The following is a 287,105-nucleotide window of genomic DNA, read 5'->3' on the forward strand; positions in this document are numbered from 1 at the left end:
TCTTATCATGGTCGCTGAGTAGCTAGGATTACAAGCATGCGCCACTGGCACCTGGCTATTAGCTCAGGTTTCTAAAGAAATGGTTCTCAAGGCACTGTTTTTTCCCTTACTTATTTCAAAGGCCCTAAGTTCACTTTGTTCCTTCAAAATGTACTGTGGAAACAACCAACATTGCTCTTTGTCTAACACAGGATGTAGATCCTGGGCTGGGAATTATCAGAGCCTATTCCCAGACCTTTACTTTCTCTTGGATTAAAGCACAGCTGAAAGCACATCCCTCTGGCTGTTTATTCCTGAGTAGTACCCTGACAAAACAATATTAATCTTTTTCCTGGGTTTGTAGACACAAATGAATGTAATACTCTGATATTACATACCTAAATGTTGTGAATGACCAATGAATGGTATAAAGGGTAAGTATAAATCCAATAAAAGGAACATAAATCAGATATACAACAGCTTTTTGGAAATTTTGGTACTCTAAGCCTCTAAAGAGGCTGTAAGAGAATGACAAGATAGTAAGATTATAGTCGCATGATTAGCAAAATACATCTAAAGTTTGTCTTTTGCATGTGTGATGGTCCAGTTGGTTTACACCAAATTGTTTTGTATTACTTTTGGAATTTTTGTCTTTTTATCCTTTGTCTCTCGATTTTGAAATTCCCTTTCCCTTCCCTAGTTCTACTACATGTATACATATACAGTATGCAGGTTGCTCAGATGATACAGTGAGAGTGGGGGGCGGGTACAACCCCAGGAAGGGAATACGAGAGAAACAAACAAAAAAAGGTATGGTTTCACATGACATGTTGAAAATAATTACAATGATGTAACACTTGTTTCCATAACGTGGAGTTCATTTCACTTAGTATCATCTTATGTGTTCATAGGGCATAGCTATTGGGCTATTTTGTTCAAGGCTAGCACTCTACCACTTGAGCCCCAACTTCACTTCCAGCTTTTTGCTAGTTATTTGGAGATTAATAGACTTTTCTGCCAGGACTGGCTTTGAACTGTAAGCCTCAGATCTCAGCCTACTGAGTAGCTATTATTACCGGAATGAGCCACTGGTACCCGATTCATCCCAACTATTTTTTGACTTCCTATTGTAGCTAGGATGACAATCTCAGCCTCCCACAAAGCTAAGTGGACAGGGACAAGCCACCATGCTGAGCTATGAGTCTAGAAGGGGTCTTGCAACTTTTCTGCTCAAGCTGGCTTCAAACTATAATCTTCTTAGGTGCTCCATAGTCTCCCATTTAGCTAGGATGACAGACATGAGCCTCTGGAACTTGGCTCTTTTATGAATTATGATACAAAATGAGAATTTTTTCATAGTACAATGATATAAATCAGCAAATTTTATAAGCTACCTCTTTTATATATTTTTTCTCTCAGCAATAAGATACTAGAATGTTTCTCTAATTACATTCTTAAATCATGGAAATAATTTTACAAGAAAAACACAAAACTACCACAGGGTGGAGTATTTTGCTCATTTTTTTAATTGTCCAATAGAGTAAGAAGACATAACAAATGAAAGTCTATTACTGAATGTTTCTATTACAGTGTCATTGTGTTGCCCACCATTAACATGGGTGATCAGCTGATCTAATTTCCAAATAGTTTTCTTTTTCTTTGAGGTACTAGGGATTGAATACAGGGCCTCCCACATGCAAGACAAGACCTCTACCATTTAAGCCATTCCCCTAGACCTTTCAAGTAGTTTTCTTATTACTAAGAAAGTAAGCTTCAGCTAAAGAATACAAAACAAAGCAAATTCCTCAAACTCAAAACATGACAAATTAAAAATGTAAATTTTCCATACTTTTAATGAACCCACCTTCCAAAAGTTAAAAATCACTGAACAGAAGGTATTTTCAAGCAGCCTTTCTATCCATATATATGCATACATATATATGACTTATGGAAAATCAAACTCAACTTGGTATGAATTTCAAAATATAGTACACAAACATGACAAACCTCCAGGGCACAATATAAAATAATCATCTAAGGAATATAAATATTTAGTATATAAGAATGTAAAATTAAAGACCTCTTACTAATGATCATTTATTGAACAATTTATCATTTTCTAAGAATAAAAGAACAGTATACTTAGCCTCTAAATTCAGTACATGGTCAAACTAATTTTCTCAAACTACAGTTCTATAACATGAGAAACCTTTTGTTACTGAGTTAAGATAGGGAAAACTACAACTTACAAATTTCTTAGAGCACACGAGACCATTTCACAGTCCTAGAAGGCACACATATTTCCTATCAAAGTAATGCATTTAGGTATTTCATATTTTAAAAAGACAAAGCTGTACAGAATAGAAAAAAATGTACATTTTATCCACTAAACACATTTACAACTTTTGTAATTAGATATAGTAGAACCTACTTAATATTCACATCTAAAGAATTATCACCCAGTTTAATGAAATGAACAAATAACTGTGTTCATTTATTTCACAAGGCTAATAAAAATTATATAATTCACAGTAGATCAGTTAGTCTTGGAGCTAATATTGTAAGATAAAAGGTGTGGGCAATAGCAAGTCACTGCACTCCCTGCTTAGTAAATCCTTCAGAGGTGAAGAATTCGGAGAAGTAAAAGCATTGGCTATAAAGAACCAAACCCCATAAATCTATGTTGTTCATTTTCAGAAACTTGAAACTAGGCAATCTGAATCTCAGGAGTCTAATCCAAAAGGACAATTCAAGTTTTTGGAGCTGGAAAACTTTTCAGAGGACCACAAATTTTTTCAAAATACATCCTACAGTAGACAAAGAATCAATGGAGGAGAATCAGGGATATGACAACTTGAATTAAAAGTGGGGTTTTGTATGACAAAAATTCAAATATATAGCATATTACCCAGGCACTATTATGTTTTCATTGGTTGACTTAATGCTTTGTCACTGTGTACATAAAGGTTACAGAATGAAATTTATATAAAATATGACTTACATAGGGAGTAGGGTGTACGCATTCACTTATGTATATGGGTTCTAAAAATTACCTTGCAATAAAAGGTTGCATTACAGAAATAAAGTGAAAACCAAAGATAAAAACTTCTAAAGTAGTAATCTACCAAGAGTGACTTTCCAAGCTCACAAAATCACCTAGTACATTGCAAGGTTGATACAACAGAGTGCAAATACTCAGCTTGCATAAACACCCTATATAGAGTATTTAGTTACTGGTACCTTTACTGTCTCCTCATGAGTGCCTTTAGATCTTTTATCCTTGAAATGTTTTTTATCTTATTTGCAAACCCATTAAAATCTTAGTAGCCGCAATTTTTTTGCCATCAACAAACAGCAACTTAAATTGTGTACCTGGTTAGGAAAATAGTGTTTTCAACTTACTGATAATAGGTCAGAAAATGTATGTAAAGTGTTAAAATATTTCTGGAGACATCATACCCTAGTTATATTATGAAATGTTAATGTTAAAATTTTTACTTCATAAGTATGGCTAAGTGCTACAGAAAATTATTATAATATTCTTTTTAGAGACTTTCACAGAGAGTACAGTAGAGCAGTAGAAGCCAAACCACCATCAAGTTTTCAGAGATGTTATACATACACATGGTAGAAAAACTTCACTCTCCTTTCTTTTAATCTAATCAATCTGAAGAATTTGAAGACTTTATAAGCATCAAATGACTTAACATGATCTGCAAATATGTAAAGTTAGTATTTATGAAGAAAAGTTTCTTTCTGAAAAATCCAAGATGAGTAAGCCTTCAAAACCCAATCAAAACAGTCAACTTTGGGAATGGGAATGCATTTCCACGACAGCTAGAGACTCTCCAGCAGAAATTCATTTACAGAGCCAAGTCCCAATATTACAGTCTTTATCCAAATTATACATAGTGGGAAATTTGTGTTTCAGAACACAGTGATGAAGTTAAATAAAGGTATGAAAGCACTATGAATCTTTTAAGTAAAAACGACTGAAGGAGCAATAATTAACCACAAGGGGGCATAATGCGTACCCCTTAGTTTCCAGCAGAAAGACTAGCTTTTAAGTATGCACTTTGATATACCTTACACCTTTTTAGTCATTCAAAATTTTCTTTCAAACGGCTAAAACTCAGCATTCAAAATTTACTTTAAACCTATCTAAAAAAGTGCCATATTACTGCCCTGAAAAACAGTAGTAAGTCAAAAGCCTCTGGAAATATTGCTATTTTCAGTTAGCAAAGGTTTCAAGAGCAATTTGTTCTAATATACATTAGAACAGATAAATAATAGGAAAATATGGTCTAAAACAGTAGCAAATTTTGGCTTACCAAAAATGGAAGACATAGGAAGTTTACTTTTTAAAAAACGGGGCATATTTTCGGTATAGCAAAAATAGGAGGGTGGGAAAATTAGTTTTTCTGCATCAGTGCCACAATGTCCCACCTTGTTTCCAATGTATTCATAGCCTACAACATCCAGAGAAACCATCCCCTAAAGTCATGGCCTATGGGGCTGGCCTGCCTCATCAGCCATGTTAAGAATATAGTTAGCCATATCATCTTCAGTGGGTGCGTCCGACACCACCCAAGATTCATTTGCTCCAGTCATCTGTAGGCGACAAATGGGGCAATTCCTGTGTCGGTCACTCCTGTTAAAACAAGAATAGTTTGTTTTCCGTCCCTCTTTTTTTTTCAAAAGGTTTTTTTTTGGGGGGGGGGAGGTAGAACTTTGGAAAAATGATATGTGTACATGGCGTTAGAAAAACAGCATAAATGTATATAATGAAAACCTCTCAATTTCAGTTTCTTAGACAGATTGAACATGATCAAGCTTGTAAATATGTACCTACACATGTCCACTTGCTGACCTTTATACTGTCCATATTTGTAAAGCATTATGGATTAGCACGCCTTAAAGAGTTTCTTTTTTTTTTTTTTCCCTTGAGCTAGTCTTGCTATGTAGTCCAGACTGGTCTTCTAAGTGATGAGATTACAGGTGCGTACCATCACACAGGCTTAAGTTTATTCCTTTTAAACATATACTACTTGGGCATGCCATTAATTTATTTAACTAGTCTCCTATAGAAGTATATTTCAGTTCTTCCCTGTCTTTTGTTATCACAAGCAATGCCATTAAATCTTATCCCTGTTCCCAAATAGGTGAAGTTTCCCCTTATTATAAAATTCCTTCAGAATCCTAAAAGGAATCTCTCTCTTACCAGTGGATATTTGATCCAAGTGTGAAGCATAAATGTTTATTTGTATTTAAATAGGTTTATTTGTATTTAAATAGAAGCTGTTGTTCTACAGTAACTTCTTGGCATGGCGGGGGGAATAATGCAGCATGAAGGGTTTTATCAGTTAACTTTTTTTTTTTTCTGCCAGGCCTGGGACTTGAACTCAGGGCCTGGCCTCTGCCCCTGAGCCTCTCTGTGCTCAAGGCTAGAGCTCTAACACTTGAGCCACAGTGATGAAATTTATATGCAGGATAATTTTTCTGATTGAGAAAGAATACACATATGATCACTTAATAAAATTTTGTTTTCTAAAGAGTTTTTTGGTCAAATATTACTGTGGAAATTTAAATACTATATTTGAGAAGTATAATATGTAAGGAAAAAATGTTTTTCTCCTCATGTCCCAATCTGCAACCTTTTATATAAACAGAAATTTATCCCAAAACTGAATATGAAAGCTAGAGCTTACATGTATTTTTCAAGATATTTTACAAGATAATACGCTCTTCAGTACACAAAACATCACAGTACTGGCCATCAAACAAGAAGGAAAGAAAAAAAGCCAAGAAAGCCAGCCCTATATTAACCTCAGCTTACTGTTAGATGAATTCCTAGCCCTGGTGCAAGAAGAGGAAATCAGGGAAAGCTTAGGCAGCTAGGGGTTTTCTACCATTTGAGACACAGCTTTACTACCAGCTTTTTATTGTTTAATTGGAGATGAGAGTCTCACAAAGTTTCCTGTCCAGACTGGCTTTAAACTGATCTTCTCATCTCAGCTTCCTGAATAGCTAGGATTATAGGCATGAGCCACTCGTGCCCAGCTCTCAGACATTCTTTTTTTTTTTTTTTTTTTTTTTTGGCCAGTCCTGGGCCTTGGACTCAGGGCCTGAGCACTGTCCCTGGCTTCTTCCCGCTCAAGGCTAGCACTCTGCCACTTGAGCCACAGCGCCGCTTCTGGCCGTTTTCTGTATATGTGGTGCTGGGGAATCGAACCTAGGGCCTCGTGTATCCGAGGCAGGCACTCTTGCCACTAGGCTATATCCCCAGCCCTCTCAGACATTCTTAAGACAATGAAAAGATAAGCCATAGAATGGACAATGTGCAAATCATATACTGTATCTGATAAAGCACATGTATCTAGAGTATACGTAAAGGACTCTCAATACAGAATTTTGCAAAGGTTTAAATGGCTGTATCACCAAAGAAGACACACAGATGGTATATTAGCATGTCAAAAGTTTTTCAATGTTTTCTGTCAGCAGGGAAATGCAAATTAGAATTGTAAATGAGTTACTCTACAACCTGATTGGAATGGCTAAAACTACAAAGACTGGAACATGCCAGTACTGGCAAAGATGTAGAACAACTGGAACTCTTATACAGTGCTGGTGATAGTGTTTGAAAAAAGACATAACTGCATTGGGAAACAGTTGGTAATTTCCTATAATGTTAAAACTCTCACCATATTCTTGCAGGTATTCACCCAAGGGAAAAAATTCATGATCATAAAAATCTATGTCCACAATGTATAGTAGAGCTTTAATTTGTAACTTACCTACATCTATAATGTGCCTGAATCTCAAGATAGTTTTAGTGAATAAAAGCTAGACTAAAGGAAAATAAGAGTATCCTGTATGATCTGTCATAAAAATTCTAGAAAACTCAAATTACTGTTGGAAATGGAAGCCTTGTAAATAGGGTAGGGACTTGGAGGCTTTACATTTTACAGTGGTGCACCAGGTAATTTGGAAGGGAGGATTGCTGACTATCTTTATGGTGATGATAGTTTTTCATGGGTGTGTATATACATTAACTTATTGTATATTGATTATAAATTCTCCTAAGTGCTCAATTCTTCTTGTAAAGAGATAAGCCTAACTGATCTGACATTCCCTCTAGAGCAAGGATTTATTCCTTCTAAATACATACAGATGATAAATATAGAAATGAAGAAGAAAAAAGGAAGGAAAAGATTAATCAGGCACAAATTCCTTACAGCACAAGTATCAAGCTAAGTTACATCCCCATGTTTTATGAATTTTAGGTATAAAAATAATATCTGTAACAAGAAGCATGTGACACACAGTGTATTCATAAACTGCTTTGTTAAATGGCAACTCCTCTGTACAACTACTTAAAGGTAAGAAAACAAACATGTCATAAGATTTCATATACTAAAGAATAAGAATCCCTCATATCTAATACTACACTTTTGAACTTTTGTCAAGTTTATTCATATATGATGTCCTCCATACTCTTTGCCTACCCCCAGAGGCAGCAAGTAACTTACCATTTATCAATACACTTCTGACAAAAGCTGTGAGCACAAGGCAGGATGAGATCAGCTCGACCATCCATACAGATGCAACATTCCTCCTCATCAGTCAGCTGCTTCACCCTGCAATGTGAAAACGGAGCTACAACAATGATATTCTCTGTCTATGCTTCCTACTTTGTTTTCATTGCCTTAAAAGCATTATGGAACATGCACAGGATAAAGCACAATAAGACTTATGTGCAAAAGTGACTACAAGACTCAAAGTAATACCTTCTAGGAATAAAAAATACATTTGGAAAGAAACTTAGGAGAGGTAAGATTCATAAAGAAAGACTGGATAGGGGCTGGGGATATAGCCTAGTGGCAAGAGTGCCTGCCTCGGATACACGAGGCCCTAGGTTCGATTCCCCAGCACCACATATACAGAAAACGGCCAGAAGTGGTGCTGTGGCTCAAGTGGCAGAGTGCTAGCCTTGAGCGGGAAGAAGCCAGGGACTGTGCTCAGGCCCTGAGTCCAAGGCCCAGGACTGGCAAAAAAAAAAAAAGAAAGACTGGATAAAAGACAAATTCTGGATGGTTAAACAGAATTTGGGTAAAAACTGGAAATATTCAGGTCTTTCTGAAAATAATTTGGCCCATTTTTAATCATATTAAACACATAAATTCAGCCAACATATAATTTATTCATTATATAGGATACAGAGCTGCTTGAAACATGGCCAGTATCAGGGTCTTACTATGCTGATGTTAACAGAAATGATGGACTAGCTTAGTCTTAATTATTCCAACTTTTCTTTTTTATGCATTTTATTTATCAGCATACATTAATACTACAGAGAGTTTCACTGAGACCATTCCACAGATGCACACATGTGTCCTTAGAATAAGTTTGCCCTCTCTATCAAGTAAGGCAAAAGTGGAACTAGAATTTGAACAGACAACTTGGTTCTAGTCTGTGCTTGTGCTGCCATTAAAGAGCCAGATATTGAAGACTAAAAATTACAAAGGGAAAAACTTCACAGTAATTAAGTCATCTGAGCATGAACACGTGCTTGTCTGTGGCAGTGAGTCTCACATAAATGTGTGCATGCATAGGGGGATAGCAGTAGTCTTAACTTGCAAAGTTCAAGTTGGGCTCTATGGCAAAATATGGTTGAGCTTTGCTCACCCAAAGTCTTATCCAAGAATCAGAGCATTGGCCACACCTTGGAGCTTGACAGAATCTCCTGAAAAATGAGTGAAGGTCTGAGTAGCACAGTACTAGAAGATCTTTATGAACTAGAAAACTGTAGGGTAGAGGTTGGAATATGACTGCACTGAGACACCTGAATGTGAGTGCTTCTTGGGTCTATTTCTAATTATGGTATGATATACATATATATATGTGTGTATATATCTATGTGTATATATATATATATATATATATATATATTTCTTCACCTGACATGGACCAATAATTTTACTTGCATGGGACTGTATTTAAAGAGCTTATCACAATTCTGATATTCTGTAAGTAAAAATAATATAAGCTATTAATAAAATTCTGTATCAGATACACAGCTGGGCCTCATAAAGACCTCCTAAAACCCTCTTCCATTTAAAAGATCTTTTTCTATTAACCAGTGTATCAGAGTTGCATTAAAAGCCAAAAAATACATGAAGGCAAGTAGCAGTCAACTAGAAGGTACTGAGTTTCCCAGTATCAAGGGCACATGAAAGGGATTACTTCTGCCACCTTCATTAAGATGACTACAACAAGAAAAACCATTTGTCACCACATGGCCTAAACACCTGGGTAAACACCATCCACAGCTTTCAGAACATTTCAAAAAAATCACCAGTCTGAAGAGGGAGTAAAGAAAATGGAATATTAGCTCTCTGTTTTTGAGAAATGGATTTTTCAAAATAAGAAAAGATAAGCCTAAAGATTGCCTACAATCTTCTAAGCCCCATCTGGTCAACAGTAATAACTGTACAGCCCAAACATTGACATTATTAAAGATTAATAGAAAATCATAAATTGAAAATATAATTTAACTATAACATAATACTTGGAAACCAGCTGGTTAAAATGAACTAGAAAATACAACTGTAAATAAAGCAATAAAAAGAGAAATTCTTGTTAAACACATTCTTAACCTTAAGATAAAGGACACTTGTCAATATAGAGTTCTGCTATTTAGTAAGTATGACAATAAGGCAGGATGTCAACATGTCTGCACTAATGTAAGTTTTTCTTTTCCAATGAGGCATTTATAAATTTAAATTAGTGCCATGATTGTCAAATGGTCACAGGTGGGAGCTTAATAGAGAAGGAAAAGAATGTTTAGCTAGAATAATAATATAATATTAGGCCTGAGTAAACAAGCATCATCCCAGAAAACTGGTTGACTTCATTGCCTTTTGATAGCTCAGTATATGCAATCTATGCATCAATGACTTCCTGATTCCTGAATGGACTGCCAAGTCCTGGATCCAATATTTAAATATTTAACTTTCAATTAGTCACTTTTTGGAATGACTTTACCACATTCTTGGACTTCACTCCTTAAATAATTCCGGCTAAGAACACAATACCAAAAGGGGGCATTAATTTCTCCTTTGTTATTAAATGTCAGCATATAGAAAGTAGATTCCTGGAAATCAGGCTGACAGAAACATTACCTAGTGAGAGCTACTTATGTTTAGCTTTAATTTGGCAATTTAAAATGAATGGAAGCAAGAGCACTGGTGGTTCACCTAGCTACTCAGGAGGCTGAGATCTCAGAATCATGGTTTAAAGCCACTTTGGGCAGGAAAATCCATAAGAGACTGCTCTCTAAATTAACTACAAAAAAGCTGGAAATGGAGCTGTGTGGCACAAGGGGTAGAAAGCTAGCCTTGAGCAAAATGCTAAGGGATACTCCCAGGCACCAAGTTCAAGCCCCAGTACCAGCAAAACAAACAAAAACCCCAAACAAAAATGAATGGAATGACAGAATAGTCCAAAAGCTGATCTGGGCTATAATACCAACTGAGACAAAAAGAATGGAGATTTCAGATTTTCTAATATTTTACATATTGGGGAATAAGTAAAACGGTAATTATGCACTGTGTACCTTCCCATCCAAAGACTAGCCTGACAAGATGTTACAGAGGATGAGTTTTCACCAGGCTCTTCAGAGGTGGAGGTTTGAGCCAACACTCCTGCTGCTTGACTTGTTATGTCTTTATAAAGCTGAATAAACTGGTACAAATTCATGATCCGTGATGCTTCCACAATGCCACTGCTTTTGTTAATCTAAAAATATAAAAACAATGAAAAAAGTGGGGGGGGAGATATTCAATAGGAAATAGAGGCTTATGGTTTGCAAATTACCCAGGAAAATAAGAGTCTGAATAACTGCATAATATTATGTCTCCTTTCACTGTGGGGTTCAAAGATTGCATCTCATTAGATACTCAAAATATCCTTTTAAAATTGATTAGGAATCCTCCTGTTTAGAGTTGATGAAGTTATTAGGTGACTTTCCTGCACTAAGAAATGAGTTTTAGAGATCTGTATTGATAAGTCTTTCACTTTTATTTTTTCCACTTTAATTTCTTTTCTCTTAATCATTATCTTTGAGACAGTCTTGTTACATAGTTCAAACTGGCCTCAAACTCATGATCCTCTTGTTTCAGCTTCTTGACTGTTTGAGTTTTGGGTGTTTGTCACCAGGCTTGGCTAATAATTTATTAATTAGGACTTAACATAATGGAATACTTTCTTGAGTACCTATAATATCTATTTTATAGCAAAACTTCTGAACTGAAATAAGGATACATTAAATAATTTACTAACAAAAATTGTTAAAACTGGAGCTTTACCCAGTACCACTAAAAACAAAAACAAAATTTGAGCTTTAACAAAAACTCATTTACCATAAAGTGGGACCAGTAGCCTAGAAACTGAACCTCTGCAGTATATACCTTTGTAGGGAAGACGCTGATGGCTGGGAATAGGAAAAAGGCAGATTTTTTATTAAATGGTATTATTACAGTAACACTTAAATATTTGGAATGAAAATAGTAATTATTACTATTTATTGTTTAGTATTAGAAAAAGCAATTGAAAATCAAGAAGAAGCCAGATTCCCTTTTGAGAATCACCTCTAGTAATCAGAAAGTTGGTTAAAAATTGTGAAGATCAGATTTGGGTGGTGATGCAAATATATAATGTTCTTAAGGTGACAGGAATGTATACAGGCCATGGAATAGGTTTTCATGGTTGAGGAAAGTTCCTTTGGAATTACATAATATGGAACAAATGGTAAGTAATTCATACAAGCTTAGTACTATATTAGGAAAGTTTATCACCTTATAACTATTCTAATCATAAAATCCCTGTAATAAAATTTATTGAGTGCCCACAATGTAGATGGTACAGGCACTATGTGCACTGCTCTAGGTACTAAAAACATAATGTATTCACCACCTTCCCCCATCAAGTGCCATGACAGGGAGGAGACAGACAAAATGTGGAGTCAGTTAGGTGGAAAGCAATGTCATAAAGATGAAAAAGGAGAAGGGAAACTGAGGTACAGAGGAGGCCTCACAGTAGAGGGGCTATTTAAGGGAAAAATCATTTTAGACTCAGAAAACAGGAGAAGTACACCTAGAGAGAAGCAGTTTCCAATGAAGAGTCCCAAAGAACAGAATGAGAGACTCAAGAGTAGAATGAAGAGTCCCAAAGAACAAAACGAGAGACTCAAGAGTTGTAGAAGATAAGAAGCTAGGATTAGAAGCATAAAGTGTGTGTGTGTGTGTGTGTGTGTGTGTGTGTGTGTGTGTGTGTGTGTCCTGGGGCTTGAACTCAGAGCCCTGGACACTGTCTCTTAGCTTTTTAGCTCAAGGCTAATTCTCTACCACTTGAGCCACAGCTCTATTACCAGCTTTTTTTGTTTGTGTATGATTAATTGGGAATAAGAGTCTCTCAGACTTTTTAGCCTGGGCTGCTTCAAACTGTAATCCTCAGATCTCAGCCTCCTACTAGCTAGGATTACATGCCTGAGCCATCTGCATCTGGCTGCTAGCAGTCTTATTCTGGTATTCACTTACTAACTCAAGAGTCAATCTGCTTAATCTAACCAAAACTAAACATGGTAAGCACAGATCTCCAGCATTGACCAATGGGGTACAAAGAGAGATATGCTGGGACTTTAACCAATCCTGTCTATATCAGGATTTCCTATTTTAACTAGTTTAATAGGAATCTTCTGTGACTTGTAGTTGATGTCAGTTTAAATGATAGAAATAATAGACATTCTAGTTGAGGAAACTCACTAAGTGGAGGGACTGAGGTGGAAACATAATAGCTTAATTTAGTTAAGACTGGTAAGAATGCAATCTATAAAAGGAAACAGCTGTCAGGCTGGGAATATGGCCTAGTGGCAAGAGTGCTTGCCTCATATACATGAAGCCCAGGGTTCAATTCCCCAGCACCACATATATATAAAAGGCTAGAAGTGGTGCTGTGGCTCAAGTGGCAGAGTGCTAGCCTTGAGCAAAAAGAAGCCAGGGACAGTGCTCAGGACCTGAGTTCAAGGCCCAGGACTGGCAAAAAATAAAATAAAATAAATTTAAAAAAAGGAAATAGTTATGAATAAAGCATAAAAATTAGTTTGTAGCTATACTGTAAAGGGCTTTGAATTAAGAAGTAGGAAAGATTTTTGAAGGTAATGAGGAATGCAGAGGAATTTTAAAGAGGATAATGAGGTGGTAAGAGCTGTGCTTTAGAAAGGTTGTCTCACAGCAACATATCCTGGAATTAGAAGAGTCTGAAGGTGTGGAGATCAATACAGATTCCAGTTTGAATCACAAGGGATCTAAACATTAAACAGTTTTTTTTTTTTTTGGCCAGTCCTGGGCCTTGGACTCAGGGCCTGAGCACCATCCCTGGCTTCTTCCCGCTCAAGGCTAGCACTCTGCCACCTGAGCCACAGCGCCCCTTCTGGCCGTTTTCCATATATGTGGTGCTGGGGAATTGAACCCAGAGCTTCATGTGTAGGAGGCAAGCACTCTTGCCACTAGGCCATATTCCCAGCCCAAACACAGTCTTTTTGAAAACAGAAAATTTATCTTACTCATTTTATATGGTATTCCTAGTGCCTGGCATGACTGCACTCATGTTTTTGCTTGAAACATAAAAGAGGTAAGATTGACAACCCACTAGGAAAATATGACATGCTGTTTAGGTAATCCCCAGAGCCTGTATCTCTCAAAGGAAAAGTCTACTCAGGGAGATGTTGGTTGGTCAGGTGTAGGTGCTCATGAATAGGCATTTATGTTCAATTTATGACATATGCATATGGATTCTTTTATTGTATCATTGTTTATTTTAGGACAGAGGTTGGGACAGAAGCTCTAATAATATTTGTGCCTTCATTTTCATGCAAAGGTCTGTATGTGTCAAAAGGTTAATGAATATCTATTTGAATTGACTCATGAATAGGAGGAAGGAGAATCTGTCTTTTGGAGTTTTTGGGGGGAGTACTGGGGATTGAACTCAGGGTTAACACTTGAACCATGTTTCTACCTGCAGTCCTTTTTGCTTTTGGTTTGTTTTTCAGACAGTGTGTCATACTTTTTCCTAGGCTGGCTTTAGACCATGAACCTCCTATTTCCATCTCCGGAGTAGTTGAAATGACAAATGTATATCACCTTGTGTGATAGAAATGAGGCTTTCTAATACTCTATGACAACTATCACTATACTTGTAGCAGAACTGATATGGTCTATTATCTGAAATGTAAAGACTAAACTACAAGATAGTACATTAATGATGAAAAATCTATTCCATATTTAAAATCACTCAAACCCAAACACACTTTTCTAATAGATTTTTAAAAGAATGAAACTCAGTGTTTTTAAAATAAATTATTTCCTGGGATAACTTTAATTTTTAAGGTGTCATCTTAGACCTATGCAGAGTATCACCTTAGGGCTCCATAGTAAGCAAAAGCCCCCAAAGAGAAGTGGAAAGTAAGGATAATAGTTTACTACTCCTCTTCCTTGACTCTAAAAAGCCATTACACAGTAAGTAGGATAACTAGTAAGTCAAACAGATAGAAGACAATAAGAGTATCAAAATTATGCTTTCCACAAGATATCAAACTATTGCCATTCCCACTATATTGGACTATTAAACATGGTGCCAAGCACCAAAATATTTTAAGCCCAGAAATAGAAGCCTCTAGTAGCTTTACCTTAGTACAGACCACTCGCACAACCACTTTCCAAAAGGCAGAGGAATCGGACCCAGGTTGCACCTCAAAGAGAAGATGTTTTTCTTGACCGGCAGCCACCTTAGCGGTTCTAAAAAGAAACAAATCTATTTGTTAATTTTATGAAAAGTCATGTAAAATAATAGTGTTATGATTCAAGACACACTTTCAGCTAGAGGTGTGGCACAACACTTGCCTAGCAAGTGTGAGGCCCAGAGTTCAAACACCAATGTTGCTTAAAAAAAAAAGCCTAATTTTTTTTTCAGAGAATATGAGGAAAACAAAGAAAAATAACAAGTTATTGAATACTAGCTTCTTAAAACAAAGTATAGAGCCTGTTTTAAACATAAACATAAAACATCTCAACTGCCTTCATTTAAAGACATTTATGGAATTCAAGTCCAAGAAACCTGGTACTTAAGAGAAAAAAGTTTAGCTGGTTTTACATATTAAAATTTTGACTAATGGCTGAGATATGTAAATACCTACATGAAAATGTCTTGTTCTTTGTTGAGTCCTACTTAAGCAATCACATTACCACAACTCTTTGAAAGTATTTGGTTGATAGCCACTTTAGGGCATGACTGAGTAAAACAAGTGATTTGAGATACTAAATATACCTCTACTTTTCACTCCTCACAGAGTAATTTTTTAAGAGTCACAGACTCTTTTCAAGGATTATTCAATATCATATTATCTACACCAACTTAACTCAGTTCAAAGGCATATTTAAATATTGTAGTTTCCCTTTATTGTTAACATTTCTCTCTGAGACCATCAAAAATAAAGTCTGCCAGTAAAAAGAATCCAGCTTTGTCAATTTCTAGTTCTATTTCCCCATGTTTCTCTGTAAGTTTGACTTACAGAGTTGTCAGAAAGAGCTGTACTTGTGAAAGGCCCAAGTCTAACTCATAGAAATTGGTTTAAGCTACACTGATGGTGTTGCTCAATAGCAGAGTGCTTGCTGAGCACACCCATGGCCCTGGGTTTAATCCTCATGACAGCATAAGCAAACCAACCAACCAACCAACACCACTCAAAATCTCAAATCCAGTCCGGGGTGTCCAAAAAGAAATACACTCATTACCTGGCTTATGTAATGTTAACCCCTCTGTACATAATCTTTATCTTAACAATTAAAAAAAAATTGAAATCATACCATGCACTGGTGGCTCAATGCCTGTATTACTAGCTTTTAGGAGGCCCAGATCAGAGGACCATGGTTCAAAGCTAGTCCATGAGACTCTTATCTCCAAAAACTACCAAAAAGCCAGAAGTGGCATTGTGGCTCAAGTGGTAGAATGCTAGCCTTGAGCAAAAGCAGCTCAGGGACAGTGCCCAGGCTCTGAGTTCAAGACTCAGGACTGGTATGCACGCAGGTGCGTGCATGTGCGCACACACACAAGTATACCAGAAGGGTTCAAACACAACTATGCAATAGATTTATAGGATAAAAGTAGATTCGAATTTTTAAACCCCCAAACAGATTCCTATTGAAGAAAAATCAGAAAGCACATATATATATATATATATATATATAGAGAGAGAGAGAGAGAGAGAGAGAGAGAAACATATAAAAATATCCCTCACTGTTCTCGTCTCACCATCTCTTGACCCAGAGCCAAGTACTAGGAATAGTTTAATCTGAATTGTTCTAGTCTATTGTTTTAATATTTGGTACTAGCCCTAAGTACTAAGCCCTAGTACTGGGGCTTAAATTCAGGAGTTGGGTGCTAACCTGAGCTTTTTCACTCAAGGCTAGTGTTCTGCTTGTGTTGCACTTCTACTTTTAGTTTTTTGTTAGGTAGCTGGAGCTAAGAATCATGGATTTTTCTGCCATGTCTGGCTTTGAACTGCAGTTCTCGGATCTCAGGATTACAATGGTGAGCCACCCTGCTAATCTGTTCTTTATTCTTCATAATTTTAAATCAGTAAACTCCAGCCATATATACAGACGACTAGTATTTCCTTCTTACCTAGTGTATTTTATTCTGTCAAAGATGTCTCTTATCCAACATAATTGTCATAAAGTTCAGGAAAAAGGTACACATGCATTATACACATTCATATACTAAGTAGTGTTGGGCTTCCAGGTAACTTTTTATCACTTATCTGGAAGAGGTAATAAAAAGAGCTTCAGGCATGGAAAGAGCTAGATCTGCTATTAATACTTTGGCAATCAATTTAGGCCTCAGTTAAAATATCCAATCCTCAGCAGGATTCTTTGCACAGGTATGTGTTCAGTGAATGTTGCTTAAATTGAAGACATTAAAGAAAGAACCTTTAAGGTATTAAGGTAAACATTTTAATTTATACATACATTTAAATTATGCATACATATATTTTAATTATACTCTCCAAATAGAAGACAGAGACAGAGAGACAGACAGACACATACACACACACAATAAATAAAGGTAGAAGTAGGTACTGCTAGAGGACGATTTAATACCCCCCTCCCCATTCCTATGGGAGGAAATAAACTACCAATATTAAAAACCCTAGTGGGCCAGAAGTGGCGCTGTGGCTCAAGTGGCAGAGTGCTATAGCCTTGAGCAAAAAAAAAAAAAGAAGCCAGGGACAGTGCTCAGGCCCTGAGTCCAAGGCCCAGGACTGGCAAAAAAACCAACAAACAAAATAAAAACCCTAGTGGTCTTAAGCAATGCAAGGACAGAGCCCTATGTATTTTAATATTTCTGTATTCCATACAGATTAGTATAAAATTGATATAATAAAGAATACATTCACAAAGATAAGACAAATGTTTATTAGGTATGCTTTTTAAGAAGGTGTAGAAATTTAGAATTTACTAAAAATTCTAAGAGTTATATAGATATTTAAAAGTCTTGGCTAATGAGAAGCAAGATGTGAAATAATTATTTCTGAGTGATAAAAATGGCTTACTGTCATATATGTATTTTTCTAGCAAAATTATGCATCAGCAAATAAACACAAGGAAATACACACATACATATACACACCAGAACTGATATACACAAGCTTTTCATTTACTACAGCAGTCTTTCCCCTAGAGTAGCTAACTGACCTTCCATGATGTACCCTGAACATTCAAAATAAGAGTCAATGTATAGTCTACATTAGTATCTAGTTGTTGGGTTTTATTATAGTCTAGAATTGCTTTAATATACCTGTGGTCTGTATTCCAAGTTTCATTTTAAGTTCCTTTAATCTCTTCTGTTCCCATTTTATATTTTTAAAATAGCTAAAATAGGAAAGTCTACATTAACATTAACTCTTACCACTAATACCTTTGGTTACCTCTTATATAGCAATTACATACGGGGCAAACACTAGGGGAAAAATTAAAAAGCAAATCTTACACATCATTAAGTTCAGCTACTCTCCCAAGAAATTCTTCATAAGTTAAGGAGCCGCTTTCTCGAACCAATGTCACGTGTTTTGCTACTTTTTCTGGCAACTTGTTAATAACCAACTGCGTCTGATCCGAAATTTGCTGTCCCATGATGAAAGGATGTCTTTTAGAATCCAAAAAGAGTGTTGCTTCTCATAGTTTCTGTCAAATATATATAAAAGTCACTTATATTAAATACTAAAATATGAATATACCCATTCTTCAAAAAGCAAATAAGAGTAAACTAGTAGAGAGCTAAAAGAGAGCTTGGTATAATTACATGAATTAGGAATTTGTTTAAATGATCGTATATTTAAAGTAACAAGTTATATTTACTTTTGTTAGAATCACACAGTTAAATGAGAAAATAGGATTCACTTATGATACTGGGAGGGTGATAAGCCTCCAATTCTACCAAATCAAAAATCAGTAAGACACACACACACCTACACACTCTCAAGTGACTATATTTAACAGGAAGCTTGTATACTTTGATTTCCTAAGAACATTTCCTGACTGTTTACCAGGTCAGATTCCAAACTAAGAGCTTTCCAAATCTTATGTCACCTACTTGATAGAAGGTAGGCATTATTATAGTCCTATTTTATGGACAAGAAAATGGAGTTGGGATTGGGAATATGGCCTAGTGGCAAGAGTGCTTGCCTCGTATACATGAAGCCCTGGGTTTGATTCCCCAGCACCACATATATAGAAAAAGCCAGAAGTGGCGCTGTGGCTTAAGAGGTAGAGTGCTAGCCTTGAGCAAGAAGAAGCCCTGAGTCCAAGCCCCAGGACTGGCAAAAAAAAAAAAAGAAAAAGAAAAAAGAAAAAAGAAAATGGAGTTATGTGACTTTATATATACAGTAAAGGTGAACTCTGGGCTATTTTTCACATTCACTGCAATATACTGGCTCATAATATCAGTTAAAACATTTCATTTGTGTGTATTTTTTTTACTTTAAAACACATTTTAGTCTGAAAATCTGATATAATTTAAATGTTAAAAATAATTCAACTAGGGGCTGGGGATATAGCCTAGTGGCAAGAGTGCCTGCATCGGATACACGAGGCCCTAGGTTCGATTCCCCAGCACCACATATACGGAAAACGGCCAGAAGCGGCACTGTGGCTCAAGTGGCAGAGTGCTAGCCTTGAGCGGGAAGAAGCCAGGGACAGTGCTCAGGCCCTGAGTCCAAGGCCCAGGACGGCCAAAAAAAAAAAAATAATAATTCAACTACTTCATATTTTCTGCTTAAGCCACAGCTCTACTTCTGGCTTTTTTTTTTTTTGTACAGATAAGAATCTCAGACACTTTCCTACTCATCTTGGCTTTGAACTGTGATCCTCAGATCTCAGTCCTCCTGAGTGGCTGGGATTATAGGCATAAGCCACTGGTGCTTGGCTGAAAAACCACTCTTGTTCTTTAACTCCTCTAGGTATGTTTTTTTAATTATTTTGTTTGTTTTTGCCAGCCTTGGGGCTTGAACTCAGGGCCTGAGCACTATCCCTGGCTTCTTTTTGCTCAAGGCTAGAACTCTACCACTTGAGCCACAGAGCCACTTCTGGCTTTTTCTATATATGTGGTGCTGAGGAATCAAACCCAGGGCTTCATGTACTAAATAATTTATATAACTTGTTTTCAAAATATGACTATGCTTAGTTAAAAGGTAGAATCACTATTTTAGTAATGTGCTATCAATATATCAATATATAATAAAACAATAATTTGTTCAATTGGCTTTAAAATTTAGTCACAAAACATTTAATGACCATTTAAAGTCTTCAGATATATAATTCTATGTATTATGACTAGAAAAGAATATTCTAGATAGTTCTTTCCCTTTGATAAGTAACAATTTGTTATACTAGTAAGAATCAAGGATCTGATTAAAATTAGGCTAAATGTTTAATAGTGTTTTTCTACAGTAATACACTCAACAAGTGAAGATGGCAAGCCCTAGTCAATACAAATGCTTACTAATAAGTATTTGCTGGGCACTGCCATTGTGTGACAATCCTCCTACGCATGTAAAATCCTACAACAACCATTTTACAAAAGCGTTTAAGGTACTTTTAAAGTACCTTGCCCAAAGTCACATAGCTAGTAGTAGGGTTTTACTCTAGTTTTTAAAACAAAGATAGGAAGCTGGGATGTAACTCAGGGGTATAACAATTCCCTACCACACACAGGGCCCACAGTTCCATCCACAGCATGGGAGGTGAGGGAAGTCTGTTAAAAACCTGATGTCCTTCAAGAAAATTTGATTTAACCATTAAGACTATTACTTTCTTTTGCTAAAATTAATATCTATATCATGTAACAAAGGATATGTTTTCATAGGAAAACTTTCGCCAGAAACTTGCTTTATCATTTAATTTAAAAAGAACCATTAAACCATGTAAAATTAAAATGAGCTACAACAGCATTCTCAAGTACTTCTCATGTTGTGTGACAAAAATCCCTGGTAGAAACAATGTAAGAGAGGAAGGACACATTTTGTTTCCTGATTTCAGAAGCTTCAGTTCAGATGCTTGGGCAGAACATCATGGTGGCAGATGTGGGTGGAGCACTTGGCAGAATGGTTAACAGAAGTGGAAAGACACAGGAGAAGGCATGGGCAAGATATAGCTTCCAGGGACATGCCTCCATTGACCTACTTCCTCCTACCTTTCACTTCCTCCCAACAATACCATATTAAAAACCCATCAAGGTATTAGTCCATTCATTAATTCAGAGTTCTCATGATCTAATAGTCTTACAGAACACCCAGAGGTGTGCTTTACCAGTCTTCTAGCTGTTTGTCAATCCAATCATATTGACAAGCCAATTGTGGAAAACAGTACTTAAAGGCTTACACAGATTTCTCCTAGCTTCCAATGCTTGTTTCTGTTGTTAAGAATGTTTTCCTTTCACTGGGACTTTTCACCTGGGAGTTTTATCTCTTGCTTTTATAAGTCAAAGGAAGAGGCTGGGAATATGGCCTAGTGGCAAGAGTGCCACATGAAGCCCTGGGTTCGACAGTGCCCAGGACTGGCCAAAAAAAAGAAATGTACACTGTTCATTCACTAAAACTTTAAAAAATTTTCAACTTGAACTGTAAATATTTTCCCTTTTGCTTAAACCAAGAACACAAACAATATTTAAAATTGTGGTATTATGCTTGTTAACTAAATAATTACCTGAAAATTATGTGTAGATAACTAAAACTTTATTTAAAGAGGAGCCTTAACTTACTTTTATGTTTTTTCAGCAATCTTGGGGCCCTGAGTGCTGTCCCTGAGCTCTTTTTGCTCAAGGCTAGTGCTCTACCATTTTCAGCCACAGCACCACCTCTGGTTTTTGAGTGGTTAATTGGAGATAAGAGTCTCATGATGTATTTTCCTGCCTAGGTTGGCTTCAAACCATGATCCTCCTCAGAGCCTCCTGAGTTGCTAGGATTACAGGTGTAAGTCACTGGCACCCAGCTTTTAAGTTAAAAACCATCAAAATTTAAAAAGAACCCTTGTTGCCTGTTAGGAAATGTTCATTTCTCTTGGTGCATTGTTTTGCTCTGGTGTCCTAACTTTGAATGGCAGGGTTTATGTGAGGTAGCATATTGGCATGTTTTCTTGTCATTGCACTTAGTATCCAGGAAATCTCATCACTGACTCCTTGAAATAAAACAAAACGATTCAGAGACTACCCAAGACTGCTGGGAACAGTGGTTCTCAACCCGAGGGAGAGAATCTTGAATTCAGTTTATACAGCAATCAATACTGATAAATATTAACTTCTACCATTAATGTAAAAATGTGTCATTTATATGCAGTATAAACCCACACATATTCACAAAACCAATCTGTCTAGGTCATCCTTTAGTCCCCTACTATAGATTTTTCAACTGGTCCTCTGTACATATTTTTGATTGCACATACCACCAATCAAATCACTTGATCATCCCCATCTCTGAGCATCTGCAGTTAGCTGTGTTCTCTCTTCTGGATGATACTAGGTACAAAATGTTTTCTGAATGTTACTATTCAGACACATGTGTGTATACTATATGGTTATTAAAATACATGTTATTACATGTTAATTTGTTCACTTATCATTATCACTAACAAAGTAGAAATTAAAAACATATAGAAATATGTAAAATTATAAAAATTTGTCATTATCAAATTTTAAAAAAACCTGAGAAATGATTTCAAATTAACAAACTACCTTCCACTAAATTATTGATCAGTAGCACAGCATAAGAACATAATTTGCAAACAAATGGCCTAAAATTTAGTAAAGGACACATCTGTAGTTTTAAGATTTCTCCATTCCCAAACTACTTTCTTACTTGTAACCTAGTCCTTTCCAACAAGAAATATGTGGGTTTAAAAACCCACTTTCTAAATAAAGAATTGTTATTTTCAAACTCATAAGGACATCAAGGATTCCAAAAATGCCACATTCTCTAGTGGGTGGTACAGATGAATTGTTGTAGTTCAAATATTTCTTATAAAAATTTTAACAATCACAACATACATAACTACAGAAAAGCCCCACAAAAACTTTCTGAAAATTTAAGCCATAATCCATCCATTCAAAAAGGACCAAAGTCAAACTGAAAAGCCTGGGAGTGCAACAGGATTAATTGCTGAGTACTGTAGTATTTAGAAGACCTGTCTGAAATCTGTTCCCAACCAAATCTCAGATCCAGTTTAATCTCAGTAATAAATATTACTATAACTAGGTTACTAAGGATACTATTTATTCTTGGCCTCTACATCTGTACATCTACATCTCTACATCTGTAAGTAAGTATCCCAGCTACTTTACAAGACAGGAAATTAACACAACGAAGTAACAGATACACAGTGAAATAATTAGGCAAGTCATATAATTTGGAATGCCTATTCTAGGATCAAAAATGTTAATCAGAAAAAAGTTTTCTAAATACAAATATTTTGAAATAATGCACTAACTTGTATGAATTCTCTTCGGAGCTCCTAACTTTTTAGGAATGGGGGAAGGGAAATGTATAGATAAGAATTAAGAGGGACCAAACAATGAGTCATACACCAAAAAAGAATTTAACATTTTTAAACAGTCATATTCTAGGGGCAGCAAGAAGAAAAAAAAATCCTAACATTTGAGTTCTGAATTTAGAAAGCATTATTACTCAAGAGGGGTGATTTCCACACAGAAGGGACAAATTCAGACTCGCTGGTGACAGGTCATGCCCCAGGCAACATTCTGAATGGATGTGCTCATTTATATAGCCAGGAGAGTGGGTGGAGCACAGAAACAATTAATGCGGTGACGCTGGAAGAACTCCAAACAACTGCGTGACTTTCTGCTTTATAAACGACGCGGGGGGAGTATACAAGGGGTATGCTGAGCACCTTAAAATAGGACAGGGTCAGGATGTCAAAACACAATGCCATTTATTAAAAATAGGAGGTTGGGGATAGCTTTCAACAATAATAGTAAATTCACATTCTGTAAACACGAGTTAACTAAAGGAGTATTGTCCCCAAACGAACACAGAAGGGCTTCTTCGACGATTATTAGCAAGGATATGAAGGCAGCAGCTAGTGCGATAAGCAAGGGCCTGGAGGGCAGTACAGCAGCCTAATCTAATTAGAACCTAGGGTGGATCAAGAAACAAGACCCGGACTTTCTGGGTGACGCCCCAGGCACACAGTTCCCGACTGGGGTGTCCTGGGGCGGCGGGGTGCGGCGGTCCTGGGGGCCACCCAGGCTCTCGCTCTCCGCCCTCCGCCCCGGTCCCACCTCAAACCCCAGGCACGGTTCACACCAGCAGCTCAATCCAGTCACCGAGTGACTGACGGCCGCGGCGGCAAGATTCAAACAAACGCTTCTGGGCTCCAGGAGACACACCCGCCGCCACCTCGCTCGCCCAGAATCATCCCCTTCCCCTCTCCCCCAAAAGAGACGGACTCCGCCCGCGCCTGCCACTGGGAATCACTGGGTGGGCGACGAGCACCCCTAGAACCGGCTTCCCCAGCGGCCTCGCGCCCCCCGCGCCCCCCGCGCCCGCGCGCCGAGGCCCGGGGAGGGAGGGCGGCAGGGCCTGGCCTAGCTTCCCCGAAGCCCGGCTCGGCAGCCGAGGCTGAGCCAGTGTTTCTACGCCCTGCTTGAGGGAGGTGGAGCAGCTAGGAAGGGACACGGGGACGGAACGGCACCGTGGAGCTCACCCTTGGTTCAAGGCATCGTGCTCCCGGCGGCAGCTACGCCGCCACGGCCCGCCGCTGGGATCCGCGGGCGGCGACGGGCTGGGGGGGGCGGGGCGGGGAGTGTCGCGGTCGCAGCTCAGTGACGCACAAGGCTCCGCCCCCTCTGCGTTGCCAGGAAACGACGCTCCCTCCCACCTCTGTCCCAGCCTTACTAGCCGGTGACAGCGACCCGGAGGCCCTGTGATAGCGAAGGGGTGACGGCCAAACCGAGGAGCCCATGGGCTTGGAAGAGGCCTTGCCAGGCAAGGGCTTATTGGGTGGCGTGGGGGAGAGGGCGCTCGGCCAATTCCCGCCTTTCCTGGTGCCAACTCCAGGACTGGCCATCTTCATCTCCGGAGCCAGAGCGTCCAGCTGGTGACAAAGGCTGCACTGTGAGCCCTGCCTTGGTTAAGGCTTGCATCCCAAAGCCGCTGTCGCTGGTTCATTAGAGTTGAAATCTATGGACTTTCTGTGGGCTGACTTTGAACCGTGATCTTCCAGATCTAGAGTAGCTAGAATTAGTGGCGTTAGCCACCAGCTTCCACCCAAATTGTGAATGTTTGACGAATATGTGAACACTAGAATGGCAAAGAGCTTAAAAACAATGCATAAATAACAATCTGGTAAGTTATAAAACAACGACAAAATCTCTCCTAATTAAAAGTCCTTATGGTCCTGCCAAAACTAGGCCTGGGAATCAGGAATCGAATTCTGTAGAAAATACCCTCAGCTCTTTCTTATCTTGCTTACAGATGGCTCTCTTCAACGTGAGCAGCACACACCTCCAGCCCAGCTATTGCTGGTTAATTGGAGATGGAGTCTTGTCAACTTTTCTGCCTCAGCTGGCTTTAAACCAAGATCATCCTGGTCTCAGCCTCCCAAGTAGCTAAGATTACATCCTTGAGCCCCCAGCCCTGGAAAAATTGCCTTTTGTTGTTAGTTTTTGAGAGAGGCTTTTGCTATGTAGCTCAGGTTTTCCTCAATCTCTTGATTCTCCTGCATTGGCCTCTCCTTTCCGGAATTGCAACTACACACCAGCCTGTCTGGCTTGAGGGCTCACTTAAATTGGACATTATATTGGAGGTTCTAGGGAGTACAGTAAAATAAGATAAAGAAAAAACACATAGATTAAGAAATAGATATAGCATGATTCATTTGCATAAAAATAATAGAGATGAACCAATGCGGCAGCAATACTTACAGAACTATATGCTGTAAACCAACTGTACAACTCATGGGGGGGCTGGGGAGGGGTGAAGGTGGGAGAAAAATGAGGGAGGAGGTAACAAGCTGAATAACAAGCTGAATAACAAGCTGCCTTACTTAACCGTAACCCCTCTGCACATCACTTTGACAATAAATAAATAATTTTTAAAAAGAATAAAATTATAGGAAAGGCTACTAGAACTAAGTGCATTTAGCAGAAGTTACAGGATACAACAAAGGCCAATCATGTTTCTTTAAATTAGCAGTAAATTGAAACTTAAATATGAAAAATACTATTTAGCAATAAAAACTATTATATGCTTAGGGATAAACTGAATCAAAGATGTAAAAGACATGCATACTTAAAACTAAACAAACTCTTGCTTAAAGAAAGACCTAAATGAGTATTCTTAGATCAGAAAGGTCAATATTTTAAAGCTTAAAAAGGAGGAGTAGGGTCTGAGAACAATAGCTCATGTCTCTAATACCAATTACTTAGGGGACAAGGACTGCAGTTCAAAGCCAGTCAGGGCAAGTTATTTAGACTCTCAAACAAGCAAGGTGTGGTGTGTCAAGTCTCCTGTCTCAACTATTCAGGAGGTGAAGGTGGTAGGATTATAGTCTCAGGCTGGCCCCAGGCAAATAGCTAGCTCAGGACCCTATCTGAAAAACAAAGCAAGAATAAGGGGACTGGGGGTGTAGCTCAAGCGGTAGGGCGCTTGTCTGACAAACACAAGGCCCTGAGTTCTATCCCCCAGTGCCGCCAAATGGAAAAAGGAGTACTGGCCCATTTTGTGAAATAATAGCAATTTGCAGAGAGTGATTTTCCTAACGAGTCAGGTTCACATCAAGCAAGTAGCTTAATGTTTTTTCAGTCCCTTTACCAGCATACAATATGCTACACATGATTAAAATATGCAATTTGAAAAGCTTTGTTAAGTATACCTGTGAAATCATTACCTGTAATCACGAGAATGGATGTGGCTGTTACTACTCTTCCCCCAAGAAAGTTTCCTCCTATCCTCTTTGAAGGACTTTATATTGGTAGGGATGGAATCCAGGGCCTCAGGCACGCTAAGAAGTGCTCTCCCATGACCACAGAGTTATTTGTCTTAAGTACTCATTCCTTTTTATGGTGAGGACATGAGGATTGGAGGAGTGAGACTACAAAAGATTCAGATATTTAGAAATTAGAATTAAAATAGCATTGTTAATAACCCTACATAGTTGTTTCTTATAATAGCTTTGTTCTTGCATATGCATAGTGAATGTAAAATAGAGTACTACAATATCATTATCCTGAAACAAAGGAGATTAGGAATCTTCCACAAAATAGGATTTGTGAAGTTATTTTGTGGCAGGATAAGGGAACTTTTATTATTAATTAATTAATTTATTTATTTTGCTAGCCTTGAGGCTTGAACTCTGGGCATGGTACTTTCCCTGAGCTCCTTTTGCTCAAGGCTAGCACCTTGCCACTTGAGCCACAATACCACTTCCAGTTTGTTTGTTTGTTTTTCTGAGATTTAGTTGAAGATAAGAGTCTCACAGACTTTGTTGTCCAGGCTGGCTTTGAACTGCCATCCTCAGATCTCAGCCTCTTGAGTAGCTAGGATTATAGGCATTAGCCACCAGAACTTGGCTTATTTATCTTATATATTACAAAAGTATAGGGAAATAACTTGAAGGAAACTATGTGTAAATCTCACTAAGGACAAAAAACTTTCTTGATCCTTTTATGCAAAATGAAGGTAATTGAAACCCCTTTGTACAACTATTTAAAGATAATTTAAAAAACATTTTGAGAAGAAAAAGGTCTATTTGGGATGAAATTTGTAATATGCTTTCAGAATTTCGTAGTTTATATAGGTATTTTCCAGGTAATGCAAATGTGGAAGCTTTAATGAAATTATAGTAAATACACTCCCATAGTAAAGTCAAGCAGATTTGACTCCTGAAATGCTATATGTTTTTCTAGGAAGGTATGTGTGATGCCTCCTATTTTTTGGTAAGGTCACTCAGCACTTGTGACAGTACTGTGAGAATATTGGAGAAGGATGGGAGTGGAATGGACTGGAAACATTGTTAACTTCCTATATGTCACTAATAAATCCTAAAGTCAACAACAATCATCTGGCCCAACATTCTTCTCTTCCCCATGAGGTAACTGAGATCTAAAGAGGGGAAATGATTCACCCAAGGGCCAGACAGCAAGTAACTGAGTTGGGGTAGAGTCAGATTTCCTGGCCTGTAATTTCGTGCCTTTTCTCAATGCACTACCACTTTCAATTCTATCAGTGTAGACGAAAGATGAACAGCTTTATACTACAGTCGAGGCTAAGGCTTCATCTTCTGGAATACCACACTCAAACCTCCTGAATCTTATTGATTGCTTTCTTTTCTGGCTGCTTGTCCTCAAGCTTTGTCCTTTCATCTCTGCTTTTATTTTAAAGACATCTGGGAAGTTCATTCATTCGTAGCTTTAATTATGTTTATTGGGGTGATTTCCAAGTCTGCATTGCCAGTTGTCCCCTTTTGTTGTGAAAAGGCCTAAGTGACTCCATCTTAAAAATCTAAGCTTGCTCTCCCCTAAATCAAGAGGTTACACAGAAAGCGTGCACAAAACTTTTTTTTTTTTTTTTTGGCCAGTCCTGGGCCTTGGACTCAGGGCCTGAGCACTGTCCCTGGCTTCTTCCCACTCAAGGCTAGCACTCTGCCACTTGAGCCACAGTGCCGCTTCTGGCCGTTTTCTGTATATGTGGTGCTGGGGAATCGAACCTAGGGCCTCATGTATCCGAGGCAGGCACTCTTGCCACTAGGCTATATCCACGGCCCAACACAAAACATTTTTTGAGAAAAACTGCTGAATGTCTGAAATGGAGGATGTATGTGTTAGATATAAGCAGAGATTGAAGTTTAACTTTAGGAATGCGGTTTAGCCCTCTGCTAACAAAGTTTTACTATAGCCCTCTGCTAACAGAGTTAACTATGGCTCTCTGCTAACAAAGTTAACTATAGATAAGATTAGCCTATTTCCCTCTGCTTGTTTAGTGTGATGTATTGTTAATCAAACATATGCCTGACTGTGTGGAAGTTTCCCCAGATTGCTTAAGAGTTGTTTGTTTCATGATATAAAAAGACTGCTAGATTGTGCCTCTGGACCTCTCAGTGTCATCAGCGGAGGTCCGAGCGAGCTCGCAATAAATGCCTCTTTGCTGTTTACATCGGTCTTGGTCTCTGGTGGTCTTTTCGGGGGTCCTGAACACGAGCAAAACAATTGGCCTTCCAATCCAACATTTCCATATTGCCAAAGAATATCGCCCATAGGAATGGACGTGCCATAGTAATGACACCAAACTCAAAGATTTCCATATCAAAGTGGCATCAGGATTCTAGAGCATTGATACTGGAGTCCGCAATAATGACTGCAGAGGTCACAGTACCTGGAGAATTCTGTTGTGGCTGGATGAACAAGTACTAGACTCCGGTAGATCCCAGAGGAAGCAGCATTGTTGATGGCTTACAGGCCATCTAGGAGATTACCAAAACTCAGCTGTGTTGGCTGGCAAAGTCAGCAGCACCTTGTTGGGTGTGTCAGTGCCAAGAAGATAAAGAAGTAGGGCTTTGTCGAGACAGTGGACCTGGGAGACAGGATACGTAGAGGCAAAAATCACAGAAAGCAGTGGAGAAAACTTAGTGCCACGTAGAAGGCAACCTCCATGGCTGATGCACACATTTGTTACCTGTTTCTAGATAAGCTTGGAGGGTTCCTGTGTCTCTATCTCTTTCTATATCTCTCTCTTCAGAGAGGGGATTCCTGCTTTAACAGATGTAACTTTGTTCCCCCAGTAAAATGTGTGAACCCAGCTGTAGTAACCTCATCTTAGTGAGATGAGCACAAAGGATAATTGGAAAGGGGGCATATGAAAATAGGGAAATGGGAGTCATGATGGGAATATGTTATAGTTTGAAGGCATTCCGATCTCTGACCCTGAGACTTTTCTTCCATGCAAATGCATGGAGAAAACATAACACAATTTTAAGATATTTGCCCCCAAGGCTGTAGTTTTATGCAGCTTTATAACATCTAAGTCTTTGCTATGACCATCATTATTTATAATATTGACTGCTGCTGAATGGTAAGTTCCATGATGCACAGCAAAGTACTCAAATTAGGTCTTGGTATTCATAAAGATTTTACTTTAAATTGAATCTTTTCTTTGATTGCCAAAGAATGCCAACTTAGCTGAAGACTAAGTACAGCAGAAAAAAAAGTATCTGAAACTGCTTGTAAAGAGGCCTACTTTCCAGAAAATGATGGCATTTAGTACAGAAATCCAGATAGCTAAGAAAGTATCCTAGACTTCAAAACCTAAAGAATAAAAATCTAGAACCCAAAGAATCAATATTTTTCCAGTATTTATTAGGTTGGTGATTGTTGAGGGTGTTCAGCTTTCTCAGTTGACCATAGTCCAAACACGCTCTGTTGTTTCCTTGTTAACACGTGATGTTCAGAGGTGAGTCACTGGCCAGCTCACAGGGTAAATAAAGAACAAAGGTATGTTCTTTATGTAATCTTCTGACTAGTACTCAGCTGTTTCCTACAAGAGCTGTATGTTGAACAAGAGAAAGCCATTAATAGAAATCAGAACTTAGGTGGGCATGCGCAGTCATCTGTAAATCTGTAAATCATCTTAGCACTTAGCACTTAACTGGTAAAAAGGTATGGTTTGCAGTTCATGAAATATCAAAAGACTGCACATTCACTTACTATTTATTGAGAACCTATTTTGTGTATGCTAGCTTTCCATGAAATACACAATATGGCACATATTAGCAGGGCTATATGAACAAATTGCAAAATGAAGATTCATTCCTGTGGTGGGAGACAACCTTTTAAAGAAACCTGAAAGCTCCCAGCTTCCTACTGTTCATGCTTTTGTGTCATCCTCTGAGAGTGAGCTGGACATAGTGACTTGCTCCTACTCAGGAGAGTATGACAAGAGTAAAAGGATGTCATTTCCAACAGTAGAGCTAAAAGATTATGGCTCTTAGACCCAAAGGAACATAGACTCTATAGTTTCCCTCATTGGTAATAATTAGTACACATCTAGGATAGTCCTAGCAGAAAATCACAATAGCTCAATAGCTATGTACATACGAACACATAAGATGATGCTAAGTGAAACAAAGTGAAGTGAATGGAAATAAATGGTTTACCATTATCATTATTTTCAATGTACCATCTGAAATTATGCCACTTTCTTTTGTCTTTCTTCCCTAGGGTTTTACCCCTGATCTCACTGTTACTGATTTCTTCCATATCCTGGGTATTGGGTACATGTTTATTGGAACTAGGGAAGGGAAGGAAAACATCAAAATGGAGAGAAAAAGTGTAAAAGGAGAACCAATGCAACAGTAATACTTAGAAAACTATATGCGGTAATGCAACTGCACAACTCATGGTAGCAGAGGGAGGGGGGATTGGGGAGGGGGGAAGTGTCAGGGATGGCTATACCTTTAAGACCTGGGAGTGTGTGGCCATTATCCACTCCTACCTTCTCCCCGGGTCTGGAACCTCCCCGGAAGAGGGAGCTAAGCCAGCCCCGCCCTTCGTCTGTAAGCACGTGTGCCACCATGGCACCAGCCTGAGCCCAGGGGCCCGGTCCTGGGGGACTGTGATCTCCGCCTCTGCGGGAAGTTTCATGATGTCACCGTGATGGACAGTTCATCAGCCAATCGTTAATACCCAGTTAGTCCCTCCTTTTCCTGCCGCCATTACTGTTATATAAACCCCTCCCCTGAATAAAACTTCGGGAAGCTCCTGAAGCTTACTCCGAGATGTCAATGCTTACCTGGCCTCCTTGGTGGGTATGGGGTGGGGGAGGCATTCTCGTGGCCACACCGGTCCGGAGCTTACCCATGGCCCTCGCTGCCGCATTACTTCCTACTGGCCAAAGGCTATGCGTGAAAGCAAAAGGGGAACACACGGAGGGGGCAAATAGGCCCGGGATCTCCACAGAATGGGGTTTAGAGTTAGCCCGGCAGGGAAGGAGGGAGAAAAATGAGGGTGGAGGTAACAAGTTTGATAAGAAATGTACTCACTGCCTTACTATGAAACTGTAACCCCTCTGTATGTCATTTTGATAATAAATTAGTTAAATACAAAAGAAGATTATGGCTCTTCTCTGTCCTGCTCTTTCTCTGGCTCTTCTAGCTCTCTGCCTGTGAAGAAGTATGCTGCTATTTTATAAGATGTTCCAATAGAGATGTCCACATGGGAAGGAAAGAACGGCAGACAGTGGCTAACAGCAAAGAACTAAATCAACAACCATCTGAGTGAACTTGGAAGTCATTTCCTAATTGTCCAGCCCTGAAATGACTCTACCCTTGGCCAACATTTGGATTATTGCTTTGTAAGAGTCCCTGAAGCAGACACCTAGATTACTAACTCATAGCCCATGAGAAAACAAATGTTCTTAGTCATTAGGGTTTGAAGTTTATTTTGCAGTGAAACAGTTAAGAAAAGCAAAGATGATTGAAACTGAAGGAAAAGCACTTTCAAGAGAAAGTATAGTGCAAATGCAACATATCCCTCCCCATAAGCAGTCATCATTTCAAAGTATAGAGTACACAATCATTATCTGTAACCATCTTATCTTGCAACAGCACACCAGAACTTCTTACTCCTGTCTACCCATGACTTAGAGACCATCAGCTAGCGCCTCTTACCCCTTCCTTATCACTGTTGTCCTCAGCCTCTGGTATCCACTATTCTCTACTCAGCTTTTATAGGTTCCATGGATGAGCAATGTCATGTGGCACTTGTCTTTCCGTTCCTGACTTGGTTCAGTGATTATCTCCTGTTCCAATTATGTTGTCACAAAGGACAGGATTTTGGCTGAATAATATTTGATTTGTGTCCGTGTGCATGTGTGTGTATAGGTGCACACACATGTGCACACACATCACAATTTAGGTTTTCACTTTTTGGCTATTGAGAATAGAGTGCAAAAAATACGGTAGTGCAACATACTGGCATGGCTTCCTTCAGACATAGCTAGTAGGGAGACAGTTGTATCACACAACGTTTCTGTTTTTAATTGTTTGACCTCTCTGTGCCTTTACAATAATTCAAAGTTCGGATTATTTTTTTTCTTGTAAAAAAAGTTCCTAGAGGTCTAACTCAACTATCATCACCTTTATGAAGGTTTCATAGATAAAACACAAAAGTCAGAGTGGCCAGGTATACTTGCAACTTGAGCTACTCAGGAGAATGAGGCACCCTGGACATTTTTGCAAGGTCTTGTCATAAAATCGATTGTTTTTTGTCTAAGCAAAAGGGCTGGGGGCATGTGCAAGCAGCCTGTCCATTGGATCCTCAGTGCCATGACAAGAGTGAGGAGGGGATGAAAAAGGGCTAGAGTAGTTTCCCAGTTTCTTGTCGCTTAGTGGTGGTCTTTGTATGTAGAGCCCAAGAGTGCGATGAGAAGAAAGAAAATGGAAGGAAAGGCAATGGGAAGGCAGAAGGAACTAGATCGGGACCATAGGGGCTTTTCTACTCTTCCTAGCAATGTGTCCTCCTTATCCTAATTGCATCTCAAGGAGTTATATTTTATAGTGGATTGGGAAATGGCAAGCCTTTGAGGGCTCAGTGCAAAGTGCTTGCCCAGTAAGTGCAATATCCTGGGGTTTGATTCCCAGTACCCAAATGGGGCAAAATACAGTTAAAAAAAAAAAGACAAAAAAGCCCAAGCCTTTGACTGGTGCTTATCAAAGAGTGAGTCTTCTTTGGGCCAGAAGTTGGGGGATAGAGCATCAGTGAATCTGGAAAGTGAGTTTTTCCTAAATTTTATTTTCATAGACTTAGTTTATGACTATATCCTAATTTTTTTTTTTTGGCCAGTCCTGGGGCGTGGACTCAGGGCCTGAGCACTGTCCCTGGCTTCTTTTTGCTCAAGGCAAGCACTACTTCTTGAGCCACAGTGCCACTTCTGGCCTTTTCTATATATGTGGTGGTGGGGAATCAAACCCAGGGCTTCATGTATGAGAAGCAAGCACTCTTGCCACTAGGCCATATTCCCAGCCCCATTATATTCTAATTTCATATTCTTTTTTTATTAGTTTTCATGAAATGATAGTAATGTTAGATAGTATAATTTTCAGATGGCCTCACTTGAATAAAAGCCCCAAACTGGAAGCTCTTTGTTATTTCTCAAGTTTATTTACTTGTTTGTATGTATGGGATCTGGGATTCAAACTTGGTGCCTGGCTTTCTGGCTTGGCTGGTGCCCTACCATTTGAGCCATACTCCAGCTCCTTCCCCACCCCCCCTCACCCCCAAATTAAAGAGGAATCATTGCTCTGCAAAATAGGCATCTTTGGGATTGCTCTTAGTGGGATGCTGTGAGTGGGCTTGAAAGCAACAATCTCTAATTAGCATGAATGTGCCTAGTGTCCAGATCTCGGCTTATATTAGTTTGTAAAAGAAAGGGGGGGGGAGAGGGAGAGAGGAAGAGAGAGAGAGAGAGAGAGAGAGAGAGAGAGAGAGAGAGAGAGAGAGAGGAGAGGGAGGGGGAGAGGGAGAGGGAGGTCTGGGAACAGTAAAGGGACATTAGATTAAAAACTAAGGAAAGTAGAATAAGGCGTTGAGTAACGCCTTATGCAGGTTCTTTATTTGTGTCAGATGTGCCATACTAATATAAGATGTTAATTACTGGGGAAAATGGTGCATATATGAAAACCCTGAGCTATCTTCACGATTATTGTTGTGTAAATTTAAAACTTCTGAAATCAGCAGTTCTCATTTAAAAAAGTAAATGGTCTTTTAGAAATTAACTGGGAACATCTCCAATCACTTTGGCACTGTGGAAATTTAGATATTTCTTTGTTAACAGAGAGAAGAAGATTCCTATTTGACTTTAATGTTATTAAAAATGTTTGTTCGGCAAGCCTGACTCCACATATAAACTATCATGGTGGTAGACTACTAAATTTTGTTTCCTTTAATAACAATATTCAGTTAACAAATAATTGCTTTTCATTATGTTGGGAGACTTCAAGCATTTTCCATTTGGTATGAGCGATTTTATGTTTCATAGTAAGGATTTATTTCATGACTGTACATTATTATTGTAATTATTATTATGTTCTTACACATCTGTTCTTCTCTAAGCAATGGTTTTGCTTTGGGCACTCACTGAAAGTAACAAAACAGGGGCAAGAAAACATAGAATTCTTTGGTCTGGAAATCAGGGTGGTATAATGCTGTTTAAGCCAAGGGCCATTTATAGGACTCAGCTGTGTGTAGGCAACTGCCTTACTACAGCGTTCTACCTTTACAAATCAGTGTGTCTTTATTGGGCCCACATGGATACCTTAATATTTAATAGTGACATGGTCTTTTATATAAACACACAATTTCAGAAAAGACTTCTCCTTAGGATGGAGTATCTTTGGCCAAAGGATTATAAGTTTGGGCCAGGGAGGCAGGCATGCAGAAGAGACACTTGGGGGCAGGGAAATCCCTTGTATCCTCTGAAGACATTCTCACAAGACTGTCTACCTGCCTCTTTTGCAGACTGACTTTAGTAAGCTGGAGCATAGACCTTACTAAGGTACTTTTTGTATTCTAATTTCTTTTTGTTCAGTGGTGAATAAAAGAATTTGACTAGGAAGGAGACTTCTAGACCAGCTAGACTAGCTAGAGATGGGCCAGAGATATTTATGATGGGTTAAGTTTACCTTGGTTCCTTCTGAGCCTCAGATTGTCTGACCATATCCGACATGGTTGGTGTTGGTGTGTATATCAATGGAAGATACAGGTCTCCAAGTTCTTCAATGAGTTTCTTTTTCTTGCCACAAACAAAGAAAGACTCCCTGAAGTTGACACAGAAGTTTTGTTTTTTGTTTTTTGTTTGTTGCCAGTCCTGGGCCTTGAACTCAGGGCCTTAGTACTGTCCCTGGCTTCCATATTGCTCAAGGCTAGCACTCTACCACTGGAGCCACAGAGAAGTTTTGAGTTGTTTTCTTTGTTGTTTCTGGCAAGTTCCCAGTTTCACGGTTGAATATTGGAATGACTTCCATCCATTCCTATGTTATTATTTGCTAGAAAAGCGTGGCATAGAGGAAGGAAGGAATATGGGTTTTTCTGTCATTCTGGCTTGGCATCAAATCCTACCTTTACCATGTACTAAGATCTAGACCTCAAAAAGTGATTTAACTCTTCTAAAAGTCCAATTTTCTCTCATGCCCTGTGCTCTCTTCGTTTGTTTGCCATATTTCTTTTTTTATGTTGTTATTGTTCTTAAGTAGTTGTACAAAGGAGTTGTCATTCAACAAAGCAGTTTATGAATGCAAAGTGATTTGATCAATGTTATCCCTTTCATCATTCTTACCCATCCTTCCCAACCATCCCTTCCTTCACTTAACTTTGTAGGATATGAATTAAATATTGTTTTGCCATTTAACAAAGCAGTTTGTGAATATAATGCATCTTGATCTGTGTCACTCCTTTCAACATTTTCATCCCCTTTGGCTCACTCCTTCCTTTATTTTTCTTAATTTTGTTTTATATATAATGAAAATTTGACTGTATCCCCCCCACTTCCTCTCTTCTTTCATCTACTCATCTCCTCTTGGCACCAAGATTCCCCCATCTTGCCAGTACATATTTGCTAGTGGTTACTTTGTTGGGCTTTGACTTGGTCTTTCTAAAGAATTAAACTATTTGAACTCTCCATAGAGCTTATTGTACTTCAGTTAATTCATTCATTGCATACCACCCAGTGTGTTTACTCAAATTTATAGCCACCTTCTAGCTATCACAAGAGAGGAAAACCATGCAACTTCTCTGGGTCTGGTTTACTTCACTTAATATAATTTTTTCCAAGTCTTTCAATTTCCTTACGAATGGTACATTCTTTCTAATGAATGAGTAAAATACCATTGTGTATATATACTGCATTAAAAAAATCCATTTGTCCATTTAGGGGCATCTGGGTTGATTCCATATCTTGGCTATGGTAAATAGTGCTGCAGTGAACATGGCTGTGCTGATGGCTTTAGTGTAAGCCTTGTTTGTGCTCTATTGGATAAATGCACAGGAGTGGAATTGCTAGGTCATAGAATAGTTCTATGTTTAATTTTGAGGAATATCCATACTTTCCAGATTGGTTGAACAAGTTTACATACCCACCCAGTAGTGTAATATAGAGTTCCCTTTTGGCTGAATCCCCCTCCAGAATTTGTTAGGATTACTTTACTTGATAATGGCCATTCTAACTGAGGTAAAGAAGAATCTCAGTGTTGTTTTGATTTGCATTTCCTTTATGGCCAAAGATGTTGAACATTTTTCACATGACGATTAGACATTTTTACTTCTTCTTCTGAGAAGGATCTCTTTAAATCATTAGCCCATTTATTATTTGAGTTGTTGTTTCTTTGAGGGTTTATTTTTTGAGGGTTTAATTTTTTGAGCTTTAAGTAACCATATTTCTTTGGAACTAAACCTTCCTATCATCTTCGCTAAAATAAAAATGAATAAATAAAATTTCAATTTTAAAATGAATGAAAAATAGGAGTTAATGATTCTTTTTGTTCAAGGAAGGTATGGAGATGAAATTTAGTAACATGTGAAATGACTATCAACTTACTAGATGCTCAGCAAAAGCTTATGTCCTCCCTTTCTTTTGCTTCCTTTCTCTTCTCTTCAATCTCTTTCTCTTTCCTTCCTCCCTTATATAATAGTGTGTTTACATAGGACATTTAGGATATGGAACAATAACAGTCATCCTGGGGTTCTTTAGAGTATTAAATTCAGGATAACCCTCTCATAATAAAATCCACAGTTGCTCAAGTCCCTTTCACAAAATGGTATAGTATTTGTACTTATTCTTTGTTATCCTACATATACTTTAAATCATATCTAAATGACTTTTAACATCCAATATAATGTAAATAGTTTCTATATAGTATTTTTAAGAGAATTAATGACAAGAAAAAGGCTATGTGTGTTTTAGAGACACATTCTATTAAAAAAATTTTCAATCCACTTGGTTCAGTTTGTGGATAGAGAACTTTCTGGGGGTGGGCCTGTGTACTGTATATAGCTGTGTGGGGCTTTTTTTTTTCTCTTCCACTGTCTCTTCAAAGGGAGAGGGACATAGTTGGGGACATAGTTGTCCAACATTAAAGAAGGGACAATGGCATGCTAATATAGAGATGATGCCCACAGGATGAAAGATGTATGGAAAAATTGATTCTTTTTTAGCTAACACATAGAGGAAGAACCACTACTTTGGCTCTTTTTTATTTCCATTTTCACTCCCGAGAGCTAAATGAAACTAATAAAATGTATGGACGACAAAGCAGAATTTCAAACTCACACACATACAGGCTCAGGCAGGTAATAGCTATGGATGAAAAGATGGCAGTAGTATGAAATCCACAGGAAATGGTACCTTTCCTTTAGGATGAGGGTGCAGTGGAAGACTGTGGTAGTATGACAGAACGTACCCTATTCAAGGGGAACAGGCCTTACTCAACATCAGCTAATTATTGCCCTGAGAGAACGTAGGTCTTTGTCTCCAGATTTTCCCATTTTTCCCCCCGCCCCAAGGGAACCTAGAGAAACACATGCACATAAAATCTCTTAATTTTAATTCTTGGTAATTAAACTAAATTTAATTGTAGGCCAACCAAGAAAGACTATCCCATGGGTTATGGCTTCTCAACTATAAGGACCCACAGGTGCTCAAGTCCCTGGTGAGGGAGGAGGATATTTGACACTGTATATGTGTGTGGCTGGGGCAGGGCAGGGGAGGTGGGAGTGTAGATTCCAGACAGAAGAAACGAAAGATAGGGATCCAAGATAAATAACCTACCTTGAATATCTGGCTTTCCTCTGAATTCTGAAAATGCATTGAGATGTAGTATCTGAGGCCCAAGTAAAGGTCTAATTGTGTGTATTTGATCAATTTAAAATGAAATCATTTGAAGCAAAGATAGAACCACATGTTAATGTATATATTGCTGGGTTCATGTATGTTTCTGTTTAAACAACCAAAGGAGTCAAAAGCACAGAGTGTGATTTGTTTCTTTAATTTTGCATGAGGGATATAATTTTTATGTAAATGAGAGAGCAAAGAAAACTTCTAAACTTTTTAATTTCTGTTTTGGCACAAACATATCTGCATCTTGCTCTTTTTGCTAGGGAAACAAGAGCTGGTGATACATACGTTATTGGCATGTAGAGGTAATAATGTACTTTTTAGTTATGTTAATAATAAATTAAGGTTATAATAGTTGATACAGTAGAAAAATGATTAATCTCAGCAGAAAAAGTTAGTTCTGGAAATAGATAGGTTAGGGATATCAAAACAGAAAAAAATATTAGTTTTAGACTCCACTATGGCAATTTTTTGATGAATAATAATATTCAATAACAGAACAAATACCTTGCATAGCACCTGAAATATACAGGTTGAGCATCTGTAATCCAAAAATCCAAAAACTGAAATGCTTTAGAAACTTTTTGAATGTTAATATGCTGCCCCTCAAATGGAAAATTCAACACCATGAAACAGTTTCTTGCACAAAATTATATATATACATATATATGCAATATTCTTAAGTCTGAAAAAGTCTAAAACACATTTGTTTCTAAGCATTTTAGATGAAGGATATTCTACCTGCAGGAGATATTTGGCAGCTACTCTTCAACTATCATTACTTTGTTTTTGTCAGTCGTGAGGCTTGAATTGAGGGCCTGGGCACTGTCCCTGAGCTTTTGTGCTCAAGGCTAGCTAGCACTCTACCACTTTGAGCTATAGCTCTACTGCCAGTTGTTTGGTGGTTAATTGGAGATAAGAATCTCACAGACTTTCTTGTCTGCACTGGCTTTGAACTGTGATCCTCAGCTCTCAGCCTCCTGTGTGTGTAGCTAGGATAATAGGTATGAGCCACCAGCACCAGGCTGAATCTCATTACTTTTTAACATATTAATTTCTTCAATAATAATTTCTGTGATTCAGATAAAATTAGAATTTTTTGAGTACTTTTGTTTGTTTCTTATCAAAGTTTATTCTTCCAGAGAAAATAGCAGCAGTAGAGAGAAAAGAAAGTATCTATGTTCTAAAAAGTGATTTCAATCAATTTACTCAGTGAAGGATACCTGGACCCTGTGTTTATGCCTTTGCCATAAACCTCATTGTCAGTATCCTGGCCTCCTACACTCTATTTATTTTTGCTTCCCAGAGACTAGGTCTCAAGTCATGCAGCTCCCCATGGGCTGTAGTTGCTGAGCTTTCCCTTCCTCTCTTACTTGTGTCTGGCTCAAGGACATGCCAAGTGTGTTTCCTTCTCAAAGTCACAAAAAGGCTCTGAGCAGGCTGGCTGGCCTGGTCTCAGGGTCTCTGGCCCTCAACTCAGGCAGTGTAGGGGTGGACTGTATAAGGCACGCTTGATAGTTCCTTTCTGTCACTGGGATATTACTAGGACATAGGCTAGAAAGGCTGTGGGAAGCTGTGGAGGTAGGAGGAGAGGGTCCAGGAAGGACTGCAGTGAGGAGAGCCCTCTCTTTGAAGAACTCTACAGTTGTTTCCTTTTAGGAACCCATGGTGGACATTTTTCTTTAGTTCTTTGGCCCTTTCACTTTCCCCACCTGGACATTTTTCTTTAGTTCTTTGGCCCTTTCACTTTCCCCACCTGGAGCCAGGGGACAAATCAGGAAAGAAACCGGCCTCAGGTGTGTGCCTTCTCTGCTCCTTCTCTAAACTTCAGCTTCTAGACAGCGCACTGTCGTTTTGGGTGGACTCTTTGGATCTTCAGAGGTCTTCTCAGTTTTCTTTGATTCCTCGTTGGCATTGCCATCGTCAGTCTTCTCTTCTTTTACTACCTTGGTTTCAATCATTTCTTTCTTTGGATTCTTGTTTGTAAAGGGGAAGGCTTTCACATACCTATAAGCATACACAGAAAATGACAGTGAGAGGCGTTAGAAACGTAAGGCAATGACACATATTGGCACAGTCCTCCCCCACACTGTGCCTTTATTTCAGAGCCCTGATAAATTGTGCTTGCTTATAAACACATCCCCACCTTAGTGGATCAATCTATAGTGGACAGTATCCTCAGGCACAACTTTAGACACAACTCTTCCACCCAAAACAAAGCAAAAATCAAATATAGCACATAATATTTCCCTAGTTAGTGATCTAGTCATTTTATATCTTAATTTTCAAAGGGACAGTCACTGATGTCTTTGCTCTGAATGACATGCCTATGCTGAAATAGTTGGTGATCGTGAGGACAGGGGAGATGAGGAAAGGCTTATGGAATAAGAGGTGTATCATCAGCTCAACCAATCAGAGGCCAAATGACAACCTCAGAAGAACATAAGATAGGGAGGTAAAGAAGGTGATAAGACTAGCAACGTGCCAACGACCTTACCTTTTGATGTAACAAACTGCCAGGCCAGCTGCAGCACCAAAGAAGAGGAGAGCGAGCACCAGCAGAGCCGTGGGGACACCTGGAGGAAATAGACAAGGCCTGTTGGTCCTTTACTCACACATTGGTGTGTGCACATTTAAATGACCCATCTCAACTCTGCATGTGGAAGAGAGAACAGATAATGTGGGAGAAGAGCCTCTTCTGTAACCATGAATAATATTGGGGTTCTCACTCACTACCTCTCTCTCTCTCTCTCTCTCTCTCTCTCTCTCTCTCTCTCTCTCTCTCTCTCTCTCTCTCTCTCTCTCCTTTTTTTTCCAGTTCTGGGGCTTAAACTCAGGTCTGGGCACTGTCCCTGAGATTTTTTTTCACTCAAGGCTAGCACTCTACCACTTGAGCCAAAGCTCCACTTCATCTCCAGGTTTTCTTGGTGCTTAACTGGAGATAAGAGTCTCATAGACTTTCTTGCCTGGGCTGTCTTCAAACACTAATCTTCAAATCTCAGCCTCCTAATTCAGTGGCATGAGCCACTGGCACCCAGCTTCTCATTTACTTCTTTGCATCATGCCTACAGAACCCAGAGCCTTGCTGCTCATGTGCTCTCTATTCTATGGACTTCATATATATATATGGTTTATTTCCTCTGACCTTATGACCCAATCTAGTCAACAGGCCTGCCTGAGAAAGGTGTGTCTGAAATAAAGTCTTAGAAGTTAGATTTTTCTATTTATAGTAACATAATTTTTTTGTGTGGTACTGGGGTTTGAACATAGGTCCTTCATCAGCTTTCTTGCTTGGCTGGTGCTCTACCACTTGAGCCACACTAATAGACTTGCTTTTTGCTGGTGATTCTGAAGATGGAGTCTCTTGGACTTTTCTTCCTGGGCTAGCTTCAAATTGTGATCCTGTGGATCTTAGCTTCCTTAACTAGGGAGGATTACAAGTGTGAGATACCAGAGACTTGACTTTTCAAGAATATAGCTCTTTTATACTCATGATCTGTAGCTTGCTTGCTCTTTAAGGTTCTTCACAGCTCTGAAATTCTATGGCTTGACTTTATCAAAGTTGAGTTTGCATTACATCTTTATCTGTAACTGGCTGAGTTTGAGTACCCATATGAAGACAGGCTGGATTTTGTATATCATCTTTTTTTTTTTTGCCATTTCTGGGGCTTGGACTCAGGGCCTAAGCACTGTCTCTGGCTTCTTTTTGCTCAAGGCTAACACTCTATCTCTTGAGCCACAGTGTCACTGATGGCTTTTTCTATATATATTGTGCTGAAGAATCAAACCCAGGTCTTCATGTATAGGAGGCAAGCACTCTACCACTAGGCCATATTTCCAGCCCCTCGTATATCATCTTATTACATAAACACACACATCCACCGCTAACATAGACCCAGAAAATGCTCACCTCCAAACCCAGCAGCTTCATTCTTGAATGCTGCTTCACTTTCAATAGTTGGTTCTGTCTCTGTAGCTGCAGAACTAGTTTCTGTCAAAACTTCTGTTACACAAATCAGCTTTGTCTTCCGTGGAATGGAGGTGGTGGCTGGAGCAGGAGTGGTAGCCAGAGCATGTGTAGAGTAAGTGGATGATGAGGAGGAGGAGCTGTCACCCACAGTGAGCTCTGCTGTGGGCGTCACAGAGTCAAACATGGGATCAAAGGTGGTGACGGTTTCCGGGAGGCACGAGTTAACCCACGTGTCTGTTGGGAGAGAGAAGAATCAAATAAGACATTGTATTATGACAGACTCTCAGCTATTCTCCCCTCTAGTCTTTCTACCCATCAGGCTTCTTACACTGCAGCCAGAAAGCTTTCACCAAAACACAAATCTCATCATGTTACTTGACTGCTTGGTGGACAAGGCCCTACATGGTCCAGCTCCTGCCTCTGTGGAACTCATTAGCCTAGGCCTTTTCTCACTGCTTCTGCCCTGCTGAAATCCCTTCAGGTCCTTGGCAAGTTTTCTCTCTCATCCCAGTCTTCTTCAGGATGCTTTATTCACTTTTACAACTCTTTGCTCTTTACTTAGCTAACTCTACCTATCCTTGAGGTGTCAGGCTGACTATACTATGTCCTCCTCATACTGACTTTTTGACTAGATTGGGTCCCCGGGCATATGTTCTTGTCCCTCCACATTCTTCTCTAGTGACAGTTCTCAATATACTGTGACTCACTGAACTCTGAACTCCCTGGAAGCAGGAAGTGTTCTGACTTGGTTTTCATGGAATGTCCACTGTGGTTGACACATAGTGCATATTCAATAAAGATTGGATAAAGAAGGAAGGAAGGACAGAGGAGGAAATCAATAATTACATGTGATGCCACTTCAGGATCAGATCTGTTAAAAACAAATTTCTCTGTACTCATAAAAAAATGTGAAAGGAAGCATTAAAAAAAAAAGGAATTCAGAGGAGAAGTCATTTACATGGAGTATGGAGGACCAATGTGTTCATGCAACAGATAGTTATGGAGCACCCATGCTGCTAGGCCCTTTTCGAGGTATTAGGCACATGTAACAAGGGTGACAGAGTCCATGACTCTCTCTCTCTCTCTTGCTCTGTGAGTGTATGTGTGTGTGTGTGTGTGTGTGTGTGTGTGTTTGTTCTGCAGAGCTGAATACCAAACTCAGGACCTTGTACTTGTTAAGCAAATGCTCTTCCACTGAGTCAAATCACTAACCCCTAGAGTCCCTGTTTGAATGGGAAGCATAAACAAAAAAAGTAAGCCAGAAACCGCCCCCCCCCCCAAGAGGACGTGGATTAAACTGGTAAGGGTGGAGGATGGAGGATGAGGGATGCTTTGGGGAGGGTGATAAGAGATCTCTCCAGGAGGTGACACTTCGGCTGAGACCTGAATGGTGGAAAGTAGCCAGTCATTGAAGATCTAGGGCATAAACAATTCACGTGAAGGGAACAGAAAGTACAAGAGGCAGAGAGCGGTTGGATGAACTGAGCCCATTCTATGAATGAAAGGGCCAGTATGGCCGAATCAGAGCAGTAGTCATCTGGTATCAAAGGGGGAATAGGATATCCTAGTCAACAGGAATGTGTGAGCCAAGAACCCAGAAGTTAGGAAGTAGACTCAGATGAGGAATATGGCAGGAAATACAGAAAGTTCAGAGTGATGGGTGGGAGGAATGTGAGTGTTAGAGAAAGAGACAGAGACAGACAGAGATTGAGAATGTGACCAAATGTAAGCACTAAGCAAGGCTAGGAAGAGAGTCAGTGCTAGAGAAGCAAGATTCATAATTGCCATGTTAACAGATCTGGAATTGATTCTATAGGAGTTTTCATATACATTCACTTTTATGCTCAAAAGACCTCACAATGTATGCCATGCTCTCAAATGGGAAGTGGCCCAAGGCTGTGGAGCAGAGGAGTCAAGTGGCTGCCAGTGTAAGAAAGATGAGCTGCAGAGGGAAGGGATATAATCCTGGAGCAAAGAAGAATATTGTTGCAATTGTGCAGAAATGAGAGACTCCAGAAACATCAGATCCTAAAATTTAGATATTAAAGGGACTAGCAACAGGACAAAAAGCCATTCATGGAAGACTGATTGAATAAACTATAATAGAGCCACTCACTGGAGTATATAAAAAATGAGGCCAATAAAAACAAGAGATGCCTCCATCGATTGATACAGAGTAATTTCTAGAACTTAAGTAGAAAAAAAGATCACAAGCAAAGCACCAGCTATGGTATGCTAGTGTTTTTATAAGGAAAGGAAATAAAACACTCCCTGTCCCCCTTCCTTTATTCACAAACAGCTTGGAGGGATAACCTGCAATGAATGGGAAGGGTGAGTCACGAGTAGAAACAGTACAGGAAGATTAGAGGGAAGACTCTTCTCACTACTTTCTTTTTAAAAGTACATTTTGGACATTGGGCCATATAAATGTCTTACCCATTCAAAAATAAAATAAAATAGGACAATAGACAAGCTCTAAAATTGATCACAACCAGGAGCAAATGAGACCAATTCACTTCAAAATAAGAATATGATTATATAGTGAATATTTTTTTGTGGGGAGTAACTGGGAGCTTAACACCCTCACTTGGATTCTTTTTGCTCATGGTTGGCATTCTACCACTTGAGCCATGCCTTCAGTCTGGCATTTTGCTGGTTAATTAGAGATGGAATCTTGTGGACTTTTCTGCCTAGGCTGGCTTGGAACTGTGACCCTGCAGTTCTCAGTCCCCTGAGCTAGAATTATAGGTGTACGCCACCAGCCCTCAGCTGGGTGGTGATTTTTTAAAGATTCAATTTTGCCCCCAATTTTCTTACCTAACATTATTAAAGAGCTATCTTCTAATCACTACAAAAGAAATTGTAAACTTCACTCAGTAGGTTTGCTATTGCTCATGTTTTGTTATTTTGAAACTATTTTAGAGTAAGAAACTGGGACCTAAGATTTTCAATATAGGCAGCAAATACACGCAAACCTAAAACAAAATAAATTATTATATTTGATTTGGAAACATCAATGGCAACTTGACACACACACACACACACACACACACACACACACACACACACACACACACACACACACACCCCACTTCGCTGTCTATTGAAAAGGACTGAGAAACAATGAAAACTCCAGTGGTAATGAGAATAATTTGCATATGGATCTTGATTTCTAACGAAAATTTTCTATTAAAAGGAACCAGGGCTCCTTGGAGAACTAAGTATTTCCATACTTGGGACAGAGAAAGTACAAAACGAGCCTAGGACATATTATAGTGCTGGGAAGCAAGGAATCAAAGAATTACTCAAAAACTATTTGGATAAAGTGAAAAGCCAAGTAGAAGTTTCTCTGATTTGATGACTTAGGACAATTTGAGCAGCTGAAAAAGTGAGAAATAATGATAAAAAAAACTATTGTAACACATTGAATAAGTAAATTTGCATGTGTCTGTGATAGTAAAATAGTATAAAGTGACGGAGAAAAGTGTGTATGTGCATATGTCAGTAGTAATGACTGATCCTGGCAAGGTTCATCAATGGCTGCTTAAACTGTTAGGTAAAAGATAGTTTGGGGTTAGGATGTTTGTATGGGGTCAAAATATATTATAGAAGATCTGTTAATTGCAAAGGGGAAAACAAAAGCATTGGAATTTCATTAGAGGAGTCTGGTAGTCACCACTTGAATCAATAATCAAAGCTAGAGTAAATAATGAGACAGATTGTCATTAAGTGCCTTTTGTTGTAATGTGATCCAAAGTATACAAGCTTCTTGAGTTTTCAGGATGCAAGAAATACAGGGTGAGATACAAGTTAAAGAAATGACAAGGAAACAGACAAGTGAAAGTCTTCTTCCTCTTTTTTTGCAGGCCAGAGGTCTGGCTATCATATCACCATGCTGACAGCTAGTAAAATGGCTAAGCAGTTAAAAGGCAGGACCAGTTGACAGGCATGGGATAGTTACAAGAGAAGCAGTCTAGTCCCCTAGATTCTGTCTCCATAATAGCCAGCCACAAGAAGGGTTGGAGATGTGGTTCAAGTGGTAAGTGCCAGCCTAGTAAAAGTGTGAAGCCCTGAGTTCAAATTCCAGTACCAGCAAAAAAATAAGAGAGTCAAATATAGCATCTGAGTTTCTTCTTTGTTAAAGAAATGTAGGACAGTAGAAAAAAAAAAACAGATAGTGTCAGAGTTAGAGCTGAGTGTGAACCTTTGTAGTAATCAGACTGCTATGGGTTTCATGTTGATTTTAGCCATTGACCATACACTCGAGCCTCCAGAGCTGTGAGCTAAATAAGCCTCCTTATTTTAGAAAGTACTCAGCCTCGGGCATTTCATTATGGTGATGGAAAATGGACCAATATGGAAACTGGTCAAGTATATATGCATCCTCTGAGCTAAAAATTTTTAAATCTCTAAATTAGAGATGATAAAACATTCCTCATAGGGAAACTGTCGAGGGTCAGTAAGAAAACCAGCATGTATATTGCTTAGCCTATAGTGGAGGCCTCTCTCTCTCTCTCTCTTTCTGTTGCTGTTTCTCTCTGTCTCTCTCTGTCTCTGTCTCTCTCGCACACACATTTGTTTCCTTCCCATTGGTTTCCTGTTTATGTTATAGGACTACAGGATGTGGGGATGGTAGAGCTGGTAAATGGGCCTCCTTGGGATACTCTTCTTAGGTATTTTTCCTACCTTTTTCCTCTGAAAGGTACATAGTCTTGGAAGGACTAGATGACTTTGCTAAGGTTGTGTCTGCTGCTGCTCAGGTGACAGAGCTAGAGATACTCAGAGAAGACATATCACAAGGGGAGACTGGGGGTTTGACTCACCAGATGAGTTGTAACAGTAGGCCTTAAACTTTCGGCTCACTGGAGCATTCCAAGTGAGGACGCCAATACCATTCTTCCCACACTTAGGGTTGGAGAGAATCCTTGGGATGACAGTATACCGTTCTCCAACCCATCCATAACTGTGAAAGGACACACATGAGATGAATGGACCAATCTATTACTGAACAAGGACACAGAACCAAGCTAGCCCTGGTGTCCCATGTGTGTAATGCCAGCAATTGGGACGCTGAGATAGGTGAATCACAAGTTCAAGGGCTATATAGTGAGATCCTGTCTGAAAACAGACAAACAAATGCAAAAACAACCCAAAACACTGTCAAAGGAGATCCTGCAGCATTTGAAAATCTAGCTGTTACTCACTTGCAAGTCTCAAAGCCAAATTTCTGCGCTGCTGCAACCTGGTCTTTGCTGGCTAAAGTTAGTCCCAGCAGCTTACAGGCCTCACTGGCTTCTGTGAAATTCATCTGCAGTTCTGTCTTTTTGCTCACAAGGGTGACGCCCATAATTCTGCATGGCAATGAGATGGTAAGTTCTGCAAAAAAAAGGCACACATCCTCAATTGGTTGCTGTCTGTTCCCAGACCTTGTGAAGCGCTACTGTCTCCATGCAGTAGTAAAGTCTGTGTGGCTGGAATTGAATTTAGAATAATAAGACATGCCATGAATTTCCCACAAGGAGAGCCTACTGGGTTAGATGACTGTGTTTCTCTGGTCCAAACTGTAAGGGTATTTTGTTACCCCCAAGGCTTTGGCTACAAGTTTCTGGGGTGGATAACATAGTTTGCTCCAAACCTGTTTAGAATCTGTAAAAATATGAGAAATAACATTCAAGGCTCTTGTTGATAGAATGATTAATAATACCAGCAATAACTCCAAACCAATGTGATTGATGACAACACCATTTCTGAAAGGTGGTAAGACGTACATGTTAGAGCAGAATGTGAGTTCTTAGTTCCAAGTCTTGTCTGACCATTGGGGGGCAGGCTCACTCAGAAGTTCCTGGAGGAAGTGGGCAGGAAATCTTGCATGCATGGTAGAGAAACTAAATATAGGAAGGATAAGTTTATTTTTCCAGTCCCAGGGCTTGAACTCAGAGCCTAGGCACTGTTTCTGATCTTCTTTTGCTCACCACTCGAGCCACAGCTCCACTTTTAGCTTTTGGGGGGTGGTTTATTGGAAATAAGAGTGTCACAGACTTTCCTGCCTGGGGCTGACTTGGAACCATGATCCTCAGATCTCAGCTTCCTAAGTAGCTAGGACTACAGGGAGTGAACCATCAGCCCAGGGCTAGGAAGTAGAATTTTAAAGTCAGATCTGGTACTTGGATTTCACCTCTACTATTTGCTAGCTTTGTAATTGTAGGGTAGTTGCTTTATCTCTTTATACCTGTTTCTTTATTTGTAGTATCAAGAGGAACAGGATCTGCCCTATCAGAGAATGAGAGTTAAGCCAAAGAGTTCTAATATGTTTAGCCCAAGTCTGGTGCAAGTTGGTTAAACTGCAGTCCTAGCTACTCAGGAGGCTGAGATCTGAGGATCATGGTTTGAAGCCAGCCTGGGGAGGAAAGTCTGTGAGACTCTTATGTCCAATAAACTACTCAGAAAAAGACAAAGTAGTACTAAGGAGTAGAATGCTAGCCTTGAGCCAAAGAAGCTCAGGGACAGCACCTAGGCCCAGAGTTCAAGCCCCACAACTGGCAAAAAAATAAATAGCCATTGATAATCTATCATCATGTGTTATCTTCAGAGCACCTTGGATTTAGTGAGTTACTGATTGGCCTTCCACAGGAAACAGAGGGGGTTGAAATGTTAAGGATGTGAATAATATTTTTACCCACAAACTAATGCACCTGATAGACATTTTGGACCTTTTCTTCCAGGTTTTAAGATTTATAGTTCTGTATGAAACTGCCACACTATACTGTACTGAACCTCAGGACTCATCCACCAACCGCCTTCACAGAGCATTTCCATCTCCCCCGCAATTGCTATGCAGAAAACTCTGTGGAGTCAATGCTCAAACATATCCCTCACATTCTTGTAGGTATTTAAAGGAAGTTTCTTCTTAGAAACATAGAGTGCTCCAAAGTCTTCGGTGTGCTGTTGCTGTGTTGTGGAGTGGAGGTGAGAGGAAGTAGTATATCTATAAGGCACAGTATTAGGGGATGGTTGCTAGCTCCCAGACCCTTCTCTCACCAAGACAGACCAGAGAGCCAGCACCCCAGTAGGAAGGGTGATGTACAAGTGAGGAGACAGACCAGCAGCAGTACTGCCATTTGTACTCATAGTTACTCCAATGCTTATGGCTTACTGATGTCACTCTGTGCCTAACTTGGCCTCTTTTAGAGAAAACTGAGGCCTGGGGAAGGTAAGTATTTCTCTGAGCCCACTAACATAGTGAAATTTAAAGAGTAGATTAGAGTCACCCCACTTTTGCCTCTCTTTTTTTGTTTTAACAGTACTAGGATTTGAAGTTAGGGCCTTGTGCTTGCCAGATGGCACTCTACCACACCCAAGTCTCTAGCCCTGCTTTTTGCTGTTTTTTGTTTGTTTGTTTTTCTTTTTTGAGATAAGGTCTCACAAGTTGTTCTGCTTATGCTGGCCTTGAACTATGATCTTTCTGTTCTTAGCCTCCAGAACTTAGGTTCTTAACTGTGATTCTGCTGTCTTCTACTACTGTGCTATAGGGAGACAAAGACAGACAGACAGACACACACACACACACACAATTGACACATAGAATTTTGCTTATTTATCTCAAAGCCTTGCTATTGCTCAGATATCTTATGGTGCTTCTTTGGAAACTGGCTGCAGAGGGTGTTTATTTATTGCACTATAAAGCCTTGCCATTCTTTTATCACACTGATCTTTAAATATTATTTGGAGCCACAGGGGTGGTGGCTCATGCCTATAATCCCTGCTACACAGGAAGCTGAGGCAGGAGAGAAAAATAGCAAGACCCTATCTCAAAACAAAATTAGAATAATGATGGACCTGTTCTGGGAGAATAGATACAGCTTTCGATAGATCTGCTATTGTTATTTGGTTGTTAAGACCTTGAACAAATTAGTATTGTTACCTGTAATATAGAGGTGATTATATTTTCCCAGATTTTTATTCATAATTAAATTCAGTAACTCTAGCTAGTAGAGTCTGGATCCATAGAATACAGTTAAACTATTAAATGAGAGCAATTAATTATATTAATTTTATGCTCTCCTATTGGGTTTATAGATAATGACACAAAACTGGAATCCACAGAGGGTATTCCAATAACTCCATTCTTAAGATTTCCATGTAAACAGCAGACATAGGCTATGTATAGTGCTCATGCCAGCTACTTTGGAGGCAAAGATTAGGAGAACTGGAGTTTAAGACCAACCTAAGTAAAAAGTCAGACAGACCCTATATTTACAAACAAGCTGGGCATGGTAGTATACATTAATCACTGCTACACAGGAGGCACAGGTAGAGGAATCAAAGTCTGAGACTGGCCTGAGGAAACAGTGTGAGACTCTATCTTAAAACACACACACACACACACACACACACACACTCTCTCTCTCTCTCTCTCTCTCTCTCTCTCTCTCTCTCTCTCTCTCTCTCCTAAAGCATAAAAGGTTAAAAGCATGGCTCAAGGGATAGAGTGTGCAAGATACTGTGTTCAAACCCTAGTACCACAAGAAGAAGTAAAGAAAGGATGAAAGGAAAAGAGAGAGGAAAAAATAAGTGTAGTTGAAGCAATATGTGACTGGGAATCAGATAGAAGTGAACTCAATGCTAACTTTTTGAGAAGATTAAAAAACACACACGGGTGTATACCTAACTCTATCTCTAAGCCTTCAAAAAGTTTTCACCTTCATCCCCACTATCCCGCCATCATGGCTATGGAGCCTACTGTTCTTCTAATCTTTCCTTTCAACACCACCATTGTGGAGGATGGTGCGGGGTTACTGGGTCATTGTCAAAGTATGACTTCCAAAAGAATTTAAATAACGGCAGAGTTGTGGGGAAATGGCAATAGTGTCTCTAGGGGAATGAAAGAGGACCAAGCTTGCTTAAAAGGAATAGTTCTGAGCCAGGACCCCGAGGCTCACACCTGTAATCCTAGATACTCAGGGTGCTGAGTTCTGAGGATTGCAGTTCAAAGATAGTCCAGGCAGAAAAAAGTCCCCGTGAGACTCTTATCTCCAATAAACTACTCAAAAAAGCCAGAAGTGGTGTCGTGGATCAAGGGGTAGAGCGCTAGCCTTGAGTATAAAGAGGTTCAGGGACAGCACCCAGGCCCTGAGTTCAAGCCTCAAGACCAGCATAAAAAATTAAGTAATAAAGTAATAATTCTGCTCTTTGGAGGGGAAAAGCCAATCATATAACTCCAATCTCCATTAAAAAATTAAAATATTCCCATAGAGGAAACAACTCTGAATGTCCTGACATATTTATATCTCAGAGCATCTTCCAATAGAGGAAGGATAATCTCCCTTTAATGAAAGCTCTCAGGGTTTCCTTTGCCTAGAGCTGTAATAAGTGATTTGTGGTTACACTTTTTGCCTACAGTGCAGAATGAGGCTTCTGTGTAGACATCTGAAAAGACTAGAAATTCCTGGATGTCATTCCTTTGGTTAGGGACTGAGGGCAAATTTTCAAACCCAAACTTTTACAGAATTCTTTCAGTTAATTTACTACATATTTTAATTTACTACATATTAAATTTACTTTGGAATAAAACATTGCATTTCATTTTATAGTATGTAAAGCAATTATACAGGCACTTTGAGAAACATAAAATAGGCCAATATTTAATAAATATTACCCATTTTTCTCCCCATAGGCTTGATGGTTGTTTTTCCAATCATTGTTTGCTTCTCTTTCTGCTGGCTAATTGGAGACAAGATTCTCTTGGATTTGTCTGCTTAGGCTGCCTTTGAACTGTGATCCTCAGATCTCAGTCTCCTGAGGAGCTAGGATTATAGGCACAGGCACCCTGGCTTTGCTTCTTGAATAAAATACTCTGAAAAAATGAATTGCTTCTCACTTTTAATTTCAAAATAGCATTACTAAAAAATATTCCATAACCAAAGATAAAAGCCAAAGTGCTATAAAGGTAAATACAAATCATTTGGGGACATTGATGATACATGGAAACATTTCTGTTGGATCAGTACTCCAATTAGATCTTCTACTGACCTTGAGGTTCTTCAACTGACCTTGAGGGTCTCCCCATTCCCAGCAATCTATGGTCAGGAGCACAATGGGCTGAGGACAATTTCCAAGTCCTGTGTCTCTTGTTGGGAAATATGGCAAAAGACCGTACCTTGAACTGAGACAGAGCCTTGAACCAGGAGCCCAGTGGTCCAGATGGAAGCGAGAAGCCACAGCAGACAGATGTACTTGGCCATTGTACAAACCCCTTAGAGCCAGGGAAGCTGTGCAGATGGCTACTGGCAGTGAGGGAGGCAGATGCTCAACCACCAGGCTTGATGGAGAGTTCTGGAAATATGCTGAAGCTCCCACTGTTTCACTTCATAATGGAGACATCCGGATTTCCCTGCTTTCAGGCTTCTGACTTGTCAAGGTCACTTGGGGGAAATGAGTGACGTCCCTTGAATGCCCAGGCTGTACTTTGTGGATGGCTTTCTGGAAAATTCAGCTAATGCTGACTCAGAAAACATACAAATGAGGAAGGCAGATAGCACAGTATGAGCTGTTGAAGGTTTTCCTACTTCACAAATTCTCTGACACTGGCTCTCCCCAGGGGCTCAGTTCTCACACTACTCAGTTATTGTTTGCAAAATCCATTCACCCATACATTCCTTGGAAAGTCCCTGTCTCTAAAGGCAATGGAGCTGTGTTTCCTTCCCTTTGACCATCTGTGATGGCTTTCTCCTCTTCATCTGCATTGCCTTGTGAAGTGTGGAGAAATGAAAGCTCCTGAGAGCAAATGCCCACCTGCCTCTCTCTGGGATGTCTGGTCTAGGTTGGAAATCTCACCACCAGTATGGGGGAATTCCCTTTTCAAAAACAAACAAAACATAGCCACATAAAAATTCACATTTACAAAACACAGGACCGATTACAAACCCTTATACCTTTATACCTTACAAAAGAACTTTTGACTTTACAATAATAATCACCACAGGAGTTCTTTACATAATTTTTATTTTATTTTATTTTTTTAACAATTTTTTTTTTTTTTTTTTGGCTAGTCCTGGGGCTTAGACTCAGGGCCTGCACACTGTCCCTGGCTTCTTTTTTTGCTCAAGGCTACCACTCTGCCACTTGAGCCACAGCGCCACTTCTGGCCGTTTTCTGTATATGTGGTGCTGGGGAATTGAACCCAGGACTTCATATATATGAGGCAAGCACTCTTGCCACTAGGCCATATATCCCCAGCCCCATAATTTTTATTTTAATGATTTCTGTTACATTCTGGTGGGCCAATATTCAGCTAAGATTCGCCCTTTTCACTTGAGGAATGTGAGGAGTATCAGTACTGTGAAGTGTAGTGTGTACTCTATGCTTTCTGAAGCAGGTTTTCAGTGGTTTTGCCCTTCAGGTAATCGTGGAGTTTTTCATTGTGAGCAGTGTTTTGAATAAATGTGGTGAGAATTTTTCTTTTTGGACTGAGGTTTGGCTTAAGGGGTACACCACCTATGCAGCAAGTATAAAGCTCTGAGTTCAAATCCCAGGATCACCAGTTTGTGTGAGTTTTCTCCAAAATGAATATCTTTCATAGGAATATCGTATGGATAATTGTTAGGAAATGGAGGACAAAGGAAGGAAGCAGACCTAGTCTATATAAACAGAATTGATCATAATGTTATATTTATATGCAGAAAATACCAGTACCAATAACCAAAGTTATATATCTATGCAGAAAATACCAATAATGAAAATGAATCTATTCTGTATAAGCACAAAGAACTAAGAGGCCAGGAAAAAAGCCCCTAACACTTTGCACTGCATGCCATATTACCTATGCAAGTATAAGTGTGGCTTCCATTGCCTCAAAAACACACATGAAGGGATGGGAATGTGGCTTAGCGGTAGAGTGCTTGCCTAGCATGAAGCCCTGGCTCTGATTCTCAGTACCACACACACACAGAAAAAGCCTGAAGTGGAGGTGTGACTTGAGTGCTAGCCTTGAGCAAAAAGAAGCTCAGGGACAGTGCTCAGGCTCTGAGTTCAAGCCCCAGGAATGGCAAAAAACAAAAAAAAACCCACATGATTATATACATTATTATAGGCTCATGCCTCTAGCCTTAGCTACTCAGGTAGCTGAGATCCAAGGATCAAAGTTTGAAGCCATCCAGAGAAGACAAATATCAAAGACTCTTATCTCCAGTTAACCAATAAACAGCTGGCAATGGAGGTGTGGCTTAAGTGTTAGAGCACCAGCCTTGAGTGATAAAGCTAAGGAAGAATGGGAGGCTCTGGGCTCAAGCCCCAGGGCCAGCACCAAAATACAAAAAAAGCACATGATTCTAATATTATAGTAGCAGACAGGGAGGCAAGATCTCGTCTTCATAATTGTTCTAATGCCTAGCACCATGCACAAATGGAAGCTAGGTTTCAAGAATTTGTTTTTATTTATTTATTTATTTATTTATTTATTTATTTATTTTTTGGCCAGTCCTAGGCCGTGAACTCAGGGCCTGAGCACTGTCCCTGGCTTCATTTTTGCTCAAGGCTAGCACTCTGCCACTTGAGCCACAGTGCCACTTCTGGCCATTTTCTGTATATGTGGTGCTGAGGAATTGAACCCAGGGCCTCATGTATACGAGGCAAGCACTCTTGCCACTAGGCCATATTCCCAGCCCCAAGAATTTGTTATTTTTTTTGAAAAGAAAAAGAAAGACGGAAGACAGCCTGAGAAAAATACACCATGGGTGGCAACTCATAGGAGAAATAGCTTAAGAGAAATGAGAAGACACTTGATTCTGCAAACAAATGTCCAGAAGGGATATCTGGATAAAGGGAGTCTACCTCATAATGTTGATGCTCAATAATCAGTTTCTGGAAGAGGAAACAATCCTTAAAATTTTTTGAAGTTCTGGGGTTTGGGAACATGGCCTCATGCTAGATAGGCAAACAATTTACCACTTGAACCATGCCTTATGCTGAACAATCTTCTTATTTTTATATATCCTCATTGAGAGATGTCTCCATTGGAATATGATTAAAAATTCTTTTTTGGGCTGTGCATATGGCCTAGTGGTAGAGTGCTTGCCTTGCATGCATGAAGCTCTGGGTTCGATTCCTCAGTACCATTTAAACAGAAAAAGCTGGAAATGGCACTGTGGCTCAAGTGGTAGAACTCTAGCCTTGAGCAAAAGGCAGGGACAGTGTTCAGGCCCCGAGTTCAAGCCCCAGGACTGGCAAAAAATATCATAAAAAATAAAATTATTTTTCATTTTTATTATTTATTTTAATAATTCTTAGTATTACTAGTGTATATTAATTGTACAAAAGGTCTTCATTTGTGACTATTTCCATATATGCATATACTTTGATCAAACTCGTATCCTCCATTACTCTTCCTTTAGAAATTCTAGATCGGAGCTCACCATCTGTCTTGTTACGTGGGGATGTTTAGGCCACATGGTACCCTGGTCAGCCATGACTAGGCTGTTTTCAAGCAGTAAGAGCTGAAGTGCAGAGCCATAAAGAAAATGTTGACAAAGAATGTTTTCCATTTTGAGAAAGGCCTGGGATACAGCACTTCTACCAGTAGTTCATTGGCTAGAATGTTCTCACATGTTCCAACCTGACCACAAAGAAGCTCTAATCATACCTAATAGTAAAAGGAGATACAATGTGGTGAACAGTGTAGACATTGCCACTGTTTATCCTTCTGGTCACGTGACATTAGGCTCATTGTTTCCCCTCCATGTGGAATACAGGGCTCTGTTCTCAGGGGAGGCCATCCACTATCCTATCCAGCTCAAAGTCCATTATTTCCGAGTTATACTCCGTCTTTTCCATCAGGTACAGCTGTGGCACTTTGTAGTCTGGTGGACGATGAGCTAGAAATGTTATATAAAATCCCCAAATAGAATGGCGAAGTAGATATAGAGGATCTCACTATAATTACCCATGTGTAAAGGGGAAGAATGAGAGTCACAGTGATTACCAGGCCCTAGTAGCTCCTGGAATCCCAGTAGTATTCATTCAGATTAAAAGCTTTATCTCTAGGGTGGCACTAGGTGGAGCCTAGCGGGAGAGTCTTAGATCCTTGGAGAGAGGACCTTCTTGTTTGATTCCATTAGTTGATTCCATCTTGTTGATTCCATTAGTTGTTCTTGTGAAGAGGGCTGCTACCCAAGAAACAAGCTTACCCTTGACTGTCTTCTTTCTGCTTCTTGGTTTGGCATGTGGTTGCTTACTCCAACACACAGTACTATCACTGCTTCTGATCTTTGCCTTGAGGTCTTTTCCAAAACTGAGTTCATGAAGGCACTATGTTCTTAAACCCCTACCACTGTTTTCAGATGGTCATGGTGGTTCACACCTGTAATGCCAGCACTGGAGAAGCAAAGTCGGGAAGACTAATGAGTTCAAGACCAGCTGGGATCCATGGAGAGATTCCACCCCCCCCCCATTTTTTAAACAAAATCAAGGGATAGGGATGTAACTCAGTGACAGAGCATTTGCCTAGAATGCCCAAGGCCTTGTGCTCAATTCTCAGCACCTCAAAAAGAGGCCTGTGCCAGGTGAAGTACTGGTTGATTATTAATTGGTTGATTGCCTGGTTGTACTAATACAACCATTTTTTCTTGCTGCATAACACATTAGTACAGATTTAAAGCTTTAGGGATTGGAGTGGGATATCTTTGGGAGGCAATTTTAAATAACATCCATTTTTTCATCTCTGGGAGAATACCTACATCCTTATTTTATCAGTTCTTTTTCTGTTTGAAGCTTTTTTTTTTTTTTAATGCCTGTTCGGGATTTAGAAGAAGCCAGGTGTTCTGATACTTTGATCTCTCAAATTTCTGAATACTCTATTTCTTTCATTTCTGCTTCTCAGTGGCTAATTCTTTTTCTTTTTTTTTTTGCCAGTCCTGGGGCTTGAACACAGGGCCTGAGCACTGTCCCTGAGCTTCTTTTTGCTCAAGGCTAACACTCTACCACTTGAGCCATAGCACCCCTTCCAGATTTTTCAGTTTATGTGATACTGAGAAATCGGACCCAGAGCTTCATGTATGCTAGGCAAGCACTCTACTGCTAAGCCACATTTCCAGCCCGCTCAGTGCTAATTCTTTCACACGTTTCTTAAAATATCTTATCAAAATCAACCAAAAGAAGTTCACATAGTCACCTTATTTCTTCCATTCACTCCTAAAGCCACAGGCTGCCCCTTGGAGGCCCCTCAAGTTATTGTGGGCAAGACTTCTTCCTAGTCTTTTTTATTCACAACGTGGTTCACTACTTTCTAGCTCCTGGTATTAGTTTTGGGCTGCTTAGCTGCTAAGCCACTTCCTCATATTTTGGAATCTTGTAACTAAAGCTCCTAATCTTAGGATCAAATAGCCATATTAGAGTAGCCCAGCTATTACAAATATTTCTGAATCTCGGTAGCTTTAACTGTCAAGGATCTTGGTTCTAGTTGGGTGCCAGTGGCTCATGCCTATAACCGTAGCTACTCAGGAGGCTGAGATCTGAGTAGCTAGGATCCAGAACCAGCTTGGATAGAAAAGTCTGTGAGAATCTTATCATCAATTAACTTCCCCCAAACCCAGAAATGGAGCCATGGCTCAACTGGTAGAGCAAAAGAAGCTCAGGGACAGCACCTAGGCAGGACTAGCAGGGGGAAAAAAAAAGGCAATCCTGGTTCAGGTTTCAGAGACCTCAACAGACTCCTCAGATTTTGGTAGGTAAAGAAGGAATTAAAAAGGGTACTGAGGCTGGGTGTGGTAGTTCATGCCTATGTAAGGGCTGACCTGAGAACCTGAGTAACTAAATATAAGTTTTAGTGTTAAAATTATAACAGCTTCTAAACCCTGGTGGTGACTCCATGCTAGAGGGCTGCACCCCCACCCATGAGACTAGTTTCTTGTAGTTTGACATTTAAAAATATAGGGAGCCCTTGTTCCCCTCTGTACCTGGGTAGCAACCATGGTAACGGACAGTAAAAAAAAAAAAAAAAAGATCATTGTTATAGACTATAGAAATAACCACAATAGTAGTAGAAATGCCATGGTAACTGTTGGGTTGGTTTACTTATGATTGAGTATTGTTTTAGCCCACTCAAGCTTGCTTAGTGGTAATAGGAAAACGTGGTAGCAATTGTTAAAATAAAGTTGGTACTAGGTCAGCCTAACCACAAAATTCTGCTTCTGTAAACGGCTTGCTTAACCCATTTGTGACTTGCTCTACCTCCTGCATTAACCCTCTGCACCAGTGCTACATGACCACCTGTTGTCAGTTCCTGATATTGAGGCCAGCTCCCATTATCAAAGCAAAATAGATAACTGAAAGGGTAGATAGCCAATAGAAATAGGACAAGACTTGCTTGCTAAATGCCATCCAATCAAGTATCTGCCAAGTTGGAAATGCCCTGCCCTTGTTGTAATCACAATAAAAAAACACAAAACCTTGCCTATCTGAGGGTCGGGGCTCTCAATCCAGATCCACTGCATCGGTGATGGTTGAGAGTCCAGGCACAAGCTTGTAATAAAGACACTTGTGCGTTTGCATCGGAATCGGCTCCTTGGTGGTCTTTGGGGACCCGAAATCTAGGCATAACAGCTATAATCATAGCTACTCTGGAGGCAGAGATACAGAGGATTGAGATTCAAGGCCAGCCTGGGCAAAAAGCATGTGAGACCCCATCTCAACCCATATAAAGCTAGGCATTATGTCATGCACCTATTACCCCAGCCTGGGAATAAAACATGAAAGAGGATCATGGTCTAGGCCAATCCAGTCATAAAACTGAAATCCTATTTAAAAAATAATGAAAGCAAAAATGGGTGGGGGCATTGTTCAAGCAGTAGAGAAACTGCCTGGAAAGCCTAAGGCCTTGAATTCAACCTCCAATACTGAAAAAGGAAAAAAAGGAAAAAGAAAATGCTGAGTATTGTGAGTGTGTTTTTAGGGAACTGGATGCAGAAATGCACATTCCCCTGCTTCAAGAAAGACCCAGAATTCAGGAGTGCTGTGAAAATAGGGTTTGGTAAAAACTTAATAGTCTATCATAACACAAAGCATTCTGTTTTAACCTCATAGACCTCATAGGACCTCATGGACCTCATAGGCCCAGGGAGGGGCAAGGGGTTAAGAAGGGTTGATCCAACACTTGTGAGGGAGTTCAGAGAACAGTGACCTGATGGCTGGAGCCTCTGCCTTGGTTCCAGAAACACTGATCTCCAAGGGCATCTCATTCAGGGTTGTGATGAGCTGTGGCTCACTCTACAGAATGAGGAGGCATTTGACTGCTGTCCAAAGTTTGGAAATGTATTTTTTTTATTTTCAAACTCAGGTATGTGACACTACAGTTCAATGCTGGCACACTTGTGTGAGGCTTAACATTAGGAACTGAGAACCAGTGATCCACAAATCCAGTCTCCCCCTCCCCATTCCTTCTGCCAGGCTGTACAAGGGAACAGTACACATGGTTTTGTGGCAGACAGAAAGTGAAGATCCTTTAGGTGACATCAACCAAGACACAAACAACACATCACTTTGCAACAGAAGACAGGTGACCAGCTTCCTGGGGCCAAACAGAAGTGTCATATTTCAGAGGCATTTTATTTCAGATCAATGTTGCTCTGGAACTACAAAATCTGCATCCCTTTCACAACTGCTTTGGCAGAGGCTGCAACTGCTTCAGGTTGCTGTTTCATTTCCAGGTAGACCAATGAGCACTTTTGCAGCTACTCCCTTGTAAAATGGCTACCTTATCCTTCTTTTTCTTTGACCTCCCTAACTCATAATGGAGTAGTATGAATGAGGCCTGTGCCTAATGTCTTCCTGCGGGCCTCCCCGCAGAGCTGCTTGGATTAGAAGCTCCTTCCATCTATTTGTCTCTGTCTTACTTAGGAACAGGGGTTGGAACTTGTGGACAATGGACCAGCTCAGCCTGGTCCACATTGAAGAAGGCTAAGATTGGACACTGGCTACCAGGAATCCTGACTCAGAGCCTCTCTCTCTCTCTCTCTCTCTCTCTCTCTCTCTCTCTCTCTCTCTCTCTCTCTCTCTCTCTCTGGGTCTCCATTCATAGCCTGCCTTTGGCTCTGAGGGGACTCATTAACTGAAGCTCCTTCTGTTGTATCTGGTCCCTGTGGAAGAAACCAGTTAAACAACCCACGTGTGCCCCTAAGTATCTCTGCCTTAACCTGTACCTCTTTACCTTAATGGCACATCCTTGGGCAGTTCTGGTGGGCTTCTCTCTCCATCATTTTCCAGCCATTGTAAAGGATGCCCACTTCAATAAACATGTTGTCCAGGAGGGTGCTATGTTCCTCTAAAGGGAGTGACTACATTGAACACAGTCCTTCAGCTGAGAAATGGTGGTGCTGCTAGTTGGGTTTTTATTTCTGCTCTCCCACAGAATAAAGAACTATTAGAACAAGCTGAGGACACAAGAAAGATGTGACTTCTCAAAGAAATGGTATTGGTGCTGGGAAACTCCATAAAAGGCCATCTGTCCCAGGCTTCTCTCCACCATCTTGAATGTTCTTGGTCCAACATTTGTTCATTTATTCTCATTTACTGACACCTTCCCAAGCTTCAGCCACCCTGTTAGGCACCTACCCAAGAGAGCAGTAAGATAGGGTTCTTGCCTTTGAGGAAAAATCCCCAGAGAGACAGATGCATAAATAAATTATGGTAATAGACTATAGGTAGAGGTCGATGATGAAACAAGTGCTTGAAAGCACAGAGGTGGTGACTCATTATGTTGGTTATGGTGGAAGTGGGGAAGAAAGTCACCAAAGTGTTTACACTTGGCCTTCAAAATTGGCCAGATGAAAAAAGACTGGCAGGAGAAAAACTCAGGAATGGAAGCTCAGAGCAGTGAGAGAGACGGTTTGGAGAGCTCAGAGATGGTTTGGGGTAGCTGAGGGCTAGTTGGGGGAGTGAGGCCAGCAGGGACTGCATGTGGCTAGAGGACCACTGGAGAAGGTGACACAGCAGAGACGGGGCCCCTGGAGTGAATATTAACTAGCTGTGTATGCTTGACAAATGGCTTGTTGTTTTGTGCCTCTGTTTCCTTACCTGAAAATGAGAAGAGTAGTATACATCTCTGAGGCTGTTTATTTTTTTCTTGATGACTAAATGAAGGCTTACATGATACTGAGACAGTGCTTGACTCATAGTAAGTTCTATGCATGTTGGCAACAAAAGCAAACCCTATCAGAACAAAACCAAAAGCAACCACAACAGAAACCAGAAGTGCCTAAACTGATAAAGATTAAGTGAAGACAAGGCTGAAAAGAAGGAAGGGAGATGACAAATTGGAGAGAAGATGTGCTCCTTCAGGTTTATGCTCAGCAGGGGGAACCCTTTGAAGCATCCACTTAGGTTGGAAATCTCGAGTGAACAGCAGTCCAAAGGTGTGCCTTCCCCTTTCACGTAGACACACACAGAATGAGAAAAAGCCGAGGGCACACCATTTCTTTTCACTTACCCAAGAGGAAGGCTAACTGTACAGAATCGCTTTTGAAGTGAAGAAATACATAGAAAACAGAAGGTGCTGTACAGCAGCTTGGAACTGGCATCGAAATAGGCCATGAGTTTTCAGTGTCAAACTTCAGTCCATGTGGAGAGCGCACAGTACAGGCGTCCCATGGCTGCCTGTGGGGATGCTGGGGGAAAAGGGGTCCTCAGAGGCCCCGACAGCTGCCCCACATCTAGTGAAATCTGAGGATCGGCTTGACAAGCATCTTATTGCTCCAGAGCACATACCCCAGAGGACATTTCCAGAGGGTTGTTGGCTTTGTGCACATGTGTGTTGTGTGTATTTTGAATGTGTATAGATGCATAGATATGAATTCACATCTTCCTGTTTCATTTCGAGCACTGAGCTACATTCAGCCTATGTAGTATATGTTTCTGAGACACTTTCTACTCTGTGAAAAGAAACTGTGCTTCCAAATGGGAGAAGGGGAGGCTGAAGGATAACTATGGAAAATGAGATGGGAAGCCAGAAGATATTCCCATTCCAGGTGTGATCTTTAGGGTCAGCATTAGCTGTCAAGCACACATCTTCCCGTTAGCCACTGCGAGGAGGAAAAAACAAACTGTGAGCATCTCACTGTCCCCCTAGTGAAGACGGACTGGTTCCCACACACACCATCTGAGCTAGGGGCAGGGGAGTTCCTCGGTCAAAATCATGTCTTCATCCACCAGATGCACTCCCAGGGCAGGTGTGTCGATCTTCCAAGAACATCTAGTTACGGTGTACGAGTAGCTCACACTATAGCTACTCCAAAAATAGGTGTTGAGTGTGAAAAAACAAATCCCTCCTCATTCCATGAAGAGATGGGTGGCAGCATGTCCACATCTGGACGTGACACACTATACTTGGGGACAGGGTGGTGGGCTGAATCCACTGAAGCAGGATTTGATGAGAATCAGGCTTTCTACTGTTCTGTAGGCTGCTCGTGCTGGAGTCCTGAGCTCCACCAGGAGTCTCTCTGGGCTGCCGAGCAGGTGGATCTTCCAAGGGGCCCATCAGCCTGCTCCACACAAGAGTTATAGGACTTGTAGAGCCCCAGCACGATTGTTAAGACCAGCACCACTGCCGCCATCATCCAGACCACTTGCCAGTGCCGACACAATTTGGGATACATGAGTTGTAAGAAATGGACCAGTTCTTCAAGTTTACTGTCAATGATAAAAATAAGTTGAGGGTTTAACATAATGAATACATACTATCACGCCCACAGCCATGCTCCTCTGTTGGAGGATATCTTCTATGCTGTCTATAGCAGAGGGGTTTTCAGTAGAGCTGTCCATAGACTGTATCAGCAGCAATTACTGAAAATACCCTAGGTCTTCCAAATGAGAAGCAACAAAGCTTTGGTCTGGGAATCTATACTTAGATTTTCCTACGCAATTTTTGATGTATTGATCCATGGCTACTGGTCTATAATACTCTGAATTCTTTGATCGTTTACTGATTCATACCTGCCCTCACCTCATAATCAATGATTACTCATACTGTACTTTACAAACCTGAGGGTATGTGGTTAGCTGGTCCATGCACCCATTAGCATTGTTTAGCTGATTTGGTAATCCTGCATTTAGTGTATTAGTCCCTGACTTTATTTCTTCTTCAGTGCTGAGATGTGTAATTTGTTGCTCTCAGTTCCATCTTTGTGGCCAGAGTGGAAGAATTGTACTAAACAATCAGAGTCAGCTTGATTTCCAGTGATAAAGGGCAAAGGCTCAAACCAACCTCAAGAGTCACTTCAAACTACCCCCAAAGGCCACCAGAAAATGAGTAGCTTCTAGAAACTTCTAGTTCATATGTTTTAGCAACTTCTTTATATTCATTCTCTAATTTCTTCCTCTTCTTTTACTCTCTCCCTTTCTTCCCTTTATCTTTCTTTTGTACCTCTCCCCCTCCTCTTCTTTTCTTTATACAGGGTCTTGCTATGTAGCTCAGGCTGGCCTAAAACTTGCAGTACTCTATCTCAGCCTTCTAAGTGCTGCTACTATACCCAGAAATTCCTCCACTTTGCTCACTTTCCCTTTTGCTTCTTCACCAACTACCTTTCAACCTTTGGTGGCCTAGTGAAGAGACATTTGGTCAGGGATCCATTTTACAGCTCACTGGAGAATTCTTGTCTATTTTTAAACCTTTTTTTTTTTTTTTGAGAAATGAGAATACTGAGGATCACCAAACCAAAGAGATGACGAAAGTGAAGCTCACACAGACCCTGAGGTGCAAACAGACATTTGCAGTATTCTGGTCAGTTGGTGAAAAGTAGGTCCTTCTCATACAAAGCTAGTAAAAAGTGGATGAGTTCCCATGGCCTGATAATCTCTAAAAATAGTCTCCTGAGGAAGGGACCAGAGGCTCCGTATACTTACCTCAGATGGTAAAGCTAAGTAAAGGAAACAGCAATAAGTTTCTTACCAATACGAGAATGCATCAGGTCATTTCAGGTACAATTAAGCAAAGCCAAAAAGTGAGCACATTAGCTGGTGTGAAGATCATTGGTTATCTTCACAACTATTGGGAAAAGAGAGACTGGAAATGCAAGCTTATTTTCTCCCAGACCTGTTTAGATTCTATGCATTCTATTCAAATATAGTTCAATGCCCAAGTGGAGTCATTCTTTGGAGCTGTATTTCCATGCTCCAAAACAGGTTGCTAGAGCAGGAAGAATTACACTGTAATCCCACTCTTAATAGATTACCAACAATGGGGTCAAGATCAGCTTTGTGATTCTTGTCTGGTCACCCACTTCAAGTCTATAGGAGAGATTAGAAGCAGAATTGCTATTTTTCTGTTCTCTGTGCCAGGTAATATACTTGGCAATGGCCAAATATAGTATGACTTTTGTTTTCTGAGAGTTACTGGAAAAAGGCACCAGCCTAACTATCATTTTAACTTTGTAGGACAGATTTGAACAGGTGGTGAAAAAAAACACAAAAGCTTTATGTCACAGCTAATGTATTTCACTCCTTCAGTGACTATGTAAATGCTAGAAGATTTTACTTTCTGTTTTATTATTACTAAGATGGGTTGACTCACCCAGTGTTCCTTTTAAATGATTCTCTAGAGATCAATATTTATACCAAATTACACCATTACATATAACAGAGTAGAAATTCAGACAAAAAGACCTTAGTGTTTGATACTGAAGCTCTTAAATAAGGCACTGGCTTCTGAGTTTGGTTAAATGTTTTAAAGATACACTAAGTAGAACATGGAACTTTTAATAATTTCATACCTGTCTTGTTACTGAGGTGCCAAAATTGCATGGGGGCATCAGGTTTGAGGACAGATGCCTGCAGGCAACTCTGAGTCTAAGGGACTCAGGGATAGAAAATCATTGCCTAGTATTGAAGATGACAAACTCCAGTCCTTGTTGGATTTCAGGTAATCATGACTGGGAAGTTTATACCAGCAATACCAACCCCTAGGAAGATGGTGGCACCATACAGCTGGTCCTGGAAAGGTGAAGTGACAGCCTAGGGCTGAAGGCTGAGGATTCTATGAGGGTCTTGCTCCTGCCTGGTATCCATCACTCTTGGAACGCATACATTCTCAAAATCAAAGGTTAGGTCTGACCAGGAGTAGAGGCTGGGAGACTGAACGAGGCCTCACAGGATCAGCAGGACAGAGGGTACTCTCAGAGATCGATGCGATGGTCAGACACTGTCAAATGCTGACCACCAGCTGGACAGAAAGGGACCCAGACAAGGCCATTGGCTTTCCCCGGAGTTTCATGCAAGTGTAAGGAGCTGCCAACTGCCTAAGATCAAATTAGCTAGATAAGGCCTGTGCTTTGTAAACCACACTGTTTATATTCCATGTACTCTCTCTGTTGTTTATTTCTCTTTTGTTCTTTCTGTGTTTGGAAGCATTAGAAGTTCTGGCTTATTTTAGCTGTATTTAAAGTGATAAAGGGAGAGCTTTTGTCCAGGTTTGGGCTTGATGACATTCAAGGGGGAGATGTAGTGTTGTGGCCTGAAAAATAAGAGCAGATGACCCCTAAGAGAGAGGTGGAACCTAAGGAGAACAGGATGCCAATGCTTGGAGAAAGGATTACGCTTGTTACATTTGACTTTCTTCCATTAGAAGAGGTGGCATGCCAGCATAAGCTTCTTCACCCTCCACTCCCCCCCACCAGCATCCCTGTTGGTTTCTGTTGACTCCATACTTGGGCCCCAGACTCATTGCTGTACTTGACTGGCCAATCCAGAGATTTTGTGCAAGTCAACAATTAAGTGAATTGTAAATCATTTCAGCAACGGCATAGTCTCCAATTGCGGGCTTCCCACCTGCTTCTCTGCTCCTTTTCCTCATCCTCAGTTTCTTCAATCTCCTCAGGTTCCTCAAGAGTCTCACTCTTCTGTTCGTCCTCCTCTTCTTTCAGGTCTTGAAGTTCTTTGGTCTTCTTTAGACCTTCCTGGTATCTGGAGAGCAAAAAGGAGCAACTGAGTCTGGGAGGGCCAGCCATGAAACATCCTTTCCTGAGTCCATGGGGGAGAGGACTGGAGCGAGCATCTCCAATGATCCGCACTTCCTGTGGTTCCACACAACAGGAAAAAGCTGGGAAGCTCCACTGAACCCCAACATGGTTTATGTCAGTACAATTTCCCCTCATTCCTCAGTCATCCTTCCTGTTTATGTGACAATGTGACAAACTGACAGGGGGAAAAATGTGGGATAGGGTCTCCTGCTTAGGTTCTTGTCCAACAGAACATTCCATAGAGATAAGACCGCATCTCCTCTCTGCACAATCTTGGAACTTAACCTTTGCAGCTGTACACCAGCCCCTGTGTCAGAGGGCACTGGAATGTTTTTCAGACCTGTCAGGGCTTGACCTAGAGAGGTATTTGGTAAATGTTCACAAAGCTAGTGCAGGAGTTTGCCCCCCCACTTTCCGGGGGCAGATGACAATTGTGAATGTAAAGACAGGCTTTCCTGGAATTTTCTGCTGTCCTTTTCCCCAGGGCTAAGCCCTTCCCTGAACATAAGCTGTTCACTGCTCAACAGCTGTCTTTAGCTCCAGCAGTTTGACTTGGGCAATCCCACCAGTGTGTGTGAGGAGCTGCTCCATGCCACATTGAAGGTGATTTTCCACCTAGAGGTCTGTGCTCCAGCCCTGATCTATGCTGTTACCCAGTGACCAATAGCTGGTCCTAGGGGCTACTGAAGCTCATTTAGAAAAGGGCATGGGTAAGTGGAGGACTCCAGTTTATAGAAGTAAGGGATGGCCAGGGACCTTCTAGGCAGCAGAGATGCAGCTGCCCCTAAGCATGGTTGGCAGCAACATGCCCACTATGCACAGGTGTCAGAAAGTCTCAGGCACCACCAAGAGGAACCTACCCTGGGCCCCTGATTTCCAGACCATTCTGGGCAGTGGCATTCTCGTGGCTTTGAGCCTAAAAAGAGAGTAGTCTAGTTATTGTCCAACCACACCCTCTGACCCTGCTTCCTTCTTTCTTTCCTGTGGAACAGTCTCAGTCTTTCCTATGGAGTTCCTTCCAGGCCAAGCAAGCTCTGGAGGCCACTGGTTGCTTCCTCCCTAATGCCTCTAAGAAACAGGAGAGGCCGTGGGAAGGTACTGTCTGAGACCTGCCAGGTGCCCTTGGTGTGGCTCAAGTCTGACTCACCCCTTGTTGTAGGCCTCTTCCTCCATCCTGGCCTTGGTCTCCTGGCTTATCTCCTCCAGGCAGCTCAGCGGTGGCACAGGGGCTGTGGCTTCACAATCTGCCTCCCCATTTGTCTTTCCACTAGTAAGAAGAAGGAAGTACAGGGTGTCATTTCAGAGAAAGGTTGGCTGTCTGCAAACAGAGCCATGCCTCTGGCCTGATTTCTGATTCTAAGCAAATTCAGATTAAAAAAAATATTTCTACCCTGAGACAAGATTTTATAAAGGCTATCTGTGAATCCTCCCTGGAAAGAAAATACCATATTAATTCTCCCCCACCCCTGCCCATTCTCCTCATGCTCCCAAATCCACCTTCATTCCTATTCACAAACGGACAGACAAGTATCAGGAATTTTCCAGGACCAAGATGAGGAAAACACAGGCAGGACAAAATGTTCTGGGTTATTCCTTACCTGTAGTCTGTCCATCTTGAGCCTCATGACTCCTGTCATACTTTCAAATGTTTACTGAGTATAATAAAGACATAGGCATATTGTAATGTGGAATTTAAAAAGGGAAGATAAGCAAATGGTTTTTGCCAAAGTGGAGCTTAGAAGAGAAACTCCCCACCCGTTCCCCAAGAAAAACAAAGAGAAGAAAAAAATACAATTAATTATAGAAATTATAACATTTATGAAAGAAATCTTGCAGTGACAAGAAATAACAAGAAGAGAATATAGTTAATGTAAATGGCCAGAAAAGGCCTCTATGAGGTGCTGAAATTGAGGCTCATGCCTGAAACATGAGATTCAGCTCGCAGTATCCATGGCTCTCAAAGGTCATCTCAGACAGGGGATGAAGGATGTGTAAGGACTTGGAGACACAAAAGTGCTGGGAAACCTGAGAAGCTGAAAAGGGTGAGTCTGGCAGAGGTTATGGTTTAGACAGGGTACATCTATCTTTGGGAAGGGTAAGTGTAAGGAGATATACATTTGGTGTTGTCAGATACACAAGAAGTTCAAAACTATAGTAATAGACAAGATCACCTAGGGAGACAGTGTGAGAAAAGATGAGAAGGCCCAAGAGGAAGCCCCAGGTAGCTCTGCACTCAACTGGGAAGGAGCAGGACGAAAAGCTCTCAGAGATGGAGTAGCAGCTGGAAGGGTAGAGGGAAGCCAGGAGAGAGTGAAGCTTTGGGAACCAGGAGGGAAATGAGTTGGGAAGCTTCTCATTGTCTTCCGAGTCCAATGGGACAGACAAGGTGACTATTAGACTTGAGAATGGAGACATCACAAGGAACCCTGAGGTAATGCTTAGAGACAAGGAGAGTTGAAAAGCCTTGATAAAGAAGGGGAAATGACAAAGATGGAGACACAGGCAGTCATTTGCCTCTGAAGGGGAATGAAGGGGCATATCAGAGCCCTCACTCAGCTGAAGCAGTGGGTCAGAGGATGAAATCACATTTGGACATAGAAATGATCTGGCAGAGGGAATAAAAGGTATGGCTAAAGAAACCAAGACCTTAGAAAGGCTGAGGAACTGCTCCTTGGCTATAACCAGGAGCAGAAAGGGAAGACAGTGGCTAGGGATTGGTAAAGGAGGAGGAGACGTAGGCCCTGTCACTGAAATGTTCTCTGTGGAAGGTAAGGTCATCTGTTGAGAGGTAGGTGATCCTAGGAAGCTTGAGGAAGGATGAGTACAGTGCAGGAAAATAAATATACTAGAAAATTCTAGTAGCAAGGCTGGGCATGCTGGGGCCCTCTGGGGGGTATGGATGGATCCCAAGTTCAAAGGAAGTATCCTGATGGCCATGGGGAAGATGCCTTCCCTAGAGATCTTGAAGCTCACCAGGGTATCCAGAATCCCACAGGGAGTAACGGGGCATGGAGGAGACCTCCAACAAAGCCACATGGTGAGCAGAGCCTTCTAGCCCAGGTGCTGAGACCTCACAGTTGCCCTCTGTCCCTGACCTCTTGGGCAAAGCTTGGGAGTGAGCCTTCACTCTGTTCTCCATTCTTGGCATAGGTGTTCTATTTCTTCGTTTTCACTCAGACCTTGAAAATTTACATTTCATCAGGCTGGAAGCCAAAACCCATTGTGAACAAGAAAGATAACACTCTAAAAATACCGGCTATTCATAACATTTCTCCCTTTGCAAGTTACATTACCCACTCCCTTCCATGTGACCTTTACCTAATGGGCAGTTTCCTATTTGTCCAAATGATTGGAGCAAGAGAAGAAAAACATAGCCACAGCCAAGGTTGGGGAGAGTAACTCCTTCATGAAACACATTTGGATAGTAGAAATGAACTACTAATATTACACTTCTGAATTGTTTTATTTACAGCTGTTGACCTTAGGGGCTTAATGTTAAACATGCATGAAGGAGGACAATATATTGTAGAGGGGAAAAAATGCTTGTGGTAAACCTAGGTTCCAATCCTAGCTTCAACACATGCAAATTACCTAATGCTCTTAAAGTTCTGGTTCTTATACTGCAAAATAAGAATAGTTATATGGACTTGGAAAAATTAATCTGCCTTCAACTTCATGTAAAGATTCAACTTCCAAGCCACATTGGGCCCATCCTTTTAATAGATCTTTGCCTGGGTCTCGAGCGGTGTGCAGAGCCCAAAGAACATGTTGAGTGAAGGAAGTCATTCCCACCAGCAGGCCAATGATGCTGCCTTTCTTCTGCAGACCGCTGACCAGAGTGAGATGGGTGGACCTTTATTTAATGTTTGTGACTTGAGCACCTGGGGAAGTAAAGTTTGTGAGATATTGTCTCAACCAGTAAAAGACTGGGTGTACCTGGCATGTGCCTGTCATCACTTCTACATAGGCTGTGTAACCAGGAGATCACACGCCAGGCTGGTCTTAGCCTAATGCGAGACCCTATTTGAAAACTGACTACAGTTTAAAGGGCTGGGATGTGGCTCTTGTGGAACATAGCAAGGGCAAGGACCTGAGTTTAAAACCCCAATACTTCCAAAGGAAAAAAATATAGTCTACCTACCTCATGGAATTATTACAAGGATTCGATAAGGCTTATAATGTTCAGTAATTAGTAAGGTACTTGGCATATAGTGAGTGCTTAATAAATTGTAACAGTAATTATTGTCATCATTCCTTGACAATTCCATACTTTTATTTTTTTTTACTAAAAGCCTTACATGCTATTAGCCTCTTGTTTACTAGTTTATCATACAAACTTAGGTTTTACTTTAAAAGTAAGTCCCTAGGGGAAACCATTTTTTCAGCCATCCTTTTCCTCATTGTGTACCTAGTCCATGTTTAGTCCTTATTTTCTTTTTTTAATTTAAAAAAATTTATTTATTGTCAAAGAGATGTACATAGGGGTTACAGATTCATATGTAAGGCAGTGAGTACATTTCTTATCAAACTTGTTACCGCCTCCCTCATTTTTCTCTCTCCTCCTCTCTCCATTTCCCTCCCCCTTATGAGTTGTACAGTTGGATTATGGCATATCGTTTTGTTAGTATTGCTGTTGCATTGGTTCACCTTTTACCCTTTGTGTCCCCTTCCCTTCTCTAGTTCCAATAAACATATATACAATACCCAGGGTACAGAAATAAGTAACAGTGACATCAAAGGTAAAACCCTGGGGATAAAAGACAAAAGAAAATGGCATACTTTCTCATGGTAGTACTCATTTTCTTGTGTGTGTTCCCTTAGCAACCTGTACTTACAGTACCATTTATCACACTGTACAATAAGACTGCTTCCTGTCTTTCCCACTAGAATACAGCTCCTTCAGAGTACTGCATGTTCCTGGATCTTAGTGAATAATTGTCAAAAGAATGGAAGAATAAAAGACTATGTATCATTCTTTTTATAAGTAGAACTGCCTTTGAGCTTTGCTCTGTCTTAAGCTTCAAGGTAACTTTGGGCATCTCTCTTTACCTATATGCTTCTTTAAGTCTCCAGTTCCTATACTCTTGCTTGTGAAGAGCAATTTCTTACAAAGTGACCTATGAGAGCAAGGTTCAGCATTCTCTAATAAATCATTTTCTAGTGAACCAACCACAGGCTGTTTGATCTTCTGTCACAATCATTGCCATTCCCTGCTTAGTTACTGAACACCTAGGAAATGTAGAGTTGTTTTTAACAGGAAGTTTAATGCATCAATTGAAAACACAGTGTCAGTAGACATTGTTTAGTAATGCAGTTTAATAAGATTGTAATGCATTTTCTTCAATAATATGAATAGGGTAGTTGGAATTCATTAACTGTGAACATACATGTTGCTTTTCAGGCTGTTTCTTATTGTTAGCTGCTTGGCAATCTATTAAATATTTCTAGTTTCAAGACTTCAGATGGAAATCACTTCATACCTTTTGGAAATCCAGAGGGAGAAGCATTATGAGTCCCAGTCTCCTCCTTGGAGTCCTTGCCAGCCTTTTTTCAGTCATGCTTATTGATTTTATTCCCAACAGACGCGTGAGTCTCAGCACCCACGGCTGATGGCGATTTCTGGTGAAGTATAGGAAGCAGCATCACACGCCCTCCTGGGAGCCTTTGCTCTGACTAGCTTTGATGCTCACTCTGATATTTCCTCTCCTGATGCTAAACCCATGGAAAGTTAATGTCACCAGTGATTCTCATCCATTGACATTCTAGGTTTGTGGATCTGCTTGCAGCCCCCAACTTTGCACCCTACTCCTACTAAGCACATGTTCTTGTCCACTGGCTTGGACAGCAGCTTACAGATGGTGGAACATTCGTTTTATAGATTCAGGCCCTGCCCTATCATGATTAGACTCTGCTGGGTAGGGTGGGATCTAGATCAGCAGTGACTGGCTTCCGGGAGACCCTCTGAAATGGGGGGGGGGGGTGAGAAGGAAAGGTTTAGGGAGCTCCTCATTCAGTGCATATGTGACCATTTCTAGAAAGATTCTGAGAGCATGGAGTAGGCACCATGGCTGACAATTTCCCTGTGATCAAGAAAAGGGATGAAGGGGGAAGACACCTCACCTAATGAAGGACCTGTGAGTTTGTAACAATCAAGTGAAGTGGCAAAGGGGTTAACCCCCCTGAGGTGTTAGTGGCAAAGGTTCTCAGGAGGGAGTGTGAAGCTGCTTCCTACACCTGACCAGAAATCACCATCAGCCGTGTGGGCTGAGACTCATTCATCTGTTGGGAATAAAACCAAATATGCATGACTGCAAAAGGGTAGGGAGGACTCCAAAGAGGAGACTGGGGACTGAGTGAGAAGTGAGAGGCTGCAACATGGGGACAGGTGAGGAGCGCAGGCTGAGTGGGGGAGCTGGGAGCCTGGGAGCTAGCCTGCATTGGCAGGGCACACACATTTCCCGTTTGGTTAAGCAAAATGCTTCTAACAGCAATGGAAAACGAAGGGCTAAAGTTGTCTGAAGGCAAGGAAGAAGGAAGACGAAGGTGTCTGTTCCACCAAGGGAGGAAAGACACAAGGGGCAAGTTCTGAGAGGTAGCAGCTGTGATCCAGATGTTTCTCAACAAGCCAATGAAAGAATTTCAAAAGTAAGTTACAAATTCCTCTGAGAACATAGAAACAGCCTGTCTCCTCTGGCTAGAGATGAAAAGACCTTCCAGTTGCATAGATAACTAGAAAAGTCAGACAAAAGTCACGCGAAACAGATCCTATCGGCTCCTGTCCCAACACTCATCTTCTTCTCTACTGCTTAACCCCACACTCCTCCCCCCAGGAATTTAGTCTTCTTCGTGGACTTTCTGTGTTTCAGAGAAAGCTGACCATCTCCCCAACTTCATGGGCAGTTTAAGCCCATAACCATGAGCCCATTCACCACAACTGGGAATGGTTTAGAAAGGGACCTTCTTCTCAGTTTGCCAAAAAGCTAAAAGAGAAGACTGTGAAAGTTTTCTGGGTTCACGCCTAGGAAGAAAAAGAGGAGGAATCAGTGCCCATCTTCCTCTAGAGATTGTCCTGTCTGCGATCCCTGGAAATAGTAATCATTTTCCGTAAACCTATTGATGAATTCAACACAGAAAGTGGCTAGGGGCCAGGGAACTGCAGAGAATGAGCTAGAGCCATGCTGTCCACACTAGAGAGGTCCTACCCCTGTATTTATTATCTAAGCCCTGTTGAAATAGTGGGGCTTTCTTGTTTTGGTAACAACCAGAGAAGGCTCTGTCTCTCCCGGACCCTACTTCTATTGGATGCACTTGACTTCAGCTGTCGCATCTTCCTGGGTTGAGCATTCTGCAAAGTGGATCTGGGATCTTTGTGGACCTCAGACCTCCTTTTCTCTCCAGTGCATTTTGGAATTGAGGATGGGAGGAGAGATGAGTTGGGGAAAGGTTGCTTAGGGGTTCCCAACATTAAGAGGAAACTCAATGGACTTACTTTTCCAAAAGTGCAGGCAGTGCTGGAGTGACAGGTAGGTTTCCTTTGCCATTGGGTGCTTCTGACTGGATAAGAAAATAAGAGATAGAAGGGAAGATGAGAAGCAAAGGAAGGCAAGGCCGTGAGAACGTTGGCGATGCTTCCCTTTCCCTCCCTTCCCTCTGCACTCTCTCATCTCTTCTCCTTCCCACTCTGCTTCAGAGTCCACGTGTGTATCCTTTTCTCAGGCTTTCCCTGCGCTCCTGTCTTCAGTGTTATATCCCTCAGGCACCTGCAACGGGCGCTTTCTTTCTCTTCTATATTTACATGACTGGAGAGCAGAGTTTACATGTGCAGCTCTCATTCTGGAGGGCAGCCATCAGTTTTTGTCTGTTCCATTTCTTTTTTTTTTTTTTTGGCCAGTCCTGGGCCTTGGACTCAGGGCCTGAGCACTGTCCCTGGCTTCTTCCCACTCAAGGCTAGCACTCTGCCACTTGAGCCACAGCGCCACTTCTGGCCGTTTTCTGTATATGTGGTGCTGGGGAATCGAACCTAGGGCCTCGTGTATCCGAGGCAGGCACTCTTGCCACTAGGCTATATCCCCAGCCCCTTGTCTGTTCCATTTCTTGATTGTGACTCAACATCAGTGAGCCTGGTACCAAAATCAGGTCCTGAATTCCCCAAGGGGAGGGGAAGGACACTTGCAAAAGCCCATCGTGAGACATTTTTCTTATAGAAAAACTGTCTTTGTTTAAAGAAATTGAAATGGCTACTTTAACTCTTATTATTTATGCACTCTTCCTATAAAAATATCAAAATGTGGACTGGGTATAGTTCAAGTGGTAGAGGACCTGCCTAGCAAGCACAAGGCCTTGCTTTCACATCCTAGTACCACAAAAGTAAAAAGAAATAAATAGAAAAAGACACCAGTGTTAAACTTTCAAAACAAAAAGGAATCAAGGAATAAAATTTCCCTGTCTAGAGATAACTATTATCAATGGTTTTACATATATTCATCTAGAATTTCCCATGTCTTCACATAGATACACTCTTTGAAAGTATAAACTGGAATTATACACGTGTATACACATACATATATATACTTCTTATTCAGAATAAATTATTGACAGTAGTTCCATCCCATAGAAACGCTGTGGTAATCGCATTGAGTCGTTTTCCGTGTTTCATTGTTATAAACAATGAGACAATGAATTGAGGCAGGATGATACCAGCTTTAAGAATTCCGGCTCCGAGACTTGAGAGCCTAGGGTTCAAAGCTCTACCCTATCAGTCACTGGACATGATAACTTTCAGCTACCCAGAGCCACTGCAAAGAGGGAAAAAAAACTGAAGCATGAATGTGTAACTGTTTACAAGGATACATCCTGTGCTATGAGAACCTTATATAAGGGACTGGAACATTTTCAGAGCAGTGGAATACATGTGGTTTGAGGGTTTTGTTTTGTTTTGTTTTGTTTTTTTTAGTCTGTTCCTCACATTCTGTGCTAGAAACTCCTCTCCTTTGTTGGCCTTGCCTCCATGTTGATGCCCTCCCCATAACTGTGAACGTGAGGGCATAGAGGTGGATATCATCATACTCACCAGGACTGGTAAGGAGGGGAGCGGTGATGAGCTAGGTGATTGGCCAGGCAGGTTCAAGGCATTAAACTTGGGCACCACAGCAACGCTGACCCTCCGGCGGGGCATGTTCTGTGGGAAGACAAGTGACCCAGGCCTGCTGTCTTGGAGGTAGCAATAATTACAGTTCTAAAAGCCTACCGGTTCCTAACATTTGGTGGATATTTTGGTTTCAGGGTAGTGATAGTGTTGGGATAGTGTAGGAAAGAGTAACCAATGTGAACTCAAATTTTCTGTTGGTGATAAGTAATCTCTCAACAGGTTCCTATTTTAGATAATGAGATCTTTGAGTAACAGCGTGGAAATGACCCCTCCTTACAGTGTCCAAATAACACTGTAGATAATGTATAATAACTGCCTATAGCAACAGCAAAGCTTATGCATCTTATCACATTTGTTGAGGGGAGGTCAGGGAAATTACATATGAGTAAGAAAGGTGAGAAGCCACTTAGTCTAGTGATTGCAGCTTGGTATAGAGGCTCTCAGGCACCCATGTACCCAAGCGTGAAGGATTGCTTGGGTGACCCCTGAAACCTCTGTCACAATCTGGGAGCCAGTCCCAGTGTTCCTTGACCATGCATACCTTTCCCATCGTGAGGGACATGGATCGAGCCGTTCGAGGGACCCCATCTTCTACAGCAGGAAGGAACAGAGAAGAGAACTCATGTAAGTTTTAGAGTAGGCTCCAGCAAGACATGGTAGCAAGACACGGGCCAGAACTGAACTTCAAGGGATGATCCAAGGTCTGGATAGTGAAGATACTTCCTTTTCTGAGACGATCACTTGCAGAGTGGGACTCCCAGACAATGCCTGTGTTGCTGATCAATGACATTGACTCTTTGGTTAACTGATTTTGATTTTCTAATCCTCCTGTCCAATACTGGTTTGGAAACAATCCATTCTAGTTCTAGTCTTTAATGTATCCCTTTCATGTTTTAACATACTATTTTATTTTTAAATGAATCAAGATTTCTATTATTTTCCTGAATAGACCTTAAAACAACAGCAATCCCCTTCGACCTTTATTCTTTCCCTCTTTTTATCGCACCTTGTTTATACTTCTAAATTATTCATAGTTATTTGTCATTAATTATACTCCACAATTATTCACTATGGTAGTTATTTTCTACAGTTTAGATCTACTCACATGCTTACCAATGCCTTTGACAAAATCATTTGTTCTTGCATCCTACTCTGTCTTTTAAATTCAACTGCATTCTTCCCTAAGTACATTCTTGAGCTGTTCTTTCAGCAAGCAACTGGGAGAGGCAAACTTTCTTATTAGTTGTCTCAGAACATCCTTACCTAGCCACCCGCCTTGTGTAATAGTTTCTGTATGTGTCATTTCTAGGTTTATCAAGTCTCTAGGTTGCTCTCAGATCTTTGAAGTGGTCATTTCAGTGTTTTCTGATGCTATTATTACTTTTGAGAGTTATTGCTTTTGTCAGTCCTCATAAATGAACTTCTTTCTCTGGTTACTTTGAAGATCTTCTCTTTATCTTTACTCTTCTACACTTACTATTTACCTGTTTTTATTTCTTCTGCATGCAACTAACTACACTTTTGGAACCCAAATATGTGGCTATTACTTTAGTTCCAGAAAATCTTCAGTTAGTCCTTGAATAATCCCAGTCCCTACTTTTCTTTCTACAGACCACTTCATAAATGGACTGTAGACTTTCTCACTCTATATTTCATTCTTATAATATATCATCTATTTTTTCCATCACTATATTCCTCCGCATTTTCAGTAACCATCTCAAGTCTATCTTCTAGTCAAGATAGACCTTCTAGTAGTCTGGGAAATGATAACTGTCAGTTCAGGAGGAGGAAATACAGAGAGAACTATATACTGGTTATTAAGGGCCTCAGCTCAGTTGTAACACTTCTTCATTCACAAAAACTGCCACATAGCCTTGCCTAACTTTAAAGAGACAGAGAAGTGCATAGAAGAAGATCTGACAATAATATTTCAATAGCTATGCCCATATGAACACATAAGATGATGCCAAGCTAAATGAACTTCAAGTTGTGGAAACAAGTGGTATATCACTGTTATTGTTATTTTCAACATGCCATGTGAAACAGTGCTTTTTTTTTCATATTTCTTTCCCGTGGTTTTTTTTTTGGCCAGTCCTGGGGCTTGGACTCAGGGCCTGAGCACTGTCCCTGGCTTCTTTTTGCTCAAGGCTAGCACTCTGCCACTTGAGCCACAGCGCCACTTCTGGCCGTTTTCTGTAATGTGGTGCTGGGGAATTGAACCCAGGGCCTCATGTATACGAGGTAAGCGCTCTTGCCACTAGGCCATATCTCCAGCCCTCTTTCCCGTGGTTTTACCTCGGATATCCCTGTAACTGAGTTTAGTGTTCTGGATATTGTATATACATGTACTGGTACTAGGGAAGGGAAAGGGAATAGCAAAATCGAGAGACACTGGATAAAATACAAACCAATGCAACAGCAATACTTACAAAACTATATGGTGTAAACCAACTGTACAACTCATGGGGGGGAGAGGGAGATGGGGAGGGGGGAAAGCAGAGGAAAAATGAGGGAGGAGGTAGCAAGTTGGATAAGAAATGTACTCACTGCCTTACTATGAAACTGTAACCCCTCTGTACATCACTTTGACAACTAAAAAAAAAATCACAAAATTTAAAAAAAGAAGGAGATCTGGAATATTGAGAAATTACCTCATCTCCAGTAGCTACCGCATTTACCATTATTTTTAAATATATATATACTTTCATTTCCATGTTTTCTATCCATATTTTATGCTTCTAATAATTAAATTTTTGTGGTACTTGAGTTTGAATTCAGAGCTTGTGAGGCAAGTGTTCTACCACTTGAACTACATGCCCAGCCTCTTTACTTTTAGTTTGGTTTTTCTGATAAGATCTTGAGCTAATTTTGCCCTAGCTGGCCTCAGACTACAATCATCCGACTTTTACCTCTTAACTACTTGGGTTTACAGGTGCTCTCCACAACACTGAACTTTGTGTGCGTTTGTGTGTGAGTTATGGGGCTTGAATGCAGGGCCTAGGTGCTGTCCCTGAGCACTTTTGCTCAAGGTTAGTGCTCTACCAGTTTGAACCACAGCACCACTTCCAATTTTTCATTGGTTAATTGGAGAGAAGAGTCTCATGGGAGCTTTTCTGCCCGTGCTGGCTTTGAACCATACTCCTCAGATGTCAGCCTCCTCAGTAGTTAGGATGACAGGCGTGAGCCACCACTGTCTGATGTTCTTAGACTATAATCCTATCGTTTGATGGGTTTGATGAGTCTGATTTGTAGATTTGTGTGTGTGTGTGTGTGTGTGTGTGTTCGATAATTTCATGCTGTGAACTTGTCTTTTTCGAGGCTTTATTTAGAAGGATCTGTGTGTCCTGGGTGTGGCGTGTCTCTTTGGAGTGGCTGATGGTTCCGGAGGCACATCTTGCTGTTCTTTCTGGTTCTCTGCACATTGCATCATCGTTGCTGTCACTCTGGGCAAGTAACTTTTCCTATGAGGAAGGAGAAAGTATTTTTTCCTACTGGAGCTTAGGGTGAAGGGGACAAGCTTCTTCTTTACTTGTTTCTTTGCTGGCTGGTGGTTTGATGTTCTGTGATTTTTTTTTTTCCTTAAGCAAATTAGACTTCAAGATCTAGTCCTTGGAAGGTGTTATCTTTTGGTGTGGCTGTCAGTGTGGACTCTTTCCACAAGTACAGGTGAGAAGTTCAAATCCTCTTCATACAGTGTGCCAAGATTCAGCCCCCATGTAACTGAGGCCGCCCTGTCCCCAGGAAAGCTGCAGGGTCAGCTTGGTTTCACTTCTCTCTTCTTTTCTTGTTTCCATGTATTTCATTTCTTTTCTGTGGATTCAGCTATTCTTCTATACTGCTTATTTTATTCTGTCCAGCAGAAATTTCTAAATATTTGTGGTCAAGGGATTTTCAAGTTTTCCAGTCAGCCAGAATAGCGGAATCAGAAAATATTCTTTATAAACCAAGAGTTCAAACAAATTAATAAAATACTCATTTTTACAAGTGGGCAAAGGTCTTAGAGTACAGATAAAAAGGAGAGGTGTAAGTGTTTAATAAATAATTGGAAAGCATGGAAATACCAATTAAAATGAATAAATTAAATATTGGGAGCCTGTAAAAGTCAGTGCTATTTTTTTTTAAGAAAAAGAATGATGGTCAATGATATAATGAATTAAGCATCATTGTGCTCAGTTCATTGTGCTTATTACTTTGGAACAGAAATTAAGTAAATAGAAATACCAATGAGTTATTTGAGTAACTGTTTCCTTGACCTAGGTTTCATATTTCTACAAATGCATCTTAAGGGAAGAACCTGAACCACAGATAATCAGCATGTTAAATATTTATAAAAAGTTTATTAAAAAATAAAATGGGTACTGTCTCTTTTGAAATCATGACTATTTCACTTCACCGTACTCTTCAAGTCGCAGCCAGAGATCTATGATCATATAAAGGCTTCAACGGCAAAGGCTATTAGGGAATGTCCGAGCATAACTTACAGTCATGACTGTTGAGTAGGCCCTCTCCCTTAGCCACAGTGCAAGTGCAGGTATAGCTTAGAGAAACAGAAGTAGGGCAGAATAACCCAATCAAGCCAGCTGTCTTGTCCTTTCCTATGAGCCCCTTTCTCATCCCTCCACAGCGTGAGTATGGACTCTGCAGCATGCTCCCCCAGAAGTCTGCTTACTTCTGTCAGAGCCCTGGCTGTGCTGCACTGGCTCCCATAGCTCCTTTGGATCTGGGACTGCGTGTCTTGAATCTGGACACAGAAACTGCACATTCCAGTATTACATAGAAACCTTCCAAAGGTGCTCAATAAACAGCTGGCGAATGAATGGGATTCGTGGGTAACTACTTGATCACATAACTTTTTTTTTTGAGCTAGGGTCTTGCTAAGTAGCTGGATTTCAAATTTATGACCTTGTCTTCACCACCATGCCAGGCTTTATTCCATGAAAGTGATTGGAAAGTGGTTGGTAGGAGACCTTAAACCTTGCAGAGTGATAAAGCAAGAACGTATGCATGTGTTAGGATTTCCCGCATATGTGGCGACTTCTCTCACCTCCAGTGCTGCTCTGAGAGCTTTGTCATAGGCCCAGGGGCCTGTGGCTCAGAAGTCTGACTGCTGAGATCCAGAGCAGACAGCCTGCCGCATGTGTGTGCTGCCTTTAGACTCTGGGACATGTTAGTGATATTCCCCAGGAAACTTGTGAAACCTCCTGTTTATAAAGGTTTCTTCATCTGTTATACTTTCCCTCCTCCTGGCCTTGGGAACACGGATGTTTGCATTCCACAGGGATTCCTGATGTGACAAAGTCTATTTTCCCCAGCTTGCCACCCCACTCAGCCTGAGCCCAAGTTTGGCAGCACCCAAGGAGAGATTCTGGGTCCAAAGCACTGTTATTTCCTTTCTGGACTGAGCAAGAACCTTCCAGCTCATTTTTCCCCATTTCAACCATTACTCTAATCTGTCCTGCATACTGAAGTCAATGAATCTTTTAAAAATAAAATCTGGTTATGTCATATGACATATGCTCAACCAATGACGATTCTCTGTGCTCAGGGACAGAGGTCTGTGTGTTAGCATGGCTTGATGGCAGTCCTAACCCACCAAGTCTCACGTCACCATCACAACCTAGGAGTGTAAACACATCAAACCATTTGCTTCATCTTCTCTTCCCGACCTCCACACCTTTACCCATGCTATCCTTCCACCTAGGATAAATCTCCTGCTCTTGACTATAGAACTTGTATTTTACTTTAAAACTCCTGCCAGTTTCCCTTGACTCCCTCAAGCAGAAAAAAGCAGGCCCTTCTCTGTGCTCCTATAGCCATCTGAATAGAAATTTGAAAAGTATTTCTTCAAAACATTTGCTTTACCTATGAGTCTTCCATGTCGTTTATCTCAACAGTATCTTCTTTATCCAGGCCCTCCCTCTACCCCTACTGCCCAGACTTGATCCCTGAGCTGGACTGAGGCAGTAGCCTCTCCATGGGGCTCCTGGCACTAGCTTTCCCTGGGAATGTGTCACTGCGATTAGAGGGAGCCCACTTAAACTGCATGCATTTCCCTTAAACTATGGGTCATTTTCTCTTTTTTTTGGCCAGTCCTGGGCCTTGGACTCAGGGCCTGAGCACTGTCCCTGGCTTCTTCCCGCTCAAGGCTAGCACTCTGCCACTTGAGCCACAGCGCCGCTTCTGGCCATTTTCTGTATATGTGGTGCTGGGGAATAGAACCTAGGGCCTCGTGTATCCGAGGCAGGCACTCTTGCCACTAGGCTATATCCCCAGCCCATGGGTCATTTTCTTGATGGAAATCCTTGGTTGGATTCCCTAATGCTTTCCAGAATAAAGCCCAAATTCCTCAGTATGTGCTACCTAAAAGGGAGCCCTAAAGCACAAAGACTGAGGAGATCTAGGTCCATTATCACATAGTACACATTGAGTTCTTAAAGTCTGTGGGCTGAAGTCAGCTGCTTTGGTGAACTGGGTTAGGAGTCAGGGGTCACTTTGAGGCCATTGGAATTTTCTGGGTCCAGGCCCCCAGACTCAAGGGAAAGCACTGGGGAGGAACAGGAACTCTTGCCCAATCAGAAATGGGTCTCAGGGCTGTCCTCATCCCTCTAGTCCTAGCTGAGAATTAGGGGCCCATGCTGCAAGACCAAGATGGGGGCCAAAATCTAGTTCCATACCAGAGGGGCCACAACTGCGGCTTGAATTCTGATTTGCAAGTTTCTTAAACTCCATGAGCTCTGCGTGGTCCTTCTCATAAGTCCTCTTCAGATTCTCCACATACTGCATCATCACCTCTGTTGCTTTGGACATGCGCTTTTCCTGTAGGGAAGGAGAACATGAGCACTGTGGGTAATAGAAAAAAAGATACAGGCAGCACCTGTCTACTCTGTGTGTGGCCCTGGGCTGTGAGGATGGAAAGGACAGAGGGAAAGGCCTTGGTTATGAGAGTCTGGTGCCTGTGCTTTGGGATCCAGAGGTGAACTCAAGCACCTGCTATCCAGGTGCTGCAGGAGGTAAGAAGAGGAGGGGATTTATTTCTGTTTGCAGAAACTGGGTTGGGAAGCTCCATGGAGATGGAGATTAAGCTGTGAATTCAGGATGTATGTAGCACCTGGGTGCAAAGGAGACAAAGAGCAGAGGCCAAGAGAACTTCAAGGTGAGTTCTCAGAGGCAAGGCTTCACAGGGCTTGTAGGGAGGTGAGGACTTATTGTCCAGATGCTAATTTTAGAGATTCAAAGTGGAGGCCATTAAAAATTATGCTTGGGGGCTGGGAATATGGCCTAGTGGCAACAGTGCTTGCCTCATATACTTGAAGCCCTGGGTTCGATTCCCCAGCACCACATATATAGAAAACAGCCAGAAGTGGCGCTGTGGCTCAAGTGGCAGAGTGCTAGCCTTGAGCAAAAAGAAGCCAGGGACAGTGCTCAGGCCCTGAGTCCAAGCCCAGGACTGGCCAAAAAAAAAAAAAATTATGCTTGGATAACAGGTCTAAACCAGGCTGCTGGTTTATACCACACAATCATTTTGCTTATGTAGAAGCCAGAAAGCAAATGGATTTGCTTTTAAGAAGAGCAAGTGCCTTAGAAGTGGGTTGTAAAAGACCTTGAATTCTAGATGAAGGAACTTGGACATATTACAAAGGAAAAGGGGAGCCATTGAATGTCTTCAAGTAAGGGATGATATCATTGGGTTACGAGTGGAGGAAGGAGGGATCAGAGAAAGCAACAGGGAAATCTTGGACAAGTGCCTGAACCAGTCCAATGGAAGCAGAAGGGAAGGCAAGGACATTCAGAAGCCAATGTTGGGGAGCCATCTAAACAAGGGTGGCATAGTCCTATGATCCCAGTATTTGGGAAGCTGAGGCTGGAAGATTTTCAGTTCAAGGCCAGCCTGGGCTAGAGTCTCATAAACAAGCAAGTTGCAGGGTGCTAGTGGTTCATGCCTGTAATCCTGGCCACTCAGGAAGCTGAGATCTGAGGATCAAGGTTCCAAATCAGCCAAGGAAGGAAAGTCCATTAGACTCTTATCTCCAATTAAACACCAAACAGCCAAAAGTGAAGTTGTAGCTCGAGTGGTTTTGCCTTGGGCAAAACTAGGCCCTGAGTTCAAGCCCCAGGACCAGTACACACACACACACACACACACACACACACACACACACACACACACACACACACACCAAGCAAGTAAGCTAGCAAACAATACAGAAGGATGAAGACAGAATTAATAACACAGAGAACTAGCAACACATTTAGAAGGACTAGCACAATAGAGGTGGCTTTTGCTCACATGTGCCTCCAGGTCCCTAAAAGGAGTGTGATGAGGCTCTGCCTAGCTTCAAAGGGACTTTCCCTCCAGTTTCCCTGGTAAAGGTCTGCAAAACCATGTAGGATTGAAACCAGCATTTCCCTTGCATCCTTCCTGTATTGCTTCTCCCAGCTGGGTGACTTCCTGGGCCACACTGCTGAGTCAGGAAGACACAAGGCAGGTCAGCACAGTAGCTTGGCCTTCTTTCATTTGACAGGAGGGGCCCAGGGTGTACCAGAGAACATCCTGTCACACAAGCAGCAGAGCAGGACACAGGACTCAGATAATAGCCACAGTTAAAATAACATCCAAATGCTTTACAGGTATTATGGCAACCATATATGGCAGGTACCATAACCATCCTTTTAGCTGAGATGCTAAAGCGGAGCTCTGCAAGGAGCCCAAGGTCACACAGTAAAGGAGTGTGGAGGTGGGGTGGGAATTGAGGCAGCGTGGCCCATTGCCATTGCACTGGAGCCCTGGATGCTTAGTGTGGCCAAGAGGGAGCCGAGTTTGGCCCTGCACCCCAGCTTTGCCATCATTGTGCTATTACAGTCACAATATCCCTTGGAAATGGCTGGTGCCAGGAGCATTTTGTATTTGGTTTTTTTTTTTTTTTTAGGTTTTGAAATACTTGCATATACAAAATGGAATATCTGGAAGAACCCCAAGCCTCAATGTGAAATTCATTTGTGTTCTCTATATACATGTCATATATAGCCTGAAGGTAGCTTTATACATATCTTGGTGTATCTGAGTTTTGATTGTGAGTTGCACAACTTTCCACCTGTGGTATCACGTAGGCTCTCAAAAGTTTTGGAATATCTTGTGTTTTCAGATCAGGGTGCTTCAACTTGCATGTTTCTTAGACTCTGCAACTTTGTCTAGGAAAAGAATGGCTACCTGACAGAGTTACTAGAGGATTAAATTAAACAAACAAACAAACAAAAAAACACGTGTTTCTCCAAGCACATTTTGCCCATGACTAGTTCCATGGGAGTTAAATAGGTATTTTGTAAGAACATTCTACGAGGAGGAAGTTTCTTCAATGAAATACATTTGGAAGATGCACAGAATTCTCAAAAGCAATACGTTTAGAAAACTCCAAGAAAGGACTGCAGGCAGTACACAGTTCTTCCAAGATGTACTTCCATATAGCAGGCCATCAAAAATATTCTGAGTCCTACCTCAACCTAAATGGGAAGCCTAGCCTTGAACCAATCATCCTTGGGTGGAATCTCTTGCTGTCTCTGCTTGTGTCGCGATGCTGGGTATGACAGTGGAGCAAAGCTAGTGGGCGAGGCTGGGTGCTGTCTCAGCTCACCTGGCGGACGGCCCCCACCACCTCGGCTCGGCTGGAGAGGCGGGCAGCCAGGCGATGCAGGACAGCAATGTCCTCCAGCAGCTTCTGGTAGGTCTCCCGGTGCTCACAGTGGTGCCACAGCGATGCTGATGACTGAGAAGTGACAAGGAACATTACCTAGGGTCCTTGCATTGTGCTACAGACCCCACTGTCTGTGTCCCCCAGAGTGGATATGCTGAGATCCTAACTTTTCCCTATGTGAGGGGTGTTTGGAGCGTGCTTATGGCACAAGGGTGGAGCCCTCTTTAATGGGATTTGAACCCTTAGACAAGGGATCCCAAAGAATTCTCTTGCTCTTTTTCCACTACGTCAGAACAGAATGAAAATTCTAGAGGTCCTGTAAGCCCTAGAGAGGCCTCATGCAAACTGACCATGCTAGAACTTGGATTTTCAGCTTCCAGAACCATTAGAAATAAATATCTGTTCAGGCCACCCAGTCTAGATCACTCATATAGCAGCTCAGACTAAGACACCTACCAAGCCTGAATGTGGCTCTCATAAGACAAGACCTAGTGGTGATTCACTAGAAATTTGTGGGTTAAGATATGAGGGAATAGGGGTTTTCTGTGGCTTGAAGCTGGGGTTGTAGCAAAGGGACATTGGGAAAGAATTTCAGGGGATCAGAGAAAGAAGGTATAAAAATTGGAGGTAGTGGAGACTCAGGCCTCCCAAATCCAACTGTTTTATCAAACAAGTCCTGGGCAAGATAGCAGCTGAAAGAAGAGGACTTGGAAGGGCCCAGGCTACAATGTCTTCTAAGGATTGGAGAAGCCCATGTGGATATTTTGTAGCTGGCCCCCTCCTGAGAAACTCCCCAGGCTCAGGGGCCTAGCCCACAGACCGGAAACAGCCAGTCCCTCCCTCAGGTCCTTCCAGATCACTGAAGAAAACTGTCAATATCTACCCTTGATTTCTCATTTCAAGAGACTCTACTTGGTGCCTGTAACCCTTGTCATGTCCCTTGGAGACAGTCCTCCATGGGTTCCTTACATTAGGCCCCACAATTACCGTAATGGAAGCTTTGAAGTTTTCCAGTTCTTTCTCTGTGTTCTCTTCCGTCAGGTTGCGTTCCCTTTCAGCCTGGTTAATTCTAGCTTCCAGGGTGTAGCTGTCATTTCTAAAGGCCAAGGACAGTTGTACAAACACGTTCTGTTGGGAACAAGAGTGCGGGAGAGGTGCTAGGAGGAGTTACTGCCGGGACAAAGCTGCAGGTGGGTTTTTTGCTCGAGCATTTTACAACAGTCACCAAGGAAGCCATGTGCAAACGAAACTTCACCTCACAGTCAACCACACAAAAGATGGAGAAACAGTCATTTGAGGTTTGGCCTAAGTCCTCCCCAGCACTAGAAAATGAAATGCATTTTGCTAATAGACAGAGAAGGGGAGGGATGAGGAGAGGGGAGGGAAGAGGAAGGGGAAGGAGGGGAGGAAAGGAGAGAGAGAGGAAGAAAGGGGGAGGAGAGGAGGAGGAGTGGGAGAGGAGAGGGGGAGAGAAGAAAGGGGGCGGGGAAGAGAGGGGAGGGAAGAAAGAGAGGAGGAGAAGGGAGGGGAGGGGAGAGGAAAGGAGAGGAGCACTTTGCTTTTCCCTGAATTAAAAAAAAAAATGAGATCCTGTGTTTGGGTTTAGCTAAACATAGCTTTTGCAGCTGAGTGTATAAGCAGTTTGGATTTATTGCATGGGGGATTATGGAGTTTTTGTATGAAACCTCTGTATTTAAAGAAATCCCATTTGAAATTTAAACTTTGTTGATTTAAAGCAAACTACAACCAGCATCTAGCCTGAGTATTCAAAAATCCTACATTAATAGCAGCCTTAAGTAGCTGCCAGGAGATGAAGTAAGACAGATATTATCTAGTTAGAATAAACGCTCTGGAATAGATATTCCATGCCTAGAATGTTGCTGGTCTTCCTGCACGAGTTTTGAAAGGCGGTATTGTTCAGACATGTGATTCCTGGAATAATAGGAAGCTACTGGGGAGGAGAAATAGGCAGATGGACTCCACACAGGAAGGAAAGAAGGAAGGAAAAAAACAAAGAAGGGTCTTCAACTTTGCAGCCTTCCTCTGACCTATCAAGTGGTATCAGCTTTCTATTCTGTGGTCACTGACTCTGCCTGAGCTTCTGAAGGTCATGGAATGTGGCCCATAATGAGCCCTCTCCAGAGAAGTAAAGGTAATGAACGGATAGCATGATGATGATGGCAATATTGAAAACAACCCCATCTTGATCATCTACTATATGCCAGCGTTAGTGTGAGTGTTTATGAGCTTTAATCCCACAGCAACCCTGTGAAGTAAAAACTGCTCTGATTTTGTGGATAAAGGGATTGAGGCCAGAGAAATCTTGAACATATTTGAGGTGACAGGGAGGAGCAGAGTCAGGATTTAACCTCACACTCCCTGATTCCAAAGCCTGTTTTACCTCCACCATGCTGACAGCAGACCACGTTAGTGTCCACTTGAGGACAGGATCGGTCCCTTAAATGAACTGCCCATGGCCTGTCTCTGCAGGGTTCCGGTGGGCTTTTCACTCACAGCCCAGTGATAAAAAGTCTCTATCTTCTCTAGCCTTGTTCTAGAAGCAATGCTCCGTGCTTAGTTCCCTATGCCTGGGTTATCCCCTTGATGGCAAAATGACACAAGGAGTCCTGAATTCAGACAGAACATTTGACTACAAATCTTGCTTTTTCCTAAGGACTGGAGTTGGGCTATTGGGTAAATGATTTTACATTTAGCTTTCTCCTCTGTTTAAATTCCTGCTCCCAATGCTTTTCAGAGCTGCTAGGAGGATCCACTGAAAGGAGGCGCGTGAGTGTGTTATGAGCTACAAGTGCAATGTCTGGTGCAAGGTTATTGCTTCTTTCTGTATTTTGTTGACTGTCTTTGCTCACTCAGCCGGTATTCAGGGATCATCATTTCTCACTGTCTTACCTCTGGTATGGACTTTGTCAATCTACCCCTTCACCAGCATGGAACACAAACTCCTCTGAGCTCACTTACCACCCATACGGGGACAAGGAGACCCCAAGGGAGTAGTGGTCAAATCAGAGGACACTATGCCAGGGGTAAGGTGACAGCTGAGCTGGCCCTCTGGCAAAGACAAGTGTCTTCTTCCTCTAGACCAAAGTTTCAACTTGAAATCCAACTACCTTTTAATAATATGGAAACACAGCTGCTCAATTCTGCAGTCTCTCAGCTGACTGTGGAGCTAAGTCTACATTGAAAGAATATGGGCAGCCCTTCACAAAAAGAGTTCAAATTTTCAACTCTCATCTCACCTCTGAATAATATCTGTCAGAATCCTCCATGAACTGAGGCAGGAGTAGAAATCTCTGCTGAGATTCTGTATGGCTGGGTATGAAAAACCCCTTTTTCCCATAGTGCTTCATTCTAGCTTTTAGGAAGGAATGTTAGGGCAGAAGTTGGAAGAAGGAACAGTTTGGATAAGGTCAGTCAAGCACAGACATGCTATTTCACCCAGGACTGAGTGACTTACCTCAACTTCCTTTTCAGTGAGTGGAGGGGCGCTGTGAAAAAGACAAGAATGCACAAATGAACGTTATCCAACCTACTAGGTAACCCAAGGGTGACTCTGAATAACCAACAGACCGGGTGTTTCCAGGAATGGCGTGAGCCGAGCTGGTGAGATGGCAGGGATGCAGTGCCCTGTGGGTACCCTGTCCTCTGTGAGAGAGTGACCTTCACGGAGGTAGTGTGGCAGTGTCACCAGTACCTCTGTGAGTTTTATGTCCATTGTATCAGGTATCACAAGTCATGCTGAGATGGTGTGGAGTGCTTGGGAGGATTGCACAGGCCATATGCAAGCACTGTGCTCTGCTTTACAAAGGATTGTGGATTTGGGTATCTGTACATAGGTTGAGACTTGGGGTCCTGGAACCCCAGTGATCGTGGGATGACTGCCTATGACACTGAGATTCCGTGGACACTCGGAAAATGTTAGCTATGCTTACTATTCACTCCAAGGCTTGCTGTAGGAATTAATTTTTTTTAAAAATTCTTATACATTTACAAACCATATACATCTGAGTTACATCCTAGTGTTTCCGGGACTATGTTAGGTCTGTAAAAGCTGGCTTTTCCTTGTCTCTGAGGGCTATGACAAAGGTCTATTTGAGCCAGAGATTTAAAAGAAGGGCTGGAGTCTTCTCCCCAGTAAAACCCACTGATGATGGAAATCAGAGTCACAAGGGTCTCCCAGTTGGCACAGAAGTGACTTTCTGTAAGGCTCTCGTACAGTTCCCACAGCCTGTGCTCAGTGTACATCCCCTTATCTGCACACCCACTCTGTATGGCTGCCACTGTGGCTCTTGCTAGTAACTAAAGCTGACCCCATTTAAAGCCTAGATAATGTAAATATGGCTCAGGCTCTTTCCTGTGCTGGGTGGAGAGGCTGGGAGGGGTCTGACCCGCGTCATAGGACTTGGCCAGAGAATACACCATCAATAAGCTTCTCAGGAAACATAGTTTCCTCCCTTCGACGGGTGCAGAGAGACCCTGAGAGCAAAGGTAGGGGTCAGCCATCTCTGCAAGGGGGCTGGTTCTCACCCTTCATGAGGGATAGTGAGAGCCTTCCTGCCAGGATGAGGCAGCAGCAAGACCCGGTGGCCATCGAGTCAGCAGAGAACAGAACACAGGATAAACAACTGCAAAGATGTTTGGTGCATACCATTCCCAGCACAACCCCACCCAGGGGCCCTTTCTCTAAGGCCCACGTACCATTCATTGTTATGTAGAACATATACACACTGTCCAAATGATTTATCAGAGCACACTGAGGTGCCTGACTCCTGGGTTTGTTTGGATCTGATGTGAAATTTACATATTCTCATAATTAACCAAACAGATTTTCCCCTTTTCAATGACTTCCATTCTAGTATGTTGCACATCTATCCTTTTTTTTTTTGACATAGCGGGTTCCTAACACTGAGCTGTGCCTTACAAACTGATGTAGGCAGTAGGGAGGCAGAGTTGTGGGCTGCCGAAGGAACCGTGTCTTCATGCGACCTTTGGTAAATCCTCGAACATTTAAATCCTCTGCCCATCCTGAGAAATTGGCTGTTTGTGCTGAGTTATAGGAATTCCTTATACTTTCTAGAAACAAGTCCCGTATCAGATAAATGATTTGTAAATGTTTCTTTCCACTCTGTGGGCTGCATTTCACACATGGGATGCAATGTTTGGAGCACAGACTTTGTTATTTGGGAGTATTACTCATCTATTCCTTTTTAAAAAAAAAAAATCTTGCTGCTTCTATGCCGTATCTAAAATTCAGGACCATAAAGTTTCTTATGTTTTCTTCTAACCATTTTCTAGTGTTACTCTCTCATTTTTAAGTCTACGGTCCATTCTGAGTTAGTTTGTGTGTGTTATGTGAAGTAGGGTGGTAACTTCACTATTTTGCAGCTGAAATCTAGGTCTCAAAATTTTTGCATCAATGCTTCATTTTGTCATTTGTGTGTTTCAGGTTAATCATTATCTCATTATAGAGGCTTTCCTTCAGTCCCTCTCCAACATTTTACTCCTATGTCATTCTCCATATGTGCCCTATTTCACAGATTTCCTAGACACTTCAATATCTCAAATCTCCACGCTGTTCACTTTATAAGCTCACAGTTACCACGGGCCTGTTCATTATGTGCTAACACTACCCTAAGTCCCTGCTCACATGTGATCTCATTTAGCCAGCACCACACCATTGCTAATGACAGAACATGCACGGTCCTTATTGTACAGGTAATGAAACAGAAACTCCAAAAGCAAAGGCACTTTCTTCTCATGAGAGAAAGAAGTCCAGTTTTCCAAGCAATTCTTCCTGTGTTTCCAAATGTTCACCCCCTCTTCCTACACAGTTATGAGCTCCAGAATCTCTCCATTATGGGAAAACTCTATTTCTGAACTGAAAGGTACATCTCTTGGCCAGCGCCCATGATGCTTTGCCACCATGAGAGCATGGTAACCCTCATGACCTCAAGGGCTGCACCTACCTCTGGACCCAACCTGCTCTTTGGGTTGGAAACCCTCAGCCTGGCCCTTCCTTATTCTTTCTGTTTTGGCTGCATTACCCCAGCATGAACCATTGGGCTCAAGACTGCCTCAAGACTGGTTTGCTGGGTTCCACATAGAATCTGGCCCAGAGGAGACCCAACAACGACCTGTTGTAGCCCGCATTCAGATTTTACCTTCCAGGCAGAGACTTGTGGACCCGCAGTTTGCGTAGCAGCACATCAGAAATATTGGGCATAATATCCAAGCCACCCTTTGACTCTTCTTCCTCAATAGCTGGGGAGACTTCAGAAGGGGGGCCTGAAAAATAAAAACGCTTCCTTATAAAGTGCATGTTTAAAATCACATCAGTACTATTGGCAACTCACTTCAGGGAGTCAGGTAGACTTTCAACACTTATAAGCACTTTGCTATAAGTCAGGGGCTTTATAATTATCATCTTACTTTATCATCACAATGACCAAGTGAACAGAACTTGATCATCCTATTTTACAGCTAGGTAATCCAAGGCTCAGCAAAGGTAAATAACTTGTTCAAAGTTACAGGCCTCGTAAAGCCTGTCTGTTCAAAATTCTTCCTTGCAATAGTTCCCCACAGTGTCAAACAGTATCTTTTCTTGGGTTTTTGAGGCAGGCTCTTACTATGTAGCTGAGGCTGGCCTTAAACTCACAAGGTAGCTCAAGCTGGGCTCCAATTTAGGATCTTTGTGCTTCAGCCTCCCAAGTGCAAGAGATGCTGTGGCTAGAGTCAGAAGTTGGGTTCTGGAAACTGGAAGGTGATGGACTATAATATTTTGGAGGAAAAATAAAACCTATTTTATAGGCTTCTCAAGAAGTGTCTTGCCTACTGATTTTTCACAAATAAATTCAAAAGTTCTATCTTTCAGATCCTACCTAGAAGTTTTGATTTCAGAGTCCTACAACTAGGACTAGAAACAGGGATTTTTAGCTGGGTGCCGGTGGCTCATGCCTGTAGTCTTAGCTATCCAGGAGGCTGAGATCTGAGGACTGTGGTTCAAAGCCATCTAAGGCAGGAAAAGTCCATGAGACTCTTTATCTCCAATGACCTACTCAGAAAAGGCTGGAAGTGACACTGTGGCTCAAGTGGTAGAGTGCTAGTTTTGAGTAGAAGCAGCTCAGGGACAGCTCCAAGACCCACAGTTCAAGCCCTACAACTGACAAAATGATGATGAAGAAGAAGATGATGATGATGACGATGACAACTAGCAAAGAGCTGGAAGTAGACATATGGATCAAGTGGTAGAATACCAGCCTTGAGTAACAAAGCTATAGGACGGCATCCAGGTCCTGAGTTCGAACCCCATGGCACAAACGCGCGCATGCACACACACACACACACACACACACACACACACACACACACATCTCTTGTGTTTTTCTTTAGCCAATTCAGATGTCCTCATGATGTACAATGATTACTTTCCATTACGTGCAAGAATTTATATGATATATCTTAATATATTTACATTACATATCTATATTTATATTATTATATGTCTCTCATTGCCTTTCAATTAGTAGCTTTCTGGCCTATATGGTCATTTTCCAGGATTATCAGCCAGGCTGGAGGTCAGAACTACAGGCACAGTTGTAGCAATCATCTAAATGGAGACAACTGGGAGTCACATGAATAGAAGCACCAGTAAGAGAGACCAAGCAGAGAAAAGAGGAAATATAGTTAGATTCCGTTACATAATCTTTGGTGGACAGCAATGAGTAATACCTGTAATCTTGGCTACTTAGGAGGCTGAGATATGAGTGTCATGGTTCAAAGCCAGCCCGGGCAGAAAAGTTTGAACCACTATCTCCAATTAACTGGCTAAATTGGTAGCTTGGATCCAGTGTTAGAGCACCAGACATGAATCGAAGTATCAAGCTGGAGTATGAGGCCCTGAATTCAAGCTCTAATATTGGCATACATACATAGAAAATCTTTACATTCACCGAGTTTTCCAAAAATAGAATGGTACTTCTAAGTTTCTTGATATTTATTCAAATAAAGAGGCTAGAGGACCATCTGTTAGAGATGGAAAATCAATCATCTTTCTCTAGGTATAATTTTGGAGTAGAGTAGGTGTCCTCCTCAAGACTTGTCAGCTCTTGGGTTCTGTCCTGGCATTTATTATTCACTGACATTTCCATGTGACAGACAGCAAACTTTGTATTGCCTCTGGCCTCGCTCTACAGTGTCATATCCCTCCCATCCTCAGCAGAGAACATGAAGTAGTGGATGCTGAGAACTCTGCATGATCGATTGAACCATCTGAAGTCTGTTCATCAAGTGACACTACACCAGGAGCTTTTACCTAGGAAATTCCCCTAAGTTGGGGGGTGGGTACAGTGAGGAAAGAAGGGGAAAAGCAACCAGTTAGGGCTTCTAGCTTTATTAAAATAGCTGCTTAAAAAGTGGTCTCAGAATTGGTGGACTGTAAAACCACCATCCTCCTGAGTGCAGCCAAATTAACAAGACAATACCTAAAGCCCTTCGAAAATATATAATCAAGAATATACGAAAAGGCAAATAGTCTTCAAAAGAAATGGCAAGAGAAAGACAGAATGAATGTGAGGCTTCCATCCCCCTGCTGACTGAATTCTGGAAGGCAATTATGGGAGGAACACTTCTGATCAAATGTGATAACTTGAAGGGAAGTGGGCATAGAGACGAGTCAGCAGCCTGTGGAGAAAGTTTCTCTAAAGAAGAAAGTTCTTCATTCTACTGTTCCAGCCCTTGGAAGAGAGAAAAAGAGTAGAGAAAATGCCCATGTTTTCAATGGAAAGCCCCAGCAGAAGCCCTCATAAAACTCCTCACTTCTGAAAAGTAGCCCAGTAGCTAGTTTCGTTGGATTTTTTTTTTATCTTTTCCTTCTTTGCTTGACAGAAGGGCCAGTGGGTCCGGGGAAAGGCTGAGTCAAGTATAAGACATACTTAGGCAAGTTGTCTTTACAATTCTATCCTAAACTGGTGAAACCATCCAAAACCCATTCTATGCCTCCCCTTTGGTATGATAAATTCAAATTTTAGACTATAAACAAGAAAAAAGTAGAAATGAATTCTACAAACAACCAACAGCTTAAGCTGAACTTCCTCATTTCTCCACCCACCACCCAGGCAGCACCAAAACAAATAAACTAAAAACTCCCAGTCTTCTGCTAAATCACTGAAGAGAGCTCAGGCAAGGTAGGAAGGAGTTGACAAAAATGAATCGGCCCCCATCATCAGGGTAAATGGAAAATCCAGGTAGAAATGTCTAGATCACAAGAAAATAATATGAAAACAAGTGGCATGGCAACTATACAAAAATACTAGGGTCAAAAGAGGAAGGAAAGAGGGAAGGAAGGTAGAAAGGGAGGAAAAAGGGAAACATGTAAGAGACAGATGTCAGGATGAAAATGCAGCCGCAAGATATACATAAAAAATGCAACAATGCATTCCTGTGTAAATATATACTACAAATGATTGACTCTAGGAGAAATGAGAACCTGGAGAAAAAAAAAAGGGAAAATAAGCATTCAGGATGCAGATGAAACCTTCATTCTGCGAGGGAAAAAGACATGTATTTAAAGAACAGATAGAAAACCAAAATAACAGAACTCATCAGGAAGTTGGAAAATACTGAAGTAGCCAATTGATTGGAAAAAGGAATATAACATATTCAGCTTCAAACTGAATTAGTAAAGAGGATGGGAGAACTTTACTGATCAAAAAGAGTATAAAGAAGGAAAGAAAGATGGATGTACTCAGAGCTGGAAAGCGGGTCTGGATTTGAGACACTGTTAATCGTTCCACAGATTATGTCCTTTCTGAAACAGTAAACCAATGAGACAAAGCATATTTTCAAACATGTAACAGAAAAACATGTCCCCAATTGAGGACATAATTACTTTTGTTTTGTTTTGTTAGTGGTACTGAGGATTGAACTCTAGGATTCAGGCAAGCACTCTACCACTTGAACCATACCCCCAATGCCTTTGCTTTCAGGGTGTTTCTTGCACCATTGCTCAAGACAGCCTCTTCTACCTCTGCCTCCTAAGTAGCTAGGATTAAAGGCTTGTGTCAGTATTCCCACTCAAACAGCTAAGATTATAGGCACGCACCACCATGTCTGCCTATTTATACATATATATGAAAGAAATGCATCGCTAGCTATTCTCATAGAAAAAAAATAAGCAAACAGTACACCTACAGGGAGACATGAGAGTTAAGGAAAAACAACTGATCTAGACTACTCTACAACACTGAGTACAAAGAAGCACTATGTAAGTTTCAAGGGGAAGAGTTGTTCAAGAATTTCATAACCGTGCAAAGTGTCCTTCAAGAAGAAGACAACATTTTCCACCATGTTCAAATTCAGGAAACATGGTAACTCCGCTCCCTTATAACAAAATGTTCGATAATAAAATCCAGCTAAACAAGTTATAAATCAAATAATAAACCTGCGACTGGTAAGCCACTAGAGGGACTAGTGATGAGCATGGAATCCTTTTACCTGTGAGTCTAAGGCAAAGCAGCTGTGAAAGCCGTCACTGCAGAGTGGAATGTAAAGTGTTTCAACCTGGCTGATATGCAAAGAATCCTGAATCTGTGTAGGCAGAGATGCAAGGCAGGAAGAAATACAGAGGTGGGGAAAAATGAGGTCTGTCTCATCTCTTCCCACTGCAATTCAGTAAGCAAGACTGTAGTGACAAAATGTTCTAGTCTTCTGGATTCTTGATCTCTATGATTTGAGGCTTTAATCCTGAAGTGCCCTTCCCAAGGATAGCTAATGTCTGGAGATAGAATAGAACTCTCCTTCAAGTGGTTGGGGAGAGATGGGTGAGAACAATGAAAGCAAGTGACATTGATCAAGATGCCTTGTATTCATAAACGTCTTTGTTCAGTGGCAACTCCTTTGTACAACGACTTAAGATATTTTTTAAAGTGTACCTTTCACATACAAATCAACCAAGCCAGAAGCTTCAGCCCCTAACATCTCTCTTACCACACTGTTCTCCCAGAGCTGGGTGTCAGACAACTAGACACCTCCTCTCTAGTTCAGAGCCTGGTAAAATCATTCAGACGAATCCTAAGCTTGTGAAAAGGATCCACCTGCCTAGCCTACCCCTTCCCATGAAAGCCCCAGTAAATATTTCAGGACCATTGGCCTCTGTTTGACTCGGATCCTCTCCTAGGTGGGCCTCCTGATGAACTGTGCCTCCTAGTTGCCGGAATCTGTGAGTATACATTTCTTCCTTCCTGACAACCACTTCTGAGTTGGGTGTCTTACCAAACCTACCTAAAACAAAGGCTGGGTACAGAGCTTACAACTAATACCCCAATGTCAAACATATGATGCAAAAAATCTCCCACCCTTTCATGCATTTCATAATACAGTGTCAAACTAATTTCTCCTCTTTGGAGGAAGCAATCACTAAAATTCAGCAAGCCCTATGGTTTCACTTCAGTTTAATTCAAACTCAATTAAACTGTAATTGTTTCACTTCAAAAAAGTATAATCTCGCGCCTCCTTCCCTCCCTCCTTTCTTAGTATTTTTGAGGAAGGAATATTTGACCTAAGCTATTTTTAAAATTCCTTAGTATTTTTCATTATGAGTTGAAATTTTTTGATAATGAACGTAAACCATTTCTAACAAAAACAGTAAACTTCTTTTCAACATATTTGCCTGTACTAGGTCATTCCAATAGGGAAACATTATTTCTGGCTATCTCAGGGACTTGGAAAATTAACTTTTGGGACTTTAGCTAAGGAGGCTCTGAAGACAAAATGTACTTCCAGAAAAGAAACCTAGTGATTGGGATAAACTTCCTCTACATCTATCTCCCTGGAAGGTAGTGGGAGACACACACACACACACACACACACACACACACACACACACACACACCTCTTAAGACACTACCAATTTGATTGATAAGAAAATAAACATAACTTCGACATCTATTGTTTACTGAGTATCAGCCATACAGTAGATGTTCTTCATTGCTTATTCCTTACACTATAGTAGCTCTGCAAAGTAAATATTACTAAGATCACTTTCTGGGGAGAAATGAAGCTCAGCTAGATTAGTAGATTCCCCATGGCTTGGGGTAGACTTGGGGTGTAAAAGATGGTCTTTCAGACTTGTTGAATCTTGGCTGCTTCCCACAAGTACACAGTGTGGTCCCTTGCAACACAATGTCTCTTCAACTGAGCTCTACCTCCTGTTCCCAGTCCTGACTGATGCCACCATCATCTACACAGCCATGCACACAGATGCCTGGGAATCTTCCTAGTCTCAGTTCATCACCCCCTCACCAGGCTCCCTTTCCCTTTTTCCCTCCCTTCTTTCTCTCCTTCCTTTTGGTGATACGGGGTTGTGAACTTGGATGCTATAACACTTAAGCCACACCTCCAGTCTGTTTTTCTTCTTTATTATTTTGCAAAAAAAAAAAAAAATTGCCTCGGTGACCCTCAGTTGGCAATCCTCCTGCATATGCCAGCTGTGTAGCTGGGGTGACGGGCACACACCATTGTATCCATTTGTTAGCTGAGATAGGGGTCTCACCATTTTTTTTCCTGAACTGGCCCCAAACTGAGAATTCCATAACCTTCATCTCCCCAAGAGCCACGGGGTTCAACACCAGGTTGTTTGCATATCCTCTTGCACTATGTCTCCCGGGCAGGGCAGCTTTCCTAATCCAGCCCGTATTTTTTTTTTCTAAAACATAGAATTGATCCTTGCCTGCTGGGTTCTCTGGCTTCTCAAAGAGTCTTAAATGAAATTCAAATTCACTAATTGGCCCTCAAAGCTTTCACCCTTCCTGATCCCAGCCCACTGTGCCGACCTGGCCTCCTATCTGTCTGGAACACCTGAGATTCCTTCTGTACCTGAAACATGTCAAGTACCAGAAGATACCTGCCGATCTTTGTGCCTATTGTTACATCTGCCTGGAGGTGCCTCTCTCTCCCTCAAATCAAAGCTCCCACTGGAAACTTCACTTGATTCACCCTTCAGAGCTGGCTTCTTCTTCCTCTTTGTTCTTCAGTGCTTTGTGTTCTTTTAACATCTTATTGCGCTGTTTCATAGTGGCTTTGTCTCCCTTGTGATTTCCTCTCCGAGACAGTGAAAGTGAGCTCATTCATTCATGAGTTCATCTCACATTTACTGAGTGCTTATTGTGTCCTAGGCAAGGGGCCTCAGGTTAAGGACAGGAGGCTAAGAAAAATTGGGATGCTCTAGTCCTCTGAAAGGGAGCTTATCATTTGAAAGGACAGAGAGAAATCTGGGGGAAAACTCCTTTTGTTTCACACTATGACTGATTTGACCAAGGAGAAAGGATGTGGCGGTGCTGGAGGTGCCAGGAAAGGCGTCCCTAGGTGATTGACATTTGATTAAATGGGAGTCCAGTAGGCAGCAGGAAGAGAACATTCCATGTAGAGGGAACAGACAGTATGTGCCAAGCCTAAAAAGGGGGAGGAATGAGTTGTTGAAGGAAAGCCAAAATGGAAAAACGGTGGGTGGGGAACGATCCCAGAAGATGCTGGGTTGAGGGTTAACCACATAAGGCCTTGAAGGTCCCAACTGAGCATTCCAGGGCTCATCCTCATCTCAGAGCAGAATGAAACTCTGAAGACCCTGAAACGCATTAGCATTGCAGAGATTCCTCTGGCCACTGAGTGGCTCCTGTTTGGGGCTGGGTGAGGGGGTCGGGAGTGCAGGCTGTTGACACTGGCTGAAGTGCCTAAGGATGGCTGTTGGGACAAGGCCCGCTCCTTGACAGCAGGGCCCAGGCCTTAACATGTTTTTGACTGAATACAGTTCCAGAATACAGCCCAGGAGCTTGCCAACCCCAGTCTCATCTTTGCCTTGAAATAACCTATCAACAAAGAGCAAAACACTGTACAAAAATGGGAAGAGAAAGGAAGTGTTGGATTGTTGTGAAGATCAGATGCTGTGGGTAAATGAGCCTTCCAGTGCTTACAAACTGAAGGAGAGCCAAAGTTCTGAAGCCTCCAGAATGTTCTGATAAGGATCTTCCCCATCTCCCAAAGGAACAGCCACTACACATGCTAAAAGCCTAAAGTTTTCCACATGAGCTCATTGCGTTGTTGAGTGGAGAGCCTGTTAGTACTGTCTGGGCCAGCACCCAGGGCTTGCAAAGCGGTTGTTTGTTCTGGGTACATTCTGGGTACAGAAGGGGAAGGGGTTTTCAGGATGTAAGAGAAGGAAGATATAGTTCTGCAGATTGTAGTCTGACAGGATGGCCGGCTCTCTACCACACCTCCAATGCTGTTCTGTGCACTATGAAGTGCCAAGTTCAAGAATGTCCCATTTGATTGACAAGATAGAATTCTACAACCTCTCTGATGGAGGTAAGAATGAATGTCAGGTTGCTGCTGGACTAAGGACAAGTTTCACATAAAACATTCCACCAGCCAAGTGGGAGCAGTCTAGATGGGCAAATGGAGAGGCCAAGAGAAGCAGAAACTTGCCTGAGGATTTATGGCTGGTAAATGGTGAAGCTTGAGCTTTTAGCTAGAACTGAGAGAAAATTGGAAGGAGTGTACATTTATTGAACACCAACCGTGGTTAATTTTCCTTTGAAAGTTGGTGCTCATAGCATTCAAATTCACATACCTGATTATTTCATTAAGTGTCAGTGTATTTTCTATAGTAATTTGATAGTAATGTTTGTGTATAGATAATGGATATCTAAACTAGCATCATTTTGTAAGCTCATTAGGTAATATGTATATACATTTAAAGATTAATTATCCCTTGTTCAATTCATTGGACTTATAGTATCCCATAGAAAAACACACTTTTCTCACAGAACTGAAACCCTTTTATACAACTACTTAATAAAAGAAAAGAGAAAATAAAACAATACATTTCTATAAAGATGCATATAAGAGAATGTTCATTATACCATTATTTATAATAGAGGAAAAAGTAGAACTGATATAAACATTAGTAAGAAAGGCATGTTCTAGTGGTTCATGACTGTAATCCTAACTACTCAGAAGGCTGAGATGCAGAGATCACAGTTGAAAGCCAGCCCTGTTGTGAGATTGCATCTCTAATTAACCAGTAAAAAGCAGACTGGAGTCAAGAGGGAGAGCACCAACCCTGAACCAGCAGGCCTAGAGTACAAGTACTGCCCTCTCCAAAACAAAAAAGAGGAAAAAATTCATAAGAGATGTGTAGGGAAATATATTTATGTAAGTTTAATTTTAATTAAAATGCAGAAGTTCATTCCATATTCATTAAGTGGAAAACTGTCTTATTGTTAAGTAAAAAAGATAATGTGAAAGGCATCTGTCTAAATGAATGGAATTCAATCAGAGACACAGCCAGCTGTCTAGCTAGCAATCATCTCCTCCAGTTCCCTTACTAGGTTAAGGCCACCAGGTTATGTCTGGGGAATTGGAGCTAAGGAATGGATACAATTCCCATCCTAGTTATTAAATAACAAGACCTGGTCTTAAAATGGAGGGAGGGAAAGGAGAAGGGAAGGAGGAAAGGAAGTATGGGAAGAGAAGGTCTCAAAATGGAGAGAGGAAGAGGGACGGGAAGGAAAAGGCAAGGAAAGAGAAGGGAAAAGAAGACCAATGTTCTTTTTTTATCACATTGACTAACTAGAGAATGATGTCAAATAATAAACTATATACAGTTACAGAGAGAAACTCACATACACTCGCACATAGAGGCATAAAACAAAAACAAGTGGTGAATTGGAAAAAATTAAAATGACGGATGGTTTGATTGTAAGTCTGAAAAAGGTGTTCTGCAAAGTGGTCAAGAGCCTTTGAAGTTAGATGCATCTGGTTGCCAATTCTGGCTTTAGCAGTTAATAAACACATGACCTTAACCTCCCAAATCCTCAATTTCCTTGTTTGTAATGGGGATATTAAGGTATTCTCAAGGCTATTGTGTGGATTAAGTTAATACTGCCAAGTGCTTGGCACAGTATATGGCATCAGTAATGACTCTAGTTGTGATGTTGTGATAATCATTGTACTAGTAGTAATCATATAGACTGTGCTCCATTAGCTAGATGAGAGAGAAATACAAACAACCATAAGCCAAATGTGATGGTGCATGCCTGTAATCCCAGCTTGGAAGGTAGAAGCAAGAGGATTTTGAGTTAGAGGCCAACTGGGCTACACAGCAAGAGGCTGACTCAAAAACAGAACAAAACAAAACACCTTCAATTTCTTAGTGGTAAAAGAATGGAATAACAGAAAGACCAATTAGGTGACCGAATGAAAAGTAAATGGTTGCAAATTATAAGCCTACATACATGGTCAAACAAAATTCAGGTGGTTCTTTCTGAACACACTGTGTAGTTAGAGCAACCACAACTAAAATATTTGAAATACTATAAATTTCAAATATGACTATAGTTCTAGAGAGGCTGAGGAACATATTTAAAGATTCATTATATTTGTGAGGCTGGGACATGAATTGAAATCTGACTTCTCTTATTATTTAATGTTTGGGGTTTTTTTTGTAAAATTAGGATTTTAATTTAGGACCTCATAGTTACTAGGCAGGTGCTGTACCGCTTGAACCACAACCCAGCCCTTTTTAAGTGTAGTTCTTTTTTCAATAGGGTTTCATGTGTTTGTCTGGAGGTAGTCTTAGACCCCAACCCTTCACCCATGTTCCAACATAGCTGGGATTAGACATGAACCACCATAGCCAGCTTACTGGTTGGATAGAATCTTGCTAACTTTTTACCCAGCATAGCCACAAGATGCAAGCCTCCAGATATCCACCTCCTGAGCGGCTGGGATTGCAAGCTTGAGCCAAAGCTCTTGGGCCTCAAATCTCTTGACTTCTTGTTCATGCGCTCTTTCCATTACTTTGTACTGAATCTATATTCTGAAATATTAACAAATGTTCTGAAAAAGAATAGCAATGAGGGAGAACTAACTTAATTGCCCAGTAAGAAATATTATTATTAAAGCAGTGATTAAAATAGTTTGGTGTTGATTAGAATAAAACAGAACTGGGATGGGGATATGGCCTAGTGGCAAGAGTGCCTGCCTCGGATACACGAGGCCCTAGGTTCGATTCCCCAGCACCACATATACAGAAAAGGGCCAGAAGCGGTGCTGTGGCTCAAGCGGCAGAGTGCTAGCCTTGAGTGGGAAGAAGCCAGGGACAGTGCTCAGGCCCTGAGTCCAAGGCCCAGGACTGGCAAAAAAAAAAAAAAGAATAAAACAGAACTGGAAGCTCTGTCCTAGTCTTTGGTAAATATATATGTGATTATATTTCAAGGGATAGGATATTGTATTGTATGGCTTGTTTACATGAGGCACATAGAGAAAGAAGTCAGCTGCATGGCGGTAGAAGTGAACAATGGTTGTCTAGTGGCCCGGGGAAGGAGGAGGGGGCCTTCTTAATGGATGCCAAGTTACAGTTTAGGAAGATGAAAAGTCTAGAAAGGATGGGGTGATGTTTGTACAACAACGTGTACATACTTATTGCCACTGAATTCTAGACTTCAAATATGAAAATAGTAAGCTTTGTTATCTCTACTTACCACAAGCAAGAATTAATACCAAAAGAGGGAGCAGAGCATATTGGCTGCATCCTATTCTGCCTTACAAAAGAGAGTAAGGAAAGGAGGTTTCTGAGCTGGGAGGACTTACCCATTGCTTTAAGGGACAGGCATGATGACTCAGAGAGCAGGTCAGAAAGGAGACGGGACATGGATAAAGACATAGAGGTTACAGGGTGATGGCCACTGGGAGATTGTCTTCCTCTGGGAAGATGGAAGGACAGAGTTTGACCTGCTGGAAACTTGTCCCTCTGAAGGCTTCACTCCTCATGGAAATATAGTTATTGGTCCCCCCCCGTCACATCTTATACAATTTCTCCCATCATTTATTCCATAAATCCTTCCTCAGGGCCTACTAGTGCCACGCTCTGCAGACAGCCTTGGAAGTAGAAGTACACATGCAGGCACACATACGCAGGCTCATGCACACGCACACCCATGCATTCAGGCACACACATGCATGTACCTTCTCCACCCAAAGTATAAACTGGGCCTTCGGATCCTTAGGCCCAGCTCCTGATAACCTCTTTGAAACAACTCTGATTAGCCCTATTTCACATGTGGTGGTAAGGAAGAGGAAGATTAGGCACCAAGGGGTCAGGTAGCCTGCCCAGGCCCCATGGCTGGTCGGTGGCAGAGCCAGGACTCTAGCTGGACACTTGTAACTTGCAGTGGGGCTCAGGAGCTGCATTGAGCCGAAGACAGTGCCAAGGGTGATGGGAATTGGGCTGGTTCCACTGGGAGAATGTAGGAGGGCCAGGACCCTCCTTCTGTTTTCAGATGAATGTGGTGGAACTGGGTGGGGAGGTAGAGGACAGGTGGCTTGCAGGAAGGGACTAGCAGCCCTCCAGTGGGGTGGGTCTTGGGTATGGACTTTGTGGTGACAGCATATTAGGAAGAGATGGCCCTGGGGCCTCGAAAAGAGGAACTGGTCCATTCATGCCGCTTCCTGGGTGTGAGGAGAAAGGCAATGTCAAAAGTTCAGGCGTGGGGCACCTTCCAGACCCGCTGTTGCTAACAGAGCTCAGGGGAGGCTGGCGGGAAGTAGACGGGTTCTGCATGGGCAGGAAACACCATCTGCAAATAGTGAATGTCAGGCTTGCTGACAGGAAGTCTAGGGTTCGTGCGTGTACCCTCACTGGCCAGTGCAGACAGTCCAGCCCTGGCCCTGCACACTTACCTTTTTCCTGTTCAGCTGCTTCACTCAGTTCGGGAAGCTTGAGCCCCACCAGGTTTTGATTTCTCATCAGGATGTGCTCCTTTGTGGAAAAAGAGAGACACATTGCAGAGGATAACACCAGCCTGGGCTCATTTCTGTGGTTCTCCTGGTGGTTCCTTGACCATTCAGCATCAGGTGGGAACCTCATGGACACTGGAAAAGGTGGGTGGGAAGACCTGAGGTGCACCAGCTCTTCTCCCAGCCTGAAAGGAGCCTGAAATCTCATCATGAGTCCTTCATGTCTTGAGTCAAGAGCCACCATCGGCCTGGTCTACTTGTTAAAGAAGTCTGGTCCTTGGGGTAAAGGAATAACCCAGCCACACTGGCTGAGGTTTGTAGAGAGTTGCAGGATAGCAGGAATGCTAAGGGCTCTAGGCACGGGAGGATCAAATTGAGACCTGAGAATTGCTATTGGTGGGGCCTCAGCAGGCATTGCTGTGGTAGGATGCTGACCACACATACGTAACACAAGGAGATCCACACTTGCTCCAAACCAATTAGCACCAGACCAGGGTCCTCTAGTGGAAATGCCTGGATGAGAGACCACACTCCCCTCTCTTTGTGACTTGTGCCATCAATTGATTTTCAGCATCCTAGGTAGCCACTTGAGTATTTGGCTCTAGGTAAAGAAGGAAAGAAAGGGAACGGCAGAGGGTGCTAGTGATCAGACATGGAAGTCACAAGCCAAGCCTTTTGCCTGTGTCCACAACAAGCCAAAGCCCTTAGCTCTCAGCACCCTGGACTGGTTATGGGCCAGAGGCTCAGCTGTCAGGGCAGAGGTTGACAGCAAGGGGCCTCTGGCTCTCTAATTTTGGGGGGTGAGGGAAACCTGCAGAGTTGTGGATAGCAGTAGGGTAATGGCTCGTCGTCAAGGGTTTTGAGACTCATGAAGGCAGAACCTGAGCTGACTGGCCCATTGGGTTCCACCTTCCTCCTGAGATTTGGAATTGTGGCCTCGCCTGGTTTATCCATCCAGGCCCCTATTGTGACCCACTATTACTTGGGTTTTTCTGGCTGTGGGTTAAGGATTCTGTGTACTGTTTATGTTAGCTCCTCCTGAGCCTCCACCTCAGATCACCATGCACGATTTCTGAATTGGACAAGGGCCAGCATTGGACTACATCCTGTTAACAAAGAAACTTCCTCACTCACGCTAGAGTTGCTAGCGTATCTTCGCTTCCTTTCCTGCCCCACTGTGAAGGGGCCAGGCCTCCTCCTATGGAATTCCAATCTGATTCCATAGGATTCTGTGGAATCCTTGACCTGAGTCTGGATTGGTCTCTAGGTGGGGATTTTCTTTTTCTTTTTTTTTTTTTTTTTTTGGCCAGTCCTGGGCCTTGGACTCAGGGCCTGAGCCCTGTCCCTGGCTTCTTTCCGCTCAAGGCTAGCACTCTGCCACTTGAGCCACAGCGCCGCTTCTGGCCGTTTTCTGTATATGTGGTGCTGGGGAATCGAACCTAGGGCCTCGTGTATCCGAGGCAGGCACTCTTGCCACTAGGCTATATCCCCAGCCCTCTAGGTGGGGATTTTCTTGTGTCCTGCACAATCTAGTCAGTGCTCCCTCCCAATGACCCTGGTAAACAATCATTAGGAAGGAAGGCTAGATGCCATTATAAGAGAAAAAGCTACTTTCTCCTGGCCTTGCCCAGTAGTAGGTATAACCAGGAAGTGCCTCAGGGGCTCCTGTTTATGAGCCACCAGCTCCAGCTAGAGGAGGAAAACAGACTGGGCTGAGGGCCCCTGTGTTCCCTCCATACCCCCACCTTCCCCTCAAAAGTGGCTTTGTGTGGCGATGACATCCCACCCTGACCTCTGCCTAGTAATGATGATAAAAGGTGATCCCAGTACCCAGGAACTGGTGCCATGGAGAAGTTACATTGGTGGGCCTGGCTTCTCAGAGTCAGATGTTCAGAGCCCCACGAGTCCAAATCTAGGCCAAAGCTGCCTTACCCCAGGAACCAGTATCAAGCCCAAAGACCACAGCCTAGGGGAACCATGGCATGCACACCCGCCCAGTGGGCCCACGGGGACCCACCTCTCGGAGCTTGGTCAGTTTCTGCATGCGCACAGGCTGCACTTGTATCTGGAAGTCTTTGAGTCCAGGCACCTTGGGTGACTTGCTGATAGCCTTGCTTGGAAACCTTTTCTCTTCTTCTGTCAGTGGAAGCTTGGCAAGTACTTTCTGCAGCCGGGGACCTGGCTCTTCAGGGCCACTGTCCCAGGAGACCCCCCGTATGAGGGGGGGCCGGGAAATGGGGGCACGCAGTTCAGCTTTGGAGCCAATCTTGGACCCTGGGGGCTCTCCAGCTGAGCCTTTCCCCTGGGGACCAAGGGAAGCCACCCCTCCTGAGCCCTGGGCTGGACTTCTTGGCAGAGGGTTGCCCTCCTTAGCTGTCTTCAGGAGCATTTTCGCCAGCTCACTCTCAGAAGAGCCCGGCTGAGGGCTGTTCAGGGCCATTTTCCCACCACTGCTTGGACCAGAAGCTGGGCCCTTGGGTGTGTTCCCAGGGTGGTGCAGGGGATCAAAGTTTTCCTTTTGTTCTATTGCAAGCTCTTTGGTCTTCTCAACTGAGGGAGAGCGGGGAGCCAGCCTGTCCTGAGACACTTTCCTCTGGTCATTTTGCTTCCAATCAGCTAGCCCTTTGGGGACATTCTGGAAGAAAGAAGGTAGATTTAGGACCCTGGAAGCAGTTTGAGGAGGTGACACAGTCCCTGTTCAAGGGCTTACTGCTGTTTGGGGGTGGAAGGAGGCAATGTCATGGACCAGGTAGGAAAGGGACAGCCTCTTCGTCAGGTCCAAGCCAGTAAAGGGAATACACACACAAAATACACAGAGACCAGCAATTCAACCAGCCAAACCAACTCAAGAACTAGGAGCCTAAGGGAGAGGAATATAAAGTAGCTTTGTCTCCAAGTCAGTTCCCCAGATTCCAGTCCTGGCAAGATTCTTCGCTCATCCTACCAGGTCAGGAAACTTTCTGATATTATCTGCAAATGAGCCTGTTCGTGGGGGTGAGGGTTATTTTTTTTTTCTGGGAAGAGAATCCACTGCTTTCTAGAATTTCTCAGAGATTTCCATGGTGCAAAAGAAGATAAGAGCCCTGGACAAGGTTGATAGGTGGGAAGGTGACATCTTACTCCTCAGAAGTTCTGACATTCACATTCTTCTTTCATCTCCTCAGGAAGCCTGCTTAGTGAGGGACATATGGGTCTGTGTCTGGGAATCTGTGCACCAATCTATGTAAGTGCCAAAGTTCTTCTAGAAGATTCTAATCCAGACTCAGTTCCAGGTGTGCCTGCATTCTAACCTGCCTCTGCATCACCTGTGGTACTTGGGTACCTTGCTCTAAGCAAGATGTGGGGTACTATGGTTTTCTCAATCAACAAAGATGAGTTTTTCCCCGGCCACCTCCAGCAAAATCCCAACCGGAAGTTGACCTTTCCTGGAATTTTCCTAGAGCTGACAGGAGTGATGGCTGATTTGCCAGGCTGCTACTGGGCTTGAGGGTCTACCTGGCTCTGTTAGCCCTACTGGGGAGGCTGAGAACATGACAGGATGAGAACAAGACTGCTCTAAAGGCAACACCACTTCCTTCCCATGATGAGGCAGAGGAATCTGCTGATTCCTTTGTTGTCCACACACACACACACACACACACACACACACACACACACACACACACACAGAGAGAGAGAGAGAGGCTACCCACAGACCAGTTTAAGTTTCTAAGAGACTGAGTCCCCACACCCAATTCCCCAAAACTGGATAAAGATCGAACTCACAGACTCTCCAGGGTGAGGTGAAGAGATGTCGGCCTCCTCGCCCTTCTGCTGTAGGAAGTAGACAGGGTTCAGCCTGAAATTGGTAGAGACCTCCCTCCCTCCCAAAATGTCCTCCAAGAAGCCTTGCAGGGGGTAAGCGCCCACCCCCAGCTCCTCACTCGGGGTCACAGCGGACCTCCTGGCATTAGGGGGAGGGGAGAGACTAGTGGCATAGATACAGAACAGTGGGCCAGATACAGACCTGTGGCAGTGCTCCGGGCAGAAGGGACTGTGAGCCGCTGCATGCATCCGAACCTGGAATGGTTCCAACACTAAGAAATGATGTCCAGCACACAGACCCTCGACTGTAGCCTTTTGCAAAACCTCCCTCTCACCTTTTCCCTTAGCAGTCGTAGCCCCAGGAGCCAGAAACACCAGTGTTTTTGTGTGTCTCCTGCATGCCAGTCAGGTTTTACAGTGGCTCTCACTGAATTTGCACAGATATGATATGAAGCAATGGAGGCAGAGGGACCTCAAGGTTACAGGATGAGAAATTTCAGTACTAGGATGTGAAATTAGGCTGCCTAACTTGAACCTGAGTGTAACCTAGACAGAATACTGCTTCTACAGGCCTGAGGGTATCTCTCTGGACACAGCTCAGTGAAAGAAGGCCCAAATAAGAGAGGCCTTTCCAAATAAACTCTGTGGAGATTTCTCTCTGTGTCCTCCCAGGGCAAAGAAAGTCCACTGCAGCCCCTTCCCATAACCTTCTCTCTTGCTGTCTCACTACACTGGCCCCCTGACCTCAATAGACAGTCTATCAGTGTCCTCTGAGGCTGCTCAAGCAGGCCTAGCTGGGAGCCCCTGGGGTGGAAACCCAGCAGGAACCCTTAATGTGAAAGCTGCAAAAGGGGCCCCCCGGGAGGTAAATGTCACAGGAAGCATTCTCTTGGGCCAGGCTGAAGGGTCCCCCCTAAGGGAGATGTTGGGGCAGAAGTGTCTGGATGCTGGGCCTCACCTGGTGGGGTGGAGATGGGGAATGAGCTGCTTCTGGAAGGTGAAGGAGAGGTTCCAGGGCTGAGGTCTGGGGAGGCCACTGTGGGAACAGATACAAACCAACTGGCATTCATGAAAGGTTACAACTTCTACCTCACAGAACCATCCCTTCTGGTACCTCTCATCCCTGGGAACTGGGCCTGCTTTACTGGGGCCAGAACCCTGTTCTGGACTGTCATATAAGACTCCTACTACAGCCTACCCTTCCATCCTACTGACAGCCACACAGAGCAGGCTCTCAGGTAATGAGAGGGTATGGGGGGTGGGGGGGGGGCGTCACACTCCTCTGTCTGTTAGGCCTGACCTCAAAGTTTTTTAAGGAGCTAATGACCTGGCATTGGTTGACAGGTAAGACGCTGAAGGCTACACTTTAGATGTCCCAGGTTGGCCCTGACCTCAAATGCTCCCCTTGCCCTCCTGAGTCCATTCAGACATGTCTAAAACCTGCTTCAACTTTGTGCTCAGGAAGAAGAGGACTTTCACCTAAGGGTAGCAGAGGTGCAGGGAAATGGTTGCTTTTAACCCCAAATGTCTCCCAAGACCACAGGAACCCAGATGGCTTCCTCTGATAGTTGCTGAGGTACCCACAGAGCAAGACCTCCTGGGGAAGGACTCCCTCATGCAGAGCCACCCAGGCCTCACACAGAGGCTTTGTCTCTATGCAGCAAAGCAAGGAAAGCTCTTAGAGGAGAGAAGGGACCCAAGTCAGAGGCATGTGTATCATCCAGGCTAATATTCGTTAACAAAACAGGAAGGCACCATGACAGTTACACACAGGGCTAGAGCTAGGAAGGGATTTTAAGACACCCTCTCCTGGCAGGATCTTCTTCACAAGACTCAGACTTCCTGGGGCCAAGAGGCCTAAGGGAAGGTAAACAGGAAGCACACTATCCCCCAAAGTAAGCTTCTCACTGAGGTGGGGCCTGGTCCTCCGCTCCCTATGCTTAGCGCCACCCCCCCCCCCCCGCCACTTTGGAGGGGCCCAGAGCAATCAGCTGTACCTCCTGTCCCTGCCCTACCTGATGGGGAGTCTCCGGGGCTGCTCCTGGACTTTCTCCCACGGCGGGTCAGGAATCGCTCACTCACCAACTTGGCTTCTTCCAACAAGGCCAGATTTCTCTTCTTGTCCTCCTCTGAGATGCTTATGTCTGGCAGCTGATCATTTACCAGGTCAATGACGTGCCCCGCAGGGTCTGCAGAGGGAAACGTGAGCTTGGAGTGAGAGTCACTGCATCCTTGGTCCCCAGCTGAGAGGCCCTGTCACCCCACAGGCTACCCAGAGTTGACCCAGCCAACAACCCTAGCTAGGTGCTTGTGCATGAAGGGTGTTTTGAGGGGACAGAAGCTTCCTCAGTTTCCTTTCTGGCTTATCGCTATTAACTTCTGTCACGCACGGTCATGAACTGCCCTTAAGCCCTGCTATTAAAGGAACACCAGCCAGGGGCCCCCGTCCATGGTATCTGCTTCCCCAATGGGTTCCTCCTTCTGATGCGGATAAAGAGAGCAATCCAAAGATCCTGGATCCCAGACACATCGACGGCTACCTTCTGAACCCCCTTTCCTCTGAACCCCCTTTCCTCTAATTTACATAGTCTACCGCCCTCCTTCCCCAAACCTTCCCTTGCCAGCAGCAGCTCTGCACAAGCTGGTTGCGTGACACCATCTCTCCCCAGCTGTCGAGGAACATGGGTGTCACTCTACACACTTCTTTCTTCCTTAGTCTCCATGTCTAACCACCTGAGTCAGACCTGGCATTTGCCTGAAACTTGCCCCTCATCTCATGCTCAATAGTACTTACCTAATAACTACATCAAACACCTAACGGATCCTGCTTTCAAGCCATTCCTTCCATCCCATCCTCCACTGCCTCTCAGAGTGAACTTCCTAGCAGCCTCATCTGTTGGGAACAGCTTATGCTCATCAGGGTGCTGTCCAAGCTGGGTCATCCATTTCTGAGGGTCCCCCAAACTCCTTCCAACCACCCCCCCTCCGCTTCAATTCCTCTGTAATAAGCTTCTTTTCTGCCTCCTTTCCCACTCTGTTGCTAGTTCTTCATTTTACTTGATAAAACCAACAAATTCACCACTAACTTTAATTTAGAGGAACTAGCCATTGCTACCCACAACCTTACCCCAAGTACCAAGAGTAAGAATGTGTACCAGCCGTGGTCACTGAATGAATGCAATCCAGTGGGCCACGGGGATTGGCTCGGGGGGTATGTGAGGCAGTCATGGAAATTGTGTAGGGTGTATTAAGAAGAGGAACTCCTCACTTGAAAGCCTGGTGGGGCTAATAGCTACTTGTTAGTGTGAACGAAGGGCCTGCCCAAGAAGAAAACTAACACTTGAGAAAGGAGACTTGAGAGACGGAATGAGACAGAAGCTCAAATACCTTTCTCCTGGAATGCCTGATCAATACTCTTCTTTTCTGAAAAAAAAAACAAAAAAACAAAAAACTGCCTCCCTCTTGCTAGGTTTCCAAGTTCTTCTATGAAGGGTCTTATATTGTTATGTTTATGTATGTTCACTTTTCATTCTCCTTACAGACTGTGATCAGCATGAAGGCAGGGACCAAGTCTTTGTCTTGCCTAAGCTCCACTGACCCAGGAAAGACTATAAAAAACTGGAGACCCAGCAGATTATCAGGCTGGCCAGCCCTGTACTCAACACACCAACCTGGCTGAGTTCCTTGAAGAATGAAGGGCTGGGCCCTATGAGCCCCAGAACTGAGAGTCACCCAGCTATTCTCTCTCTCTCTCTCTCTCTCTCTCTCTCTCTCTCTCTCTCTCTGTGTGTGTGTGTGTGTGTGTGTGTCTCTCTCTCTCTCTTCTTCCTCTTCCTCTTCACGTCCTCTCCCTCATCTTGACTTGACAAAAATGTAAACCACACATCACATTTCTTGTATGAACACTAGGGGGCACTGTTTGCCCCCGGGGGGGGGGGGGTAGTTGGAGTGAGCCACCTTGAGCGCAGCCAAGATGCCAGACCTGTCTTCTTGCTCATGCACACCTTCAAATTAACCTAGCCCCTTACCCACAGAGGTTAGTGAAGCTGTGGAAACTTTCAAGTGTCGGTGAGAGAGCCTCCGGTGGGGAGTGGGAGCTCTGAAAAACAGAAGAGTGCTCATTAGGAGAACAACTTAGACCCACATTGTCTTTCAACCTAATCCTAGAGCATCATCTTAGGAAACAAATGGTGTTAGCATAAATGGTCAGGGAAAGTTTTTGGTCAGATCTACCATGATACTTGCAGAGAATCTCTCCTGGGAAACTTGTTAGAACTGCAAATCCTCAAGCCCCACCTCAAATATAGGATCAGAAATCCTGGCAATGGCAGGAGAGGGCGGGGAAGGGAGTGGCGTCATTCAACAAGTTTCCATTCATGCTTATTTTACTATTTACTCAGGCCCAGGCTCTAAGCTAACATGTAAAACTTTACAAAGTCTGAATTACTGTGGTTTTGTAGAGAAGTCCATGATTTCTGAATGGCTCCAGGCCAATCTGAACCTATAAAAGTGGAGAGTAGGTGAGAGAACTTTGGCTTCACCTTGTCTGTCACCCCATGATGGTATTGGGTTATTGTTACTTATTTAATATTAAAATTATTAAATGTGAGGGAGGGGGGAAGAGAACAGTAAGCTCTTTTAGATCTGACTTAGCAATTTGAGTCAATGTTCTTTTCCTCCCCACTTATTACATGGGTACCCCCATTTCTCATTTCCTCCTTTGAATCTGACCTGTTATCCTGCTGCGTGCTTCCCTGGGTAATGAATGAGCAAAAATTTGACTTTTTTTCAAAGTTTTTTTCTTTCTTCCTTTTTTTTCTTTCTCTCTTTCTCTCTCCCTCCTTCCTACCTTCCCTCCTTCCTTCCTTCTTTCCTTCTTTCTTTCTTTTTCTTTTTGCCAGTCCTGGGGCTTGAACTCAGGACCTGGGCACTGTCCCTGAGCTTCTTTTTGCTGAAGTTTAGCACTCTACCACTTGAGCCACAGCACCCCTTCCAGCTTTTTCTGTTTATGTGGTACTGAGGAATCGAACCCAGGGCTTTATGCATGCTAGGCAAGCACTCTACCACTAAACCACATTTCTAGCCCTACCTTTGGCATTTGATCACAATAGATGTGTGTGAAAATTGTCTTTTTTTAGGTGCTTGAAAATTATATCCCCAGATGTCATTCCAGCTGGATTGGTGTATGAACCCATGCTGCTTAAAGCAGACTGTGCTCGTGAACTAGTGTCCCTCCCAACACACCATCACCCCTGTGAGGCCTGCTTTGGTCAGGGCAAGATTCTACAGTGAAACACTCCTGGCTGCTCTGATTCTCTGCAAGTATAAGGGCTGTTCTTACAAAAAACTCTCCTGGACCATTTGTGCTTTCCTTAAAATCAAGCAGAGGAAGTGATACTGCGGCTCAAAGCAGTAGAGCACTAGCCTTGAGCTGAAGAGCTCAGGCACAAGCTCAGACCCAGAGTTCAAGCCCCATGACTGACAAAAATAAAAAAATAAAAAAATCAAGCAGAATGAGAAGGGCTAAACTCAGGAGAGGAAAACTCATTCGTGGAGGAAAGATCATGGGAAAGTCCTACGCTTGCTCTCTTACTTAAAAAAGAAAATTGCTTAAGAAGGTATGTCAATTAAGTAATACAAAAGCTCATTACAGAATTACAAAAATATTATTAAAAATATAGTGCTAACGTGAGGGAAGGGGTGACATTGTCCAAAAGGAAATATATTCTTTACCTGATGTATGTAACTGGAACCCCTCTGTATATCACCTTTTAAATAACAATTTAACTAAAAAAAAAAATACAGTGCTATCTGATGTGCATGCTCTAGGGAAAGTTGACTGTCGTAGCACAAGGTTCAGGCACCTGGGAAGTGTACCTGTTTGCCAGGTTTGGGTCCGTGTCTCCTTCTGGGGAGCTGGCATCCCCTGTCAGGATGATTGTCGGTGGGCTAGGAAACAGTGGTGCAGAGGAAGAGCCCTGGGGGGAGCACAAACGCAGAGGGAGGTAAGCTTTCCAGGGAGGGCGCTCCGGGGCCGAAGTGGCAGCTTCCACTCCAGCATTATGACCACAGCTGGATCAGGACACCAATGCGGTGTGTTTGCCTGTCTCTGGGATGTATAATGAAGATGTACTTCAGCAGGCCTAAGCAGACTGGGAGGTACTAGTTAGTCCACATTAGCAATAACACCTAGTAGCTTTCTGGTTCTTTTCCTCCCAGCTGCTCAAATATTGTCGTCTCACAATTGTTCCCAGGTGTGTCTAGGAAACTCGAGGCATTTTTTTCACATGCCCACTGTAGGAAGCTGGTACCTGCCGTTTTGCTTCTCTTTCTAACTGCTTGACTGCCATGTGCTGCCTGGGCCTTTAGCCACCCTCCTGGCTGCAGGCCCAGTTCCCAGTGCTGGCGAGCATATCAGGCTACCTCCCACAGTCGGTTCTGCTTCCTCCTCCATCAGAGTAGTAGTGGTGCTGATCATGTCCACGGCCACTTTCCCTGGGGATGAGTCCAGCACCCCCAGGGCTACCTCCAGGAGCCCTGCTGCAGCCCCACAGAGCCAAGGCAGAGAGCTGTGTCCCCCGCCATCAGCCCAGTGTTTATTCTGGGAAGAGCCCCTCTTTTCCTTTCATATTCTGCCTTCCTGTTAATGGGGGGTGCTGTAAAGTGCTGTGTGGATCTCTTCAATGCCACAGCTTGTAGTGAGTGCAGCTTGTCTTGTTCCAATTGCGTCTCTTTCTTCCCTTGACCTCCAATCTAAGGCAACATGAACTGGAGATGTCTCTGAGTAAGAGTCCTCGGGGGAGCATCACATTGCTTCCAAGGGCAGATCCCTGAGAAGTTGTTCCCTGGGCTTTGGGTTCTTATCTAGAACTTTAGTCAGTGCAGGAAGCTGCCAGTGGCTGGAGAGGTGGGAGGAGGGATTTAGAGTCTCTGCACACACAGAAGGAGAAAGGGAGCTTGAGCAGGGATTTCCACTAGATAGGAACAGAAAGCAACTCTGCCTATGGGAAGCTTAGACAGATCTGGCTGGTTCATATGCCTGCTTGTCTATGTGCTGGGTGTCTTTGAGGACATTTCTTGACCTTTTTTTATATTTAAATTGTGTGTGTGTGTGTGTGTGTGTGTGTGTGTGTGTGTGTGTGTGACTGGGGTTTGAACTCAGGACTTCCACTTGTTATACAGGCGCTGTATCACTTGAGCCACACACCTAACCTTTTTGCCTATCTGATAGGACCTTGCCTTTCTGCCCATTGTGACCGTCTACTTACACTTCCCGTATAGAGGAGATGACAGGGATATGCCTAGCATGGTTTGCTCATTTTTTACTGGGGTTGGCCTGCAACCAGCAGCCTCTCTATCTCTTCCTCTGAAGTAGCTGGGATTACAGCCCCTGCACCCAGCCATCTTTTTAGAAATTACTTTTATTTATTTATTTTGGGAGTACTGAGGTTTGACATCAGGACCTTGCACTCTCTGGGCAAGTACTCTGCACTAGAGTCATGCTTCAAGAAAGTTATGTAAACTGGGGCCGTGGGAGGGCAGCGCAAGTGCGGTTGCACCAACAGTGATACATAGGCGCTGGCCGGCGGCATGTCCTTGGGCCATAGAGCAGGACGTCTGGCTTCCGAGCTGCCATCTGCTGTAGTAGCAACGGAGGAGCGAATTTAAAATGGGTGATGTTGAGAAAGGCAAGAAGATTTTTGTTCAGAAGTGTGCCCAGGGGCTGGGAATATGGCCTAGTGGCAAGAGTGCTTGCCTCCCGTACATGAAGCCCTGGGTTCCATTCCCCAGCACCACATATACAGAAAATGGCCAGAAGTGGCACTGTGGCTCAAGTGGTAGAGTGCTAGCCTTGAGCAAAAAGAAGCCAGGGACAGTGCTCAGGCCCTGAGTTCAAGGCCCAGGACTGGCAAAAAAAAAAAATTATCAGAAGTGTGCCCAGTGCCACATCGTTGAAAAGGGAGGCAAGCACAAGACTGGGCCTAATCTCCATGGTCTGTTTGGTTGGAAGACAGGTCAAACAGCTGGATTCACTTACACAGATGTCAACAAGAACAAAGGCATCACCTGGGGAGAGGATACACTGATGGAGTACTTGGAGAATCCCAAAAAGTACATCCAGGAACAAAAATTATCTTTGCTGGCATTAAGAAGAAGGGAGAAAGGGCAGACTTGATAGTTTACCTCAAGAAAGCTACAAATGAGTAATAGCTACTACCTTACTTATTTATTGCAAAACAAATGTCTCATGGATTTTTAATGTGTACCATAATTCAATTGATCTCTAATATCAGATTTCCTATAATGAATGGCTGGCAGAATATTTTTGGTTAGTCCTGATTTAAGTAAAACTGGCTTGTACTTAAGTGAATGTGATCTTTAAAAAAAAAATACTGTCATTTGTTCCCCTTTTTGTGATATGATTGGACTTACTAATGTTCAATTTTTCAACAAGTTAGGGAATACCATCTCCAAATCTGTCAGATTGGTTTTATATTTTATTCAGATTGATATAGCTAATTATGAGAACATCTTTTAAACATGGGGGAAATCCCTTCACTGTCTGACAATCAAACAAAATTAACCTGTTTGAATTTGTGATCATTAACTTGTTAAAGGCAATGGCTGAAGATGAGGAAGCAATGTCTATGTTTTTGGTCTTGACTAAGCCTTTTACTTTTTTTTTTTTTTTTGGCCAGTCCTGGGCCTTGGACTCAGGCCTGAGCACTGTCCCTGGCTTCTTTTTGCTCAAGGCTAGCACTCTGCCACTTGAGCCACAGCACCACTTCTGGCCATTTTCTGCATATGTGGTGCTGGGGAATCAAACCCAGGGCCTCATGTATACGAGGCAAGCACTCTTGCCACTAGGCCATATCCCCAGCCCCAGCCTTTTACTTATTGAAAGATATTTTACTGTGGCTTATGTATAAATGTCCAGTAAAGAATATTTAACACTTCTCACATTTTACAGTTGGTCTGTAAGTTCAGATGCTTTTAAAAGTGACTGTGATAGATACAATACCAACTTTATTTTTGAATACTAAGACAAAGTTATAATTCAGGATTTTCTTTATGCAGATATTCACAAGTTTTTGTGGAACTATTATGTATGTGTGATTGATAGTGGTGCTTTTTGCCAACTTCTTAGAGAAAAGGATTGAGATAAAGGAGATAATTTGTAAATTATGTGGCTATAAGACTTAAGGTAATTAAAGACAATATTACGTGAAAAAGAAAGTTATGTAAACTTTCTGTGCTCCATAATAATAAAATCTAACTTTGAAGGATGCTGTGAAAATTTAAGAAGAATGTCAATAATGTACCTAGCCCAATTAATGTTTTCTACCAATGACTACTTCAGTTACATTGTTGTCATCCTCCTCCTCCCCCTTTTCTTCTTCCCTTCTTCCTCCTCTTCCTCCTCCTCCTCCTTCCTCTTATCCTTCTTCTTTCTCTTCTTTTCTTCTTCTATATTTGCCATTCCTGGATCTTGAACTCCGGGTCTGGGTGCTGTCCCTGAACTATTTTGTCAAAGCTAGCATTCCATCATTTGAGCCACAGCCCCACTTCCTAGCTTCTTGTGGTTGATTGGAAATTGGAGTCTCATGGGCTTTTCTGTCTTCAAGCCATGGTCCTCAGATCTCAGCCTCCTGAGTAGCTAGGGTTACAGGTATGAGCCACCAGCACCCGGATACTTTCTCTTTTATCCAGGAAACACATCTTGTTTTCCCACATGAACCAGGAGCATCTTGAGATTCAGAGAAGACCCTCAAGGGCTCACAGCCAAGCAAGGGATACAGAAAAGTAGCATGCTTATAATCAATATAAGGTTATAGGGATGGACAACAACCACATTCTGTAAAATCTTAGAGGACAGAAAAGAAAGCTATGTAGTCAGAGAAATGAGAAGACCATGTTGGAGTGAACATAGGAACTAGAGATCTTGATGGATGAATAGAAACTTGAAAAACACAGTTATTAAGAGAGAGGTCCTGAGCAAAGGAAATAACATTACCAAGAGGTGAAAGTAGAAATCAGAGATTTGTCAATATAGCTGGAGCTGGAGCATAAGCAGTATGAGATAGGAGGTTCAAGAGCAGGGATTGAAGCTAGCTAGAATAAGGAGTTGAGGCAGCCACTAGAGGACTTTGAGTGCTTCTCCACTAAGTTTGGTCTTAATAATTTGGAGACAGGACGCCCTGAAAATTAAGCTTAGAAAAAACATAGGTTCCATAGGAAGCAGATCACCCGTGGGTCCCCTCAACTCCCACTTGTAGAGATGATGGAAGAGGCTGAGTATTAAAGCATGATGCCCATGGCTGGACCCAAACTGGTTAAGTGTTCCTCCTGGAATTCATGACTAGGGAGTTTCTCCAAAAGCTTCATCCATTCTCTGGGTGATATCAGTTGAGATGAGCTAGCCATTGGCTTCAACCTCTTCTAGCACAATCCCCCAGTTCCCAAAGTAGCAAAATGGCACAAGGCGTGCTCTGTCTCAGATGAAGTTTGTGCTATAAAATGCACTCATGATTGGCACTTTGGTAAGTGCCTCATGGCCTGCAGATCCTCTCTAATCGCCATTGTTACAAGTTCAACCAGTGTCTCCAGCCTGAGTGAAACTGTTCTCCCCATCTTTGCCCACTGAGCTCCCCTGGAAAGAGGCCAGTGAGCAGCAGAGAGGCCAAGGACTTCCGGAGACAGAGGGGCAGCAGGGCAGTGGTGTGTGGCCCTCAGGGCAGCAGAACAGTATTCAGGAAGCTGCTGAGATCCAGAAGGGAAAGCAGGGACCCAGTCTCAGGTGGCAGAATGGAGATGGCAGCAGATAGGACAAGAGGCAGGTATCAGGCTAAGTGGGAGAGCCAGGAAAGACAAAGATGTGAGGGGAAAAGGTGTTCCTACTGTGAGGAATTTCCAAAGACCAGGAAGGGCTGGAATTTTCCCAGAAATTTCTTTTCACATCATTAAGAGTTTCTAGTATGTTCTCTTGCATGCCAATTAAAAAAAAAAAAAAGAATATCCTCTGGGCATAGTTTCTAAGCATAGGGATTCAAATTAGAAACCCTTTTCCTAGAAATAGCATTTACAAGTTTTAAAATTAGTCACCAACATTTCATAATTGGAAGGATTCTCATGAAGATGTCCCGCTTTTCTTGAAACCAAACAACCAAGCAATCTGGGTGCACAATTCTGCAGAGTAATCTGGAATTGCAGTGATCCTAAACTGGCCTACTCCTATCACATAAGGTAACTGGCTCCCAAGGTACTGATGGCTGCCCCTGTGTCACCGGATTCGCATCCTCCACCTGGCTTTCTGGAGCACAGGAGGTTGGAACACTCATGTCATCTTGGTGCGTGATGGCTCCTGCCATAAGAGTACTAGTTAAAACTCTGGCTGTTCTCTTTCCCTGGGCAGATTTTACTCTATCAACCTTTCAGCTCTGAAATTTGTCTTTTTCATGCTTGCCATGTTTAAAGACCTTTTCTGAGTTCTCCAGGAAAGTTGCACGCATTGGCTAAAATTTCATTTTCAGTTTCATATACATTGTATCACATGAGTTTTGGCAATCCTGTGATAGAGCTTTCATGAACTCCCAGCATGCACCGAGGCAGATGGGCAACATCTATTTAAAGGGGTGGAATGTGTCAATCATGAACTAATTATTTCTGGTTCTATTCTGAAAAACTAATTGTGGTGATAGTGGTAGAGTAGCCATTTCCAAGAGTTTAATGAATCAGTATTATAAGACAGATTTTATTTTTTATTGACCTGAAGTCCAATGAAGTTTGCAATTTATGCAACCCAGGCTCTGACAACTATTGCTTTAAACAACTGTTCATTAGACATACACAAAAACTACGGAAAAGGGGCTGGGAATATGGCCTAGTGATAAAGTGCTCGCCTTGTATACATGAAGCCCTGGGTCCGATTCCTCAGCACCACACATAATGCATAAAAGCCAGAAGTGGCGCTGTGGCTCAAGTGGCAGAGTGCTAGCCTTGAGCAAAAAGAAGCCAGGGACAGTGCTCAGGCCCTGAGTCCACGCCCCAGGACTGGCAACAAAAACAAAACAAACAAACAAAAACTATGGAAAAGGGCTGGGGATATGGCCTAGTGGCAAGAGTGCTTGCCTCGTATACATGAGGCCCTGGGTTCAATTCCCCAGCACCACATATACAGAAAATGGCCAGAAGTGGCGCTGTGGCTCAAGTGGCAGAGTGCTAGCCTTGAGCAAAAAGAAGCCAGGGACAGTGCTCAGGCCCTGAGTCCAAGCCCCAGGACTGGCCAAAAAAAAAAAACAAAAAAAAAAAAAAAAAAAAAAAAACTATGGAAAAAAGACCTTTATTCCTTATTCTCACATCTCAAAGACTTGAAAAGTGAGCAAATCTTAACTCCCATCCTCATATCTTTTCTACACATTTGTTATGCCCCAGTTTATGACTCTTCACTTGTTTACCCTTCCCACCCAAATCTTCCCTAGCTATCTTTATATATCTATCCATCTCTCTCCCCACCTCCTCATCCATCCATCCATCCATCCATCCATCCATCCATCCATTTCTCTGTCTTCTCTCTCTCCCTCTCTCCTTCCCTGTCTCTCACTCTCCTTCTATTCTCTGTCTCTTCAGCTTTTAATTCTGCAGCTTTACTCTGTGGACTCTGCTGAATTCTCAGCCTCTGTGTTCCTGACTGGCTTACACAAGTTTACAAATCTTACAAAAGAACTTTCTCTGAGGAGAAAGAGCCCTGTGCTGGCTGTGCTAAGCGTCTCTTTGGACTCCAGGAAAAGGATGGAGTCTGTGAACACCTGCATATCCTTATCCCTTATTCTGGCCTTTCAGACAGCAAACATTTATGGGATGCTGGCCAGGTTGGGCTATGGCCCAGGAGAAGGGTTAAAGCTGACAGGCATCTGCAATGCTTCAGGTAGCACGATGGAAAGGAGAGAAGTAGATGGATCTGCCCCTCTACAAAGGACAGACAGCGCTGTCCTCCTCCTCATGTTGGCATCAGCCAGGTAAATTGTCTTCAAGGCAGTGGAGGGAAATGCTCTCAGTTGGAGTCTCCACTGTTTGCTGGCTAAAGTCCTCTAACAGAAAAGCTCCCTGCCAGTGGCGGCCTGATGTAAAACTTTAGGTACCTTGTCTCCAAAGGAGGAACAGAGCAGAGGTGGCCACACGGATGGGCAGAACAAACCAAGCCATGGATAATGAGTGCCAAGCATGTAACTAAAGACACACACAATTCCAAGCTGCTCAACACCCAGGAGGCGCAAAGCAATCAGGATTAACCCTCTAAATCCCAGAACTAAGGAGTGGGGAGGGGGAGTCCTTCTTCTCTTCTTCCACTGCACTCATGCAAGAAACACAAGCAATAAAAACAAAGTGTTCTTTCCCTAATTAGCTTACTGAAGGGTGGAAAAGCTGTGATAACTTCTAGTTTTCTGTAAAACTGTGTCCTCCTTGGGGCTATTCCTGTCCTGTGTGGTTTCCTTTGAATTTAGCAGGTAGTGGGAAGATAGTAATCTCAGTGAGTGCAGGAAGTTTTCAGGGACCCTCTCCGATATATTCTGCCAGGATTTAGTACACTGTAAATACTGTCCCTGCTCCCACTCTGAGCATCTAACAGCAGACAGAACCTTGAAAAGCATGCTCAGATAGTTAGCACATGATTGGATACAGAGTCTGCCAAGCAAAATACTGGCTTGGGAACTCCCAGGCCTCAGGCTCAGGAGCTGTGGTCTGACACAGCTTCCCTCTTCTTAGCTGAGTGATCTTGAGCAAATTACTACTTCTCTCTGTGCCTCTGTTACCTTATCTATAAAATAGCTATAAGATGTCACCAAAAAAGTTCGAAAGATTTAAATAGGTCAATATCAAAATAGAATTTCCAGATAAAATAAATACAGGATGCCCAGTGATATTTGAATTTCAAATGAACAATGTATTCTTTTTAGTGTAAGTATGTCCCACGAGTACAATGTAATACATTCCCCAAATCTATCTACCCTGCTTGGAACGTTATGGATGAGCTCCTGGTACCAAGTGAGTCCTTAATGTGTGTTGGGGGTTATAGTCACCTGTTATCTGTGGGAGTGAGCCACCTGCTTCTCAGGGAACTGATTCTTGGCTTGATCAGCCATTTGGAGTCATAGAGCAGGGTGCATCTTTCCTGGGATATCTGGCCATGCAAGCCCCCAGGTCAATAACTTCCTAAAAGCCCATCCCCAACACCATCTTCACTTGTTCCGCCCCTCTCTCACCCAGCTGCTTCTCAAACAATGCCCTGTGAGGGTCATAGATGAAAGACATGTGGAAGCACAGAAACGAATATGGGCAAAGGTGGTACAAGGAAGGAATGGCTGAATAGGCCTCCTGTATGCTGAGCCCTGTGCAGATACGTCTTGTGTTTTCTCAGTTAATCCTTGCAGCAATTCTCTGAGTGAGCCTCAGGAGATGTATGTACAAAGTGAGGTTCTAGGGCCTCCTGATCTCATAAAACCTAGTGATGAAATGAAAAGATAGAAGTGAGGTCCTGAGCATGGGGTTGGCCAGTGATAACTTTCCTTTTATCTCTCTTGTTTTCCTATTTTCATCCCTGCTCCACCATATAACTAACTTGTTCCTTTGTTGTGAAGCTTATACTCAGGCTGTGTCTTCCCCATAGTGGTATGCTGATCTCCAACTGCTCTCCAACTGTCTCCTTCCACTGGTTCCTGGTTTCCCTCAAGCCCCCCCACCTCTCTCTCTCTCTCTCAATTCCTTATAGAAGATATCTCACCCTCCAGAAAGGCCTCAAGCCAGCATCAGACTAAATACACAGCTTAGAAGAGACAGCAAGGGCTGGGAATATGGCCTAGTGGCAAGAGCGCTTGTCTCGTATACATGAAGCCCTCTGTTTGATTCCCCAGCTCCACATACACAGAAAATGGCCAGAAGTGGCGCTGCGGCTCAAGTGGCAGAGTGCTAGCCTTGAGCAAAAAGAAGCCAGGGACGGTGCTCAGGCCCTGAGTCCAAGGCCCAGGACTGGCAAAAAAAAAAAAGAAAGAGACAGCAAGGTCAGAGGGTGCTGTCTGCTCATTACCTTTCTCACTGGCCATGGGCTTAGCCTCCCCAGGGGTCCATTTCTCTTCCCTGGAGTCAACCAAACACTGTGGGGCTGGACAATTGCCCAGCAAGCTCACCCAATAATAAGCCAGCAGGTCACATTTTGTTCCCCTCAAATAAATCTTATAGAAACATTTAAATGTTTATTTCACTCATAAAGTCCCAGGAATGCACAATAGTTTCCTAAGCACTGAACACAGGGATAAATATAGGCCAGTGTCATAGATGGGAATATTAGCTTCAAATCCCCAATATCACATGATTCAGCCCGGGCTAGGAGACTAAGTAGCAGCCCCAGCTAGGTGGCAGGCACTGGGGAGTGCAGCCCCTGGGAGGGTCCCTGGATGGCCCCCCAGGAGAGGGGGCCCTGTGGGGAAGCAGTACTGTGGTGGAGGGGAAAAGCTGGATTTCCCACTGGCATCTACAGACTGGACTCCTACTGGGTGAATTCTAGCAAGTTACTAAACTTCTCCAATTTTGACATTCTCAAATACCATATAAAGCAAATAAATGGCATTTTCCAGATTGCTTTCAAGACAAAAACCAGATAACATAGCAATAATAATAACAAATGTGAGGGTGGCCGGGGTGGGTATGCACCAGTTATTCCATGTCCCTATTTCCCTTTTTTATAGCCTAGGGGGTGGCAGGCAAATACTGCTGCAGAAGAGGCCCCAGCTATAAACAGACGCTAGTGCTCTTAGAACAGGATAAAGGGACCCTCAGGGGACTTACAAGAAAACGATTATTCCAGCAGCAAGTCCAAAGGCCATGGGAGAGGAAGACTGCTGGACATAGGAGTTCTGCCTGCCAAGCATTGAAAACAAGTCCCTTGCCCCTCAAAGGGCCCAAGTGTCTGCCCTGTGGATCCTTACATATGTCCATGGCCTTCCCTGCCTCAGTTGTTCATTCTATTCCCAGAAGTCAGCAATCAGTAGTCAAATTGTCTTGCTTTTTCCTCCCTTGCCAACACTCTTCAGGAACTTAGACCTAGATTGGTAGAGAGTCACTCAGCCAGTGAGGGAGCCTTTCATCCATCATCATCTTCTATTCTCTCTTCCTAATGCTTCCTCTTCAATTCTGTCCTCTCCTCCATCTAGCTATTTTATTATCCAAGAGACCAATCATCTACCCACCCACCCACCCACCCTACCACACAGCCATTTGAACATACCTTCCTCCCTGCCTCCCTTTCTTCTTTTTTTCCTCCCCACTCTGTGTAAGCTCCTACCACCTGCCATGGTCTATGCTGAGAGTCGAGACATACATGTGAAAGACACAACCTCTGGCTCTCAGTGGTTCACCACAGACTACGGAAACAGAGCAACAAGGAAGGGAATACAACTCCATCTCTCGGAAGAGGAAGTGGGAACAAGTCGCTGTGATATCCTCTCCTGACTGTCTATAACTACCAACACCTCTGAAACACTTTTTGCTTTGACACAGACACTCCTAGAGCTTTAGCCTCACCATTTTTACATTATGAGTGTCCTTTCAACCCTTCCCAAAGCCTCCTCTCCATAGAGGATGACATGTCTGGCACCTGTTCCCCATACATGGGGTCCCTGGTGCTCAAAGCACAAGCTCTACTGGTGGGTAGAAGGAGGCCAAACTGATAGGAATACCTCAGTAGAAAACTTGGACTGGAATCTCCATGAACCGTGGCATGACCATGTGACCTTTGACAATGACATAACTTCTTAGACTCAGTGTCTTCATCCACAAAACAGACTTGCCCAGAACATCCCTTGGTGGGCTGAGACCATGAAATAGGCACCCAACAGATTTCTCCAATGTCTCATATACTAGATGCTAATGCTTTTCTTTTTTGTATGCTGGTACTGGGGCTTGGACTCAGGGCCTGAGCACTATTCCTTAGCTTTTTTGCTCAAGGCTGGTGCTCTACCACTTGAACCATAGCTCTACTTCCAACTTTTTGGTGGTTAATTGAAGATAAGAGTAATCATGGACATTCCTGCCTAACTGGCTTCAAACCTTGATCCTCAGATCTCAGCCTCCTGTGTAGCATTGCTAATGCTTTCCTGATGACTTCTTTGAAGAGACTTCATTTTATAAAGGATGTGGTATTATGGTTTGAGCATGAAATGTTTCCCCAAAGGCTTGTATTAAAGCCATAGTGTCTAGCTGGCAGCACTATTTTGGGAAGTGTAGGAAACTTTAAGAGGTAGGACCCAGCTGGAGGAAATAGGTGGGAGGGAAAGCAGTACTCTGGAATGTCTTGTCCCTGGCTACTTCTGGTTGTGCATTCTGCATCTTGTCTACTTTGAGGGGAGCAGCTTTGCTCTACCATATGTGTGCCCTGCCATGTTTTATCTCATCAGAGACCCAGAAACAATGGGGCCAAAGGATCATGGAATGAAACCACTGAAACTGCAACCAAACAAGTAATTCCTCCTTTTAAATTGCTCTAAGTATTTTAGCCATGGCTATGGAAGGCTAATCAACACAGTAGAAATGACCTCGGAGAAGATTAATCTAAAACCTCAAATATAACATTCAAGAACGTCCTTCATTGGTTTCTGGTGATGTGAGTATACTTAATTGTCTCAATTTCCACACCTTGGGAAGCTAACAGTACCCACCTGCTGGAGTCATGAAGTTACTACTTTGGCGAGTGCTTAGAAGACAGTCTAGCTCACCCCAAGTATTGGTATTAAGGGGGTCTTTCTGAGCAAGCTGTTGTGGTGGGGGGGGGGGGGAGTGGAAAGCTGTTATACACAGTCCTTACCAGGTTCCAGGTATTTTTATATGCATTATCAATTTCATCTTCACCCTTGTTCCTGTTAAAGAACTGGTTCTTCGGGTCATAAAACTATTACTACCAGTAGGGAGAAGACTCCATGAAGGTGCAGACTGAACCTATCTGTTAGACAGTGAAGGGATGACATTTATAGCTCAAGAAAGATAAAAGAGAAACTGGCTTATGTAGTAAAGTGTATTACTAAGTTCTGGATTACCTTGGATGAACTTGCTATTTTTTTTTTTCCAGAGCTGGGGACCAAACTTGGGGCCTTGTGCTCACCAGGCAGGCGCTCTTCCACTGAGCCAGACCCCCCGCCCTGGATTACCTTGTGGATAGCACAGGGAAAGGAATCTCCAGACGCTAATAGAGAAGGTCCCTATTACTGTTGCCCTGTCTTATAGATGAGAAACAGACAAGATGAATATTTTATGTGGGGTGGAATTTCCAACTTTCCCTCTCTCCCATGCAGCTATAACATGTATATCTAGGGCCCGGAAGCATTTCCTGTACCTTCCAGAAGCCCTTGCTTGCTTGGGGAGCACTGCTTGGTCATCTCTTCTAAGAGGACAGACCAGCAGGATGGGCTTTGAGCCAGGCCAGTGACTAAGGGTACAGCCAAGATGGAATTCTGCCTATACTGCCACCAACAGGAAGGAGTGTCCTGGTTTGTTATGGTGGCACTTCCTCTTATTTCCAATTCTAAGTCCAAAGAGAATGTGCCCAATGGCTTCCTGACCTAAAGGTCTAGGGGCTCCATAGGCAGAGCCCTTTCTTAGGGCTACATGCAAAAGGCTGTTTCTCCAGAACCCATCCAATTCAGTTTCTTAAAATGTGAGGAAGGGTGAGTTGGCTTATTGAGTTCTATAATGACTTTAAGCCATAAGATACTGCTACACAGCAGAACTAAACATCAATGCCTAGCTGAACATCAAAAAGGAGGCTCTTCCTGTAGTTGTCCCTGCGCTATCACTGTATCTCACGAGTACCCTGGATACTGTATATACTGGTATTAGAACTAGGGAAGGGAAAGAGAATATCAAAATCAAGAGACAAAGGATAAAAAGATAAATGACTCCAAAAGCAATACTTACAAAACCATTTGGTGTAAACCAACTGAACAACTCATGGGGGGAGAGGGAAAGGGGGGGGGAATGAGAGAGGAGGTAACAAATTGTACAAGAAATGTACCCACTGCTTTACATATGAAACTGTAACCCCTCTGCACATCACTTTGACAATAAATAAGTAATTATTAAAAAAAGAAAAAAAAAGAAAGGAGTCTCTTAACCAGGAACCCGTGGCTCACACCTGTAATCCTAGCTACTCACGAGGCTGAGATCTGAGGATCATGGTTCAAAGCTAGCCTGGGCAGAAAAGTCCATGAGATTCTTATCTCCAATATACTACCAAAGAAACCTGGAAGTGAAGCTGTGGCTCAAGTGGAAGAGTGCTAGCCTTGAACAAAAGAAGCTCAGGGAGAGAGTGAAGGAAGGGGTGACATTGTCCAAAAAGAAATGTACTCATTACTTGACTTATGGAACTGTAACCCCTCTATATATCACCTATATAATAACAATAAAAAATTAAAAAAGAAGCTCAGAGACAGTGCCCAGGCCCCAAGTTCAAGTCCTGGAACCAGCACATACATACAAAAGAGTTTCTTGGGAGACACAGCATTCCTCGTGTCTGTGGCCTAAGCCAGGCCACAGCAAGGTGGTCTGTTTTTAGGAGTCTACATGTGCCATGCAGTGCTGTTTTGACATTTGGCTGAGGGAGAACTAGGAAGTCACAAATGTCTTGGCAGAGTGTAGCTAAGAGCTTTGTTCCCCTGGCTTGCACACCTGAGGGGATGGTAAGCCAAAGGGGTGGGTAAGATCCAGAGCCACAAGCTGCAGAGCTTTGGGAATCCCAGGACACAGACTTCTGCAATTCTCTTAGAAAGTGGTCAAGGAGCACAGGCAATGTCTCCTTGCCAAGGCCCCAGAGCTCTCAGGAAGGACTCAGAGGCAAAAAACAGCAGGGCTCAGAATAGAGCACAGAATAAGAAGTGTGATCTCTAGGGCCCAAATGCCAGGGTTCAGGGGCTGGGAATATGGCCTAGTGGCAACAGTGCCTGCCTCATTTACATGAAGCCCTGGGTTCAATTCCCCAGCACCACATATACAGAAAACAGCCAGAAGTGGCGCTGTGGCTCAAGTGGCAGAGTGCTAGCCTTGAGCAAAAAGAAGCCAGGGACAGTACTCAGGCCCTGAGTCCAAGGCCCAGGACTGGCAAAAAACAAAAAAAACAAAACAAATGCCAGGGTTCAAATCCCAGTTCTGACCTTGTTATCTTTGTGATCTTAGAGGAAGGTAATTAACTTCTCTGTGCCTCCGTTTCCCCAACTATGAAACAGAAATGGTGACAGCTACCTCATAGGGCTGATTGGAAGTTAAATGATGAAATGGTACCTGGTTGGCCATGATCATTGGATAGCCACTTACTGTAGGCGGTGGATTTGGAAGCAGACTGAAGTGTTAGGGAGAGATGCTAGAACTGCTAATGTGAAAATTTTGAGGTCTGCCTATGAGCTCACATTGACCTGTCCCTAGGAGCTCTAGGATTCCCTGGGGGGAAATTGGAAGGAGGATCACAGGGAGGCCAAAGCCATTGAGAATCGAGCTTGTACTGCTAATGAGAGCCTCTTCGTGCCCCAGTTGCCAGGCATCTCTGAGCTCATGCTATCCCGTTGAGTTGGCTTCCTGACATGGTTGCTCAAGGGCTGTACAGTGACATGAAGAGAGGCTACGTGTGTCCTGAGTAAGGAATAGGGGAGCAAAGATGGAGGAACTAAGGAAAGGGGCTCTGGAAAAGACCCAGATGCTGCCTCTTTTATCTGCAGGAAAGCATCCTGCTACAAGCTGTGACAGAGGGCAGGACTGAAGGACAGCCCTGGGAGGCAGATCCTACATGGCCCAGGACAGAGCAGGCCAGTCATATGTAGACTCCTGGTGGATGCTGAACTTCTTGTCATGGAAATATTCCTATAGACTCCCAAGACCTGCTCCTAGAGATTCCCAGGTAATGGGTTGGGGCAGGGGGTGGGGGGCTCCAAATCTGGGGGTCCAGAGATTGCCAGTGTGACTGGTTTAGGGCCCACAGTTTTGCTGTGTACCAGAGGCTTAGATGTGGTCTGGGACCCTCTACTTCTGACAGCATGGCATTCAGTGGTCCCTTAAGGCCTCAGGTACATATTCTAATAGCTTCTTTTATTTGGCTGCAAACTGTTCCTTTGACTCCTTTCCTATGTCCCAGCCAACCAAGAGAACACTGCTCTGAACACAGCTGGACAGAGCGAGTTCATTGTTAGGAAACTTTGTTTCTTGATGGCATTTAATTACAGCTTCTCATGGAAGAGAAGAGAAAGAAAGGCAGAATGTGGTCTCCTAGCCTTTACTTTTTATGTGAGGCCTTCCCCGGGGCTCTTGTCAATGACGGGAAATGGGGGCTGGGGTGGGAGCATCCAAAACTAGGGCTGGACCCCAGGGAACTGTAAACTCAGAAGGATGCTCTGTTCCTTGCCTGCTTCACAGGGTGGGAATTCACACAGAACGAGGATTTCCAGCTGCGTCCTGGCCAGCCCCGCTTCCCTGGCCGCCTGGCTTCCTCTGCTCCCAGGGATTCGGGCTCCAGCCCCTGGAGCCCTCAGGCTACTCAGGAGGCCTGACCCTCCCTTGGGGCCCTGCTTGTCTGAGGAGCCCAATGCCTACAATAGAGGCAGAAACCCTTTAGGAGTTCATGCCTGATTCATTTCTGCAAAACTCAGAGAGGCCCAGAGCCTGGAAATAAGGACAGAGAGTAAAAAAAGAGTGTCGAATCTCATGTAGGCCTTCTGGGTGTCTAAAGTGTCATAGGCCTTTGGTCCTTCAGCCCCACCGAGCTGGGCTGACAGACAAGGTAGAAGAGGCACAAGGTAGAGGAAGCAGCAGCTGATGCTTTTCCTAGGTGAGAATGTTCAGGCAAGACCTGAACAGACTTGGTTTCCAAGGTTTCTGCACCAGGGTGCAGTGCAGCTTGAACTGAAGTTTGTTAAACCAGCTTGATTTGACCGCAAAGTCCCTACTCTTACATACTGTGCTTGATCTTTCCTGGATGGACTTGGGCTTCCTGGGTCCCAGCTGGTCTGAATTCCTCACATGTCCTCCTTCTGGACTCTAGCAATGCAGAAGCCATTGGGCCCTGCAGACTCTCTCATTTCCACAGAGATAGCCATAGCCCTCAAAGGGCCTTCAGAGACCACTCCCTCATTCTGCACAAGGCTGGTTCGGGATCACAGGGAAGACTGAGCTTGTGGCAAGCTGTTACATGGAGCTTGTGCTGACCAATCAGGGGTCTCTTACCTCAACTTTATAGCCAGTTCATGGTGGCCATCACAAGAAACTCACCTTCACTCTGTCTTAAAGTCATACCCATATGTGACAGGACGCGGTGAATGTTGGAAGGGCCAGTGAGTTGTTGTGTTGTCTTGTTTTATGTCTCCTAAGCATACAGTTTGAAAGAACCTTTTCTGTGTGGGTTTTGAACTCATGACCCCCACAATTGCTAGGCAGGGTAGAGGAGCCAATGTTCTATCACTTGATTTAACCACCCCACCACCCCAGCATAAATAACTTTTAATTAGCTCTTTAAGAGTAGAACTCAGTGTAAAAGCCTGTGCTTGGGCAGGTGATGGGGCTGAGTCTTTGCTGTACTTTTCTTAGTACTATGTTTAGGAATGTTTTATTCTTGGTGCAGATGTTTGGGGGGGGGGGTTGTACCAAATTTTGTAGCTAGAGTTTGCATAGAAATCTAATTCCAGAACACTACTATTGCTTATGAAATGGAAGCCAGGGATGGTAGCTTTGAGGGAAGACTAAGCCTGGGAAGTGAGACAGAGTTCAGGAAAGTCATGGCCTGAGGTTCTGAGGGCAGTCATACTTGAATCTAACTGTGAGTGTTTTGTTCTACATTGTCACTCCTTCATTAATTTGGAAGCTTCCAGAACTTGGCAGCCTTGATGGTTGCTGACAAACAGCAAACACCCCCACTGTGCTACAAGATGCCCCAGGGTGGGTATAGAATTTTAACACACACACACACACACACACACACACACACACACACACACAGCCCCTAAGCTTGAGCTTCAGTTTTCAGAGAGTGGTGCCTTGGGCTACTCCCATGTAGAAAAATGTTCTACAGCATCTCATGAACTTGGGACACACCATTTCACGGGTCTGATCTTTTCTAAGTAGTTGCTATCTAAGTTCCCACAGTCATAATGTGTAAGAAAACAAATGGCATCATCACATGAAAATATTCACTAGGAATCTGCCGATTTGGAAAAATAATGCTCACTCACACATTCTTCCCTCACTGAGCAAATATCTGTCTCTATCCCGCGTGGCTCTGGTCAGTGTGTGTAACAGATAGAAGAGGATCATACAAGTTCAGTGCAAACCAACTACGAAGTTCATGAAGTCAAAGAAAGCCACATTGGAAAGCTTCGTGTACAAATCCTGGATACAATGGAGCTGGATGGATCCAAATGAAGAGAAGAGAAAAATCCAATCTGGATGATGGTACGATAGATTTTTTTTCAGAAGGGAATGATTTGAATACAATCATAATAGTCAATGCATATATGTGGAAATGGAACTAGAAAATGGAGGGGCTGAGTAGGTTTAGGAGAGATGGAAGAGAATAATGAAAGGGGTGACATTGGTCAAGATGCGTTGTACTCATGAAGTAACATATTGATTAAAACTCCTTTGAACAACTACTTAAATAAATAAAATCCACACAATAAACTCCAAAAAAGGAATGACTTAAATATTAAAAGATTTAAAGAGATCCCGGGAAAAATGAATGGAACCCTTACTTATAATATAGTCTCTTAAGCTATAAAGGAAACTGTGAAGTATGTGCTACCATATTGGTATTTAAAAAAAAGTATCACCAACATCAACACTTCACCAATTCTTTGTTCAATGTAAACATTAACCTTGTACTTTATAATATATGGATGGCTAAAAATAACCTGTCTTCATATTTCACTTGCACAATAAAATCTGAGTGATACCCTTTTTCAACTTATATATTTCATCTCTTTCTGTTTTCACTGAAATTCTTCACTATTTGTGCTGCAATTCTGATCTTCATTTTAAGTGGATTCACTCGGAGGGGCCTTTGGGCTGTGTCTACTACCCTGTCATGACTGTGCTCTCTCTTCCATGCCTTGCTCCAGTGCAGAAGGGACCCTACAGGGCCAGGGTGTTTGAACTTCCCATGAAACCTCAGTAGACACACACAGCCTAGAGCTGCAGGATCTCAGCCACTGCAAGCTCAGGGTAATGATTCCTCAGTGTCTGAGAAATCCACTTCTTCAAGCACCTACTGCGGCCCACACTGGCAGTCATAACCCCCGGGCCAGCTGGAGAGCTGTGGCCTCGTACTAGGGCAATGTCTTGGCCCCCAGCCAAGCTAGCCATGGATAAGGAGAGGCACTTACTTGGCTGGTGGGGTTCTGGGCTGCCTGTGGCTCTCCTGGGGGCTCCTCATCCTCTGGAATGTGGGGCATTGCAGCCTCCTGGCTGGAGTGGCCCGGAACCTCTGCTGCGTCAGCCCCAAAGATGCTCCAAGAGGCCTGGGCTCCGCAGGCTGGGGAGACGCCAAAAGGACAAGTCAAATTCCTTCCCATCGCTGCCCCAAGCTGGGTTCCATTTCCAGGAGCCAAGAGCCACAGAGAGAGCTTGCCTGAGTTTGCATCACTGCTGGAGGTCAAGCTAGGCTAGGAGCAGACATTCAGAATCACATTTCCTCCTGCTCTTCGGCTTTGTTTATAAAATCAGAGGTGACCTTTTGCATCTAATTTGGTCCTTACAGTAAACACAGCTATTCTAGAAGGGAGAAAAAGTGCCTCCGACTCCTCAAAGCCATAACTAATGGGCAGTATTCCACTGGGATTAGATTGATATTTCGGTACCATTTCTTGAGCTTCTATTGAGTGCCACCCACTAGAAGCATTACGAACTCATCTAATTGAATCCTCACTATGATCTCTGATGTACGTGTTAGGAATCCTACCCTATAGATGAGGGAGCTGCTTCCAAGAGCAGAAGCCACTCATCTTAAATCACTTAGAGAACCAAGCGATTGCATGTAGATCATCCCAGTTGGAAGCCAGGGCTCTTTCCACTGCACCACTGGCTGAGTGTCCTGACTTCCTCCCCAGGGAGACAGTGAAGAACACTGTCATTCACTGAATACATACTAGAGCCTAAGCCAGGTGCTTCTGTCTGCTGGAAGAAAGCTCCACCACTTCCTACGGCTGGAAGTGTTTTTCCTACCAAATGACAGACTTCTACAGGACAAACCCAGATCTGGCATCAGCCACAGCTGAGAGATTCTACTTCTGACAAGACATATATTTCTGGGCCTGGCTCTTTGAATCAGGTGGGGTGTTTAGTTCATTGTAGATATTCAAAAGATTCATTAGAAAATGGTAGTTGAGGCTGGGAATATGGCCTAGTGGCAAGAGTGCTTGCCTTGTATACATGAAGCCCTGGGTTCCATTCCCCAGCACCACATATATAGAAAATGGCCAGAAGTGGCACTGTGGCTCAAGAGGTAGAATGCTAACCTTGAGGAAAAAAAAACAAAAAGAAGCCAGGGACAGTGCTCAAGCCCTGAGTCCAAGGCCCAGGACCAGCAAAAAAAAAAAAAAAGAAAGAAAGAAAGAAAGAAAGAAAGACAGAAAGAAAGAAAGAAAAGAAGAAAACGGTAGTTGATCTGTGTTTCAAGAAGTAGGTCTTGGGTCCTGGGCTTTGTTGTTTGCCTGGAATAGGCCCACTCAGCTCTGAAACAGTTAGGGTGACCCCTGCTGGTCCCTTTGAGAGATCTCATCCCAAATAAACCACCCATTGGACTGAACCAGCCTTTCACCACAAGCACATGCTACTCTAAGTTGGAGGATGTGGTCATAGCTTTCAAGGAGACTAGTGGTGGGAGACTATTAGAAAGTAGCGTCACGGGGTAAATAATTTGAAAGTGAGAAGTTATGAGACCTCAAAAAAGGACCTCTAACTATAGAAACAGAGGTGGCAAGACAAATGGTGATTCAACTGGACCCTTACACTGAAAGGTGAACTGAATTTAGCCAAATAGAATAGCTGGAAACTGAGCAGGAGATGAGATAGGAAGAAAAGAAGTCTGGTTGGGCAGATTCATCCTGGATCTTGACGATGACAGCTATGGGGTGGAGCTGTTATGCTCCTGTCCCAGGCATCTACTGTCTGAGCAAACTGAGTCCAGGTTCACATAAAGGTGAGCTCTAGGATTAATTTCTATCACCTTTAGTTTGACTTCAGCAGTGACAAGATCAGTGGAGCTGGATAAAGTATATGGTAACAGAAGTCATGATAGCTAAAGAGTATTTACAAACCCCACTCTACCTGGCCGGCTACATTCCTTAGGAAACCTCCTTCAATTAAGTGGGATGTATGTCCAAGTCCAGGTTGTCTTAACGGGAATGTAATTACAGAACATGGTAAGTATCCATTCTGCTTTCCTTTATGTAAAGGATTTTCTAGGGTAAGAAGGGCTCAGACAAACTGAGGCATGTTCAGAAAAGTGGAAGCAGGATAGTTGGAGGCAAGAATCTATGAAAGAGCTCGAGACATTTAACTTGGACAAAAGAAGCTGCAGACGGAAATACAACTCCTTTTCAGATATCTGAATGACTTTCAGGTTTCTGTTGTCTCCAAAGGATAGGTGCCTAGCCAAAATGTCAAACCCAAGAAGGCAAAGAAACCCTTCTAGATGGTGGAGCCAACTGAAGATGAAACAGGACAATCTTTAAGGTACTGAGCTCCCTGTTCCTGGGAGAGTTCTTAAAAGTCTGGGTCAAGCATCAGAGGGTTCCTAACCACTGCTAGGACCTTTTCCAACCCTTGGAATCCCTGAGACCCTGAGCTGTTCCTAGACACAACCAGCCATGAACTGATGCTCCCATCCCAGGTTTCTGGGACAAAAGTATTCCAAAGCCCATCCAGAAATATCCCATTTTTCTAACCCTCCACTTCCCTTCCCCACCTCCCTCCCTTCCAGAAAGACTTTAGCTAGTTCCTGGTCAGAAACAAAACGATAATGAACCAGATCAGTCAAACACAAAGATAGATGTCATCTGAAGCAGGATGGAGACAGAGTGGATGCTGGCTGAGGTCCCACCCATGACAAGATGGAGCCCACACTCCTGGGGGAGGAGTCCTAGCAACCCTGTCTGCCAGGCTATTCCCACGCTGCTCCTATTCTGTTTGCTTTCTCTCCCATCCATTATTATAAACTCCCGGGCTTAAAATAGCAAGGTAGAAGCTCAGTCCCACCCACAAGGTGACATCTGGGTTCTGTGGAAGCTTGTGGGCACGCGGACCTCACATCCATCACACCAAAGTTTGGAATACAACCTCCAGGAAGCAGTGATCTAGAGCACAAGCCCATAAAAGGAGAAAACATTGAGTAATGCTCGGGGTCCCCAATATTCCTTCTTTAGCCCAGCTTAGACAAGTCAGACCCTGAGAGCCAATCAGCACTTACAATCGTGTTCATTCTGCCTCTAGCCAGAGCTGGCCCACTTGATTGATCCAGTTATCATCATATAGGGTACAAATTACCCAAGAGCTTCTGGTGGCATAATTGTCCAATCACTTGTGTAACTAAAGAGATTACAAGTCCCTAAACTATCCTTGAATGGTTTATCTACCTCCTACTTGTGAAAGAAAGCATGAACAGCAATGGTAGTCACTGGACTCTATGTTGAAAATGAACTTTACTATTTGTTGTGAGGATGGGAGGGGAAAACTAGGGAGAGTAAGGGAAGGGGTGGCATTGTTCAAAAAGAAATGTACTCTTTACTTATTTATGTAACTGTAACCTCTCTGTATATCACCTTTACAATAAAAATTAAAAATTAAAAAAGAAAACATTAGACTACCTACTAAGAGTCAAACACTATGCTAGATAACCTCAAGAGCTGTCTGTCTTAACCACTATGAGATTGCTCCTACTTCATAAAGAACTAAGACTTGCAGAAACTTGCAGAAAATCACACAGGTCAAGGTCAGGTCAAGGATTACATCCTAGACTAGTTTGAGAGCAATGCCTATCATCTTCCCACTCTTTCTTCTGCCTCCTCCATCAGGAGTTCTACTGGGGTATAGTTGAAGAACCTGACATAAGTCCTCTGTCCCCCGGGAAAACCAGAGCGTGAACTTCTAGAGGCAGGAAGAGGAAGCAAAGGCAGCACTTTGATTGTTGGGCCAGGGGTCTTCTGAGGGCAAGAGAATGGACTGACCGCCTGAGGTTGATGGACCCTCCCCCCCACACACACTGTGTGGTGTGGTAAGTACGTTCATTCATCTTTCCATTCACTACCAGTCTGTCCATTCAGTTCAGTCAGTTGGTTCGGTTCCCTCCCTCACTTTCTGACTCTTCCATTCACACATCTAGAGGTTTGTTCATTTAACCCCACACCCCAGGAAGTCCCACATTGGGCTATCAACAGCACAACCAGAGCCCCAGAGGAGAGCTGCTATAGGACCCCTTAAGTGTCAGAGTCTAGGCAGGAGTGCAGAAGAGAGCTGTCCTGATAGGGTGGCACAAACATGCTAGCCACAAGGGGCATACATCTCCACCTGCTTGTAGTTGCCATTGGGGAAGGACTCCAGGACTCACTGAATTGGGGAGGTTGTAGCAGCATGGGGTAGAGAAAAAGAAGCTCAGCTCCAGTCAGAGGGCTTGCTATACCCCTGCAAACCAGGCAGAGGAGCTGTCAGCAGGAGTCAGGGTAAAGAAATGAATGGTCTTTACAGAGATGCTGGCCAATCTGGGTGGTAGTAACACAAGTGCTAGTACTGGTAGCATGATTAGACCCGTTTTACCGATCAGGAAGCAAGAGGCTAAAGACACTGGCCATCAAAGGCAGTACCACACATCCTTGCATGTCTGCCTGGCTTACCAACTCCCCACTGGACCAAGCCTGTGGGTGGTACTCTTGGCTGGCAGAGGCCTCTCCTAGACCTTGTAGCCTATTCAGAGAAGATCCAAGCCCTCGTGGCAGCCATGGGACCCCAGGAGCCCAGCTTGCGTGCAACACGGCTCTCCCAATCTCTGAGTAAGGGTCTGGGAGTCAGGGGAGCAGCAAGGAGGTCCTTCTGGGAATCAAAGGGTTAAGCCCCTCCACTGACCTCTGTGGAGTGACTCAGTCTTCTTTCTCAGAAAGGAGGGTTTTGTTCTTCCAGCTTGGGATTTTTGCTTTCATTTAGCACTCAAAGAATGTGGCAACGATTAGGCTGCTATTAATACCCGCTCTAGCCTCTCCTGGGGTGAGAAGCTGAGACAGGGGACGTCAGCTCCTTCACAAATCCAGGGGTACAGGGAGAGCTCCTGCTTCCACTGCTTCTACTATCACAGACCAGGGCAACTGAGGTCCAGAGAAAGGTGGAAACTTGACCAAGGCCACGCCTAAGGGAGGGGAGAGCAGGCTCCCAGACCCTGTAGACCCTGCAGCACCTGGCAGCATTATGGCATCTGTACTGGAGAGTAAGTGAATAGGGCAAGGCCTCCTACCTTTCTTCCCCTCCAGGCCTCCCTCAAAGGAGAGAGGGCACTCCCCTCCCTGCCCACTCTGAGCCCCCTTGGAAAATCTCCCCAGTGCACTGGCGATGAGTTTATGGTCTTGGAGGCATCTCTATGGGCCCCTGGGTCTGGACAACTGTAAACTTTATCCTGCACCCCAGAAGTAGGCCTAGTCCCTGGGAACACCCCATTATTACATTCCCTAACCTTAGAACACTGCAAGAAGACTTGAGGGCGCCGCAAGTGGAGTTGCCACTCTCCCTCTGCCTCTTCCTTGTTGGATTAGTCTCTTTTGGCCTCAGTTTCCTCACTTGTAATATAGAGCTCACGGCTCCTGCTTTCTTCAGTTACTGGTTGGATGCGGAGCACATGGAAGGCACTGGCACGCAGCACACACTCTCTGGCCCACCCCAGCTCTGAATAGGCATTTGAGCTCTCCCTGCCACAGGCAGCATCAAAACCCAACCAAGGGCTGATATCCTGTTGCGTCTCCCAGGCAGCTCAGAATCCCGGGCTGGGCTCTTACGAGTCCAGGAGTCACAGTCCTGGCCTTGCCTAGGCTTTTCCTCTGTACAAGCAGATAAATCTCCATCAGGCACAACTGGAATGGAGCCCTAGAGATGACCCCAAGAGCTGCTGCCACTTGCCCTGTTAGGGGTGGCCAGGGCTGAGAGGAGTGTGATGGAAGTCATTCTGCAAACATGTTTGGGCTGAGCGAAGGGGCACAGGGCTGAGAGCAACAGTGATGCCCCTCCCACTTTCCGCCGCCATTGTTCTGTGGTCAGTCCTGGGTCAGTACTGGTCAGTCCCAGGTCTGTGCTGTGTTCACCCTACATTGATCTAATTTCAAAGCCTCTGTTCTTTTGGGCACCTCCATGGTGATGGTCAGTTTCAAAGGCTAGAGGGCGACAGGTGCGCACCGGAATGGGGCCCTGCTAGAAGGGGGACAGGCCCACAAGTGCTTGGGCTATCCTAATTAAACGGCAACACCTGGATGCTGTAGGGGAATCAGAGGTGGGAGGACAAGGCAGACACGGAGAGAAAGCCTTGTGGACAATGAAGAAGGCAGTATGATCCACAGGAAGGCCTTCCCAGGACTTCACCCCTCAGCACCTCCTTGTGGTCCTGGAAAACCTTCTCCATGCTCAGTTTTCTCCCCAGCCACAATCTCCCCTTCTGCAGCCACTACAAGCTTTATGGGTCAGGGGTCCTGGGAGTGAGGTGCGCCTTGCTCAGGCTCAGGACCAAGCCACACCGAGAGGACAGTCTCCTGGGGAGAGCTGAGGTGGTGCTGGCACCTGCACCTAGAACAGAAAGAACACACCCACATAGGCGTAACAGCCACTAAAAGACCCTCACTTCCTCTGGTCCTCCTTTCCTCCAAGGCCCATCCCCTAGGCAAATGGGGGTATTATGGCTGCTGGAGGTGGAGAAACAGAGCCCAGTCTTGCCTTGTAGGTCTCAAACAGATATAGAAAGGACTCAGAGGGAAAGGGTGCTAGAGAAAACATCCCAAGTAAGGTAACAATCTCTTCCCAGAGACGGTAATAGGATTATGGGGTGAGGGAGACAGGAGCGTGGGGAGCCGGTGTCTGTGGAAAGATGGAAGTGTTCCTGCAAGAGGCCTGTACCCTGATTCTCAAGGGAAGTAGAGCTCTCAAGTGTGACAGTAGAGAGGTCTCGGGCCTCATTTTCCAGGCAGAATGTCATGGAGAAGAACTCCAAAAAGAGAAGTGGTTTTTTTGGGTCCATTTAGATAGATCAGGGCCCTGGATAGTGTCCCACAGAGGGGATAGCACAATCATCCCTGTGCAACCACAGCAGAGTTGCCAGACCCAGGACTGCAACTCATGGAGAAGGACTCAGTGGCCACTTGGGAACCCAAGACTGGTGGACATGTTGTCAAGCGCTATCTAGGACAGAAACATGGAGCACAGGACATCCTCCTCCTGGCCCTCAGGAGGTGCCTTGGAACAAATGCTACTCTGGAACAAAAGGAAGGTGGAAGAAATTCTGAAATATCTGAAATCCAGGTTTAATACCCTTTAGAAAATGGCCACCCTTGCTGGGAGCTAGGTGTTCATGCCTATAATCCTAGCTATTCAAGAGGCTGAGATCTGATTATCTCAGTTCAAAGCCAGCCCAGGCAGAAAAGCTTGTGAGAGTCTTACGTCCAATAAATCACCCAAAAAATCCAGAAGTGGAGCTGTGGTTCAAGTGATAGAGCACTAACTAACCTTGAGCAAAAAAAGCTCAAGGACAATGCTCAGGCCTTGCATTCCATCCCCAGAACTGGCACACACATATACACAAGAAGGCCACCCTAGGGTTAGACCTCCTTTGCCCCCTCCCTGCTAGGAAATAAGCCAAAACATTTCCCCAGGTTTCCTTTCTAGTTTGTTCACTTCAGCAATTCTTTAAAAAAAATAATAAATCCACTTGAAAACATTTTTTTTCTTCTTGGAAATATGTGCGATTGCTCAATCAGAAGCAGTTCAAAGGCATCGGAACAGCAGGCCTCCTATTTAGCTCCAGGCAGAAATAAATCTTGCTCCGTTCTCTTTGTTCCAGGCTATCCGGCAGCCTCTTCCCTGAGTCATTCACTATAAGGTGACAGGAGTCATTATCTTTGGTGTCAAGGGCCACATGGCATTCCTAGGTCTGAGAGATCCCAAAAAGATCAGGGCCTCCGAGTGTTCCCTAGAAATTAATGGAGGATCAGGAGCACTCCTGGGTCCTGGGCTTTTTGCTGTCCTCCCCAAGTAGATGACCCTGGAGTTCACTGAGCCTAGCCTGGCCTGGCCTCACTGAACCTGGACTTCTGGATCTTTCTGCCTTGTGCTTGGAATAAGCCTCTGCTGTGATGTGCAGAAGCTGCTTGTACAGTTCACAAAGGGGGAAGGCACACTTTTCCAGAATTTTAAACTGTTACACATAGACATTATTAAAAATCAAGTTACATAAGTGTAAACTAAATAACTTAGATTTAAAAACAAAGGAAAAGACCTGGAGCCTAGCTCAAGTGGTAAAGTACTTGCCTTGCATGTGAAAGGCCCTGAATTCAATCTATACTACTACAAAAATAAATAAACAAACAAACAAATAAATAAATAAATACTCAACTAACCATCTTTCTTATTATTTTACTGTACTCTTGACATGACTGATGTCTGCAGAGTGGAGACTGTGTAATGGTAAACCCTCTACTGTACATCCCCTTTCCATACTTCATAAACTTCTATCCATCCTTCAAGGCCCAGTTCATACAGCTTCTCTTTCATAAATCCATGCCTCTACTTCATCCTAGGAAAAGTTGTTCCCTTCCTATATTTTTCCCACTGCTGCTATAACCAATTACCTCAAACTTGCTGGCTTCCAACAACCATTTTACAAATCTGGAGGTAGGAAGTCAAAACTCAGTGTCAGTGGACTAAAATCCAAGTGTCAGCAGGGCTGCATGCCTCCTGGAGACTCAAGGGGAAAATCCATCTCCTCTTTTTCCAGAGGCTAGAAGCTGGCACATGCCCTGCTTGATGATCCCTTGCCCTACCTTCCTAGCCAGCCAATAGAAAGCTAGTATCTTCTCTTCCCTTGGACCTCTCTTCCACCTCCCATTTCCTTCTCTCAGCCTTTGACCATATCTCCTTCCTATGTAGACTCCAGCGATTGCAGTGGGTCTACCCAGACGATCTGGGGCAGCCTTCCTGTCTAAGCATGCTCAGTTCAGTGATACCTACATAGACTCATAATCTGTTTGCAGTGTCACATTCACAAGTTCCAGGATTCATCTGTAGATCTCTGGGTGGGAAGATGACTGCTCTCCTCTCCAAAGCACCTTGCACAGGCTTCAGCTCAGCTACAGCTTAACACCTTAGCCCAGAGACAAGGCTTTATTCATATGTTCATAAAAGATTCGAAGTTTAAAGACTCCCATTCAGCACAGGTCAAATGCAGAACAGCCACTCACCAAATGCTTGTTGAATGAATGGTTGAATGGCACTACAACTCCAATCAACAGATAAGAAGGTGTTACTTCAATTAAAAAAGCTTCTGTGAAAATAGAGTTCAGGTAGAGGTGACATGGGCTTTGGGGGCCAGGCAGGTGAGACGCATGGCGGGGCCCCTATGAAGTAATGGGGACCACCAAAGGCAAGGGAGAGCCAATGTCATTTAACTGGACCAGCCACTAATCAGTTTTAAGGTCAGGAAGAAATACCTTTTGTTGGCTAGTTTTCCCAATTTCCAAGAAAAGCCAAAAGCTTAAGTTAAAAATAAAACCACCCAATTTAGAAATGTTAAAGCTAAAAGAAAAATGTAGAGAAACACACACATCTCTGGGGAATTCATCCTGCAGCCACCAGTTGCCATCTCTGATTTATACCTAAAAAGTATTCCTCCTCTGGGCCTTACGTGCTAATTCATCTAACTTAAATCAGGTCTCATAAACAGAGCCAACTACAGGGGCTTGCTGGGAAGGCAGAAAGCTGAAGCCGAAGAGCCTGGATTTTCCTAGTCCATCCACACAAGTCCTGCACTGAGGGTGGTTTGTTACCCTATGGGTCTCTTCTTGCTGACTGGGCCTAGAGAAGATGCCTAAGATGTCCCTTTGCCTTGTTTCAGTCCTTCATGGGAAGCCAAGCCTTGACCCATGCCAAGGGATGTCTCCTGTCCCATGGCCATGACTCTGGAAATGCCATCAACTCAAATCCAGCCCAGAGCTAGGGTGGGAATGGGCGGTCCAGTGCACATGTGCTGCTCCACCACGAAGACACAGGTACATGGGTGTGAAATAGACCAAGCTCCAGGCTGCATTTTCTCACTCTATGTCTGACTCTCAGTGATCTTTCTTCTTTTACCTTTTTTTTTATGTGCCAGTTCTGGGGCTTGAACTCCAGGCCAGGGCACTGTCCCTGAGCTTCTTTTGCTCAAGGCTAGCACTCTACCACTTGAGCCACAGCACCACTTCCGCCTTTTTCTGTTTATGTGGTGCTGAGGAATCGAACCCAGGGCTTCATGCATGCTAGGCAAGCACTCTACCACATTCCCAGCCCTAACTCTCAGTGACCTTGACAAAGCAACCAATGGTTCTCTCTGCTGTTCACAAGATAGAATTCAAAAACCTCCCTCCATGAATCTTAAAAAGTCTAAGTAAGAGAAACATGTAAATACACTTAAGGCAGTTTCCCTTACTCATCCCTGAGAAAAACATTGGTAGCACAAGTTACCTTTGCTTCATGCAACAAGAGACTTTGGTTACAGATTACTTACCCTCTTTTCCATGTACCTCACAGGTTTGGCTTTCTGTTTTCCCAACCTGCAGCAGAAAAATGAGCCAAGGGCTGGGAATATGGCCTAGGGGTAGTGCTTGCCTAGCATATATGAAGCCCTGGATTCCATTCCTCAGCACCACATACATAGAGAAAAAGCCAGAAGTGGTGCTGTGGCTCAAGTGGTAGAGGACTAGCCTTGAGGGGGGGGGGGAAAAAAGCCAGAGACAGTGACTCCAAGCCCAGGACTGGCAAAAACAAAAATCAAAAAACAAGCCAAGTGACCACAGCAAGGAAGCAGTTATGCTCTGACGAACAGAAGCCACGCTGGCCTCTGGCCCCATTCAGCCTGGAGGCTTCTTCCCTCTCCAGCTGTGGAGCCCTTCCTGGTACCAGCCCAGTGTAGCCACAGCCAGCACGCGAAGCAAGGCTCTGCTGCTGGAAAATGGCCTGACAACTTGAGAATGCCCTCATCCAAAATGGTTCATCTGTATAAAGAGCTCAGAGATGGTTGCTTTAATTTATAATATCCTGAGTAGGAAGAGGTGTGATTTGTATGACTCTGCTTTCATTTAAAAATAAAATACAGGGCTGGGAATATGGCCTAGTGGCAAGAGCGCTTGCCTCGTATACATGAAGCCCTGGGTTCGATTCCCCAGCACCACATATATAGAAAACGGCCAGAAGTGGCGCTGTGGCTCAAGTGGCAGAGTGCTAACCTGGAGCAAAAGGAAGCCAGGGACAGTGCTCAGGCCCAGAACTGGCCACCAAAAAATAAACAAAAAAAAACACTTAAAAATAAAATACAGGATATATATACATACATACACACATTGCATGTGAGATACATGTGTATAGATAATCAATAGCTTTCATCTATCCATGGGGGTGAGGAGAGAGCATAGACAAGAAACTCAAAACCCAAATGTTAAAAGTGGTTAATCAAGAAGAGTCATTAAAAAACCTAAACATTTAAAACATGTATCTTTCTATTTTTCTGTTTTTTCCGCAGTGAACATGACTTGCCTGCTTACTAAATAACTGTTTTTTTTTGTTTGTTTGTTTTTGCAGCATCAAGGTTTGAACTTAGGGCCTCACATTTGTTTGGCTGGCCCTCTACCAATTGAGCCACACCTCCAGTCCAAGTATTGACCCACTGGAAGTTCTCAAAGGGCAGAGCCTCCTCCTTTGACTCCTCCAGGCGCAGTTCTACCATCTGGTGTCCTCAGGCTTAATTTACGAGTGGAACCTCTGGCTTTAATGTAAGCCCCACCATGGTCACAGGGCAGCCCCGCTGGCCTCTGAATTGTCACTTGCAAAACCATCCACTACACCCCATGCAGTGAGGGGGCCATGTTCAGAAGAGGCAGTGGCCACGTGGCTGCCCTATGCTCCTGGACCTGTCTCCTTCCTGCATACCATGAGGTTTTGCAAGGTAGCACAGCCTCTGAACCCAAACCCCGACACAGGACCTGATTCCTGTGCTGACCAGGGACAGACTGACATTTGGGGTCCTGACAGCCTAGAACATGGATTCACTCTCTCCTATGAGGAAGGTCTCGTGATGGAGAGAGGGACAATGGCGCCATACGTCATACCAGCTTGCAGAGCCTGAATCTTATGGACTAGCAGAATCTTGTCCTGCCTGCTCTGCACACAGGACCCTCAGAGAACACACACGACTGGGCCTGTCCTCATAACTGCTCTTCCTCCTGCATCCCTGCCTCCACTGGTGGGCTCAGCATCCTGCCAGAGACCCCAGCCCAAACCATGGGGCTCAGGATGCCTCCATTCCCTGTGCCACAAACACACACAGAAGCTCTCAGTGTCCAGAGAAGGAGCCCAGACTTGACCCATCTCCATGTTCCTGTCTTAAAGACAGCAGGAAATCAAGTCATGTTTGCTGAGTTAAATTTCTTTTTTCTTTTTATAATGCTGCTGTGAAACTTAGGAGCCATACTTTTTGAGAGTCATTTTTGTGTTGTATATCCAGTAGCAAAATTGCTGAATTATTTGCAATTCTTTATTTAACCTTACGAAAAAATCTCAAAACTGTATTTCACAGTGGCTACCCTAGTTTACATTCCCATTAGAAACACAGTTTCTTGTTTTTCTACATCTTCAATATCAGGTCTGTTCTTCTTTCTCCTCCTCCTACTGAGTTAAATTTCAACCCTCAAGTGATTTTCAAATATGGTTGTGTCTTAATGGTGACCCAGGCAAGAAGAGCTCTGATTCCCAACCCTCCCAAGAAGAAGAGACCCTGAGAAGTGCCAGGGGTGGCAACAGACTTCAAGAACAGGCTACCAGCCCTCAGTCCAGTGTCCAGAGTTTAAGATGGGGGGAGGGGGTTGGGAATGTGGCTTAGCGGTAGAGTGCTTACCTAGCATGCACCAATCCCTAGGTCCGACTCCTCAGCACCACATAAACAGAAAAGGCCAGAAGTGGCGCTGTGGCTCAAGAGGTAGAGTGCTAGCCTTGAGCAAAAAGAAGCCAGGGACAGTGCTCAGGCTCTGAGTCCAAGCCCCAGGTCAGGCCAAAAAAAAAAGGGCGGGGTTTAAAATGGGGACTCCACAGTTCCAGGTGGGAAGGACCCTTGCCTACTTAGGCCAGTGGTGAAGTGGGTACAGCTGTGGGTCTTCGTCAAGGTCTTTTCTTTGAGCTGAACTGTGGGGCAGTGGCTGTGTGTACCTAAAGCAGTCCCCTCGGTGATGTATATAAACACTACAGGACCTGAGCCATTAGACACAATTCCAGTATGAGACTGGCAAAAATGGCAGAAGTGGGTGGGGCCAGAGTGATAGAGGGTGGAGTCTGGGAAAGCTCCTCCCAATAGACACGCCTGGGGCTGTGAGTTGCTTATGTATCTGTGACCTACTACTTAGATGGGTGCGTGCAACTGTTGCACGAGACCGGAAGGAACCACAGGGAATTTCCCTCTGGGGGAGCTGAGTTTCTACGTGGAGGAGGAGGAAGCGTGACAGCAATTCCCAGGCAAAAGCAAGACAGAACTGATGTTTATCAGACCAAGTGCTCTCCCTAACTCTACATCCTTTATCTTATCCAGTCCTTACAACAGCTCTGCATGAGATTAAAATCCCCATTTTATAGGCAAGGAAGCAGAAGCTCAGAAAGGTAAAATAATGAGCTTCATGATTCACAGTTACCAGGCATGTACTATAAACAGAGTTTGAGCCCAGGTCATCTGACTTCATACCCAGCTCCAGTTTAGTGTCCCATGATTGGCATTTGGGATGATGCAGAACCAAACACCAGTAACACCAACAGTGTCCACAATAACTACCACCTAAGAAACACTGACTCGGGACCAGAAGGGGTTTGTGTGGCTAAGCCTTTCATCAATTCATCACAGAGAGGTATTGTTTTGTACAAGCAGATTCCATGTTTTTTCTGTCTGTAGACTGCAGTTAGTTATACGTGCAAGAGCTCCACTGAAGTTAACTGTTTAGTAAACATCAGAGTTTATGCCAAGGGTAGGCTGAGTCACTGTCACAGAGCTTTTCCTTGCCTCTAAAACTCAGTTCTGAGAGCCCCAGAGGATTATAGTCAGGGCTAGATGGAAAATGTCTGACCAGTGCTGCAAGGGCCATTCTGGGGAGGGCAGGCAGAGGAACAGACTCCTTTCCATGCCAGTCTCAGCCCTGAGGCCCTGGGAAATCACTGGTGCTAGACAGGGGTTATTGGGTCGCCCCAGGAATTGAATCTAGCTATTCTATGGCCCCTTCTTCTGATCCTTGCTGGGAGCATCTCTGTTTCATGAGCTAACATTTAACCCAAAAAACAGAGTCCCGGAAACACTGGTTTTTCTTGTGATGCGATCCGTGTTCCACATAGCCTTTCTGAAACATAATTGTAGTCATCTTTCTCCCTTTCTCACAGTGTCTTCTCCTGCCTTAGACTCATTTGAAGTATTTGATACAATTCAGGTTCCTTGGCCTTGTCTGGTCTACTGAAGCTCAGTATGAGAATAAGCTGGGAAATCTGCATGGGTACAGCCCCGGGAGACTGATGCAGCTTGTCCCAAAGGCCTGAGCTGGTGAACCCCTGGTGTGTCAATGAACTCGGCTCCTGCATGCATGTGAGAATTTCTCCTCTGAGCCTGCCACCCTTTCGCTTTCTCTAGCCACTGGCACCAACATACCCGGTATCACCTAATGCCCCAGTTTTCAGAAGATTCTACGTGTTGTCAAACCTCAGTGCTGCTCCTGCCTAGCCCGTTTCCCTCACCAATCCGCATCACAGAAAACTCTTATCCTACAGGAACTGCTTCTTTTTGAGAATGACCTGTTCTTCTCCCATTGTTTTTGGTCTTTTGAATTGCATAGCTGGAAACATAGATCTTACACATTCTATTTGCCACTTCTTAACTCTGTGACTTATGTCCTCACAAACTGTGATTTTTTTTAAGTATATAAATTATATACACAGTATGTAATACAGGCCTAGCACAAAGCAATCATCACAATGGTAGCTATTATTATTATTACTCCTATATCATTATGAATTCATCTAACACAGAGCTTAAGAAATTATGGCCTGCCAGCCAAATATGACCTATAGACTAATTTTCAAATAAAGTATTGTATATTGTCAGTGACTATTTTCACACGACAATGACACTGGAGTAGTTGAGGCAAATCCACCAATCGTCAAATCCACCAAATGAAAATTATATATTGTTTTCATTTTGTTTTTTTTCAGAAAAGTTGGCCAACCCTGCCATAACATAGTTGTAATTTTTTTTAGATTGATGTCCCCTATCTGGCTGACTATGGCTTGAAAAGTCTTCATGGTACCCTTGTACTCATCCTTCAAAACCCAGTGTTTTTCATCTTTGTATCCATAACCATTGATAAATGGTTAAGGCAAAGTTTGACGTGGATAATCCTTCAACCCAATTTAAAGGCACACATCTCTAGAAGAAAAGATTGGCACCTCTTCTGAAGGACCAGGGATGGGGAAATTAGGGAGGAAAGAGAATTGAAAAGAGGCTTTCATGGGTCTGAGGTGTTCCCAGTAGGTCTGTTCAGATCCTGTCTCTCCCACATACCCCTGTTGAAAAGTGGGTACTGGCTTTAGTAAACCAATCCCACCATCTCCTACCACGCAACCCCAGCATCCTGGCCCTTGCAGCTCGATGGTGTTTTCTGATGGACAGGAGATTTCCCCCAAGCACCAGAGGCTCACACCTGTAATCCTAGCTACTCAGGAGGCTGAGATCTGAGAACTGAAGTTCCAAGGCAGCCCCGGCAGCAAAACCCATGAGACTTTTAGCTCTATCTGGAAATGGCGCCATGGCTCAAGTGGTAGAGTGCTAGCCTTGAGCACAAAAGCTCAGGGACAGTGTCTAGTTCAAGCTCTAGTACAAGTGCTTACACATGCATGCATACACACACACACACACACACACACACACACACACAGTTAGTGGATTTCCATTCCCAATCAAGGATGGTCCAAGTGGTCCAATGACTCAGTGTCTTTAAGGTGATCAATTTTGCCCACTCATGTTTAATCAATGAACCAATTGACTTTTTTTCTTGGCAGATTTACATTTTGTTTAGTTTCAACTGCCAATGAATTCACATTTTCTGTGCAAAGTAAGTGCCTTATGGGAAGAGAACTAGAATTTCATTGTAAGCGGCTTGTGAAAGAACTCTGTGACATGGCCTGTTATGCCTCTCTCTGAGCCTGGCTTTCAGCATCTCTACAATGACTTTCAGTCTTTGGGCTCCCTGGTATGCTATCCAGAGGACTGGCCTTTCAGTTGCTGGTGAGCCCAGGCAGCAGACTGACAATGCACAGCCTGGTATAGATTTTTACTTCTTCTATGCCTCTGTTCTTGAGGTCACACACTATCTATCCTTCCCCAGCAAATGTGGAATTCTCTTATTTTTGGGGGGACGGGGGGAGTCGTAATGTTTGAAATGAGAACCTTGAAATTGTCTGGTTGCTTGCTTGTGGATGCTCTACCACTTGAGCCATGCCTCCAGCCTAGTTTTTGTGCTGGTTAATTGGAGATGGTGTCTCATGAACTTTTCTGCCCAGCTGGCTTCAAAGAGTAATTCTCTAGATCTCAGCCTCCTATGTCACTAAGATTACAGGCATATGCCTTCAGTGCCTGGCTTTCTTGAGGCTTCCAGAAGACATTTTAACCCTGAAGCAGATCCTCTGAAGATAAGAAAGTCACCCATGAGGAAAACTGATACTGAAATGGGAGCACTGAACTCCCCCTTGAGGTAAATGAGGAGCCAGGCAGGCAATTCACCCTTCTCTTCAGCTGAGATGTCTCCTTTCCCTTCACCTTTCTGTGGACATCCCCATGGACACCCCAAGCCCCCAGCCTGCAGGACCCTGATTATCTGGGGGTGAATCAGTTGTACTGTAGCTTGACTTGCTTACATTGTGAGTGATTTATGACTGCCTGCTTCCTAAAAGGGCTTGTGGCTAAGATGTCTATAGAACCACTCAGAGGCCAAGGGAGTTAAAAATACCACTGAAAATGACTGGAAGAAAGAGGGAGCAAATTCCATCACTCCATGCTGAGGTGAAATGACTCCCAGTGCCAGGATCCAGAGGGAAATCTCAAATCTTAGCTCCTGTTGACATAACCGATTAAGGCCAGCAACCTCTTGCTTCGGCCCAATGCATGAATTACAGCGCAAGGGACAGATATTTCCAACTGACCCTTAGCTCTACCCGTAGCAAGATTAGAGAGTTTACATTTAGAGACTTCATAGAAGGACTTTTTATACAAGTATGCATATCACCATTTGGGATTGCTTTCGCTGTAGATTTTATTTATTTGTTTCTCTATTTATTGGCTTAGTAATGGTGTTTATTTCTTCACAGTTCTGGAAGCTGAAGGTCCAAGCTTAAAGTTCTAGCCAGTTTAGTTTCTAGTGAAGTCTTTCTTTTTCCTTTTTTTTTTTTTTTGTTGTTGTTGGTGGTGGTCATAGAGCTTGAACTCTGACCCTGGGCACTGTCCCTGAGCTCCTCAGCTCAAGGCTAGCACTCTACCACTTTGAGCCACAGCACCACTTCTGGTTGTCTGGTGGTTATCTGAAAATAAGAATCTCGCAGACTTTCCTGCCTGGGCTGGCTTTGAACTGCAATCCTTAGATCTCAGCCTCCTGAGTAGCTATAGGCTACTGAGTAGTTATAGGCATGAGCCACTGGTGCCCAGCATGAAGTCTTTCTTCCTGGCTTGTAGGTAGCTCTGTTCTCATATGGTTGCAGTAGGCTGTGGAAAGGTTGTAGAGAGGCAAAGAAAGAGAAAGAGAGACAGAGAGGAAGTGAGAAGAGAGCGTGTGTTGGTTTTGAAAAGGGCAGTTTAAATACAGTTTCCAGAAGCTATGAGCATATCTGCTAGCTGGTCATTGGCCCTTCTTGATGTGGCTTTCAAATAGACCCTGAATACCATAGCTTCAGAACAATCCAAAACCAAAACTGTGCCTAAGACCTGTTAGCTGAGAGATGCCAAGCAGTGCCTTCTAATTCCAGCTGCAGATCCCTGTTCTTTGGTGGCCACAGTGATGCGTTACTTCCCAAATCCTACAATTAACCAGAGATCAGATCTCTTAGAGGAAAACCATGAGGCCATTGCTATGGGCTGAATTCTCTCCCCCCAAATTCTTATGCTGAAACCCTAACCCTTAGTACTTTATAATATGACTGTATTTGGAGATAGGGCCTTTAAAGAGGTGATTAAGAAGAGGCTATTAGGGCGGGCCCTGATCCAATCCCACTGCTGTCCTTATAAGCAGAGGAAATCTGGACAAGAGACACTGAGGATGCATGCGCACAAAGGAAAGATTGTGTAAAAACATGGCAAGAAGATATCTCCAAGCTGAGGGGACAGCCACAGAAGAAATAAAACCAGGGGCAAATGTAGTGCTACACACCTGAAATTCCAGCTAGTTGGTGGCAGAGCTCTTGCCTACCAAGCATAAGACTCTGAGTTCAATTTCCAGTACTAGAAGAAGAAGGAAGGGGTAAATCAAACATGTTGACATTTTGCTCTTGCCCTTCTCTAGAACTATTAGAAAATGTGTTTCTGTTGCTTAAGCCACTTCATCTGTTGTATTTTGCTGTGAAAGCCCTAACAAACAAATATGACTAATAGACTTTCTCAGACCTATCAGATTTAAATTCCAGTTGGTTTCAAACACCTAATATTTGAGACTGAGTTCAATAAACTTTGGGAAATAATTGCTTTAGTGTTTTAATTTCCAGACCAACCCCAACACTCCTTTTAGGACTTTTCCAATAAAATGGACATGCTTGGGACTTGGCTTCAAGGATTTTGTCCTTGAAGAAATAAAAACATTTTGGTAGATGATATGATCTTGTATATAAAATCACCAAGAGAAAAAAGCAAGAGGCCCTGAATTCAAGCCCCAGTATCAGCTCAAAGATAAAAAGGAAGAAAAGAATAGAAAAATGGCCAAACAAAATTGCTATATTGATCTACTAGTTCTATTCATAGGTGTAGTCTCAGGAGAAATACAACTAATGTACATGTATGCACATACACACACAGACACAACACATATGGAATATTCATAGCAGCATTTTCCATAATAGTTGAAATGTGGACACAAACTGTCTAGCAGATAATCATTAAGTGAACAAAACGTGGTATATTGATATAATGGGATATTACTCAAACATAAATGAAGTACTAATGCACGTTAAAATGTGAAATGTATGAAAGACAAAATCCAACACATTAGGCCAAATGAAAGAAGTCAGGCACAGAAATACCACATGCTGGGGCTGGGAATGTGGCTTAGTGATAGAGTGCTTGCCTGGCATGCATGAAGGCCTGGGTTCCATTCCTCAGTACCACATAAACAGGAAATGCCCAAAGTGGCACTGTGGCTTACGTGGTAGAGTGCTAGCCTTAAACAAATGAAAAGAAATACCACACGCTTTGTGGCCTGTGAAATGTCCAGAGTAGAAGGCTATAGAAGGCTATAGACAGAAAGTGAATTGGCTGGTGCTCAGGGTAGAACAAGGAGTGGCTGTTAATGGGCATGACATTTCTTTTAGGGTGATGGAATGTTCTAGAAATAGATAGTGGTGATGGCTACATAATTCTCTGAATGTACCAAACACAAGTGAATTCTGCACTTAAAGTGGTTGAGTTGTATACTATGTGCATTGTATATTAATTAACGTTAGAGAGAGAGAAAGCATACTAGCTTTAGCCCTCAGCATGTTGTAAGTTCAGCAGGTGCAATTTTTCTCTAACATAAAGGTGGAAATTAAGCTAGATGAGTTTGCCTCTAATTCCCTGAGTGTATAGAATGCAAGAAAAATGGATCAGGAAAAAGAGATGGAATTTGTCTCTAGGATGGAGTGGGTATTTGAGAATTTATAGAGGACAGGGAAAAGAGAAGAAGAAATAGTAAGGGAAGAAGTGACATAAACCTGGACTCCGAGTGACAGACACATGGACACAAGGAGACGAGACTGAAAGAAAAAGAAAGACAAGCTGACTGTGGTGCAGGCGCACACCTTGCCTCTGTTCTTCCTTCAAGCAAACCTTCATCAAACACCCTCAAATGCTGAGCTCTGCAGACCATCATGAACTTGGCAGATGGAGACACAGCTCAGAGCCAAGAGGCAAAGCAGGAAACAGACAAGGACATGCATGGACGAAGGTGGTGAGCTGCCATGCAGAGTTAGATAGTGGTGATGGCTGTGTAACTTTGAATATAGTAAAATCCAGTGGGTTCTATACTGGAAGTGCACAAGTTTTCCTGTGCCCACAAATGTACACACGTGCATAACACACACACACACACACATAGACACATACACACACACATACACACATACACACACACACACACAGTAGGCCACAGAGTAGAATCTTTGTGTGTGTGTCAGTTGTGGGGCTTGAACTCAGCCTGGGTGCTGTTCCTGAGCTCTTTTGCTCAAGGCTAGCATTCTACTACGTGGAACCTCAGTGCCACTCCTAGTTTTCTGGTGGTTAACTGGAGATAAGAGTCTGATGAACTTTCCTGCCCAGGCTGGCTTTGAACCATGATCCTCATATGTCAGCCTCCTGAGAAGCTAGGGTTAGAGGTGTGAGCCAGCAGCACCCAGCAGAATCCTTTCTGTAGGATGCACCATTTCTCATCTGAGACATTTGAAAGTCTGCTAGTAAAGACACTCAATAGTTGTTGCATTTTTATATACATGGGCAAAAGCAGAAATGTCATCCTGTAGGTCTTACCCTGAAATCTCTGTGAAATAAAGATAGGAGTGATTTCCCCCTCAGCAGGAAGGCCTGACTGTGGGAATAAAGAAGTCCATGAGCTACTACATCCATGCAAGCTCCTCTGGGCTTTCAGCTGGAAACTTTCCAGAACGCATTCTGTTTCACTCCCTGTGGTCCTCCAGATGTGCCCCCAGTAAGGGTACCATGTGTGCCCCTGTCTTGTGGCTCTGTTGCTATTGACCAGCATGTGAAAGGGAATTTCAGCTCAGCAGGAAAAGTGACCATAATCCCTGCCAATCAGCCAGCTTCAGGAGAGAGGAGGCTAGGAAAGATTATGGATATTTCTTCATCTGTCTTCTAACTCCAGATTTAGTCAGAGTCCAAACTTCATAAATATTCCTGAAATCTCTGAGTCACATCCTAAGATCAGAAGTGCATTTCTTTCTATTAGTCCATGAAAGATTCTCTTCGGATTCTCTTCGGGGCTTTGCAAACTGGGTATCACACACAAACAGGAAACGCATAGCGACCCTGGGCAGGAAGAGTATAGTTACTCATGTGCAGATTCTGGGCAGGCTGCATCAACATTGGGCCCAGAAGCAGCCCTTGGGCTTCTAAAGGTCTCCTTGGCTGCCTACCATATGGAGAAGTAGTGAATTAATGTGATTTAGATTCCAAAAATAGTAGTCAGAACATCTAAGATTGCCATCCATCCTGAGCTGGGCCAGTCCCCTGGGAAGGTAGACATTTCTAAAATGTCCCTGTTTACCCAGCATGTATGTCAGCCCCAATTTCAATCTTGTCCACTATTAACCCTCCTGCTCCTGCCTGCTTAGTCCCTTTCTACTCTGAGTCATGCGTGCAGCTTCCCAAACAGGAAATTCTCAAGATTCATGCCTACAGTGTACTGTTACCAAGTCAAAGGCCTTTAACCCAGCATGGGACCTTAGAAAAGCGAAAATGGCCCCTTGGAGAAGTAACCTGGATGGCCCTCTCACCAAGTTGTGACTTCATTACTAAAGCGGAAAAACTGAAGCAGAATCACCTGGGCAGCCCCAAACCACTGGCGGGATGCTCATGTCAAAGGGAGCCATTCCCACAGGGGCTGGTCTTACTCTGAAAATTATTCTGGGACCCCTGGAAATGTTATCATCATGAAGACTAGTCCTTCCAAATACACTTCAGTGCATAGTATGTCCTGTGCATGGACAGAACATTGTCCTTTTCTTCCCTCTTCTCTGACCAATGCCCTTCATGCTGTTCTGCAACACTTGCCCAAGGGGACAAGTTGAGGTGTTCTATAAGTTTGTTTGCAGTAACTCCCCTGCCAAGGGTCTCTGCCTCTAGTGGTCAAGATTCCCAGTTCCTTGGGAAATTGGGAATCCTTGAAGGCAAGAATAAGACAGATAAAGAGAACCTTTCCCACCAGGCAGGTGCAGGTGGCTCACGCCTGTAATCCTAGCTACACAGGAGGCTGAGATCTGAGTGTCATAATTCAAGCAGAAAAGTCTGTGAGACTCTTATCTCCAATTAAGCACCAGAAAAACAGAAGTGGCACTGTGCTTAAGTGGTAGGGTGCTAGCCTTGAGGTGGGTGAAGAGCACAGTGACAACGCACAGGCTCAGAGTTCAAGTCCCACAACCAACAAAAAATAAATAGGTAAATAAAAAAGAACCCTTCTGGGAAGAATGAAGAGCTTTATGTTTGTTTGCCCATTCTGGTGCTTGAACTCTGGGCCTGAGCACTGTCCCTGGGCTTCTTTTGCTCAAGGCTAGCACTCTACCACTTGAGCCACAGCGCCACTTTGGCTTTTTCTGTGTATGTGGTACTGAGCAATTGAACCCATGGCTTCATGCATACTAGGCAAGCACTCTACCACTAAGCAACATTCCCAGCCAATGAAGAGCTTTTGAAAGGGAACTTTTGTGTGTGTGCCTATCCTAGAGCTTAAACTCAGGGCCTAGGCACTGTTGTGAGCCTCTTTTGCTCAAAGCTAGTACTCCACCACTTGAGCCACAGCTGGAAATAAGAGTTTCATGGACTTTTTTGTCTAGGCTGGTTTCAAACAGAAATCCTCAGGTCTCAGCCTGCTGAGCAGGTAGGATTGTAGGCCATAGGTGTCTGGTGAGAGGGAACTATTTTATCTTGATTGCCATCCTGGAAGGCTGTTTCTAGTAACCTTGTTCTGCTTAGAGCCTCCATTGCCTGCAGTATTTCACATTCAGGATTAGATTTACCCCTGCACCAATCAATATTGCTAGGCAGATGCTGTTCTGTCTGTTTCTCAGGTGCAAACACTGAGCTCCAATGGGCTAAAGTGACTTAGGATAGACACCCAGCCATCAGAGGTCCAGCCAAGCTGACATGCATCCAAGTACCCATACCACTAAGGGACCCTATCTTGAACTGCCTTCCTGCTCAAGGTCATTTTATGTATTTTTTTTTTTTTTTTGGCCAGTCCTAGGCTGTGAATTCAGGGCCTGAGCACTGTCCCTGGCTTCTTTTTTGCTCAAGGTTAGCACTCTGCCACTTGAGCCACAGTGCCACTTCTGGCCATTTTCTGTATATGTGGTGCTGAGGAATCGAACCCAGGGCCTCATGTATACGAGGCAAGCACTCTTGCCACTAGGCCATATTCCCAGCTCCTCAAGGTCATTTTAAAATAATCATCATCTAGAATTTATTGTCAGATAGATCCATTCTTGTTTACATGTGGCCTTTTCAGGGTCAGTACTGTCACAAACTCCTTCCTACTTGTACTCTGCTAGCTAGTAATTCATTCATAATCAGTCTTCTTTTCTTAATCTGGGGTAGATTCTGGCTCATAGCAAGAAGACCAACTTGTACTTCTGGGTCTTCTATCACTTTCTCGAATCCTGAATTAATATTCCCTTTTCATGTGGATTTGAAGACAAATCTGAACATAGACCACAAGCTCAGCCTCAGCTCTCTGAATTTCTTCCTGTCTTTTAGTTCATCCTAAAAGGGTTCCTTTCCCTTCTAGTTGGAAGCCAGCCCTTGAATGGGAGAGCCCCTGATCTCTTTGGAGTAGAAAGAAGCAGATGACTTCCAGCCTGATGCCTGACATGTGGCATTGTGTCCATGCTGCTTTCTAGGAGCTTCCAATCCTAGAATCCTGGATCTACATGGAATCAGGAGGTTGTAAAGAAGAAAACAAGCAAACAAGACAACTGACACTAATAACAATACCCCCTTAGCACCAAAGACATCCGGTGGGCATGAGGCTTGGGGTAGGCTGACTCCCTCAAGCCCCTCACTTCCTATGACATAGATTATATCTTGCAGATGAGGCAAGTGAGGCTTAATGAAGTGCAATGACTTTGCCAAAGTAGAGGAGTAATGGGGTAACCAAGTAGGGCCTCGAGACCATACAGTCCCATGCTTTTTCAATTCAAGCACATGCTCTCTCTTCTACAAAGAAGCCTCCTGGGTTGGCCAGGCCTATTTAGATCCTTCTTTGGTGGGTTCTGCAAGAGGCTGTGAAACCCAGCCCATATCTACTTAGTCACAAAAGGCCCTAGCTAGCTTTTCCCAAAGCATGTTCTAAGAATGCCATGATGAGCTCTGAAAAATAAAATTCCATTCCCTACATTTGGAGATAAGTGTGAGGAAGGTTTCTGTAATGCAAGACATTTCAGATCCTTTAGGAGGCAAACATACAGTGTAAGTCTCCAAGAAGGTGCAGGAAATGTTTCCTATCTTTTTTTTTTTTTTTTTTGTCAGTCCTAGACTTGGACTCAGGGCCTGAGCCCTGTTCCTAGCTTCTTTTTGCTCAAAGCTAACACTACCACTCAAGCCACTTCTGCCTTTTTCTGTTTACATGGTGCTGAAGAATTGAACTCAGGGCTTCATGCATGTAAGGCAAGTACTCTGCCACTAAGCCATATTCCCAGCCCCTCCTAACTTTTTGTTGTTGTTGACCAGGCAGCTTTTCAAGGTATCTCAAAGTGTCCCCTGCAAAACACAAGCCTGGTGTGTCCCCAATCCCTTTAGATTAGAGGATGTCCTTGGGGAGAGAGGACAATAGTTCTTGGAGTAGTGACTTAGAACCTGTCACTAGCTCTGGCCCATAAACTGTTACGTCTGGGCTGAGACATGAGAAGTGTCACTTAGAAGAAATTGAAGAGAATCAACTCAGGAGAGAATTAAGTCCTCCTTCACCCTCCCCTGCTCACTTCTCCACTGGGGTTAGGGGAGGAGGCAGCACATTGGCAGGGTAAGGGAAGAGAGGGTGCACAGGGCCAATTGGAATTCCATGCCCTTCTATCGCCATATAATGCTGGATGTTTCTTCCATGTAGGGTTTTGTGTCGGGATTTGGGGAATCACGACAGAACTCCAGAACCGTCCTGTGATCCACGTAGTCCCAATGTGCTTGGGGACCATGTCCAAGTAGGTATGTCAGCTGTCACATGCAGGTGGTCACCCAGGATCTGCTGCAGGCTCAGAGTGTGATGTCAGGTTTCTGTATCTCTAATCTCGGGAACCATGTCCAAGTAGGGTCTGTCACCTAGGGTCTGGTTCAGGCTCAGAGTGTGATGTCAGGTTTCTGCATCTCTAATCTGCTTCCGGGAGATGCTGATGCTGCCTCATCAGCCCATGTTCTGGACAACGAGGCCCAGGGACAGAGCCAAATATCCATTAAGCAAAGTAGAAATAGGGATGACAGCCCAAGAAAGCACCTCCATTCCAAAAATCAGAAGAAAATAAACTTAGGTGAAAGAAAACATTTTAATAGGTAATGTAGTGTACATTTCTTTTTCCCTAGGATAGTCATAAAATTTTTTAAAAATTAATATTTTCTTGAGGAGGGAGTCATCTATGAAGGCAAGGGTCTAGAGTCCACAGAAATGCTAATAACAGCCTGGGGGTGGGGCAATGGGCGTGATTATGCTGATAAGACTGACATCTGGAAACTTACTGCTTATTGCAGGGCCATCCACATTGGAGCTCAGTTCCTAGGAAGGAAGGAATCTCGCAGGCACATTCCCAAAGCTAGAGAGCTTAGAGCAGCTGGTCCTATATATAGCATGAAAGAAGGGGGACCAGGGATCTAACAACTGCTTTTCTTAGCGACAAAAACAAGAGCATCCATTGTGATCTGAGCAATGGCTGTCTAAAGCATGAGTCAAGTGCCTTGTTAGCAAAACAATGAATAAGCAGTGCCTTCAGCAGGGAATGTTTCCTCCACAACACTACCTTGCATTTACTTTGGACCCAATGCCAGTCAACTGTCCTCAAAGGCACTGCCAGGACTGTCAGAGAATGAACAGAGAGACAACTGTCTCATCTAGCACAGCCTACAGTCCCTCTTGCCACAGACACAGTACCTGGCACACAATGTGACTGTGAGGTGAATCCTTGACCTTCTGGAATGAATGGTTTGAGGAAACCTGGGCCTCGGGAAGGAAATGATTTGCTCAGGGCCACAACATGCGTTGGAGACAGAGCCAGACTGAAACTTGGGACTGCTCCTTCTATGCTCTCTTCATCTCAGCTCAGGAAGTGGCACCATGGATGGACTTTCCCTGCCCTCAAACCTGGGAGGGTTCATTCATTCATTCATTTGTGCATTCATATGTCCATGCACACATTCAGTCAGTTATTCACTCACTATCTACCAAGAACCTACTACAAATTTGCCAGGATCTAGCTTCCTTTAATACCTGTCTGTAAAGTCATGATGCGCTTATGTTTTTGAAATCTTGCTGGCCCTGCCTCTCCTGTCTCCTGGCCTCGTCAGCTTCCCTGTGTGAATGTTCATCTCTTGATGGGTTGCATGCACTTTACACTAAGGGCAATATGACTTTGGCCCTAGAACTTTCCAACTGTGTCATCCTGAGTGAATTACTCAGCCTCACAAAGCTGAGATTATTTCCTGTCTCACAAGATGCTGCAAAAATATGAGATAATGAATCACTTAACTAACACAGAATTTGGCAGATACTCAGTATCTGCTAAATGTTTCCTTCCCTCCATTGAAACATGGAGGTTTCGGCAAATGGAATCTTCTCCTCTGGGCTCTGACAAGGGAGCAGAGCCTTCTTTGAGTGCCTAGGCAATGTTTGTGCTTTTTTTCCCTATAGCAATGGTCATGTGGGACAACTTGCCACTGGCTCTCTGTCTAAGATGCTGGATCCTGGAGATTTATCACCAACCTCTCCCATCTTCCTCTGCTCTTTTCAGTGGGCCTGAGAAGCAGTCTGCCTCCAATTTAAGGGATGTCCTGTAAACCCCAGACCTGTTGGGAATGTTGGCCATACTCAGAGACAGGAGTTAGGATATAGTCTGCCCTCAAGTGTACTAAAAGGTGAATCAACCCACAATAAACAAGATGCATTAGTTGTCCATGTAAGTAACCCAAGAAATTCTCGATGTGTGTGCAGAGGAGAGGGAGATTTGATGTGGGCTGAGATCCTCAGAAAGAGGAGACAAAAGGCCATTTTAATTAACAGGTTACTTTAACTCCTTTAAAGACATTTATGCAATTTTTTTGGCAGTATTGCGATTTAAACTCAGGGTTTTGTGCTTGCTAGGCAAGCACTCTACCACTTGAGTCAAAGCTCCAGCCATTTTGCTCTGGTTATTTTTGAGATATGGCCTCACTTTTTGCCTGGATTGGCTTGAGCCACAATCCTCCTAAATGTTTCCTGCTGTAGCTGGGATAATAAATGTTCATTGCCATTGTCAGCTTTTGTGTGAACTTTTTTTTTTTGTCCAATCTGGCCTGGAACTGAAATCTTCCCAATCTCTACCTCCCAAGTAGCTAGAATTACTGGTGCAAACTGCCTCAGGTGGCTAAATACATTGCTTTGTTATCAATTCCCCCTTCAGAGGAGCCTCTGTATAAATGGTCACAGTTGTGTCCTGTGATCCTGCACTGACCTATTGATCCTATGCGAGGCCTAGAAAATCTTTCTCCCAAGAATATAGACAGAAATTTGAAGCTGCCAGAACCTGGCCAAGATGGGCCTGTGACTGAGAGTACCAGGCCTTATAGGGTGGTTTACATGTCCAAGAATAAAAGATGGTCCCGTATAAGAAAATTTGAAATTCCTATCTGTTTTTATTTTATTTAATTTATTTTGTACCAGTACTGGGACTTGAATTCAGGGCCTAGACACTAAAGCATTTTCTGCTCAAGGCTAGCACTCTACTATTTGAGTCACATTTGTACTTCCAGCCTATTGTTGGTTAATTGCATCTCACAGACTTTACTACCCAGGATGGCTTCAAACCACATCCTTAGATTTCAGCCTCCTGAGTGGATAGGATTACTGGCACGAGCCACTGGCACCCTATTGTTTTTAATTTGAAGATAGAAACAAGTAAGCTTTCTCAATATGAGTGGATAGTAGTGCTCTTATGTGGAATGGTCATTGTCATGTTCAATGTGAAAGATATCCTGAATCGGGGAATTCCACCCTGCTAAAGGAGGCACTGCCATAGCACCTGTGAACTCATTTGCTTTCAATGATTCATGACATGGGTTATATATACCCAAATGGATTAGTGAAATACATTTACCTAGTTGAACCAAACCAAGCATCATAAAATAAGCATGTGCCTTTATAAAATGTGGAGTCAAGGATGGGCACTGGTGGTTCCAGCCTGTAATCCTAGTCGCTCAGGAAACTGAGATTTGAGGGTCATGGCTCAAAGTCAACCGAGGCAGAAAAGTCTGCAAGACCATTATCTAAAAGTAATCACCAAAAAGCCAGAAATGGAGCTGTGGCTCAAGTGGTAGAGTACCAGCCTTGAGCAAAAATGTTCAGGGACAGCAAGCAGTCAGGCCCTGAATTCACACACACACACACACACACACACACACACACACACACAATGATGCTACGATTTTTACTAAAACTACAAGCAACTCTTGAAAATGTTTGCAAACTAGTGAATAAAACTGAAACTTCAACATCTTGTCCAGAATGAAGGAGGCATCTGAGCTGAGTTTCCTCTGCCTTCTCTTCCTTCCTCTCTCCCTGCTCCATCCCGAGCCACTCCGCTCCTCCTCCAGGGTGACATCCACGATAGTCCCACTTCTTTTTCCTTTGATGGCTGAGTTGTCCCACTGTCCAGAAAGAGGTGGCAAGAGAGATCTGGGCATCCCTTTTCCATTCTCTTTCTCTTCCTCTCTGATAGGAACTGCCCCCCCCCCAAAACCTAGGGCTCATTCTAAGGGGTCCCTCTCCTCCAGGTTCCGGAGCTCCTGGGCTCTGGCAAGGCCATTTCCTCTTTGCCCCTTGGCTGCAGCTGATAATGACTTCCTGCTGTTTTCCTTTTGGTGTGTGACCCCCCCATCCCTTGGGGGTTCCTACATAGCAGTAAACAGTCTATTTGCTAAATCTCTTGAGCCATCTGGTCTGGGCTAGTTCCTTACTGGGAGCCTGATTGATAAACTGTCTGTTTCAGCCATAACAGTCATTACAGCCAGAGGCTATCCAAGTGCCAAAAGAAGATTTTGAAAAATTCACAACATAATCAATCATATGTCTCTTGCCAAAGAGTACTTACTTAGGAAAAGCAAAAAATGGTTAGCACTGTTCCTCAGAAGTTATTGCTGGCTAAGCCTTACCTTGAACCTTAAAAAAAAAAATTGATGATGCCCATGAAGAGTTTTCTGGTGACAACCTGCCTTTCTGTGTCCCTTACAGAAGGTCCTGACAGAGAAGACAGGGTCTGTCTTAGGTCCTAGGCTCAGGTCGCCTTTGCTAAGGCATTGAGTCCAAAGGCTCATCAGGTGAGGCTGACCTGAGCTGTCCTCTGAACTGAGCCTGGCTTCACAGATTTGCCTGGTGACATTCATTCAGTAACAGCTCCTGGGACCTGAGTCACTGACTAGAGGCAGGGTAAGAACCACTGTAGAAAGAGCCCACTTTGGACTGAGGCAGCCTGAGCTGGAATCCCTACTCACCAGCAGCCTCTGTGCGTTTCCCTGAACCACAGCAGGGCCCTGAACTCTATACAGAGAAAATGAAATAACAGACTTCAACAGCAGGAACCCAATTAATATCAGTTTCCTGCCCTCTTTTCCTTTTGTACTTACTATACCAGAACTCAGTTCTCCATTGCCCTTCCCAATTAGCAGGTGCAGAGTCTGGGCTGTGATCTCTGCCCTTTCCAGCCACCTGAGCCTCAGCTCCCCCTTGGATGGCAAATAGAAACCTTCTGCTATCAAGCCCCAGCAAGGTGGCTAAATGGCAGCCCAATGGCTCTGTGGGATTGCCTAGGGAAGGTGATAGGGGGTGGGTGATTAGAGACCCCACCTTCATTCTTTCAAACTTAATCATAAGTAACCTAATCATAAGTAACTTAATCATCAGGAGCATGCACTTAATAGAGTCTACCTATTTAGCCAGGGAACACTTCAGGAGCTTTCAGTCCAATTATCCACTCCAAAAGAATTGCTCCTTCTGGGCACCGATGGCTTATACCTATAATACTAGCTACTCAGGATGCTGAGATCTGAGAATCAGGGTTCACAGCCAATCCCAGACACACAAATCCAAGAGGCTCCTGACTCCAATTAACCAGCAAAAAGCTGGAAGTAGAGATGTGACTTAAGAGGTAGAGACCACTACTAGTTTTGAGTGGAAAAAGCTAGCAACAGCATAAGATCCTAACCCCAGTCCTACCTCCCATCGCCAGGAAAAGAATTGATCCCGAGCACTTACCAGGCACCCAGCATCTATTTGCATTCCTCCACACAGTGGGAACTCTGCCTTGCAGTGATCAGCACCCCTTTCCCATACAAGGTATGAGAACTTCCCCCTCCCCCCACCATCACAAAAGGCTTAGAGTTTGAGATGGGCCCATTTGGAAATCTGAGAACCTATGCCACCATACAACATAGCCCATCCTCTAAGGAATCCAACTTCCTCTCTAAGACCCACAGAGCCTTTTCCCTCTGAAACTATGAGCCCCCTGGACCCCTAGGGAATTTGCTCTGAAGTGGCAGGTGGCAGTCACACGAGTCTAATGAAATCTACCCAAGATACTATTTAAATCCATTGCTCCATCCCTTGGTGGCTAGGTGTGCTTGACAAGTCATTGAAGAGCCAGCATCATCACCAGTAGAGCTGAGGTACAGCCACATCCCTGCAAACCCTGCTGTAGGGACACCGGACACCACATGTGACCGACAGCCCCAGACGCAGTATGTTGTGAGAGTCTGTGTTTCTCCTATTGTCCTCCCAGAAATGGGACCACACAGAGGTGAACAGACATGAGATGGAGTCTCCAGAGAGAGGCCCTTGAGGTCAGTGCTGCTGTGTGTTCTCTCTGTGCTATAAGACAAGGACTGTAATAAGAACCCATGATTCGAGGGCATAGGAGTCATGAGTTCTGGAACAAGAAGGGCTTAGAACAATGGTCAGCACATAGTAAGAACTACATATTTGCTCTCCCCACCACCCCAGACAATACACTTGTGGGCATAATTGATGGAGTTCTAGCAACTGGCATCTGGTTACCTTTCGCAGGTGATCTTAGCAGCACGTGAGAAGACTTCACATACCATCAAGCATAGGGAAAGGGATGTTAGTTGTGAATGCAAACAGCCACCCCTAACACACATACATAGACAACCCTCACTCTCATGGACCAAACAAACACAGGCCCAACTGTTTGGTCTGACAGATTAAAAATCACAAGTCACCCCTGGAGGCACTGCCTGCAGTATGAAAAGGCAGGCGCCAAGGGCACTGTCATTCAGGCCTAGGACGAGTCCTAGCTCTACTCCTCCTTGATGGCATGGCCTCAGGCAAGTCCCTTCACTTGCCTTGCCTCCATCATTTCAGTATTGGGGTTACAGGCATGCATCACCTTCTGATGGGGGTGCTGCCTCTCTCCTCCCCCCTGCCTGACAGTCCTGGGCAGCTTTTCCCTGCAGAAGATGCAGCCCAGAGAAGCCCCTGGCTGCTGGAGTTCCATGCCACCCGGAAAGCTGCCTGAAGAGTGTTAAGAGATGGCAGCTGCAGCTGGGAGGGAGGCGGGAGGATGGGGGTCCCAGCTTCACTGCTGTTTACACAAAGGGCAGAGCCTCTCCAGCTTTTACAACTGTTTACTGTGCGGAAGGGAGCCGGGCGGCTGGGCCTTTCTCTGGCCTTGGGCTCCCATTGCTACCCTTTGGAGAAAGCCAGTGTGAAGAGCTCACTCATCCAGTCATCTCAACATGAGCCCCTGGACAGGAGCGGGGCTGGAGCACCCAGTGGGGCACATGTATCCCTCTTGAAGACCATCAAAAGTGCACAGAAGTGAAGGAGACTGGGACACAAAGGAGAGGTGAGGGCAGAGATTGAAATAGGAGTTGTGACCAGAGCCAGGGACAGGAGGGTGGGACACAGACATAGGGGCAGGGTCAAGGACAGAGACAGGCAATTAAGAGCATAGCATTCACAAGCAGAGGGGTACAGGGTGGGCAGAGGAGAAAAACAGGAAACACAGAAGAGAGAAACCCACTCCTGGTTGGCTTGGACCCCTCAGGACCCCTCTTCTGCCACAGAAGGGCCCCCACAAAAGCTAGAGGTTGAGATCGCCAGTGAGAAATCCCAAGGAATGCACAGTTTCTAACAAGGAGCAAGAAAGCAGAATTTCCTGACGTTAGGACCGGAAAGTTTCACTTCTGACTTGCAACTGAAGACAGCAAGAATAAAAAATATTCAGCTGAAATGACACCCCAAGCCAACTCCCCTGAAAGTTAGAGCTCAGTGCCCCCATCTTAGCACCCTGTACCTTTAAGAAGGCTTCCTTCCCTCTGCTCCCCTCCAGGCTGAAGAAGCAGGTTATTCTAGGCTATTGCCGAGGACTTACCTAAAACTGAGTTATTCCCCTTTCCTCCTCTGGCCAGCCTCTCTTCACTCTGGGGAGCTTTTACCATTTAAGGTCAATGTTACATCTGGCTCTGGAGCTCTGAGCTGAGAAGCCTCTGGCTGCAGAGTCCTGGCCACCCGCCTCCCTTGAGAGGGGCTGGGTCTTGGAGCCAGAATGCCTCCAGGCCCCCCTGCAACTGGGCTCTGGGGGGTGCAAGGCAGAAGAAGCCCCCCAGTGAGCCTCAGCGCTCAGGGCAGGCTGAGTCTAGGAGACAGCTACTCATCTGTGGCCCCTCCCACAACATCCCCAAAGCAGATGGCAGTGCACATATGGGCCATTTATGCCACTGGACGCTGTCCTGGCCAGAGAGGGTTGAAAGGGACTCTGCAGAGCCTCCTCCTACCGTAGTCTCCAGCAAGCATGGGAGCCTACATGAGAGCCTGGCTACATGCCAGGGGAGACTGGGAATATTTCCTGTCCCAAGGATTGGAGAGTGAGCGCTGCTCCCACCTTAAACTCCTGGGACTGCCCGAGAGAAGGGCCTGTGAGGTCTGGCTCACCCCAGATGGGCACTAGGGCTCCAGGGCCCAATCCTTTTTTCTCCACTAATGGTCATATGGCCCTACTATCACAAAGCCTCAGTCTCTATTTCTCTAAAATGGGAATAATAGGGATAATACCTAGCTCACAGAGTCACCAGGGGGGCACAAAAATGGAATGATATTCAAGTGCTTTGCTCAGAGCCAGGTGCTAGGTCAGCATGAATGGACTTCACAATCTGCCCAGCATGGGTGGGAAGGGCTGTCTCTCTCCTGGAAGTTCACACCCTGTCCACAGTGGTTCTTCACCCTCTTTGAGTGCCTTGCCTACCCAGGGTCAAGATCATGGGGTGCCAAGCCTAGACAACCACCTGAGGGTTCCAGCCTTCCTGGGGTTTGAAGCAACACAGAGAAACTGTAGGTAGGTTTGCCAGATAACTACACAATCATCCTTCAAATTGACTTTCAGATAAACAACATTATTTCAGAATAAGGATGTTCCGACATTGCACAAGACACAAGCATTCAAAGAGAGTATGTGTTTTTCATCTGAAGCTTATACTTGATGGAGTATCATGTATTTTTGTTTACTAAATTTGGAAACCCTAATCCTGGGCCATCACTTGTTATTTTGACAGCATTGACCAGCCATGGGCAAGAACTGTAGGGATGGCAGCTCCAAAGCCTCATGATCTCCTGTGACGGCTGTAGGAACCAGTTCAGTCTCCATCCCCACCATCTAGCTCCCATAGGTCAGTTACCACAGCTGTGGCAAGAGCTCTCCACTGAGCCTGGCTCAGGCCTCTAGCCCCAGTATGTAGTCCCCAGCTGTCTGTCATCTCAGGTGTTGTGAGAGAGACCTCTGCTAGGGTTGTGTGTGTGTGTGTGTGTGTGTGTGTGTGTGTGTGTGCACGTGTGCACGCACGTGGGTGTGCGTTCAATCTTATTAAAACTACCATGAAAATAAATACAATTAGCAATTGTATTTTGTAGGGAAGAGCAAGAAAGGCTGCCTTGTGGACTAACATGTTTTCTCTTGATGTACACACCTGTCCATCTGTGGGTACAGCTGCCCATTGCCAAGCCATGTGATGGGAATTACTAGAATTACAAGTAGATTGTTACCAAATTCTTTAACACTGCTTCACCAAAGTTCAATGTGATTAGAATCCTCTAGTGTAAAGCTCATAGACTCCTCTTCCAGAAGTTCTGACTCCATAAATCCAAAGCAGGACTTGAGACTCTACATTTAAATTAAGACGCTTGGAGTGATTCTCCTCATTTCCTGCTTTGGGAGAATGTTGCTCCAGGGGTTGATTTCATGAAGCCAGTAGTAGGTATTACAGTGACCCTTGGAAACTAGAAGTTGCAGTAAAACTTAATGCACAGTGTTCCTGCACAGTTGAAGTAAAACCCATAGACAGTGTGCATGTGAATGTGTGCACATGCCAATAGCTTATGAAATATGTATCAAATTCCTAATGTATTCCTAGTATAATACTACATGTTATGTATCTCTTAAGTGCCTTATGATATCGAATCATCTCTCTCTCTCTCTCTCTCTCTCTCTGTTTTTTCTTGCCAGTACTGGAGTTTGAACTCAAGGCCCCATTCTTGCTCTCTACCACTTGAACCATACCTCCAGCCTGGCTTTTAGCTGGTTATTTTGGAAATGGAGTTTTGGGGACTTTTCTGCACAAGCTGCCTTAGAACTTCAGTCCTCCAGAACTCAACCTCCTGAGTAGCTAGGATTACATGCGTGGGCCACCAATGCCTGACAGATTTATTATATCTTTCCCTCAAAAATGAAACCAAAGCTCAAAGAATAATAACTTGCCTGATGAGCTACAGTCAGGAATATCAGAGCTGAGACGTGAACTCAGGTGGTTTGGTCCTAAACTCTTTCCTCTTCCCCCACATAAATGCCTCTTCCAGCACTGTTTCTTAACCTCAGGTTCCTAGATGGCTGTGTGAGTCAGCTGTACTTAGGTGTGTGACTTACTGTTTTCTTGAGTAGAGGCTCACCACATTCACCACACTCACAAAAAGGTTACCAAATAACTTTTTTTTGAAAAATCACTGCACTTCTACAAGCATTTCATAGAACACACACTGGTGGGGGTATAAAATGGAATATGCTCTATGGAGGATGATTGAGCACTATCAAGATTATAAGGCTTGAACCCTTTGACTTAATTCTACTTCTAGGAATTCATTCTACAAACACACTCCTATAATTGGGAAATGACTGATAAACAGGATTATCCATTGCAGGAATGTTTATAAAAGCAAAAGGATTAGATGTGGCATAAATGTCCACTAATTAAGGGTCATAAAAGAAGATGGGCACAGCCATAACAAAGGCTGAGGAAGCCCTTGATGTACTGTTAGAAAAGTCTCCAAGATATATTGCTACAGGAGAACAATAAGATGAAGGAATAATGTCTACCAAATGCTACCATAGGGATGAAAGTATGTGTATATTGACCTATTTACATAGATGCAAATTTCAATGCATATGCCTATATGCATATATCACTCTCACAAATACATGTATACAGTTATGTGACCTTTCTTCAATTAGTATAAAAATGAGTAACACTAACATTGGGTGCCATGGGAAAGGAAAATAAGTGGTTAGGGTAAGGGCTAACCACTGTGTACCTTAAGAATTTAAAGTCTTGGCTCATAGAAACAAATGAAGTGTTTACACTCAATAATAATAGTTACAAAACAAAAGCATTACTTTGGACAAGAATTTAATCAATTCATCTTCTACCCTCCCTCATCCAAGAGCGTAAAATGATCTTGACTAAAGGTTACTGGTATACTTAAAAAAAAAAAGAAGTCATTTTATTTTGGAATAATTATAGACACACAGGAAGTTGCAAAAATAGTGCTGAGTCCCATGTACCCGTCACCCGGCTCCCTTCAATGTGACATCTTACATCGCTCTTATACAATATATTTCAAAACCAGGAAATTGGCATTAGAATGTTACTGTCAACGAGACTATAAATCTCATTCTAAAGGTTATTTTTAAAATACAATCTTCTCACAGCGCATTCATTCATTCAAAAATGTTTGTAGAGGGGCTGGGAATATGGCCTAGTGGCAAGAGTGCTTGCCTCCTATACATGAGGCCCTGGGTTCGATTCCTCAGCACCACATATACAGAAAATGGCCAGAAGTGGCGCTGTGGCTCAAGTGGCAGAGTTGCTAGCCTTGAGCAAAAAAGAAGCAAGGGACAGTGCTCAGGCCCTGAGTTCACGGCCTAGGACTGGCCAAAAAAAAAAAAAAAAATGTTTGTAGAGGCCCTTTAGTGAGCTGAAGATGCAGGCACAGTGCCGGCTGATGGGACGTGGGGGGACACCCCAGCCCACCCCTGCCCTCACGGCAGGTAGACAAGTGAGGGTGACCCCATTAGTCAAATGGCAGCAATGTCACCAAGGCCAAGGACTGAGCAATGCACAAGAAGTGCTGACTGCAGCTCTAAAAAAAGAAACTGAGTCCCTTGCTGTCCTGTCATGGAGCTTCACAGCTTGCCTGAAAGCTGACTTTTAATCCTTAAAAGAGCATGAGCAATTACTCCAGCTATATTTATCCTGTTCCTGGAGCCATACAGGGATTTGGCCTCACTCTCCCCAGATCTCCAGCTCTTCCCTCATCCCATCAGGGACAAGCGTGTCCTCAGCACGAAAGCAGTGGCCAGCGAGGCACACTGGCACACAGCAACGGGAGGCTGTCAGCAGGCCCTCTGACCTGGGCTCAGGAAAACAAAAGCACATCCTAGGACCTAGGAGAAGAATCTCTGGCCAAGAACACAGCCAGCTCTGGGTTGCTGGCTGGGATGGCGTCACTGGAAGTTTGACTTCCCAGTCCCTTCTATATTTCAGCACTCTGTGCCTCAGCAGCACTTAGTGGGCCCTGAAGTTAGTAAGTGGACAAATGAGAGGCCAAAGCAGCAGGCATGACATCCAGACAACAATGGCAGGTGTCATTTACCAAACAGTGCCAGGCATCACGTCAACCACTTTACATACATAGTCTAAAGCCATGCTAGCCAAATCCATGTGAGGTGGACAACCTCCCTCCATATTCAAGATGAGGAAACAGATACAGAGAGCTCAAGGAGTGCGCCATTGCCTCGAAGTTTGCAATTCCTGATTCCAGCGTCCCTAGAACCAAACTCCATGTCAGCACCCTGGAAACACAGGCTCTCAGACTTCCTCTCTTTCCCATGAGAAATAGTCTCCCTCTCCCCCACACAACCACCATCCCATCCAACTGATAGTAGAGGACTCCTTTAAAAGAAATACATTGAAGCCAGACGCTGGTGACTCACACCTGTAATCCTAGCTATTCAGGAGGCTGAGATCTGAGGATCTTTTTTAAAAAAATTAAAGATGTTCCTGGTGTTCTGGTCACTACAAGTGGGGTCTGGGGTGAGTGAGAGACATAAAAAGGAAAGGACCAGGTCCTGGCATCCCTACCTGAGGAAACATGCCACTTTGTCCATGCTGCCTCACAAGCGTGACTTGACTTGACCACTTGTCCCATGATTGTGCCGTGTATCCCCTTGCATCCAGGCCCTGCTAGGCAGAGAGGTTCCGGAGTGAGCAAGATTTGATTCCTGCCTCCAGGAGTTGATGGCTACAGAGTCACAAATAGTCCTAGAACAAAGTGTGTGAAACATGTGTGCACACTCACTGTCGGTGCTTGCATCAGGTGTTTAAAAATATTAAACACTTTGCCAGTGTAAGAAGTAACTGACTAGAATTTAAACTGAAGCCTGTACAAAGGCTACACCCCACAGGACCCCTCGGCCCGGGATTTGAGGGTGTCAGAGCTAGAGAGAACCAGCAGACCAATCAGAAGTCAAACAGCCTGACAGCTTAGAGGCACTGCCTATGGCAGATCCAGAACTCCGGTAAAATCTATGCACCCAGTCCACGGAAAAATACACATGCACCCTAGGATTTGGCATGTGCTTTCCTGGGATTCCCAGAACTCCTGAAACTCCACAGGCCCATCCTGAAAATCCGTATTCTGCCAGCAAACATTTCTGCCTGCCAATTACTTATCCCTGGCTTGAATTCCTCCAGGGAGAGAAAGCTCAACAGGAAGTTGTACGTCACTTTCCCACCTCCAGTTCTCCCTATGGAGAAATTCAGAGCCAACCTCCCTCCTGTCCTGGCAGCAATTCCAATATCTGTAGTGATTATGGCATACTCTCAGTTGCAGCCAGAGCCCAAATCTTGTTGTCTGTTTAACCCTTTGTCCCATGTTGGACTCTCTCCACTGAACACCATGCTTTGCCAGAATTCTTCTCCCAAACAGCACCAGGAACAGCTGCCATTGTCCAATCATTCAGAGGTCTCTGATTTCCTATAGCTGCGACACGAGATCCCTTTGATTTCTTTGGTGCTTGTAACAGCCATGTTATTATGGGGCTCATTGAAAACCTGAGGTCTACAGAGACCTTTGGATCTTTATGGCAGGGGTTTAGTTCTCCTTATCTTGTCCCCTCTCCAAACTCTTCTGGGTCAGTCTCAGTCTGCTCTTCCAACACAGGCTTTCTGTACTGGTGCCCTGACAAAACAGATTGTTTATCTCAGCAAAGAAAGAGTGAAACCTTTCTCAGATTCTCCCTTCTGGCTCCACATGGTTTTTTCTGTTGGATGGAAAAGAGGAAGAGACGTGAAGCAGAAGAGGATTTTTGAGGTTTGCGAGCTGACATTCCATCCTTAGATGAATGCTAACAAAAGCTTCGTTTCACTAATCCCGAAAGGATGCGTGGCCTTGCTGGGTCACTGCCTGCACCGTGGGCCTTCTTCCCCCAGCCCAGAGCTGCTTTTGCTTTTTAAAAGCCTTTGAAATCACAAAGAGCACATATCACTGTGAAAGGGCCAGTCCTGGAGAAGTTTAGGACGCCGTTGCTCAAGTGAAAGCTAAGTGAATTAAAACAGAATCATTTTTTCACAACAATAAAAGAAGAAGAAAAGGAGGAGCAGAGGGAGAATGCATTCATCTCTCCTCGTCTTCCTGATGTGTAGACACTGCATTGCTCCAGGGCTTAAGCCTCCGCTCTGGATGCTGTTCTTGCGACACTCACTGCCAAGAGTCTAATCCAGGCTCATGATCTGAAATACCATCATGCTCTGAAGACTCTTCAATGCTGATGTCCAGCCTGGGTCTCTCTTCCATGTCACACATCCAAGGGTCACCTGACACCTCTTTTTGGATGTCTCCTGACATCTGCAGCTTTTCACGTTCCGACCCCAATACCTGATCTCCCCTGTCTTCTCTGTGTCCATAAATAGCACCATTTGTTCATTTCCTCCCTTGGGGAAGCCTTGAGAAAGTCTTGTTTGTCTTATGTCCAACCTGTGTCCAGAATCTAACCATTTTCTACCACTTACATCTCCACATCCCAGTCTAAGCCACCACAATTCCCTGCAATGGAATGAGCACAGCCATCTGCTCAGTGCTCCCTGTCCCCACGGTGCTAAAGAGTAATTGTTTTCCATTATGTTAAACCTCGTCCCTGCTCACAACTCCGCAAAGCCTTTTATGTACTCAGTACAAAAAGCCATCAGAAGCTGGGTATTGTTGGCTCATGCCTTTAATCCTAACTATTCAAAAGGCTGAGATCTGAGGATTATGGTTTGAAGCCAGTCTGGCAGGAAAGATTGTGAGATTCTTATCTCCAATTAACCACCTAAAAAAAAAAAAAAGCAGAAGTGGAGCTGTGGCTCAAGTAATAGAACACTAGCATCGAACCAAAAATGCTCAGGGACAGCACCGAGGTCTTGAGTTCAAGCCCTATGACCAACAAAACAAAACAAAAAGCCATCAGCCTCAGCCTGGTGGTGCAGGCAGCTCACACCTGTATCTTAACTACACAGAAGATCACGATTCAAAGCCAGCCCGAGGCTGGGGATATGGCCTAGTGGCAAGAGTGCCTGCCTCGTATACATGAGGCCCTGGGTTCGATTCCCCAGCACCACATACACAGAAAACGGCCAGAAGTGGCGCTGTGGCTTAAGTGGCAGAGTGCTAGCTTTGAGCAAAAAGAAGCCAGGGACAGTGCTCAGGCCCTGGGTCCAAGCCCAGGACTGGCAAATAAATAAATAAATAAATAAATAAAATAACCCTGAAAAGCCAAGTAATAGCTGGAGGTCCTGAGTTTAAGCCCCAGTACCAGCACGTGTGCATGCTCACACACACACACACACACACACACACACACACACTACCACCACCATCAACAACAACAACCCAAACATTTTGAGCATTTAGAAAAGTTGAAGAAGGAAAACAACCCCTTAGGTATAGAAGACTTATCAGGTACCAGGCAGTACTTACTTTCCAAAAGGGATTGTCTTGCATCTTCTAGTTAAGAGAATGAAACTACTCATCCAAGCTCATGTCAGTGCTATGTGGCAGAAATGGGCCTGAACACCCCAAACCCATGCTCTTTCAAAAACAGGAAGATCTGCTTCAGTTGTGAAACAGAGTTTTACACACACACACACACACACACACACACACACACACACACACGCCAGGAAATCCATTCCTAAAAGCTTCCAGTAAGGCCAAGTTCATGAAGAGGTTTCATCAAAATAAGGAAGGTAAAGATGATGAACGGGAAGGTCCCTATAGTAGACTCATCTTAACAGCAGTTTACCTGGCAAATTTATCTCAGTAAATCCATCCATCTTGGTGCTTCAGAAAGCAATTGTTCTAAATAGAAGCTGTCCCTCCTGGGGCCATATTTTCTCTCCTTGTCTCCTTGTCTCCTTGGGATCCTGGACCCTGACCATCATACATGGGTACAATGTACAATCTCAGTACATTGTACTCTTTCCTTTCAGCAATAACAAAACTTGTACAAACAAAGCATCATCCGAGTGCAGCATCCAAACATGGAGAAATATCTGCGCTTCAGAAATCACAAATGCCCATCCAAATCATTGTTTTTGTAACCTTAGACTTTTGCATTTAAAATAAACCATGAACTAGACAAAAGAATCCAATTTGGATCTGAGCCTTTTGTGATCTTCCCTCCTTCTGGATGGAAAACAAAAGTCATCTTCCTCAAGCATCTAAACCCCTTTTGGATTCTCCAAAAGCTATACTCTCCTGCTTTTCCTGGGCGGATGCCTAATGTGTTTCCCAAAGTGAACAGCATTGTGGGATGCTGGGACTGAAAATCTTTAAGGCAGAATCCTGGGACCGGCAGTTAGACAATGTGTTCCCTGGGAGCTGCAAAGCCTGAGCTGGAATCAGTTGACCTCTCACAGATACTTGACCTTTGGCAGCCATCTTGGTTCTGCAAGTGAGCAGCCATCCCATTGTCCTGAGATGATCTACTCCTGTTTTGAATGTGGGATGTTAGGGTGAGGAATCTAGTGGACTAAAAGTGGTGGAGCCAGACAGTCTACAAGACAATTTACTATTATGCAAAAGACAGCTCAGACCTTAATTGATGCAAAAGTGGAGTTCAGCAGCTTGTGACCAAACTGTAGAAAAACACCAGCAGGCACAGATTAGAATAGCAGAGTCTCAGTGGTTAAAGCCAAAGGGATGTCCAAGGAAGGCAAGATTGGGGTTCAAGATAAGTAGAGGAGACAGGAGGGGAAGGTTTTACTCCTCTGGGATTCTGAATGCCCACATATTTAGGGAGCATGGCCTAAACTGCAGAGAATGACCTTCAGCCAGAGCAGAAACAAAAAGCCATAAACAACTTAATACCCATAGCCCAATCTCATTCATTCAATCAAGCAATAAACATGTGCTTTCCTCTACATCCTCCTGTTCTTCCAGTCTGAGCTCCTCGAGGCCACATGGCACTTCTAAAATGCCACCGTGCTTACTCACCACTGACAGAGGAGACCAGACCCCAACGACTGAATGGACTCAGCCCCTCCCATTTCCCTTTTCCCATTTCTGTTTTCGTCTTAGACTCTCCCTCTACTTCTGCCTCACCCGGAGCCTTCTGCAAAGGGAAAAGGACCACACTCTCCAGCTCCACACCTGAAAGTCAAGTACCAGCATCAAGGTCAAGGTAGCTCCGCATGCCCTCCACCTCATGCCCTTCCCTCACCCGCCAATGGCCACCTTCCTGGCTAAGTCTCTCTCTGGCAGTACTCCCTCCCCACACCCAAGAGTCAGCTAGAAAAGAATGGGCCATAACCCCAGAAGCAGACGTGTCTTTGTTCACAAGGCAAGGCCCCATTTCTAAAAGAAGCAAAGAACAACTCAGGGACTCAAAAGTTACTGAGAGGACTGGGAATGTGGCTTAGTGGTAGAGTGCTTGAAGCATGAAGCCCTGGGTTCAATTCCTCAATACCACATAAACAGAAAATGCCAGAAGTGGCGCTGTGGCTCAAGTGGTAGAGTGCTGGCCTTGAGCAAAAAGAAGCTCAGGGACAGTGCTCAGGCCCTGAGCTCAAGCCCCAGGGGAGAAAATATATATAGATGGGAAAACGCCAAGTACCTAAGTTTTCCCTTTGTAGGCCTGGGCTGGTCAAGGCCCTCCACCACCCAGCACTTGGCATTTGGAAAGTAAGCCATTTGCTACGAAAATAAAAAAACCTAGCCTAAAAAGTTCACTTAGGAAGACAGATTGATAGGAGATTTTTTTCTGAGTTATAAATGTACTTAAAGGCTGGGAATGTGGCCTAGTGGCAAGAGTACTCACCTCATAAATGTACTTAAAGAATAAATCTCCCAATAATCTAAATTTCATATTACACTTGGTTTCACATTTAGCACAGCCCTTGTATAGACAAAAACTGAAACTCTACCCTAATTAATCTGTCAAGGCAGGATTAGATCCAAATATATTCTATAGCGGCAAATGCATCTCCTCCCATGATCACCTATGATGCATACTGGAAATGTACACTCTGGGGGCTAGGTATGGTAGTGCACACGAGTCTCAGCTACTCAGAAGGCAGAGATTGGAAGGCAAGATGGTTTTAGGTCAAATCTGAAACTTTGGGAGTAACAGGTTACTAAGACCCCCACCTCACCCAACGAGCGGGTATGGTGAATTACATGTAAAATCTCAGCTACTTGGGAAGCAAAAGTAGAAGTACCAAAGGTCCCAGGTTAGCCTTGGGGGGAAAGATGTGAGACCCTATCTGAAATATACTGAAAGCAAAAACAGGCTCCAGGAGTGGCGAAGTGTTCATCTGGCGAGTGTGAGGCCCTGAGGTCAAACCCCAGTACTGCCCCCTCAAAAAAAAAAAGTACGTTCTGGGACTCCACTTCAACTCCAAGTTAGAAGGAGGACAACTGGAATTCTGTCATTGATAACAAGCTTTCTAAAACATTCCCACTGAAATTTGAGACCCAGTGTTCTAAATAGCAAAAAACAAAAATAAATAAAAAATAAATAAAGACAAATTAGCTCATGTGAAATAAAAGTTGTAGAATTCTCCCAAATGCCTGTAACTTCTCTCAAAAAAATACCCCATGTAGATATCCCTTGTGAAAGACTGCTAATGTGATTTAAACAGGGAAGCAATGATAAGAACACTAATTCCCCCCTGCGATTAATGTGTTCTGGGGCAGAGCCGGTGCCAGCCTGCCTGTGGTGAGCAGAGTGCGGAAGAGCAGAGATGTTCAGGGCTGGCAGGTTCTCTCCCCACTGACCCCTTTAAAGACAGACTGGGGCTAAAGCCACCCATCTATCTGCCTGGACAGGAGTCTGGGCAGGAGGAGTGCTGAGGGCACCCCAATTTGGAGGGGATGTCCATCCTCCTCTGCACCTCTGTATGCTTCAGATGCTCATCATGCCTCCTCAGCAAGGGACGGTTCCTACTTACTTTAAGGCCTTCACAAGTGCCAGTCCTTTTCTGGTCAGGGGTTCAATCATGTGATCAAACTTAGCCAATGAGACTGGAAGGCAGCATCCATTGAAGGGCTTTGGGAAGAGTCTCTTCCCAACAAAGGAAGTGGTATGGGAAGAGACTAGCTCTCTGCTGTACATATTGTGGGATCTGGCTGAGATAGACCTGCAGCAGCCATATTGCTACCAATCTGAAACTGACCCTAAAACAAGGAGTAGAACTAAGGGCACTGGCGATTAGAACCATCCTGTCCCTAACTTTCTAACGTTGTGTGACAATAATTGTCTTTATTTTGGCCACTTTGAATTAGATTCCACTTCACTTATACCCAAGTATCTTCATTGCTAGATTGGTACTTCTTCTTTTTGGGGTTTATTTTTTTGCCAGTCCTGGGGCTTGAACTCAGGCCCTGAGCACTGTCCCTGGCTTCTTTTTGCTCCAGGCTAGCACTCTACCTCTTGAGCCACAGTGCCACTTCTAGCTTTTTCTATATATGTGGTGCTGAGGAATTGAACCCAGGGCCTCATGTATACGAGGCAAGCACTCTTGCCACTAGGGAACATTCCCAGCCCCTAGATTGGTACTTCTTAAATTTCATGTGTTATGGTAAATAGGAAATCAAGAGAGATTTATGATCATAACTGTTGGCAGTAGAATTTCCTCTAGGAAGAGCACAGCTTTGCTGGGACAAACTTTGTGAATTATTAGGAAAGGAAAAGGGATTTGGAAGGTCTGAGGATCAGCTGGGAAAGAAGTGTCCGTTGGAGGCAGGACTGCTCTGCACTGAGGAGGAAAAGAATCTCCTGGATGTTCTAGAGGAAAGCAAGTCAGATACAAGAAGGGGGGTGGGGTTAGGGGTGAACAAGGTGGCTTTTCTCTCTCTACTAGGCTCACAAATGCTTATATGAGTGGATTTCTTGTGGACAACAGGGAATGAGCCAATTGTGCACGCAGGTTGATATGTTTGAATCACACCTGGCTTACGCAGAGCCCAGCGGGAGAAGTGCCATGAAAACCCACAGAAGACTTGGAGAGTGAATGCTTTGGGCTTCCCTGGATTGTAGAAGCAACTTTTTTCCAGAGCTGAAATACGACAAGGTCTTTACAGACATTGAGTTACAGGGACCAACTTGTCACCCTGTTGGAGAAGGCCAAAGGTGTGACCACAACCTCTCTGGGTTGCAACTCATTCTTGGAGCTACAAAAATCCCAAAGAATACAAAAGCAAAGCCTGAGCTAATGTCCAGCATTCCAAGAGTGGAGCAGCCTGAGAGGTGGGGAAGCTGAGGCTCCAGTGCAGGTAGAGGGCCACAGAAGCAGCCCTGAGGAAGCTACAGAGTGTGGGCCCAGCTGCCACTGCCTCTGGAAGGCATGGTCTGTCATTGTTCTCTTGCCCAGGCCTAGCCAGTTGGAAGTGCCCCAGGCCTGGATCTTGCATCTGGCTGTAACGAGAGGTCCGTCTGCTGAGGTAGTCAAGCTCAGTCCACCATCCCCCATCCCTGATATTTCATGAGACAAGCAATGGAACTGTGGAAAGAGACACAATAAGCCTCTCTAGGGATGACCCCAGAGAGCACTGGAGCAGCTGGTATCTGCTCATCCTTCTCATAATGGAGGTCTGGTATCATGGAAGACTTGGGGATGCAGCTCTGCCTACGGAGAACAGGCTGACGGCTGGAGTTCCTGATCCTTATGCTCTCGAACCCCTCTAAGGGCAAACCTAGGGAACACAGACAGCTGATTCTAGATGATCAAAAAAAAAGAGGTTGCAGTGTGGCACACAATGGATACAAAAGCAGGTCAAAAGCACAGAATGAGGCAGGGTCCCTAGCAGAACTCTAGGCTCCAGGCTCCCTATCTGGAATGCCAGCTCTTGCCGATTGGGGCTCCACACTCTTGCTCACCCTTTGGGGAGCATCTGCCCTTATTCTATCCATGCTGCTGTGGGACATGAGACATCCTGGCCCCACTTGATCCCTGTTTATGTTAACCTGAACACACTATGTGATTTGCCACTCTGTCCCAGGCAATGAGAGTTCAATCCTGGTCACAAGACACCTTGCTTCTCCTGCTGAGCAACTGTTTATCTACTCTGAGTCCCAACCTGGGAGCTCCCCACAGCTTGTCACAGATCACACGTCATCTCTCTCCAGGACTATGATAACAGATTCTACTTTGGCTTCTCTGCCTCCAACCTCTACTACACTTATCTGAGAATGCTGCCCAAACAATCTTTTTGAGACATAACTTTGATCAGATTGTCAACAGAGACTAAACTTCTTTACTGTCACCCTCATTGCTTACAGAGAAAACTTGAGATCCCTCAAAAAGACAGACACTATTCAGGCACAACTTTCAAGTTCCACCACCCACTTGAACCCTTCATGAATCCGGCTGCCATCCAGTGTTCAAGCCATAACCAAATGCCTCCTTATCTCCAGTGCCTGGCATGCTCCAACTTCCTGCCTGTAGTCAGACTGTTCTCCCCATGCCTCCATCCCCCTCTGTACTCATTGAAATCTTATCGTTTCTTGCAGTCCAAGACAAATAACACCTCCTCCATGAAGCCTTTCAGACACCTCAGTGGGGAGTAGCAGCTCTTTTCTCTCTGCCTCTCATACTTGCTTTCCTCAAAATAGCTCTGCACTTCAGTAAGGTTTGTTCCATGTCTTTTTAAAACCCTCTCTTGAATGTAAACTCCTTGAAATCAAGACCGTGCATTATTATTCAGCTGAAAATGCCAACATGACGTGCATAGTTTTTAAATCTGTGCTGGATCTTAGCTGAACTAGAAAGTAAAATTAGGAATAAAGTTCAGAGTAGTTTATAGAGGATCAGGCCTAGGCCCATGTCCTCTGAAAAACTTGCTCAACTTCAAAAATGAAGCCGAGGGTGAAGAATTGGGAGCATCTCTAGACCGAGCTGCACCCCAGGGCTCGCTTTGGATCCCCACCTGTCCAGCCTTGCATCAGGATATCTAGGGTATTAAGTTGCAATGCAACAACAGTCAGACAGAATCTTGACATATGACAGATTGTCCAAACTACAGGTCACCTTGGTGCTGAGATGCCACGACATTGCTGCCACTAGTGGATAATATGGACACTTGAGTGTCCTGCTCTTATGCTCCACCTTCAGAGTAGACCTTTCTAAATGAGGCTCCCCTTGAGCAGGGGTGAGGGAGAATCTGCCATGACCTTCAGCTCCAACTAACAGTGTCAAGTCTAAGAAGTCATCAAAGTCTGGCTCTGTCCAACACACCCCAAAACTCTTCTGACTTTTTACTTTGCCACTTCATTTGGTGTGGCATAAAGAAGGCTCATTGTCAGCTGCTGGCCCCTGCTCTCTTGAGAACTAGTTTCTCTCTAAAGAGGAAGGTGGTAATGTCCTCCAGGGACCTTTGGGAAACAGTTACCAGTGGTGTGGACTCTGCTGAGGCTCAAAGTTTCTTCAGAGGAACTTGTGCTGGAGGCAGGTGAGAAGAAGGTAGAATCAAGATGTAGCCCAGCCCTAGGCCTTGGCCATTCTACCTAGATACCTGCCTCAGGTGTGGCCTTCAGGACATGGGATCCCACTCTTTTGGTGACCACCACCAATGTCTTCACTGTTTAGGGAAAAGGGGAAAAATATTTTCAGGACTTGACTTCTACCGATGACCTAGGAGGCTTATGTAGCTGATTTGCTGGGTAGCTCAAATAGAATGCATGTTCACTAAGGAGGTCATGTGACTTAATTCCACTAAAATCCCATTGACAACCAGGGCATGGAAACCTCTGACAAATAGTGATCACTTACTATTATGGGTTGAATTGTGTCACCCCAAAACTCATGTGTAGAATTGCTAGCCCCCAATTGTTGAGAATGTGACCTTATTTGGAAATAGGGTTGCTGCAGATTTGCAGATGTAATTAGTTAGATGAAGTCATTAGGGTGGGCCCTAATCCAATATAACTATTAGTTAAAAAAGGAAATTTGGACACAGAGATGTACATGCAGAGAGAGTATGATGTGAAGAGACACCACCCACATATCAAGCAGAGGGGCCTGGAACAGAGCCTTCCCTTAGAATGAACCAAACTTGAGTCAAGTGCAATGGCACACACGGATAGTCCCAGCCGTATAAGAGGCAGAGATAGGAAGATCAAGGTTCAAGGACAACCTGAGGCAAAAAGTTAGTAAGACCCTATCTCAAAAAACTGTCCAGGGGTGATGCTATCAAACTACCTGACTTATGAAACTGTAACCACTCTGTATATCACCTTTATAATAACAATAAAAATGTTTTTAAAGAAAAAATAAAAACAGAAGCCAGGTACTGGTGGCTCATACCTGTAATCCCAGCTGCTCAGGAGGCTGAAACCTGAAGATCTGGGTTTAAAGCCAGCCCAGGGAGAAAAGTCCCTGAGACTCTTATCTCCAGTAAACTACTCAAAAAAAGCCAGAAGTGGAGCTGTGGCTCAAATAGTAGAGTACTAGCAGAAATAGTAGAGTACTAGCAATAGTAGAGTACTAGCAAAGAGACTCATGTACAGCAACCAGGTCCCGAGTGCAAGCCCCAGAACCAACAAAATTAAAAATAATATTAAATTTTTTTAAAGTCCAGGCAACTTAGAGATGTGGCCCAAGTAGTAGAAGGCCTATCAAATGGGAGGCCTTGAATTAAAACCCTAGTAGCACAAACAACAACAACCAAAAAGCAACAAACCCTGGAATACCTTGATTTGAAACTTCTAGCCTTCAGAACTGGAAGACGCCAACTCTAATATACTCCTAGTACATGTTAAAAATCCTCACTACAAATCGTGCCTACTTATTTTTGTTTCAGTTAGCCTTACAAAAGTACTTTTCTTGTCCTAATTGTCCAAACAAGGACTCTATAAAGTTCTGGAAGGTGAAGAAACTTGTCCCAGGTATTAAGTGGTTTTAAGTGGTTATTCCAGTTTGAATATGAAATGCCTCCCATGGCTCATGTTGTTTGAAGGCTTGTGGGGCTACAGTTCTGGAAACTGTTGGAGGTGAGATGTAGCTGGAAGTAGATCACTGGGGGTGTCCCCTTGAGGGCTGTGTCTTGTCCCAGGCCTTTCTACTTTTCTCTATCTGCTTCCTGTCCACCGTGAGATGATCAGCTCCCCTTGCCCCCAATCCTGCCACCATGATATTCTCCCTCATGACAGGCCCCGATTCCACAAAGCCAAGACAATAACTGAAATCTCTGAAACCATGAAGCAAAATACATGGTTCCTCCTTTTAAGCCCTTCTGTAAGGTATTTTGTCGCAGAGACAAAAGAAGTCTGACCAATACAGTTCCCAAGCCATTATTTTAATTCTGCTGCTCTGTAATGGCGCCTCTATGCTGGTCCTTTCTCTACACTACTCATAATGCCTCAAACTTTTGTGCCCTAAGCTTGAGTGAGTTACACTAGGCTATCACTGGCTTCATATGAACATACTTAGTATGCTGTTGTCAACACAAATGGACTTCCTGCTCATGCCACCCAGGACAGACAATATGTGACAGCTTCTAGAGGGCTACACAGGAGCTAGAGTGGCCAGCAGGCCAGCAAAGTGGCAGTAGGAGAGAAGATGGTAAAGTCAGTATTCACAGATTGTGCAAATCAGCAGGGAGAATGCAGCACTGGGCAAGAAGGGAAGCTAGGAGAACCTAGGGCAAGCCAGAAACAGATGGGCATTTCTGTGGAATGGAGCCTGGGGGTAGAATAGTGTTAGAGAGGCAGAAATATAGAATTAGGGGCCCACAGAAACCAGGGAAGCTGCAGTTCAAAGTCAAAATTATACCAGCACTGGCTAGGAGATTGGTGGCAAGGGGGAGGTAGAGATTTTGCCCCAAGGTCAGAAGGAACTGGAGTCAGAAGCTAGTTCATAGGGGATGACCTTGGTGGAACAAGATAGGGAGGAAAAGAAGTCTTTTGTGTCACTTCCCTTTACAAATGAAGCAAAAGTAGCTGACCCTAATGCAGGTATAGAGCTTGTAGGTGACCCCCTAATGAAGGGGATCCTTGGTTCAAATTCAATGATCAGCACAGACTTTTAGCTGCATTTAGGCAAAACATGCCCCTTTCATCTCTCTTCTATTCTGGGCCCTGACTTCCTGCCAGATAGCACACCAACAGGCCCTGCACACGTCCCCAGCCACTTTCCAAGAATTCCAGTCATTATCATCTAGCTGCCATTGATTCCTCCTGTGTCTGGGGGGTCTCAGATACTGACTTGCAGGATCACCAGATAGGGCTGAGGCTTGCCTTCAGGAAGCTGCAGACAAAGGACTTCCTTCTCTGGGCTCTGCTCACTCAGCTTTTCAACATACCATGTTTTTCTCGTGTGTATGCCTACCTTTAGTGAGGAAGCTATTGAACTCAGCCAGAAATACTCCTCAGCCAATCAAGACCGCTGGCAGTAGTGTGGACATGGAAAGTAGGGCACAGATTCCCTGTGACTTCCCTGGTATCTCAGCCACTCTCTATCCACAAGTCCTGATCTCCAAACTTGGCAGTCCCAAGGACCTGTGAGCTAAGGTAGAGACTAAAGCCAGCTCAGCCTCCTTAGCATCAGAACAAAGCATACAAACTGGCACATCACAAGTTTGGGTGTTGATCTATAGACTTCAGGCAGGTCAGCTCAATTCTTAGATTCTAGAAATGCACGTGTGTGTGTGTGTGTATGAATACTCCTGAGGCTTGAACTCAGGGCCTTGTGTTCTCCCTTTGCTTCTTCACTCAACACTGGCACACTACCATTGGAGCCATGCCTACACTTTGGGATTTCTGCTGGTTAATTGGAGATAATATTTCAAACACAGGGGGGCTGGGAATGTGGCTTAGTGGTAGAGTGCTTGCCTAGCATGCACGAAGCCCTGGGTTCGATTCCTTAGCACCACATAAACAGAAAAAGCTGCAAGTGGTGGTGTGGCTCAAGAGGTAGAGTGCTAGCCTTGAGCAAAAAGAAGTGAGTGCCAGTGCTCAGGCCCTGAGTTCAGGGCCCCAGGACTGGCAAAAACAAACAAACAAAAAGAATATTTCAAACTTTACTGCCTGGTCTGGCTTTAAACCTCCATCTTCAGATCTCAGTCTCGAGTAGCTAGGATTACAGGGCATGAGCCACCAATGCCTGGCTCAAGTGCACATCTTTTTTTTTTTTTTGGCCAGTCCTGGGCCTTGGACTCAGGGCCTAAGCACTGTCCCTGGCTTCTTCCCGCTCAAGGCTAGCACTCTGCCACTTGAGCCACAGGGCCGCTTCTGGCCGTTTTCTGTATATGTGGTGCTGGGGAATCGAACCTAGGGCCTCAGGTATACCGAGGCAGGCACTCTTGCCACTAGGCTATATCCCCAGCCCCTCAAGTGCACATCTTAAACAGGAGTTTCTTTCCAATTCTCCACACAGGGCAACTGAAGTAGAGGCCTACTTCTTACAGCTCTTTGGGATACCAATAATGTCTCAAGAGGCATAGAGAAATTCCCACCCTTTGAGCAGCCATCGCATCTTGTTGATGTCATTCTAAGGAAACCCTCCACTGACACGCTAAGCTTGCTGAGGACATGCAGCTGTGGAGAGGGGACACAGAACGCCCGTATTCCATCTTGTCAGAAACCTACTTCCCCTGTTCTCCCTCCACACCAGCTGTGCCGGGCTGAAATGAAAATCTTAAATGCTGCCCAGCTCCCCACGGCTCCGCCCTCAGCTCTCTACCCCAGCCTTCCACCGGCTCAGCTGTACAGAGCCTCCGTCCCATGGAATGGCAGGTTTATTCCACACAGATTTCTTCCTTCCCTTGGAGACAGGGGAAATGGCTATCCAGGAAGTAACTAGGTCTGTATGGACTGGTGTGGACAAAAGCTGTCTGGGTTTTTTGTTTGTTTTCGGTGGGTTTTATTTATTTATTTATTTATTGTCTAATGCAGGAAAAAACCTACCAGGTTGCAGGTCAGTAGGGAAAGAGAATTCTTGCATATTCACAAGGTCTGGCTAGTCACAGCTGTTACCTATAAAGGAGAAAAGAGATTGAGGACAGCATTAGCCTTTTTTTTCCTCAGTTGGTAATGGGGCTTGAACTCAGGGCCTGAAAACTGACCCTAAGCTCTTTTAGCTCACAGCTAGTGCTCTACCACTTGAGCCACAGCGCCACTTCAAATTTTCTGGTCGTTAATTGGAGATAAGAATCTCACAGACTTTTCTGCCCAGGCTGGCTTTGAATTGTAATCCTCAGATCTCAGCCTCCTGAGTAGCTAGGAACCACAGATGTAAACAGATGTGAACCACCAGTGCCTGACTGTTTTTAAGTAGTTGTACAAAGAGGTTTTACTTCAACATGTCAGTTTATGAACACAATGCAGCTTGATCAATGTCCCTCCTTCCGACTCGCCCATCTCTCCCAACCCTACCCACCCCCACAAGTTGCCAGGTTTTTTTACAGATGTGCCTTAACTAGTATGACTGCATTTTCTTTTTTATTCCACATAACAGTGTTACTTGACTACAAAACTCCGTTGTGCTATTGATGTGTGCTAAAGCAACAACAACAACAACAAAAACAGTATACTTTTTTAATAAGTTTCTCCTGTTTTCTTGAAACGATACCTCACTAAGTAGTCCAGGCAGAACTCTTCCTATAGCGCAGGTTGGAAATAATTTTTTGCAATGAAAATATATTAATTATACAGTTTTTTTAATGATCTAAGATTTCAACTTGGCAAAGCCGGCTCAGAAATGACAAGGGCCCACCTTCTCGGGTGCATATTCGCCCTCCCTCAACTGTCTCCAGAAGCAGAGGGACCCTTGCTAGGAGAGTTGCTTAACACTCTTACATTCAGTGTTCCTACATTACTGCTGGGCAGTGACCCATTATAATGTTGGTGTGGCCTTTCCAAGCCTCCTTCCTACAGCTAGTACCCTGGTGGTCCAAGCTTAGAAGACTGGTCCTCAATGGCTCCCTTTTCTTAGACAGCAGCCATGCCATGCCAAAGACTCTGGGTTCACTGATCACGGGAAAGTAAAGAGACTCTGAACTGCTGATGTCCTTCCTCACCTAACCACAACCAGTGACGGTGAGTGAGAACAGGCAAGGCTTAGCCCCAGTTCTATCTGTCCTCACTTCTCCTTTCCTTCACCAAGCCTCAGGATGGAATTTGCCATTTTAACAGGTCAGAGGGAGTTGAAGGCTTGACTGTCCTCCTGCATCATGTGAGAGTTTCCCACCAGGGACAAGGAAAGGCAACTTAGTGCTGGTTGCTCAAGAGGCCTCAGCTCTGGCTACCTAGGCCTCTCCACAGAACTGCTTGTGTTGAGTGGCCTTACAGAAGGGTACAGGCTTCCTCCAGAGCAGAGATTCAAGAGAGGTCCAGTCATACCTTTTATGATGCCTTCTCAAATGTCACCCATCACTTCTCCCTCAGACCATTCATTAGAAGCAAATCAATAGTCCAGTCCAAAGCAGAAGGGAGAGGAACTAGCTCTGCTTTTTGTTTTGTTTTGTTTTGTGGGGGCCAGTTGTGGGGCTTGAACTCTTGGCCTGGACACTGTTCCTAAGCTCTTCAGCTCAAGGCCAGCACTCTACCACTTTGAGCCACAGCACCACTTCTGGTTTTCTAGTGGTTACTTGGAGGTAAGACTCTTGTAGACTTTCCTGCCCAGGCTGGCTTTGAACCTTCATCCTCAGATCTCAGCCCAGATCTGAGTATCTAGGATTACAGGTATGAACTACTAGCACCCAGGTGGTAGCAAAGATCTATGGGCATATTTTTAAACCCCATTCAGTTATTACCTATCAGATCTTGTCCTAGGTGCTAAAGACATAGAAGTGAGTCAAACGCAAACCCCTGCCCTTAAGAAACTCTCAGCTTAAAAAGAAGACATGTTTCCCTGGACTATAATAAACTGGGGCTCTCAGAGGAGAGAATTATCTACAGGAAAAGGAGGAGGTGATAGGGAGGAGATGATCAGGGAGTTGGGGCGTTCCTATGGGCCTTGGAATAGGAGTGGGAGCATGTTAGGTGAGCTGGAAGGTGCTCAAGACCCATCCCAACCTCCTCTAGTGTACTTTCCTGTCCTGCAGAGGCTGATAAGATAAAACTACATTTTCCAGATTCTCAGCAGGCAACCCCTTGCTCAGGATTTCGGTTCCACCAGTAATCTGGACTAAAGCAAGACCAGGTGAGGGCCAAGCTCCGATATCTCATGCTGTTCCTGCCTGCAAGCTCTGCCATAGAGACATTTGCTTTTTCTGCAGCTTAGGTGGCAGTGGCCCCAGCGTTCGAATATGGGTTTTTGTGGTATGCAGAGAAAGAGTAGATGTCCTGGTGTGAGGAGATTGTAGAGATGTGGCTCCATGATGGCTCAGGCCTCCCAGAACCCAAATGAGAGAAGAAGAGGGGGACTCAAGGCCGACAGACAGCTTTTCCAGTGAATTCCTTCCTCCCATGTCTCCTCTGAAGCAGCCCCCTGTGCAATCATCCGAAGGTGATCTTGGAAAGTGCTGGAATTTGGAGTATCAGAACCACAATTGAGGGTTCAAACAGTTCCATTTACACCACCAATGACTCCAAGTTTAAAAAAAGAATGTAAAATGCCAACAAAAATTCATCTGACCCTCCCCAGTCTCTCATCATCTTCTCTACTGACCTCATGCACACACCCATCGGCAAAGCTGTCAGCCAAATGGAAGTGTTCCTGGATTCGTTGAAGAGATAAATATGGGAACATGAGAAAGTTCACAAGCTCAGCAGTTGTCAGAGACCCAGCTTTTCTTGACTGGTATTTGTCTGTGATTTCTGGGCCAAGCTGTATGAGTTAGAATGGGCAGAGAGACGTGGTCTCATGATCCGGTTTTATGGCTCGTGTCTTCAATCTTCAATGCATCAACATCACATGCCAGCTACACGAGGCTCTCTCCCTTATGCACACGTACACTGGGCACTCTCAAGAACCTGCAGCCCCACTTTCATTTAATAGATATTTACAGTGTAAGAGACAGCAAGCTGGATCAACTTGGCCAGTTAACTTGGCCAGTGCAGAGCAGGGTGTCCTGGGGAAGGAGCTATGACATGCTGTGTTTGGATGGCCCTTGATGAATGCATCTTAAAGCCAGACACCAATTCTAGGTTCCCTGCATAGCCTGTAAGCTGGAGTTTGCCATGAGTGTTCAGCCTCCATGTAAGTCTGGCATGGGGAAGAAAAGGATTTCACTTTGGAAAGATCATTCTTTTTTTGGTATGTAAGTAAAGCAACAAGGTCCCTTTGTACAGATTTTTTTTTTTACTTGAAAATGCTAAAAGCAAAGGGGTTACAGTTACATAAGTCAGGCAAAGAGTACATTTCCTTTCGGACACTGTCACCCCTTCCCTTGCTCTCCCTTTGTGCAGATTCTAAATATGTTCTAGGTCCTGAACTCCTTCAAGGACATGGTTACAGTTCTGGGTCGTTTCCTGCAACACACAGCACTTGCAAGTAGTAACTTGAGAGACTGAAAGATGAATCAACTCCTCTTCCCCCCAAGGTCCAACTGTCTTGTAGAGGACAGAAAGTAAAAAGTTGAGAAGGGGGCTGGATGCTGATAGCTCACACCTCTAATCGTAGCTAATCAGGAGGCTGCGATCTGAGAATCATAGCTTGAAGCCAACCCAGGCAGCAAAGTCTGTGAGACTCTTATGTCCAATTAACCACAAAAAGCCAGAAGTGGAGGTGTGGCTCTCATGGTAAAGTACCAGCCTTTAGCACAAAAGCACAGGGACAGTGCCCAGACCCTGAGTTCAAGCCCAAAGACTGGCATACACACACACACACACACACACACACACACACACACACACACACACACACCCTATGGTACTATGGTATAGTCTGAGAGTTAGGAAGACAGAAATGAAGTTGTAAAGCTAAAGAGTCCTACAGAGAATGAAGGAACTGGTCCTAAATGCCATTTGTGTTTTCCTCTGAACCCTAATGAGGGGCCCTATCCTTGAGTCCCAGTGAGATGGCCTTGGACTTGTTCATCTGAGGGACTGAAGAACTCCACATTCTCGCCAGGATTTCTGCTGGCTCTCTGGGAGACGCTGTGGTCTTCAGGCACTTCTATCTCCTTCAACTGTGGCTTCCTCTCACACTCCCATTCCCTGTACCACCTTCACCCCAGCAGGAAATTCAGCCACTCCTTTGGATTCAATGACTAAGCAAAGAAGTCGACCACAGGGCTGGGAATGTGGCTTGGCAGTAGAGTGCTTGCCTAGCATGCATGAAGCCCTGGGTTCGATTCCTCAGTACCACATAAACAAAAAAGAAGCTGGAAGTGGCGCTGTGGCTCAAGTGGTAGAGTGCTAGCCTTGAGCACAGAGAGGCTCAGGGACAGTGCCCAGGCCCTGAGTTCAAGCCTCAGGACTAGAAAAAGAAAAAAGAAGTTGACCATGCCATGCATTTTACACAGTGGAAAATATGGGGCATGGGTGTCTGACCCTCTGCCATCTAAGGTCCTTCTGCCTCCTGTATATTTTTGTCTCTCTTAGGAGCAACTGTAAACATTCTGAAAGGATTAGTGTGGGATGCTGTTCAGGCCTGGGGGTGAGGGCATGACCAGGCACTTACCAAGTTATAGCCGGGCATCCTTCCAAGTTTTCTATGAGGGTTCCAGCAATAAAAAATAAATCAATAAAAAATAAAATGTAAAAGAAAAGTCTCTCTGCCCCACTTGGATTGGTTTGTTGAAGAGAAAAAAAATCCATCCTGGCTATATTTGCCAAGTGTGGATTTACGACAAGGTATTAAGTGTCTTAGAGAACTATGAGGAGGGATTTAGGTTGAGCTTTCAAGCAAGGCACCCCAAAGGAGGCCTGGGCCACCAAGACAGCCCCAGGGTTGCCTCTGGCCAGGAAGCAGCCTATTTCTGAGCCAGTGTTGCTTCTACCAAAAGGCACCCAGCAACATGGACACCTTGCCTCACAGTCCCTGCAAGGCCAATGACAGGAGTCTGTCAGCCCCCCACTTCAAGGACACAGGAAGATCAAGAACGCAAACACGGTTTTTGCTGGCTTCTACCCACATCCTCTACCCACATCCTCTATCTGGCTGCATGAAAATCTAGGAAATGTTGTCTTGAGTTTTCCAGACATTGCAATACTGGACAGCCCACCAGGAAGCAGGTGGAATGAAGTTTGTTGTGTCTGTACAAACCACACCATGTCATTTTGAATGGGAGGAGGAAGGAAAGGGGTAGAAGGAAGACAGCTTGTTTTTATTAGGCAACTACGGTACAATGACCAACTTGTACCTGTCACTTCTTTAACTCCTATAACACATACAGGTAGGTATTATCCCCAGGCCTGTGCTCTAAGGCTTACAGTGGCAAAGTATTTGCTCCAAGTTAGGTCAGGTCGGGTCAGATGCTCCTGGGACAGTAGAAAGAACTGCCCTCCACAGACCATGCAAGCTAGAGACAGCTTCATCTTCCAGCCAGTCCCCGTGTTCTTGGTGTCTCCACTCTCATGGCCTCTCATATAGCTCCTCCTGTTTTCACATCCCCATCATCTCAGGACCTGCCTCATCTGCTACTTCTACTGAGCTGTCATTTAGAGGATGCTCTGCCAGAATGACTTGCCCATAACTACCTTATGGAAGCTCCCAGGATACTTCTCAGATGATCTCCTATTCTAGAAGCCTTTCACTATGTCCTCCAATCTCACCGTTGACCAACTTCACTAGTCATAGAGTGCTGGCCTTCCCTGTGCAAACAGTGGCTTTGGAGTTGGAGTCTGCTTGTCTCTCAGGGACCCGCCATGCTACATTCTTAACTAATCTCCAAGTCCCAACTCCAGGGCCAACCTTGCAGCTTTCACAACACTCTGAATTTTCTTCCTTAGATTTATGGGGTTCTTCCAAATGACCTTTAATGCCTCAAAAAACCATCCTCCATGTTCTTTTGTGAGCAAGATAAGTGAGCTGAATCCCTTCCCAGGTCAAGTGTGAGAACCTACTAGGCTCAGACACATGCTTGGGCCCATGTGCCCATTCTGCTCCCTTCGCAGGGTGAGACATTTTGAAATGATCTCTGATGATCTAGTCTTTAGGTAGCCACACCTAGTATAATCATTCCTGTGTGCGCACGCGTGCGATACCAGCCAAGTTTTCCTGTCCTATGTAATTCAAACCCATGAGCTTGAATCTTAGCCTTTGCACTAAACAAGATCCATTTAGAGAGTCACTCCTCCACAGATTTGAATTGAGTCACTCACTAGGGAAATAAGCCACAATTAGTCTTGGTTTTAAACATTATTTATTCTTTTCTTACAGGTATAAAGCATCAAGAACTGCACCAGATGCCTCATGGTCACATTTCAAACCAAGAGACCAAAGGAGGAAGAACTATGGATAGGCATGCTTCCCAGATCTTTCCCTCTGAGTTCCCTCTGAGAACCAGGAGGACCTGGTTCACTGTGAGCTACTTGGATGTAAGAAACAGAACCCCCAACTTGAATTCCTTAAGCAATCAGAACTATTGATGGGTTGACAGAACCTGAAGTCCAGAACCAGTTTGGGCTCTGGCATAGGCTGTTTAGGGACTCCCAATGTTCAGGGATGATATTTCTGCCTGCAATTCTCTCACCCAAACACCCCCATCAGCCTTTTCTAAACTGGTCTTTAGATAGCAAGACTCTTGATGGCTTCCTGGGCTGCCTGCTTCATCGTTCACACCTAGTGGGACAGGGTATGCCTAATCCTAAAACAGAGAAGTGTCAGTGGGGTGGGTTGATGTTGATGGGCTTAGTTTTAGACCAATGGGAAGCTACTCTTGAAACAAAGCAAAGCATTGATTTGATTCTCAACTTAAACCACATTGTGGCTAAACACAATGTCCTAGTGCAGGGGAAGGGACCTGGAAAGGCCACTGGAGAGGAAATCACAGTGTCTACTACAAAAAGCCCTGACGGGTATGAATGTGGCTGCCTGATTGTATTGTATGTTGAGTGGGGTGTGTGCTAGTGTGCATGTTACGTGGGTCATGTGTCTACGTGAGCGTGTGTGAGATGTGTCTACTGAGGTGCATTTACGTTGTGGTTTCTATGTGGGGTTCTCTAATCTCCAGTGCTGTCACCTTCTTGCCCCCAGGAGGCGCTGTGCTCACCTCGGACCCAGGGCCATAAGGGCAAAATCCCTTTCCCAACAAGGCGGATAGATTGGAATTTTATTTATTTATTTATTTATTGCCAGTTCTGGGGTTTGAACTCAGGGACTGAGCACTGTCCTTGGCTTCTTTTTGCTCAAGGCTAACACTCTACCACTTCAGTCACAGCGCCACTTCTGGCTTTTTCTATATATGTGGTGCTGAGGAATCGAGCCCAGGGCTTCATGTATGCGAGGCAAGCACTCTGCCACTAGGCCATATTCCCAACCCTGGACATTTTTTTAAAACATAACTTTACTAACAAAAAAAAGGAGAACAAAGAAGAAATAAATTCAGGGAACATAAGAATGTGAAGTCTGACCATGTATGTTCTCCAAAGTGCAGTCTGCCCCTGATTCTTCCTGCCTGGCCCTGCACCTCGTTTCCTGGTTCATAATTTTTCCCCTTGCAGCTAAAGTAAAAGAAAAAATAAATCCCATTTGTACTTAAAATTCCATCCAATGACCACTCCTACCTCAGTCATCTCCCTTCTCCATGGAGGGACTTCCTACAAGGGCCACAGGAACATACTACACTGGCCCTGTTCCTGTACGTGGCAGGAATTAGCACACTAAACACAATGTGAAGTCTGCTGAGGTCCTCCTTCAGCTCACTTGACACAAGTCTTCTCAACATCTAATTGCTCACAAACTCGCTCTCCCAGTCATGAGCGGCCCTCTGCTGCCCTCTGCTGGCCTTGCCTGCACAGCCCAGGGCTCCCAGTATGGGAGGCAAGCACTGTAATTCTTTTTTTTTTTTTTTTTTTTTTTTTTTTGCCAGTCCTGGGCCTTGGGCTCTGGGCCTGAGCACTGTCCCTGGCTTCTTTTTGCTCAAGGCTAGCACTCTGACACTTGCGCCACTTCTGGCCATTTTCTGTATATGTGGTGCTGGGGAATCGAACCCAGGGCTTCTTGTATAGGAGGCAAGCACTCTTGCCACTAGGCCATATTCCCAGCCCGGGGCTCCCAGTATGAAGGGGAGCTCTTGACCAGCCAACATTTTCAGGGTTGTGGCAGAGGAAACACACCCGCCCACCCCTACTCACTATGTTGGAACCTGTGAACAGGCTCCTACTCCTGAGTCTTCTGTCCTTGGTTACTTGTTTTTTTGTTTTGTTTTGTTTTTTGCCAGTCCTGGGGCTTGAACTCAGGGCCTGAGCACTGAGCACTGTCCCTGTCTTCTTTTTTTGCTCAAGGCTAGTACTCTACCACTTGAGCCACAGCACCACTTCTGGCTTTTTCTGTATATGTGGTGCTGAGGAATCAAACCCAGGGTTTCATGTATATGAGGCGAGCACTTTACCACTAGGCCATATTCCCAGCCCCAGTTGCTTGTTGTTGTTTTTTTTCCTTAGGGAGAGAGGGGGTTAAAATTAGTTTAAAATTGGGATGAAAAAGGTATATTATTCATGAGTCATGTTTGTTGTGTGTCTCCTGTTTGTTGATACTATGTGGGAACGAGAGTTACAAAAGAGAATTTAAAAAGAGACAGTCCTGCTCTGTGGGACTTTCTGCTTTGAATACACATATAGTGATGAGTCATCATGAAGCAAATAAATAAGATGCTGGGGTGGAATGCTTACAGGGGCTGCTGCCTGGAGCAGAGGCAACTTGGAAATGACTAAGAGTCACAGCCAAGGGATGAAAGGGTTGGGGCTTTCACACAGAAAGGTCAGAAGACCCACCAAAGGAGGTGGTGGGGGCTGGGACGAAGGAGAGCTGAAGCAGCCCAGCAGACATGGGCAGGCAGTGGGCAGGGTGGTTCAGAGGATGCAAAGGCATCTGATTGGTCCTCAGAGAGCAATGGAGGCCCTAGAGGGCAGACTGAGGAGAGGGGTTTGGAGACCGCCATCCTGCCTCCCCACTGTGCTGCTGGGGAGCTCCTTTCCCTGCAGCCATCTCTGGTGGAGGCGTTTCTCTTTGTTCTGCTCTGTCCACACTCTTCCTTCTCCATCATCACACTCATTGTTATGATTCTAAAGAACATCCCTCTGTGGTGACTGCCTCCCAGACCTTGCCTCCTGTCTTGAGACCCACATATGAAATTGATTTCTAGCTGTTTGGGGCTTGCTCAAGCCTTCCAACCTTTTGGTTTGTTTTATTTTAGTACAGAGGGGTTTTAATTCAACCTGTTCATTTGTGAGTATAAAGTGTCTTGATCAATGTCACCCTTTCTATTATTCTTCCCCATGTTTTCCAACCTACGCTGATTGAACCCTGCCCCTTCACTCCTGATCCTGGTTTTCCTCAAAGTCTCCCCCATCTTAGCAAATAGTACTCCTTGTTGAGACTAGAATATAAATAAGCAGCAGTCTGGTTGTGTGTTTTTTTAAAGCCCTTCAACCCAGTCCAAAACATTGCTATTTAAAACTGTATGCATAAATAAAATAGGCAAGTGCAAGTGGTCCAGATAGGTGAAAAAGGATAAGGCCCCTGGGAATCAGCAATGACTCACGCCATCCTATTTCCCACCGTACATCTGAGTTATCAACAAACCTTTTGATTCTACCTCCAGGATGGGTCTTTTGTTTTCTCCCTTTGGTGATACTGGGATTTGAACTTAAGGCCTCTCATTTGCCACCACTTGAGCTACACACCCCCATCCTTTTTTACTTCAGTTTGCTTTTAGGTGGTGTATTTTAGGCTTTGCCCAAGCCAGCCTGTACTACAAACTGTGTAGCTAAGATCATAGGTGTGAATCTCCATGTCCAGCTTTTTGTTGTTGTTGAGAGAGGGGTCTTACTAAGTTTTTGCCTAGGCTGGCTTCAATCCATGATCCTTCCCATCTCTACCTCCTCAGTAACTGGGATTATAGACATGAGCCACTACACCCAACCCAGGATGTATCTTTTTTTTCCTTGGTAGTACTGGGGTTTGAGCTCAACATCTTATGGTTGCTAGGCAACTATAGGACACAGTACCATTTGAGCCATTCCCCTAGGCCAGAGTGATTCTTAATTGTGCATTCTTTCCCTGCTCTCCTGTCTGTGGCAAGCATCAGCCCCAGCCTAGAACATAAGCAACTCTGAACTGGCCTCCTTACACAGCTTTTACTCCCCTCTACCCAACCGCTATAGAAGAGCCACAGTGACATTGTTATACTCTAGGAAACTGTGATAAACTGGAATGAAAGGGGCCCCTCAAAATGCAGCCCATCCTTCTAACTCCATTTCCTCCTCGCCCTTGTTCCACATTCACCATACTGGTCTCTGCAGTTCCTGCAGACAGGCTGAGCTACTTTCTGCCTCCTAGACTCATATATGCTCTTTCTCTACCTGAGCTGTTCCTGCCCATCTCCAGATGTCAGTCTAAGCTCACCCAGCCAGCGAGGCCTGCCCTGCCCTCCCCACCCACCCCATCCTGTCTATCCCAATGCCAAAATAGGGCCCCAAATTAGAATCAATAAAGAAGTTTGATGAAAGAAAGTCATGGAACCGAAGAACATTTAGAAATTGATTCAGATGCATGTAGAATTCAATGTGTTGTAAAGGAGGGTTGCAAATCAGCTGGCAAAGAAGCTTAGTAGATAAACAGTAGGCCTGCAGGCATATCTCAAGTGGTAGAACACCTGCCTAGCAAGTGTGAGACATCTAGTTCCAACCCTAGTAATTTGATAATTACAGGGAGTTTAATAAGTATTTTTATTTAGCCAGGAGTTGGTGGCTCACGCCTGTAATCCTGTAATCAGGAGGCTGAGATCTGAGGATCCTGGTTCAAAGCCAGCCCAAGTAGGAAAATTTGTGACTCTTATCTCCAATTAACAACCAGAAAACTGAAGTGGCACTGTGGCTCAAAGTGGTAAAGTGCTAGCCTAAGCAAAAAAGCTCAGGGTCAGGCCCTCAGTTTAAGCCGCACACTGACAAAAAAATTTTTTTAACCCTTCATAAATTCATATAAATAGCAATCTAAACTTGGATACAAAAAATGACATCAAAACTTTAACTTCAAAAATAAGGAAAACATACGGAAAGCATATTTATCAAACAGTACTTTTCCTTAACTTAAATAGAATTGGCATAAATAAGCACATACACAAAAAGAACTCAATAGAAAATTTTACCCAGGACAGAATGTTCTATTAAAAAATGTGGAAGACTGTAAACATACAAAAAGATTTTCTGCTTCAGACAGGTGTAATTAAAGAAATACAAATTACAATAGAGTGGGTTTTTTTTTTTTAAGTTAATCAGCTAGCAAAAGTGCTCGAGTCCTGGTTGGAATTGTAAGGGAGGCACAGTTATCACCTGCTCTCAATAAGAGGCATTGAGAGGCTGCACTGGCAGCTGACACCTGTAATCCTAGCTCCTGGGGAGTCTGAGATCTGAGAACAGAAGTTAGAAGCCAGCCTGGGTAGGAAAGTCTGTGAAACTCTCATCTCCAATTAACCACCCAAATCCAGAAATAGCTCAAGTGGGAGGCCATTAGCCTTGAGCAAAACAGCTAAGGGAGAGTGCCCAGGCCTTGAGCTCAAGCCTCAGTACTGGAACACACACATACACACACACACACACACACACACACACACACACACACACACTGTCATTAGAAGAAATTCTCACCACCAGGAATGGAACCCAGGGCCGCTTTTGCTCATGCTAAGCACACATTCAATCACTGAATCATATCCCCAGTTCCAAGTGCAATTTTACTACAGGTTAAACAAACACTATCATAACAGGAAAGGCAAGCCCACTGCCAGTGGCTTGTGCCTGTAACCCTAGCTCCGTAAGAGGCTGAGATCTCAGGATTGTGGTTCAAAGCCAGGCTGAACAGGAAAGACCATGAGACTCTTATATCAAATTAACTACCAAAAAACCAGAAGTGGAGCTGTGGCTAAAGTGGTAGAGCCCCATGGGGCCTTGAGCTTTAGTGCTCAGAGACAGAGCTCAGGTCCTGAGTTCAAACCCCAGGACCAACACAATAGACAAACAAAAACAGAAAAGACATAGATCCTTTCACATAGCAAAGAATTTAGTTTTGGTTGAATTATGACTCCATATACACAGACAGGAATCTTCTTGGCAGTATTTTTATAAAAGCCAATTTCAAGGTGTCTATCATAAGTAAGTAAGTAAGAGTGTTGTAACAATTAAATAAAATGTGTGCAAAGTGACTTGTACAGTGCCTGACACAATATAAGTGTTCAAACAAGTAGAACATTCCTTGCTATGGTCCAATTTGTCCTACTCTGACCTTGAGTTCCTTAAGCAACGATTTCCAAAGTAGCCTCAGCCTCAGCTACAAACTCCATAGAAATGAAAACTATCCACTCTGCACCACACCTAAGAATCAGATGTTGAAGGAAAGGCCCAGAAATCAGAGTTTTAATTCGCTTTCCAAGAGATGCCTCCAACCTACAAAGCTTCAGGAGTGCTGCTCAAGGAATAGCTCTGTCTCTGAAACTCAAAAACCTCTCCCTTATCCTATCTTGAATTAAAGTGAGTTTCAAATGCTGTTTCTATTGGAAAATATTTTTTCCTGACAAAACAAAAGGACTTCAAATAAAAAATAATGCTGACAAGCCGGGCTCGAGTGGCTCATGACTGTAATCTTAGCTACTCAGGAGGCTGAGATCTGAGGATTGTGGGTTTGAAGCCAGCCTGGGCAGAAAAGTCCTTGTGAGACTCTAATCTCCAATGAACTACTCAAAAACTGGAAATGGAGCTGTGGCTCAAAGTAGTAGAATGCTAGCCTTGAACTGGAAAGCTCAGAGACAACACCCAAGCCCTGAGTTCAAGCCCCACAACCGACAAAATAACAACAATAATGCTGACATTTTGACCCAATATCTTTTTTTTCCCCCTCTGTAAACAGAGCCGCCTGCCCATCCTCTGGATGCCTTGGAGACCTGCTCAGACAAACACACCGATCAACTGTATAAGTTCCACACCCTGTTGAAGCCAATAATTTTACCAACCACAAACTACACAGCCTCATTTATTTTCCACACAAACCGTGTGGTTAAATGGCCAAGAGTGTTAGGAAAGAATTTCTCTTTTTTTGTAGTTTTCTTTCTTAATTTTAAAATGTAAAAATTATTTTTATTGGATACTTAAAGACTTTTTTATTTCTTTATTGTCAAAGTGATGTACAGAGGGGTTACAGCTTCATATGTAAGGCAGTGAGCACATTTCTTATCCAACTTGTTACCGCCTCCCTCATTTTTCTCCCACCTTTCCCCTCCCCATTTTTCTCCCCCACCCATAAGCTGTACAGTTGGTTTACAGCATATAGTTTTGTAAGTATTGCTGTTGCATTGGTTTATCTTTTACCCTTTGTCTTTCCATTTTGATGTTCCCCTTGCCTTCCCTAGTTCCAATAAATGTGTATACAATACCCAGGGTACCAAATCAGTTACACTGACATCAGGGGTAAAATCATGGGGAAGAAAGACAAAAGAAAAATACTTATTTACGCACAAAATCACCTAAGTGAAAAGAATACTCAGTGGAGTGCATTTTTTTCTCTGCTCCAGCAAGTCTCAGAACACAATGGTATGTTTATTAAAAGGATGGATTAAGAATAAGTAAAAACTAAAATATACAAGGAGCTCAAGAAACTAACCCCTCCCACAACTAATAAACCAATTACTAAATGGGCAAAGCAGCTAAGGAGGGGTTTCTCAGAAGAGATAAGAATGGCAAAGAAAAATTTGAGGAAATGCTCAACGTCCCTGTCCATAAAGGAAATGCAAATCAAAACAACTCAGATTCCATCTCACCCCAGTTAGATTGGCCAACATTGTGAATTCCAACAACAACAAATGTTACTGGGGATGGGGGGAAAAGGAACACTATTGCACTATTGGTGGGAATATAAACTAGTATAACCACTCTGGACAGCAGTCTGGGTGGTCCTCAAAAAACTAAACATAGATCTTCCCTATGAACCAGCCATACCACTCCTGGGCATCTATCCAGAACATCACAAGCCAGGATACTCTAAAGACACTTGCACATCCATGTTTGTTGCTGCACTATTCACAAACGCCAAGTTATGGAATCAACCCAAATGCCCTACAATAGATGAGTGGATCAAAAAACAAAACAAACAAACAAACAAAAACAATAACCGTGGAACTTTACACAGCCATTGGAAAAATAATATTATGTCATTTGTAGGGAAATGGATGGAACTAGAACAAATCATGTTAATTGAGGTAAGCCAAGCTCAGAGAGACAAATAGTTCATGTTTTGTCCCATCTGTGGAAGCTACTAAAATACCCCAGGATATGATAAATTATACAGGACTCTAGGCATTCACACACAATGTGTGTGTGTGTGTGATAAAGGAGGATACTCTTTGGGGAGGAGAACAAAGTCATGATGCCATGCATCTCTGATCATATAAAATAATATATTGAAATTAACTCCAGGAAATAGAAACAAGAGGTTTTTCTCCTTGTTACCGTGTTTGTTTTCTTTACTTTTTGTCTTATTTGTGCATTTATCTGTCTTTGAGAGGGTAAGGGGGGGCACAGAAATGTTGGGACAAAGGGTAAACAAATGCAGCAGTGGTACCCACTAGATACTACAATAAACTATACAAATTATGGGTGGGCATGGGAGGGAAAAACAAGGAGAGAACAAGGGGTGACACTGTCCAAAAAGAAATGTATTCAGGCTGGGCCACAGGTGGCATAGGCCTGTAATGCTTGCTACTCTGGAGGCTGACATCTAAGGATCGAGGTTCGAAGCCAGCCTGGGCAGGAAAGTCCAAGAACCAGACAAGTGATGAGTGGTTTGGGCTCAATGGCGGTAATGGGCATTAAAAAAAAAAAAAGATGCATTGAACACTTGGAAAATAAAACTTATTTAATGAGATTCTCCCAGATTTGGTGAAAAAGACACAGATAATATAATTTAGGCACGCTCTCCTACAATTTAACTAAGTCACTGATTAAAATTTAATTGAATTTTATAATTTAATCAAAACACTGACTAGGTGTAATTAAATTCTTCCACAATTTGATTAAACAACAAATCTAGCAGATTCTTTTTATGTGCTTCAAAAGAAGTATATTTAAAAAAAAAAAAAAAGATTCGAGCCTTATTAATACCATGAAGTCGGAATTGGCCGCAATGCGATTTAAAGTGTTCACAAAGTTATCACCAGCACGAATGGTGCAAAGAGGAAAACGATGAGGGCGGGGGTGACCCTGTTGAAGGCACATGTGTACTCATTACCTGACTTATGTAACTGTAACCCTTCTGGACATCACCTTTGCAACAAAAATTCAAGAAAAAAAACAACGACAGAACCGGACCAACCGCTTCCAGCTGCAGAAGCCAACGAGGCTGGCCAGGCCCCGCCCACAGAGGCCATGTCGTCGGAGGCCCCACCCCTCGCGGCCACGTCGGAGGCCCCGCCCACTGAAGGCGGAGCAGTTACGCCTCCCGACTCAGGCTCGGAGACCGCCGCTGCGCTCAGACCTTTCTCCCGCCCTGTAAAGTCCCAAGTGTTCTCCCGCCGCCCGGCCCCCAACGCGCTGCGGGCCTTGGAGCAATCACTCCAAAGAGGGAAACGCCAGAGCCACAGGCGGAGCTCGCGGCGGACGCGCCCTCCCGTGGGCAGTGCTTCCGGGGCAGAGGGGGCGGGGCCCCGGAAGTGGCCGGTTGCCGTCGGCTCGTTCGTTGTTTTAAGCGGCTGACTGGTAGGAGAAGCCGGAGCTCCGGCGGTGCCGCTGTCGCGGTTGGATCCCGAGCGGTAGCTGAGCTTCGGGCGAGCCCGAAGCGAGGACTCTAGACTGCAGAGCAGCGGGGCGAGGCGCCCGCTGGCCCTCCGGTCTCATCATGTCGCGGGGCTCGATCGAGATTCCCCTCCGGGACACTGACGAGGTGGGTGTCGGGCGAGGGGGGGGTGGGGGGCGGGAGCCATGAACTTGGACGACCCCGAGTCCCTCAGACCGTCCTCCCCAGGGGACCCCCGATCGGAACCCCTGGGCGATGCTCGGAACAGAACCGCTGCGTCCTCGGCCCCCGCGCCCTCCGGGGCCGGCAGCCCCTCGTCCCGCCGCCGCGTGCGGGTCAGCGGGGAAGTTCTTCCAAGTGTCCCCCCCTCCCCCGCCCCAACGCCACTGGTCTTCCAAGTGCGCCCCCCCCCCCCAGCCTCGCGCGTTTGACAGCACGCCGCGGGCTCCGAATCCACGGGCACCTCGGTGGAGGGGAGGGCGAAGTGAGAGGGGGCGCCTCCTGCATGGCGGAGGTGGGCGCTAATGCCCTCGGAGGTCCACGTCCTTTCCGGGGAGATCGTCGTGCACCCCCCTCCCCCGCCTTGGGAATTGGACCAAAGCTTCATCAGCGAGATGTGGAGCTGAATATTTCGCTGCGACTGCACGCTTGCAGTATCAACCCCCTCTTAGTATAGTACCAACGCCTCGTTCTGGGGTGGCCTTGTCTGAATAGCGCCCTCAGCTTTGATGTTCAGTATTCTTACATATTCCAGACCCTTTACTTCTGCTCACGTGGGACGTAATATTAGGCTATAATTCACCTAGAAAGTCCAGTGGTCTTCAGTCGGTTCAAAAGGTCCCCTATTACCATTATCTGATATCCAGACTATTTTCTCGTGTTTGTGTGTGCGTGCGTGTATGCGCGCGCACGCGTGCACATACATATTCAGAAGTGCCGGTGACACAAATCATGCCCGTGATTGATGTGTACAGTTGGCATTCGACTTTGCATGGCCTCTAGGATCGTGTTTCTCAAAGTGGCAGACCTAGGGCATCTGTCTTCAGGGTACTTAACCACACTTTTATTTGGACTACAGGTTAAGCAGGGTTTTGTTACTTCATTTTTGGGCAAGCGATGCTTTTGAAAGTTTTATAGGACTAGTGATAGGAAGACAGCTAGTAGGATTTGTGGCATATGCTTCCAAAATACTGACATGTATTAGCTCTCCCTGTTGAAAGTACCTGTGTGTATGCATATTGATAATTAAGAAAAGCAGCAAAGAGCCCGTGGCTCACACCTGTAATCCTATCTACTCAAGAGGCTGAGATCTGAGAATTGGGGTTTGAAGCTAGCCTGGTGGAAAAGTCCTCAAGAGACTCTTATCTCCAGTAAACTGCTCAAAAAAAGCTGGAAGTGGGGTTGGGGCTGAGTGGTAGAGTGCTAGCCTTGAGCACAAAAAGGCTCAGGAGTAAACCCCGGAGCGAGGTTCTGTCCGCCCGAAGCAGCCGCTGTGCAGAGACCTCCGGGTGAAGCCACAAGTCACCATGTCTGACCAGGAGGCAAAACCTTCAACCCAGGACTTGGGGGATAAGAAGGAGGGAGAATACATTAAACTCAAAGTCATTGGACAGGATAGCAGTGAGATTCACTTCAAAGTAAAAATGACAACACATCTCAAGAAACTCAAAGAATCATACTGTCAAAGACAGGGAGTTCCAATGAATTCACTCAGGTTTCTCTTTGAAGGTCAGAGAATTGCTGATAATCATACTCCAAAAGAACTGGGAATGGAGGAAGAAGATGTGATTGAAGTTTATCAGGAACAAACGGGGGGTCATTCAACGGTTTAGATATTCTTTTTATTTTCTTTTTCTTTTGCCTCAATCCTTTTTTATTTTTAAAAATTGTTCTTTTGTAATGTGTTCAAAATGGAACTGAATACTGGCACTCCACCTCTTTAAAACATCTGTTAATTTGAATTCTAGTGCTCATTAATCATTATCATTTGTTTTCATTGTGCTGAATTTTGGTGATCAAACCTCAACCCCCTTCACATTGCCCTCTCATTTTAAAAAATGACGTATGTGCACAGAGAGGCCACTTTTCAGGACTGCAATTTTAGGTAAGATCGACCAATGCGAGTATTCACAAAGACTTTCCAATTGGCCCTGAAGTTCTAGCATGTGATTGCCTCACTCCTGGACTATGACTTTCAGTGGTAGATGGAAGTTTTTCATAGAACTGAACTGTAGGAAAATGACCTTTCCTTAACTTGAAGCTACTTTTTAAAGTCTGAGGGTTTGGACCAAAAGAAGAGGAATATATCAGGATTGGAATCAAGCTGGCAGACGTGGTAAAGAGTGATGCTTAACTCCAAAGATGGCTTCACTGAAGAGAAAGTGTTTTAAGATTTAAAAAAAAAAAAAATCTTGTCAGAAGAACCCAGAAAAGTTCTAATTTTCATTAGAAGTTAATAAAGTTGTTGGTGAAGAAGTTTATACAACAACAACAACAACAAAAAAGGCTCAGTGACCCTGTTTAGGCCCTGTATTCGAGCTCCAGGACTGGCCAAAGGAGGGGAAAAAAAAACCCAGCAAAGGACAAAAAAAGCATGAGTCTTAAATAGAAGTAAGGGTTAAAGCCTATCCCCATTTTGTGTTTTAGGTCATTGAACTTGACTTCGATCAGTTACCAGAGGGAGATGAAGTTATCAGTATTCTGAAACAAGAACACACACAACTGCACATATGGATTGCCTTGGCGGTCAGTATTCATGCAAAAAAAAATTGCATATATGTTGACTGGGAAAATAGGTAGTTTCTGGTTTCAGAAATGCATAGCTCACTTGACTATTGATGAGCCAATTATGCCATGTATAAAAATTAATTATATTACCATTTATAGAAATGTAAGGCCATCTAGTGGCAAGAGTGCTTGCTTCCTACACATGAAGCTCTCAGTTCGATTCCCCAGCACCACATATATGGAAAACGGCCAGGAGGGGCGCTGTGGCTCAGGTGGCAGAGTGCTATCCTTGAGCAGGAAGAAGCCAGGGATGGTGCTCAGACCCTGAGTCCAAGGCCGAGGACTGGCCAAAAAAAAAAAAAAGAAAGAAAGAAATGTAAGGCCATTTTCGTAAAGGCAAAATTCATCTGAGTTAAATACTACTCTATATTAGAGTCTTTGATTGATGATTATTCAATAGATTGACGTATGTATACATATACTACTTTAATGTGCTACATAAACATTGTGTATACTTTGGGGGTAACGTTTATCTCTGGCTTATGGTTTTTTTGTTTTGTTTTGTTTTTCTTCTGTGGCCAGTCCAGGGGTTTGGACTCAGGGCCTGAGCACTATCCTTGGCTTCTTTTTGCTCAAGGCTAGCACTCTACCACTTGAACCACAGCGCCACTTCCAACCTTTTCTGTTTATGTGGTGCTGAGGAATCAAACCCAGGGCTTCATGCTTGCAAGGCAAGCACTCTACTACTAGTTTACATTCCCAGCCCATTCCCAGCCCTCAGGCTTATGTTTTTTTGCCGTGTTTAGTCTTCTACCTAGTATGAATATAACTAGAAATCCTTAGATAATCCAATCAGAAAGCCTGAAATTCTATGCCCTCTCTTCCTCACAACACCATTTTTCCTTCTTATGAGATTAGGTAATGTAAATACCATCATTATAATTCCTAAGCAGTTGTGCCATAAGTCCCTTTCATAGAAACAGATTCCTGAATTGTATGGAAGGCCCAGAAAAGTAGGCCTAGAATTGAGCTTATATTCAGTGCTCAGCTTTTTTAAAAAATTGTAACTATTGGTGCACATTAATCGTGCATTTAATTGTGGGTTTCACTGTGACATTCTATAAATTGATATATGGGATATCAGTGGTATCCACTTTCCCTCTTACCCTTTTCTCAATTTACCCTCCCCTTTATCCTTCCTACCCCCAACCTGCTTAGCCTCCCCTAGTAGTTCTGTTCCTTTCAGGTTGGTCTTTTTTCCTATTCTAACTTCCATATTTGAGAAGACATGTGATTCTACATGTTTTTCTGCATCTGACTTATTTCACTTAACATAGTGACTTGTAGTTCCATCTGTCTTCCCACAGATAACATGATTTCATTTATTGTAAGTAAATGATACTCCATTGTGGTCTTTTATTTTGTGTGTGTGTGTGTGTGTGTGCGTGCACACTCACGCATCCACCCTCTTCCCCACACACACATTTTTTTTAATCTGTTCATTTGTTGGTGGATACCAAGGCTGCAGTCCATGGTTTTCTTTGTTATCTGCTGGCTTTTCTTCTTTTTCTCTTTTTGCTAGTCCTGGGGCTTGAACTCAGGGCCTGGACACTGTCCCTGAGCTGCTTTGTGCTCAAGGCCAGTGCTTAACCACTTGAACCACAGCACCACTTCTGGCTTTTTCTGAGTTGTTCATAGGAGATAAGAGTCTCAGACTTTTCTGCTTGGGCTGGCTTCAAACCCTGATCCTCAGATCTCAGCCTCCTGAGTGGCTAGGATTACAAGCGTAAGCCACCATCTCTCAGGTGGCTTTTTCCCCCCTTTGGGTGTATACCCAGGAGTGGTACAGTCCAGTCTTTAATTTTTTGGGGGGACTTCCATACTGAGACTTCCATAAGGGCTGTTCCAATTTATATCTTATCAACAATGTTTAAGCCTTCTTTTTTCTCCATGTCTTCACCATCATTTGTTGTTTTTATTTCCTTATCCAGATAGTAGCCATTCTGACTGGAGTAAGATGAAATCTCAGTGTCGATTTGTATTTTCCTCTTGACTGAAGATGTTGAACATTTTTTTCACATATTTATTAGCCCTTTACATGACTCCTTTTGAAAGTATATAAATTATTTCCCCATTGTTTTTTATTAGATTACTTGTTCTTTTATTGTTTACTTTTTTGAACTCTGTTGTTCTGGAAGTTAGCCCGCTATCAAATGAGTGGCTGACAAAATTTTCTCCCATTCTGTAGGCTATTTCTTTATTCTGTTTGCTTTTCTTTGTTCAGCCAGAAAGCAAAACAAAACACTTCATTGAAGATTCATATGTCAATTCATGCTTTTATTTATTTTCTGAGAAGACTACTCTTAACAATGTCTTTCCAGGGGCTGAGAATGTGACTTAGAGGTAGAGTGCTTGCCTAGCATGCATGAAGCCCTGGGTTCAATTCCTTAATAACCACTTAAACAGAAGAAGCTGGGAGTGGTGCTGTGGCTCAAGTGGTAGAGTGGTAGGTAGGCTTGACCAAATAAATAGAAGCTCAGGGACAGTGCCCAGCCCCTGAGTTCAAGCCCCAGGACTGACCAAAAAAAAAAGGCTATCTTTCCACAGCCTGGTTTAGTGATATGTTTCAGTAATCCTGGCACTCATGAGTTTGAGGTCAGACTGGGTACATAGCAAGATACTGTTTCAAAATCAAACAAGCCTAATGCCAGTGACTCATACCTATCATTCTAACTACTCAGGAGTCTGAGATAGGGAATCAAGGTTTGAAGCCATCCCTGGGCAGAAAAGTCTACCACATTCCATATCTAATTAACCAGAAAAAAGCAGAGCACGTTGGGCACCAGTGACTCATGCTTGTAGTTCTAGCTACTCAGAAGGCTGAGATCTGAGGATAATGGGTAGAAGCCAGCCCAGGCAGGAAAAATCTGTGAGACTCTTATTTCCAGTTATCCACCAAAAAGCCAGAAATGGAGCTGTTGCTCAAGTGACAGAATGCTAGCCTTGAGCAAAAAAGCTCAGGGACTGTACTCAGACCCTGAGTTTAAGCCCCAGTTCTGACACACATACACACAACCAGGACTAGAGTTATGACTCAAGCGATAGCCCAGTATCCATGGGCAAGCCAGCCCTCAAGTCTAATGAGAAGCCCAAAGAACTTGAGCCCCTTCCTGAGTTTAAGCCCTAGTACCATCAAACAACAACAAGAAAAGCAAACAATAGTAAAAGACTGTCTTCCCTTTCCATGTGGTTGTGCCTATAGAAGTACAGTATTTGTCTACTCATTCTACTCACTGGAGACCAGGTCATTAATCCTTATCACACTTTTTTTTTTTAATTTAGAAAGGAGTTTAGGTATTTATTTGTTTTTAGTATATAATCCTAATTTAACAATACTTATGCAAAAGCTAGAATGTTTGAAGAGTAGCATGGCATGCTCAGTAGTATAAACAAGTGAAAGATTGTGAGATACAGGTTGTTCCAGGGGAAAGAGTATATATAGTCTGACGTGAATTCACATGTGTTAAAATCCTAAGTTGGCTGCTAAGTTTAGGACCTTAGACATATGACTTCCATTGAAAATATGGGCAGGTAGTGGTTGCTTCATACAGGTGAGAAGAAAACAACCATACTTGAAGATCCTCGCATGGTATGTATCCCATGGTAATAAACAGTTGTATTCCTTTTTTATTTATAAATGAAACAGATGCCCATGGAAGTTATGTAACAGGACCAAAATCACAGATATTTTTTGGTAGATTTAGAACCACAATTCATGTTTGTTTTGTTTTAATTTAGAGTTATTTATATCTTCCATTATCATTTTCTCAAGTGCTGCTTGTCTGAACATTTTAATTTAGGATCAACTATTGGTAGATGAATAGATGAGCGACATTTGGAGTTGTTATAACAGCTTCCTTAAAGTCTAGTTGACCTATTACAAATTATATATATTTAACATGTATACACACGAGGAACCATTACCAATTCAAGATTAACCGATATATCCATTCCCCTAAAAGTTTCCTCTGGAACACATTCTCCTAGCCCCAGTACCCCCATACCACACAGCCACCCATCTGCTTTTGTTCCGCCTTCAACCTGATCTGCTTTTCCTTGCTAAATATTGGTGTACATTCCTAGAATTTTATATGAATGGAGTCACACAATGTGTATTTTTTCTTTGGTGTGGCTTCTTTCTCTCAGCATAATTATATTAAGATTCATCTATGTTGTGGCATGTATCAATAGTTCAGTCTTTTTTATTGCAGAGTAGTATGTACAGACATTTTATAGCTTGTTTATCATTCCCTTATTAATCAATATTTGCAATGTGCATTGATTTATATGGCTGACCTTATGCTTTAGTGTTTCTAATTTGAGCCTTTATCTTATAGCTGGAATACTACAAGCAAGGAAAAACAGAGGAGTTTGTGAAGTTGTTGGAAGCAGCACGTATAGATGGCAATTTGGACTATAGAGACCATGAAAAAGACCAGATGACTTGCTTGGATACATTGGCAGCCTATTATGTACAACAGGCCCGGAAAGAAAAGAATAAGGACAATAAGAAAGATCTTATCACACAGGCAACCTTGTTGTATACAATGGCTGATAAGATTATTATGTATGATCAGGTAAAATTAATCTCATCTCTTAGAACTTACAAAAGGGAAAAAGCACATGAATGCAAAATGTGTGTCATAGACAGCAGATGATACTTTGAATTTTTCTTAAAATAATAATTGTTTATATAATCATAGAAGAAAGGTTGGAATTGTTTCCATCCTTGTACTGTTGACATAATATGGGCAAATTTATTATATAAAACTTAAACACATGTTGAGCCAATAATTCCAACATTTTCACTCTTATTTCAAGTATATTTTAAGAAATTTGAACTTTCTCTCCTTTTTTTTTTTGCCAGTCCTGGGCCTTGGACTCAGGGCCTGAGCACTGTCCCTGGCTTCTTCCCGCTCAAGGCTAGCACTCTGCCGCTTGAGCCACAGCACCGCTTCTGGCCGTTTTCTGTATATGTGGTGCTGGGGAATCGAACCTAGGGCCTCGTGTATCCGAGGCAGGCACTCTTGCCACTAGGCCATATCCCCAGCCCTGAACTTTCTCTCCTTTTAACTGGCACAGAAGATTTGCATCCCAGGATCATTTCTCATTTTTGTAATTAAGAATTGCTCCCTGTGTGGCTTTCATTATAGTTTTCCACATTTGAGGTGAACTATGGCTAGTTCTTATAATGTCTGTCCATTGCAGAACCATTTGTTGGGAAGAGCCTGCTTTTGCCTACTTGAAGGTGACAAAATGGATCAAGCTGATGCACAGTTTCATTTTGTACTCAACCAGTCTCCCAATAACATTCCTGCCCTTCTTGGTAAGTGGTCTGTGGAAATCATTTTAGGAATCTTTTTTTTTTTTTAACATATGCCCAATCTATATCTCAGTAATAGCTCCTTAATCATTGAGCTGAACAGCAAGGTAGAAGAGTTAAATATGAAACTACCGCAACAGAGGATTGTTGAAATGCAATATGTGTCAGTTACGAATGATTTATTATTTGCTGTCAAAGGGTCAGCTTGGACAGCTACAAGCTGTTACAGTTGTTACTTTATAACATATAACAAAAACATATCATGTTCTGTTTTTTTGAATAAATTGATAAAACCTAGAGAAGATAAGTTTTTTATATGAAATGCTGTTTACTATTTTCAAGCTTTTCTTACTGAGATATATTTAACTTAGGTAAGTTAGTGTGAAGCAGAGGAAATTTGTGTTCTTTAATCAGACAGTGCTTGTTTATTTTTTAAAATCATTACAGGTAAAGCTTGTATTTCATTCAACAAGAAGGATTACAGAGGAGCTCTTGCTTACTATAAGAAAGCACTGCGTACTAACCCAGGATGTCCAGGTAAGAGGAAAGCTTTGTTTTAAGCCTAAGCTGTGCATGCTTCAGCTTAAAACTCAAGAATTTAGCAGCTGCTCATGAAGTCATTTGTGGCAAGATACTGTTAGAGTATTGAAATTATTATTAAAGTGATACAACAAAGCTGGGTGCCAGTGGCTCATGCCTACAATGCTAGCTATTAAGGAAGCTAAGGGGCTGGGAATGTGGCTTAGTGGTAGAGTGCTCGCCTAGCATGCATGAGGCCCTGGGTTCAATTCCTCAGCACCACATACACATAAGCTAGAAGTGGGCACTGTGGCTCAAGTGGTAGAGAGCTAGCCTTCAGCCAAAGAAGCTCAGGGACAGTGCTCAGGCCCTTACAAGCCCCAGGACTGGCAAACAAACAAACAAAAACTGCTTTTGTCAAGGTCATTTTGATTTGTGTGCTATGAAACCAATGATCAATTCCTTGGCCCTATTTTATTTGATCTAACAGTAGGAGGTATTGGTCACCTGAGAAATTTCACATTTAGCCTGAATGACACTGTGTTTACTTTGTCTTCTTCCTGCACCTCTGGCTTCCTTCTTAGGCTCCTTTGCTGGCTTTTTCTTGTTTTCCTAAACTTGAAAAGTCAGAGTCTTTGGACACCTTTTCAGTCTATCCTCGCTCCTCTGGTTACTGCGTGCAGTCTCATGGCTTCTCTACTCTCTGTCCATCAGACTGCAAAATTCATTTCAACCCAGACAACTTTCAGTAGCTCCTAGACAAAGTCTGACCTCATATTGTCTTTGAAAGGCTTTTTAGACTTGTCATGTCTAAAACTAGTTCTCCTTGGATTATTGTCCAAATAATGGAGAATGGAACCATTTAATCTCTAGTGAAATCAAATTTGTGGTCGGCTAAGAGACTTTACTAGACTTTTCATTTATGTGTGTTTTGTTTGTTTTTCGGTTGGTCATAAGACTTGAAGTCTAGGTCTGGGCGCTGTCCTTGAGCTCTTCTGCTCAAGAGGCTAGTGCTCTACCACTTTGAGCCACAATGCCACTTCCTATGTGTGTATATATATGACATATATGTATATGTATATATTTGTGTATATATGTACACACATATGTGTATATATGTGTATATGTACACACATATGTGTATACACACACACATATAGATATATATGCCTTACCATCAAAGTTAACTTGGGAGAGTTTGCAGCTTATAAGTAAAAAGCTAAATTTGAACAATTTGGTAACTCATCGAAACAATGTTATATTTGATGAAGATGAACTAAGGGAAGAGTTTTGGTGTCTGAACCTGTGACTGTACACTGTAGAGTTGAGACTGTGAAAGAAAAAAACTCAGGAAAGTTCTCATGAAGTCATGTTTTTAACAAGTATTTATTTAAGTATTTTTCATATTTGAAACCTAGAAATACTTTCTTTTGACAGATTGACTTGATTTATTTTCTTTTTTAGCTGAAGTTCGTTTAGGAATGGGCCATTGCTTTGTGAAACTTAACAAACTGGAGAAGGCTCGTCTGGCCTTCAGCAGAGCCCTGGAACTTAACTCTAAATGCGTGGGAGCACTGGTTGGATTGGCTGTTCTCGAGCTCAACAATAAGGAGGTATATGAGGGGGAAATTAATTCGTTCTGACTGATAGGTAAAATCTACAATTCTTTGCCTGAACCTCTTGGGGCCAGGTCTGTCTTAGAAGTCAAAATTTCAGATTATAGAAAGGTAAAATGGTACCTTTCTGCACAATATATTAAGCAAACTTACATTTCTGTGGTAAATGGATCACCAGTCACTATTCAGACTAGTAGGATAACTTCATAATTCAGGAAACGTATTTTCCACCAAATGAATTTTCCCTAGGTCTAGAGCTTTTTTGTTTTTTTATTTTTAATTCCAGAGTCTCAGATAAGGGATTGTAGACCTGTATATGTGTTTGGAATGCTTTTACTTACAAATAATAGAAAACATCCAGTGACTTAAGCCAAGAGGTTTTTTTATAGATATTGGCCATATGTCTGAGGTATCAGAGTTGGCATCTCAGTTTCATCAAACCCAGGGTTTTCAAAGTATCTTTCTGTCCACTCTTCATTAATATGTGGCCTTTCATCATTATATTTGTAATTTCATAGTCAAAAGATGGCTGCTAGTCTAGGAATGTGGCTTAGTGGTACAGTGCTTGCCTAGCATACACGAAGCCCTGGGTTCGATTCCTCAGCACCACATAAACAGAAAAGGCTGACAGTGGCACTGGCTCAAGTGGTAGAGTGCTAGACTTGAGCAAAAGAAGCTTAGGGACAGTGCCCAGGCCCTGAGTTCAAGTCCCAGGACTGGCCAAAAAGAAAAATGGCTGTCATATCTCCACCTATCTCATTATTACAACTTAGAGAAGCTCTGTTTTTCTTTTTATTGGTATAGGAGGGTTAGTACTAATATTGCACCCAGGCCCTCCTGCTTGCTAGGTAAATTCTCTAACAGTTGACCACAGAACTTAATGTGAAAAACTCTCTTATACTGAGAAGGAAACTCCCCAATGTGCTTCTTACATGAAATCACCCAAAACAGTGTTAGCAGTGTGTCTCAATATCAGCACATTTTTGTTTTGGCTGTGTATTTCTTCATTGCGGGTGACTATCCTGCCTGTCCTAGGATATTTACCAGCTTTGCTTGGCTTCTGCCCACTGAATGTCAGCAGCATCTCCTTAGATGTAATAACCAAAAAGTGACATTGTCCCCTGTTGAGAACATCCACCTTTAGGCCAATTTCCTGAGAAGGGAAATAGATTATCTTGGCTGGTTTATATCAGTCTTGATATATCTCCTAGATTTTCTCTCCTAAAAACCAAAGGGTCTCACAGGCTACTAAAATTACTCCATTCTGTTAGCAATGTTAGAGGGGGTGAAATGGCTACAGAGACTAATGAAGTCATTAAAGCTCAAACAAGAGCTGAACAACAAAAAAGAAAAAAAAATGGTACATTCCTCCCACCCCCACACACAAACAGTATTGAAGATTAAAATAGAGATCTCATTATACAAGCAGTATAGTTACTTAAAAATCATCAAGAGGCTGGGTGCTGGTGATTCATGCCTAGCTAGTCAAGTGGCTAAAATCTAGAGGATCAAACTTTGAAGCCTGGCCAGGCAGAACAGTAACAGACTCCATCTCTACTTAACCAGCAAAAAGCTGAAATGGAGGCATGGCTTAAATGGCAGAACATGAGCCATAAGCACAAAAGCCAAGTGAAAATAATATAATGTCCTGAGTTCAAGACACAGTACTAACAGTAGCAACAAAAAAAATCAAGAAGCTTCTAGTTCCTGTTACGAGAACTTGTACAAGTTTCCATCTTTCTTAACATAGCATACTAAGTACCCAATACAATTCAGTAAGGCAGTTGAAAAATGTAGTGTTTTAGAAAATTTTCTAGAATGTGCCCTAAGAGTCAGTATAAATTACTTTTAAGACTTACATGAAATATATTTATTCATATACCCATTATCAAATTTCAAGAATTCTTTATAGTGAGTGCTTTTCCATAATAAAATAGGTAGAGAATACGAAGTTCTAACAATGTGGTAACTCACTTGAGATTTGTCATATTTGGAGAAGAACTAAGGCAAGAGTTTTGGTGTCAAGAGGTGGTTATACACTGCAAAGCTGAGACTGTGAAGAAAATTTTGGAAAAGTGCTAATTTTGAAAAGTGTTGAAGTCATGTTTTCACTCTATTGCAATGTTTTCTTTTAGGCCGATTCTATCAAAAATGGTGTTCAGCTTCTTTCCAGAGCCTATACTATAGATCCTAGTAACCCTATGGTATTGAACCACTTGGCAAATCACTTTTTCTTCAAAAAGGTACAAGTTTGTTTGTTTGTTTGTTTAAGTCCTCTCTTTTTCCTGGATGTAATCAGTACTGTTGTTCCTTAACTTGGAGAGAAATTTGAAAATGGCAGATTTTTTTTTCAAATTTTGAGTTCATTTTAGTTACCTGGGATGTGTACATTTGTTCTAGTCATCTACTTAATATTTATTGACTTTGTGTACTGTGGGCAGCACTGTGATGTGACCAGTTATGAGTAAGAAGTGGTTGCACTCTAAAAGTCATTTCATAGAGAGCACACGTAGCTAAGCAAACACAAGCGTGAGCCTAAAAGTCTCCTTTCACTTATGATAGAGAATGAATGAAGGAGTGTGTAAGATGGATTGGGGTTTTACCACAGAGGAAAACTCTGAAACATGGTTGGTTGGAGGTAGTCCAGTGACTGTTTCTAAGTTTAAAGGAGAAGAACACAGATCATTAAGACAGTCTGAGCAGTTTGGTACAATAAGAACATAGCATTGTTGGCTTACCATAGGTAGTGCATTAGGCCCAAAGGTAGAAACTGTGTAATCCAATTTGCATGTACTTACTTAGGCAGTGAGGAGCCATGGAATTTTTGTATGTTGATCATGATACTCTTTTTGTGTGTGTTTTGTGCTCGTCCTGGTGCCTGAACTCAGATCCTGGGCACTCTGCCTGAGCTTTCTTTGCTCAAGGCTAGTGCAATACCATTTGAGCCACAGTCTACTTCTGGCTTTTTTTCGTACTTATTTGTAGATAAGAGTATCACAGGGGGCTGGGAATGTAGCTTAGTGGTAGAGTGCTTGCCTAGCATGTATGAAGCTCTGGGTTTGATTCCTTAGTACCACATGAACAGAAAAAGCTAGAAGTGGCACTGTGGCTCAAGTAGTAGAGTGCTAGTCTTAAGCAAAAAGAAGCCAGGGACACTGCCCAGGCACTGAGTTCAAGCCCCAGAACTGGCAAAAAGAAAAAAAACGAGTATCACAAACTTTCTTCCTGGCTGGCTTTGAACTGATATCCTCAGACCTTAGCCTCCTGAGTAGCTAAGATTACAGGTATGAGCTACTAGTGTCCAGCAGTAGATTGTTGTCAGTAGCTACAATTCTATAAAAACATTTTAGATATCTTTTTTTTTTTTTGGCCAGTCCTGGGCCTTGGACTCAGGGCCTGAGCACTGTCCCTGGCTTCTTCCCGCTCAAGGCTAGCACTCTGCCACTTGAGCCACAGCGCCGCTTCTGGCCGTTTTCTGTATATGTGGTGCTGGGGAATCGAACCTAGGGCCTCATGTATCTGAGGCAGGCACTCTTGCCACTAGGCTATATCCCCAGCCCCCATTTTAGATATCTTAAAATACTAAATTGAAGACTTAACTGACAAAATTTTTATTCAATAAATATGAAAATTTAATCTGCTATATTGAAACAGGAATGGAAATGTATTAAGAACTTTAATCTAGTTAAATAATGAGTTTAAATCATTTTAACCAGCGCTGGGAATATGGCCTGGTGGCAAGAGTGCTTGCCTCATATACATGAAGCCCTGGGTTCGATTCCTCAGCACCACATATATAGAAAACGGCCAGAAGTGGCGCTGTGGCTCAAGTGGCAGAGTGCTAGCCTTGAGCAAACAAGCCAGGGACAGTGCTCAGGCCCTGAGTGCAAGCCCAGGACTGGCAAAAAATAAAAAATAAAATAAATCATTTTAACCTAGTTAGGCAAAAGTTGACATATTTCAGTCTTACTAATAAGATTATCATTATCATTACTAGTAAGCATTTAATGATTACTGAACTTTAATTTTTGTTAAAAGTACATTCCAAGTAGCTAATCATTCTAGAAATAGTATGAAATAAATAATTTTGTCCTCATTTTGTGGATGAGTAAACTGAAGTGGGGGCTAGTGACCTACACAGCTACTAACCACAATGCTTTTCTCTGACAATTACAATGAATTGTTGATAGGCTTCAGCAGTTGTTATGTTATAAATAATATAGCACTAAAAGGAAACCATTTAAGGAAAAGATGGAACTATACCCTATGGATAAATGAAGTGTTAGTGGTTAAGATAAAGCAACTATTTGTGCTGTTCTCATGACATTACTCAATTGATTTTCTGGTCTTTATTATTCAGGATTATAGTAAAGTCCAGCACCTGGCTCTCCATGCATTCCATAACACAGAAGTGGAGGCAATGCAAGCAGAAAGTTGTTATCAGTTGGCTAGATCATTCCATGTTCAGGTAAGGTACTTTTATAAGTTCTCTAAATAGCTGGTTTTTATTTGTAGCTTCAGGTCTTAATACTGTTGTCTTGTTTTATTTCATCTTTTAGGAAGATTATGACCAAGCTTTTCAGTACTACTATCAAGCCACACAGTTTGCCTCATCCTCTTTTGTGCTCCCATTTTTTGGTTTGGGACAGATGTACATTTATCGAGGTGACAAAGAAAATGCATCTCAGTGCTTTGAGAAAGTTTTGAAAGCCTATCCTAACAATTATGAAACTATGAAAATTCTTGGTTCTCTCTATGCTGCCTCAGAAGATCAAGAAAAACGTGATATTGCCAAGGTACAGTTTTCAGATCTTACCTGTTTCCTTTGAATTACTCAGAGATTTCCAGGCCTGGTTTCTTGTTACTATTTGGTAGAAGCAGTTATGGAAGCTGAGTTTGTTCTACTTTAGAGACAGTTGGCTTATAAGCAGGTTACAATGGCCACCAGTTTTACCTTGACAGCATTAACTTAAATGTTGTCATTTATCCCAGGGCCATTTGAAGAAGGTCACAGAACAGTATCCTGATGATGTTGAAGCTTGGATTGAATTGGCACAAATTTTAGAACAGACTGATATACAGGTTTGTACTCGTGATTTCATCTTCTGTCATGTGTAGTTTTATGTAAGCCTGGTGGTAATATTTCTCCTTGATTTATATGCATACCTTTACTGTCTACCATAAATACACAGGGGGCTCTCTCAGCATATGGAACAGCAACACGAATCCTTCAGGAGAAAGTGCAGGCTGATGTCCCCCCTGAGATTCTGAATAATGTTGGTGCCCTCCATTTTAGACTTGGAAACCTAGGGGAGGCAAAGGTAGGAAAATAGAAATCTTCCTTTCTTTCATTCTTGATTAAGTGGAATGCATACATTTTTAGAGGTATCATCTAAGTCTTTCAACAATGCAATTTTCTTTTCTTCCTCATAGAAATATTTTTTGGCCTCCTTGGATCGTGCAAAGGCCGAGGCAGAGCATGATGAACACTATTACAATGCCATTTCTGTCACCACCTCCTATAACTTAGCCAGGCTGTATGAAGCCATGTGTGAATTCCACGAAGCTGAGAAACTATATAAAAATATCCTAAGAGAACATCCGAATTACGTTGACTGTAAGAATTTTAAACCTTTCATATTAGAAAATTCCTAAATTCTTATAAAAGGAGCAAAAGCTTATGGAGGAAAAAATCTTTCTTAGCCAAGAGCCTGTGGCTCACACCTGTGATTCTAGCTACTCAGGAGGCTAAGCTCTGAGGATTGTGGCTCAAAGCTCACCCAGGTAGAAAAATCCATGAGAATCTTAGCTCCAATTAACTAGCAAAAAGCCAGAAGTGGAGTTGTGGGCCAATAGAGTACCAGCCTTGAGTAAAAAATGCTCAGGGACATTGTCTGGTCCTGAGTTCAAGCACCAGACCAAAACAAAACAAAATTCAATAAAAATAAAATAACCTAAAACATGACACTTTAATTCTAGTCCATATCAAAAGCTATTAACAACTGGGCACTGGTGGCTTATGTGGGTAATCCTAGCAACGCAGGAACTGAGATCTGAAGATTACGGTTCAAAGCCAGCCAAGGCAGAAAAGTCTCTATGAGACTCTTATTTCCTTAACCACTCAAAAACCAAAAGTGGAGCTGTAGCTCGAAGTGGTAGCCTTGAGCAAAAGAGCACCGAGGCCCTGAGTTCAAGCCCTACAATTGACAAAAAGAAAAAGAAAAAACTTGGCATGCACATTATGGATTTAAAAGTGATTTAGAGTAAATAAGGTTTATTTATTTTCAATTATAAATAAGGTTTTGGTTGATTGCCAGACTGAATTCAAATTACTCTGAAAGGTAGCAGAGAGCCATTATTTGTTTCTTCTTTTTATTTTTTATTTTGCCATTATTGGTTTCTTGAGGACACATTTTTTATAGAAAAAAAAATTTACACTTATGTGTTACTGCAGTGTTACATAGAAGAGCCACTGTTAGAACTAGCATCTTTTAACTACTGGTCCTTAGTGGTGTGAACTTTCACTATTTTGTCATATGAAAGTAGTGCTTTAAGGAAAGTAACTGACAAGGGTGTACACTGTACAGAAATTGGAAACAAACCAGCTCAAGTTTTATATGTGTGTGCTAGTCCTGGGGATTGAACTCAGAACTGGGTGCTATCTCTAAACATTTTTGCTCAAGACTAGTACTCTGCTGCTGGTTGAGCCACAGCTCCATTTCTAGCTGGGTTTTGGGTGGCTAATTGGAGATGAGATTCTCATGGACTTTCCTGCCTGGGCTGGCTTCAAACTTCAGTCCTCAGATCTCAGCCTCCTGAGTAGGTAAGATTACAGGTTTGAGCCATGAGCATCTGGCTCACACTTTTTAAATAATGTAACCTGAGTTAAGGACTTGGAGCAGGGGTTTAACATTGAGAATAGAGTGAAAGAGATGAATGTTAGATTTCAAACATCAGACTTGATCATGTGGTAATATGATTACTCTTAACTTGTTAGATTGATGTAACTATCTCTTTGTGAGGGTTTTCTAGTCTATATTGATGGATTAACAAAAGGACAGTGGTCCCAGAATGTAACTTCAAAATTATAATCCTTCCATCAAATGTTTATTTTAATGTTTGTTTTTAAATGTGTACTTTCAGGCTATTTGCGCCTAGGAGCCATGGCTAGAGATAAAGGAAACTTTTATGAGGCTTCAGATTGGTTTAAGGAAGCTCTTCAGATAAATCAGGTTGGTAATGTTAAGGCTTAGGTTTGAGAAATAATTTTTTTTCACCTTTTACCCTCTAAAGTCAGTTTTTCCTTTTTATGATCCCCATGTTTCTAGTGAGTAGTAACTTCATTTATTTGTTAAAGATACAAAAGTATTCAGTAAGCCTCTTTTTTTGTCAGTATTGGGGGCCTGAACTCAGGACTTGGGTACTATCCCTAAGCTCTTTTGCTCAAGACTAGTGCTGTACCACTTTGAGCCCCAACACCACTTCTGGCTTTCAGGGTTAGTTAATTGGAGATAAGAGCCTCACAGACTTTCTTGTCCAGGCTGGCTTTGAACAGTGATCCTCAGATCTCAGCCTCCTGAGTAAGCTAGGATTATAGGCATGAGCCACCAGCTCCAGGCCAATAAGCCTTTCTTATTCATGGATTTATTGCATGAAGTTTTGACCAAGAATGGTCAAAAAAAAGTTTCTAAAAAATTTCAAAAACGGACTGTGAATATGGCCTAGTGGCAAGAATGCTTGCCTCGTATACATGAAGCCCTGGGTTCAATTCCCCAGCACCACATATATTCAAAATGGCCAGAAGTGGCACTGTGGCTCAAGTGGCAGAGTGCTAGCCTTGAGCAAAAAGAAGCCAGGGACAGTGCTCAGGCCCTGAGTCCAAGGCCCAGGACTGGCAAAAAAAATAAAATAAAAAATAAAAATAAAAAAATTTTAAAAACAGGGGCTGGGATATGGCTCAGTGGCAAGAGTGCTTGCCTCATATACGTGAAGCCCTGGGTTCAATTCCCCAGTACCACATAACAGAAAACGGCCAGAAGGGGCGCTGTGGCTCAAGTGGCAGAGTGTTAACTTTGAGCAAAAAGCCAGGGACAGTGCTCAGGCCTTGAGTCCAAGGTCCAGGACTGGCAAAAAATTTCAAAAAAAAATGTTAAAATCCTACACATGTATCCCAAAGCTCAGCTGATGCAGAGACGCTCTTGGTTGTCAACAGTTGTGTTTAAGTCACATGATCTGCTATCTCCCTGCCCTTTGTTTTGTGAGAATCTGCTTCCAAAAGAGCAAATGATGCGCAAAAAGCTAAGCTTAAGGTAATCCTCCCAAGCCAGGAAGGCTGTGTAATGTACTTAATTGAGTACAAAGTAGAAATTTTAGATTTGTAGGAAGGCAGCACGCCTTAGTGGAAGTTGGGTGGTGTTATGGGAAAGTTGAATCAAGCATTATTTGAGATAAGAGCACAAAATGGGGCTATAAGTATGGTTCGAGTGATATAACATCTGCCTTGAAGGTATGGAATTGAGTTCAAACCCCAGTCTAGAAGCAAAAAAACATGAGATGGGCTGGGAACGTGGCTTAGTGATAGAGTGCTTGCCTAGCATGCATGAAGCCCTGGGTTCGATTCCTCAGCACCACATAAACACAAAAGGCCAGAAGTGGTATAGCCTGGAACATAAAGAAGCTCATAAACCTCAGTTTCTCAAGATCTGTTTTCACTGAGATTACAGGCTTGAGCCAATGTACTCAGCTACTTTATTTCATCTATTGCATGATTTATGCAAACTGTGCAACTCAAATGGGCCTGAAATCCTAGAAAACTACTGTTGTAATGTACTTGTAAACTCTTCAGTTGTAGCTGTTATGGAAAGGTAATTAATCTCTCACTCAATCTCTTTATGCATGTGTTTTAGGATCACCCAGATGCTTGGTCTTTGATTGGTAATCTTCATTTGGCAAAACAAGAATGGGGACCAGGTCAGAAGAAATTTGAGAGGATATTAAAACAGCCATCCACACAGAGTGACACTTACTCCATGCTAGCACTTGGCAATGTGTGGCTCCAGACTTTGCATCAGCCTACTCGAGACCGAGAAAAGGTAGTTCCCTTTTGTCTTTTGACATAAAACTGATACTCTGCATCCTGGTTTGAATTCTTTAATAATACTTGTTTCTTACAGGAAAAGCGCCATCAAGACCGTGCTCTGGCCATTTACAAACAAGTACTCAGAAATGATGCAAAGAACCTATATGCTGCTAATGGCATAGGTGATTATAAGACTGGGGTGTCTACAGTGACTTGTGAAATGAATGCTTTTGGAGGAATGTTTGTTGATCAGTCTTTCCTGCCCAATGTAATCAATGTAGTTATTTTCAAATTGGACTTGGAGTTGGTTTTCTGGCTGCAATTAGGAAGTTCTTAAATGTAAGCCTTTTTATATAACTTCAGGAGCTGTTTTGGCCCACAAAGGATATTTCCGTGAAGCTCGTGATGTATTTGCCCAAGTAAGAGAAGCAACAGCCGATATCAGTGATGTGTGGTTGAACTTAGCACACATCTACGTGGAACAAAAGCAGTATATCAGCGCCGTGCAGATGGTAATGTCTTGCCTCTCAAGATATTTGTATGTCATGTTCATTGATGAACAGATACTTTCTTAACCATGGTGGCCCTGCCTAGACTTGCACGCCATCTCTTGATCCTGTCTGTCTGCAGAGGTTTATAATTATATAAGTGGGCCAGGCTTTGGTGTCCAGGCCTATGTAACTGCATGCCTTGGGCAAAGAGCATCCTCTTGATCCAACTTTATTGTCTGTAAAATGGAGCTCATTGCAATGTAACCTCATAGAATTTGGGGAGGACACAACATGAAAAGTACTTGGCCCTAACATATCTACAATATGCCATATGCCTAGTACTGCAAACAGAAGGGCTTCATATTCATTTGGTTTCAGTAAAAGCTTTATTAGTGTGTATGCCAGACCTGGGGCTCGAGCTCAGGGCCTGGGCAATGTCCTTGAGCTTTGTTGCTCAAGGTTAGCTCTCTACTACTTGAGCCACAGCACTACTCCTGGCTTTTTTCTCTTTTTTTTTCATAATTGGAGATACAAGTCCTCATGGACTTTCCTGCCCAAGCTGGCTTTAAATCACTATCTTCAAATCTTAGCCCCCTGAGTAGCTAGGATTGCACCCAGCAGCCTTTTTAAAAATAATGTTTAATTTTTGAGATAAGATCTCTTTATTTTGTCCAAGCTAATCTCAAATGTCTGGGCTCAAGTGATCCAAGTTAATCTTCCCATGTAGCTGGGATTACACTCATACAACTGCACCCGGTGTGTTTTTAAAAAGAAAAACTCTATGGAGATAATATTTTGTGCCTGCAGAGTTTTGTTAGACTTATCCTATTTGTTGAGTGCTTGAACTTAAAGTCATCATCAGCATCTATAACATTAGAAAGTAAAAAAGTTCTTGGGTTCTTCAGGCTTCTTTCAAAAGTTAGCCAAAAAGAGCAGAGCAGGATTTGAGAAATGGTTTACCCCTTTTATAAGATGAGGGGGTCAGTATCCACATTTAGAATATTGAGACTTAGGACCTTCCCAGTTTGTATTATTTGAGATAAGCCTTCCTGATCTACAGAACAATAATACTACTTTTAATAAATACAAGCTATTAACCAATTCCTACAAAATCTTGTTAATTATTTGTAACAAGATGTATTCCATGGTCAAAAAGTTCCATGTTCAAATCCAAATTAGCAACACTTCATGTGTTGCTCTTCCCAAGCCGGCAAGTGAAACTGTTAAGATTTTCATAAACATTGCCAGTAGGTTCCACAGATCCTAAAGAAAGACCCAAAGACTACATACAATCCAAAAGATAAGATGTATGATTATATTCTCTTTTGATCATGTGTGTGCGCATACATAGGTGCTGGTAATGGACTTCAACTGAGAGCCTTGGGTTCTTGCTGAGCTTTTTTGCTCCCTGCTGATTGATGCACTACCACTTAAATTACTCCTCTAGTCCAAGTATATGATTTCTAGTAGAGGATAAATAAGTGGATCCTAAGTAGTATTGCTAAAGATAGGAAAGAGGATTTCCAGAGATGAGAGGGTTTTTGACTGTAGTAGAACACTTGCCTACGAAGAAAAAAAATTTCTAATTTGTTTACCCTTTCTTAATCTGTTAGTCCAAATTTCAAGTGTCTGGTTTCTCTGAAAATATTTTTTATGTAGTTAAAAGGTATTCTGTTGAATTTCAAAAATTATTTTCCTATTCTCTGAAATTATTCAAAGGTAGAAAGCCTTTCTGCAGAGGGTTTTGGGTTTGTTATTGTTGTCGTCAGTCATGGGGTTTGAACTCAGGAGTGGACACTGTCCCTGAGCTTTTCTGCTGAAGATTTATTTATTACTCTACTACTTTGAGCCATAGCTCCACTTCTGGTTGTTAGGTGGTTAATTAGCAATAAGATCCTTAGAGACTTTCCTGCCTGGGCTGGCTTTGAACCACAATCCTGATATTGCCACTTCCTGAGTAGCTAGGATTACAGGTTTGAGCATCAGGGCCCGGCTCAACAGAGTTTTTAAACTGCTGACGTTTTTGCTACAAAAATACCTTTTGCATTTTTAATTAACTTTCTCCTCTTTTTTTGTAGTATGAGAATTGCCTCAGAAAGTTCTATAAGCACCAAAATACTGAAGTGGTCCTGTATTTGGCCCGGGCACTATTCAAGTGTGGCAAGTTACAGGAATGCAAGCAAACTTTGCTGAAGGTAAAAGCAAGAATTGACTATTATTTCCCTCCATTCCTGTACTGCATTGCATTTTAAAATGACCTTGTATGCAAGTTGACATAAATACAAACACTCTTACTCAACTAAAATTATTTTCATGTTGTGATGGCAGATGAACTAGTAGCTTTGTTCTTTGTTTATAGGCTAGACATGTGGCACCCAGTGATACAGTTCTTATGTTTAATGTGGCTTTGGTCTTGCAAAGATTAGCTACCTCTGTCCTGAAAGATGAAAAGAGTAATCTGAAGGAAGTACTTAATGCTGTGAAAGAACTGGAGCTGGCACACAGGTAAGTGCGTGCAGAAACCATCATTGTCATTATTTTGTTTCTTTAAAACTATTTGTCTTCAAAGGTGCAGTGTCATTTCCTCAAAAAAATAACTGTGAGACTCATTCTAGGGCTGGGAATGTGGCCTAGTGGTAGAGTGCCTGCCTAAACATGCATGAAGCCCTAGGTTCGATTCCTCAGCACCACATACATGGAAGAGCCAGAAGTGGCATTGTGGCTCAAGTGGTAGAGTGCTAGTCTTGACCAAAAGAAGCCAGGGACAGTGCTCAGCCCTGAGTTCAAGCCCCAGGACTGACCAAAAAAAAGAAAAGAAAAAAGTCGTCCCAGCACTGTAGAGGCTAAAATAGACAGTTGTCACCAGGTGGTGCCACTCTAGCCAGACTCCTACCAGATTTGGATCATATCTATAGCTTGCCCTTGATTTTTCATTGATTTGAAAATTATACGACCCAATGTTTTACACAAGTAAAATTTTTAGGCCCTATATTGGTTTAACTTCTCAAACCAGTGTTTCTGTTTATGCACAGGTTGTTGATATTCATTGAGCTAGGATTGAGATCTTACCGTTTAAATGTTGTTTAATAGATTCATTGAGCTCAGTTCCAAACGTATTTAACTATACAGTATTTATTTGGTAATTCAGTGTATGTGAAATTAAAACCTGGCAGGCCTTTAGGTTTTTTTTTGGCCAGTCCTGGGCCTTGGACTCAGGGCCTGAGCACTGTCCCTGGCTTCTTCCCGCTCAAGGCTAGCACTCTGCCACTTGAGCCACAGCGCCGCTTCTGGCCGTTTTCTGCATATGTGGTGCTGGGGAATCGAACCTAGGGCCTCGTGTATCCGAGGCGGGCACTCTTGCCACTAGGCTATATCCCCAGCCCGGCCTTTAGGTTTTGTCCAACCATATTTACATTTCTTGCCTTGTGTGGGAGATTGTAAGTGCTTACTGGCCTAAGGCAACCCAACCTCCATGCTGATATGTTTAGTAAATTTAATGTTTGTTGCTTGATTTAGGTATTTGTGGATTTACTGAGATATAGTCTATCTTTGTCTGTTTTGATGAATTTATATTTGATGAAACATAATGACTCATTATTGATGAGTCTTTTTAAAAAGAGTTCACTACATGGTTTTCCTATAAATGGTAGTCCTTTATGCATTAAATAAATATTAAATAGGTTCATATAAATTGCTTTTGTGTATGCTTGCTGGCCCTAGTGCTTGGACTCAGGACCTGGGCACTGTCTTTGAGGTTTTTTTCTGAAGGCTTGCTTTGTGGTTAGATATAACAATCTCACAGGATTTCCTACCTGAGCTGTCTTGGAACTGTGATCCTCAGATCTCAGCCTCCTGAGTAGCTGGGACTATAGGCATGAGCCACCAGCACCCAGCTAATCATTCTGTTTTTGTAGAACAGATTAAAAATCTTCAAAAGGCTGAGAATGTGGCTTAGTGGTAGAGTGCTTGCCTACCATGCATGAAGCCCTGGGTTTGATTTCCCCAGCACCACATAAACAGAAAAGGCTGGAAGTGGTGCTGTGGCTCAAATGGTAGAGTGCTAGCCTTGAGCAAAAGGAAGCCAGGGACAGTGCTCAGGCCCTGGTTCAAGCCCCAGGACTGGCAAAAAAAAAAAATCTAAAGAGCCTTATTTTGCCAAGTGCTAATGGCCCATACTTGTAATCTTAGCTACTAAGGATCCTAGTACTAAATCCTACCTACTAAAGCCAGCCCAGGCTTTAAAGTCCATGAGGCTAATCTCCAGTTAACTACCCAAAAGCTAGAAGTAGAGCTTTGGCTCAAAGGGAAGAGCACTAGCCTTGAGCAAAAAACCCAAGGACAGTGCCCTGGCCCTGAGTTTAAGCCCCTGCCTGCCCCTCCACCCCACCCCCCTACACACACACACATACACACACAAATAAAATAGAGCCTATTTCATTAGAATCTTCTCTTCAACTATTTTGTTTCCTCCTTCCATTCAGATACTTCAGTTACTTGAGTAAAGTGGGAGATAAGATGAGATTTGACCTGGCCTTGGCTGCTACAGAAGCCAGGTAAGCCACTAACCAAACAACGCTGTTGGAAGAGTGGTGCTGGGTGGATTGAGAGTCACGGTGGTAGGTGGAGGTTCCTGGCCACCAGGGCTCAGTTCTTCGTATTCCTCCCAAGGACTCCCTTGTTTGTACCAAGGCCTTCTGTCAGGAAATTTGGCAAGATAGATTGAGCACAATACTTAGGTTGTAAGGAAAACTGCCTTTGTGTTTTCCTTATGTCAGCCCTGTCACCAGAATCAAGATAGGATTCATGAGTCTAGTCATATTTGGAGATCATGTTGGGAATATTTTTAGCTGCGTTTTTGGAGAGCATTTATAGTTTGGAAATATAACAGTGAATAGTATCGGCTTACAATAAAGCCAAGTTAATTTTGCTAATTAAGACATTCCATAGGTAGCAGTTGATCATCTGCTTCAAGTGTTTTACTGTACATAAGGAAAACAGACATGCTGAGGTTTTAAACAAAGTGTACTAACTGAGCTGATGCTTCCAGGCAGTGCTCTGACCTACTGAGCCAGGCCCAGTACCACGTGGCTCGAGCACGGAAGCAAGATGAAGAAGAGCGGGAGTTGAGGGCCAAGCAAGAGCAAGAAAAGGAGCTGCTGAGACAGAAACTTCTTAAAGAACAGGTATCCGTTACCTCCTTCCCTTACACCATTTGGGAAAGCTGTGTGAATCTGTATACGCTGTAAGTTAGGGAAGAAGTCTTCTGCTTGGAATTATGGCCATGAGTTATTGTTCCTACTTTTTCCCCCATAGGAAGAGAAACGTCTGAGAGAAAAGGAAGAGCAAAAGAAACTCTTGGAACAACGGGCCCAATATGTGGAGAAGACGAAAAATATCCTTATGTTTACTGGTGAAGTAGAAGCAACAAAAGAGAAGAAGAGAGGAGGTGGTGGTGGACGGGTAAGATAGCCACCTGCCGTCACTGGTGGCTGCGCTCTGTGCTTAGGTTTTAGCCTTGACTTCCTCTATCTAGAAACAGTCTTCCGGGCTGGGAATGTGACTTAGTGGTAGAGTGATTGCCTAGCATGCATGAAGCCCTGGATTCGATTCCTCAGTACCACATAAACAAAAAGAAAAAAAGTAGTAGGTCTCCTATATATCTTAGGCATAAAATGTGAATGGAATTGGACTAGAAGAGGTTGAGTAAGTCCTAGGATCAAATTTAAGGTATAGATGACATCTAACCTACAATATTGTGTAAGGAAATTTAAGGCAGAAAGAAAAGTGTAACTGAAACAGTCTTCCAGCACCAAATTATTAAAGTAGTATCCAATGTAGATCCCTGTCCTTGTGGCAGAGCCAGAGGGGAAGAGGAGAAGGTGTGTTGTGCCAAGTCGTGAAACCACCAACAAGAAGACCACCGAGACTCAGACATTCTGAAATGCAAAAGCAAGGCAAGGCTTTATTTAAGCGAGCTGCAACTCGGGCCTCGTCCTACCCACCGACACAGCGGAGGTTAGGAGGGAGCCCCAAGCTGTGATTACACAGGGCTTATAAAGGCAAAGAACAAGGTTACAACAATCAGGTGTTCAAGCAAGCAAGATTAGGACACAGGTACAAATCTGATTGGCTCAGGGTTCGATTCTAAAATGGGGTTCACGTGGTAAAATGGGGTTCACATGGTAAAATGGGGCCTGACTTCAAAGTCTGGCACTTCAGGTGCTGACGTGGAACCTGGGGGCCCCTCGTGAGCTGTGTAACGCAGCCATGTTGTTCTTGATTCAACAGTGATTCAGTTTATAGGATGTTTTTTTTTTTTAACTTCACAATGGTGGAGAATGAAAGCGTATTCAGAATTTGGAGATCTGATCTCTTTCCAAACGAGCGCTATGGCATGATACTCTCCTGTGAGGCCGGGCAGCAGCAGTGAGCTGCAGCTCCCTGGCCACCGCAGCATCGCAAGGGCGAGCAGCAAGCAGAAGTCCTCTGCAGAATGCTCTGGGACCAAGCTGCCATCTTCAATAAGTATATTAAGTGCATCTTTAACTTAGGGTAAATTTACCCCAACCCTATCCTAAGTCAAATATTTGTATTTACAAGTGTATTCTAAGATTAGTTAAATGCCTTTTATTTTGTAGTGACCTCTTCAGTAGTTAATAATTTTTGCAAAGTTTTAACCATTCTTCCCATTAGAAGTCTTTAAGGTCAGGCAAGGTGGCTCATGCCTGTAGTTGCAGCTACTTGGGAAACAAAGATCAAGAGGATTGCACTTTGAGACCAACCTAGGCAAAAAGTTAGCAAGACCCCCCCATCTCAGTAAGCTAGGCACTATGGGGTGCACCTGTCCTCCAATTATAGGGGATGCCTATGGTAGGTGGCTTATGGTCTGAGGTTAACCCCTAGTCAAAAATGCAAGATTCTCCCTGATAAATATCTAAAACAGGAGTAGAGGAATGGCTCAAAATGATAGAGCACCTGCCTAGAAAGTGCAGGGTCCTGAGTTCAAATCCCAGGTACAGTCAAGGCCCTCTTCTATGGGTCTCAGTCAGGTGACTAATAGAGCATTTCACTTGTCAAATGAATAGCAGAACATAGTGCAGCCTCTTCTACTCTTCAGTGGTCCTGCCGTATTACACTAGCATGGAAATAACTAGCTGTGTCTTGCTTGCATTGTAGCGATCCAAGAAAGGAGGCGAGTTTGATGAATTTGTCAATGACGACACTGATGATGACCTGCCTATATCAAAAAAGAAGAAAAGAAGGAAGGGCAGCGGTAGTGAGCAAGAAGGCGAAGAGGAGGAAGGTGGGGAGAGGAAGAAGAAGAAGCGGAGAAGGTAGGATTATGAATGTTTTAATAAATTTATGAAAGGACCAAAGTCTTTTGACATCTGGATCTTTATTCTGAATTGAGGGGTGAAGTGAAGCCTTTGTGTCCGGGTTCCTGCCTTAATCCAGAACTCCTATACATCTCCACGCCTTTCCTCCTAGGGCATATGTTAATCATCCTTGCCTTTTTTTTTTTTAATGTATTTTCATTATCTATAAAGTAGCTATACGAAGGAAATACCATTCAACAAAACAGTTTATGAATACAGTGCATCTTGATTGTTGATTGTTGTGTTTCTTATGTCTTAAAAATTGCCCTATCTCAAGCCAAGCAAGCACCAGTGGCTCACACCTGTAATCCTAGCTTCTCAGGAGGCTGAGATCTGAGGATTAAGGTTTAAGGGTGGGGTGGGGGGTGGTCAGAGTAGTTCATGGGAACCTGATCTCATTATCTACCAAAACAAAGCAGGCAGTGAAGCTGTGCCCAGGCCCTGAGTTCAAGCTCCAGGACTGTCACCAAAAAAAAAAAAAAAAAAAGCCTAACCTGTGCCCTGGGAAGGGTACAGTATGGCAGGGGTTGGCAGCCGTGCACAGGGGGCTGTTTTGGTGACAAAGTAGTACTAGACTTTCATTTTTCAGAGGGAAGGCTGTATTTATTAGCAAACACTAATTGTTCAGAGATTTTATTGTGATATTTCATATGTTGATATACATATAATTTACTTTGGTCAGATTTACCCCCTCTGTTACTCTTCCTAACCCTTGCTCTTGACTGTTGACAATGTCTGTGTGTTGTAGTGGGGGGAGGGTTTCTGGGGGTTGAACCTAGGCCCTCCCACATGGTAGGAGTGTGATTTCCCTCTGAGCTAGGTCTCAACCTTTGCTAAACTGTTGGTGTTCACTATTTAAGACCTCCAAAGGGTGAAGAAGGCTCTGATGATGATGAAACAGAAAATGGCCCCAAACCAAAGAAACGCCGTCCACCAAGATCAGAGAAGAAGAAGACTGTAAGTTTCCCTGCAGTGTGTTCCTGCCGTCTGTACACACAAGTGTTTGCAAAATTCCAGAGTTCTCTCTCTGCTGCTGCTTCTAGTTCTTATACTTCTTATACGTGTTCCTATAGTCTGTTGGCAGCTACTTAGTGGCATCTTCATGAAAACTCAATTTAAGGGGCTGGGAATGTGGCTTAATTAGTGGTAGAGTGCTTGCCTAGCATGCATAAAGCCCTGGGTTAAAGTCCTTAGCACCACATACACAGAAAAAGCCAGAAGTGGTGCTGTGGCTCAAGTGGTAGAGTGCTAGCCTTGAACAAAAAGAAGCCAGGGACAGTGCTCGGGCCCTGAGCTCAAGCCCTAGGACTAGCAAAAAAAAAAGAGAACCCAGTTTAAATAAGGTGGCCTTATTAATGCAAGTGTCTTAACTAATGTGTCATGTTTGATGTTCTTCTTTAGCCCAAGCCAGAACGTTTGCCTCCTTCAATGAAGGGAAAAATAAAATCCAAAGCCATAATATCATCAAGTGACGATTCTTCAGATGAAGATAAACTGAAGATTGCCGATGAAGGGTAGGAATTTCTCCCCTAACAGTTGCTTGTCAGCCTATATGTAGCTAGGGAGAATAGACTTCTTCCTATTTGTTTTTGTAAGAAGGAGAACAGACTTTTGAAACTTGGAGGAAGCCAAATGGACACTGCAAAAATGTTTTCACTCTAAGTTTTTGTTTGGGACATCACTGTGTGTATTGCAGGCTAGCTGGCATTACTCCTGGTCTGCTGGTGAAAGATAACAGTAAAAAAGCCCAGTAAAAGCTGGGTGCTGGTGGCTCATGCCTATAATCCTAGCCACTCAGGAGGCTGAGATCTGAGGACCAGATCCTGGTCCTGGGTTCAAAGCCAGCCCAGGCAAGAAAGTCTGTGAGACTCGTATCTCCAATTAAGCCCCAAAAAACCAGAAGTAGTACTATGGCTCAAAGTAGTAGAGTGAAAAAGCTCAGGGAAGATGCCCAGGCCCTGAGTTGAAGCCCCATGAACAACAACAAATCCCAGTAAAAAACGAAAGTTGAAAGGTCCAGTGGGAGGCTTAGCTGTTGCTAAGGCCCTGTGTCTGAGGTCAGGGCCAAGTTTACTTGAGTGCCTGGTGTCCACTAACTCTGTATTGTGTGTTTGGCCTGCTGGGGATAAAGGAAACTGGATAGCAGAGGAGCCTGGGCCTGTACTATATGTTCAGAGTGAAGCCAGTGCGCCTCTCAGCCACTCTTCAAGTCTCTCCCAGTGACCTGGGTTACAGGATTTGTGTCTGCTTCCCTCTTTGAAACCCAGAGCCTTTCCTCAGTCAGTAGGATGTTTTGGCTTGTGAAGAGTAAGACATATCACCTCCCTGGACTGAACTCTGTAGGGGTCGATGTGCCTTTCTGGGAAGGTGCTGGTGGTGCGCATGTGCAAGAGAGCAGCCATCTCTGGAGAAGGGTGTGTTCTTGCCCCCAGAGGAGGTCAAGACTCCCTGGCCGCCCCCTACCATTCTGAGCATAGGGCAGCTTCACTGTCCCTTCCATATACAGGAACAAAGACAACGATGCTGCAGAACTCTTAGCCGTCTTCATTCAGTCTCATCATGGTGTAATAGCAAATCTCAGGAGAGCAGTAGTGACTTCACACTTCTTCAGGGGTCTGTGAGCACAGCTGGCCACAGGATAGGAAAGTGCCCAACTGTCAAAGCCTTGGGCTCTGTCAAAGCCTTCCATTCTTGACAGCCACCAGAGATACTGGTTTACCTCTGTTAAGTTGTCGGTAAGGAAGTGACCCTGCCTCTTCATTCAGTCATTCTGGCCTCTTCGTATGCTGGCTTGGTGCTGAATGCCTAAACCTCTTTCCACTTTCAATCCTAGCATACGTAAAATAATCTGTATTTGCAGGAGAACACTCCACAAATGTTGCTCACTGAACACCTGTGCACACTCCCCAGCTCAAGATGTAGAACTTTAAGGACCCTCATTTTATCGCAGCACAGGGCTCTCAGGTCTAAGCCATGCTTGTTTTGCCAGGCACCCCAGGAACAGCAACAGCAACAGCGACTCCGATGACGAGGAGGAGCGGCCAAAGAGACGCACCTCATCTGAAAGTGAATCGGATGACAACCAGAACAAGTCTGGCAGTGAGGCCGGCAGCCCTCAGAGGCCCCGAAGACCACGGTCAGATGAAGATTCAGACAGTGACCAGCCATCCCGAAAGCGACGGCCCTCCGGCTCCGAGCAGTCGGACAATGAGTCTGTTCAGTCAGCACAGTCGGGGCGGAGCCCATCCGGGGCTTCAGAGAATGATTCTCGCCCCGCCTCTCCGAGCGCCGAGTCGGAGCACGAGTCAGAGCGGGGTTCTGATAATGAGGGTTCTGGCCAAGGCTCTGGAAATGAATCAGAACCAGAAGGATCCAACAATGAGGCCTCGGACCGAGGCTCGGAACGAGGATCAGAGGATAGCGACTAGCTGCTATTCATAAAGGAGTTTCATCTCTGGAAGAAAAAAAAAAGTTAATATATAAAAGCTGTGATAAAGATGTTCTGAGATGTTTAGTCAAAAAATTGTGAAATTTTTCTTAAGGCAGTTCTTTTTTTTCTATCTGTTTGTATATTGCTAAGCCCCAAGACACATTTCCTATGCTAGAGTTCAGTATCTGAGTTGCTTGTGCAAATAAGACTATTCATTGTGTGAAAACCAGAGTAAAAATCAACTGAGCTGCGAGGCTTGGCTGAAAGCTGGCAGTGCCTGTCTCTGTGTCTAGCAATGTACTGTTGGGTTTTGCAACGTTCCTTTACCAAGTGAGGCAGAAACTTGGTATTAGTAGTCTTTTTTTCTTTTTTGGGTTAAGATTGAAGATATTTTTATTTGTTGGATGAAGAGATGTCGCCTGTATAAATTGCACCAAAGCACATGTGAAAAGAGGTGTTCTTCAAAGTGTAATGCAGCGATGCTGACACAGCACAGGTACACACTTTGCTAGGTTGAATAAGATGTGGAAAATGCTTTTTCTGTTAGTAGAATATGAAAACATCCCCAAAGCCACTTAATAAAATTCTTTTACCAACTTTTGTGAGTACCTCTGTCCTTTTGCTCAATAATATCAGTTTATATATCTGCTCAATATATAAAATGATATTACATTAAGCCAAAGGTTTATTTCCTGAAGTTTTTGTAATTCTTCATACATTTGTAGAAGCTTTTTCTGCTTTCAGATACAAGAAAACTAAGTATGAACTTTTATTTTCAGCAGTTAACAGTTTAGGAATAGGTGTGGTGGTGCATGTCTGTAGTCCCATCTACTCAGGAGAAACAAGAGATCCTCAGATATAGGAAGTTTTCATAATTCAGGCACTGGTGGCTCACATCTGTAATCCTGGCTACTCGGGAGGGTGAGATAAGAGGATCGTGGTTCAAAACCAGCCCGGAAAAGAAAGTCTGTGAGACTCTTATCGCCAATAAACTGTGGTGCTGTGGCTCAAATACTAGAGTGCTGGCCTTCAGCCCAGAGAGGCATAGGGACAGTGCCTAGGCCTGAGTTCAAGTCTTAGGACCAAGGGCAGGGAAAAAAACAACTAGGTGGGCATGGTGATACATGTCTGTGGTCCTAGCATTCCGGGTGGCAGAGGCAGGAGAATCACCATTGTAGGTCAGCCCAGTCAAAGTTAACATTACTGTCTGATAAGCAAAACAAAAAGAATTGGTGCATGGCTCAGATGGTGGAACACTTTTATCTACCAACAAGTGTAAGATCCTGAGTTCAATCTCTAATTCTGCCAGGGAGAGAGGGGAGGGGGTGTTTGGAAAGAAGCCTTTCATAGTTAGTGTTACGAAACAGACTTATAAGTTACCCAGCTGAGAACGGGTAAAATGCCAACCTTTAAAACCTACTGAAGAGAAGCTTTTCCCTGTGATATAAGAAGTTGGGCGGGGGGGGGGGGGGGTGACGGGAAGGTGGGCTGGTTCAATTCCTCAGCACCACATATATAGAAAATGGCCAGAAGTGGCGCTGTGGCTCAAGTGGCAGAGTGCTAGCCTTGAGCAAAAAGAAGCCAGGGACAGTGCTCAGGCCCTGAGTCCACACCCCAGGACTGTCAATCAATCAATCAATAAAGTGGGGGGGCATCAAGGAGGCTCAACCCCCATTTGGAGCACCCAGTCAAAACGCAAGGTTTTCTGGAAGACAGGAGAGCCGAGGGGACCCGAGCTGGGCCGTGAGGACTCCAGGGAGGAATTGCAGGCTGACAGTGTGAGGGGTGTGCGCAGCCTGCTGGGAGAGGCCAGGCACCTGGGAGAGCCACTGCAGTGGCGCAGGGTCTCTAGCTGGTATCTGGTGTGGGTCAGACTAGGATCTTGCTTTTCTCTCACCTCTCCCTATGTTTTCCAATGTGTCAACAACACCAGAGTTGATCTGCAAGTGACGGAGTCCGTGTAAAAAGGCATTTCCCACCCAAGTGACTCTTCAAGCAGTAACTAGAAGTGCATCAGAAAGCACTTTGGAAAGCCATACTTAATGGGCCTGGTGCTTTCTCCAAGGATTCTCCGCCGCTCCTGCTCAGTGGCTCTCCGGAGATCCCTTAGACATCACCCCACTTGCAGTCCGGGAGTCAGTTCCGCGTTGAAAGGCGTTTCTCTCAGGCTTGCTGTGCTCTCCTGGCTCTCCCAGCCCGCATGAGGGCACCGGGCTCTCCGGGGCAGCTTCCTCCGCAGCTGCAGCTCCTCACGGGACCACGGAAAGGAGACACAAGTGTGGCGTGTGCCCTAGCAAGAGCCAGGCTTGCTGCGGGAGCTCCACTCCTCGCGACCCCTCGTGCTCTCTGGCTGTCCTGGAGCTGGGCTTGTGTCCCAGCAGCAGGCTTGGCCCATACCTGTCTTGGGCTGGTTGCAGCAGCAGGCGGTGGAGGATCATCAAGAGCAGAGACCCTGGGACCAGGACACAAACTGGAATTTCTTCCTAACGCTCTCCCGCGCTCCCCCCAGATAGGCCGCTTTCCTCATGGAAATCAAGCCATTTCTCCTCCGCTGGGTTTTTTAAAACTATGGTAGCAGCTGTTAGAGAAAATTATTTGTGTCATCTTTGATGTTAATTCAGAGCTAGTCTAAACCACGGAGTTAAAACTATGGAGTTTAAAACTAAATTTTGTTGGAATTTATGCAAGAAAAACCTTTTTTTGGAAAAAACAAAAACAAAAAACAACACCTGAAATCTTGCCTGACCACATGCAATTACTATTTTTACAGTAAATATTTTAAGCAGAAGGCTTCTGTAATAGCCAAGTACTACACCAAACTCAGGATTGTGTCAAAGACTAGAAGTTAGAGTAGACTAAGTGATAGACACACTTATTCCCATAAAGGGACCCCTATGATCGAATGGCCCCAGACAAGCCTTGTTTGGACTGTGTGGGGACTGGATTAGCTAGTCCCAGGTGATCCATTTAAGAAATCCTCTTCCACCAGTGCTGTGGCTCACGCCTGTAATCCTAGCTACTCAGGAGGCTGAGATCTGAGGATCGCGGTTCAAAGCCAGCCTGGGCAAGAAAGTCCAGGAGACTTACCTCCAATAAGACAACCAGAAAACCAGAAGTGGTGCTGTGGTTCAAACTAGTAGAGTACTAACCTTGAGCTGAAGAGCTCAGGGACAGTGCCCAGGCCCAGCGTTCAAGACCCATGACCCACCCACTCCCAAAAAAGAAAGAAATCTTCCATGAAAGTGGAGGGGTGGCTCAAGTGGTAGAGTACCAGTCTTAAATGAAAAGGCCAAGCAAGAGCATGAGGCCTTGAATTCAAGCCCCAGAACTGGGATGGATAGACAGATTTTTCTTTTTTTATTATTTAAGTTTATTGCCAATGTGATGTGCAGAGGGGTTACAGTTACAAATGTAAGTTAGTGAGTGCATTTCTTGTCATACTTGTTACCCTCCCTCACTTTTCTCCCACCTTCACCCCACCCAGACAGATTTTCCAAGCCCTTTATGAAAAATATTTTTAATCTTCTAATTCAGTAGATAGCCAAGATGTTTGTTTTGAGTAATTGAATTCCCTATCTGTAATTTTAGGCCTAAATGCTCATAGATATAGATATATATATATATATATATTACAGACAAATATATATTATAAAGTACATATATCTGTGTGGCTATTGTTTTCTGCTTTTCTCTTCTTTTTTTTCGCCAGTCCTGGGGCTTGAACTCTGAGCCTTGGTGCTGTCACTGACCTTCTTTAGCTCCATGCTAGTGATCTACCACTTGAGCCACAGTTCTACTTTCAGCTTTTGGTGGGGTAGTTTATTGCTAGCTTTGAACTGCCTCAGCCTTCTGAGTTGCTAGGATTATAGGTGTGAGCTACCAGTGCCTGGCTTTTCTGCTTTTCTTCTGCTTCGTAAGAGAAATACTTGAGGTAACATTTTCTATTTTTAAAGTACTGAGTTCTGGAAAATACCTCAACTTTTTATGTAGTGTGTGTGTGTGATATGAACTCAGGGCCTGAGCACTGTTCCTTAACTTTTTTACATAAGCTGGTGCCCTACCACTTGAGCCACACATACCACTTCTGGTTTTTTTGGTGATATTAGAGATAAAAGTCCCCCAGGGAGCTGGGAATATGGCCTAGTGGCAAGAGTGCTTGCCTCGTATACATGAAGCCCTGGGTTCAAGTCCTCAGCACCACATATATAGAAAATGGCCAAAAGTGGTAATGTGGCTCAAGTGGCAGAGTAGTATCCTTTAGCAAAAAGAAGCCAGGGACAGTGCTCAGGCCCTGAGTTCAAGGCCCAGGACTGGCAAAAAAAAGTCTCACAGGTTTTCCTGCCCAGCCTGAGTTTGAACTGTAACCCTCAAATCTCAGCCTCTTGGGCAGCTAAGATTACAGGTATATGAGCCACTAACACTCAGCCTACATCTGTCATGATATAGCTGATCCTAGATTTCTATACTAGGGGCAAACTTCCACTTCTTCACAAAACCATAACTAAATAGTAAAGAGAACATTTTTTCAGATAAAGACATCTGCGGGCTAAATTCTCTGTATCTTACCCCAAAGTCACTAAATTTGAATTCATCTTCTTGTTTATTCTGTCTTCCCAACAGATCTTGAATCCAATGTGTTTCCAAAATGTTCTTCAGAGCACATGAATCCCTAAAAACACTCCTTCAAAGAGAAATCCACAATCAAGTAAGTAGTCAAAACATTGCATTCGGTAGCCCTCCTATGGCAATAAGAAAGCTTTTGATGACAAATCACAGAAACCTCCAAACTAATTAAAAAGATCAGATGATTGTACATAGTAAATGGCTGTGCGGGGATCCATGAGAGAAAGGTGTAGTTCAATCAGAAGGCTCAGTATGGTCAAATACTCAGCTTTCTTCCTTCATTTTATCACAAACACAGAATGTATGAAGCAATAAAATTAAAAATGAGTCCCTCTATACCAGTGCTTCGGGTGTACTCCTTCTCAGTCGTACCATTCTCCTTTCCCCACAGGATACTTTTGCGGGAAGAGTTGAACTTGAGACTTAACTTTTTTGCCAGTGCAGGGTTATTTGTCAGGCTTCCTGACTTGGCTGTGTGTGCTCACACTATTGATGCAAATGATCTGTTGATATTTCCCCACCAATCAATCAAGGATATGCCCACGGATATATGTTTCATCTGTTTTCCAAGGGCCAGACATAAGACTTGATAAGAAGTGCTGATTGTATTTCATCCTTAAATTTCTTATCTAAGTTGGGCACTGGAGGCTGTAATTCTAGCTACTCAGGAGGCTGAGAGCTGAGCATTCTGATATGAAGCTAGCATGGGCAGAAAAATCTGTAAGACTCTAATCTCTCAAGCTAACCAGTAAAAAGCCAGAAGTATACTCTACACAGTTCCTGAGTTCAAGCCCCATTACTGGCGCACGTCCACGCGCGCGCACACACACACACACACAAATTATTTTTAAATGAAGGTGTGGAAAAACATTGGAGAGTCAGCTGAGCTCTGTATTTCTCTCTCACTGTGTTAAATACAGTTTCTTGTGGTCATGGCAGCCATAGGCAGGAGTCTAGGAACTCACATTAACTAAGCAACCATCAGCAAGTGTGCTGCCAGACTCTGAATCCCTAGTTGCTCACCAAATTTTGTTCTTCTTTTGACTGTAGTGAAAACATCAAATATTAGTCAAACTACTGAGAAATCACTACCCTTGACATAAACCTAGTAAATAAACCTGTAAATTGCTCTGTCATCCCAGACAGGAAGGATTAGCCTAAGTGGGGCTGAGTGTCTATGATAGCAGCTTCTCCAGAGAGGGGCCAATGCCAAAAGCACCAAAGGCTTTGTTCCTCAAAACAATGCTGCTTTGATTTCTCCCGTGATTACTGGTGTTGCAATTTGCTTCACTGGAAAGAAGGGGAGACTTCATTTCCTGCCTTTGTCCCTGCCATTGTCTTGGCCTTTATGAACTGCTTTTTATTTGTCTGCCTCTTGCTGCTTTCCAGCCTAGACAGGCAGCTAAGGAAGGTGGGTGAAGAGTGCCCTTGGGCCAAGGAAGTGGGAGAAGGCCTGGAGCAATTCCAGGAGGCCAGCAGCAGCGCTGTGGTCACATCCCGTCTCCTCTAACCTCTGCAATAGTGGAACCATGTACTTCCTTTTCACACTTCACAGAAATGGCAGAACTCGGGCTCTAAACCTTAAAGAGGTTCTTCCTTGGGAATGTTGCTTCGCAAGCAACTGATCTTGTCCAAAACCCCGGTTCAAGCAACTTTGAAGATTCCAGATGTCACCGGAGCTGACAGTCTGATCCCTAGACACTAGGGCCAGTGAACTTTGATCCCCTGGGGAGAGGATGACAAATCTTTGCAGACAATTGGTTATAGAGATTGAGGTTCAAGTGTGAGGAGAGGGTTTGGCTTTGGGAAGAGCAGGGACCCCTCAACCATGTGAAAAGGAGAAAGACACGCATTGCATCAGTGCATTTGTGTTCAAGTCAGTAGTTCCAATGGTAGGGAGGGGGCTAGAATTGCTTCTCAATTGAAGTAGAAGCTGAGGCCCAGGGTCACCATGGCTGGAAAGACAGTACAGTCAGTCCTCCATGGTGAGCATGAAAGCCAGACTGAGTGTGTGTTGCTGCTGGAGCACATGGAAGTCCCGTGGGCTTATAGCTTACTAGGATTGAGAGCTGGTAGGTGTAGTGTGACCCAGCTAGTCTCCATGTCTAGCAAGCTTGCAGGTGTCCTGATCAAAGACCATGGAGCAAGCAGGCTTGCAGAGCATTATCAATGGGCCCTTGCTGAGAGAGAACATGTAATTTTTCACTGGGGCTTAAAGAGGTAATTTCATCAGCTACGGGTGAGAGCATCAGACAGGGGGTCTGAGGGCAAGAGGAGGCATTGGGAGAGAAAAGGAAGAGTGAATGTTTGATTGGAGGAATGGGCAAGGGAGTGATGGTGGGAAGTAGTGAAGTTGGACAGCATGCATGTCGAGGTGGGAGTGAGGCATGATGGGAAGATGTGGACCAATCTTGGGTGCACGGCAGGGCTATAGAAGATGTTTTCTCCTATAGCCCTCCTCATGCATAGGTGTTTTTCTGGAGACATTGTTGTGTGGGGGTGAAGGGGTGAGCTAAGAAGTCAGAAGAACTTCAGGGGAGGCATTACCCCTAGCACGGGAAGCTGAGGTGCCTCTCTTTAGGGCCCTACTATGTCAGTAGAGCAGATGTGTGTCTGTGAATCTCTATGGCTCTCCATAGTGCATCATCACTGATGTAGCCTTTAAAACATAATGTCACTACACAATGCTAAGCCAGGTGCCAGTGGCTCACCCCTGTAATTCTAGCTACTCAAGAGGCTGACATCTGAGGATCACAGTTCAAAGCCAGCCCGGCATCCCTGTGAGATGCTTATCTCCAATAAACTACTTTTTTTTTTTAAAGCCGGAAGTGGCACTGTGGCTCAAGTGGCAGAGTGCTAGCCTTGAGCCAAAGAAGCTCAGGGACAGTGCCCAGGTCCTGAGTTCAAGCTCCAGGAGCAGCAAACAATAAAAATAAATAAAGTAGCTACACAATGCTGTCCTCACATTACCCTGAAGACTTTTGCTTGCTGTTGACCAATTTCAAGACAAAGCAGTAGTTCTATTTTGAGCGCCAGATACCACATATGGCTGTGTATAGGTGTCTTAAATAGGTGACTGATATGCCAAGTCGCGAAACGACCACCAAGAAGGCCACTGAGACTCAGACATTCCGAAATGCAATAGCAAGGCGAGCTGCAACTTGGGCCTCGTCCTACCCACCGACCACCCAGGGGAGGTTAGGAGGCAGCCCTGAGCTGCGATTACACAGGGTTTATAAAGGCAAAAAACAAAGTTACAGCCATCAGGTGTTGTTCAAGCAAGACAAAAAACAAAGTTGCAGCAATCAGGTGTTCAAGCAAGCAAGATTAGGACACAGGTACAAATCTGATTGGCTCAGGGCTCGAGGCATTCTGGGGGCAGAGTTAAGCATTCCCAGCGGTGAGAGTTCTAGACCTGCTGGGTCCTAATATGCTTGCCCTGGGTTTGCTCACAGGGCCTGCTTATCTCAGGTTCACGTGGTAAAGTGGGGTTCGCGTGGTAAAGTGGGGCCTGACTTCAAAGTCTGGCTCTTCAGTGACAACATATACAAGCTCCCCCCACCCTTCTCACTGTCCAGAAGATTTTTGTTTGTTTTGTGCTCTTACTTGGCTTTTTCACTCAAGATTGGTGATCTACCACTTGAGCCACAACTCCAACTTCCCAGAAGATTTTTTATTATTTTAATTTATAGTCTTTTGTGGGTTGGAGTGTGATAGGTCACTTGTAATTCCATCTACTTGGGAGGCAGAGACAAAGAGTTGCTAGATCAGTAAAATGTTAATGGAACCCCCTTTTTGACAAATAAGCTAGGTGATGTGTGCTATGCTAGCTACTCAAGAGGCACAAGTATGAGATCACCAGAGGCTAGCACAGGCAAAAAATACATGACTACCTGAAAAACAACGAGAGCAAAAAGGGCTGAGAGTGTGGCTCGAAGTAGTAGAGTACCTTCCCATCAAGGTCTTATCTAACCCCAGAGCTATTCCTCACCCCTCAAAAAATGCTTAATTTTTAGGATGTGTGTGTGTGATAATTCAAGGTCTACTAATGAGTTAATTTTTATTATTTATTAATTTAAATGCATATTTCAAGTCACATAATACATAAAATAAAAAGAACAAATGTTTTCCTCCACTCATAAAGTGATTTCATTCTAATTCCACCCCAAGTCTTTGAGCAGCTGCTTGTTCTCAATCAAACTGCCCTCCTAATCCTGGAACCAAGTTTGCAAGATGAAATTGTCTTCTACTCATTCATTGTGTTATTTCCCGTCCTGGTCCTGGGAATCTGCATCCTTGCTCGGCTGTGAATGTCCCTAGTTGTGGGCCCTCATCTGCTGGTTTGACAGCTGGCCTTTCTTTGGTCCAGTAGGGGGTGATTTTCCATCTCCATTAATGTGTTGCTTTAAGAAGTCATCCTCAGTATGCCTTTGTTGACTCCTGAGATGTTGCTATCCATGCTCTCCTCCCAGAGTGGTGATCACGTGGGGGGGGGGGCCTTGAACCCAGGGCCTTGAACTCAGAATGTTGTCTCTGAGCTTTTTGTGTTCTACCACTTGAGCCACACTTCCATATTTTAGTCAGTTGTCACACTTGAACTCAGGGCCTGGGCCCCATTCCTGAGCCTTTTTGTTCAAGGGTAGTGCTCTACCACTTTCAGCCATAGCATCACTTCTTAGTGAGACCCCCATCTCAAAATAAAAAAGTATAAACAAAGGCTTGGGATATACCTCAACAGTAGAACGTGCACTTGCCTAGCATACTCAAGGCCTTAACTTCAATCCCAGTTCTTGCCAAAACAAAACAAAAACATCGATATTTACGTTTTCTGTGTAACAGGGGCTCACTCCTGGAATCCTAGCTCTTTAAGAAGCTGAGAACCAGAGGTTTGATCTCAGGTTTGAAGCTGGCCTGGGCAGAAAAGCCCACGAGACTTCATCTCCAAAATAACCAGCAAAAAGCAGCGATGGAGCAAGGGAAGGGGGGTGACATTGTCTAAAAAGAAATGTACTCTTTACCTGACCTATGTAACTGTGACCCCTCTGTACATCACCTTTATAGTAACAATAAAATTTGTTTTCTAAAAAGCTTTGGCAGCACACATACTAAAATTGGAAGGATACATATGTAGATTAGCATGTCCCCTGCTCAAGGATGACACACAAATTTATGAAGCACTCCATACTTTTATACTCATAGGACCACAAGGGCTCAGTAGCTATGTGCATATGATCATATAAAATGACACTTATCGGGATGAACTCATGGTTTAAGGCCAGTCCACGAAACTTTTTTGGTCTGTTGTGGGGCTTGGACGCAGGGCCCCAGCACTGTCCCTAAGTTCTATCACTCAAGGCTAGCACTCTATCACTTTGAGCCACAGCTCTACTTCTAGTTTTCTGATCTTTAATTGGAGATGAGAGTCTCACACTTTCCTACCCAGGCTGGGTTTGAACTGCAGTCCTCAGATCTCAGCCTCCTGAGTAGCTAGGATTACAGACGTGAGCCACCAGTGCCCTGATGGCGCTCTCTCTCTCTCTCTCTCTCTCTCTCTCTATATATATATATATATATATATATATATATTTTTTTTTTTTTTGCCAGTCCTGGGCCTTGAACTCAGGGCCTGAGCACTGTCCCTGGCTTCTTTTTGCTCAAGGCTAGTACTCTGCCACTTGAGTCACAGCGCCACTTCTGGCCATTTTCTGTATATGTGGTGCTGGGGAATCGAACCCAGGGCTTCAACTATACAGCGCTTTTGCCACTAGGCCATATCCCCAGCCCCTGGCTATATGTTTTTATTGTCTCCACTAATCACCCAGAATGTGTGCTTCTCAAAGTATTATCTTCCATGTGTTTATTTGACCTGAGCAGACCCTCAAGGATTTACTGTTTATATCATATTGTTGTGTCATCACAGTTGACAGGTAGAGTAAAATTCTCACACCTTTTCTCTATGTATGAGAGTGTACCAGGCCTGATTCTTAGCCTGCCAGGGATGCCTTCCAGGGGTCCAGCAGAGGGCGCTATAAGACAGCCCTCCTCCCTGGGTTGGTGACTTGCAGTCTTAGCCATCAGAAGCAGGAGACCTGAAAGTGGGGAGGGCAGACTATGTGACAGTGCCCAGGCATCTCCTGGCTGGAGCTCTTGCTTTTCCTTGGCAGGTTGTCTCTAAGGCAACTGAATTGTCTGTGAGGCAAGTAGTGTTGCACAGTACCCCCCCACCCCCGCAACAGGATTTGAAGTGTGCTCCCTTATTGGGAAGAGTTGGAAGGACCCTACCCTTCTGTCAAGGGGTGATGGAGGGCAGAGAGGAGATAGGCAGGAGAAAGGAGCTGCCTCTGCTTATACAGCCCTTGCACATGTGCAGGAAAACTGCTCTGGAGGCTTCTCCTTATTCAGGATGTTCTCTGCTCACCACTTGTCACACTATGGTGTGGCTCTATCAGCCTATTTGTCCCAGTGTTGTCTTCCCAATGGAAGAGGCCATCTGCCTCACAAATTTGGCCTAGCATTTTGTGTATGTGTACACGCATGCGTGCTGCACATGGTTGTCATTCATTCTTAAGCCTGACTCTTTGGGCTCCCAGTGGGTTACGTGCAGCTCCAGTACACTTCTTGCTTTCCTACTTGTCAGGATTTCCTTTTTGTTGTTGCCGATCCTTGGGCTTGAACTCAGGGCCTGGGCTCTGTGCTCAAGGCTCAAGTTCTAGCACTTGAGCCACAGTGCCACTTCTGGCTTTTTAAAAGCGGTACTGAGGAATCAAACCCAGGACTTCATGCATGCTAGGTAAGCACTCTACCACTAAGCCACATTCCCAGCCCAGATTTTCCCTTCTTGATAGTCAAGGAATGTCTGGTCTATATTCCTAGATAGCGAGCTAGAGCACTGGCTGCGGTTAACTGTTTTAGTGGATGGGGCGAGGGGCCTCATGTTTGGAAGGCAAACTAACAAGTTTTGGTATCAATTGGAGGTGTTAAGGTTTCAGAGCAATTGGTTCCCATTGAAGGCCGAGATGGAACAGCTAGTGAGGTAGAATGAAAACCAAGCATGCTGTCTCTTGAAAACAAATTCTCTTAGAAGAATGGCTGACAAATTTTCTGTCTATAGTATAAAAACCTACTGGATATAATACTCAGCTTATTAGTACTCTTCAGAGCTTTGGGAATGAGGTGTCAGGGAATGTTTTACTGAAGATTAAATCAGGGAAGAATGGGGTTGGTCAACAGTTCTTTCAAAAACTTGAAATAAACATTTCTAAGCCATTACATATTAATAAAACATCACTGGGGCTTGAACTCAGGGCCTGAGCACTGTCCCTGGTTTCTTTTGCTCAAGGATAGCACTCTACCACTTCAGTCACAGCACTTCTGGCCTTTTTTGTATATGTGGTAGAGGAATCGAACCCAGGGATTTATGCCAGGCAAGCACTCTACTAGGCCACATTCCCAACCCATTGTGCAAGGTACTCTAAAAAGCTGTAGCATAGCATTCTGTTCTAAAATACTGCTCAACTTTGGAATGTGACAGTACTATTAAACCCAGTATTTGAAGCACTTTTGGTGTATGGGGAATCCAAAATTTCTGTAGCTCCTGCACAAAAGGCTTATATTAGCACCTATTCTGCCAAATACCTTCGCTGAAGGGTTAACAAATTCTGTCAACTAAACTTGAAAGGTCACCCCACCTAACATGTTTTTGCTGGGTTAACTTTTAGCTCCTTGATAGGGAGTCAGGCGAGAGACAAAGCAATTTATAGCTCAGGTACTTCATCTTTCTGAAACTTAGTTTGTCTTAACCTTATCCACCAGACTACAAACTTAAATTTTTAGCCATGACCATCACACACAGGGTTTTCACAACTACAACACAAAAATGTTTGTCACCACCATTCTCAAAGGAAAATTAGGTAGAACATTTTTTGACATCACACTACCTGATAGATCCAACAGTAACCATTTATTATTTGCTTTGAGGATTTTCACAAACCAAGACCAGACTATTTGCTCTTACAAACTAGAACAATGCATACTTTATTTACTGCTAGCCAAACCAATATTAGGGCCTAAAATTGTCAATATATTACGAGGCTTGGGAATATGGGTTCCATCTAGATATTAAATTGGACCAGTCAGGTACCTTTACAGAGCTAGTATGATTTCTTGAGGGAACAGCAATTTTTCCCAGCTACTGGGAATGTCTGAGTAGAAGCTACACCTTTTAGACATATGTAATCTCCTTCAGCATTGTCAATGCCACACTTCAGTGCTATTTCCCCAAACTCATGAGACTTAGAATCTTTGTCTTTGATTAGATGCTTTTTTATATTCATTTTAGTACAGACTCAATTATAATTAGTAAGCTTGAATTTTGGCTCTCACCATATATCTCCATTTAAAGAAATTTATAAATTCACAAGCAATTGCATCAAGTATCACAATGTTTATTGATAGATACAAGTATATAAAATCAGGGCATGAACATGACTTGATAAATTAAGTAGACTTAATTTCAATACTATAATAAGAGGGACCAATTCAAATTCTCACCATTTGTTTCACACCCACAAAAACCACCAAGGGCATTAACGATCTCTCAAAACTGATCAGCTTTGTGCAAGTAAACCATGTTTCTTTTAAAAAGACTTGTGCACTTGCCCAGGCTCAAGGATATTAAAATCTAGCACATAAAGCCCATTACTAGAGGTAGAAATACAGGCAATATACTATTACAGCAACAACCATCAATTACAGTTAAGAATTTTTCTGTAACAACCAAATGGATAATCAAATATTGCAACAACTCAAGTATTACTGAGCAAAGTGCATTTCTACAGTATTCAGTGTTGCTATTCAGTTTTCTAACTTAAAACAGCCTATGATAACTGGCAGCAAAGAAGGTCCTTGCAATAGACTGCCTCTGCTTGAGAACTTATGATGTAATTATTGCATGCTGCTAATATACTATCTAAACATTAAAGATACTCCTAAAATATTTGATGGTAGACTATGATTAAGACATTACACTACAAAAAAACCTTATGCAGAAGGTAACCCTTACTGACGTGCTTCTGCTTTAAATATTGTGAAAACATTACAGCGGAATGAATTTTCGCAGTGGTTAGGTCAAATGCAGTTACATCATAGCAACAGTATGTTTTGCACAATTTAAGGCTTTGGCTGGTTCTTTTAGTCAGCTTCTTCCTCTGATTCTTCTTCTTCAGCAGTTTCTAGCCAGGTTAGCCACTGATTCACCTGCAAAATAGGTTTGTAATTTAATAAAATTAGTAATACTTAAGACTGACAAAGGGGCTGGGAATATGGCCTAGTGGTAAAAGTGCTTGTCTCGTATACATGAAGCCCTGGGTTCGATTCCTCAGTACCACATATATAGAAAAAGCCAGAAGTGGCACTGTGGCTCAAGTGGCAGTGCTAGCCTTGAGCAAAAAGAGGCCAGGGACAGTGCTCAGGCCCTGAGTTCAAGCCCCATTACTGGCAAAAAAGAAGACTGACAAGAAGCTCTTTTGTTTTGGGAAACCAGAAATTCATCTGAGCCCTTATCCCAAATAATCTAGACTATCATTTTCCACATGCCTGCTAAGCAGAACCTTTTGTGACTTGCCCAGAAGTCTGCCTTTGTAAAACTACTCTCCAGGGACTAAGGCACAATGTAATTTTGGAGTGCTCTGAAACTAAGAGTTGAAGTTTTTCCTCCAAACTACAGTTCTACTTGATAAAATAGAAAATAAATCTTTTCACCAAGTTTTTTTTAAAGCCCCCCAAAATGTTAAATCCATTTTGTGTGTGCTTTTAATTCCCCCAAATTTGTAGCTACATGACTTAATTTCATAGCTTTACCTCATTTGGCTAACTGCCCACATGAATAAGCACAGCTTTTGTGTATGACAGTAATGGGGCTTGAACTGAGGGCCCAGACACCTTAGGGCTGGCGCTCTACCACTTAAATCAGTTTTAAGTTTACTGCTTGAGGCTGGCTTCAAACCTCAATCTTAAGGTCTTAGCTTGAGTAGCTAGGATTACAGACACACTGGTTCCATCTGACTACAGCCTTAACAATGCAGAATCGTATAGGCAATCTATTTCAGTTGAATGAGTGCTGATATTAATTTGGAATACTACCAAAACAAAAAACTAGAAAAGAAAAATCCAAATTTTAAGAAAAACTTGCCTGGAACAAAGCCTTGCCTTTCCCTGGAAACTCTTGGGTTATATCTTCTTTCCAAGCCAAGAAAGCTTCCTCTTCAATAATTTCCATGTCATAGAAGTGAACAAAAAAACGGAGTAACATGCCTAAAGAAAGAAAACAATCCCATTACTCAGGGTTTTCAGACTGTACTCATTCCCCACTCCTCCTAACACCAGTCACCTCACCTTTTGGGAAGTTGCTGTTGTAACAGTGCACCTGCAAAGCATACAGGGCACTGACCTGTAGATCAACGTGATCGTGAAGGAATTTCTGCATCACTGGCTTGAAAGAAAGCAGCAGTTGTTTTTCCTGCTCTAACTGTTCTTTGGAAGGAGCAGAGGAAGAATCTGTTTCATCGCTGGGTGGGCTTACTTCACTAGAAATATACTGTAAGAAGCTAGACAAAAAGTGGTTTTGTTAGAATCTCCCCAAAAGATCTCTGGCTCAAGAACCAACAGCTCTTGCCTCCTTCCCTCCCTGTAGATTATTTTCTATCCAAAAAAGCGTAACTTTCTGTAGGTAGACAATTCATCTTACCTAGTCATCAAGATGTTCACAAATCCTTTATCTACATGAAGTTTGGGAGAGATGTTGTCTTTAATCCATTTATATATGGTTTGAGGGGATGGATCCAATTTTATTTGCTTCAAAAGTTCCTTCTCCAATTTGAGGAGTGGGAATAAGAAACTTAGTCCCTTTCCTTCCAAAATCTCCAACATTCGGTCCTTATTCTGATCTATTTCTGAAGAAACAAACCAAATCATCTGCTTTATTAAACAGTTCACTTTACCCCGTTGGCCCACCTAGAAAGGTGAGCTTTATAAATGGCTCTCCAGTGCACACAATTTGTATAAAAGAATCCAGCAAAATAATCTTCTGACATACAGGGCAATTCGAAAGTTAAGTCATCATCTTTTAATGTAAAGGTGTAAGATCTACTTAAGACATTTATCACTATTTGGACTGGTAGACCAAGCTGTATGACTCATTTAAATCTACTCAAGGCATTGAGTTTCTAAATTTAGTCGTAATAAATTAGTGTTCTCTTACCTGGGAGCATTTTCTGCATATTGACCTTGCTTTGTTGAAAAAGTTCTGTTAACCATTCTCGATCTTGTAATTTAGCCAACTGCTGAAGGCAAAGTAAGAAGAGAGGGAAATGGGTGCCACTCTCCAATGGTTGAGCTAGTTCTGAAATGCTCACCAGCTCTGAAATGATGGCACGAGCTGCAAACTGTGCTAAATATGATTTCACCAGCGGGATGTCAACCTCCAGTTTGGGGCACTGGTCCAATACATTCAGGAAAGCCTTAGAAAGAATATATAACATCATCAGTTTATTAGTTTTCAAATTTGAGTAATTTCCTTATTATAGATTCAGCAAAGTGTTCTACCTGCATGAAGTTGTCACTTGTAGCTATTCCTTCCTGTTTGAGTAAGCTAATCAAAGAACTTGCTTTTTCTTTATCTTCGTCACTTCTATCTAGTGACAGGATGATCACTTTGCTTAACATCTCAGGAAGAAAGTGTTTAGGAGCTCTCATTTCTCGTACACCATTGACAGCCTCATTTGTATTTCCACTATTCAGATATTCAGTCACAACAGTTTCCTTTAAAAATGTACAATCCAATTAGTGTCATAAGTAGAACCCAAGAACTAGAAATATTTATGGTACTATATATGAAACTTACAGTTAGTTTAAGTAGTTCTTCTTTTGATGGTGGTGGCTTTTTGCTGGTCTTGGCAGGCTTTTCCTGGATAAGTGGTGGATTAGTTTTGAGACCAAGCTGAGGAGTCTAAAAACCAAACAGATGTAGCTTAAAAAATGAGTATATGAGGAAGATGGAAGGCTAATTTTGGGGGGATGGGTGGCAAGGAAGTTGGCAGTATTAGTAAGTGAATTCAAGACCTTGTACTTGTTTTGACAGTCCTGACAACACAAACTCAAAAGAGGGTCTTCACGAATCTTTAGGAAGTACCAGAGCAATGGAAAATAGTGCTATGCTATGAAGGCCATACCTGTCCCAGAGGAGGTGTTTGAGTGCGTGGTGGTTGTGCACTAGGAGGAATCATAGTTATCTGGGGCTGAAGCTTTGGCACTTGATTTTTATTCATTAGGAACGATTGAGCAGGCCTCAAACTAATCTGAAAAGGAAAACAAACCATAACAGATGTCCAAGTTACTAGTACTCAGTTGGCGAACAACAGTGTTAAAGCTCTTAAAATTCTATAATTAACTGTGAAACAATAATTTTCCCTGAAAACAAAAAGCCTCTCCATATTCATATTAGCTGTTTCTTTTAAAAAAAAATCCAAAACTCTGATCACAAACTATAAATCTTACATTTGCACATTTCTCCCATGTTGATTAAAATATTCAAATGAAAAACAAGAGTTGAAAATACCTTGCTTTTGTCTCAGTTACATTACTTACAGGGGAAATCACAAACAGTATCTGGACAACCATCTTCCTCACACTAACTAATTGAAAGAGATTTGCCCTCATATCTCATAATCTTCGCTCATAGGACGCTGGACAAAGAAAGAAATAGCAGTATAGAAAAGAGAGAAAGAAGAAAAAGAACTCCAGCATAAGTCCTCTTAAAGCGTCTTTTTTTATAATCATCGGGCAATAGATTTCTGAATTGACAAACTACCATATATAAGTAACGTAGGCAAATGTACCTCATCTGCATTAAGCTGTCCTTTCTTAGAAAACCGAGGTGGCATATCCTTCGACTGTCCTTGCAGCTGGGATAAGAGTCCCTGACTCTGGTTATGGTAGAGCTGGCTTAGCCCCTATTTCAGAAAGGGAGAAAGAAAGTCTAGATAAAAAAGGGGGGTCCACATATTATGGTAATGAAGTACCAAAGGGATGAGTCAAGTCATAAGGAAAGCTTAACTGAAATTGCCCAGAGAAGTAAAAGATGAAACAAAGAATAAAAATCTAACCTAACTGGCAAATATTAAGTGATTTTACTAGTACTTTACTATCTTGAGATAAGCATTTCATTCAATGTGAACTGTCAGATGTAAATTTGGTGTAAGATTGAAATAGCTGCAATGTTTTTTATAGGCAAGATAAAAATAAGGCCGGATTTAACACATCCTCCTGAAGCGTTATGAAGTATCTTACCTGGCTTTTCATAAACTTGCCTCCCATCTCTCCAAACTGCGACTGTGTGGGAGGCATGATGTGTCCCCCATGGCCATTGAAGAGTTGATTTGAACGATGACGTCCCATGGTGGGTGAAAATCTATCCTGGATAACTCCTGGACCAGTACCAATTCCGCTGCCTTAAAACACATACAAAATAGTCTTTGAATTATACTCACATTCTTTTAAAAAAGTTATTTTTAATTTTGTAACAAACCATTGTTTTATTCAATATTATTACCTGGCATTTGTCCAAACATATCAGCAAGTCCTCCAAGTGGGTCCCTATCCATTTTCATCCGGGGTGGCATAAACGGTCCCTCCAAAAAGAAGTCACTTCTCATCCCTTGAGCCATAGGAGCAGGAATAAACACTCCTAAATCCTTTGGAAATGAAGTGAGAGAATAAGCACTCATCTCTATAGACATTATGTCACCTATATAACAAGCAACAACAAAATCTTACCTTTACTGCGTCTTGACGGATTTGATTGATCGTCTTTGGTCCATTGTCAAGAAAAGCCTTGCGAGGAACCCAATGGTGTTCTCGCAACTCTACTGTATCCTATGAGTGAAAAAAAAAAAAAGGTAATTTCATATTATATTACTGAACAGAAAAAGAATGAGCTTACCAAAAATATCTAGAGAGAGTTGTACCTGCAGCAGGAAACGAATCCTCGCTGGCAATTCCTTACTTAACATCAAGGAGCACATTCTGGCAAAGTACTGATCCATTAAGGACTAGTTTAAAAAAAAAAAAAAAGGAAAGAGGTTAAGTGGAAGAACTAAACCAAATGTCTACAACTAACAACTAAAGGCTTAACACTTCTAGCTAAGGTGAAATGACCAAGTATGGCTGTCTTGTGTCACAAAAACAAGCTCAATTTGAACAGAAGACATGCTGTACAGTGTCATCAATACACATACCTTGGCTCGTTCGTGGTCTAATCTAGGCCCCACTGTCCTCATTATCTGACAGAGGCACTCCAAATCCTCTCCCATATCTTTGAGTTGGACTCTCTTCTTCTTTTCCAAAAGCTACCAAAGAAAGAAATGCCACATATTCATATTGACAAGTTTACTTGCACTTTTGGTCCTCCTGTCTAGAAATCCCTCCTAATGAAGCAGTTTCAGAGTTCTACCCCTACTTTGTAATACATACACATTTCCCTATTACTAGTCATTCACCCTTGTCATGGCACAAACCAATTTTAAATTGACTTGTTTCCCCCAATAATGTTCCATTGATGACTTCAATTTAAGCTGAAACTCAGTTACTTACTGTTTTGATGCACTTATGAAGGATAGATTCATGAATAAGATCAAGCTTGCCAAGTTCTCCAATGAATTTGATGTTCCCCAACATCTTGATCTTAGCAATGGCTCTCTGTTCCTCCTCCTCAGGAAGGAGGGGGTTTTCACGCTTATCATAGACTGAAAAGTGGAAAATACACACAAAAAGACAAAACTCAACACTTAGAATTATTAAACTAAAAATATATAGTAAAATATAGAACCAAATAGGAAGTCTTACCATCAACATTTCTGGTTCGGTTTTCAAATTCATCTTGTAATTTGGAAATTAGGAGGCGTCTGAATGTCTGCATGAAAAGAAAAGCTATCTGTAGATGTTCCTAATGAACTCTCTTACAAACCATTTTTTTTTTTTTTTGGCCAGTCCTGGGGCTTGGACTCAGGGCCTGAGCACTGTCCCTGGCTTCCTTTTGCTCAAGGCTAGCACTCTGCCACTTGAGCCACAGCGCCCCTTCTGGCCGTTTTCTGTATATGTGGTGCTGGGGAATCGAACCCAGGGCCTCATGTATATGAGGCAGGCACTCTTGCCACTAGGCCATATCTCCAGCCCTCTTACAAACCATTTTTAAAATAAGCAGCTACACTTACTGTGCTTTGCTTCTGTCCTGGTTGACCCTCTGCTGCTGGGCCATCAAAGTTTGGTGCATCTTCTGCCAATCGCAGACATAGCTGAGCATACAGTGAGCTATACTTTGGCTCTTCTAGGGCTTTGTCCACAATCTACAGAAAACAGCATTAAGAAAAATTAAGGGTTCAATAAGAATCCTTCCTTTTTTGGCCAGTTCTGGGCTTGGACTCAGGGCCTGTGCACTGTTCCTGGCTTCTTTTTGCTCAAGGTTAACACTCTGCCACTTGAGCCACAGGGCCACTTCTGGCTGTTTTCTATATATGTGGTGCTAGGGAATCAAACCCACGGTTCATGTATCCAAGGCAAGCACTCTTGCCACTAGGCCATATTCCCAGCCCCCCAGAATCCTTCTTTTTAACTGGACACTTTTAAAAAAAACAATCGGCTTAAATTCCAAATTATTCCTCTTGCTTTATTTCTAATTTGGAAAGAGCATTTCACTTCTATGATGAACATGTAAATTGCTTAGCACACAGCCTGAAAAATATAATCACCTAAAAGTTCTTACAGCGTAACAAAAACATTCAGTTAACAAACATCTTACTGAGTGCTTACTGAAGCTAGAAAATGACACTGGAGGAGGACTGGGGATCTAGATCTAGCTCAGTGGCACAGCACTTGCATAGCCAAGTGTCAAGTGACCTTGGGTTCCACATCACCAGTGCCACAAGACATCCACATGGAATCCTATCAACTAGCATTTAATTTTATTTATGGTATTAAAAAAAAAAACCTTTATGCTATATGCTGAAGTTCTAGTTCTATCCATTATCATACAACTTATTTTTAAAGATAAAAATATTTTCTTTAATCGTTGAAAACTAAGGAAAATGTTATGTATTTCCCTCTCCTTTTGAGATAAGCCAACATTTAAAACTTACCAGCAGTATGACCCCTTTAAGGATGAGTTTAGACTCTACACCCACATTGAGGAGCTCAAGGCATAGCTTGTCAAACTTTTCAGGAGTAAGCTTATTTAGTATGCTGGGGAAGGAAAAAAAAGAATCACATTTCAAGTGTGGGGCAACAAAGACTTTGAACTGAAAACAACATTAAAACCATGTTGGATTTTTCTATTTGTTCCCTATAATAATAAAACATGTACTTACTAACTCAACCAAAAAGATGTTGAAATTAACTTCCCTCTATTATTTATACTAGAATCTGCATCAGATGTGGAGCCCCAGCTGTGTGACAAGAAGCCTTTCTCAAAGCCTAGCTAAGGGGTTCACTGTCAGGGCTGGACATAATAAGCTAACACCCATTACATTTCCCACTTCACTAGTTATATATGCCAGCTCAAGACAGAAGTGCCAGTATGTCAAGACTTATGGGTTGTACATAAATGTCTGAAGTTTATAAGCCAGTCTCCAAATACCAATGTGCTGCTTCTCAGTCTCAGTAGTTTATTGCTTTGGAGTAGTATATATGCATACTACAGAAATAGAGCTAATCCATATATCTTTCCTTCTCAAGAAAATATCTTGAAACTTACCCTCTTACTTTCCTGAAGATTGCATCATGTCGTTCTTTTTCATTTGCGGAGTTGTTTGCTGCGGAGTTGTCATCTCGTCTAGTGCTTCGTGCAGGAATCCATTTCTGAGCGTTTTGCCCTGGGGTTTTCCCCAGGAACTCGCTGATTTAAAAAAGAAAGGTGCTTATAAGTATATGTATAAAAAAGTAAAACAGCCTCCAATCACATACCAAAGGTCACACTGAAAAACAGAAAAACTGAGGTTTGTCAACTTCCTCTTCACCAAAGCATCATTGGTCCTCAAAAAGTAGTATATGTTTTGGGGTTGGGAATATGGCCTAGTGATAGAGTGCTTGCTTTGTATGCATGAAGCCCCTGGGTTCAATTCCTCAGCACCCCATATATATAGAAAATGGCCAGAAGTGGCGCTGTGGCTCAAGTTGGCAAAAGTGCTAGCCTTGGGGGGGGGGGGGGGGGGAAGCCAGAGACAGTGCTGAGGCCCAGCCTCAGAACTGGCCCAAAACAACCAGATTGCTGGGCCATTGTTTCTGCTTTAGTAAGTAGAAGGTAGGGCCTAAAAAGAAATTAGCATTTCTGTTATGTATAGTATTTCCATGTGAGAACCTAGGAGCCATACCTTGAGAACCAGCTCCAAAATGTCTGGCACTACACACATACCACTTTACTAACACCAAATACTATGGGGATAATAGCTGATATTAGAAACGTTACTAAACACTCAAGAAAGGAAAAAATAACAGATGGAGACTGGATGGTCATAAGTTAATGTTCTACACATCTACCAACCACCCAGTGAGATTAGAATTCCTAATATCTATTGCTGAAACTTCACTATTACATTTGGGAATGTCTAGTATGAATCTATTACTTATGAAAATTATTTTCATGCACTTATCATACCTGTTGCCAGCAGTCTTGGGATAGTGCTGAGGTGCACCCCTACTTCCTCCTCCGCCCGAAGAAGCACTATTTAAAGAATAAGTAATTTTGAGTACACCAATTATCTCACTTCAAAAAGGATAAAGATCATTTTGTACTTTAGAAACTGCACCACTGATTAAGACTGAAGTTGAGTCTAGAACCCAAGTAATTACACTTTTTTTCAGATAACGGTTAAAACTGTCAAGATTAAAAACCACTACGGCAAAGACAGAATTAGATGGTGTATAAGTGACTTGGTTTTGTCATTGGCTTTTACAAAAGCACCCCAAAACAAATCTCCACATACCTGAAACGAGAAGCACCCCCTTCTGCAATCGCACTCTCCACTTTGGCGGCTTGACAACGAAGAATCTTCAAAAGAATAATATTAATGGATGGGGTGGGGAGGGGAGGGGATGGGAGAATTGAAAAACCTGGGAGGAGAAAAAAACACCAAAAATTAGATCCAGCTAACATACAGATTTACAAACTTTCAGTTACAATTTATTCCCGATCTTGGTACTGCCGTTTATTGAACTGCGACTGCATTGCAGAGCTCATAAACCCAAAATAGAATGCACTCAAAAGACACAAACGGACAAGAAAGAGCTTCTGTGTAGCCACTTGCAAATGCCCAGGGCTGGAACACTTGTTCAGCAATGCCAAGAACGGCTTTCACAGGGAAATACAACATCACAACTGTACAGAAGCAGCCACTCGCACGGCCTTTAGAACTGAACCGACACGCTAACCACGAGCGCGGGCGGCGGCGGGGGCCTCGGTGGAAAATGTCTGCCGCCCTAGCGGTGCGGCCTGGGCGCCGGCCGCCAGGCCTTGACCGCCGCCGTCGGCTCCCCGCCCGGCCCTCTCTCCGCCCGCCCTCCCGTCGAAGCCCCAGACCCGCGCCCGCCCCAGCCCGGCAGCCGGAAGACCAGGAACGCAACATGGCAGCGAACCTCCGCCCCGTTTTCCCTTCCCGGGAACAAAAGAGCAGCGAGTCCTCCCAGCCAGGCCGAGCTGGGGAAGTGCCGACGACGGGCGCGCCTCGAGGCCGCCCACACCGGCCCGGAGCCCGGCTCTTTGTTCTCGGGACAGGAAGGCGGCCCCTCCCGCCCATAAATCCCCGAGGTGACAGCCGCCCCGCCACCGCCGCCGCCGCGGCCCACAAAGGCGGCGAGACCTCCCCCGCCTCCCCGGACGGGGCCCCGCACACCTCCGCCCCGCCGGAGGCCGGGCTCCGGGACTCCTGTGCCTCGCTGGTCCCGCGCCAACGGCCAGGCCCTGCCGCGGGCCACGTTCCCCCCCCCCGCCCGCGCGGGCGCGCGCCCCGCCACGCTAGCCGTCCCGGCACACCGCGCGTCGGCCCGGCCAGCCGCGGCCACGACGGCCCCCGGCCACGACCAGACGACGGCCCGGCCCCGTCCGCGGCTCCCCTTCTAGCCCTCCGCCACGGGAAGGGGGAGCCGAGGCCATGGATTTCCAGGCCCCTGAGGCGCAGAGGAAGCGCTGAGGACAGCCGCCCCGCCCGGCTCCGCCTGCGGCCGCCATTTTGTATCGCTCGAGAAGAAGCGGGCACGGACGGCGGCCATTTTAGAGCGCTCCGCCCGGAGGCGGCGGCGACTCCACTCACCTTCACCGAGAACTCAGCAGCTGCCACCGCAGCTGCCTCCTCAGGATCCGGTCGTCGGGGACGGGGGAGGGAGGGGAAAGGGGACGGAAAACAAAAAAGGGGAGGGAGGGGGAGGAAGGAGTCGGGGACGGCTTGAAACTCTCAGCTTAGAGGAGTCGCTGCTGCAGCCACCACCCGATACTCGCCGCCACCTCCATAGAGCTCCAACTCGCTGCTGGCGCTGAGGCGTGTCTGAAGCCGAACTTATCACTCTGGGGCAGACGAACCCACCAGAGCCGCCCCGAATGGCTCCTTCTTTGCCCAATCAGCAGCCGGGATGCCGTCCGCCACCAATCCGCACGGGGCGAAGGGGAGGAGCTACAAACCAAGCTCGGTTGCGGCGCAGCCCCGCCGCAGTGCGCAAAGCCATATTCGCGAAGGCTCTGCGGCTAAGCCAGTGGCGTAAGCGGAGCGGAGCGCTGCCGCGTTGCGGGACGCTTGCGTAAAGCCCAGAGCCCTCTGGAGTCTGCGTTGCCGCCCCGCGGTCTTCTCGTGCTGGCTCTTTGTTCCTGAGTCAGCCTCCCGGGCTCGAGTTGTGCAAGCTCCATCCCTCTCCCTCGCTTTCTCTCGGGGAACGGGAGGAAAGCGCGCTTCCTCCTACCTTAGGCGACTCTTGTCTCCGGAGTGTCAGCGCTGATCCTCCGGCGCCCTCGCGGACCTGCCTGCCTCCGAGGCCTGGCGCCCCCGGGGCGCAGCGTGGGGAATCGCTACGGGTCTCGGGGTCTGGGGCTTTGAGCAGCCTTCGGGCCTGGAGCCCGGGAGGAGATGGGGTGGAGGAGCCGGGCCTAGCTCGTAGGTGTGAAAGCGTCCCGCTCCTGTGGGTCGCCTCTGCAGGCAGGCCCGTGAGAAAGCCTGGGAAGGAAGGGTGTATTAAGGGTTACTCTCGTACCTCGGGCCGGGCACAGCCCTCCCCCAGAGGGTGGCCGGCCAGCGGTCCCCGGGGAGCGCCCCAAACGGGCCAGACTTCGGGAAAGTGCTTGCGGAGAGCCGGCGTTGGGGGCATTTTAAATTGCTAACTCTTGGGTTTTGTTCTCATTTCGTTTTTAAAAGCACGTTAAGAATCGTTGGCACTGTATTTTATTTTACCAAAAAAGAGGGTCAGTCTTCGAGGCTGGTAGATTGAACTGTTTATGCCTCTCAGGTAATATTTCAAAGCCTGGGTACACGCGTCCCATCTTTTGTGCCATTGATATCTTTACGAAAATGGAGTCGTGTTTCCATATAGTTAAGCAACCAGAAGCAGCCCTATCTCCATCGCGAACCTACAGTTCTTGATACAGTATATAATCAAAACAAAAATGTGTGTTTTAATATGCATGACTTAGAGTGCTCAATAAAGGGCCAGATGTTCAAAGACCCAAACTTAGTTTGACACGTCAAAACATCTCTTGAGTTGATACACTTCATGCATTTTCAGAACTGCACCCTCCCAAACATTTAAATCTGATAATAGGAGGGTGTGGAGTGGTTCTTAAGATTTCCAGCACAATTCCCTTCTCCTTAGATCTTCTCCACAGAATATGTTATTGCCCTCCTTACTAGATTTACTATAGTTATTGCTAGGAAGTCAATTTTACTTGAACTTTAAGAACTGGGGGAAGAAGTTTATTCCTGGAATTAGTTACATATAACAAAACAGGAGGCCTGAACGACAGGTCTAGTTTCAAAATAATAGAATATTTATCATTTCCGAGGGCTTTACTATTTATGAACAGTATGAGAAATTTCATATATGTGGTATTTTATTTCTACACAACTGGCTGACATTGCTCAAATCTACAAAATACATTTGTATGGGAAGAAGAGTGATGTTTAAAAACATTTGCTAGTGTAGATGTTGGAGAATAGTCACCTTAATAGCTGGGTGTTATAATAAAAACTAAAAGAAGTTCCACTTAATCTTTTATGAATTGTGAATCCTTCTGCTGTGGGGTTTGCAGGTCTATATACATGGCAAAAAGGGAGTAACCAGCAACAGAACAAGCAAAACTAAAGATAAGACCTTTCAATTGCCTTGTAGTCAGTGGGATATAAAAATTCACAATTTTGAAATGTTCCTATCACATCTTGAATACTTTAAAATTTAAGTCACCACTTAGAATTTAGCTTTTAGCTCACAGAAAACTGAATTTTAAATATACTCACTTCAAACTGCTTTTATATTTGTCAATTTTCTCTAAGTCTGAAAAATTAATTTTCTTATCTGATATATTTTTGCACTGTTTTAACTAATCATGTTAAATGCTAATTATTGTAATAAGTTTTTTGGAGATAGAATCTCACTGTGTAGCCCTGCTTATTTGGCCTCAAATTCATGATTCTCCTGCTTTAATCTCCCAAGTGCTGGAATTACAGGCATGAACCACCATAGCCCACGAGTTGTTATCTAGCATGTACTGGAACATCCAGCCAGAATCTTCTGTGCTTAAGAATTCTCTAATCAGATAGCTCAAGCTCAGATCTCTCACTTTAAATTCAATTCTGAATTTCTAACAGCCTACTCATTAGAGAGGCAAATATGCAACCTTATTTTGTTTGGGCCATACAGTAGTCCTCCCTCCCCCCAATATACACTAGGGCTTGAACTCAAGGTCTTATGCTCTAGCTTGAATTTCACTCAAGGTTGAGGCTCTCCTTACTATTTGAGGCATAAATCTACTTCTGGCTCTTTGCTCCTTAATTGGAGATAAGAGTCTCTCAGATTTGTCTAGCTGGGTTGGCTTCCAACCTTGAGCCTCAGATCTCAGCTCCTGAGTAGCTAGGATTACATGTGTGAGCCACCAGGGCCCAGCCACATTTGAATTAGTTGACATTTACATAGGCTATTGTATGTACAAATCTGGATTTTAATGTGTGTGTGTGTGTGTGTGTGTGTGTGTGTGTGTGTGTGTGTGTGTGTTGGTCCTGGTCCTAGGACTTGACCTTAGAGCCTGAGCACTGTCCCTGAGTTTTTTTTAGCTCAAGACTAGCACTGTACCACTTGAGCCACAGCTCCACTTCTGGCTTTTTTTTGAGTAGTTTTTTGGAAGTTAAAACCTCATACACTTTCATATCTGGCTGGCTTTGAACCATGCTCCTCAGATCTCAGCCTCCTGAGTAGGATTACAGGTGTGAGCCACCAGCACTGGGCAATTATCATCTTTTCATTAAAAAAAAAATCTGGGCCTTAAATGATCATAGGGCAACATTCAGCTGCAGTTGAATAGCAATTGCCTCCTCTAGATATTTTCCCTTAGAGATATAGGGATATATATATATATATATATATATATATATATATATATATATATATATATATATGGCTGGATGACAAAGCCTTGACCATCATTTCTGAGGCTCTGGGTTCTGGTGTCAAGCCCCAGGAACGAACACACACACACACACACACACACACTCCTCCACAATTAAATGTTTGGGTCCATTCATTTGTTTGTGTTCTCTTCTAGCTTTTACAGACAGTTTAGTCTTTCTTTTTTGTGGTACGGTGCCTCAAGCAAGCTAGGCAAAGCTTATCACTAGAGTCATGCCCTCCCCCACCCCCAGTCCTTTTGTTTTTGAGATACAGGCTTTTTTGTTTTTAACTCCCTGGGCTGGTTTGAAATTCCTGATCTTCTTGCCTCTTCCTTCCAAGCATCTTGGGATTTACAAGTATGCACCATGCTTGTCTGGATTGCTTTTTCTCTTTTTTGGTGGTTCTGAGAACTAAGAGTCTCACCCAGGCTAAATTATGATTCCAGCCATTTTTGGCTATTTTATGAGAGAGTCTGGCTTCCTGCACTGGCTTGTGACTGGACTGTGATCTGCCTATTTTACACATCTGGTCATTTCAGGTATGACAGACCCTGGCTCTGAATCCAGTTTATGGAGTCTTGTGGACTTTTCTGCCTAGGATGGTCTGCAAGTACAATCCTCCCAAGCCCAGCCTCTCATGTAGTTTAGGATGACAGGCATATAGCTGCGCACCCAGCTTCGAAGTCTTGAAATTTTTCTGCCTAGGCTGCCCTTGTACCTTAATCCTCCCCTTCTCAGTCTCCCCAGTAGCTAGAACTATCTGTGAGCCATAAGCACCCAGCAGCCTGGCTTGAGTTGTTTTTTAATTGTTTGTTAAGCATCAACAGATTCAGTATGTAAATGATTTTCTTCCTACTGTAAGGAAAAGGAGTCAGACCAGTGGAGCTCAAAATATCTTCTTTCCCACTTACTGTGTAATTTGGGGAAAATTTTTCTCCTTTGGTTTTAACCTATAAAATGGAATAATATTTGCAGAGTTGTGAAGATTTTGGATGTAAAGCATATAACAGACTATCATACTAATGTTAATTGTAGTATCAATAATTTTGTTTACTGAGTTGTTTCTATAAAGAATTCCTGTACTAGAAACTTGTTTTGCTTCTGACTTTTTGGTGATAAGAGTCTCACAGACTTTTCTGTCTGTGCTGGCTTTGAACTTAGATCCTTAGATCTCAGCCTTCTGAGTAGCTAGGATTGCAGGTGTAAGCCACCAGTGCCCAGCTCTAAACATTCTTGCATTCATCTTCTCCCCTATAGTGCAACTACATGCACTGTTATTAAGCCTTAGTAAGTTTTTCTCCTGAATTATTGAAAAATTCTAGTTTTTTTTTTAGTCTTTCCCTTGTAGTCTGTATATTGGTTAGTCTTTCTTCTTTAACACATCTATATTTTTTTGTTCAGCATGTTATGCTTATGAATTTTAGTGTTACTATTTTCTACATCTTTCTTTGCACAATGGAAAACATGAGGATTTTTCAAATATCTCAATATTTTGGTTGAATCCAAGACCAGATAAATCTGAATCTTTAGGAGCAGAATCCAGACATAAATAGAATTAAAAGCTCTCCATCTATTTCCATGTTCCAGTCAAGATCTGGCCAGAGCAATAGTAAAGGAAACAATGTTCTAGAACTGATAAGGGACTTTTTATTCCCAGGTAGGAAAACAATCAGAACTTAGGGATCTCAGATAATGTACTGGGCTTGCCTTTCAAGTCCTTCATATTCTGGCCTACTGCTGCTGGCCTTATTTTTCACCACTCCCAGACACCCAATTTTCTCTCAGCAAGCTAGTAAGACTGGTATTGCTGCCCCTAAAAATTCACTGCTACTAATGCCCATTTGTTTGCAATTTTGAGGCCACCCTTATTTCCTCTATCAAATAATTCCTAAATTACAGATAGGAGTATCAAAACTTCATTACCTCTCTCCCAACAGTAACTTCTAAACTCCTCAATTTGACATAAAACATTATAACCCGGTTTCAGACTATTTCCCTATTTGTAAGTACACCTTGTTCTATGGTAGTCATATTGTTCTCTATTATACTTGTGTTCTATATAGTTGAAATTTCATGGTCTTTATTCACTGAAAGACAATTTAGTGAGTTAATGTATTAATGCCTAAGCAAGGAATTTAGGTATAATCTTTTCATGTAGTTCACAATGTAGAAAAAAATAGGTCAATTACAAACAAGCAGGAATCTGTTATGTTGGACAATCAAGAAAACTGCTATGAGGGGCTGGGGATATAGCCTAGTGGCAAGAGTGCCTGCCTCGGATACACGAGGCCCTAGGTTCGATTCCCCAGCACCACATATACAGAAAACGGCCAGAAGCGGCGCTGTGGCTCAAGTGGCAGAGTGCTAGCCTTGAGCGGGAAGAAGCCAGGGACAGTGCTCAGGCCCTGAGTCCAAGGCCCAGGACTGGCCCCCCCCCCCAAAAAAAAAGAAAACTGCTATAAGTTCTTTAAAGCTAATAACCTGGGCTGGGGATATGGCCGAGTGGCAAGAGTGCATGCTTCGTATACATGAAGCCCTGGGTTCAGTTCTCCAGCACCACATATACAGAAAACAGCCAGAAGTGGCTTTGCGGCTCAAGTGGTAGAGTGCTAGCCTTGAAAAAAAAAAGCCAGGGACAGTGCTCAGGCCCTGAGTCCAAGCTCCAGGACTGGAAAAAAAAAAAAAAAAAAAAAAAAAAAAGCTAATAACCTTAGTTGATCAAACAGCTGTTTTAGGGAGTTAATCTTGTGGCTTTTGTAGACTGAACTGAAAGGCAAACATAGAGACAGGAAGGCTAGTTAGAGCTAAGAAAATATTTGCTTATATTATTTTGCTGATATTTTATTTGACTTGTTTCTTTAGAATTTTTGCCTACTTCAATGGCTCTACTGGATTTATTCTGGATTATCTTCTCTTTCTTCTGAATAGTATTCCTTAAAGTAATTCATTTGTTTATGATTTTAAATACCAGTTATATGATGATTTCCAAATTCCTCTCTTTATCTTTGACATCTTTACTCTCATGTAAGCTATAGATGTATATCATCCATATTGAAATGCCTACTAGTCTATGGCCATACCACCCTGAACATGCCTGATCTCGTCTGAAATGCCTACTACCATTTCCTTTTATCTAACAGGCATTTCAAACTTAAAAATATTCAGAATAGTTTTTCTTCTATTGGCCACCATTTGCCAGTTAATAAGGCCAAAAATTGGTAAAACATTCTTCTTTTGTCTTTCATCATCCATGACCAATCCACCTGAAATATACTTAAACTTGGTTTACTTACCTTGATCTACACTGCTGTCATCTTAATCTAACCACTATTATCACTGGCCTTGATTAAGGTGGTCTCTTAGAACTATCCTACAACTCCATCTCTTGCTCTCCAAATACATTCTCTTTTCAGAAGCTACTCATCTTTCAAAAATGTAAATAAGATAATGTCACTTTGATGCTTCAAATCCTCAAATCTTGGCTTTATATTATATTCACAACAAAATCGACACTGCTTATTATAGTCTACATGACTTAATAGGATATGGCCCTTGACTATCAGTCTGATCATATCTCTTACCATGTTTCTGATCTCTGTACTTCAATCACATTGATCCTTCACCTACTCCTAAAACACTGAAGCTCTTAAAAAACTTTCTTAGGGCTGGGAATATGGCCTAGTGGCAAGAGAGCTTGCCTCATATACATGAAGCCCTGGGTTCGATTCCCCAGCACCACATATATAGAAAACGGCCAGAAGTGGCGCTGTGGCTCAAGTGGCAGAGTGCTAGCCTTGAGCAAAAAGAAGCCAGGGACAGTGCTCAGGCCCTGAGTCCAAGGCCCAGGACTGGCAAAAAAAAAACCCAAAAAACTTTCTTAAACATGTTCCTTAAAGATGCAGAAGCTATACTTTACTTTTTTAAGTTTCACCACTCCAAAAGCTCTTATCCCAGTTTCTCTCTCTCTCTCTCTCTCTCTCTCTCTCTCTCTCTGTCTCTCTCTCAATCTCTCTCTCAATCTCTCTCTCTCTTGTCAGTCCTAGGGCTTGGGCTCAGGGCCTGAGCACTGTCCCTGGCTTCTGTTTGCTCTAGGCTAGTACTCTACCTCTGGAGCCAAGTTCCCTAGCCAAGTACTCTCTGACATTCCTTTGCTCCATAAGTCTTGAATCTTTGATTTGGATCCAGATTTAGGACAGTGAACCAACCAAAAAAAAACAACAAAAAAGTATATTTCTTTATGGGCACTGTCACCCCTTCCCTCACCTTCAGTTTTCCCTCCCACCCCTGCCTTTAAAAAAATTTGCATTGAGGGCTGGGGATATAGTCTAGTGGCAAGAGTGCCTGCCTCGGATACACGAGGCCCTAGGTTCGATTCCCCAGCACCACATATACAGAAAACGGCCAGAAGCGGCGCTGTGGCTCAAGTGGCAGAGTGCTAGCCTTGAGCGGGAAGAAGCCAGGGACAGTGCTCAGGCCCTGAGTCCAAGGCCCAGGACTGGCCAAAAAAAAAAAAAAAAAAAATTTGCATTGAAATTAAAATCTAGAAAAACTCATTTTCCCCTATCAAATTGAAAAGAGATTAAATGCAATGTTCTGATTCATATAAAAATTGTTCAGAGCATACTTACTCTACTAATGATTTTGGAAGAATGAGTTCTAAGATTTTTAAAGATTATTGAAAGATGGTGATTTACTAAAAATAACTTGTATTATCATTGGTTGACTAATAACTGGCTTTATAGAGAATAGCAGGTCACTTCTGAAAGGGAACGAAATTTAAAAATAGTATGACAGAACAATATATAACAAGGTGAATTTTGGTTGCTATTATACCAAATACCTGTTTTTCTTGAGGTGCTTGGAATTGAACGTAGGCCTTTTTCTACATTTGATTTACATTCCCAGTCCTATAAACCGTTCTTCCGCTGACAGTTACATTTTATTGTAGCTGATTAGATAAAGGGTGGACAGCAAGGACATTTGTGAACTACCAAGGAACTCAAAACAGAAAGCAAAGCTAGTAAAACAATGCTTCACAAGAAACTAATCTTTATTCCACAGTGCTGCACAACTCCATTTCACATTCCTACTGCTGAGCTTGGGGCTCATTCATGAGTCCTTCCCTCCCTTAGAAGAGATAGTGCTTACCAGAGTGTATAAATAAAAGTGCTTCAGTTTTAGATAAGAGGGTAAGCCAGAAGAGCAACAAAAAATTGCTCTTTATTGTTTAGCTAACTCATTGCAGCTTAAAAAAATTCTTATTTCCTCTTTCTAATATCATTTATATTAGACCATCACAGAGGAAAATCTTCTTACATACTGTTCTGGTAAGAACACATTAAGTTTGTCTCCTTTCTCTTTATTCTTTTACTATAATCATAAGTCAGTGATAAATCCAGCTGGATCTGAGAAACAACAGGTGAGAAATGGCTTTGACTAATGCATATAGCTGGGCCCTGATGGTTCATGCTTGTAATCCCAACTATTTAGGAGGATGAGATCTGAGGATGGCAGTTTGAAGCCAGCCACAAGATTCTTATATCCAATTAACTACCAAAAAGGCAGAAGTGGAGCTGTGGCCCAAGTGGTAGAGCACTAGTATAAAAAGCTCAGGGATAATGCCCAGGCCCAGAGTTCAAGCCCCGGGACTGGCACAAAAACAAAGATATCAATGTTAAAATTCTTGGCTGCCCTGTTGACTACAACTTATCTTTTCTTTTCTTTCTTTCTTTCTTTTTTTTTTTTTTTTTTTTTTTTTTGCCAGTTCTGGGCTTGGACTCAGGGCCTGAGCACTGTCGCTGGCTTCTTTTTTGCTCAAGGCTAGCACTCGGCCACTTGAGCCACAGCGACACTTCTGGCCATTTTCTGTATATGTGGTGCTGGGGAATCGAACCCAGGGCCTCATGTATACGAGGCAAGCACTCTTGCCACTAGGCCATATCCCCAGCCCCACAACTTATCTTTTCTTATCTCCTAGAGCCAAAGGGAAAACCTACATACCTATATACCTACAAACTACCAAATCAAAGTGAGAGAGGGAGGGCTGGGAATATGGCCTAGTGATAGAGTGCTTGCCTCGCATACATGAAGCCCTGGGTTCGATTCCTCAGCATCACATATATAGAAAAAGCCGGAAGTGGCTCTGTGGCTCAAGTGGTAAAGTGCTAGCCTTGAGCAAAAAGAAGCCAGGGACAGTGTTCAGTCCCCAGGACGGGCAAAAAACAAAGTGAGAGAGGGAAAAAGTCATTTCACAATGCAAAATAAGGATCTATGGAAAAAAATAGTCCAAACCAAACCACGACCACAACAAAAAACAGAGTAAAGAACTTGGGAGAATATAAGGGCAAGACACAGTATCATTTCTTTTTCATTACAGAAAAACAGGAAAAGATATAATTTTGACAACCTCTGGAAAATTTGTGATACAAAGGGGATCATGATTTATGATTGCAAAATGTACTTCTGACTTTTTGAAGAAAAGAGTATATATTCAATAGGGGTGTGGGGTCAGGCTCAAATGGTAAAATGCTTATGTTCAATCCCTAGTAAGATAAGAAATAAAAGTCAATTAAAAACAGCTATTGGGCTGGGAATATGGCCTAGAGGCAAGAGTGCTTGCCTCATACACATGAAGTCCTGGGTTCGATTCCTCAGTACCACATATATAAAAAACGACCAGCAGTGGTGCTGTGGCTCAAGGGGCAGAGTGCTAGCCTTGAGCAGAAAGAAGCCAGGGACAGTGCTCAGGCCCAGAGTTCAAACTCCAGAACTGGCAAAAAAAAAAAAAAAAGCAAGGTAAAAGTTAGTGTGCTTAATTTAGGGTGACAATTTTAGATTTTCTCAAAGCTAGCATGTCCTTAGCAGAAGTTGGGTGATATTATAGGAAAAAAGGAATCAAGCATCCACAACACAGTAGTGAGCATATCTATGCATGGGCATTTGTGTGTGTGTGTGTGTGTGTGTGTGTGTGTGTATGTGTGTGTGTGTGTATGTGTGTGTATGCTTTTCCTCAACAGCTGTCTCCCTAGAATCAAGTACTAGTCCATTCCAAGGGTCTACTGTAGACAACATGCTGTAGCACTGAAGTCAGAATTGGCTTTCTGTGTTGTATCAAGCATATTCTCTCACCCCTGTGAGATAAACATTTGGTAGATTGTTAGTGTAACAGAAGTAACATGGTTCTTTCCAGAGCAAGGTCAAGGGTGAATCCATAATTATAATTAACCATGTTTTAGATTATGTCCTGAATATTTTAGATTTATACACCAATTTTAGGAAGTGGTTGGTGTTATTATCTTTAGCAAATGAGGAAGCTGAGGCACATAGGAATAAGGACTTGAAACTAGGTAATATGGGTTCTGGAGACCAAATTCTGTGTTTATACTACCTTTGACAAATTTAGGAAAGAATATTAGAGCAATAATTCTTTAACCCCAAGACAGAGAAGTGTTATACTACGTTCGAAAGTAATAGCTGTGGGCGTTGGCTGATAGCAAGCCATGGGAATCAGGAAGAACTGCTAATCTACAGCCAAGTACAAACCTCACTCACTTATGCCCATATTTTGGGCAAGACTATGAGCCATGGACTTCAGATGTAAACCTTTGGCTGGCTTAGCCAGGTAACTGTAGCTCATGCCTGTAATCCTATCTACTCAGGAGGCTGAGATCTAAGGATTGCAGTTTGAAGCCAGCCTGGACAGAAACATCTCCATGAGACTCTTATCTCCAATTAACCAGCAGAAAACTGAAGTGGAGCTGTGGGTCAATGAGGTAGAGCACTAGCCTTGAGCAAAAGAGCTCAGGGGCAGTGCCCAAGCCCTGAGTTCAAGCCCCACAAGCAACAATAAAATAAACCCTTGGCTGGGTACATTTATGTTGGGCAAAACTTTGAGAGAGCAAGAATGAGAAGAAAAAAAGAAGAGGAAAAGGAAGCAGCTGGCAGAGGAAAGAGGAGGAGGGAGACAGAGAGGAAAAGATTAAAAATTGACAGGAACAGATTGACCCAGTCAAGTTCAAAAGCAATGAATTGTGACAGCATGTTTAAATTTAGTTTTAACATTTCTCCCTAATTCTACCTTTTGACTCCTGCTCCTTGTTCCTTTTGATCACAGAAATAATATAAACACAAATAAAAATAAATATAGCTTAAAAATGGCCTGAATACTGTACATCACTTTCCACATACCCTCAACCTACTACCTGACAATTCATATGCTGAAATCTTCACTCCCAAGTGGTAGAACAGGGATGGGGCCTCAGGGAGGTGATTAGATCAAGAGAGCATGGAATTAGTGCACTAATAATAGAAGAGTAAAGAGGGAAAGGGTGACATTGTCCACAAAGAAATGTATCCTTTACCTAACTAATGTAACTATAACCCCTCTGTACATCACTTTTTACTAATAATATATCTGTTTTTTTAAAAAAAGAGGACTAAGAATGAGGAAGAAGAAAACTTCGGGAAAAAAAGTCTTAGAAAGGCAAGAGGAGGAGGAGGAGGAGGAAAAGAAGAAAAAGAAAAAGAGGACTAGTGAATCAGAACAAAGGCTCTTACTAGAAGACGAATCTACTGGGATTCCTCAGCTTCCAGAATGTGAGAAATAAATTTCTGTAGTTTAAAAGCTACCCAGTACCTGATCCTTTCTTTTTTTTTTTTTTGCCAATCCTGGGGCCTGAACTCAGGGCCTGAGCACTGTCCCTGGCTTCTTTTTGCTCCAGGCTAGCACTCTGCCACTTGAGCCACAGTGACACTTCTAGCTTTTTCTGTGTATGTGGGTGGCTGAGGAATTGAACCCAGGGCCTCATGCATACAAGGCAAGCACTCTACCACTAAGCCACATTCCCAGCCCCTTGATACTTTGTTATAGCTGCCCAAATGTCTTATAACTCTCAAACTGTTATTTTATAACAGAAACGTGTAGAAGAGGATGTGCTACATGAAATTTAGTAGAGTTTTATATTTCATTTGGCATAACAATCTCTCAGTGGGAACAATTGCAAAGAAATGGTTTTGATTAGGCAAAACTTGTGTTGGTTTTTGTTTTGTTTTTGCCTGTCCTGGGGCTTGAACTCAGGGCCTGGGCTCTGTCCTTGAGCTTTTTTGTTGCCCAATGCACTTTAACACTTGAGCCACAGTACCACTTCTGGCTTCTTCTAAGTTGTTTACTGGAGATAAAAGACTCATGGACTTTCCTGCCAGGAAAGCCATTCCAATTGTGATCCTCAGATCAGATCCTCAGCCTCCTGAGTAGCTAGGATTACAGGTGAGAGCCACCAGGCCCAGCTTGTGCTGTTTTGTTTTATTGCTCATTAAAGTGAAAAGATTTTTTTAAATCATTTTTTGGGGTGTTTTTTTTTTTTGGTCCCAACACTACAGATAATACTACAGAAAGGCAAAGTTCTAATAGGTACCAAGAGAAAGGCATTTCCCATCAGAAAGATTCATCCCATTCATATGCAATATTCTCCAGGACCTATACTCAGAGAAAGATGGGGAAAAGGAAGGCAAATGACACAATCAGAGGCTGTAGAAGACATCTAATGAGCCTGGGCAATGATCAGAGGAGCAATCTAAACACAATAATGAACAAGGTGATTAGCTGTGTTAGAACAGAAAGATATGTTTGAAATCTGAATTTCCTTTTTTTGTAGTTGCATGGTTGGACTTTCTTTTGGTGTCCATTATGCTTTAATGAAATTCATTCTGAGAAGCATTTCAAATACACTAAAAACAGAGGAAATAAAGTTTTTTTATTTACCAGTATGGGACAGAAAGAAATGTAAGGCAGTGTAGCGTGGGGACAGAATTGCTGTATTTAGTCAAAAAGTGAATTCTTACTATATGCCAGGCATTGTTGGGATATAATAATAAAGAAGGCAGAAATCTTCCTGCGGTAGCTAAAAGCTTTTGGGGAAAAAAAAGACAGTGAAAAATTAAAATGTGATTTGTTGTCAAATAGGAAGTCTACAGTGCTATAGGTATTAGTAGACAGAGTAATTAGCATAAGATGCTCTGGTTATTTATTTTTTCTTTTTTTGCCAGTCCTGGGGCTTGGGACTAAGGGCCTGAGCACTGTCCCTGGCTTCTTTTTGCTCAAGGCTAGCACTCTACCTCTTGAGCCACAGTACCACTTCTGGCTTTTTCTGTTTATGTGGTGCTGAGGAGTTGAACCCAGGGCTTCATGTATGCTAGGCAAACACTCTTATCGCTAAGCCACATTCCCAGCCCCAAGATGCTCTGGTTATTACAAGGGAGAACAGTTAAAGATAATTTAGTGAGAAACTCAGTGCAAAGAAATCAAAAGTCAACATAAAAAAACAAATGCTCAAGAATGGGTTGAGATAGATGGAGATTCATGAAACTAATGAGATTTGATTTGCTTGATTTCAAGTGGATTGAAATTTTCAGTTAGTTAAGAATTCTGTTCTTTTTGAGTTTTTGTCTAAAAAGTGGGAACATTCAGAAAGGTTTTGTTTAAATGCAGATTTGTATTATTATTAGTGGTAATGAGGTTTGAACTTGGGCCTTTCACTTGCTAGGCAGTCACTCTATCACTTGAAGTATGACTAAAGCACTTTTTGGTTTTATTTATTTATTTTTTGAGCAGAGTCTCATTTTTTTCCTCATGTTTGTCCAGTCTATAGTCCTATCTATACTTTGCCTGTAGCTGGGATGACAGGTGTCAATTACTGCATCAAGTTTTTATTGATTAAGATTGGGGGTTTCACAAACTTTTTGCCCTGGATAGTATTAAACTTCCTCTCACTCTGTCTCCTGAGTAGCTAAGATTATAGTGTATTCACCTGTGGGTTCTTTCTTCATGAAATAATATTGTTACATGCAACAGGGATACAGAATATGAGAGGGAGGGTTTACTGTCTTCAGATTTGTCAGAGAATGCAGAAACAGATATGTTTAGGAAAATGGATATTACTAAAGCCTAATGAAGGCAGGGGAAGAAGTTGGTATGGGTAGAAAGGATAAGGGATGATGTCTTATTATAGAACTTATGGGTAAACAGAACTCCTTGAGATAGAGCTAATTGAACAAAAATTGGTCCTTAAAATTAAGCTAGGATTTCTCAGCTAGATCACTACTGACATATATAGGCCAACCAATCCTTTGCTAGGGGAGCCTGTTCTGAACACTGTATGGTATTTAGTACCATCCCTGGCCTTGATTCATTATATCCAGTAGAACATGCCTCCTAGTGTGACAATGAAAAATATCTGCCAACTCACCAAATGTCCTTCGGAGCACAACCTTCCTCTGCATCCCTGGGCTGAGAATTCTTGCATTAGAGATTGCTACCATGTTGGGCCTAGTTGTTGGCAGAGGGAGATTTGACAATAGAGGAGAGGTTCAATAGCCAAAGATGAGTCAATTTGTAGTAATGATGGGGTAAATATGTGACATTAAGATTACACATTATGAGATGTATAAAGGGGTTCTAAGATTGCAGAATGCTGGGGCAAAAAAATTATCTTTTCAGAATGAGGTAAAGCATTCTGTGCTTGAGAGTAAATAGCCAATGATCAAGACAAGATAGAGCTCGATGCTAGACATGGTTGATGACGTCTGTAATACCAGCACTCAGAAGTCCTTGGCACAGGATTTTGATTTTGAGGTTAGTCTTGGCTTCATACCAAGACCCTGTCTCAACAAGACAAAAACCAATCAATCAAATCAATCAACTAACCAATTTTATTTTGTTGATGGTGGGGCTTGAACTCTGGGTCTGGGCACTGTCCCTGAGCTTTTCAGCTCAAGACTAGTACTCTACCACTTGAGCCACAGTGCCACTTCCAGTTTTCTGGGGGTTAATTGGAGATAAGAGTCTCATGGAGGGCTGGGGATATGGCCTAGTGGCAAGAATGCTTGCCTTGTATACATGAGGCTCTGGGTTCAATTCCCCAGCACCACATATACAGAAAAGGGCCAGAAGTGGCGCTGTGGCTCAAGTGGCAGAGTGGTAGCCTTGAGCAAAAAGAAGCCAGGGACAGTGCTCAGGCCCTGAGTTTAAGGCCCAGGACTGGCCAAAAAAAAAAAAGAGTCTCATGGACTTTCCTGCCCAGGCTGGCTTTGAACTGCAATTCCTCAGATCTCAGTCTCCTGAGTAGCTAGGATTACAGGTATGAACCACTTGTACCCAGCTCAATTTTTTTTTAATTTAAAGATAGCTATTTCTGGGCCAAACAGGGAAGAAAATTCCACCACAGCGCTAGCTACTCAATCATCTATCAGGGATCTGTATTGTATCAACATATAGGAGATATTGTGAGTAACAGATGAGCTTGGGGTAGATGGAAATAGATGCACAATTTCACTTCCTTTTGGCTTTGTAAGAATTATGTAGCTGGCCAGTGAGGAATGTGAGATTTGGTCACCTCCACCCTTTGACCTCAGGCCTTGGGAACAAGCAGCCGATGGCACTGTGCCTGTGGATCTGTAGTTTTAGACCCCAAGCCCAAAGTCCAGGAGTCACATATTAGGTTCAGTCATTCTCCACCTTAGGTTAAACAGAGATATGGTGAAGGGCACAGAAAGGAGATTTATTACATGGGAGCCATGAGAAGACAGCACTTCAGTACATCTTCAATACTGGCCTCAGGTTAAATAGGGAGAATTGTAGTGAGGAGTGAGGAAAGTGGTTGTAATTAGAACAGTCTCCAGTCACAAGTGTGGGCTTGGTTGACCATTATCAGTCTTTGACTTCAAAGGCATGGCTGGTGGTTTGTAGTTTTTGGTTGTTCTCTAGAAGATGAAAAGAAGGTTTTGCCTGTTTTAGGGTCAGTTTACCTTTTGTCATGAGATGTTTGTTGGTGAATCCAGTCTTTCCAGAAGCCCAAGGTGATTATAAAGTGACTACAGCAGGGAGTAGCCTGAGCTATTCAAAGGACATAGATACAGAGGGGAGGGGAGATGGTGTGTGCAGTGCTTAATTTACAGGTCCAGCCAAAGCAGCTTTTAAATTGTCTCATACACCCACAGACTGAGGATGGAGTGAAAATACTATCTAATTTGTGTTTTGTGGACATTTCCTGTATATGCACACCTCCTTTTCTGAATCTATCAGTCATTAGCCCCGTCCCCTCCCTTTCAAAGCCCACATTAGGGCCCACTTGATCTTGCCTCCCAGGACGTAGATTCAGTTATCTGAACTTGTGTCTCCTGCACAATTCCTAAGGCCTGAAATAAAGTTCTGTGTATCTTAGCTGTGTTTTGGTTAATGGACAGTTCAAATGAGACAGATGCCAAACTGTAATAAACCTGTTTCTGTGCCTGACTTCCTTTGTCCATCTGTGGTATGGTAGAGATGAGCTCCCTGAGTCTCTTCTGATTCTGAGGGTTTCCCAATCAGTAAACCACACTTTGCTAAATCAAACTGTTAAGACAAAATTTGTCTAAAGCTCTTGTTTTCATAATTATCTCCATTGTGAGGGTTAACTTCAACTTGATAGCAGTTTTCCACTTTCTGTGATTTGTTAAAATTGTATTTATAAACTGTTTTGTTGAATGCCAGCTCCTTTGTACAATTAAAGACAAAGTATTAAAAGTTTAAAAAAGGGGCTGGGGATATAGCCTAGTGGCAAGAGTGCCTGCCTCGGATACACGAGGCCCTAGGTTCGATTCCCCAGCACCACATATACAGAAAACGGCCAGAAGCGGCGCTGTGGCTCAAGTGGCAGAGTGCTAGCCTTGAGCGGGAAGAAGCCAGGGACAGTGCTCAGACCCTGAGTCCAAGGCCCAGGACTGGCCAAAAAAAAAAAAAAAAAAAGAGCTTAAAACCATTGGGCTGGGGATATAGCCTAGTGGCAAGAGTGCCTGCCTCGGATACACGAGGCCCTAGGTTCGATTCCCCAGCACCCACATATACAGAAAACGGCCAGAAGCAGCGCTGTGGCTCAAGTGGCAGAGTGCTAGCCTTGAGCGGGAAGAAGCCAGGGACAGTCAGACCCTGAGTCCAAGGCCCAGGACTGGCCAAAAAAAAAAAAAAAAAAAAGAGCTTAAAACCATTGGGCTGGGGATATAGCCTAGTGGCAAGAGTGCCTGCCTCGGATACACGAGGCCCTAGGTTCGATTCCCCAGCACCACATATACAGAAAACGGCCAGAAGCGGCGCTGTGGCTCAAGTGGCAGAGTGCTAGCCTTGAGCGGGAAGAAGCCAGGGACAGTGCTCAGGCCCTGAGTCCAAGGCCCAGGACTGGCCAAAAAAAAAAAAAGTTTAAAAAAGAATTATTTAGCCAAATTAGATAATTTTTTGTTCTTTTCTGACTTCAAAGTTTTATGTATGAAATGAGAGACGAAATTTAATTAATTTACCATTTGTTAAATGTCTATGGGCCAGCTACTTTCATGGATCTGATTTAAACCTCAACTTTTTGAGGAAAGTATTACCAGCCTCATAACACACCTACAGTTCAGGGGGGGATAATAACTTTCCCAAGGTGATATAGCTAGCAGATAAATAAATAAGCTAAAATTTTTGATTTTTCCAACCTCTATGCTATTTCTAAAGTGTGATAAAAGAGGAAATGATGTGAAGAAAAATTTTGTACCAATAAGGGTTAAGATAGAGGCAACGTTGCTAAAGGATTCTATAATGACAAACCATTATTCATATACACAAAGATTTTGTTTGTTTGTTTGTGCTTGTCTTGGGGCTTGAACTCAGGGCCTGGGCACTGTCCCTGAGCTTTATTTTTTTTTTTGGCCACTCCTGTGGCTTGGACTCAGGGCCTGAGCACTGTCCCTGGCTTCTTTTTGCTCAAGGCTAGCACTCTGCCACTTGAGCCGCAGCGCCACTTCTGGCCATTTTCGGTATATGTGGTGCTGGGGAATTGAACCCAGGGCAGGCCATATTCCCAGCCCCTGTCCCTGAGCTTTTGTGCTCAAGGCTAGCAGTCTACCACTTGGGCCACAGCTCCACTTCCAGCATTTTGGTGATTTGAGCTTCCATAACATTTTTATAACATTAATGCACAGTTCTCTTAACATTGTGTTTATATCAATAATTATTACACCATAGGACTGATGGTTGTTCTGGCCATATGAAAATGAGAGTTTGTTTAAATAAGGATACATTTTTATTTAGGTAAAAATTTACCAGTGCCCCTCTAAAACATAATTCCATAATCAACACAGTACTGTCTTTTTTTTTTTCAAATTTTTATTATCAAACTGATGTACAGAGAGGTTACAGTTTCATACGTTAGGCATTGGATACATTTCTTGTACTATTTGTTACCTTGTCCCTCATACCCCCCTCCCTCCTCCCCCTAACACAGTACTGTCTTATAAACTTTATCAGGATCCTTTGTGTATGAGCCAGGCTCCAGTGACTCAGACCTGTAATCCTAGGTACTCAGGAGGCTGAGGTCTGAGGATTACAGTTCCAAGCCAGTCCAGGTAGGAAACTCTGAAATTTATCTCCAATTAAAACTATGGAAAAAGCCAAAAGTGGAGCTATGGCTGAAGTGATAGAGCAGTAGGGTTGAGCAACAAAAAAGCTCAGGAACAGCACCCAAGCTCTGAGTTCAAACCCTAGGACACACACACACACACACACACACACACACACACACACACACATTATATACATGAATACACTTAGTCAAGAAAAATCAGAGGACTGACTATATACATCACAAGAATAATAGCCCTCATTTCTTAGTTTTGGGAAGTTCACTAAGTATTGGGATTGAGTACAAAGTATTCACTATTTCTCTTGAGCACAGAGTTATTCCATCCATATGTCTCTGAGAATAAAAGTATGATGTGCAAATCTTTTTGTTCAGCCTTCCCTCAAAGGCAGTAAAACTGTGCATAGGAGGAAAGAAAACTGTTTATCCCTGATGACCCAGAATACTATATCTACAAAATTCACTGGTCTTGGCTAGGGATATGGCCTAGTGGCAAGAGTGCTCGCCTCGTATACATGAAGCCCTGGGTTCGATTCCCCGTACTGGCAAAAAAAAAAAATTCACTGGTCTTATAGTACATTTGTGTGTATGTGCATGTGTGCCCATCCTGGAGCTTGAACTGAGGGCCTGAGCACTGTTCCTGTGTTTTTTTTGTTTGTTTTGCCAGTCCTGGGCCTTGGACTCAGGGCCTGAGCACTATCCATGACTTCCTTTTGGCTCAAGGCTAGCACTCTGCCACTTGAGCCACAGCGCCGCTTCTGGCCGTTTTCTGTATATGTGGTACTGGGGAATCGAACCTAGGGCTTCGTGTATCCGAGGCAGGCACTCTTGCCACTAGGCTATATCCCCAGCCCCTCCTGTGGGTTTTTTTGATCAAGGCTAATGCTCCATCACTTGAGCCACAGCTCTACTTCCAGCTTTTTGGTGATTAATCCAAGATAAAAGTCTCATGGGATTTACTGCCGAGGCTGGTTTTGAATCTTAATCATTAGATCTCAGCCTCCTGGAGTAGCTATGATACTGGTGAGTGGCAAAGAAAGAATATTTTGGAAGATATAGAATGCTGAACTACACATGGACTAGCAAATTCCAGTGTAAAAGCAAATATGACCCACATCCTGTTTTTGTATAGCCTTTAACAATGTTTTAAAAATGTTTTAATGTTGTAAACAAAGAATATGTGACATAAGAGTATTTGTGTGACATTGTTCAGAAGAAAAAAATCCACTAACTGCTGTCCTACAGCATTATGAGAAGGAACAAGTAACCAACAAATATAGCATGCTGTTTCTCTCAGCTGAGAAAATTATCTTCCATTATTATACTTACTAGGTCACTGCTAAAATGTTTTGCTTTCTATGCCTTCAACTTTGAGCTTTATCTTTTTTAGAGATCTTAGTATCCAAGGAAAGAATGTGCTCCCCTCAAAACTCAAGAAAGTCTTTAATAAATGGAAGTTTACACTATCATTAGATCTATTTCTTCATGAATGCCATTAGAATAGTGAGTAGTGTGTGTGGGATGTAACTGTATACGCTTGTTATTGAGAGAAATATGGCTGCTGCAATATAATAAAAGCAAGGGTGAGACAAGGGTGAGAATGTCTTATTTTCTGGTTATTTAGTGTTGCCACATGCAGTAACAAAGTTAAAAGACTACAGAAATCCAAATTAAACAAAAACACCAAGAACTTTTGTTTCTCAACACTGAAGATCATAAAATCATGTGAAAACATCAACCAGCTGTGGATGCTGAAAAAATAATATGGAAGATGGTGTGTAAGGATGTAGTAAATGGTGACCTCAAAACCAAGGTTAGAAAAGGATGAAGTACTTTTTTCCTTTGTTCTACTATGCATTTGTCTACTTGCTAACCATTCCTATTGACTTGTTTTCTGTTCTAATTTATCTAGGTGTATTTGGTTAATGGTATTGTACTTAAGTTATTTTGATAACACCAGGGAAAGCTAAGTGAAGATTTTTTTAGTACCTTTTCTGTATGTCTAATTTTATGTTTAAAATGAAGGTTAAAAACCTCAGTGCTAGCCGGGTGCTGGTGGCTCATACCTGTAATCCTACCTACTCAGGAGGCTGAGATCTGAGGATAGTGGTGCGAAACCAGCCCCAGCAGGAAACTCCATGAGACTCTTGCCTGCAATAAACCGCTCAAAAAAGCCATACGTGGTGCTGTGGCTCAAGAGCACTGGCCTTGAGCAAAAAGAAGCCCAGGAGGGTGTCCAGGCTCAGAGCTCAAGCCCCAGGACTGGAAAACAACAACAAAAACCCCCAGTGCTGCCACTGGTGGCTCACACCTGTAATCTTAGATACTCAGGAAGCTGAGATCCAGAGGAATATGATGTGTGGTTTGACGCCAGCCTAGGCAGAAAAGTATGGGAGCCTTCATATCCAAAATAAGTTGTAAACACTAGGGCTGGAGGCAGTAAGAGTACCAAGAAAGCAAGCAAGCCAAGTTCAAACCACCATGGCAAATATTCTAGGGTACTACTGGCTTTGAAGAGAATAACGGGAGGAAAAAGCCAACTCAACCACAAGGCTCAAATTTCATTCCCTAACAATTATCTTTATGGTTGCTCATTTAAAAATTTTTAATGTTCATGTTCTCTCTTTTATTAATTTTATGTTTATGTGGTACCAAGGAATCGAACCCAGGGTCTCAGACATGATAGGCAAGCACTCTACTACTAAGCCATATTCCCTGCCTTTTATGGTTGTTCTTAGGGCACTGTGTCCCAACCCTTTTCCTAGCCCCAACTCCCATATTTTCTGTTGTGTCTGAGCTTCAAATTTGACTCCTATTCTGCCAATTTTACCTCATTTGTCCTCCAAATTTCAGAAACTTCTCAAAATTCCAAACCTGTTGGTAATCTTGGACCAGGCTTTTTTCTTTCTCTTTCTTTTTTAAACAACTCAGTATATTTGTCACCAGGTAAACTCAGAATCATGGTTCAACCACACATAAAAGTGTTTTTCTTTCTGAGTTCTTTGATCGCACTTACTCTGAATTAAACAGTTATACTTTCATTATTTACACGTCTGTCTTCTCCCTAAATTGAATAAATGAAAAAGGTATGTTCTTCAAAGGTCTATTAAGTAATCCTACTATGCCAATCAGATAATTTCCTTCAGATCATCTAGCTTAACTTCTTCGTGTGCCTTTTCAGAAGTAAAAATTGTTATTTGTTTTGCAGTACTGGGGGTTGAACTCAGAGCCTCATACACTTGAACCATGCTTGCAGCATAAAATGAAAATTCTGATATGGTAAAAATTGGAAGTTATTACCATATACCAAGAATGAAAATGATTTATGTAGTTGTATCTATGAAGAAAATCATTATGATAAATAATCCTAGGAAAAACAATAAGGAAGCTTATTCTGTCCTGGAGAACAGATTTTTAACATTTTAGAAAAATTAATTTCTAGGTGTTTATGCTAACACACTTGTCCTGTTTTTACTGGGAGCATATATTGAAACACTGTGGGCTTTGTTGTCAGGCAGATGTGACTTGGAATCGCCAATTTGCTAGTCATGTGCTTTTGAAACTGGATAAGCAACTTGAACACTCTTAGCCAGTGGGAGATGCCTTCTGAAGTGGCTCATAATGATCTTTGTCTCCTGGTATTTATGCCTTGTGTAATACCCTCCCCCTGAATATGGGCTGGATTCAAGGACTTGCTTTTCATGAATAGAACACATTAAAAGTAATGGAGCCACACTGGTGGGCTAACACCTGTAATCCTAGCTCCATAGGAGGCTGAGATCTGAGGATTGTGGTTCAAAGCCAGCCCATGTAAAAAAGTCCTTGAGACTCTTATCTCCAATAAACTACTCAGAATAGGCCAGAAGTGGACCTAGGGCTCAAGTGGTAGATTGCTGGCCAGGAGCACAAAGAGGCCCAGGGACAGTGCCCAGGCCTTGATTTCAAGCCCCAGGACAGGCAACAAACAACCAAAGTAATGGGATGTCAATTCTAAAACTTGGTTATAAAAACTTAGGTCCAACCAGGCACCGGTGACTCACCCCTGTAATTCTATCTACTCAGGAGGCTGAGATCGGAGGATAGTGGTTCAAAGCCAGCCTGGGCAGGAAAGTTTGTGAGACTCTTAGCTCCAATTAGCCAGCAAAATGCTAGTAGTAGAGCTGTGGCTCAAGTGGTAGAGTACCAACCTCCTAATCATCATCTATAAGATCATTAAGACTATAAAAATTGAGGTATTACACAAATTCAGGTTTAGTACTGTTCTCTGAAACTTTAATGTAAATACATATGGATTATAATGTAAAATGTTTCTTATGGGTTGGAGTCAAAAAGTTTGAAAACTATTTGTCTAATGCTCAATCAACCAAGCATGTATGGGGATGAAAAGACTAAGTAGACCTAACAGAACGTATTTTAGTCTTCCCTTATTTTCTAAATTTCAAAGTATGCCTTTCTTCCAGAAAGGAACTTCATTCCTTCCACTTAGTAAAGTGGATATAATAATGAGAATAGGAGCTGGGAATATGGCCTAATGGCAAGAGTGCTTGCCTCATATACATGAAGCCCTGAGTTCCATTTCTCAGTACCGTATATATATAGAAAAGGCCAGATGTGGCGCTGTGGCTCAAGTGGCAGAGTGCTAGCTTTGAGCAAAAAGAATCCAGGGACAGTGCTCAGGCCCTGAGTCCAATCCCCAGAACTGAAAAAATAATAATAATGAGAATATAATATATGTAGTGTGGATATACTATATATAATGTGGATATAACAATAATGAGACAATTTGTAAATTTTACCACTTGGCTGATAGAATTATGGTGGAAGACTCAATGAAAAAGTCTTTGGTTTAAAAACTGTACACTTCAAATAACTAAGCACCTAATCCTTACTTAAGTTTAAATTTGATCTTATCTGACAAGAACTTTAGAAAACATTCTAGTTCAATTCCTTTAAATAAATAAACTAAGATCTAGAGAGGGGAATGAACTTAATCTTAGGCAGTTAATTAGTTGCAGAACACAATTCCCTTGATGTCCAGAATTTTTTCCATTGTGGTAATCAACAGTGCAGTTATACTAACTTAGGGAAAAAATAAGAAATGCGTAAAACTTTTCCATAGCTAACAAATCCTTTCATAAATTATAGGTAAATTATATTTTGGGAAGTTGATCTACATTTTTAAGGCAAGAGGGAGTTTATTGAAGAAATGCTGTTTTTGAAAAACCTATAAAATACATACGCCTACTGCCTTTTCTGTTTGAGTGAGGTTAAGGATCATAAAGTTAAGCTTACATAATGGTATAGCATGGATTCTATTTCACCTTGCTATTTCACGTGTGTGCGCGCGCGCATGAGTGCCAGTCCTGGTGCTTGAACTCAAGGCCTGGGAAATGTCCCTGAGCTTTTTTTCCCCTCAAGGTTAGTGCTCTGCCACTTGAGCCACAACTCCACTTCTGGCCTTTTGGTGGTTAACTGGAGATAAGTGTCTCATCGACTTTCCTGCCCAGCCTGGCTTTGAACTGTGATCCTCAGAATTGAGCCTCCTGAGTAGCTAAGATTACAGTCATGAACCATTGGCACCCAGCTGATATTTCACTTTTTAAACTAGAAGACTAAGCTCATAGAGCATTTTTATGACTAGAAACGTGCTGACTCTAAGAAGCTACACCATTGTGGCGTACTGAAGTATGTGTACTGGTAGGGCAAGACTGACATCAAACAGTCCTCACTAGGAAACCCAACTGATTTCAATTACTTATGGATTAAAAGTGAATGAAGTGAGTTGGACATAATCAAAACTTTACCGCTTCATGCATACAAAGGAAGGGAAGCTGTCATTTGAGGGTGCCATGAAAATACCATTTAGACTCCAAGTAGCTCTTCTATTAAGGGAAACACAACCCATTTCTTTAAGTTCTTTTTTTGGTGTGAAAGGTCTGTTAGAGACTTCCTTCGATCTCAACATAGGTTTTAATGTTAGTCTCAGGGATGTTGGCTGGCATAAGAATAACCATATGGTTTTCTGAGAAGGCAAGAAAGGGAGGATGACACTGTTGTTACTTTGCTTTGGCTTTTATAGAATAGGAAAGCCATTTTCAAAAAGGCAGTGTTTAAGCATAAAAGAAATCTTCTCTTTGAGATTCAGTCATGGTAACTGTAATAGGGTTAGAGTAATTCGAATTTGCTGTCATCCAATTGGGCAAAGACTCTCTTCAGAGAAAACTTAAATTAGAAGCAAAAAATTGTGGAGTCAAGTTTAACTGGACATGGCTAGACATAGCAGAGGAGATATACAGACACTTATTGCTCATCACTCACTGTTAAGGCACTTATACCCAGGTGTCATTAATTTAGGATAGAGTATATTGACTTTGCAATAGTCTATGTAGGACCTAAGACATTATTCCCCTGCCCCAGTTGAGGGCGGAACTCAGGACCTTGCACTTGCCAGGCAAGTGCTCTTCCACTGAGCTAAATCCCAAGCCCAAGAAATTATTCTTTATACTTCCTCTCCCTCTCCGTAGATCAGTTAAGATCATAGATGCATGCCATCCTCAATGACTTCTGCAGAATGACCACACTGAATTCTACCTAGCAGATGAACTGAGCAAAACAAAAACAAAAATCCCCAAAAGAAGCATTGCATATACAGGACATGATGCCAATCAATAAAGTAGAAGATCCTTATTCAGTATTTTGTTGGTTCCTCTTCACCAACATTTTTTTTTCCCCTTTCTTTTACTGAGCATCTCCTTTATTAGAACCTTCTGCTAGAAAGTGGAGACACAGAGCTGGATAAGATTTGTTAAGAACGTGGTCTAATAACATGGAAGAATTATTAGTCCAAAAGAATTTACAGTTGAGACAGACACCTAAAACGTAACAGTATAAAAGAGGATCAAAACAGAAAATAAACAAAAGTGAAAGCACCTACAATACATTAAGTCAAAGTATTGAAAAGCAAATGGAATTGTCAGAAAGCAAGATGGGGCAAGTCTTCTGAGACCTGAAAGCATGAGACTATAATATGCTTTCAGAATGTCAAGAAGTTTTGTGAGAGTGAGAGAGGGCAAGCATTGCTAGAAATAAGGGCAGGCATGAAATCCTAAAGTGTTAGGGAACTTTATCTCATTGATCACCATTTCCCAGATTATAAGCATGGAACTTTCTGAATGTAAAGAAATACCAAAATAGCATGCTTGAAATTCTGATTTAGTTTTCTTTTTTTTTTTTTTTTGCCAGTCCTGGGCCTTGGACTCAGGGCCTGAGCACTGTCCCTGGCTTCTTTTTGCTCAAGGCTAGCACTCTGCCACTTGAGCCACAGCGCCACTTCTGGCCGTTTTCTGTATATGTGGTGCTCGGGAATCGAACCCAGGGCTTCATGTATATGAGGCAAGCACTCTTGCCACTAGGCCATATTCCCAGCCCCTGATTTAGTTTTCTTAAGATCCCAAATACCAGAAATGAAGTAAAGCATCTTTTATTTTCATCTTACATTTGGTTATCAAGCGACATGCAAAACGTTCAATTTTAATGAGAACAATGTTTTTGTGTCTTTTTATCACATATACGTTTAATATTAGGTGTAATGTTGCTAAGCCTGATTCGCATATGAGGGGCAGCATCAAGTCTTTTCCTGTATTTTGTTTTTGTTGCAGCATAATATGAAAACCCTGTTTCACACAGGTGCATTGTAGCAAAAGGAAGAAGTACACGAACTGCACGTCTTGCAATGTTTGGATATTCTTGAATTAGGCCACTCCAAAAGTCATTTAGTGAAAGTTCACTGAAATTTTGTTTTACTTGAGAATCAGATGTTAAATCAATCAGGCTCTCATAGTCCCGTGCTACTAATGAGGCTGGCTTAACAGTTACTGTAAATGGATTTCTAACCCAAGTGTTACTATCATTTGCTACAGGAAAATATTTTAGAAGGGTACAGCGCAAACCCTTAAGGTGCTGCATAATGGCACTGCAAATATCTTTATCAACTGTAGAATTAATTTCAGTTAAAAAGTCACAGAGTGTAGGAAAACAATCAAAGTTTTCTTCTTCCACAGATGAGGCCCAGAATTCCAATTTTCTTAACAACGAGGACATTTTATCAAACACTGTGAAAACTGTAACATTTTTCCCTTGCATTGATAGATTAACCTCATTTAATTTAGTAAAAATGTCAGCAAGATATGCAAGTCTAAGCAGCCAAGATGAATTTGTTAAGCAATCAGACAGTCGAAAAGCAGAATCCATGAAAACCAAGAGTTCACGCCGAAGCTCAAAAAGTCTTACAAGAACTTTACCTCGGGAAAGCCACCTTACCTCTGTGTTTAGAAGAAGTGCTGTGTGCTGAGCACCCATTTCTTCACATAAAATTTTCAGTAGTCGGGATTGATGTGGTCGAGCTTTAATATAATTGATGATTTGTACTGCTTGATCTAGCACATTTTTTAGAGATGTAGGCATTATTTTAACTGCAAGTGCATGTCGATATAACAGGCAGTGACTACTGGTGCTCTCAGGAGCCACATATTTTATCAAGGAGACAGCCTCAGCAATTTTCCCATCCATTGCCCTAGAAGCATCACTACAAACATCAACACATTTTCCCCATTCAATTTCATGTTTCTGCATAAAACTGTTGATACAATTGAATATTTCTTCACCAGTAGCATTACTTTGCAAAGATTCACATAAGAGTAGGTCTTCCTCAATAGATTTATTAAACCTATAACGAATAAACACAAGTAACACAGCAAGTCCTGAAACATCAGCTGATTCATCTAGTTGCAGTGAAAACCCATCACAAGTTTTCAGTCTACAAACAAGCTCTTCTTCAATGTCAGCGGCTAGATCTTTAATTCGACGTGCAACAGTACTGTTTGAGAGTTGAACAGCGTCTATTTTTTTACTGTACTGTTCATCAAACATCCGCATCACCACGTCTTTTGCACAAGGTTTGATAAGCAACTCTCCAATAGTATGAGCCTCTCCACTCAGGGCTATATGGTAACTTACATTGTATGATGCCTCTGTAGCACTTTCATTATCTGTATTGACAATTTTGGGTATTGGGAGTTTATTATTTTCAGGTGAATCAAGATGCTGTTTGAAAAAGCTTATGTCTTTGTCCTTATATGCCGCATGTTTAGTTTCTAAATGTCTTCGAAGCTTACTAGGGGCTAGGGAACTATTTGATAAAATTTTCTTACATAACACGCACTGTGCATGAGGTGCATCTCTATTTCCAAAGTAAGTAAATCCAAAAGACAAATAACTTTCATCATATTTTCTCCTTTTTGGTTTCTTACTAAATGCTGTTATTTTGTTGGAACTGGACATAAGTTTGACCCTGGAAAGCTCACCTTCTTGTTTTTTAGAAACTGAAGGCTGCAACTGTTCATCTTCACCTTGTAATATTCCGAATTTTTGATTGCTTGATTCAGAGACAATTTGGTAACAAAAAGATTCTACTTCTTGCTTAAGATTTCCTTGTTTTAGCAAAAGATCCATGGGCAATGAGTTTGTAGTACAAAACATGGTTAATTTAATGTAAACATCATAGAAGTGTTGAAATTGTAAGACAGGATACAAAGAAGACGAGAGATGATATATACAGTACTAAATCAGTTAATTTGTAAATGCTGCCTATGCATCAATGCGAAGATGGAACATCACACGTTCACTTATCAGGTGATCCCTCATGCGGCTTCCTGGTGCTCTCAGGTATGGCACACCTTTCTTAAAGGTAGATTATCACATAAACAGAAAGCTATAGAAAAGAGTTTAGTCATCTTAAACTTACATTTAAATAAGCTTCTATCAAAATAACCTACAAAGGAAAACTTGTCAGCATCAATCTTTCAATCAAAACAGTTAAGAGAATAATAATATGCTACAAAAAATATGGGAACCACTGAGCTAAGCAATATCTAAGAGTTGATGAGCCTATTTTTTAATTCTTAGGAATTTATTTCAAGGCAGGGGTTGCAAACATTTTGGAAAGGGTCACGTAGCCAAGTTTTGATTTTGTGGGCTATCTAGTTTCTGTTCAACTACTCAACTCTAGCTGGGGCATGATAGTAGCTCATAAACAGATAAAAGAACAGGCATGGGTGTGTTCCAATAAGTCATCATGACTATAATTTACCAACCCCAAATAATATTTCTTGTAGTGTTTTGGTACTCTGAAGATCATACATCAGGCTATTCCCTGGACTTAAAAATTACATATATGTTTACACGATCCAAATTAAGACTCATTTAAAATAATGTATGTTTTTACTAATTACTTTGCTTCTATTATGCTATAGGTGAAAACTTAATCGTGACCTAAAGGAAAGATAAACTCTCATTTTAATTACTTCTCATGTAATAAAAAGTCATAACAAGAATGATGCAAACTTAAGAGCCTCTAATGAATACTATTTTTTTAAAGTTTGAAGTTAAACTTTGTCTTAAAGCATACAAACTATGTCTACGTAAATACAGCTACTTTTGATTTAAACTTCATAATCTGGCTATCGTTGGCTTTATATTCTCATCATTACATCCTCAAACAAAATAGTTCTAATAGTAGCTAGAGGATAGGATACCTGAAACGAGAGGTATTATCTTCTGCAGTCAGACTTTCCACCTTGGCAGCTTGAAATGCAGACTCTTCAAAAGAATAAAATTAAAGGATGGGGTAGGAAGGAAAGTAACCAAAAGTCTAGAATGAGAAAAATTAAAAGTATACATTTTAACAAGCAGCACTAATTACAAGACAATCACTTATCACATTTTAGACCTAGGAAGTACAACTGTTTCTTCAGCGAAACACAAGATGCCTAGAATTTAGTAAAGTATAAATGCTAGTATTTTCATCCTGCTTAAAATTCTAGCAATTTAACAGCTTTCAAATGCTTCTTCCACTATCTTTATAAAATATATATTTTAGTTGGGAGCCAGTGGCTCATGCCTGAGGATCATGGTTCAAGCCAGCCCAGGCAGGAAAGTCCTGGGGACTTTCCAATTATCTACTCTTCAATTATCTACCAAAAAAGGTGGAAGTGGAGCCGTAGCTCATGTAGTAGAGCAATGGCAAACGTAGAGCATCAGCTTTGAGCAAAAATGCTCAGGGACAGTACTAGGCCCTGAGTTCAGGCCTCAGGACCAGTCCATATATATACGTATATGTGTATGAGTGTGCGTGTAATTTCCCCAAAATGAAATCTAATTTTAAGAAGTACATCTCCATTTCAATGTCTCTAAAACGAAGACCTCTAAAATGGAATTATACACGTGTTAGATTAAAAAAATATTCCTTTGGCCATAACCAGATTTGTCCCCTCAATAACCATTCTCTGTGGCAACTGTTTACTGAGTAATCATTATTTACTCTGTACCAGTAACTACACTCACACAGATTAACTCATCTAATCTTCAGACAAGAACCAGGGGTTATATAAAAAAAACCAAAAAAAAAAAAAAAACAACCAACTCCACTTTAGAGATGATAGCCACCTATTCTTTGAAGTGAGGAATCAAGAACAGAGCTCCAAAAGTTGGGACTGCATGGCCCACGTGCTATATTACTTGTGCGTTTGCCACTGGGTGTTGGGGGAGGGGGAGCGGGGGAGGGGAACCAATCTGGTACCAGGAATTGGGCTGGGCTGAGCTCTGGATTGACAATACAAATACCAGAAAAGCCAACTGGAAGCAAGCAGCAGGAAACCTATGGGGGTGGGGGGGGGGGGAAATGGACAGAACAGTAGGTTTTTCTTCCACAGTCCCAATTTAGATTTGGATAGCAAAGCCAACAAACGAAAAAACTTCGTGGAGTCTCTGGTCCACCTAAAAAGATTAGGATCCTCCTGAGGTCTTGGTGTCAGCAGGTAGAGAAAATAGGGGGAGGCTATTTTCAAAACGGGGGTGGGGTGGGGTGGGTGGGGGCGAGGAGGGGCTCCATCCCCACTTCTAGGGCGCTTCTCCTAAATCTCCCCGGGCAAAGAATCTGTGCTCCCTCCTTTTCTAAGGGAACACCGCCCGCGGTTCCCGTCTCCAGTTCTGGCTACCCAAAAGTGACAGGTAACGCGATCCCTCTCCCCTCCGCCCTCAGGCGGTGCCAGGAGGGTAGGGTCGCGCGGTGCCGGCCAGTCCCAGAGGCCAAGGCCGGTGGGTGAGGACAGCCCATCGGGCCACGAAATGCAGGTCCGCGCGCCCCACTGGACGCGCGGCCCGCGCCGGCCGGCCAGCCCCCGGCTCCGCCCCGGCACAGGTGCGCGCCGCCCGCAGGCCGCCGCGGCCCGGGCTGGCTTCCGGTCCCAGCCCGCCCCCGCCTCGGGGCTCCCGGACTGACGTCTCTGCTAACCACCCGGAGATCCTCCGAGCACCCCACACCTCCTTCCCTACTTCATCGGCGCTGGAGGACGGCCGCGGCCGCGACTGGGCCGCCCGGCGGCGCCGCGGGCCCCAGCTGAGGCGGCGCCCGCCATTTTAGACGGTGCTAAAGGCAGCGGCCATTTCAAGAGCGAACCGCTTTAAGCCGCTGCTCCTCACCTTCACCGAGGCCTGAACGGGGGTCTAGAGCCAGTCGTCGCGGACTGGAGGGGGTGGGAGGGGAGAACGGAGAGAGGGACGAAGGACGAGACAGGGAGGGAGAACGTGGGGGGGAGGGGTCGGGGGACGCTGTCAGCTCAGTGGACGCCGCCCAGGCCACCTCCATAGACAGCCGGGTCGCTGCCAGCGCGCTCCAGGTCCGAAGATAAATTTAGCACTCAGGAGCAGCCGAACTTGACAGTCACCGGGAATGACACCGCCGCGGCCCAATCAGCACCGGAGATGCTCCCCGCCGCCAATCCGCGTTGAGAAGTGGGGCGGGATCCAAGGAAAGCTCAACACTAGGTTGAGGCGCCGCGGCCTCTCGGCACGGGGGCATGAGCGCGGTGTGATTGTTCCCAAGCTTCCTCGAACCGCTTTCGGTCCAGGAAATAGTTTCGAATGTAGATTCCTGGGTACGGCCAGAGAGGTTAAGCGATCCTGTCCGACCCGGGTGGTCTCCAACTTTGATCATTAGCGCTGGGTTTGCGGGGGTTGCGGGGATTGGTGTGGATCGGCCTGGGGCCGAGCGGTGTGTGAGTGTGCGCGCGCGCGGAGCCCTGTAGTCTTGGCTCTGAGCCTTTGCGACCTCTTTGTTACTCGAGGTCGCTCCCCGGGCCGGGGGAAGGACTGAGGGGAGGGAGGTGACCCCGCCAGGCCTTCCAGGTGGCCCCCTGTACAAGCTCGGGGAGTAAGGAGTCATGCAATACTCTATCCTTCCCTCCCTCCCCCTCCCCCTTCATCTAGCATTTGGTGTTTTAAGCCATTGTTCTGCACCCTCTTTTCAAGAACAGCACTGCCGAAGCAGAAGTTTGGAGGCCCTGTACTTCCATTTCGTGTCAGATCCGTGCACACCACAAGCCTTCTTTCCAAATTGACATCTTGAACTAAATTAATTTGGGGGGTATTAAAGACTGTCTCGTTTACCCTTATGGGGCTACGTGGAAAATACTGGAGATTGGATGTTTTTCGGTGACTGCACCGACGACAGAAAATACACAAATTAGGGTCAAAAGTAAGGGTAGCTTATAAATATGCTTTTTCAATATGTGATCCCATAGCTTAGGTTGAAAGTTGCCCAACCTTTAATCCAATTTTCAAAACAGATTGAATTTGTCTAGCTCCAGCTAGATGATTTGAGGTTGATAGTTTAT

The 287,105-nt window shown here is 43.2% G+C and overlaps 7 protein-coding genes and 2 non-coding genes across 18 annotated transcripts; 3 read left to right on the forward strand and 6 right to left on the reverse strand.

The window, feature by feature from the left end:
* Positions 1-1,487: 1,487 nt before the first annotated feature.
* Positions 1,488-24,395, reverse strand: Rnf141 (ring finger protein 141). 2 transcript variants are annotated; one of them, XM_048361210.1, is made up of 6 exons: positions 24,306-24,395; positions 18,082-18,275; positions 14,723-14,831; positions 10,595-10,776; positions 7,509-7,616; positions 1,488-2,786 (listed from the first exon to the last, which is right to left on the reverse strand). In XM_048361210.1, exons 2-6 carry the CDS (start codon positions 18,222-18,224, stop codon positions 2,729-2,731), a joined length of 600 nt encoding a protein of 199 aa, XP_048217167.1. In that variant the 5' UTR covers positions 18,225-18,275; positions 24,306-24,395; the 3' UTR covers positions 1,488-2,728. The 2 variants fall into 2 exon arrangements, with proteins under 2 accessions (XP_048217167.1, XP_048217166.1); XM_048361209.1 differs by having other exon boundaries at positions 1,488-4,630.
* A 15,009-nt stretch (positions 24,396-39,404) lies between these two features.
* Positions 39,405-52,924, reverse strand: Lyve1 (lymphatic vessel endothelial hyaluronan receptor 1). 2 transcript variants are annotated; one of them, XR_007213039.1, is made up of 7 exons: positions 52,606-52,924; positions 47,654-47,825; positions 47,273-47,412; positions 42,390-42,683; positions 40,977-41,055; positions 40,236-40,486; positions 39,405-40,191 (listed from the first exon to the last, which is right to left on the reverse strand). XR_007213039.1 is itself a non-coding variant. In XM_048360934.1 (6 exons), exons 1-6 carry the CDS (start codon positions 52,688-52,690, stop codon positions 40,300-40,302), a joined length of 957 nt encoding a protein of 318 aa, XP_048216891.1. In that variant the 5' UTR covers positions 52,691-52,924; the 3' UTR covers positions 40,199-40,299. The 2 variants fall into 2 exon arrangements, 1 of the variants encoding a protein (XP_048216891.1); XM_048360934.1 differs by lacking the exon at positions 39,405-40,191 and having other exon boundaries at positions 40,199-40,486.
* A 9,216-nt stretch (positions 52,925-62,140) lies between these two features.
* Irag1 (inositol 1,4,5-triphosphate receptor associated 1) lies at positions 62,141-164,943 on the reverse strand. Of its 5 annotated transcripts, none has more exons than XM_048359377.1 (21): positions 164,771-164,943; positions 132,292-132,440; positions 113,771-113,871; positions 111,922-111,992; positions 109,909-110,082; positions 108,852-108,929; positions 108,096-108,148; positions 107,855-107,899; positions 106,107-106,724; positions 104,033-104,111; positions 91,462-91,585; positions 88,758-88,788; positions 86,270-86,410; positions 85,223-85,354; positions 82,268-82,409; positions 76,135-76,184; positions 75,516-75,623; positions 73,935-73,999; positions 67,593-67,712; positions 66,255-66,389; positions 62,141-63,122 (listed from the first exon to the last, which is right to left on the reverse strand). In XM_048359377.1, exons 1-21 carry the CDS (start codon positions 164,835-164,837, stop codon positions 62,879-62,881), a joined length of 2,727 nt encoding a protein of 908 aa, XP_048215334.1. In that variant the 5' UTR covers positions 164,838-164,943; the 3' UTR covers positions 62,141-62,878. The 5 variants fall into 5 exon arrangements, with proteins under 5 accessions (XP_048215334.1, XP_048215337.1, XP_048215338.1 ...); XM_048359380.1 differs by having other exon boundaries at positions 164,693-164,806; XM_048359381.1 differs by lacking the exon at positions 164,771-164,943 and adding an exon at positions 162,634-163,032.
* A 35,002-nt stretch (positions 164,944-199,945) lies between these two features.
* On the forward strand, positions 199,946-231,242 carry Ctr9 (CTR9 homolog, Paf1/RNA polymerase II complex component). Its single transcript, XM_048359967.1, has 25 exons — positions 199,946-200,171; positions 202,671-202,769; positions 207,149-207,388; positions 208,020-208,137; positions 208,582-208,671; positions 210,118-210,266; positions 212,405-212,512; positions 214,630-214,737; positions 214,829-215,065; positions 215,262-215,351; positions 215,462-215,590; positions 215,703-215,886; positions 217,413-217,501; positions 219,176-219,361; positions 219,443-219,530; positions 219,712-219,860; positions 221,918-222,034; positions 222,199-222,344; positions 224,321-224,392; positions 224,887-225,022; positions 225,153-225,299; positions 227,016-227,173; positions 228,076-228,172; positions 228,617-228,729; positions 230,205-231,242. The coding sequence occupies exons 1-25, from the start codon at positions 200,127-200,129 to the stop codon at positions 230,641-230,643; spliced, it is 3,534 nt and encodes a 1,177-aa protein (XP_048215924.1). The 5' UTR covers positions 199,946-200,126; the 3' UTR covers positions 230,644-231,242.
* On the forward strand, positions 201,551-202,494 carry LOC125361480 (small ubiquitin-related modifier 1-like). The gene has a single exon (XM_048359969.1). The coding sequence runs from the start codon at positions 201,551-201,553 to the stop codon at positions 201,854-201,856; it is 306 nt and encodes a 101-aa protein (XP_048215926.1). The 3' UTR covers positions 201,857-202,494.
* Positions 231,243-240,353: 9,111 nt separating the features above from the next.
* LOC125362828 lies at positions 240,354-240,457 on the forward strand. Its single transcript, XR_007213130.1, has one exon. It is a non-coding gene; the product is annotated as a U6 spliceosomal RNA (small nuclear RNA).
* A 3,239-nt stretch (positions 240,458-243,696) lies between these two features.
* On the reverse strand, positions 243,697-255,662 carry Eif4g2 (eukaryotic translation initiation factor 4 gamma 2). Its single transcript, XM_048361284.1, has 24 exons — positions 255,549-255,662; positions 255,261-255,407; positions 254,802-255,048; positions 254,621-254,632; positions 253,298-253,424; positions 252,970-253,035; positions 252,070-252,210; positions 251,456-251,558; positions 250,535-250,666; positions 250,167-250,233; positions 249,915-250,066; positions 249,560-249,670; positions 249,290-249,373; positions 249,099-249,197; positions 248,875-249,016; positions 248,613-248,773; positions 247,496-247,621; positions 247,168-247,272; positions 246,870-247,085; positions 246,526-246,784; positions 246,013-246,217; positions 245,661-245,872; positions 245,458-245,579; positions 243,697-244,523 (listed from the first exon to the last, which is right to left on the reverse strand). The coding sequence occupies exons 1-24, from the start codon at positions 255,660-255,662 to the stop codon at positions 244,458-244,460; spliced, it is 3,216 nt and encodes a 1,071-aa protein (XP_048217241.1). The 3' UTR covers positions 243,697-244,457.
* Positions 247,973-248,109, reverse strand: LOC125362798. The gene has a single exon (XR_007213108.1). It is a non-coding gene; the product is annotated as a small nucleolar RNA SNORD97 (small nucleolar RNA).
* Positions 255,663-280,839: 25,177 nt separating the features above from the next.
* Zbed5 (zinc finger BED-type containing 5) lies at positions 280,840-286,093 on the reverse strand. 4 transcript variants are annotated; one of them, XM_048361220.1, is made up of 3 exons: positions 285,913-286,093; positions 283,968-284,083; positions 280,840-283,113 (listed from the first exon to the last, which is right to left on the reverse strand). In XM_048361220.1, exon 3 carries the CDS (start codon positions 282,910-282,912, stop codon positions 280,906-280,908), a length of 2,007 nt encoding a protein of 668 aa, XP_048217177.1. In that variant the 5' UTR covers positions 282,913-283,113; positions 283,968-284,083; positions 285,913-286,093; the 3' UTR covers positions 280,840-280,905. The 4 variants fall into 4 exon arrangements, with proteins under 4 accessions (XP_048217177.1, XP_048217176.1, XP_048217175.1 ...); XM_048361219.1 differs by having other exon boundaries at positions 280,840-283,144; XM_048361218.1 differs by having other exon boundaries at positions 280,840-283,204.
* Positions 286,094-287,105: the final 1,012 nt, after the last annotated feature.

The sequence above is a fragment of the Perognathus longimembris genome, chromosome 13, assembly GCF_023159225.1.
Source record: "Perognathus longimembris pacificus isolate PPM17 chromosome 13, ASM2315922v1, whole genome shotgun sequence".
Lineage (NCBI taxonomy): Eukaryota > Metazoa > Chordata > Mammalia > Rodentia > Heteromyidae > Perognathus > Perognathus longimembris.

Excerpts from the sequence above, each read along its gene's own strand:
- Rnf141 (XM_048361209.1), bottom strand. The coding sequence starts at position 18,224 with ATGGGACAGCAAATTTCGGATCAGACGCAGTTGGTTATTAACAAGTTG. Across the intron at positions 14,832-18,081 it reads GTAGCTGAACTTAATGATGT|AACCGCTAAGGTGGCTGCCG; the intron begins GTAAGATTTGCT and ends GTTTCTTTTTAG. Across the intron at positions 10,777-14,722 it reads TGCGAGTGGTCTGTACTAAG|ATTAACAAAAGCAGTGGCAT; the intron begins GTAAAGCTACTA and ends TTATATTTTTAG.
- Lyve1 (XM_048360934.1), bottom strand. The coding sequence starts at position 52,690 with ATGGCCAAGTACATCTGTCTGCTGTGGCTTCTCGCTTCCATCTGGACC. Across the intron at positions 47,413-47,653 it reads TTTGGCTTTGAGACTTGCAA|TTATGGATGGGTTGGAGAAC; the intron begins GTGAGTAACAGC and ends GTCCTTTCACAG. Across the intron at positions 40,487-40,976 it reads GCAGTTTGTTACATCAAAAG|GTATGTGAAAGCCTTCCCCT; the intron begins GTAAGGTCGTTG and ends GTATGCTTATAG.
- Irag1 (XM_048359377.1), bottom strand. The coding sequence starts at position 164,837 with ATGGTAAAAGCTCCCCAGAGTGAAGAGAGGCTGGCCAGAGGAGGAAAG. Across the intron at positions 106,725-107,854 it reads CACCTCACCCTGGAGAGTCT|AATGTCCCCAAAGGGCTAGC; the intron begins GTGAGTTCGATC and ends TCTTTCTTCCAG. Across the intron at positions 66,390-67,592 it reads GAAGAGGCCTACAACAAGGG|ATACCAGGAAGGTCTAAAGA; the intron begins GTGAGTCAGACT and ends TTTGCTCTCCAG.
- Ctr9 (XM_048359967.1), top strand. The coding sequence starts at position 200,127 with ATGTCGCGGGGCTCGATCGAGATTCCCCTCCGGGACACTGACGAG. Across the intron at positions 207,389-208,019 it reads AGATTATTATGTATGATCAG|AACCATTTGTTGGGAAGAGC; the intron begins GTAAAATTAATC and ends TGTCCATTGCAG. Across the intron at positions 219,362-219,442 it reads CTACTCGAGACCGAGAAAAG|GAAAAGCGCCATCAAGACCG; the intron begins GTAGTTCCCTTT and ends TGTTTCTTACAG.
- LOC125361480 (XM_048359969.1), top strand. The coding sequence starts at position 201,551 with ATGTCTGACCAGGAGGCAAAACCTTCAACCCAGGACTTGGGGGATAAG.
- Eif4g2 (XM_048361284.1), bottom strand. The coding sequence starts at position 255,662 with ATGCCCCCAACGCCGGCTCTCCGCAAGCACTTTCCCGAAGTCTGGCCC. Across the intron at positions 255,049-255,260 it reads GGAGACAAGAGTCGCCTAAG|CCGCAGAGCCTTCGCGAATA; the intron begins GTAGGAGGAAGC and ends CCACTGGCTTAG. Across the intron at positions 249,198-249,289 it reads GGATTCGTTTCCTGCTGCAG|GATACAGTAGAGTTGCGAGA; the intron begins GTACAACTCTCT and ends TTTCACTCATAG.
- Zbed5 (XM_048361220.1), bottom strand. The coding sequence starts at position 282,912 with ATGTTTTGTACTACAAACTCATTGCCCATGGATCTTTTGCTAAAACAA.